At 32.5% G+C, this 288,358-nt stretch overlaps 18 protein-coding genes, 2 non-coding genes and 5 pseudogenes across 35 annotated transcripts; 15 read left to right on the top strand and 10 right to left on the bottom strand.

Annotated features, from left to right (window-relative positions):
- Positions 1 to 6,026: 6,026 nt before the first annotated feature.
- LOC129318573 (omega-3 fatty acid desaturase, endoplasmic reticulum-like) lies at positions 6,027 to 8,164 on the bottom strand (annotated as a pseudogene).
- Positions 8,165 to 26,696: 18,532 nt separating this feature from the next.
- LOC129317620 (jacalin-related lectin 3-like) lies at positions 26,697 to 30,442 on the top strand (annotated as a pseudogene).
- Positions 30,443 to 40,510: 10,068 nt separating this feature from the next.
- On the bottom strand, positions 40,511 to 42,274 carry LOC129318691 (PHD finger-like domain-containing protein 5A). Of its 3 annotated transcripts, none has more exons than XM_054963592.1 (2): positions 42,192 to 42,274; positions 40,511 to 41,040 (listed from the first exon to the last, which is right to left on the bottom strand). In XM_054963592.1, exon 2 carries the CDS (start codon positions 40,998 to 41,000, stop codon positions 40,668 to 40,670), a length of 333 nt encoding a protein of 110 aa, XP_054819567.1. In that variant the 5' UTR covers positions 41,001 to 41,040; positions 42,192 to 42,274; the 3' UTR covers positions 40,511 to 40,667. The 3 variants fall into 3 exon arrangements, with proteins under 3 accessions (XP_054819567.1, XP_054819568.1, XP_054819569.1); XM_054963593.1 differs by lacking the exon at positions 42,192 to 42,274 and adding an exon at positions 41,288 to 42,144; XM_054963594.1 differs by lacking the exon at positions 42,192 to 42,274 and adding an exon at positions 41,159 to 41,268.
- A 12,275-nt stretch (positions 42,275 to 54,549) lies between these two features.
- On the top strand, positions 54,550 to 62,613 carry LOC129318355 (uncharacterized). The gene is made up of 11 exons (XM_054963078.1): positions 54,550 to 54,645; positions 55,158 to 57,665; positions 57,777 to 57,894; positions 57,995 to 58,080; positions 58,951 to 59,195; positions 59,700 to 59,786; positions 59,908 to 60,007; positions 60,688 to 60,892; positions 60,993 to 61,125; positions 61,673 to 61,730; positions 62,229 to 62,613. Exons 1-11 carry the CDS (start codon positions 54,559 to 54,561, stop codon positions 62,385 to 62,387), a joined length of 3,786 nt encoding a protein of 1,261 aa, XP_054819053.1. The 5' UTR covers positions 54,550 to 54,558; the 3' UTR covers positions 62,388 to 62,613.
- A 5,737-nt stretch (positions 62,614 to 68,350) lies between these two features.
- Positions 68,351 to 72,672, top strand: LOC129318083 (protein PMR5-like; annotated as a pseudogene).
- A 269-nt stretch (positions 72,673 to 72,941) lies between these two features.
- On the bottom strand, positions 72,942 to 77,052 carry LOC129318082 (asparagine synthetase [glutamine-hydrolyzing] 2-like). Its single transcript, XM_054962616.1, has 13 exons — positions 76,828 to 77,052; positions 76,067 to 76,205; positions 75,672 to 75,770; positions 75,426 to 75,567; positions 75,147 to 75,337; positions 74,858 to 75,019; positions 74,648 to 74,728; positions 74,320 to 74,541; positions 74,057 to 74,191; positions 73,886 to 73,966; positions 73,717 to 73,803; positions 73,510 to 73,617; positions 72,942 to 73,377 (listed from the first exon to the last, which is right to left on the bottom strand). The coding sequence occupies exons 1-13, from the start codon at positions 76,905 to 76,907 to the stop codon at positions 73,138 to 73,140; spliced, it is 1,767 nt and encodes a 588-aa protein (XP_054818591.1). The 5' UTR covers positions 76,908 to 77,052; the 3' UTR covers positions 72,942 to 73,137.
- Positions 77,053 to 84,960: 7,908 nt separating this feature from the next.
- LOC129318354 (probable ribonuclease P/MRP protein subunit POP5) lies at positions 84,961 to 85,473 on the bottom strand (annotated as a pseudogene).
- Positions 85,474 to 98,440: 12,967 nt separating this feature from the next.
- Positions 98,441 to 98,524, top strand: LOC129319100 (small nucleolar RNA SNORD25). The gene has a single exon (XR_008595412.1). It is a non-coding gene; the product is annotated as a small nucleolar RNA SNORD25 (small nucleolar RNA).
- A 7,184-nt stretch (positions 98,525 to 105,708) lies between these two features.
- On the top strand, positions 105,709 to 108,089 carry LOC129318810 (probable protein phosphatase 2C 25). Its single transcript, XM_054963774.1, has 4 exons — positions 105,709 to 106,284; positions 106,594 to 106,953; positions 107,053 to 107,232; positions 107,345 to 108,089. The coding sequence occupies exons 1-4, from the start codon at positions 105,886 to 105,888 to the stop codon at positions 107,504 to 107,506; spliced, it is 1,101 nt and encodes a 366-aa protein (XP_054819749.1). The 5' UTR covers positions 105,709 to 105,885; the 3' UTR covers positions 107,507 to 108,089.
- Positions 108,090 to 121,188: 13,099 nt separating this feature from the next.
- On the top strand, positions 121,189 to 122,835 carry LOC129318616 (mitogen-activated protein kinase kinase kinase 18-like; annotated as a pseudogene).
- Positions 122,836 to 125,921: 3,086 nt separating this feature from the next.
- LOC129318384 (clathrin heavy chain 1-like) lies at positions 125,922 to 138,686 on the top strand. The gene is made up of 30 exons (XM_054963108.1): positions 125,922 to 126,126; positions 126,387 to 126,591; positions 126,913 to 127,001; positions 127,108 to 127,186; positions 127,348 to 127,475; positions 128,743 to 128,841; positions 128,945 to 129,053; positions 129,586 to 129,665; positions 129,748 to 129,975; positions 130,063 to 130,128; positions 130,716 to 130,832; positions 130,969 to 131,166; positions 132,002 to 132,118; positions 132,280 to 132,339; positions 132,624 to 132,710; positions 133,155 to 133,238; positions 133,332 to 133,466; positions 133,550 to 133,612; positions 133,690 to 133,794; positions 133,891 to 134,003; positions 134,099 to 134,351; positions 134,483 to 134,619; positions 134,698 to 134,976; positions 135,065 to 136,067; positions 136,343 to 136,828; positions 136,946 to 137,116; positions 137,261 to 137,446; positions 137,675 to 137,797; positions 137,906 to 138,016; positions 138,108 to 138,686. The coding sequence occupies exons 1-30, from the start codon at positions 126,085 to 126,087 to the stop codon at positions 138,264 to 138,266; spliced, it is 5,112 nt and encodes a 1,703-aa protein (XP_054819083.1). The 5' UTR covers positions 125,922 to 126,084; the 3' UTR covers positions 138,267 to 138,686.
- A 3,687-nt stretch (positions 138,687 to 142,373) lies between these two features.
- LOC129317844 (potassium transporter 1-like) lies at positions 142,374 to 147,724 on the top strand. Its single transcript, XM_054962244.1, is given in 10 exon segments — positions 142,374 to 142,557; positions 143,249 to 143,492; positions 144,117 to 144,137; positions 144,140 to 144,361; positions 145,107 to 145,157; positions 145,236 to 145,496; positions 145,800 to 145,852; positions 145,942 to 146,056; positions 146,145 to 146,399; positions 146,477 to 147,724. Coding segments are annotated over 10 exon segments (2,214 nt in total). The 5' UTR covers positions 142,374 to 142,512; the 3' UTR covers positions 147,424 to 147,724.
- A 9,487-nt stretch (positions 147,725 to 157,211) lies between these two features.
- Positions 157,212 to 160,521, top strand: LOC129317184 (pyruvate decarboxylase 1-like). Of its 2 annotated transcripts, none has more exons than XM_054961547.1 (6): positions 157,212 to 158,077; positions 158,719 to 158,882; positions 158,976 to 159,626; positions 159,703 to 159,832; positions 160,052 to 160,240; positions 160,334 to 160,521. In XM_054961547.1, exons 1-6 carry the CDS (start codon positions 157,562 to 157,564, stop codon positions 160,502 to 160,504), a joined length of 1,821 nt encoding a protein of 606 aa, XP_054817522.1. In that variant the 5' UTR covers positions 157,212 to 157,561; the 3' UTR covers positions 160,505 to 160,521. The 2 variants fall into 2 exon arrangements, with proteins under 2 accessions (XP_054817522.1, XP_054817523.1); XM_054961548.1 differs by having other exon boundaries at positions 157,214 to 158,077; positions 159,715 to 159,832.
- Positions 159,467 to 161,915, bottom strand: LOC129317185 (uncharacterized). Of its 3 annotated transcripts, XM_054961552.1 has the most exons (4): positions 161,776 to 161,915; positions 161,609 to 161,665; positions 160,826 to 160,931; positions 159,467 to 159,603 (listed from the first exon to the last, which is right to left on the bottom strand). In XM_054961552.1, exons 1-4 carry the CDS (start codon positions 161,872 to 161,874, stop codon positions 159,590 to 159,592), a joined length of 276 nt encoding a protein of 91 aa, XP_054817527.1. In that variant the 5' UTR covers positions 161,875 to 161,915; the 3' UTR covers positions 159,467 to 159,589. The 3 variants fall into 3 exon arrangements, with proteins under 3 accessions (XP_054817527.1, XP_054817524.1, XP_054817525.1); XM_054961549.1 differs by lacking the exon at positions 159,467 to 159,603 and having other exon boundaries at positions 160,049 to 160,931; XM_054961550.1 differs by lacking the exon at positions 159,467 to 159,603 and having other exon boundaries at positions 160,049 to 160,931; positions 161,754 to 161,900.
- Positions 161,916 to 163,984: 2,069 nt separating this feature from the next.
- On the top strand, positions 163,985 to 168,707 carry LOC129318837 (protein CHUP1, chloroplastic). 2 transcript variants are annotated; one of them, XM_054963808.1, is made up of 5 exons: positions 163,985 to 164,646; positions 164,814 to 165,130; positions 165,234 to 165,345; positions 167,349 to 167,480; positions 168,454 to 168,707. In XM_054963808.1, exons 1-5 carry the CDS (start codon positions 164,059 to 164,061, stop codon positions 168,544 to 168,546), a joined length of 1,242 nt encoding a protein of 413 aa, XP_054819783.1. In that variant the 5' UTR covers positions 163,985 to 164,058; the 3' UTR covers positions 168,547 to 168,707. The 2 variants fall into 2 exon arrangements, with proteins under 2 accessions (XP_054819783.1, XP_054819784.1); XM_054963809.1 differs by having other exon boundaries at positions 163,988 to 164,646; positions 168,463 to 168,707.
- A 1,360-nt stretch (positions 168,708 to 170,067) lies between these two features.
- LOC129318224 (6-phosphofructo-2-kinase/fructose-2,6-bisphosphatase-like) lies at positions 170,068 to 181,441 on the top strand. Of its 2 annotated transcripts, none has more exons than XM_054962872.1 (23): positions 170,068 to 170,553; positions 170,699 to 170,762; positions 171,154 to 171,458; positions 172,472 to 172,654; positions 173,189 to 173,398; positions 173,531 to 173,626; positions 173,846 to 173,944; positions 174,053 to 174,082; positions 174,513 to 174,566; positions 175,309 to 175,362; positions 175,444 to 175,521; positions 175,611 to 175,702; positions 175,779 to 175,836; positions 175,915 to 175,989; positions 176,824 to 176,871; positions 177,685 to 177,782; positions 178,306 to 178,381; positions 180,089 to 180,151; positions 180,261 to 180,352; positions 180,509 to 180,577; positions 180,668 to 180,731; positions 180,831 to 180,896; positions 181,111 to 181,441. In XM_054962872.1, the coding sequence occupies exons 1-23, from the start codon at positions 170,362 to 170,364 to the stop codon at positions 181,186 to 181,188; spliced, it is 2,244 nt and encodes a 747-aa protein (XP_054818847.1). In that variant the 5' UTR covers positions 170,068 to 170,361; the 3' UTR covers positions 181,189 to 181,441. The 2 variants fall into 2 exon arrangements, with proteins under 2 accessions (XP_054818847.1, XP_054818846.1); XM_054962871.1 differs by having other exon boundaries at positions 170,069 to 170,553; positions 172,472 to 172,660.
- A 4,341-nt stretch (positions 181,442 to 185,782) lies between these two features.
- LOC129318988 (RING-H2 finger protein ATL63) lies at positions 185,783 to 187,136 on the top strand. The gene has a single exon (XM_054964015.1). The coding sequence runs from the start codon at positions 185,955 to 185,957 to the stop codon at positions 186,759 to 186,761; it is 807 nt and encodes a 268-aa protein (XP_054819990.1). The 5' UTR covers positions 185,783 to 185,954; the 3' UTR covers positions 186,762 to 187,136.
- Positions 187,137 to 190,324: 3,188 nt separating this feature from the next.
- On the bottom strand, positions 190,325 to 191,959 carry LOC129317142 (probable N-acetyltransferase HLS1-like). The gene is made up of 2 exons (XM_054961501.1): positions 191,559 to 191,959; positions 190,325 to 191,451 (listed from the first exon to the last, which is right to left on the bottom strand). Exons 1-2 carry the CDS (start codon positions 191,721 to 191,723, stop codon positions 190,462 to 190,464), a joined length of 1,155 nt encoding a protein of 384 aa, XP_054817476.1. The 5' UTR covers positions 191,724 to 191,959; the 3' UTR covers positions 190,325 to 190,461.
- A 9,324-nt stretch (positions 191,960 to 201,283) lies between these two features.
- On the top strand, positions 201,284 to 201,355 carry TRNAE-CUC (transfer RNA glutamic acid (anticodon CUC)). The gene has a single exon. It is a non-coding gene; the product is annotated as a tRNA-Glu (tRNA).
- A 409-nt stretch (positions 201,356 to 201,764) lies between these two features.
- On the bottom strand, positions 201,765 to 205,581 carry LOC129318501 (SAGA-associated factor 11). Of its 8 annotated transcripts, none has more exons than XM_054963314.1 (5): positions 205,290 to 205,578; positions 205,103 to 205,160; positions 204,168 to 204,236; positions 202,435 to 202,746; positions 201,765 to 202,291 (listed from the first exon to the last, which is right to left on the bottom strand). In XM_054963314.1, the coding sequence occupies exons 3-5, from the start codon at positions 204,204 to 204,206 to the stop codon at positions 202,115 to 202,117; spliced, it is 528 nt and encodes a 175-aa protein (XP_054819289.1). In that variant the 5' UTR covers positions 204,207 to 204,236; positions 205,103 to 205,160; positions 205,290 to 205,578; the 3' UTR covers positions 201,765 to 202,114. The 8 variants fall into 8 exon arrangements, with proteins under 8 accessions (XP_054819289.1, XP_054819290.1, XP_054819292.1 ...); XM_054963315.1 differs by having other exon boundaries at positions 205,307 to 205,578; XM_054963317.1 differs by having other exon boundaries at positions 205,425 to 205,575.
- A 9,579-nt stretch (positions 205,582 to 215,160) lies between these two features.
- Positions 215,161 to 217,763, bottom strand: LOC129318535 (probable phytol kinase 3, chloroplastic). Its single transcript, XM_054963365.1, has 6 exons — positions 217,263 to 217,763; positions 216,677 to 216,744; positions 216,464 to 216,595; positions 215,976 to 216,091; positions 215,651 to 215,765; positions 215,161 to 215,558 (listed from the first exon to the last, which is right to left on the bottom strand). The coding sequence occupies exons 1-6, from the start codon at positions 217,578 to 217,580 to the stop codon at positions 215,381 to 215,383; spliced, it is 927 nt and encodes a 308-aa protein (XP_054819340.1). The 5' UTR covers positions 217,581 to 217,763; the 3' UTR covers positions 215,161 to 215,380.
- Positions 217,764 to 234,821: 17,058 nt separating this feature from the next.
- On the top strand, positions 234,822 to 235,854 carry LOC129319033 (protein SMALL AUXIN UP-REGULATED RNA 12-like). The gene has a single exon (XM_054964064.1). The coding sequence runs from the start codon at positions 234,879 to 234,881 to the stop codon at positions 235,320 to 235,322; it is 444 nt and encodes a 147-aa protein (XP_054820039.1). The 5' UTR covers positions 234,822 to 234,878; the 3' UTR covers positions 235,323 to 235,854.
- Positions 235,855 to 250,124: 14,270 nt separating this feature from the next.
- Positions 250,125 to 256,042, top strand: LOC129318275 (filament-like plant protein 4). The gene is given in 7 exon segments (XM_054962995.1): positions 250,125 to 250,290; positions 251,533 to 251,637; positions 252,120 to 252,345; positions 252,469 to 254,190; positions 254,193 to 254,892; positions 255,133 to 255,175; positions 255,256 to 256,042. Coding segments are annotated over 6 exon segments (3,243 nt in total). The 5' UTR covers positions 250,125 to 250,290; the 3' UTR covers positions 255,703 to 256,042.
- A 4,370-nt stretch (positions 256,043 to 260,412) lies between these two features.
- On the bottom strand, positions 260,413 to 260,963 carry LOC129317130 (protein SMALL AUXIN UP-REGULATED RNA 12-like). Its single transcript, XM_054961487.1, has one exon. The coding sequence runs from the start codon at positions 260,860 to 260,862 to the stop codon at positions 260,521 to 260,523; it is 342 nt and encodes a 113-aa protein (XP_054817462.1). The 5' UTR covers positions 260,863 to 260,963; the 3' UTR covers positions 260,413 to 260,520.
- Positions 260,964 to 264,971: 4,008 nt separating this feature from the next.
- Positions 264,972 to 268,686, bottom strand: LOC129317171 (ATP sulfurylase 2). 2 transcript variants are annotated; one of them, XM_054961534.1, is made up of 5 exons: positions 267,971 to 268,686; positions 267,047 to 267,452; positions 266,575 to 266,856; positions 265,707 to 265,793; positions 264,972 to 265,445 (listed from the first exon to the last, which is right to left on the bottom strand). In XM_054961534.1, exons 1-5 carry the CDS (start codon positions 268,528 to 268,530, stop codon positions 265,308 to 265,310), a joined length of 1,473 nt encoding a protein of 490 aa, XP_054817509.1. In that variant the 5' UTR covers positions 268,531 to 268,686; the 3' UTR covers positions 264,972 to 265,307. The 2 variants fall into 2 exon arrangements, with proteins under 2 accessions (XP_054817509.1, XP_054817510.1); XM_054961535.1 differs by having other exon boundaries at positions 266,575 to 266,835; positions 267,971 to 268,683.
- Between the last annotated feature and the right edge of the window lie 19,672 nt (positions 268,687 to 288,358).

The raw sequence follows: 288,358 nt of genomic DNA, 5'->3' as shown, positions 1-288,358 counted from the left end.
GCAAAAATATAAAGCAAAGCTATATTTTCACTCGTTGGTTTTAACGGTATTTTTGAAATTCGAGGAAGTAGATGACCTTATAAAAATAATAAAGCATCGGTCTCTTATTTTCACTGGTTTTTTTATGATAATATTTATATTATTTTATTAATAAAATAGAGAAAACACAACTATTTAATCCCTTTATCTTTAAATATGCTCTAAGGGATGATGTTGTGGCATTAATTAAGTTAAATTATGAAATGTGTAGATAACGATGTTAAATTTTGTGTTAAGTGTTAAAATAAAATAAAAAAAGATGCAGAAATTACAAAATACAAGTAACTATATTCGGCTAAACGAGGATAAAATAAATTTCAGCATCAAGAATAATAAAAATTAACAATCAATGAATTCAAAATTAAGGCAAAATAAAACAAAGTATTTTTGCGTGGCAAATGAAACCAAAGCAAAGGTAAAGAGATGGATTTAAAGTCTGTAAAAACAAATGAAATAAACCTAATATCCATTTGACGTGCAATGAAACAATGTAAGTTATACATGAGAAAATTGAACAATGATGTAGTATATATAATCTTATGGGCATTTTTTGCCCCTTAAAGAGAGACTAACATCAGGGGAAGGAAAAATTACTGGCACCTACGGCAACAGAAAAAGATTATATAGAGACAAATAACAAAACACAATAAAGATGGAAGTGGATAGAGTCGGCTATTAAGGCATAGCATAATGATGTGATTCAGTTTGTGCCGAGCGATCCTGCTTTTGGAGCAGTGGGTAATGTTGGGATTGTGGGGAAGCATGATTTGGTGACTTGCAGAGGACCAACAATGCTCTCTACCACACTTCGTGGCAATACTTCTAAGAACTTGCAAGTAGTGGGATTGGTTTAGTCACGGTGACTCTGCACTTGCACTCAAACTGTGGTGAATCACTTCCCCTTTCATATCTGAACCAAACCTTTCTGGGTTGCAAGATATATCAATTTCATACATCATAGCAGTTACTGGGGTAGTTTTTCATGCCTTGTTTTCGTTTGACCCCTTATTTTCTGGATCAACTTCTAAATTTTGATAAAGCCCCATAGTCCATCTGTGTTGGAGGATGACTAGAAAGAATGATGATTGGGGAAGAAGAGGGGAGTCGAGGGACATCTTGGCACACTTCTGTTTTCAGTCGAGGGGTAACTGGGTAATTTTAATAAAAAATATAGTTGCAAATGAAGTCGTTGGGCTTTCAAAGAAATATCAGAATCATCTGGGCCTTGTCTGCCAATATCTTCATTCTGGGGAGAAAAATTGCTTGTTTGCAAAGCTGGGTTTATGGGCTTTTCTACTGTTCTAATGCGAGTCTGCACTGGGTGATTGACAAAGTATTGGGCTGTCTTATTAGAAAAAGTTATTGGGCTTAAGACTTGGTCCATTGGACATCATTCTACTTCACCAAATATAAAAATTTTACTTCTATTTTTTTTAAGAAAAAACTACAATTATTTTTTTAAATCCTTACAGGCAAAATTCTCGCATCCCGGGACTAGAGGACAAAATAAATCCTCATCTTGTCCTTTAACATGTAAATTCATATAATTATTATTTTAATGTACACCCTCCTTGTATGAAGTATCATAATACTTGTGAACATGATTTATGTCCGTTATGTTTTCCTCCGTCTTAAATCTGAACTATTTAAATTAAAATTTAACAATAAAAATTAATCTGTACTTTTAAAAATTATCAAATCTAAAATATCTAATTAAATTTAATGATTTATATTTGCAGTATTTCCTCCACGGCAGTGAATAGAAACCAACTCCAATGCCTACTTGTGTATGTAAAAAGAAAAAAGAAGTCTGGAAGAATTACACACGAGACTCACACAAACATTTAATACTATAAAAATTTATTGACAATTAAAATTTATGGTGTTTAAGTGCGTTTTAAGAGACTTCAAAGTAATTTTTTCAGGAAGTTACCTACAAGTTATAAGAGCTGGTTTCAAGACAAAGTAGGTTGAAAAGATTTTATACATCACAGCTTCATAGGAATTAAAGGAAGATGACACAAATAAGTGTATTATAGATTGGAGAGGGTGGTGGCATAGGAGAGAAAATTGCAGGGTCAAAATAGACAAAAACTGGGGAAATATTTGAACGATGGAATTGAAAGGGACCGTTAGAGATATAAATGGCATGCATATAATCTATATATATATATATATATATATATTATGGAAGCATGAGAAAAAGAGCTCTCTCGGTCCTCAACTTCTGGAGCTCTTGGGCTCTTCACTTTCCATGATTCTTTTTCCTCTCTACCGAACACGGTGGTTACTGGCCCTGTCAGCAATAAGTAACATGCGGGACTGGCAATAATGGTAATCACTGCGTTACCGACTTAAAAGTGACATATCACATTAATGTATACGCGACCGCAAAGTCACTGCTCTCTTCTTTAACTTAAATAAGGCAGTTTAGTTCTTGGCCACGAAAAAAAAAAAAAAAAATTGGCAGTTTAGTTTAATAATCTCGCAAGTCATTGCAATTTAAAAACAAAATTGCCCTGCTTGTTAAAATTCAACACAACTTTTAATTCAAAATGTCAGCAAAATAGTCTAGTTTATTATAATATGACAATTTTATTTAAATTTTAAGAAAACTACTTACATATAATACTTGATAATATTTTGAATGTGATTGATTTCAATAAAAGAATCCATTTATATATGTGCAATAAAAAAATCAACATGACAATTTTCTCTTTTTCTTTTTTTGGTCGTGCTTTGTCTGTTTAATAGATTCATAAAAAGGACCCAAATGACGATTTTAGTTTGTACCCAGCTGTTTAGTATCTAGTTGGTCAGATTTTAGCATTGCTTTTTAAAACAAGGGCTACAATTCCAGCCCAATTTATTTTTCTAATTATAATATTTGTATTACAGTTTTATTTAAAAATACTGAATTCATTTCACTTGAAACGACCCATCGTTGATGAAGCCCGTCAACAACTTAGAGACTATGAGGAATCTGCAGTGGCGATACCGTGATGATAATTAATGAAGTTTCAAATAATTGATGATCACCAAGGAGCGCTTGTTCAAGTGGTTAAAAATTTGAATAGCTTAATTTAAAGTTTTATGTGTTAGCCTTACATTGGAATCGCATAGTTGAATATGCAAAGTATACTAGCCTGTGATATCTACAAAACCTTTTCAAAGAGAACCCCACCTACACAAGGATCCAAATTAGTCTGAAATGAACTAGACAAACAATGAATCCAACATATCCAAATACTTCAAGATGCTGGTTGGGACTACAAAAAAGAATGATTCAATAAATCACTTGGTTTTTGAATATGTAGGAATAAATATATCTTAATAATTTTTAAGTATTAATAAAATTCAATAAATAAAATCAAGGCACTCATTGAATAAATGAATTTAACCCATTCTCCAGATTGAAATCATACATCAAGTTAGCAACAATCTAATTAATGATCAATCCAAGGGAACAATTAAAATCTTTGCAATTTTAAGTATTACTGATATGATAAAAATGGAATCCGAGAAATAGCAGGATGGCCTTACATTATTGGGCCCATCAATCAGTGTACGGGGTACGTCCTTCAATAGGCAAGCAACTGTCTCTCTCGTATACCCCACAAATTCATGGCACTGCATGTGCTGATTATATTGAAAACTCTTTGAACATGCATTTTTATAACCGTCAGTTTAAATTATTTTAAATACTTTTGGGAGTAACAATTTAGATTGTGCAAATAAAAAGACAGAAACCCCCCCCCCCCCAATGAGCATTTAGACTGTCTTTCAAACTTGCCCAGCAATTATGTGTAACGTGTTTCATGGCGATGCTTGATTCAAGAATCTGTTGGTTACGACGTCACCTCAGACGGTCAGTCCTCAGTATATATGTCTCGTATTTTTATTGTACCACACCAGTGATCATGTTGCATGTGTAGTGTTTGACAATTGTATTGATTGCTTATGATAATTTTTCTTTCTTTTCTTTTTTTCAAACAAAAAGTTTGCTTCTAGGAGAAATGGAGAAGAGAATGATAGTTAAATTATTAAAATAAAATAATAATATTAAAACAAAAAGTTTGCTTTTAGGAAAATGATAGTTAAGTAATAAAAAATAAAATAATAATATTTAAGTTTTCAATAATTTTTTTAAAAAAAAAGCTGCGAATATCAAATTGAATAATAATTATAAATATGACATTGAGTTATAAAGTCATTTTTATTTACAACTAAAAATCATGTTTGTAACTGTTTGAATCGATATTTATGATTTATTTTTTAAAAATTTTTGTCAAAAATTTAATTATCATTGATTTGATATTTGAAATTTTATTTTACTTTGTTGTCAATTTTTTTTTTTTTTAAGATGGATCAACTATTAGTCTTTGATCTAAAACTAAAATCTAACATCAAATATTAAACTAACAGAGATAAAATCAGGAGGAGATGTCCATTTGCTTCAAAGCCTCCTTCGCTAACGAATCTGCAACAAATTGGCTTTTCGATTACGCCAACTTAAATCAATAGTCCAGTCTTGTCATCTCATACTCTGGATCTCTAAAATGAGGCCACAATTAGGATATTCCGATTGTTCATCATTCTACAATGTCTTGATAGTCTCCATGTAATCTGTCTTTATCACTATCCTTCTCCAACTCATGTCCCAGGCTCTTTTAAGTGCCCATGTGACATCCCATAGTTCAGCATTCAAACTGCTCCCATGGCCAATATGATAGATAAACTCACTAAGAAAATGCCTTGTGTGGTCTCTAGCAACACCCTCACATCCAGTGACAGCACCATCTTGTCCACTTGCACCATTTATATTGAATTTAACAACTTCCATTTCTTGTGCTCTCTATCGTACTCTATATCTTTCCATCTTAGTAGATAAGAGTTCAGAATTGGCCAAGACAACAACACCTGCACTTGAGCCAAAAACATCCAAGACCCCGTGCTTCTTTTGTTAAAAAACTCTTAAGTTCCTATTGATCTATAACTATCGATAGAGAATCGCAAACCAAATATCCCATTGATAGCCCTTTAATATGAGCCCTTGAAAATATGACTCCACTTTGATTATCACAATAACCAGTATTTTTATATGCTATTATTTTTTAGTGATTTTAATGTTAAGCTTTTTTAACAATTAAGGTGTTTCCTTGAGAAAAGTTTAAAGTATTTAATAACAAGCAACCCCAAATCTTTCTCACTATGTGATCTAATCTAATATATATAATATAAGAGATGTGAAGGGATATTAAGTTTTTTTCTGGTTAGTGTGAAAGGAAATATTTCAAAGAACGAGAATCAATTAGTATCATCACACCTTTATAACTTATCAGCAATAACCAACAGAAGGTCATGTTATGTGATGAGAGACATTTTAAAGAAAGTTAAAGTGTTAAAAAAAAATATTGTGTCTCTACATTTTGTTCGGATTTTATAATAAATCCTTACATTTTATTTTCAGTGTTCTAAGAAGGTGCTTTTGTTTTTTTAGTATTAAAGTCACTATAACACCACTTATGAAAGGATTTAAAATATCAAAAATAAAAATGTAGTGACCTAGGGTATAAAAAAAATGTGCAAGAGCTATAGCAAATTTAAATAAAGTATAAGAATTTAAAGTTATATTTTTTAATAGAAAAAAAAAGATGGGTCTTTTGTTTTATGATGATGCCCGCTAGGATCAAGATTCAATGTGCACAGAGAAGCTAGGTTAGTGTTATATTTATTTTTTTAATTTTTAATAATACGCCTTTTGTTTTCATTTTGGTTTGGTGAAATAATTGGAAGAGCTTTCGGATGTTAATATTATGGAGGGTTTCTCCTTGCCAGATCATCCCCATGTGAATGCTCTGCGCAGATTAACAAGCAATCACAGCTTCATCAGACAATCATATAATTAATTTCCCTCTTTGCGCAGGAGGACATTCATACTCTGTCTCTTCCTACCAATCCCATTCATTCATGCGAATCTCTGAATCTGCCAGTAACACTAATTAATATCATTTTACCCACTTCTTCATCTGAAATCCAAAGTAACGAGTAACGACGGAGACACTAACTCAGGAGAAACACGAGAAATGAAAAACTACTAATCTAAACCACGTTTTGAAGTCCCAGAAAAATATACAAAATCATTGAGACTTGGTCCTAGATTTCTCGTAAAGAAGAGGATCCGTCTGATAGAACACGATGTCTCCAGAATCACTAACGAAGTGGTCTTGTCTTAAACTATCTATCAAATTCTGGATTAAATGGACTGGTATAGGCCCTGATTTCTCTGGTTCCCGATAATACTTCCCCAGAACTCGCCTTGCTGCTTTCGTCTGCACAAAAACAGAGCAACTTTATCACAATCACAAAACATGAAAGCATTAGTATAGCCTAGATTTTGTTAATTGATTCTTCCTAAAAAGCATTTACGTAATAGTAACATATATATGAGGTTTAAGAATAGCAGGCACCGCTTCAATCAGATGATAATGAGGAATCTGAGGAAAAAAAAGATGATGGATGACATGGGTTCCAATGTCATGATGGATGTTGTTGATCAAAACCGTAGTCGCGATCCACTGTTGTCAATCCGCCTCTCAAATAGCTCCATTCCTGTCAGAAACTAGAGTGTTTAGATTCGGTTCTTTGATGAAAAGGAACAGCTTGATGTTATAATGTACCTTGCCCCTGTACCAAGGTAGTTTCTGCTTGTATCCATGGTGGTGCAAATATGTGACAGCGTCCAACCACATGACAAAGATCTGCACACGTACGAGGTATCAGACTCAAGGATTGTAGTCTAGAGTTATTCCTGGAAGGAGGAAACATAGGCTGATAATAGTAATAACAATAATACGGAGTGGTGAAACAGGGGATGAATCGTGAAGGAATGATTTTACCGCATAAGGGACACCGTAGAGCTTTAAAATTCGAACGGGGCCCACAGTGAAGCAGAGGTAGAGAAGCAGGGAAGCCATGGCCAGCCAACATAAGGTCGAGGTTGTCACATCTTTTCTGTCTCTTGGGGAGAACAATCTACTGTAGGGATTGAAGTGAGAGCCTTCTTTTCCTGGGCTTCTCCGCCACTGAAATTTCCCAGTTCATTTATCAGAAACCCAGCTTTATGTCAGTGGTATAGTAATAATATAAATTGTCTTTCTGATAAGGTCTTGAGAACAATAAAGCAAACAAACTCTCACCAGATAAACGGGAAAGGCAAAGATGGGGAACGGCACAGTGAATCTCAGCATTTTTGTCCGTGGCTTTGATTCTTATAAAGCTTCTCTGTCATCTGTAAAAAAGAAAAAGGTCCATCATGAAAGAAGAAGAAGTATTCAAAAATGTGTGTGTGTGTGTGTGTGTGTGGTGTGGTTTTTTTTTTTTAAGCAAGCACATACATAACATACCGGAACCCATGATTCATCATTCTCAACATGTCCATGGTTTTGATGGTGGGTTTGTGGCTGATTCTCCTGCCACGATGATTATTCCCGTGTGAGGTTAAAAGGACGAAAGGAATGAACAAGAAAAAGTTTCGAATTGAGAACCAACCATCCATGGTACGGTACAAGAATTGCAGAATGCAAGATATGGCCTGCGAAACTGTTGAGCTTGCGACTGCTTGAAAAGCTTCCATGGCCGCTGCACAATGCAACACGAACGTTACAATCGAACAGAGAGCAGACGCGTGGCGAGACAAGAGAGAAGGAAATAATACCAGTCATGGCCGAGAACGAAGAGAGCCCAGAACATGGTGCCCTGGAGGGGCCAATAGAGAGGCCAGAAGAACCAGGAATCGAGATGGAGGGGGAGAGCAAGCAAGGAAAAGACAACAAACACATCCCTGAGAACGTAACTGAGGGACCTCCACGGGTTCTTAACCCAGCAATGGCTGGGAATCGCCGCTCGAATCTCTGAAATGGTGAAGGGAGGGGGATCGCTGGGATCGAAGGTGGCCGCATCGTCGACGAGGTGAGACGAGGAGGAGGGTCGTTTCTTGGCGTCGCCGGAGGAGACGGCTGCGACGTCGTGAGACATCTTGAGTTCTGCTTCGGCGGCCATAGTGGGTGTGAAGGGAGTTTCCTCTGGCTGTGTTCAGGGATATGGAGGAAGAAAATAAGGGTTAATGAAGAGGAACGAAGAGAGACGTGCAGATTTACTGGACGAAAGTAAAAGAAGGAGAAAACGAAGGACTTTATAGGCACAAGAACGACGGGTAGAGGCGATCCTCTTCCGTGTATTACCCGGATGTTAATGGTATTTTTTGAATTATTAAAAAAAAAAAAAACAACGGGTTTATGCTCATGAACTTTCTGTGAGGCACACATGGGGTCACGTATGCACTTTCTCTTCTTATTACTTAATTAACTGTTTAGTTATAATATTCGCATCAATTCCTATTTCCTAATTTCAACCTTTCCCATCTTCAATCTTTATTTCTTCTTCTTTTAATTCTTATTATTTTCTTCATGTTAGTATAGGAATTGAAACCTGGTATCAGGTCTTCAATGGCATTTAAATATACCTGTGACTTGGTGACTGGAGATGAGTCTTTTTTTTTTTCTTTTTTGGAACCGTCAAGGTATTATTCTTAGATTTGTTCGGACTCTATCGATTGTTTATTCTTTAACTAATTAAGTTTGATTCTGCTGTACTTTAGATTTGGCTAGGGCCAATTAATTGAACTTTAGAGGTGTAGAGGCAACCAGTTACAGAGTAAAGTGGAATTTTTCCCCCCTTTTTACTACAGTTGTTATAAGTGTGTTTGAATTCAGTGGGATATAATTAATTATAAAAAAAAATTTATTAACAAAATAATAACTATAATTAATTATATTATAATGTGATAGTGTTGGATGATATTTTTTAAAATTAATTTTGATAAAATTAAAGATGTTTGAATGATTTTAATCAAAATTAATTTTAAATATATAAATTACAATAAAAGGTATGGATTTTAGGTAAGTATTGATGAACTTGCATATAATATTATTAGAAAAAAAACTATTCAATCTGTATATTTTTGACTCAATCGTAACACGGTCTTTAAATATTAATTTACTGTAACTAGATCTTTATAATTGATCCTTGAAGTTGACTTAATGCAACTCAATTGCTACAGTTTTAATCATTTAAAAGATACTTGTATTTTATAAAATAAAATGAGAAAGATTAAATATTTTAAAATTTGAAGACTAATAATATTTAAATTATTACAATTTTCAATCGATTAACATTTTAATTTTTTTAATTGGAAGGACATGTACTAATAGCTCGAATTACGAAACACAATTATACAAATTAAGTTAGAATGAATTAAAGTTGAATAACTGAATTATAATTACATCAAAATTATAGAGATCAAAAGATTAATTTTTTCATATTATTAAATTTATTGTGATTTATTTAACAAAAAATATAATAGTGATACATTTGATATTTATAAAATATTTAACAATCAAATGATAAATGCTCGAGACTCTTAATAAGATGAACGCCAGGGGTATATTTTGGATGGAAGAAGATGTCTCCAACCACGTAATGCCATAAATCATGAGCTATGAAATGTCAAGGATATATTTGGTAGCTAGTTCAAAAATTCCGACAAATAAAAAATGTTTCAAGGTGCATAATTGAAATTGAAAAGTTGGATTAGCTTAAAGCATAACAGAGTTTCTGCGTGTTTGGAGTAAGAAAATAATCGATTTTTTAGTTAAAAAATCGATTAATAAAAAAAAAACCCAAACATCAATTTTTTTCTGTTAATCGATTGTTAGGAGCAAAATCGATTTTTTCCTAAGCTGTCTCTGTGAGCTATTGCGTCCGAAAGAGAAGGCAGGAGAATAAGAAAAAGCTGATTAAAAAACATGTGGCAAAATTACAAAAAAAAACTAAAAAAAATTATAAAAAATGCACAAAATTTAATAAAAATAAAATCAAACTCTCTTCTCTTCTCTCTCTTTTTTTTACTTAATAAAATTCAAACCAAAGTTTCAATTTAATTTAAAATTCAAACTAATTCAAATGAAATATTAATTGATAGAGAAAGATTAATTTAATTTAATTTAAAATTTAGGGCCAATACAAATATTGTTACAAAGATTCACAAAAAGAGAGAGATTTTGCGTTATTTGTTATATTGCTACATTTTTTATGTTACTAAAATTTCAAGGCAGTGTTTAACATTTTTGTTAGATATGACTCATATCTATAATGTCATTAGAGATTAACTTGTATAGTATCATTTTTATTAGTTATTGTAAAATTGATATTTAGTATTTTTGAACTAAGACATATTGAGTTTATTTACGTAAATTAAATTGTAATATTAATATAATTTATATCTTTATAATTAATCAGATGTGTAATTTAAATAATATATTTTACTTCTTAAATAAAAATTAACAAATTTAATAATATTAGATACAAATATATTAACAATTTAATTTTAAAAAGTAATGTCTTTTATAATAATTTACAAAGTTAAAATTGATTCTATTTAAATTATTCAAACATCTTTAATTCTATTAAAATTAATTTTTAAAAATAATAGTTAAATAGATTGCATTATAATATAATTAATTATAATTAAAATTAATCATATTAATTAATTATTTTCATGATCAATTATACCCGGTTAAAGTCTAAAAAGGGCACTTTGGGCCAAAATAATCAATTATGTAAAAATAGTAGTATTTGGATAATTTTTATCAAAATGTAGTTTTCGTACCAATAATCAGTTCTAAAAACATACCCAGACAACCACTATAATTACTTATTTTCCCATTTTTACTGTGTGTGTGTTTCAATGTGATTGGTCATTAAGCCTTGTTGCTTGCATATAGCATTATGGACTCTCGGTAACTAATAATGGCAGGATTGCAGTTGCACAACTATCATCCTTGAAAAAGTCTCAAATTTATGGAGGGCAACTAGTATAACTGATTAAACAAGTTGAATTAACTTATCCTAAATTTGAAGTTTGAGTATTGAAATATACTCTCATATTAAATAAATATGTTAAAGATATCCCTAATATACCTGTAAGATCATCATTGATAATAATGATCTAGCATAATAGGGATTCAAATTAGTTTAGATGGAAAGTGATAACGCCTTGAGTTCCTAGAATACTAAATGATGGAATGAAAAAAATTGTCTAAAATTTTAATAATACTGGGTATTGGGTTGTTCAATATAAAAATAATTATTTCATTAAAGTATCTTACAAAGAGATACATATACATGCATACATATAATAAGTCGCTTTAAAAATATGTGAGGGGGGGGGGAGAGAACAATTTACTGTAGGGATTGAATTAACAAATTTTTATAAAGATTTCTAAAAAAATAAATTATAATTACAATTGTCTTAATTAATAATTACAATTTATTTTTCAAGAAATTTTATTAAAAACCTTATTATCATTAAGTTAATTTTTTTTGAAACTTTACTGTCATTCTTCCTTAATATATATTGGGCGAATGCATAAAGGCATGTTCTGGTTTGGAGGATTCTGAATGTATCTGCTATAGCATAAACACAAAACAACATTTTCACAACAATGTAAAAAAAAAATTAAAAAGATTCAAAAAAAACCCCAATACCCCATTTATTATTTATAACCATAAATTGAGCGAGAATTATAAAAGAATAGAGTAGACATGCAAAATCCACTTCAGAGATAATTAATGGGGTTTAAGCCTCCAGCTTAAGCATAATTTTGATGATAACTTCACATCATACATATGAAACAGATCTTAAAATGGAATTTAATCGTGAGCTAACAATCTCACGTCACGCTACCATATACCTTCCCATACCAACAATCCCATATGTATTTTTGTCTGAGTCCATTTTACTCAGTAATGCTTTTCCAACGCATTGTTTAAGTAAAACCATGCTGCATTTAGTTGTTTTGTCTTCCTTTCTAAAAAAAAAAAAAACAAAAGAAAAGCATACTGCATCAGCATTACTCATGATTTTGAATCACGCTTCATTTAAATCCAACAATCAATAAGCAAACATGCATGCATTTTATTGGAATTATATACATTACCGTCTATTTTTGAAATTTTGACGTACTTCCCTCGAATTTTGCAATAATTTTCAACACTTTCATTTTTTTTTAACAAAAAATACCTAAAACAAATTAGCGCATGTGCACTATATGGAATAAGCAGCACTGATACTGCCAATGAGCTTGTAATCTAATAGTTTTTAATCTCTTATATAAGTGAAAAATGCTTAGAGCTACCCTTTAACTTTTTTTTAATAAAAAAAAATAAGTAGCACTGTTCAAACATGATGGCAAAGAAAGTACTATTCAAATATGATTTATAAATAGTACTTATGAAGTAATTTACTACAATTTTACATTTCAAATATCAATTGAAAAAATATTTTATTATGATCTACTTATAAAAAAGTATTACTTTCCAATGTTGCCCTTCATTAAAATTGATATTCACAATAACGTGACATATATAGAAATTAAAACCATGCCAAGGATGAACAGTTTGTTGTAATTAAATAGGGGTAAGGTTGAAAAAAAAATCAGTACTTCTTTATCCTATACTCTCTCAAGCATTTTTAAAGGATTGAATGTTAAAAAAATATAAAATATTTTTAATCTTTTAAAGTGAAATACTAAAAGTACTTCTTTTGAATAAATAATTTTATACTTATTTTGAGGTAAAACACTAAATTAAATATTAAAAAATATAATTAGTTTAAAGACAAGTAATTTTTTATCAGGGGATGAGATTCGATTAAAAATATTCTACTTTTTTAACAAAAAAATATATTTAGGCCCAAGTAGGATTTTTAAATTTCGTCCTATAAATCTATAATTAGAATATGTAAATACAATATTATGTAAATGAAAAGATCAGACACTAGGGATCTTTTGGTATAAAATGAGAATGAGCATGAGAAAAGAATATGAATAGGAAGGTTATCTCCCTTAAAATACTTTTCTCACCTTTTCTCCTTTTTATTGAAAAAAAAAAACACGTATGAAACGCACCTTTTTTTGTGGCCAGACGGTATGTGAAACGCACCATAAACAGTAAAAAAGTAGTACCAGTGCTCTCTCTCTCTCTCTTTTTTTTGTTGTTTGTTGTTGTCGTTGTTTGGGGGGGTGGGGGGGCGGCGGTGGCAGCAGTAGTACCAGTGCTTTTACACCGTAGATTATGTGCGTGAAGAAGTTGATTCGTGCAGGGATTCGACGAGGTTAATTATTAATGGGACGTACGAGTATAGTCTTGAGACAATTTTAATTAAAAAAATTACACTTAAATTTTATATAAAAAAATTTATCATCAAAAAATTTTATAAAATTTATAAAATATTCATAAATATCAAATTATATACATTACAACTTAAAAAATGACATTTACAACTAATCAATTAACAAACATTTATAACTTATAAAAGAAAACAATAACTTATAATAATAAATTGTAAATACTTATTGATTAATTATTAAATATTTTTATCAAAGTCGTAAATGTATAAAATTTAAGATTTATGAGTATTTTATTAATTTTATAAATTTCTTTATAATAAATTCTATGTCATGAGTGAAATTTTTTTTATTTTAACTTTTAAACATGGAAACAAAATAGTTTTGTGTGACAGAATAAAAGAATATGTTATCGTCTCTATCTCATCTCCAAATCCCCTGCAATTTGCAACCCTAATTAATTATTCGCCGTTCGTACACTACGATGTTCCCAGTGTTTTACAGGTGTTTTTCTTCCTTTTTTTTTTAATCGTTTTCTTCTGAAATTATGCATTTTTGTTGCGTCACGCGAACCTTAAAGTAAATTCCCCTTTCTGTGTCACGTGGTGATGGTATATTGGGTCAGCGGCCGCACGTGCTAGCTTGAAGAAATTTACTTATTTGCACCTCGTCATTTTAATGTTTTAAATTTGAAACACAAATAAGTCAATTTTTTCAATGATTTTCAAATATGAACTATGGCAAAAAATTCAATAGGTATATGATTATTTATTGATTTTTTAATTCTTAAACTAAATTTTTTTCAATTTTAATATTAAAATAATGTTCCCGGCACAGGGTTGACTACACAAATTTATGATTTCAGCGATTTTTTTTAGAAAAATCCTCTGAGAAATTTCAATAATTCCAGCATCCATGCACACGCATGCACGGCATTGAAGATCAAATTTATATATAAAATAAATAATCAAAATTTCCAAAACTTTCTGCAATTTTGTATAATGAAAAATTACCTTGGTTTTGGAAAACTTAACGATAAAGGTATAAATATAGTAAAATTCATAACTGAAATCAGTTGTTTTTATATTATGTATACAAAATGAACAAAATATTATCAACATGTATAATAAAAGTTGTAAAAATGTTTTTGTTTTAGATAAAATATATTTTTTAAACCTGGCTAGCAAAACAGGCTCACATTTTTTCCGCTCACTATGATTTTAGACCTGGACAGAGTTTGAAGAAAACATACTATTGGAGCTTAAAAGTCAACACTCTTGACTCGTGCTATTTGACATGGACACTCAACGTGATTTGAGTAAACTAGCATGCCGGGGCACTCAACGCGATTTGGGTTTTAAAACTTTCACGTCGGGGGTGTGTGAAGCAATTTTAAGGCTTAAAGTAAACTTATTTGAGAGGCTTAGCGTATTCAAATTTCATTTGGCATTTTTAGTTTTTTACTTTTTTACCACTTCCCATGCCATAAAAATAAGTTAAAATGATTATAATTTCAGATAAAAATAAAATAAAGAGTAAAAGTAGAACAAATACACTTGTTGTGACCGGCATCTTAGATCCATTGTGTTCTTTGATTTAATTTCAAATAGATAGCAAGCAAAATATTCAACAAGCAAAAATGATTTGGCAAATGAGAGACGATGCAATAGGTTTGAGAATGATAGTAGCAATTCGATTAAGTGAGAGATAGGAGCGAATTGTTAGTTGTTAGTGAAGGGTTCCACCATTACATATATTGTGGCAATGTGTGAAAATTACCCTCCTGAATGGCTAACTGATATTGAAAAATGGGAATGATAAATACAGTGAAACAGTGGACAATGAATGTAATTAACACTAATGTTCGAAAAAATAACATGATTGGAATTATATAGAGTACAATGGCCTCGATTGCCTAACTATAGACACGAGTCTGATCCAAAACGCATCCTACTAATTAATGTGATCAATAATATAACCCTCCTCTTTTTAGTTTTATTTTTCCTCACAAGAAAAACTATCATATATTTCATTATTTTTATAAATGAAATTACAAAATCCAAAAAATATTTATTATATTTGTTAAATTTGTTTCTCATGAAAACATTTATCACATGCTCAGGGCCAGCCTATTAGACTGTAGTGTTAATAAGTTTTTTAAAAAAATTAAACAATTATAACTCAGAAAAATTATCTCACACGAGATAAAAATATAGAGAAATAAACAACTTAAAAAAAAATAAATCTACAGCCACTAAAGATCAGTAACAATTCTTAACAATCTAGATAACATAATAAAAATTAAACATTTGCAACCGCATCATCATCTTGCTTGACATTAATACAATTTAATCATTCTCTTTGCGATGCCTCCTCACTGGTAAAGGTATTAAGAATTTTACATCTTCCTTAATCATCCTTCATTTTTAATATAATATAATTATTTTATATTATTTATTTAAATATTAAGACCTAATTTTAGCCGGCTCTTTTAAGTATGAATACATTTTTAATCCTTAAATTACAAGTCTAGCCTTACATAATTTCGATCTTAAATGGGTGGGCCCATTTTAATGGATCCATGCATAGGTGGTTTAGGATTGTATTGTATTCCTTCTATCTCTTTTATAAATTATTTTTACGAACCTCATAAATATTAATAAAAAACTATAAAAAATAAAAGTGTGTAGAATTTTAAATATGTTATTATATAATAAATTTAAAAAATAATATTATATTATATTTTTTTTCTCATGAAGGGTAACTTTAAAAATATATTTTAAATATTATCCAAAAATTTATATCATAATTTATAAATATAATAAAATAAATTTTTTAAAAATGTAATTTACAAATAAAATTGGAGGGAACATGTGCATCCACATTATAGGATGGCGTTGGGGCTGTGTAAAAGTCTTTCAATCTTGTTTGGCTCAATCCAATTCGAGATGGTCTCAGCACTGGTCCTTTATGATCAAAAAGACTGAAAAGATCAAACTATTTCTTCAGGTTGAACTGGATAAGGGATTAGGCACTCAGACCACTTGGTTCAGTCCAATCTTATCAATTTTTTATTATAATTATAATTAATTTATTTTTGACAAATACTTCAAGTGTAATTGATGCTAAAGAGATGATTGTATGAAGATTTATTGAGTTTGTTTTCAAATTATTGTTGTAACGCAGTGTTGTTGAATTTTTTTAAGTGTTGCTTTTGTTAAAGTTACAAATTTAAATTATTTGAACTATAATAGAAATAGTTTTTTCTTATTGTGGAATATTATTATTATTATTATTATTATTATTATAAGTGTTTTTATTATTTTAATTGAGTTTATTAGGTTGAAGTGAATTATTGCCTCTCATATAAGAAAAAGAAAAAAAAATGCTAAACTAGTATTGGACTGATGGGACCAGTCTCCTAGTCTTATAAACCAAGTCCGGTCCTGTTAATATTCGGGATATTATTGGACAAGATCAAACTATGGGTTATCTAACCCAATCTTTTTCATAAAAGAAATCAAACTTTAAGTTAGGGTGAAATCCAGCATCATCCTATATTTTGTGTAGCCCTAGATGGCATGATAGAAAACGTACGATCGCTGCCAAACTCGTGACTCATTACATACGTGCAAGGAATTCACGCCGACCTTTCCAGGTTAATCAAATTCCACACCAATAATCTATGCTTGAATAAATCCGTAAAAAATAATTAATCTAACTGTACATGACTTTTAAATTTTAGACCATGATAAAAATATTTCTTAATATTTAAAAAATTAAGATTTAATTTATAAATACTGTGAAATCCACAATTGATCATTTTTATTTTTATTATTTTTTTATATTTAAGATATCAAATAAAAATATTAACCATCAATATATAAATAAAAATAATAATTTTCACGTGATATAAATAACATGTTTGGTTTTTTAGGTTGCATCTATGAGAGGACAAATAACTGCACCGACTCATGAACTCATCAAATTAAACTCATTAAATAAACGTCATTGTTAGACTCTTTAATATATCCCTCCAAGGGCAGTGGGAGTCACTTGATTACCATTCTAACTCAAGTCTTTATGTTCTTCTATACCGCGCCTGCGGTTCGAAAATACCTATAGTTGAGGGAGTAATTAATCATACATTTTCAATTAAGACACCATATCAAACAGATACAAGCATTAAAAGAGTACATAATTTCAAAAGTCATAACTAGTACTTATTCCAAAATATAAATTAATTAAAAATAGTCTCTCCAATTTCATTTGTAAAGCACATTTTAAAAGGTTTATTTGGTTATATTTATAAGTCATGATGTGATTTTTTAAGTAATGTGTAAAAAGTATTTTTAAAATTATCCTTTATAAGAGAAAAAATAAAATATGATATCACCTTTTGAATTTATTATACGGGGACATATTTGAAATTTTATACACTTTTATTTCTTATACTTTTTTTATATTGATATTGATGAAATCGATAAAAATGATTTATAAAAAGAATTAAAAAAGTATTTTATAATTTTAAATGAAGAATTTGTGCATGCTTAACATGAAGTCCCTTTAATTAATGTTGGTTAAACGTTTGTATTTTATTTTTTGAGTTCGTACTCAAACATACTTTTTGAGTAATATATGATCCACTTTTCGTTCAAAACATGAAAGCACCATACAATGGCCTTACAATTCAAAACCATACGTGCAAGAAATATACAACGCACGGCACGTGGTCGGTACCCAATCTCATTCAAGGCTTAATTACGTTCAGATCTTGATCAACTGCCATAATTATATTCAGTCATAAGCAAATTCAAGTGGGTCAAGTATATTTGCACGAACTTGAGGTAACTCATACCATCTACCATTTGTTTGTTTCAATGTTTTGGCAAAGTGCACATTTAATCACAACAATTTAGTAGTTTCTCAATTTTATAAAGTATTGTTTTAATTCCACTACTCTGATCCTACTTATAAGGTAAAGAGATAATATTTATTTTGCTTTTATTTATAAAGCACTTCAATGATTATTTTAAGTATTTTTACCATTTTATCCCTATTAAATGTTGGGAGGAGTGTTAAATTCTAGAGCACTTGATTTTTAAAATATGTGTATTTAATAGGGATAAAGTTGAATATTAATTTAGATAGATTTAATAAGATTTAAAATTTTTTTAATTCTAACGAAAATGCTAGGAGTATCTTTCGAATAGAAATAGAGAAAGTACAATTTTAAAATATTTTTTTACCAATCATTGTTATTTTATAAAAAAGAATTAATATGTTTACTAACATTTCATACTATTTTGTTAATATTTAAAAGCTTAATGTTGGCATTTTTTTTATGGAACTAATGATTGTATAGTTAGATGATTGAAAAACATTTTATAAAATTAAGCAATTGGATTAAAATCTTGTGTAAGGTTGAAAAACTAAATGAGCAGTACTTTTTTATTATTTCTATAAGAATTAATTGATTTTTCAAAAAATATTCTTTTTGATTTAAATTTCGCAAACCGCTATTAACACAGTCAAATGAATGCCAAAAAAAAAATCTTATTTTGTAACATGATTGTATCAGTTACCAGAATCCTAATTGTTTATTAACAACACCCCAATATTTTAATATAAGGGAAACTACTTATGTATTCATTGTTTTTTAAAAATAAAACTATAAAATTGAAGAAGTAACTCTCATGAAATCAAAGCTTATTTTTACCAAATAAATTTTCTTCATTAATTACAAGGGTAATATAGTCTGCGATTTTAATTTTAGATGTAATTATTATTCTTAACAATTTTTTTAACTAAGGTATCTAGAATTTCTTTTCATACTTTGGAAATACCCACGACAATATAAATTATTTTTTAAAAATTTTACTTGATCCAAAATATAGAACATTAGATAGGTGTTATATTCTTTTTCAATTGCACCTTTACTTTATTGAATAATTAATGAGAATATTTTGAATAAATAAGATGTTATATTTATTACATGTAAGGATACAGATGGAAAGATGTACATTTTTTTTATAAAATTAAAATTTTAACTGATTTTTTTATAAAATATAAATTAATTAATAATGATTTATGTTTTGTCACTTGCTTCGATGCAGGACATGCTTGATATTTTACTTTATAACAAAATTACAATAACAAGCAAAAAAAGGGGGGGGTCCATGACAGCCACCGAAGTTGTAGCACGAGCCAATGATCGAATTTACTCGTGTGTGAAGCAGCATAATAATTAGATTTGATTGTGTGTTCCTTTAACGTAAGGTAAGCTTGACAAAACACAAAAAGAGGAAACAAGGTTTACTTTTTGTGAATTGGGATGCCATAAAAAGTGTTGAAAAACTCAAGCCAACTTCGGTGCTCTCCTTTCATTGCATTCTTAAAGGGTAACAATTTACTCTATTCTGCCCAACCTTTCACCTAACACCTTCCTCGTTTTGGTTTCACTTTATTATATTAAGATGTATCCATTTCCCATCTCTTGCAGAACAATTATTACCACCTCACTTTCTGTCCCCTTCAATCTCATGGTCTATTAACATTTTTTAATAGTATATCCTTATTTACTTTGACAATTTCAAAACATCATTTATTAAGTTTTTGGAATGAATTTGACAATACAGTTAATATTTTGATGAATCAACCAAATTTAACATTTTTAATCAAATTATATTCCTTTAAAATTAGTTAATTGTATTTAAACTGACAACATCTTTTTATATTTATCTTTATTTAATAGGATTTAAAAATGACAGGTATTACCAATACAATAATCCCTTGCATTTTTTTTTTTAGTAACAATGGCCACAGGAAAACCATCCAATTCAGCATTGCAACCTCAAGACCACGAATTGAGTTATTCCAGCAAAGATTTTAACAGGATAATAATTTGATCATCAAGGTTCAAAACAACTACTATATCATATTATTATATGCTAGGTTGAAGATCACATGCAGCCAACTTTAAATGGAATATTTAAATTTTAAGTTAAAATATACTTTTAATTTTCTAATTTTATATAAAGTTTTAATTTTTTTTCTTTAATTTTATAAAGTATTTTTTAACTCTAATATCGTTAGTTTTAAATAATTATTTTTAGTGCCAATTATTATTATTTTGAAAAAAATTAAATTTAATATGTCAACATTTTAAAATATTTAATTAATATTTAAAAGTTTATTGTAAAAATTTATCAAGATAAAACTAATAATGTTAGGTTTAAAGGGCTAAAAGAGATTTTATAAAGTTAAGAGACTAAAATATAATATTGGATAAAATTAAAGAACTAAATATATATATTAGTTTAAATTTTAATCTGCCACCACTTGAAGGGACTCACAAGTTATTTGTTTGACTTAACACGGGCAAGCTAAATATTGAGAACAAAAACGAATAGATGGATACTTAACTTGGGCAAACAAAAGTCTTAGCACTTCAACAAGTTTCATCCATTCATTGCAAATTGAATCAAAATATAAACATTTTTCACAAACAAGAAACTATAGCAAATGGACTAAACAAACCATCGTCTAAAAAATCAGAAATTATAGATGAAGGTAAAATAGATGAATGCTAATTGCTATAATGGTGGGTACCTAAAATTTTAAGGCAAGTAAAATTTCAACGCTGAAGAGCACGGTGTGCTCATTACTTTAAGGGCTCATCTGAGCCTTTGATTTTATCCTCATTTGATTTCTACTGTTCATTTAAATTTATTATTTAATATTTTTAATATTATATTATTAAAATAAAAATGTATAAAAAATATGAAAATCTTAATATTAAATTTATATTGTCCATGATGCATTTAAATAGTTAATTTATAAACATTATAAAAAATTTCAATATTGAATTGAATTGTCCAGGCTATATTTATATTGTCTAGAGTATATCTGGATAGTAAACTTATAAACGTATGAAAATTTTGATATTAAATTTGCATTGGTCATATTAATTATAAATAAATCTATTGAAAATTATAATTTTTATTTTGATAAATATTAAATAAAAATAAAAAGTTTTAAATCCAGACAATTCGGATCTCATTAACTGAAATAAGTAACATGCACTCATCTCCTATTGAGCCTGAAAAACAATCCATATTTAATATTAAGATTTTCATATTTTTTATAACTTTTTATTTTAATAATATAATATTGAGAAATTAAGAAAATAAATTTAAAATTAATGGCAGACATCACATGGTGATAGAATCAAGGGCTCAAATGAGCCCTTAAGAGTTGAGATGATGAGCATTGATGAGCACAGAATGTAGACATGAATTTTAAGAACAAGAAAAAAAAAAAGACACAAAAATAGAAAAATGATATCCCCTTCCATATTTTAGACCCACGATGTCCTCTTTACCTCATAAGGCAGGGATGAGGGTCGGTGTTTTTCGAGCCCAATAACGTTAATGACAAGTTGAGGTTGCCAAACTCTCCACTCCTCTCAACATTCTTTGGTGTGTGAACCATATGTTGCTACAGTTCTTCGTCACTGTTGTTCTCTCCATAAAGGCACAACACAAGCATTGAACTGGTGACTGGTGAGTTTATCGTGGTTGATCTTGGCAAATATTTTGTATAGAATATTTATGTCATTTCTTTGTTTTAGGAGATGATCGCCTAATGATTTTTGGGACTTCATTCGTATTTAAAAATGTCTCGGGACTTGTATAGAATTAATTTTTTTTTTTTGAAACCTGTCTATCGTTCTTCTTTTTAGTTTTAAATTTTGACTGCAATTGATTGACATAGTAATTGTTAAATTTCCTGTAGACAGTCCTTTTTTATTTTAATTAAAAACCTCATATGGCTTTATATTGTGATTTTTAACATGAACTCTTTCTCTTCTACAGGAAAGACAGTTAATCAGTCTCAAACATTGAAGAACTATTAAATTCTATACTTTTATTTCTAAAGATACGGGAGAGGGAGCATGAAGAATTAACGAAATGATTTTGGACTTTCTCCATTTTTTTTTCAAAATTCATCTCCATTACACATTCTTGTTAGTAGATTAGATTTCAAATGAGTTAGATTTAATATTTTACAAAAGTTATTATCAAAATGTAAAAGTATAGTGAATAAATAAATTTAAAATGATAAAATGTAATCTGAAAAGCGCAGAATTGGAGTAATTTTTTATTTTTTTCAAATTAAATTTAAACGGTTAAATTTTTAACCCAACAGTTAGAGTGTGCAGTGGAGAAAAAACTAAATGGAGGAAGCCAACCCCTAAATAAAAAGTTGTTCGCTAGTTGGGGCATGCATTTTCTTCAGGAAAAAAATTATACTCAAATGCTACCATAAATTCATTAATGCTGAGAAAGTGCTTATATATATATATATATATATATATTATTCTATTATTTGGTATGCTAATCCCAATAAATTTGAGATATTATCACCTCATTTAAACTAACTTAAACCCCTCTCCCACCATGTGGAACCTTTATTACTGGCAGCAGTCTCATGGGTATATTGGGAATGTCATTGAAATGTTATTTAACATGACCGAGCTCAATTCCCCAAGAGTTATCTTGTTTATGAATTAAAACTCTCTTTTTTGAATAAAACTGCATAAATCTGAATCAATATAAATATCTAAATCAAAACCAATATTCAGATAATATTATATTATATATATATATATATATATATATATATATTTGTAGATCCGGATAGTTTTGGGCTTGTCCAATGGTTCTTTATAAAAGTTCTGCAAAGACCCAGTCTAGCAGTTTCAGTTCTGGGCTGAAAAATTGGTGTCAGCAGATATTTACACGTTCAAAATGCGAAAAGCAGAATGGCCGCGGGCATAGCCTGGGACCCCTTTAAAAATGTAACAGTGGCAAACGTGTCAGTAGTGTGCGTGTTAATTAGTATACTATGTCGTTAACGTTGCTTCTGCCTAGTAGCTAAGCTTGTCATACTAAGTTAGATCCCAAGAGCTCACCAAACACAAACATGTTCTAGATTTAAAGAATGTTTATAAAACTTTTTACATATTGCCCACCAATAAAATCTTTATATTGATAGTGAAATTTAATCTCATGATCTTACCAATTATAAGCCAAATCTTTTAATTACTGTACCAACATTTATTGGTCAAGCTAGTTATACTTTAATTTCCCACCCTGCTCTCATTTTATAATAATAATATTAATTAGTTAATGATGCTGTGATTATGGATACTATCTTTGTAATTCATGCATAGAAAGGGTGGTTCCTACTGCTTCACTGTCTAGCCCATTTTCTTTTTGTTTTTTTTGGGTCTTCGGGTTTTACCATCTAAACTAAATGTAAAACAAAAAACAAACACAAAATGGACCAGAATCAGGACAAGGCCCAACAATGCAGACACTGACCTCCACACAAAAACCGAAATAAAGACACGCCTTTAATGCCTGCAAAGCCAGCAAAAGATGCCAACAATGTTGGATATGGAGGAGGAGTCATTCGCGAATTAAGATTTAAAGTTTTATTAAAAAATTGTTATTTAAAACTTGACAGTGTTTTAAACAGAATTATTTTTAATAAAACAATATTTTTAAAAAAAATGAAAAAAAGAATTTCATTCTAGAACCACTGGAGGGACGCAGCACATTATGGGAAGAGGAGGCAATGTTCCCATGAAATTTGTAAAAATTACACTTGCTTCCCACTTTAAAATTGTAGTTGCCCTCATGAAAAAAATAATTGTCCCACGTTGCTTTTAAATTACCAAGCACACATATTTAAAAATATTGTTTATTCTTGTATTTAGTATAAAATAATTTTATGATGTCAATGAAGTTAAGATATATTTTAAACTTCTTAAATAATTTATTTATATATTATTTAATTAATATTTAGAATTATATATATATATATATATATTAAAGTATTAATATTTATATTTGGCATAAATATTGACATCATTGCTAAATTTTTTGTGGGTCCGTCACTACACGGGAGGTACATATTTTCCAATCATAACAGAATATTTCTAAAATAACATTGCAGATTTTGAAGACTAACATTAAATTAAGTTTCATAGCAAGATTACATTATTATCCTTCATGTTTAAAAAAATAAATAGTACATGAGAGAAGTTATATTTGCAAGTAACATTACAGACTTGATAAACAATATAATGTAAGGTAATTTGCAAATAATATTTGAAGTTATGAGTGATGTTAGTAATTTAATAAATCAATAATAATTTTAGACAAAATGAGTATTACACAAGTGATATTTCAATCTCATCAAGTAACGTAAGGACATTTACAAATGAAGTTTCACAAGTTACAAGTAAAGTTAAAAAAATTTACATTAATTTAAAAAACAAGTACATTATCAAACTTTATAAGATTATAGTTAGCTATCTAACAAGTCATGTATAAATTTACACAAATTAAGTATTTAAAAAGTTTGTAAACTTGACAAGCAACATAAAACAGTTTATAAGTAATATTAAACATTTTACAAATAACTTTAATAATTTAACACATCATGAATGATTTTTTTTTTGGGCCAATTCCTTCCCCATGGAAGGAAACTCGCACACACACGGAGCCACTCTGGGCTCAAACCCATGCAGGCCACACCGTGCGTACTGCAGAGTGGGAGTGGTGTCACTTGTGGCACAAGCCATTGGCTGTCATGGATTATTTTATATAAGATAAACACAGCATAATATTTGAATCCTAGCAAGCAACATAAGAAATTTTAAAAGTTAAGGAGATTTACATTAATTTGATGAAAATAGGTTCATTGTATGACTTCACAGAACATTTCATCTTCTACCATTTTAGGGCCTATTTGGTTTTCGTTTTCATTTTTTTATCTTTAAAAACTGTTTTGTAATACAATTTTTAAAATTATTTCCAAAACAAAATAAAATAAAAATGTGTTTGATTATGTTAATTTAAAATATTTTTAAAATTAAAAAATAGATTGATAGTGATAGTTATAGATGGTCAATAGTGATAATTTATAATAAAAATTAATCAAGATAACTATAATTTCAATAATTAAATATTAGTGTATTTAAAAAAACAAAATGAAAACAATTCATTTTGTTTTTTTTTGTTTTTAAAATCAAAAAAATAACAAAGTCTTAGAAATAATTAAATCAAAAACACTTAACCAAACAAATTTTTAAATTCTTCTATTTTAAAAAATGAAAAACAGTTTTTAAAAATAGAAAATAAACGAGCCTCTAATTTCTCATCCATGAACTCTTTCCTTCATTAAGCAACCACGCACTGTCCAATATAGTTTAAGAATTATTCCAATTTTTAGATTGACAGAACAAACACTCGGATGATCCCACATCAGCTTCACATTCATTCATGGCCCACGTTCTCTGTTTTTTTTTTTCTTTTCAAAAACTTAGTCCTTCTCTCTTATTCTCCACTCTCTAGTCCATCTCTCTCGCTCTCTCTCCTCTATATCTTCGATGTACGACTTACTGCATGAAATGAGCAAGGACTTCAACATCTTTCATTTTTTTTTTTGGGATGATCTACCAAAAAGTAGAAATTGACAGGTGCCTTCAATTCACCACATGGAGGAGTGGGGGAGGGTTCAGTTGATTGATGAAAACAAGACAAACCAGCTTCGGTTGATGACAGAGGCAACTTGAGAAGTTCATTGGTAGTGTGTGAAGTTGGGTTAGATTGAGTGGGGGAATGTCTTCTGTAGAAGTTTCTTTTTCTTTTTAAGTTACGGATAATCAAGTCATTTTCCTTCCAACATTATTTTCAGTTCAATCTAGAAATCTCGCAAATAAATTTTATAATATAATGATCCCTTTATGAAGTTAATTTCTTCCCTGCTTCTTTATTGAGATTCTCCCAAAAAAAAAAAAAGAGCAAAAGATTAATTCACTTGAAAAGACATGATGTGCGCAACTTTTTTTTTTTTCAATATTATTGTTAGTTAGATTACATGCCTCATTAAGGTAATCTAAAAATTATAATGACATGAACAAAGTCATATACTTTGATATGCATTCCTAAAGGATGTAAAATCAACATACGTGATTACGGTTCTCACTGTTTAAACAAATTATTGAGGTTCCGGATCCTATTTCTCATGTATGTAAGTAATTTAGTTAGGAGTCTGCTTGTGGTTTATTCATTGTACTTACCCAAAAAAAAAAAAAAAAACTCTTATAATAAACTCATTGATTTTGGAGGTTAGGAAAAATATGCCATTATCAGTTAATTTTTTTTTAATCATATTGTCTGGAGTAATAATCTTTTATTTCAAGCGAGAGATTGATGTAAATTTAACCAGAAGCGAAGAAGATGATATCAAAATATATACTCCTTAAATTCGTAGCATAACCTTTATGAAAAAAATGGTTCGGACTCTGTCAGTTGATCAACATGATACATAAAATCTTAATACAACGCGCCAAGAAAACGAGCAAACAAGCAGAAACATTTTGCTAGAGAAACCTGTGTCACTAACGTTAGTCCCTGTGTCTGCAAGAGCAACACAGTATGAGGGCGTCTGGCAATCATCAGCCTCTAGTTCTGCTCCAAAAATTCGTTTATCAGAATCATCATCATCTCAGAGACGAAGCCAAAGTGGAAGAAGCAATAAAATAAGCAGCGTTGATTCGTTGAAGGGGGAAAAGGAACAGAGGAAGGAGAAAAGCCGCTTCCGTGCAATTGTCACTATCTTTTGGAATCAGGATAATCAATGCTTCTGCTTCTTGCATTGCTGTCCTCCATTTGAAGAATCTTATCAGAAAATGGGAATCAGACATTGTTGGCAGGAGATCATTGGATTTTTTCTCTTCTGTGACCTTCAGAAAAACAAGGTGATCTTTCATGTTTCCTGACGATTGAATTGTTTTTCTATTGGCGCATCCGATTCCCTGCCTTTCAATCCTTTCCGTCCATGGTGGAACACCGAATTAGCTTCTCTTTTACATAGTTTTTCGTCATGATCATTATTTTTAAAACGAATTCCCTGCCTTTCAATCCTTTCCGTCCATGGTGGAACACCGAATTAGCTTCTCTTTTACATAGTTTTTCGTCATGATCATTATTTTAAAACGAAATCCCCAGGCTCGATCACACCCTTTTGCCGCCATAAATCCCCGTTCTCGTCTTCCCCAATTCCCTCAACTCGACGCTTCTTTCTCAGATTTCTATCAATCTTGTCCCATAGGCCAAAAAAATGGTATGGTCAATCCTTATAGTTTGTGTTACTCTTTAAGTCTTAACCCAAATTGATTAACATGCATTTTATATTTGTTTGATTACTTTGACTTGCAGAGTTTTGAGGATTCTGGAAAGAAGCCCGTGACGGTTGGGCCATGGGGAGGCAGTGGAGGATCCCGTTGGGACGATGGGATATATTCTACAGTCAGGCAATTGGTGATTGTTCATGGCGCTGGAATTGACTCCATACAAATTGAATATGATCAAAAAGGGTGTTCTATCTGGTCTGGTAAACATGGTGGAAGTGGGGGCCTTAAAACTGACAAGGTAATTGTTTCCCCCAACCTTCAAAAACTGAACTAGGAAATACATGTGACTGTGAATATAGAAGTCGATGGGATTTTAAATTTCTGAAGTATGGAACTAGTAGTGGATATAAGATCACTGTATATTTGTGTCATTGATCCTTGCGTCTGTGTCAGTATAATTTTGCTTATTACCTGCTCACTGAACTTGTGCATCATTGTGATTACATGGCATTATTGAGTTGCAGGTCAAGCTTGACTATCCTGATGAGTACCTAACATCAATTCATGGATACTATGGCAGCTTAAACCAATGGGGAACAACCTTTGTTAGGTCACTGAGTTTTGAAAGCAACAAGAAGAAGTATGGACCATTGGGGTTGGGGTTGAAGAAGGGACATATTTTTCATTCCCTATGGCTGGAGGAAAGATTGTTGGGTTCCATGGCAGGTGTGGTTGGTATCTAGATGCCATTGGAGTGTATCTGAAACCTTTGCAGCAGCAAAACCCATCAAACGCTTTACTTCATTCACAGAACTACTTGTCCAACACCAATGAACAAGTTGGCTACTCTGTGATACAAGGAAGTATGGGTGAAAGCTTTGATATTGTTCTTGCTGTAAGGCAGAAGGATGGTTTTGGTAAACCTATTCCAAACAGTTTCCCTACCCCTCCTAAGATTACTGAAATAAACGAACCTGAACCCATCAAACATCACAAAGAGAAGGTACCAATCACCGTTAAATATAACAAAGAGAAGGTACCTGACACCATTAAAGATCACAAAGAGAGGGTACTCAACACTATTAAAGATCACAAAGAAAAGGTACCTGACACCGTTAAAGACCGTAAAGAGAAGGTAAGAAAATCTTCATGGATTAAGCCTTCCAAGTGTATGATTTTGCGTTCTTCATATCAATTATGGTTCTTTTTCACTAAAATTGTTCATTTCAGATTGCTCGTGCGGATAAGGTACCTTCAAAGGTTGAAGGCGTGGTGACATATGGACCTTGGGGTGGTAATGGTGGAAGCATCTTCGATGATGGAGCCTACACCGGAGTTAGACAAATTAACTTATCACGCAATGTTGGGATCGTGTGGATAAGAATTTTGTATGATCAAGACGGGGAAGCCATATGGGGAAATAAACAAGGCGGGACAGGAGGGTTTAAAACTGACAAGGTGAATTTGAGAGCTAGCAAAACGTTATTGTTACTTATAATCATCAATCTGTGGCAATATCGATTAGATTCGGTTTACGAGCAATTTGAGTGTGATTTTGCAGATAGTCTTGGATTTTCCATCTGAAGTATTGACGCACATAACTGGTTACTATGGACCTGTGATGTACATGGGACCTGCAACGCTAAGGTCACTCACTTTCCACACCACCAAGAGGGTGTATGGACCGTATGGAGATGAACAAGGAACCCATTTCACCACAAAGCTGAAGAGAAGGGAAAATAGTTGGCATCCATGGGAGAAAAGGTTTTGTTTCTTGATGCTATTGGTGTGCATGTAATTGAAGGGAAAGTAGTAACACCAGTATCGGGTACACCTCCTTGCAATGCAATCGTCCCTAGAGAACCCAGCATTGCTGAAATAGACAATGCTCTGCCTCGAAAACTGGTACTTGCTAAACAAGCACCATTGGAAGAGGTATATTCCATACAAAAACCAGACGAACACTTTAGGCCAGGTACTTTCTAAATGTCTCATTAAGTATTAAATGGTTCTTTTCCCTCTCTTGTATAGGTTTCTTATGGTGTTATAAAAGAACCAGCTCCTTGTGGACCAGGTCCATGGGGAGGGGATGGAGGCAGACCTTGGGATGATGGTGTCTTCTCTGGGATCAAGCAGATTTACTTGACAAGGGTATCAGAAGCCGTTTGCTCAATTCAAATTGAGTATGATCGAAATGGTCAATCTGTTTGGTCTGTGAAGCATGGAAGTAATGAAGGAGAAACAATGCACCGGGTACACACACACACACATCAAGATACTCAGTTTTTCCACATTTGTTAAAGCACGTTTCATTAATTAGATTTATTTAGTTTGCCCATGCTCTATCTTCTCTTATATTCAATCATTGTTAATTGCTGTTATTCAGATAAAATTGGAGTATCCACATGAGGTGCTGACTTGCGTATCTGGGTATTATGGACCAATCGCTAAAAATGGGAGACAAGTAGTGATAAAGTCACTGACTTTCTTTACAAGCAGAGGAAAGTATGGACCTTATGGTGAGGAAGTAGGGATGTTTTTCACTTCAACTACAACAGAAGGGAAAGTGGTGGGCTTCCATGGGAAGAGTAGCTTGTACTTGGATGCAATTGGAGTCCACATGCAACATTGGCTGGGAAGTCAGAAAACCTCAAAGTCCTCACTTTTCAAGCTATTCTGATTTTAAAAAAACTGGACTGTTTGGTTTAAAGGAGTAAGTTTCAATCTGAAAGGAAATTAAAGCTACAAGGTGAGCAAACCATGACATAACTAATTTTTGATTCTGTATACTCTCTGAATAATGGTTGTGGTGAGTGTTGTCCTGTCAACCAACAGTGAGATTTGTTGTACAATTCTGAATAATGTGTGTTTGAATGCTACCAATTTAAGAAAATAATATAAAACCATGCGGGTTTCTGTGTGTCCAGCAAGGAAATGGTTAGCATTGTGTGCTTTCTTTGTCAAGGTATCCCCACACATACATGCGCACCCACCAGACCCAGTCATAATGAGAACTTTTGACCTATTTCAAGCTCAATATATGGTTGTTAGGCTATTGGGGGGTACGTGACATTCAAGATTGTTATGTGTACGTAGTACGTAGTAGACAGTAGTTAAAATACTAAAATTTTCTGTCTTGCCTTCGCATGTTACGTTCACGAGCTCCCTAGTTTCTTACAACTGTGAAAGCCAACATGTGACTAAACTTGTATCATTTTTTTCGCCCCTCTCGTTTATTCTCCCTCTCAAATATTTAAGACAATATATATAATATATACACTCTATCTTGATAATCTGGAATATAATTAATAGCTGTTTTTTTAACACCACACACACACACACAGAGACAACGATAAGTGTGAGAATATGCAGAGATTCACATTCTCTAATTTCATCCTCTCCTAATCTCTTGTTTCTATCTCTCATATTTAACAAAAGCAGTTATACAGATTTTTTCACTTGACAAAATCTAGATCCAATTATATATATAGACTCATAAAACCTTTTCTGCTCGACGTTTAGCAGTCCTAGGTGTGAATCTTGAAGGATCATGTCCAGGATTTGCCCTTGTTTCTCCCGTAGGTCGTCGAGGCTAATTTTCAAGGACCTCCTACCACATTCATCTGTGATTTATCATCTGTAAATATCATTTACCAACCATTATAATTATTCCAGTAAATAAATATTTAATTTGCGTATCTGTAATATACATATGGTAAGATATCTTTCCTTATTTTAATTTGCACGCATTCACATGAGGAGAAATATATTCTTAGTCAATGTGATGCAAGAAGGAGATTATGAGAATATCATTTTATTCAATAATAAATTAAGAAATACATTTCGTGTTCACAGATTCATGTAAGATGATGAATACTATCAATGAACTATAGGATATTATGCAACGAATGAGACTATGAGAATATCATTTTTTTTTTAGGGTAAAGAAATATAATTCGTCTTCACGGATTCACGTGAAATGATTAATACTATTAACTATTGATATAATTAATGAGCATAGAGTATGGGAATATTATACAACATAGTAATTGGTAATTATGTGATTTTTTTTTTAACTGGAATGAGTTGAAATGATTATAATTAGTTGTTGGAATGTGAGAAGGTTAGTGTAAGCTCAATGTTCAAGATTTTGAGAGAAGTAAGAACAAATATATTATATATTGAACATTAAAACCCATGTATCACAGAATGTATTGAACATTTTAAAAGCCAAAAGAATTTGTCACTTGGGAAACAAACATACATTGAACTTGACAAATGGATATGGATTATTCAAGCAACAAATTAGTAAACCAAACGTACATATTTAGGATTTCGTTCCTTTCCTTGAAACAAAATGAACAACTTGACAATTTCTCTTCTTAACGAATTCTTTTGCGTATATCTAAGATAATTTTAAAACCGAAATCTAAATTTGAGTGGCTCAGATGATCCATTTTCTACTTTACTTAATGTATAATGACTTGTTAATAATGACTTAATGAATAATGAATGTCTAGATATATCATGTATATAAATTTAAAACAGTTTTTTTTTTACCAAAATAAATTTAAAAAAGTTCTCTTGATAATTTTTAACACAAGAGTTGCAACCTACATTGATTAAGAGAAGAAATTATAAATTACAAATCAGAAAACATCTGATCATATCTGAGCATGGTTTTGCCTAAACTAAGTGTGTAAATGACTGAATCAAAAAACTCAAATGATTAATATTTCACGATCTAGCTAAATTATTAAGAGAAAAAGTAACCATTGATGACTAATTAAAGAACTGATCAATACTGATCTGAAGAAAATTAAGGGGAGCTAGCTAGAAAGAAAAATAGAAGCATCTGATGAGCATGGTTTAGCCCAATTAAACCAAAAAACTATAAAACCAGAACTTCATCAATATTATTAGCGAGACAGTTAAGTTTAATTAGAAGTAGAAAAGAAGAAAGTACTCACGATGAGAGAAGAAAAGAGGGGGTCGAGCATTAGACAGAAGCACGAAACTAAGCACAATACAAAACCACAAATAATAGCGACCTCCCAAACCCATTCTTTTTGTTTCCTCTTATGAGGTTATGAGTTGGAGAAGACACGGATATTTATAGAGAAGAGATCGCAGAGAAGATTATATATCAAAGATTTATTAATTAATTAGTTCATATTATTTATTTTATTATTGTTTGTGGGTTACACGTTCAACATCAACACAAACCCTATCCCCAACTCATCCACACCCCGTTCTATTTTTGGGTCAACGCCAACATATATTCATGCTAACATTTTTAAATTCTACAACTAGACATTTCTATATACATATATGATAAAACTATTATTATATGTATGTATGTATATGATGCAAGCTAGTAAATAATTAAGCAACAATATTTTGAAGTGTACTTGAAAATTCAAATTTATAAAACAAATAGTCAACCCCACGATTTAAAATAATTAATCGGCGCCAATAAAATAAGCCACAAGTTCACGTCACTTTCATTTCAAGTCTCGGAAATTTTGCATAGCTCAATGTCTTAATATCGGTCTTTAAGGCGTCTGCAGTTAACGATGAGATTATGTTTGGAACACCAAATCCGAATTCATAATTACGAGTATTTTAAAAATAATTAATTAATTAATATCCGTTTATGCAATCCAAAAATATTTGGCAAACAAACCATGTAGTATGTTCTAATTTCGCTTAAATTGTCAACAAAATTAGGTTATCAATTGAACAAATGCGCACGCTAGTGTAAAATACTACTATTTCACCTCTATTAAAACTGCACTTTTTTTTTTTAATAAACAAGGATGTATTCTATATATAATTAAACTAAAGAAACAGTACAGTGAAGTGAATCCGCTAAAGACAGAGCCACACCTCAAGCAAATCTAGTCACAACAAACTGCATTTTCATATCACCGCACGAAGTGAAGTGGAAACAAGTGTGGTACCAATTATTCATTTTTATTTTGTAATACAATTGACATCGTAACTAGGTTATAATATAAGATATTGGTTGGTATTTCATGGTTCTTAAAAAATTTAATTTCTTAAAAAATATTTTTCAGCTATATCTTTATTAAATACAAGTGCCTTAACAATGACAATTGAAATTTTAATATATTTTTTTCAAAAAAGAATAATATAATAAATGAAGTAAGAGTGTAGTTGAAAAAATTATAAATTTACCTAATAACATATTTTTGAAACCAAGTAAAATTTTTAAAAGATGTCTATATTGTAGGAGGAAATAATAATCATGACATCAGCTACTAAGTATAATAACTAATACTAAATTAGGTGCAAAACTCACCTGAAGATGGAGGATGACGAGGAGGAGTGTGCTTGGGATTAGGTCCTGCCCCTCCATAATCTTCTATCACGTACCCTAATAAACAAGAATTATATTGCATCTATCCTTTTTTGAATTCAACTTCGAATAAAGTACCCTCCAATTTGAATATCATATTTTGTATCTTTAACTTCGGAGTCCATTTTCATTTTGTTTCAAATATTTTTTTGGGTCAATTTTTAATTTATCTTAAATGTGTAAAAATTCTCAACGCTTTCATCATTTTTGACATCATTTAAATTGTTAACATCATCTTTTTTTTATCTTTTTTTTTTTCAAAAAAACATCATCTTGTTTTACGGAAGAACATCCTATGGAGTTGTAACTCGTTTTATTATTCTGGATAGAACATAAAATTTTCTTTTTAAAAAAGAAAAGACAAACTTTACGAAATTGATGGATTCCCAGATTAAAAAAAAAAATATTCCCTTTATTTTACATATTTGGGATTAGGTTCCCAACAAGTTAATAATTTGAAATGATAATTAAAAATTAGTAATAATAATAATAATAAATAAACGATGAATTAGCTAAAGCCATAAAACTCACATGAAGATGGAGGAGCGTGAGGAGGAGAATTTTAGGATTCGGCCCCGTGGGTCCATAATCTTCTATTTGGTACAGCTTTGTTTCATTCTCTGAATGAATGAATGAATAAAAAACCCACATAAATCGTTCGTTTAGAGGTAATTTCAATATTATCTTAAAGTACTTTTGTATAATTTTGAAGCTAATTAGAACAAAGGAAAAGAAATAATAATTACCTTTGGGGATGGCATTGGCGAAGCAGGGGAGCGCGGAGGAAAGCCAGAGAAGCAAAAGGAAGCGAAGCAAAGAAGCCATGAGAGAGATGAAGAAGATCACAAAATGAATAAATTAAAGTGCTTTTTAAATTTTATAGACTCTGAACCAATTAATTAAGGTTCTTTGGAATTCCGTTTCTGAATCTGAATTTGTCATGAAACAGATTCGGAAAGCTTTCATTAATGAAACAGATTTTGTCATCAATGCTGGGGATTTTAGTTTGGCTCACAAAATATTAAAACAGATTTACTAATAGAAAAAAGGGATAAAATATAATATAACTATTTTTAATAATAAATCAAAGCAAAAAATAAAAATCAACTTAAAATTGATAAAAATAAAATTATCAATTTATTATTGATTCTACTCTTTTTCTTTTTTAATTTAAACAAAGATTCATTAAAATTCTTCTCCTTTTTTTCTATTAAAATTCCTTCTCTCCCTTTTTCATTTCAACCAAACCCTCCTAAATGCAGCTAATGCATGTTTTCACTTGTGGCCCTCCTTAAAAATTAGAAAAGTGGTTGAAATTTCTGGGATAAATTACCATTATTGCTAATGGGACGTTCAAGAAAAAAAGTTTAATTTCAGACATAATTAAAAAATAATTAACTTTTTAACCTCATGAAATAGTTATTTTTAATAAAAGGACGTACTTTTGATTTTTCATTTGCACAAGAAAAATGTTGGCAAAATTAGGTAGATCCCACATAAGAGATTTGTCTATAAATAAATCTCCTAAAATTTAGAAACTATCATCAAGTTTTTTTAAAACTTTAGTATAATTTATGATTAGAATGCAAAGATAGTATTACCCTTATTAAAACACATCAAATTATAGGTGAAAAAAGAAAAGAAAAGATGCATTTATATTTATAAAACATGAAATATGATTTATGAATTAAGAATTTTTACTTGTAAATTCTAAAATTACAGTCAAGAATGAAGGGTCAATATGACTTGAGTCTATTATTTATAAAACATAAAATATGACTATATAAAAAATTTTATTTGTACATAGTAAAGTTATAATTGTAAATGAAAGGTAAATATGACTTTAGTCTATTATTTATAAAATATAAAATATTATTTTTAAATTAAGAATTCTCATTTATAAATTATGAAGTTGCAATTGTAAATGCGAGATAAATATAACTTCATTTATTGTTTTTTTTTCTTTTTGTTTTAGTGAGTTGGGCCATAAAGATCTTTTCATCTAAAATTTCAATTACACTAAGTCTTAAAGAATTTGGCTGTATTTTTTTAAATTCACAACAAGGTTTAGGGATGAAAATAGGCCAAACTCCTATCAATGGCCTGCACTTGGCCTGTTAAGCCCAATTCAATCTATTTACTAAATAAGCTTAAATCAAATTTAGGCTTTTAATTTAGTTAAACAGGTCAAGCATAGTTTTTTAAGGCCTAGCCTCCAAGTCCAATAAGTTGATTTATTTACACACACATATTATATAATATATTACACACACATGAGTTTCATAATTTAATTTTCAATCAATCTATTTTTTTCATTTTTAATTATATTTTTAATTAGATTAGACTTATATATTGATTTTAATGTTATTACTTTATTAAGTTATTTTTAATTATCATATATTGTAATTGATAAATAAGGTTATATATTTACACTAATAGTCCTAGAGTATATTTGAAACATTTAAAATTAAAATGTAAACTTATTTAAAAGGCTTACTTTTTAATTGAGCTTTTAAATATGCTTTCAAGTTAGGCTTGGCTTTAAGTAGGCTTAAATATGAGCCGTAAGAAAATTCTTATGCATGCTTCAGGTCAGATTTAGGCCTCTGACTTATCACACAAGCTCAAGCCTCTTTGGCTAAAGCCTAACTTAGCCTAGCCTATTTTTACATCTAATGAGATGAAAGTAGGTTAGGTCATTATCAGGAGCTTATAAACTGGCCCACTTTAAGTCAGGTTAAGTCTATTTACTAAATAAACAAGGGCAAATTTAGGCTTCTTTTTTTTTTGGGAGAACAATAAGCAAGCTTAAACTTGAAAAGTTGATACAATAGACTTAATTAAAAGAGCATAATGTCATGGCCTTAGAATTTTTCTTTTCTTGAACCGCGTCAGCTTGAGTATGATCAATCTTTTAATCTTGGCTAAATTAGTCAAATCTTCAAAATGTAGGCAAAGAAACTAGAAAACTTAAATACAAGAAAAAGAGTTTGGATGACAGAACTTGAAAGTTTAAAACTTTGCTTGATTTTCTTGTAGTTTACAAATGAGGGGATGAGGAGATATTTATAGACTCCCCCCTTATTCTAGAGTTTTACCACTTCCTTAATGAACAGTGTAGATCAATTCAATCCTATAGTTTACATTCATCATTTAGAGTATTCTATAGAAACATCTACAATGAATATCTAGATGTTTATAAGGATGTTTTTAGATTACCAGTTAAGAGATATGTGAAATATTTTAAAATATCCTAAAATATTCTAGACATATTTACATTCCTTCATAAGTTTCTATAACTTTTTAGAAACTTTTAAATCTTTCTAATTTTTTTTAAATAATTTTAGATTGTTCTAGATACTTTTAAAACATTCTAGAACATACTAAATCCTTTTTAAAAATTCTAAAATTCTCTTCATTATTTAAAAGTCTTCAAAAATTTTACAACCTTACATATTTTCTTCTATGAATATAGGTTGTGACAACAAGTCGAGTCCTCACTTTGGACGATTTCTTGGCGGCAAGGTGGTGCTTCAGTCAACACCTTCAATTCCTTGCCCACAAAATGTGCGTTCCTAGCAAGTGAGTCGGCACAGCTAGCTGAATCACGACATGTGCAGAGAATTTCTACATCCTCCACTTGACAAATTAGATGATAGATTTAGGCATTCAATTAATACGCATGCCTATTTTTGTAAGACTCAGCTGCTTGTGAGCTTTATATGGTAGCCTATTTACACACACAAATATAATATTATATATATATATATATATATATTTAATATTTAATTTAAAAATTTGAATATCAATAACTCTACTCCCTTCTCACTCTTCTTCTATATAAAAACTCAAAGGCACTGGACTCTTCTTCCTTGCTAATATTCTTTTCAATTATCTTTTGTATGATAAATTTATGATATACTAATTTCATCATTTGATTTTTAATTATTATGTTTCTTTTCATTTCTAGTTTATTGGTTATCTTTTCAGTTAGTTTCAACTTATGCATGCATTGATTTCAATACTTGTACTAGATTATATTTGATAAGTTCTCTCACTTATCATGTATTTTAGTTGATAATTGTACATATATAGATTTTAGTAATTTTAAAACTTATATGAGACCTTTAAAGCTTATTATGTAAGCTTATTTAATTTAAAATGTTCACTTTTAAGTAAGTTTTGAAATAGACTTTTAAATTACACCAAATTTTAAGTAGATTTATGAAATGTGAAAAAAAGATTTATATAAATTTTAAACCAAACTCGGAGCTCTAACTTATCACACGAGTTCAAGTTTATTTAGTCAAAACTTAACTTGGCCCAACCTATTTCTAACCCCAATTCAGGGACCTCTTTGAATATAGACCCTTATATGGGGCTTATATATTAATTTTTCAAAAATATTTTTTTTTACCAGTAGAAATATATCTGAAACATGTATGCTTCATCAAATTTTTATTTATGACCATAGAATAAAAAATTACAAGTAGAAAAGATAATACTGGCTAGCGGTTGCATAACTCACCTGAAGATGGAGGGGGATTAGGACTTAGAACTTAGATCACCATTAGCCCCAGTCGGTCCATAATCTTCCGTATGAGATAAGTTTGTTCCATTTAATGTAAAAAAATGCATTTCGATCATGTTTTTAAATAATCAATAATTTATATAATAAATAACAATTTTCAAAAAGTTATGAATTATGCAACTCATGTTCAACTTGTATAGACAAGGCTCACCAAGACGCCAACCTAATCAAAAAATAAACAGAGATATTGTTATGAAAAAAAAAAATGCAACTTTCAATTCAACTTGTGGATATTGTTTGCCTTGCACAAACTTCACATTATGTTATTTACAAGAAGCAAAACAATGAAAGATGATGTAAATATGTACGATTTGGAAAACAATGATAGAGGAATATGTAATACCTTTTCCGATGTTTCGGCAAAGCATGTGAGGAGGGTAGAAAAGGCAGAAGGAACAAAAGGAAGCGAGGGATAGAAGCCATGTCCCCAGGTTTTTTTTTTTTTTTTAAACAATAGGATCAAATAAAATATACAAGCAAGTGTCTTGTTGCATGAATAATTGATATAAACCGCCGTCACCAAAACTGAATGGATTATCGTATACGCCTCGCAATTAATTAGGGTTTGTTATAATTTTGTCAACGTATTGATACTTGTTTTATTTATTTAACTGTCAAAAAAGTATTGAAATATTTTTAATTAAATTTAAAATTTTTTAATACGTATTTGTATTTGATAATTCTATGTTCCGGATCGATATTTTAAATGCAATACTTTAATGCATTTTTTTTAAAAAAAATTAAATCGTAATGTTTTTATTATTTTCCTTTAAATTACAATATAAAAGACTTTATGTTTCCAAAAATAAACTTGATATTTTATTCCGAATAACTTTCGCTACTTGGGGACAATTTGCACCCAGAATTCTTTCATATTTTCTAATTTGGTCGTTATGGTCTGAAAAATTGAAATCAATCCTACTATCTTGAAATTTTTTGGGGAGATCCTAAATTAGACAGCGGTTAAACATAGTCTGCTCCTTCTGATCTAGAAATGTATCTACTAGCTTGACAATGCTGCAAATTATGAGACATGTCAAGCTAGTTCATGTGACAGAATGATGGAAGGTAAACCAACATTAGATAGCATATTTCGAATTGTAATTTGCTCTAATATTCCCTCTTATGACATCCTGTGATTTGACATGTCAGGAACAGTGTCATATGAAAGCCCGGATGATCACACTTTAGATGACTTTCAGGGGGCATATGACGCAAACCATTGTGTAACGCAAGGCCTAATAAAATAGAAGAATATTTTTTCTTAATTTATTTATAAGTTATTTTTAATATATTTTATTAAAATTAAAAAAATCTTAATCATGTCTTAAAATTTAATAAATTTTCACTTCTATCTTTTACTATACAACAAGCAGCTTTATCTCACTAGGTGAGGTCAGTTACATGGGACATTATTATGTTTTATCACTTACTAAGCTTTTAGAAATATTGTTAATTAAAAGGTCTCACTCAATAATTTTTAAAAGTGTTGTCTTTAATCTTTCTCTACCCTCTTTGACAGGCTTCAAAATCATTTGTTCCACTTTCTTCACAGGTGCCTCTTGTGATCTTTTTTGTACATGTTTAAACTACCTCAAACGATTTTCTACCATTTAATAAAAACAAAAAAAAACTATTTTTAATAATTTTTAAGATTTTCTCACTTCTATCTTTTAATAAAAACAAAAAATATTATTTTTAATAATTTTTTCTAGCATTTAATAAGAGTATAAATGTTAAGATGAATGTAAAAAATAGTGACATACCCTACAAATAAACCTAAAATTATTCTTCTCTCTTTGCTCTATGAATAGGACCAAAAAAGTATTATATCATATTTGACATTGGTATAATATAATACGCTATCATATGCTTGGTAGTGTACAATACGACACTAAATTACGGTCCAATATATTATGGTCTATAGATGGGTCGCCTTCAGGTGATTACTGCCTGGAGAACTTTCACCGTTTGTTACCTGATTTACACGGACAAATGAATCAAGGAAATACCTGAACTGGAAAGAGAGGGAGTTCTAGTTGATACTTTCACGCTAGCAAACATATATGATCACTAGTCAAACACTTTTATTGTCGGCAATAGATATTATATGAGAGTAGACACATATTCAAACATTTTGAACGGTTTTGACATGCAAGTGAAATACACAGATCAAAGCAAAACCAGCTAGCCTCGTCATCGTTTCTTGAAACCATACTTTTTACGTTCATAGAACAGATCAGTTTTGGCACTCCCTAAATTAACAATTTTTGGGCAACCATCCCTATCTTTCTCCTGCTGTGTACACTCCTTGCAGTAGTAGGCATCAGATATTCCTACTCCTCCACATATGACGCACCGACCCTGAAATGATCCATAGTTGCACTCATCACAAACACGAACAAGGGTACAAGGGCGCACGTAAGAGTCACAGATCACACACTTGCCATCGCATTTCTCACAAAGCCGTCCAATGGCAATCCCTGGCTGCTTCCGACACATGATCAAATCAGGATGATGCTTGGCCATATTTTTTTACCACCTCTTAGATGCTGAATGCATGCACTACCTGCAAAGCATTCCAGAATTGACAGTGGAATAAAATATTCTGTGAAGCAGTCAGTAACAAACAACATAAAAGACAGGGCAAAAATATTCAGCTCATATAGCATCTTTTCTCACATTACCTACAACTTACTGCCTCCATCTTTTCCATCAGTAGAAAAACAGAATATGGTGATAACCAATGCTACCATAAGATAACAAATATCTTTCAAATCCAAAAAATAGGGCACCTCCGTTATCCCTATGGATACCTCTATAAAATCCACTTAGTTGCAGATTTCTTCAATCACATTATTTTTGGCCAATGCAGTTTTTCACGAGGTCTAAGGGACCAGCACCAACTCCCTCATACTCCCAGGGTTCAGAATCCTGATAGGATATTTGATGTTATACTGAGAAGGCTTGAGTTAATGTCTTGGTCCCAAGATGCTTGGAAACCTTCAAAGTCTATAAACATGCTAGCTAGACCTTGCTGCACAATAACAGAATATATGGTACAGCTACATTTTTTACCACTTATGTCACGCCGCGTTCTAGAAGAGAAGTTAGTTTCAACTTTCAATAGAAGAGCATGAAGACATTGGTGGCACAAAAAAAGAGCATGAAGAAATCAGTTCCAAGTTCCAACTATGTTAGTTTCGAAAATAGCTTTTTAATTAACGGCGGCTAACTATAATTTGACCTATAAGATTGCGAAGTCATGCTATAGAAAGGCCTCGCAAGCTAAAAGATTAAACAATAAACATATATGAAATGAAGTATGAACCCAGGAAGCGGCTGATCCCTCGAATGCAAATCCCTAAGCCCAATACATTCAATGCATTCATCTTTTAGCGAGATTTTTAAACATCATGTTTAACTTGGTTGAGGTGAATTCAATGCATTCAATTGAGAGCTTTAAAATAAAATGTTCAAAGCCTGCAAACCAAATGTAGAAAGAGATCAAACAAGTCAAATGCCAAAATAGTGCGCTCATTCTGGAATAGAGCATTTGAACCATTCTCAAAAGCAAGGAAAGCAAGCAAAAAGGAAAAAAAGAAAAAGAAAGAAATCAAAAGAAGCAAGTGCTGAGAACTTGGAAGATAAAGCAGAAAACAACCACAAATATGAGGGAAGAAATTAGAGTGTGAAACGGAAGAGGCTAAGCAAGCTAACCTTATCTTTGCGGAAACGCACCGTCGCCGGCGTTAAGAAGATGGAGAACGAGAGGGAGGGGAGACGAAACTCGAACATCTAAGGCGACCTGGATGCGTTATGGGCTGAGCAGGCAACTTTGGGCACCGGCAAATGGGCCCGTACTTCACAATTTTGACGTTGGAGCCCATTTTTTCGTTGGGTATTTCAAGTGAGATTCACACGCAGCAGGCTTGGAGCCTTGGGGTAGCAATATTTCCGCTATTTTTTGAAAAAACAAAAAAAACAAAAGGCTTCGAATGACAGTTGGAAGAGTTTGTTTTATGTTATCTCATTTTAATTAATGTTTGTTTTTATTATTTTTAAAATAATTTCAATAAATACAATCATGAAGATATTTTTTATTAGTTTGAATTTAAATATTCTGATAATAATCTTGTAAAATTTCAGACAAAGATAAATATCAAGAGATTCTTTTTTCGTTGAAGTTTGAATTAAAATTAGCTTAAAGAGGGTGATAAGTTGGAAGATTATCAAGTTAAAAATCCCCCCGCGCGCGCGTGTTGGGGGCGAGACGTCGTTAAGATATGAGAGGCTTGCGTTTGGATCACTTTGAGAGAAATTCCCAAGACTCGCATTTTGTTCAAAGTCCAGGCTTTTGGTTGGAGCAGCCTCTAAACTGTCTAGTGGAAATCTCTAGTAAGATTTAAGTCTCATTTGACTACTAAAAAAAATAAAATAAAATTAATTAAAAAATTAAGATAAAATAAATTAAATTATCATTTTTTTATAATAAGTATGATAAAATTTATTAATATGTATTATAAATGTATGAATTATTACACCCTTTAAAAATTTCATAAATCATAATTCATAACCTTATGAATTAAATTATCCCTTCTGTTTATGAATATGCTTATATATCCCTTTGATCATATCATTTTAGTAACCATTCTAATAATGAGACGCTACTTTAATATATCCCATTTCCTCTTATCATTGAGTTTAAATATATAGTGAATATGAATGTGTGGGGTGATTACAATTAGTGATTTAAACTGGCTAAACATATGGCTGAATCAAAACTTTTTTGAGTTATTTGAGAGTATTTTGCCAGAGTTTTATTGTTAAAGATAGGATTAAGATTCATTGTTGTTTCTTTACTTTTCCCAAAAGGGTCATTGAACACCTTAAATTCAACTGTAAATCGATTATGTCTCTCAACGTTATAAATTTCCTCCCTCATCTTAACTTCAACTTGTCGTTATTTTATTGTTATTTAGCTTCACATTACATTTTTTAATATTTTTATTATAAAATATAAGGTTAAGAGTTATTTTTTCTCTCAACTTTATCTCAAATGATTCGTAAATACCTTGAACTCAAATATTTTATAATAATAAAATATTAAAAAATATAATGTAAGGCCTATTAATAATGAAGCAACGGCAAGTTAGCATCAATATGACAAAAAATGAAATCTTTAACGTTAATATTAAAAAATAAAATTAATTTACAGTTGAATTTGAATACCCAAAAATCCTTTACATAATGTTGATGAGTAAAAATAATTCTTAATCTTTAAAAATATATCGTCTTGATTGATGCCCTCGAACATAAGTGCTATAATTGTGCATCATACATTGACTGTCGACGATATTATCATAGGTTGTTTCTATTTTAATAATATAATTCCTTCTATTTTTTTTTTTAAAAACTTGGTAATATATATTCCATCCGTTAAAAAATATGAAGTATTTTTAATCAAATCTCATTTCAATAAAGTAGTTATCTACTTTCAAATTAATCCTATCTTTTATATTTATCCCCTATTAAGCACCTTACAATAAATATAAAGTCATTATTAATAGAGACACTTTTAAAAAAAGCAATGATTATACCTTAAAAGATTAAAAATACCTTATATTTTTAACATTCAACTCTTTAAAAAATACCTAACATTTTTAGCAGAGGAAATATAATATTTCATACCAAAATTTAGGTGTCATTGGCCTTAATTTAATTTAATGCAATCATACAGAATCATGCTGGTGCAAAAAGAGAAAACATCCTTGTTGATCATAGATATGTGTAGATAAAAAATTACAAAATAAATTTATTTTACTTTTTTAATATTAATATATTAGCATTGTTTAATAATTTTCTCTTTGATACCAAGGGGGAAAAAAACTACAAAAGAGTGTTAATGTCCTGCTGCCACATGCTTGACTTATTTTCATAAGATAAAATTATTGAATTTACACAAAACAGTATACATGCTTACCATTATCTAGTATGGAAAAATAAAAAATATGAGAGATTAAATGGTCACTTTTAACTATATTTATAGAAAAATAAATAGATACGCCGATATGTTGACCTACACAACATTAAGTGATAATTTTGATATTAAAATTTTCAATAAACCCTCGCTCGAGCTTCTTGATTTTAGACACGATTATATTTTAGTCTTTCTATATAGTTTTGCCATGATCATATTACAAAAAATTTATCTCCTAGTTTAAAAAATATCCTTTATCAAATGCTTTATTCTCTCACACCCTATCTTTCTATTAATTCAATAAAAGTATCCTTCTTTTTTATGCATTTTTATTCTAAAGTTATTTATTTTTCTTTTTTTTTTCTCTTGCTTTTGCACCCGATATCTTGAAGCATTTGGATATATTGAATTCGTTGCCCACCCAGCCTACTCTAAACTAATCCAAACCCTTGCTTAGTGTGCCCTCTTTAAGGTGGTCTTTATAGGTACCTCAAATAATGCATGCTTTACACATTCAGCTACACTGCTGCATGCCTTAAGACTCAAATTCAATATCCCAAATTAAGCTATCACAAGTCACATGCACTTGGACAAGTACCCTTTGATTGTTCAAAAGGTATTTTTAATGGAGGCATGGATATCCTAAAAGAGTCATAAAACAATATAAAAAATAATCTATCAAAATCAACACAACATTGTTACTTTGTAATAGCAATTAACATCAAGTCAATCGTTAGAACAAATCAAAAATTTTTCTTCTCAACATTCACTTCTCGTTGATAATTTAAAAAGGAAGGATGGCATTTTTTTTTACTGAAAGTGTCTGATATCTCAGCCCACCAACTCATAAGGCCAAATTAATTCAAATTGAGATCGGGTTGGCTCATATTTAAGAAAAGCCTTTACCACACCTTCCAAGAAGGATTTATTGTAAAAGGTGTCCTAAATTATGACTTAATCATCAGACTAACTATAGTAAATTAAGAACTAACCCAAAAAAATTATTCTATAAGAGATTAACCTAAATAAATTCTTAACATGTATTTTTACAAATAATTCAACCCAAAGGGATCCCAAATCTTTAAAATATTTTAAGAACTCATATCATCTAATTAGACATATGCAGAAGCATGATAAAGGAAACACATTAACATGAGAGAAAAGCTTCTCCCTTTATTTTCTCTCCGTGACTTACTCCATAGTACATATATACATATGTACAGCATAATACTTGGCCACTCAAACCCTTTCATTACTGACAGCGGGGAGCCAAGGACTCAATCACGTTTATTACAATGACTATTATCTAATTATTAAACTCTGTATATCGTCTATTCATCAGTAGCCTATCATATGCATGAATTTTTTCTTTTCATTCACATATAATTAATATCAACTGCTCACCCTTAGACATCAAAAACACAAGGAGAGATGATAACAACATTCAAGTTCTCAATCTAAGCAGATATTAACTATTTTTACTCGTATAAATATTTTGGCCCGTTAATATAGCACAAGCATCAAACCACATTCCTAAGGGTCCAAAATATATTTTTCCCAACACAAAACTCATAATGCAAGTGGATCAAAAATATATTATTCTGGTTGACAATATCATAAACTAAATACACATATCAAAATAAAAGGAGAAAGGCCTACAGAAGTGATTACTGTTACTTGGCCTAATGCTCCTTTCCTCTGTTCTTCTGAGATGAGCTAACTCCTGTAATATGGTAAAAGAGAAGGGTGAGTACAATCACTCAGTAATTAAGGTACATTTAAGTTATACAAATGCATGATAATTAATCATAAATGCAAGTAGCTAATAAGTTTATCAAGGTGACCATGTAAACAATCACATTAATAACATGTTAATCACATTAACATCTAACTTATGTAAATAATCTCTAGAATAAAGTCAAATATAAAGTTTGCACAAATAGCTACATATACATTATTCACATAATTACTACATGTTCTCATTTTCATAATTATAATCATATTCTCAACATAGCCATCAATCACTCAAATGGCATGATAATAATAATATGCATGATCAATCTCTCCCTTACATCCCTCATTATTTTTTCTGACATGAAATTCGTAGCCCAACAACCGGAAGGGATTATCCATGTGGTGAGACTACTCAAGATTTTAATCATATCGTGAGGTGCTACAGAGCCAGGGTTACCTTACTCACTTATGAACATGATTTCCCCCAAAATCACATACTATAGGGTGTCATACCCAAAACTAGCTCTACCCAAAACTCCAGATAGGTCAGTAAGGTTAAGTCCCTTAATAGGAACAATGTTACAGTGTCTTATAAGGTAAGTAGCGGCTATAACCCTGAGGATTATTGGTTAATAGTCAAGTACCATATAAATTTTGCATAACTGCTAACTCCTTCACTAAGGCAAACTCCTACTATATGATCATGCTTATGAGAAAATGCATTTCAAAGACTCATATATATAATTCACAATTATTCCACATGCTTATCAATTTTCTTGCTTACAAACACTAAGAATCATCATATTTCAATCATGTCTTTTGTATCAATTTTTATATTATCACATAAAATTACATTAACATCATATAAGACTTAACATGCTCATATACAATTCATCACTATGCATAATCTACAATTTAAATCAAGAATGTACACATTATCATCAACCATCAATCTCATTACTCACACCAAGTCACAATTAACTTGATCATAAATCATAGAGTCTCAACAAAATCACATGCATTACAAACAACTATTTCCAAATTTATACACACACACACATTCTTTTATTTCACCAATATAATTAATTAATTAACATACAAATATATAAAATAGATTTTTCTTGATTACCCGAACCTTTGAGAGATCAAAGGTTACCCCTCAATTTACAACACTGCTAAAGCTTTTCAAAGTTTAAATGGTGTTAAACAAAATTAATATACAATTGATCATATTTCAAAGTGTCAATAATATTATTAACACAATTTTTGCTCACACTCTAACACCTAAGTATTTATTTTATTTTATTTTATATTTTTAAGACCTTAGTCTTAGCCTCTTGAGTTTTCAAATTTAATTTCATGTATTTGAATATATCTACTTGATTCAACCTATTTATTTGATTCAATAGTTTCTTTCACAACAATTTCATTGAAGATTAGCTAAAAACGTCATTCAAATAATTTCTTAATATCAAAATTTATCTTTTTATTCTAAAAACTCGCATATAAAAATACTTAAAAATTACAAACTTGATTTCAAATCTAGAATCATTATTCTATAGCCATAATAATTTATTTCTCATCTTAAATAATCATCTAAATATCAATAAATTAATTTATATTTTCAAAATTAACCAAAAATTTATCCATAAGGACCGAGAGATAAACTCAAATGCTTTAAATTTTAATTCTATCAATAAAATAATATTCTAGAATATTTATTACACTACTAACAACCTCAACAACTAGATTTATTCATCAAAATTTTATCCCTCTTTCAAATTTAGGTTTTTTTTAAATCTCAAAATCTGCAGGTCAAGGAAAAAAAGATTAAAAAAAATGTTTAAAATACTTACTTAATCTTAAAATATTTAAAATTTCATTTAAATTATTCTACCACAGAACCTTACCTTCTAAATCAGTTCATACTGTTGGTGATGCTCTCGCTCTGTTCTTTTTATGTTTTTTGCACTTCTGTTGCACGCACGGAAAGATGAGGAAGGATCAGGATAAATGAAAAGAGTTTGTGCGTGTTTTAAAATGAATATGGTCTCACATCTTTTATATATATATATATATATATATTAATAATATATGCAAAGGTCCTCTCTGAATTCACTGGCAGCCCACCTTTTTTTTATTAAATGCATACACGCACACCAAGGTCCTAATTTGTATGAACATAAATTATATATCGAACGCGCGCGCGCGCACGAGCACGTCCCTTCTTCTTTCCTTCAATATATCTCTAACACACGCCCGCGCGCACAAACAAATGAAGTCTGTTCCCAATTTTTTTTTATTTCATATCCCTTTCCTCTTTTAATGATGATAATAATACTTTTATTTTTTAAAAAAATCATAATTTAAAATTTAAATTTATTTTAATTTAAATTCAACAATAATCTCTTAATAAAATTATTTATCTTTAAATACTTTTCTAAATTTATTCGTTTATTTTTAATTAATTTAATTAATTTTAAATTAAATTTTTAAAATATTATATTCATCATTTTAATTGCATTCTCAAAATTCAAATTTAAAATTTTTAATTAAAAAGGATAATATTATATTATGTGTTGGGTTACTCTTTTTCAGATGCACGTAATTCGCTCGGCAAATCTTGCAGGACAAGAAACCGCTTTTTTACCCTGGAAACGACAAATCCGGCCTTTCAAAAACAGTACGTTACATCGAATCATAGAAGATTTAGTGGGGCCCGTCTTCTTTAAAAGGTCTCTTCAAAGTCTCAGGAAAAGAAGTACCAATGGGTTAGGCCGTTAGGCGATACCATATGCCACGTTAGCAAATAATAAAAAAAATATAATCTTTTAAAAATATATTCCATATGATAAGGGAAAAAACTAAATAATTTTAGACCACATTTTCCGTTCAAAAGACTAGTGCCTAGTTGTTTTTTCTGGGGTAAAAAATCAATTTATCAAGGGCTCGTCTAATAAGAGTCAATTTTAGTAAAAATTATTCATTCTAACAAAATTTATATTTAAATATATTTTTAAATGTAAGTTTGAAGGGTTAAGAGATCCCATATTAATTGAATCTATAGTTAATGACTTTTAAGTATATTTAAAATATGGTTTCATTCTATATTTTTTTAATCCAAAAGGCGTCAAAATTATTTTTGAAAAGTGAACAGTGGGTTTCCAAAACAATGCCTAATATTTTGTATATTTTTTCTATTTTTTTGGTGTAAATTGTTGTTTATTCTTAATTTTTTTAATACAAGACCACGGTAAAATTGTGCAAAAAGACCAAAAATAAAAATTAGATCATGTTAAAAGCCAAAAAGCTACTACAGTTCGCAGGTGGTTTGTCAAAAAAGATAATATCAAAATAATCTTTTGAAGCCTTGTGAGCTAGAATTATTCTCAATTTTTTTGTTCATTCGCACACAGCCAAAGAAACACAAAAATTACAGTGATAAGTAGAAAAGCTGAGGTAATGAAACTTTCAATGCTTTAAGTTTGTTTTTATTAGTGATTTAATTTACCAGTGTTTAATTTTTATTAATTTAATTTCTTATATTTTTTAAATTATTAGGTGATTTTTAAAATTTTAAAACATAGAATGACTTTTAAAATAATCTAATATATAAAAAATATATTAATGACTTGATATGTTGACGTAGTTAAATGAGAATAAATTAGTCTTCGGATTAGTTTTATTTTTATTGACATAATCTCTCATTCATTGCAGTTTGTTATTTTTTTAATTTCAAAGTCTATTGGCTTCTAACTAAATTATTACACTTTTTATTCAGTAATTCATATTGCTACCATTAATATTTTATTATTCATATCAGTATATTTTAACAATGTTCTTCTTGTTTAAATAATCAGAACCAAATTGATGATTGAAGATGATTTAAAAGACTAAATTGACAAAAAATAAATTTAAGGGACCAAATTAATAGCTAAGATAAGTTTAAAAGACTAAAAGTTGCATTATCTCATGTGAGTATATTGTCTACTCTCTACGAATTACAATATAACTCATATTTTGTAAATTTTTTATCTAAAATATAAGGCATTAAATAATTTTTCTGTTAAAAAATATAAAGTATTCTTAATTAAATTTCATCTCTCAATCAAGTAGTCACCTGCTTTTAAACTAACCCTATCTTTTCATATTTATCTCTATTAAACACCCTATAATAAATATAAAGTCATTATTAATAGGATTAATTTTGAGAAAAAGGCAATAATTACACTTTAAAAATTAAAAATGTCTTATATTTTTGAACATTCAACATCTCAAAAAATGCTTTATATTTTTTAATGGAGAGAGTGACTTCTTATAATAGTTTTTTTAAGTGTAACTTTACTTTATTTATTCCTCTTCTTCTTTTTTAAATAATGTATTGGAATCATTATCAAAACACTTATATAAAATATTTAACAATGTTAAGATTGAAAAGATGTATTATAATTTTTTAAGAGTATAAGTTGTCATGTAAGTTCTTTCCTTCTTTCTTTCTGTTTTGATAACCATGGAGTACTAGTTGCAAATAAGATATTATGATCCAAAAAAAGAGTATAATAAACATAAGTTTTTCTTGGCTTCAAACTTTCCTCTCGGGATTATGGCTAAAAACACCCTTTTGAAAATTAAGAAATTCTTGCATAGGTTCAGTATATTGTATTATTCATACCCTATCCAATAAATTGTATTAATTTAATAAAATAAAATCTTACATGTCACCATTGTTGATGACTTTGTCTTCAGAATAAAATATTTATTTAACCTGTTGTCTTTTATTTCTCTATCATCATCAATACTATAATTAATTTATATTTTGTAAAAGTAACGATAAAATCTATTTGAACTATTTAAATGATATTTTAATATGTCAAAATATTATAATTTTTATAAAATCTTTAAGAATTTTTCTGTCATTAAAGAATCAATATAGATGATCAAATTATCTTTAATTTAAACTTGCGAATTGTTGTAAAATTCTTACAATTCTAAAAAGAAAAATTGTGAATTTTTAAATAAAACTTGTGAATAGAAATTAATATTTGCAATATTTGAGAAATATCAGGACTTTAAATGCAACTTTATAATTTATTGTTGAATTCTTGTGATTTTAATAAAAAAATTTGTGAATTTTAAAGCAAAGTTTGTGAACGATGATTGATATTTGAATTAAAGATAATTTAATCATTTATATTAATTAATTTCTTAATAATATAAAATTTTTTAGGAACTTTAGAAGACTTATGACATTTTGAGGGATTAAAATATTATTTACATAATTTAAAAAAATTTTATTATTATTTTTTCTTATACTTATAACTATATGATAGAACATATTTTTATTTGACAGGATATATACGGCGGGGTGAACTGGGGTTCATAAAATTGTCTTCCTGAGCATGGTTTAGTGCCTGTTCATTAGTACTAATGAGTGTATCAACATTACCATTATCTACAATATAAAATTATATATTTTATAAAACTCATAAGAAAGCATGTTATGATATATTCCCTCAATTTTAATTTATAAGATAGTCTCAGACAAAATTATACCAACTCTGTTAAAAAATATAAGGCATTTTAATAGAATATCATCATTTAATAAAATAATTACGTACTTTTAAACTAATTGTATCTTTTTATATTTATCCCTATTAAATACCCTACAATAAATATAAAGCCATTATCAATAAAGACATTTTTTTAAAAAAGGCAATGATTATATCTTGAAAGATTAAAAATTTTTTATATTTTTTAATATTAAATTCTTCAAAAAATGTCTTATATTTTTGAACGGAGGGAATATATATTAATAAAAATTATTAAATATACTTTACAATCTTATTTTTTTAAAACAAAAATACTATATAAATTTTTTAAAAAATTATTTATTTGATATTTTATTTAATAGAGAGAATGTAATGAAAAGGATAATATTAAAAAAAATTATTACCAAATTTTTTTGTTAAAAATATTTTATAATTTATGATAGAGGAAGAATATTATTATTATTGTCATCTTTACAACGCAAAGAGCATATAATTTATCCCAAGCGAGTATCTTGGGGGGCCCGCCTTCCGAAAGAAACCTCTGGGGAAGTAGGAACTTCAATTTGATTATTGCGTTGTTGAGATAAAATTGGGAGAGGCGGGAGTTATGCCATTAAATTAAAACATAATAATAAAATACTAACAGTAATACGCCATGTAAGCATTTTAATGTGGGACCAAGAGGAGCGAGAGTCCACACTCCACACTCCACACTCCGCTGCGTAGTCAAATATTCGAGGAAACGCATTTTGCGAGCGGGAGTTAGTTTCTTGGGCGCCAAGTATCAGTGGTTTTCGTTTTTGTTTTCCTAATATATATTTCTCAATTTAACATACCTTATTTTTAACGTGACGTGATAATAATATCATTATAAAATATAAAATTTAAATTTAATATTTTGATTTTGATTATGGATATGCTTCTTTTTACCTTGATAATCTTATGAATTTCCATTTCACTTTTACACCTGGGCATTTCATTTATTTAAATATATGTTTAATTCATAAATTATATTTTATAATATAATTTATCTCACTAGAATATAAGCAATTGTAGTTTGAATTTTTTTGTAGTAAATCAATAGCGATTTTCTTTTTAAAATTTCCCCAGTTTCTATTCAAAATTTAGAAATCTTGCAGCAAGATAAATTCGATTAGTTAAAAATAAATAAGCTCATTCCAAATTCAGAATCACGATTTAGATAAATGACATAAAATTTAGACGATTTCACCAAAAAAGGCATGAAAACTAAATGAGAATTAAACAATTGTTTTTTTTTTGAAAATACAACGATTGCATAATATAAACAAAAATACAAAAATAAATGAATCCAACAAACATGATAGAAAATCAACAGAAAACATAAATATATTTTATTTTTTTGAGTAGAATATATGTGTGTGAAATAAAATAAGAAAACGATTGGTTTAAAATCTGATCCTCCAAGCATCCCAGTATCCTGAGAAATCCCTGACTTCCCCTATCATTTCTGTCGATGGCCGTATTCTTAAATTACTTTCTTCTCCTTCCTTCGGAATGTGAGTGAGATTTCTAAAACACCAGGGTTTCTTGCACACGATTTAGCGAGGAGTCCGAGTAATCAAAGGAGTATGAGCGTCGGTTCGCTGCTCTAACCGTGCGATTTCAGGGCGTCTTTTCAAGCATTCATCTAAAACTAAATTCTAAACTAAATGGTCGTGTCGAGTTCGAGTACCATCTCCATCCATTGGCACGCAGCAGAAAAGAGTGATAGCTAGATCCTTATATAGACCAACATATACGCTAGCGGTGAGCTGTAGTAACTTTCTAAAATTTTTGTCCATTCCTTCGCTTCAGTAGGCCGACCGATCTCTGAAGCCTTCGTCGCAGCGCCGTCTCTGTCTTTCAAGTCTCAAGTCGTCGCGCACCGTCTCAAGTCTCAAGGTTCATGTCTGTCTCTTCTCTCTTCTGAGTGATGACCGTGGTGGGTTCTTTTTGATTGCTTGGTTGATGTCCCTGCTTTCTGAATTTCGGATCCCCCACGCACATGTTTATTTGATTGATAGTTTTTAAATGTATATTATTTACAATATATTGATTTATTATCGATCGGCTTCGACGACGGTTTGAACATTTAACCGTGAAATGTGAAGCGATGACAGGTGCATTTTTTAAAACCTTGGTAGCAAGCAAGGGGTTCGCCGGTATAAAAGTCAAACTTGATCCCTTTCCATTTGGTGAAGCTCCCTTGCACAGAAGCTGGAAACCTTGCCTTTCGGCCTCTAGTTAATAGGAAACGAAAGCTACTAACTCTTTATCATGCCGAGTTCTCTCACTTTTTTCTTCCTCGCTCTCCGTTTTTCTCTCCATTTCACTCTCTCAGTCTTTCACATCATCTCTCACGACACTTCAAAGATTGAAGTTTAGAAAACGCACGCTACTAACTCTTTCGCATCCACTACGTTAGATATTTTTTTTTTTAAACATACACGACGACGTTAGATTTTGAAACGTTATCATGCATGATGAAACCTCTTTTTCTTCGTCTGAGGAGTAGTTTTTCTCTCGCTCTTTTAGATCGCCGGAGGTCCGCAAGCGTGATCGGAAGTCGGAACCCTCAGTTTTCGATTAATTATCATATCATATGAAGTTTTAAATTTTTTAATTTAAAAAATTAAAATAAATCACATTTTAAAAAATGTTTAAATTCAGTTATTAATAAAAGAAATAGATTGATTAATAAAAGAAATATATTGCTTTAATTAAAAAAAAAATCTTGATTTAAGGGATTTGAACGTCTATATATTCTCATTACTAATTTCTCTTTGCTCAGAACGAGTCTTCAATGGCGGTGGAGGAATTGGAGTCTCCTGGGAGAAAGCGCAAGCGAGGGTCTGGAAAAAGGAAGCTCGTTGTCAATGATAGAGTGGAGGTAATGTCACTCACTCACTCTTCTTGGTTTGTTTTGCCTGGTTTAAACATTTTTTTTTAAATTTAAAGACGCAAAATTTTCCTTTACTGGGTTTGAAAATTCGGGGCCACTGCTTTCTTTGTGTATTTGATTTCTAATTTCCTTTTGCTTTTCGATGACGTTTTTTCCATTGAGTTTTCACCGTAGTTGTCACGTTCTCTTTTCCTTCACTACTCCCCTGATACTTGATTTCCCTATTCAGTTGTTCTAAACGGTTCGCTGCGTGTTCGTTTTGGTAGACATGCAACCAAATCTTTTTTTTTTTTTTGGGGGGCCAAGCAGCCATGCAAGTTTTTATTTCTGATACTTTGTGTCGTCCCTTAACAGTGGTGTCATTAGAGCGCTGTCCGAGAGTTACCGATATTTTCCCTCCTTATTACTTTTTTTTATTTCAATAAAAAAATAACTATCAATGCGGCTATCTCTCCATCTGAAATTTCCAGTTGTGTTACGAAAATTTTAAAACTTTTCAGGTGAGAAGTATCGAAGATGGCTTTTTGGGTTCATGGCACCCGGGGACTGTTATCCAATGTGGGAAGCAGAAACGTCATGTCCGATATGATAACGTTTTAGATGATAATGGGTCAAATTATCTTGTCGATGTAGTGGATGTTCCGGCTATTTTGGATGGCGCCAGTTCCACAATTTACAATGAACGCGGATTTATTAGACCACCGCCACCTTCGAAGGAGTTTGGGAAATGGGACCTTCCTTTTGGTCTCTGTGTTGATGTGCACTATCAAGAAGCTTGGTGGGAAGGTGTTATTTTTGATCACTGTGATGGGATGGAGGAGAGATCCATATTTTTCCCAGATTTGGGTGATGAAATGAAGATTAAAATCGATCATTTGCGTGTTACTCATGACTGGAGTGAAGTTACTGAGGAATGGGAGAGACGAGGCATGTGGGTATTTCTTGAATTGGTTGAAGAGTGTGAACAGGATACTTATGTTGCAGTTTCAGTAAAGCAAATCTGGTATGATGTGCGTGCAAAAGAAGATTTCGATAAGATTAGAGACTGGACTTGTAATGTGAAAGACTTGTGGAGAGATCTGGTACTAGAGGTAATTAATGACTACTTTGCACTTACACTGCGGGAAGTTTTCACCGTCTTTGATATTTCAAAAGATCTCTTGACAGTAGCACTAGAACCAGAGTCAGCTGCACCTACTGCTGATATTCACATAAATCCGGAAAAAAATACAGACAACTTTCAATCTGTTTTGAATTCTGATAATCAGTTAAATAGCAAATCAAATGTGCTTTATGATGCTGGTCCTAGTGATGCATTTGTCCGTGACATAAGTTTGGCTGAGAAACATTCGGAAAATGATGAGCTTTCAGATTTCTTGGATGCTGATCAAAACAGTGGTAGCGTCTTTCTTATCCAGGAGAAATATGATTCGCAGACCTTGCGGGGTGGAGTGTCAAATGCGCCTGTGGTGGCAGACTTAGACATGTCCTTCCTTGAGAAGGAAGTACTGGTGCAGAAGGAATCTATATCTCCAGTAGAAGAGATCTTAGCAGATATTCCAGAAGGAATTTCTGGACAAGATGCTGGTACTGCTGGTGAAGTAAATTATGGTGCTGGGTGTTATAAAAGAAATAGACAGTTGGGGTCTTCAACTTGCAGAAGGTTGACTGATTGGAATCCTCTGATACTTTCTGAAGTTGAACTGTGCCCTGATTCTATCCATCGATATGCACTTGCATCTAATAGGAAGAGCAGGGAACAACTGAAGACAAATGTCAGAAAACATATTGCATATCTTGGATGGAAAATTGAGTGGATGCAACATGCAAATGGTTTTTATCAACAAACGCAATATAGGTACACCTCACCTGAGAAAGAGGGGAAACAGGTCGTTTACAAGTCACTTCGCAAAGTTTGTGAACATATTGAAAAGGACACCAATACGAACTCTTTGTTGTCACAAGATGATCAGAGAAGGATGCATCCTACAACTGGCAGTAATATTTCACATAATGCAATCTTGCCATCTCCTTCAATTGAAGACGCAGTTGAACCTGAATTTTGCCCAGAAGCTGTTTTGAGATATTACTTGCTTCCATTAAAGAAGGGGCTCGGCGATGTTAAAAAAATTATGATACCAAAGGCAAGAAAACACCTGTTAGCAGAAGGATGGAATTTTGAGTATCCAACCATAAGAGGAAGAGGAATCACCTACATTTCACCCCAAAATGTGCGTTTTGGTTCACTTCGAGTGGCTTGTGGAGCATGTATAAAAGTATGTCTTCCCCAGTGGATCAGCTCTGGAACGATGTCTCTGGATGGTTTGGGCATAAATGAAGAGACAATGAATCCGGTTGATAGTGATAAACTATTGTATTACGTGTCTCAGTTGCTTCAAAAGGAGCCTGAATTGGCTGATTTAAGTGGGGTGCCAGAAAGTAGATCAACTGGGCATTGCAAGCTCAAACCCTCCAGGAACGTAAAGCCCAGACCACCTAAGCTCCAGAAAAAAGGATTACCTATTCGGTTACAACGATCAAGTAAAAGGGTCCAGAAGGTGTGTGCTCCTTGTCCATCACACCAGAAAGCTCAAAATGTCCTGTCCTGGTTAATCGACTGCAAAGGGTTGTTACCAAGGTCTAAGGTCCAATACCGGGCAAGAGGCACAGGTCATCCTATGGCAGAGGGGCGAATAACTCGTGATGGAATCAAGTGTAGCTGTTGTCGGAAGCTATATAGTCTCAGTGGCTTTGAAGGTCATGCAACTGGTAGTCGTAATTGCAGGTCAGCAGCTGCTAATATTATTTTGGAAAATGGCAAATCACTCCTAGATTTCCAGATGAAGATAATGAATGAGCATCGGGCAAGAGGAACTATAAAAACACCATCCAAAAGTGTATATCAGGAAGAGAATGATGCCATTTGTTCTGTTTGTCACTATGGCGGTGAACTAATATTATGTGATAATTGCCCTTCTTCTTTTCATAAAAGCTGCCTAGGTTTGGAGGTATATTAATTATTAAATTTTTTTAAAACAGTTTAGTTTAGCACTTACATGGCAATGGATTAATTTTGGGCCACAGTTTTTCGTTAGACTGCTTTCTTTTTGCTTATCCAGGATATCCCTGACGGTGACTGGTTTTGCCCATCATGTTGTTGTGGAATTTGCCAACAAAGTAAAACTGATGGGGCTGATGATGAAAATCTTTTGACTTGCAGTCAGTGTGAACATAAATGTAAGAGAATATAACATTTACTCCTTATGTCTGTATTTATGCACATATAAAGAGATCAACATGGTAACATTCATGATCTCATTCTTGTTATCATGTGCAGATCATGCTAACTGCTTGGGAAAAAGGCCTGTAGCAATGTCTGGAAGATATCTGAAAAATTGGTTTTGTGGAAAAAGCTGTGAAAAGGTGTTGTAACTCTTCTTCCTGTTATATTCTTTTTATGAACAAATAGGTTGTGTTTTGTAGACACATTGGTAGTTCTCCTTTACCTAAACAAATTTAAATCATTTTTAAATTACTTGTGCTTTTTTGATTCTGTTTGACAGCTTCACATGGGACGTACTTAGCATGTGTTTGGATGATTACAGATTGTTACTTTTGGAGAGAATTAATATTAGGAAAAAATATTTAGAAAGAATGAATTTGATTTTTAAGAATGTTCATACAGAAATCGTTTTTAGTATTATGTTTGTGCAGTATGTTATGTATAAGTTCATTCAGGTGTCAAATTACAAAAAAGAATTTAGAAACAAAACTCTTAAATATGTGTGCGCAAACGCTTAGGACATATTTGTTAAACCACATGGAATGGGATGGATAATTTTTTTGGCATGAACAAAAGTTGAAGCCACACTATTGAAAAGTTACTTTTGGCCCTTACAATTGTTAATATTATTAGAGGAGGAAAGATTACTTTTACCTATAACAGGCAATGCTTCATCATGGGTTCCATATATATACGTATAACGGGGCAAACAGATATTTGTCTTCCGGCAATCCAAACACACTCCTAATGCTTGTTAATTTCTGAATTAACTCCTTTGCTTCAATTTTTTTATTTTATGCTGCCAGCTATTATTAATTGCTCTCATGACCACTTAGAACTGATACAAGATTTTGTTAAAGAGTAAACATTGTTAGTAAATATAAGTGACAGGAAGACTATTGAAGTTTAATATCAGATAAACATTGTAGAACACGCTCTTGCTTTTTATATAGCTAGAAAGCTTTAAGGAACCTAATATTGCTCTACATGCTATTATATGTCTTCTGCAGTTATATGCAGGCCTTCACAAGCTATTAGGAGAACCTGTTGCAGTGGGTGTGAACAATTTAAACTGGACGTTGCTGAAGTATGTTAACTCTGAGAATTGTGATCTTGGGAATGGTAGAAGTAGCCTAGAGGTAGAGAGTTACAGCAAACTCAATGTGGCTCTTTCAGTGATGCATGAATGTTTTGAGCCCTTAAAGGAATCTTACTCTGGCAGGGATCTCATGGAAGATGTTATTTTCAGCAGATGGTCAGAAAATCTACTCCTTTGAATTGTGTTTCTAATATATATATATATATATATATTTTGGGGGGATACTTTGGTGCATCTTGTCTGTGTTGTGATTCATGCTTGATATTTCATGCGTTGAATCTTTAGCGTCTCCTTTTTGATGTATATGAATCTGTCCTAGCAGGTGCACACCATGTGGAGGTTCATTCTTAAGTTTGGTGCGAAAACAAGTTCCGTGATAAAATAATTTTAGGTCTATAGGTTTTATTTCTTGGTTGAGTTGGTATTGGATAATCTTCATTGGTGATTTATAGTTCCTACGTTGTTTTGCTTTGGATGAAATAATTGGCCCATGTGCATTTCTTGGGTACCTTGACATACCTTCTTTGTTGTAATTACTGACAAATTTGTTGGTGACATCTATTATCATGCATAGAGATTATTATGTTTCTTTAATTTGTTTACATTGATGTAATGTTCTTTGGCATAATGCTTGATTTCTGTTTCTTTCAAACTTTTCAGGTCAAAGCTTAATCGATTGAACTTTCAAGGTTTCTATACTGTACTCCTGGAGAGAAATGAAGAAGTGATAACTGTGGCAACTGTTAGGTAAGTGTAGGAACTTCTATCATAAAGTGGTAGGCTTTGTGAGATTATGTTTTCTATTTGAGATGTGAATTTCAAATTCTTTTCTTGTTTTGTCCAGTTGATAAACTGTTTCCATTCCCAGGGTCTATGGAGAGAAGGTAGCAGAAGTACCCCTTGTTGGTACCAGATTTCAATATCGCCGCCTTGGAATGTGTCGCATTTTAATGGACGAGCTTGAAAAGGTGATCTCTAAAGCATATATATTTTTGTAAGGTTGTTTATTTGCCATATTGAATTTTAAGTCACTTGTTTCCCCTCATTGGAGTCTTATTATTATTATTTTTTTCTTTTGGCCTCATAAGTTTTTTTTTTTTTTGTTCAGGGGATTCTGTTGCATCATTTTCAACCTTTCTTAGGCCCAGATTCTTTAAGCAAATGTTTTTTTTTTCCGGCTAGAGGAATGGTGACAAGATTTTTTTGGGGGGCATTTAATGCCATTAAACAAAATATTTATACATTAATTTAATAGTTCTACATCAGTTGACCTCAGAGAGTTTAGATCCAAGTTTGTAGACTTTCCATTGTTCTTGTTGTATTTGATGGACAATAATTTTTCAGAGTCGTTGATATTTGTGGTTGTTATAGCTTCTATGTTGTACTTTGTTCAAGTGCCTTTCTGGTATTTCATTTGGCTGTTTCTTTTAAATCTTATTCCTAATTATACAATTTTAACCAGTTAGCTCATCAAGCCATCTGATACAGCAATGAATGAAATTGAAAGGGCTGTTCACTTATGACGATGGCTACAATGGTGAAAACCAGTGAAAAAAAAAATAATTTGTTATAAATAAAAATGAAGTCCTACTTATTCAATTATTTTCTTAATTTTTTTATGAGGTTTCTTACTTCAATTTCTCATCAGAGGCTCATGCTATTAGGGGTGGAGAGGATAGTTTTGCCTGCTGTTCCAAGTGTGCTAGAAACATGGACGACTTCTTTTGGCTTTGCACAGATGACAAATTCTGAGAGATCACAGTTTCTGGACTACACTTTCCTTGACTTTCAGGATACTATCATGTGCCAGAAACTCTTGACCAAGACTCGTCCAGCTTTGGTTTTGTCAACAGGTTTGTATTATTTATAATCCATGTTTGTCACTTTTTAAATGAGAAAGATGGGTAATCAAATTTATTTTCTAGCTGAATTACAACTCGTGTCATATTGCAGAGAGCCATCCAAACCCACATGATGTTTTATCTGTAAGTGGTGGTACTGGTTTTGATCAGTCTAGTGCTGTATCTGAACTATGTCAGGCAGAAGAGAATGACAAAAGTGAGACGCTGGATCTACAAATGGTGGAGTATGTCTTGCCGCTGCCTACTTTCTAACTGAACAAGAAAGCAACATTATAATGCTGAAAATGTTTTCTTTGTATGTATAAGAAAAGGAAGACTTTAAATGTCTCATCATCACCTGTGAAAATGAGTGCACTCCGTGTTTGTAATGAAGTTGACCACCTCTATTTATTGATTGCTAATATTGCCAATGACTATTAAAATTTCTGACTTTAAAATGAGTCGACCTTTTCCTAATTTTTCTTCTAATTCGTCTCCATCATAAAATATTTGATGTTTTAGTCAGATGGGAATTTAGTAAGCAGTTGCAAGTTTCATCTTTTGCACTAAAAATAATGTGTAATAAATTTTTTTTTAGGACCTGAAATGTGTCATAAACTTCTTCACAGTGAAAATAATCTAAATCCAATCCAGATTTCTTATTCTTCATATGAGGGTTTCTAGAGACATTCGATCCTCCAAATTAGAGCCCCTGCAAATCAATAAGTTGTCTTGAAATTTTATCTTAGGAGTTGATTATGGTGTTTATCTGACCAATATGATTTTTGGCAGTCCTTTTGCTGGCAGTGAGGATCGTCTTGGTAATGGTGCCCCATGTCCAGTTCACTTGGTACTTTCACCTGAGCCTTCAAATTGCTACTATGATTTTTTTTTTTTAAAAAAAAGGCATACATTTGAGTCTTTGAATGAGTTTTGTTATATGTTTTTGTATTTTTTTCTTTTTAAACGTTTCAAGCTTTTACACTTTTCTCTATCTGTAGGTTCCTATAACATTGCTCAAAGGGACGTGGAATACCAAAATAAAAGTAGAGGGACCTAGATCACTAAAAAAAATGCAGGGGCTTATGACAAAATTCGAGCAAAGTATAGGGATCCAAATATATGTTTTTCCTTTTTTAAAAAATAAACTCTCTTGCAAATACTACATGAGTGCGGTTGGACGAAGAAAGGCTGAATAACTTCTAATATGGGAAGCAGCGTCGTATGCCAGAAGTTATTTAGCATCACACTATCACTGTCTAATTACACCCCGTGCGTTTCTTTGTTAAGTGTGGAAGGTTTAGATTAGATGATTTGATGCTCATTGACTGATTCTTTCGGTGCATAGGCGAAGCCAGTAAATTCCGAGGGCGAACAACTGCAGAACAGAAGCATTACAGAATGCTCACTTGAAGATGGCCACTTAAAACAAGTTTCCACCTATAACGCTCCATGTAAGTACTACAAGCGAAGGAAAAATCATGGAAGGATGAGAATTCTCAGTTAAAAAGGTGGCCACTGAAATCACTGAACCATCTGGGTTGAGCCATGTACGAAGTTTTGGAGGTACATACTTGTCATCAGTTCAATGCTCTGTTATCCTTTTTTGGTGTATTAAGATCTCAGTTTATATAATCTAGCCCACGCATGCAACCCACCTATGTCATCTTAGGTATCATGTTGAGGTGGTTTTGTGTCTCTTTTTGTTCAATTCTGAATCATGAGAAATGAACAGCAAGAATTGTATGAAATGTCACTTGCATTGTTATATTGCTCTCTTGATTGTGCAAAATTCAGGATGGCACATAAAAAAAAAAGTGAAGCAAATCGTAGTTTTTGGTGCTTTAGCATTTGGTGATGTGATTGATGATTGTGGAGGACATCATATGACAACTTTGTTATTTCTCTACTCATGCTTATTGCTTAGTTTGCTCCTCTAACCAACATGATACATGGCTATTCTATTTTACAATTATCTATGTGTAATATTCTATTTGAAATCTTTTTAAAGCATGAAAAGGTGAATCAATTTATAGTTTTTTTATTTTAATTGTAATGCTCTTGAAACGGGTCGGAAGACATTTTTTTTTATTTTAGTTAATTATGTTATGTTTGATTTTCTCTAAGAATGGATACTTTATAGTTTCTAGCTTCTTTTTGGCAGACGTGTATGTATCTTTTAAATTTAAAAATGTTTTACCTTGTTACTTTATGTTTTAAGTGCAATTTTCAAGCTAATTGAGGGGAAAATCAGCTTGCTATCATAATCATTTATTAATTTTATCCTACTTTTAAATGTTTCAAAAAGTTGAAATTTGGTCAACCTAAAAAACAGAATGATGCATCCATAGCAACTCGTGCTGTTTAGATAACAATTTAAAATGAATTTCAATTTGATTTTTTTTTTTTGAGTGGGAATGAAGTGTATATTAAAATAATTGTACAGAGTACAAACAGAAACAATCAAGGAGCAAAAAGTAATTACATCAAAATATAAAAAGTTGAAAAAGCTCCTAGTGTATAATCAACCAAAGCTCTGACTTGGCAAAGAATTTAGTCAGAAGTGAAAGATTTTCCTATAAAAATTCATTTGGTCCATGTGTCTCATAGTTTTTAGCACATAAGACATATTCCAATTTTTCAAGAGATATCTATTGAGTCATCATGCAGAAGCATTTTGAGCCAAGTGTGCATAGTTGTCCCATAAAAATCAGCACACATATCAAGTGGCAGAATTTTCTTCCAGACAACAGTACGTAAATTGCAATGCTTGAAAACATGATCAATGTTCTTTATAGGAGTAATACAGAGAATGCAGGTTTGATTTAAGGTGATATGCCTACGATATCTCTCAACATTAGTGAGCAACTTGTCTTTCAACAAAAGCCACATGAAGGTCTTCACACGCTGTGCAATAGGTAATTTTTGGAGTTTTTTTAGTTAGCATCAGTCTCGATCCAATGTAAAAAATGAGAAGCCTTATACATTGATTTAATGATAAAGTTGCCATTGGGATTAAGATTCCAGAATCAAGAGGGCCTGCGTTATCAATTTAAAATTTTATCTATATTTAATAAATCTCTTTTTTAATATTTTAATTAATTTTATTATTTTAAAATGGACTTTAAAAGTAAAGTTGATTAATGGTGTTAAAAAAGAGAAAAAATTTGACCATGCTTTAAAAGTGAAAAGATTAAAAAATTAATAAACTTAAAGGATTTTTAGGATTTTATTTTGTATTGGAAAAGATGAAGGAAAAGCCAATGTACATGTGATAGAGCATAGTACATCCTTTGAGCTCCAATATAATTCATGTAACTAACATCATTTAAAAAATTCCTATTATGTAGGTATCTAATTTTTTTTAAATATAATTTAGAAAAGCATAACAATCCGTTAAGAAAAACACATGTATAAATAAATAGTAAATAACATAATTAAGTGATTTAATATATATTTATATATATATTACATTGATTCTAGATACAAAAAATTTGATGTAAAATTCCATTTATCGTGTGTGTATATATGAGAAGATCGATCAAATTTAGATGTTCAAGAATCATTCAAAAGAGATCCAAAATTAAATATACTTCCCCCTAATTATAGGATTTGACCAAGATAGTTACAAATTGCAATGTCCCTTTGTTGAGTTTATTCTGATCAAACTCTAATTGAGGAGCAAGCGGGAAAAGATTTGATTTTATCTTTGATATGTCGAAGAAATCAATATCAATATTTAACGTAACATACAAAATTTATATCAAATCACGCTATTCAGTTAAGAAATAAATAGAATATTTCTTCAAACGATACTTGAGAGGATTGAAATAGGAGAGGAAGAGAATGAATAAAATAAAGGTGACCAAAATAATATTAATCAAATTGGTGAGTTCCATTAGTGGGTGATCAAAAAGGTTCATGAAGCCTTAAATTGCCCCCACACATGATCCTGGTTTCGTTGTCCTTGCCCTCCGATATAATTTAGAATCACACTATTGATGTTGATTTCTGGAGAGGGATCGATTTTTTTACTTAAAGAATTGTTTAAAAATACTTCAGTAATTGTAAATTTGTCATTGAAATTTATCTTCTTTTCATAATAATCATAAAATGAACGATGCCCAAAACATTTTGCTAAATCCTTGCAGGCTTCTTTCCTTTTATATATATATATATATATATATATGCGTTCCTTTATTAGAAGCAATTTAAGGCGCACAATCAAATATTAAATGTAAATATCTTATTGTATTGAGGTTGGTGATGATAAGAGGCGTCTATTTTTGATTTCTAATGGTCGTAATTGTTAAGTTACCTTGATGTTTTTTTCTATTTTTTTTAAAAAAATGTAGATATCACTATTCACCTGTAATTCAAACCATTTTTCGCCACTCCTCTAATTCCACGATGTATTTGCTGACTGGACCCCATCTTAAAATAATATACATACATATATATATATATATATGCATCTCTAGTTTGTTGACTTTTTTCTTCTCGAAGAATAGTCATAATGTTTATTGGACATCATTATTTTTAAATGTGATGTCACTTTTTTCTCTCTGTGAACTGTGTTTTTTAAAAACGAAAATTAATTTTTCTCAAAAAAAAAAAAAAAATTAATTTCATGTACCATTCATAAGGTGGTAATAAAAAACAAAACGGTCGAAATATTATTTTGAACTCGTAATTTTATTTACTATTATACCTCAATTTCAGATTTATCACACGTCTATTGATTTTTGGTCAAACATCTCAAATCTTTCCTTTAAACTCTATATATGTATGTACGTAAAGAATTTAAATTAATTTGAAAGGAATTCGGAAATATCATTAAAAGCTGTTTCAAATTTAGAGAGTTTATTAAAATTGTAAATAAAAATCAAATTGAAAGTTAAGACATCATGATGCTATTGTTAGTCGGGATTGCAAGAAAAAAAAAAGCACACAGTTTAAAATGATTAGTTTTAATTACAATTAAAGTCGAGAAATATTGCTGGCAAAGCAAAGCAGAAAAGGACAAATGATCGAGAAACATTAGTATTTTGTCATTATAAGCCTTGCAGTATTTTTTTTTTTAAAGGTGTCTAAAACTTTAGCTCCGCGTTCCCAAATTTAAATTGCATTTGAAATTTTGTAGCCGTACTATAAATATAAGATATAATATGACACCTAATAAATAACAATTATATTTTTTAAATAAAGAATCACATTATTATAAGCAATTATAAAACCATGTTCTTTATTTTATTATCAAAATCCAAAGCAACATGGATAAGTGCAAAGCGGTACAGCATTGGTATTTTCGTTTGCACAAATGTAGTAAATGTATCGTCTCATGCACCCATTCGATATAAATGTGTCTACAAGAATATTGTTGTACATACTTTTTCTTGATACCTCTCTCCACATGCAATTTCTTCTGTTTATTAAATTATCTATTTAGTTTAACAATGTGAGATCATTAATTGTGATATTAAACTAGATATACTATTTATTCAATTACTATAAAATGTATTATAATTTTATTTTCAAAATCATTTTAAGTAATGAAAATAATAAATGCATGTATCCATTAAATCAAATGAGCATATGAGATCACATAAAAATTAAGGAGATGCATTGGATAAAAGGCATGAAGATGGTCTAAATCTTGTATTTTTTTTTAAGTATAAGAAGAAAATTCCACAAATTCCAAGCACTTGCTTGAATGATGAAAATCTCTGTCACTATGCCAATTTTAATTAGATTTATGTTTTTATTTTGGATTAGCTAGGTATTGAAAAATTATAGATGTTAAAAGGGTTATTTTAAAATATCAATCAATGTACCGAGATATTAGTGTCAGTATTTATAATCAATGAATTAATATAAGATATAACAAGTTGCTTTCTTTATAAGTTACAAAACGTGCAACTTGTTATTTAGAATTCATATATACGACATCCTGGACCCACATAGTTAATTTTAGCTCAAAAAACTAATTTAAAATAATTAATGAAATCAAAAGAGTAAAGGTACTTATTTTAATTACCACATAAAAGATGATGATGAGTCAATGGTCTTATAGTCTAGATACAAGTAGATGTATAAATTTTGTAACTTTGCATTCCATACACTTAAACATTTTACACCCCCTAAAAATTATTAATTTTTAAATTAAATTACCTTGCACATTGTTGGTTCGAAATCCTAGCTCTGCCACTACTCATGTCTTTAGTATCTGCTCCTCTAAATTTAAAAAAGAATCACAATGATGAAGAATTAGGCTTTCCCTACTCTTTTTTTAAGAAGAAGAAAGGATGATGTTCCATGAATGTAGTTGAAGGAAAGCAAAGAACAAATGGCTTTAGATCATCAACACTGTCCTCTCTCGTCCAAAAGAACCAAACTGGCTTTTCCTTTTTGCTTGTGATGTCATAAAGTTTACTCAAATCTTTAGCACATGAGAGATCCCATTCTTCTCCCATTGCACCTACAATGGAGGCTACCACTAACTTCACCCACCTGCCCCATCCCCTCTTTTCCACTCATTTACTCTTCACATAATAAGTTGTTTATACTTTATACTCACCCTCTTTCTCAAATTTGGGTTCTCTCAATTTTACTTAATTGTTCAAATGAGAGAAGAGACACACACACACACACAACCCTTCAGGCTTCAAGATCTCCTGCTCTCTCTATATTTGTCTTGCATGTGCATATGATATCTTGAGCATGCCTTGTACTTCAATTATTGAAAGATTTATCAAGAGTTAGATTAACTTGGATTAAGTCGGATAGAATTCTTAGCTCTACCACCAAGTATTACTCTATTTCTGTTTCTCTCCCCATTAAAATGTGGTTTAAATTTTCAATTCTATTTATAAGTGATTTTTAATTAATTTATCAAAATTAAAGAGAAGTATAATTAAATTATTAGAGTTCTTTAAAGAAATTTTGATTTGCTCTTATTAAATATATATTTTTAAAAAACATTTTTTTTTATATAAATTTTGACACTCTAATTATCCAAAATTATGAATAAAATTGAAAGAAAATAATTAGTGATCCATGTAAAGTTACTTGGGACCATGAATTTTTTCTAAAAAGTATCTTAAGTATAAACCCAGGCGCCGTAGATCCTAGAAGTTGCTGATTAAAGTATTTATCAATTTTGCTTATAAAAAAAAAGTATTTATCAATTTTGGACTCATCCTAATTGATTGGCTCTTTCATCACAGTAATCTCCTCGATCTCCTGTAAATTTCAATGATTGCCTATCTAATCTGACTGAAAAAGCAACAGCCTTTTTGACAAAACAGAGAAACTCCCAAAAACACTCAGTGTTCGAATGTGGAATAATATGATCCAAATCTCTGCGGGTTACCCACTCACGAATAAGCATTGAGCACCAATCGGCTGAAGCTTGAGCGGGGGAAAAAATAAAGCAAAATTTTACAAGGTGACATTGAAAGATGTCTTACATCACATGCATGTGTATTGATATGTTACGGTTGAAGTAATTTTTTTTTTCTTGCTAGAAAATTTGTATACAAAATCACCTAATGATCACCAAATCAGTGCATTCAAGCTATTTGAGACCACGTTCCTTCGTACATAAAATTTCACGCCGTTTCTGTCAGAATTTCTTTACAACACCACCAAAACCACCACTCTCCTTTTATATTTCAAGACAGTTCAACTTCTTTTCTTCCTCCCCCCCCCCCCTTCTTTCGTCGCGCCATTGGGATTCCACTTTTCTGCAATGGCTTCTTGTGGTGTTTTACGTTTATTCTTTGCTCTTCTCCTAGTTTGTCTTCAATGGCGTCTAGCTGCATCTTCTGCTCTGTTACACTTCAGAAACCACCATAACAACCGCTCACACCACCATCATGTATCCATTATCCAAGCCAACGGATCTTGTGCATTGTTCGTGGGCGCTTGGGTTCGTGATGAAACTTACCCGCTTTACCAATATTCTGATTGTCCGATCATTGACCCGGAATTCAACTGCCAGATGTACGGTCGCCCAGATTCTGATTACCTCAAATACAGATGGAGGCCCCGTGATTGCGAGCTCCCAAGGTACAGGAACAGTGATGAAAAGAGAGATGAAGTTTCCTAGAGCAGTGTCGTGCTATCTAATCATGCTACATTGTGCTAAAGTTGGCATAATCTTTTAGTATTATGCTGCATATTAGTCTGGTTGGTTTCTGTATAATTGCCATGGTCGGTTCAATGGGGTTCAGTTCTTAGCTTTTAACTGAATATGCAGGGGGAAAACTGTGGTGCTCCGCTGTATTTTTTACCGAAGCTGTATAATCTCAATGTATATACTCCTGCATTGTCTGAATGGTTTAGTAGCATTTCTGTGGTAGGTTCAATGGGATTGAGTTTTTGCTGAACATGAAGGGGAAAACTGTGATGTTTGTGGGAGACTCGCTCGGACTCAACCAATGGCAGTCTTTAATTTGTATGATATATTCTGCAGCACCTCGTGCAAAAACGCAAATGGTCAGGGGAGACCCACTCTCAAACTTCAGATTCTTGGTGAGTACAAAATTTCTGATCAATCACAAAAACCCACTGCACATTTTCTCAAAATGATTGTTTCCCTATAGATTTAGGCCATACTGTCTCTTACCCATGTCTTCTCTGAGATAAATTTTTATTCACATGCTTCATAAGGAAAAAAAGGGCGCAGTTTTGCAGTGGGTTGACGGTTCATTCCTTTTCAAGATTTAGCCATAGTGTCACTCGCCCTTCTGTCCTCAAGCTAAATTTTGTTTCAGAAGGAAAATGAATGAAATAACAAATGGTGCAGTTTTTCAGCAGTTAAACAGTTCTTTTCCTCTTTGTTCATCTTAATTCAAAAGCACAGAGCCAGGTTCGTTATATTTCAAAAGGGTGCTACGGAGGGGACCAAAAACCTATTGCCAGGCTTTACGTTCAAAATTTAAACACTCTGCTTGTAGAAAGTAGATTATGAAAATGTGAGCGATTTACAGCTGCAAGACCAAGCAGGCCTTAATTGTGTTTTGTTATGGCATGTGCAGGACTATGAAGTGACACTTTCATTCTACAGATCTCCATATCTGGTGGGCGTTGATGTGATCGGAGGGAGGAGCGTTCTGAGGCTGGACGAGGTAGATGGGAATGGTGAGGCATGGAGGAGTGCTGATGTACTGTCTTTTAACACTGGACATTGGTGGACTCATCAAGGATCCCTTCAAGGGTACACTTTATGGAACCAAATATCAAAATGGAACCGAGGATTTGCCACGATTGATTTAAATATTTTAGCATGAATTGAGTTCTTTTATCAAATAAGTGCAGGTGGGATTATGTAGAATTGAGAGGCAAATTTTATCCAGACATGGACCGTTTGGCAGCTTTAGAAAGAGGTCTCAAAACTTGGGCTAATTGGGTGGATGCTAATATTGATGGAAGCAGAACTAAAGTGTTCTTCCAGGCCATTTCTCCCACACATTACAAGTAGGCACTCTCTCTCTGCTTGAATTGCTTTTCCTCTTTTGCATTATTTATTACCAAAAGATCTTCACGCGGATCCTACTCATAAAAATTATGTGAATAACTTTAGGGCAGATAAAAAGTGATTTCTTTTTATCTATTTGTTCATTAGACCGAAACAATCCATCATGACTGTATTAATTGACACTTGCTTGATTTCTGGGTTTTATAATTGTGCGTCTGTACTAGCCGAAAAGGAGCACCAAGCACTAGAAATTTGCATCTACGGGATGAGTTGTCTTTAGTTTTGAGAATAGGACCCCGTTTTGACCCTGTTAGGTGACCTGCACATTTATGCAAGTTCAGAGTGTTTGTCGGTCCCGCGTACGCTTATGCTGCAAATTAGAAGAATGCTTGAGGAGACATGTTTTCCCCCAAAATAATGGAATTCTTTTCAGATCTGAAATTTGCATTCAAGCGTTAATGTCAACATGTTTTAGTGGATACGAGAAAAACAAATTTAAAAGTAGTTTTGCTGTCATCATGTATCATAACAGATTTAAATGGCAGTCTTGCTAAGAGTTTCATATTTTCATTTGCCGCTGTTTTATAGGAAAAAATTATTGGATACATAAAAGCTAAGAGATAAAATGAGACGCACACAAGATTTTTTGCCCCGCTAAATACAGACAGGACCCAGAAATAAATGAAATGTTTGGAAAGAAAAACAACTTGTTATATAGTCTTTATTTCATGTCATTTAATCTTTTTTCCATATAAAATTAAATGAGGTGCCACACTATACTTAAAATTTTCTTGTTTGTTATGACGTTATTTTTCATTTTGACACGCCAAACAATCAGTTTCCTTAAGTTTTACTTTGTGTTCCACATTCGTGGTTTTAACCTTTGAAAATCATGTAAAGTTGATCTTTTGTCGTTCTCAAAGGCTTTGAGGCGCTCTGGCCAAAGAAAATAAAATGGCTTTGAGGTTCACAAAAGAGCAATTTACGCTCATCATACTTGTCCCCAGTCCTAATAAACCTAGAGAAAGCTGTTTTTTCTCTTCATTTTCTTAGGGGGCCAGGATATTCACCGTAACTCATGCCTTCAAAAGAGGGGTTGAAATAAAATCGTTGTCGGTGGACTGACATCAAACATGCATTTTTTCCAATAATGGTTCTTTCTAAGTGTATTAAATTAAAATATATGAGCGACGATTATGTCAATCCACTTGTATGTGCACGCATTTAATTGACAACTCATGCAACTTGGGGGGCGGGGGATCTTCCAGATACCATAACTTAATAAATAATCTGAAAGTTATATATAAAACTCAAGATTGATTGCTATAATCTGATGGGATCGGAATGTGAGATTGAAACATTTAGATTGTCCATATCTGTAACATTATGCGGTTCATTTTATAGTTTTGAGTCTATACTCTAGATCCCCATCATGGAAAAGGCTTTGACATCGAGATAGGCACGGTCCTACTCAGGCTTCGACACTGACATGAAGCCGTAAAATATCTCATTATGTGGCCATAAAATGTGACATGCTTATTTTTTTTTATTACATAGACCAAATCCACATCAGTCTCCAATAATTGTATCACAACCTCCAGTTACGTGCAGCTTAGGGACTTTAATGTATAGAGATATCAAGAAAGAAAGTGTTATTACAATGAAATCCACCATTGAGATGTCTATTTATAATTATTATTCGTTTGCTCCAATCACAAAAGCTGCTTTGAGAATCTTTTCAAGTAATAATATAATCTATGCTAAAACTTGAGGGGAATGGTTTGCAGCCCAAGAGAATGGAACAGGGTAGGGACAACAGAAACAACAAACAAAGAATTGCTATGGGGAAACAGCACCAATCAGAAGCACAGCATACCCAGGAGCATATCCAGCGCAGATGAGGATAGTGGAGATGGTGGTAAGGGAAATGGAAAGGCCTGCTTATTTGCTGGACATTACAATGCTATCAGCTCTGAGGAAGGATGGCCATCCTTCCATTTATAGTGGTGATTTGAGTGCTCATCAGAGGGCTAACCCTGACTTCTCTGCTGACTGCAGCCATTGGTGCCTTCCTGGCTTGCCTGATACTTGGAATCAACTCTTCTATACTGCTTTGTTCTTCTAAAAGTTGTGTTCTTCCTCTTGATGTAATGTTTTATTAGGTGGTGATTATTCTTGTTGAGGGTTGAGCAATTGCAACTCCTCCTCCTATAAAGCTCTGCTAACGAAGAGAAAACGACGTTTTCTTTGTTGCTTATTGATGCAAAATGATAGATCACAAAAAAGTAAATTGCTAGCTCATCAGTAACAACCAATAAACACTCAACTTCAAAGAGCTTTAACTTGATCGAGCTATACTGTTCTTTTTTTCATTCAAGTATTTTTTTTTTTTTTACTACATGAATATGCATAGGTAATTATATATTACTAATACAGAGTATTAAAATACTAAGGCCTGCATATGCCAACGCCACTCAGATTCAGATGACCTTGATGAATGAGCTTTACAATGTGAAAATATACATTCTGTAGTGGGTCACAAGTTCACGATAAACTGAGAACTGAAACAGAGAACTTAACTTGGCATTGGAAATCCAATATATTGCAATAAAGTTCAGATCACATAATTCAAATTAAGTACAAGATGAGGATACCACAACACTACAACACCACCACCAGGTAGAAGGTTTTGTCTATATATATATATATATTCACTGCCTGGATTAATAATACAGCAGGCAAAAGCTGCTTCATTATTTATTCCTTTCCACAGCCATCAGCTCTGGATGGCTACTCCAAGAGAATTAATTTCCATTTTGGGGATTATCTTCTCTGGTCCTGCAGTTTTCGCGGGTACTGTGTTGACCTGCTTGTCATCATAAGCAGAGTTATGCACTCCAAGTGCTGCTCTTCCAGAAGGATCAAGATTGTTTGACCAGGAAGCGTCCCACTCTATTGCTTTTTCTGTGCTGCATGCAACACTAGCTCCTCCAGGAACTGCAAGCCGAGCAGAGTTCTGCAAAAGCATGGCCACAAAAAAAGATTTAGATAATACTAATTATAAAGTTCCTTGAATATTTGATATCAAGCTCTGTAAGATCAAATATGCAGATGAATTTTCATGTTTTTGTTTGATTGATTACGTTACCTGTGGGAAGAACCTCTCGAATATCATTCTGTAGTAATACCCTTCCTTCGTGGCAGGTGTATTATGAGGAAATATGTTTGCAGCATTAAGCATCATTTTATTAGTCACCTGGAACGTGAGGAACCAATTGTAAGCTCCAGAAATCGTAATATAACAGCAGGAAACAAGGAATTATTTTGGAGATATGTTTTTCGCGTTCATATTTACATGTTTTGCAGCATGGTCCCTGAGGCCATCTATCCAACCATAGCCAACTCCATCACTGAACTGTTCTTTCTGCCTGTACAATATGTGCTGCACAAAATTAAAAGGCTCAGATGTTTAGTTTCATCAACTAATTCATGAATTCAAGAAATTGCAGAAAACTGCATAATACCTTAGGCAGATAGGGGTGCTCCTCATCATCAAATGCTCTCCTGAGAACCCATTTCTCAATCCTCCCTTCTTCTGGTTTTGTCTGCACAGAAGGAATTGTAAGCTCAAAAAAAAAAAAAAAAACTACAAGTACTTTTTATCAATCGAACAAAATCAGATGCTTTATTCCCACCATCTTATACTGAGGATCAATGTGCATGGCAACATTGATGAAATCTTTGTCTAAAAATGGAACTCGAGCTTCCAGCCCCCAAGCAGATGTTGCTTTGTTGGCTCGCAAGCAATCATATTTGTGAAGTGCTTTGATCTGCAAGTGTCCAAAAATAAAAAGGAAAAAGAATGAAAAAAAAGGGGGAAATCTATCATGATTTTTAGTGAATCCTTTATGTTCTGCAGCCAAGGATCATAATAATAATCATAATAAAATTCTGTGACCTTTCTGCAAGTTTCCTGGTGGAACTCCTCTTTATTTGGGGCCTTGTGAAAATACAGATACCCCCCAAAGATCTCATCAGAGCCTTCTCCAGACATAACCATCTTCACTCCCAATGACTTTATCTTCCTCGACATCAGAAACATGGGTATGCTGGCTCTTATTGTGGTAACATCGTAGGTTTCTATGTGGTAGATAACGTCCTCTATGGCATCTAGGCCATCCTAAATACACAGTACAAATATACTTCAGTCCTACTTTAAATCTTTGTAAATTGAAGGGTTTTCTCGCTTTTAAGTAAACAAAGCATTATTCCAAATGTAATAGTACCTGAATTGTATAGTGAAACTCATGGTGGACTGTCCCTAGAAAGTCTGCAACTTCTCTTCCAGCCTTCAGATCGGGTGCACCCTGCATCATAATTTAACAGAGAGGACCTTCACCTTATTAATTTTGTTAATATTTGACCCATATATGATAAGAAGTTTCCTTTTTCTTTTCTCTTTTACAACTTTCTAAACTAAACAGACTGTGACTCACCTCAAGACCAACACAAAATGAGTGTAGTTTTGCTCCCCACTGTTTAGCAGCCTTAGTGTCAGCAAGGTAACGAGCAGTAATGGAGGCAACCAAGGAGGAATCTAAGCCTCCAGATAGCAACACACCAAAAGGAACATCTGTCATCAACCTTTTAGTCACAGCCTGTTGGTAATCACAACCATCAACTGCATCGTTAGTTATATGAATCAAAAGTTTCCACATAAAAAGAACCGAATCCGCACCACTTTCTGCCACATGTATGAATTCATGGTTGGTTCTGGTACTGTACCTTTTCGAATGCGTGTCTGAGAGCAAGAGGATCATAAGGCGCTGAAGGAATGGCCTCAGAGAACCACGGAGGATTGTACCATCTTCTGAACCCTCTTTCTTTGCTGGAGTACAAATGACCAGGAGGGAACCACTCGAAGTGTTCACAGTCATCATTCAGGCCTTTCAACTCCGATGAGATCCAAATAGACCCTGGTGAATTCAACAACCAAATTTAGAAGAACTAATTTAGTCACTTGAAGTTTGTTAGTTAGACCATGGAAGGCGTATAACTAATTACCATCTAATCCCCAGCCAATGTAAAGGGAAGTGACCCCTATAGCATCTCGCGCAGCTATGAAGCTGTTGTCGCGTGTATCTAGAAGAACGAAAGAGAAGATCCCATCCAGCATGTCCACAAAGTCCTCTCCATATTCCTCGTACTATGTATTAAAATTTAAAACCATTCATTAAAATCCACCACAACAACGACAACTACTTCTGCACAAGAAGCAAGTATTGAAAAAAGGATTATATGACTAATTACCAGATGTGCAATAACATCACAGTCACTGCCAGTTCGGAACTTGTGTTTGGGCGACAGTTTTTTCCTGAGCTCTTCGTGGTTGTAAATCTCTCCATTCACCTGTGTTAATTAGAAGATCTCATATTTCACTAATCATGACCAATTTAGTATTTAATAGTGGTTTAAATAAGTAGAACCGAAAAAAGAAAAATGGAAATTTAAATATGTGAATCTATTTGTGTGTATGAGATGAGAGCCAAACTTCAAGCGGGATAAGGACGTCTGATGGAACCTGCTAATATATATACAAGATAGATTCCAATTTTGTTCATGGCAATTATTGGTTCCTAAAGAGTGAGGAAGCGGTGGATGAATGATTGATGTGATCAAGAAGAAGAAGAAGAAGAATTGAGTACCGTGACGACGACGGATTTGTCCTCGTTAAAGAGAGGTTGATCCCCAGAAGCAGGATCAACTATGGCTAACCGTTGATGAGACAGATAGCAGTCACCATGCTGATGCAACCCGCTCCAGTCTGGACCACGGTGCTTCAATCTGCAGCGACCCACAATAAGCATCTATATGTTATGTACTGTTAATCATTTCTAAGCAAGTGGACCCGCACATCCCCCGCTCGTTCATAGATATCTAAAGTTACCCATCGTCTAATAATATTAATGATATATACTTGCCTTCTGACAAAGTCCTCCATGGTTATCTATCTATACAATCTATAATATTAACTTGTGAAACTCTGAGCAGATATATTGATTTTCAATGTAAAACAGTAACTAGCTAGTAAGCTACAATATTATGGATTGAACTAAAATATTAGTAGAGCAGAGAGCAGACAAGATGACAGTTAAAACGAGGAAAGTATGTAATACCGCCGCGGTCCGACGTAATTTATCTAGTCTTCGTCCATCAAATTCTGGTGACTCAATTAATAAATAAAATATTTATGAACCAAAAAAAAAAACTGATACTTATATCTGTGATGTTATAATCGAGAAACTGAATAACAATTAAACCCCAGGTTTTAAAACTAGGCCACAAGATGTTACAGTGCAGTTATGGTGTATATATGTGTGTAATGTTTTAGCAAGTCCAAAACGTACGATCTGCTTGGTGGAGAATTTATGAAAAGGGGGAAGATAGAGAGGGATAGGAATGTTGCCTGCGAGAGAGCTCCAAAACGCGGACTCTCTTGGCTTGAGAGTCATCGGAGCAGCCAAGCACAGCAAGTATTCCACACATTGTGACACAGAGATTCAAAGTACGAAGAGGATGATGAGAAAAGGAAAAAGGAGGAGAGAGAATGAAAACGAAGAAGGAGGAGAAGAGTGGGAAGTGAAGGACTAGGAGAGAGGAAACAACACCACGTAAGGGATGTTTGAATTGGAGGAGTAAAGTACTGCTCGCATCTTGCTCGTATTTATATGCACTCCCCTCCTCCTTGCTTGCGCCACCAAGCGTTGTTGTTTCTTCCACTTACCGGCCACCGCCTGGTCCCGCTCCCCCAACCCTCGGGACCACCACTTCCTCCACGTGGCACCTTCCCCTCCCTTCCTCCCATACCTGATTCTTTTCTCTCTTTGATAACAATAATTATTATTATTATTATTATTGTTATTGAAGCTGAAGCTTCCCAGTGACTGTGTCCCATCTACGGTCACATTTATCCTTAGAGACATTTAGTTTACCTTATCAAAATTAACAATAAATAAATCTGGAGCCTTCTCCCCATTTGCATTAAACTACTTTTCTCTCCATGTAAACATGGTTAATTTATTTTTCTTTTGTAGCTTGATCATTTTGTTTTTAATTATCTTTGTTTTTTCAATCTTTCAAACAAGAAAACGAGCCCTAAGCGAGGAGCTATTACAGCATGCTTTGAATAAAATCAATTATACATTGTCATCAGTCTTATATATAAATTACTTTTTAAAAATAATTGTTAGTCCTTTAAATAGATTATTATTTCTCAGCTCAACAAAAAATAAGTTATTATTATCAATAAAGCTCATTTAATATATTTTATAATTTTATTTTTTTAAGATAAAAATATAAATTTTTAAAATATCTTCTATTCAATACTCAATTTGTTAAAAAAAAATATTAAAGAGAGATAGAATATTTTATAATTTTTTTTAAAAATATATTATAATTTGGGATAGATAGAATATTTTGCATAAAAATAATCATTATTTACTTTCTTCGACTTTTACTTTTTAACATTTTTATTAGTAGATTAAAATGTTAAAATAAAATGCTTTTAGAAAATTATTTATTTATTTAGACAGCATCACTAATTAATGATTTAACAGTTTTTTTAATTTCAGTAAAATATTTATAAATAACTTGTATTTATAGGGAGAAACATCACGGAGAAATAAAAAAAGTCAAGGTGATTCGGTGCATATTTTCAACAAATCTACGTGGCAGTAATTTGTGCAGCTCCCCGCGTAGGGCCTGACGCCTTCTCCAAGTGGTCTTCATCTGTCACCTGTTTGGCTGTTTGTCAGATATTATCGGAATAGATTAGCCCAATTATTTTTTCCATCCTACGTCGGATGACGCCGTGTCTTATGGCCTGGAGATGGCTGTTCAGAAATCGGAATCTGTTCGCGTTGTTGGAATGTATTTTGAATTTTATAGGTTTGGCTCGAAAAGTAAAATAATAATATCCGTGTATTATTTTTACTTTGTTATCTTTCGGAGATTGGGACATGAAATGTATACATAAGGTTATAAGTTAATTATATTTTGTTCTGAAAAATAAATGTACGAATTGAGTAAACTATATTGACAAGATTCAATAATAGTTTTCGTCAGTCAGTCTCGAAAATGATCGTCCCCAATTACCCCACGAAATAATTTAATTATTTACCGCACTAATTACGTAACCTTTGGTTAATTTAATCACCTGTTCATCAATAGTCCGTATGAATGTGATGACTTGTCTAACCACTATTTTTTTCAACTCAAAGATTATCTTTTTTTTATTTTAATATGATAGCATGATATAGGCCACAGGCTATGAATTACTATTATTATTACATTTATTTTTAATTAAGACATTTTTTAAAGGGTTAAAATATTTAAAATTGTAAAATATTTTTACTATTTTAATGTATAATTATTATATTTTTTTAATATCCCTATTAAATAATCACTGAAACATCATATTATATAAAAATAAAAATGAAAAATAATATTAAGTTAAATAAAAATAATTACTTTATATTTTTTAACCAGAGTATTCATAAAAAGAATGAAGTGCAGTGCCCCAAAAGTGTTTTCATGTAGTTTTATGACGCGGGTGGATTAATGGATATTCTATTATCCTTTTTCAATTTAATTTAATTTAATTTAGTAAATCAAACTCGACATTCTGATAAGGATATAATTAAACTCCCACAAGTTTGGCGATACCGCTTCTGTAGCCGGTACTTGATTATGACTCCAATTATTTAAGGATACCAATTAAAACATAAAACAAGATAAAATAATTTTTAAAAATTAATTATATGGTTAATTCTTGGTACCAAATTAATCTCAAAAAGCAAATCAATCAGCAGTCCTTTTCTACGAATAATATTCTGAAATTGCCTCGTTATTTTTAAAGGCTTTTTAATATTATTCATGAATCATCAATTAGAATTTGATCTAACTGAAAGTACTAATTTTTCACAATATGCCACACTAATATTCAAATTCAAACATGATTGTCTCTAGTGAAAAAACAGAGAGAGACATGTGCAAGAAAGAATATTATCCACAAGCCCTTAAAACGAAAAATATTAATTATCAAAATATATATATATAAAGTATAAATGGACATCAAGATTCAAGACGATATATTATTTTAAAAAAAATGACGATAGACATGAAGACAAAAATCGTGAAGCAGAGCCTATGGAAACTGAATCAGTGAATCTACATGTAAATAGTTCCTCGTCACGATCAACATGCATATATTTATCCTTTGATTATACAATTCTGAAAATATCACAGGAAGCCCATAAATTTGCACAGAGCGAGATTATCTTAATCGATCTGATATATATTCATCAACTTGAAATCTTTATGCTGTTCATTGTATATTTGCCGCGTTTGCATATTGATCAACGGACAACGAGGCCTGGCCAATTAAACGCAGCTTCTTCGTTTAGAAGAAAAGAAAAATCTGACTTTTTGAGAGACAAAAACAAAGTTGATTTACCCACAAAACCGAGGAAAATAGCTCATCGCCATTCGGGTCCTTTTCATGGATTAGTCAAGTTGCATGTAATTCGTACAATCACGCATAGGAATTCTCTCCCACTTATCCTTGTTAATCTGCGGTTACATAGACAAGCTTTGGAAACTTCAATATATATATGTATTTATATTTGATGAGATGCTCTTAGCCGTAACTTCATCATATACAGTACTTCATTTGTCACAAATTATAAAATATTTTTTAAAAAAATTTACATTTTAAAATATAAAATATTTTGATAAAAATAAAATTTCATTAATAATATTTTTTAATACTATTTTATCATATATTTTTTTAATATTCTTTTATTAATAGAGTATTAAATAAAGGATATTTTTAAAAGTTTATATTTCGTTTCAAAAAAATATTATAAAGTGTATTTAATAAATTTTATTAATATATAAAATTTTATTTAAAAGTATTTCATAATTTAAGATGGAGGGAGAACATGTTAATATATATATATATATATATATATATTTGTGTGTGTGATGTCTGGCTTAGTAAATATATGGTTTAACGTTATTTGTCACTTTCAAGTCTGGGTCGTCATATAATTAAATCGATCCCTTGAAAAAATGTTATGGGATTAAAATTAGATCCGATTCCCCTTGTAAATTGACAGCCTAAGGTTAATATAAGACCACGGAACTATACGTATATATGTGACAAAGTTATATGTAATTGTTTATCTTTTTGCTTCAAATACACACACACACACACAGAGACAGAGTAGAGAGAGTGGAAAAAAGAAAACGCTAAAACATACAATATCATAATTTCATAAACCAACTTGCTTTCGAGCGTGCTTTTTGTTATTTTAATGTTTGATGGGGACCGAGATGCATGCTTGATTTCACTATTAAGTGATAACTGGTCATATAATATATATATATATATATATATATACATATATTGGCATAAATTAAGTTTGGTTGGAAGAATATCCGAGCAGAATTTTACTTCAATAATTCATGCCCCACGTACGCACGAACGATGATAAATTAATATGCAATCTAGTTTAATTTGTTTGGCAAAAAAAGAAAAAACTAGGACTAGCGATGTTCAGAAAAGTTGATCCACGTTATTTAGTTCTCCTTTACACGTCTGAACTCGTGTGTTTATGTATATATATTATGCACACACACATGCTCATGTTCATAAGAAAGTTCTAAATATCATCAAGTAAATAAAATATAAATTAAATGCAGGTGAGGAAGAAAATAGAAAACAAAAAGCCGTATGGTTAATTATCAATGGATTTCGATTGGCTTTCAAACATCTCTTAGGGCTCATTAGTTAGTCGAATTTGTAGGCACTCATTAATAATTAGATTTAGAGTGACTTTTGGGGGATCGATTTCCCTGCTCATCCCAAGGACGAGCAGCATTCAGATTTTAAGTTGAATTGTCTAAATTTAAAGTATTAATTTATATTATATTTATTAAAAATAAAAAATTATTAAAATTATTTTAATTGATGTATATTTATTATCTAAATGTATTCTGTATAGCCTGAATAAATTTAATCAATATAATATAATAATAATTTAAATCAGGATTGTCCAAGTTAACATTTAAATTATTCAAATCTCATCCTTAAAATGAGTGGGGAAATGAGTTCCCTTCTGGGCCTTTTGGCCATCTAACAGGCCATCCATTATGTATGGATGTGGTTGACCAACAGGGATGCAGAAGCCAGCCACCCTTCATCTGTATATATTAATTAAGTCCCTAAAATTAACTTGCTAACTTGTATATTTATCTCCTTAATTAATAATATGAGTTTCGGCCAAAAAAAAATATCAGATGATTGATTTTGATCAAAATAACATCAGCAATATTTTTTCTTTTTGCGAAGTTACGAAATCATTTTTTAACTTGTTGCCAAATAGGCACATAATATCATATGTAGGATTTTTTTTTTTTGAAAATTTCTATTCACCCTCCCCCGTAAATAATATCATATAAAGTGTGTCAAACAAAATGTATGTTACTTATCATATAATAAATATTAAAAGTTTTTTAAGGAAGACTAATGTGTGTCATAATTAATTTAACTAGTCTCTTACTCTCTTTCAAGACTCTCACCTAAAAAAATTATATTTTTCCTCTTTTTTATGTAGATATACAATAACTAGAGTTATTAGGTGAAAATCAAGCATTGTTAGAACCCAATTAACGGTATCTATTATATTATTATAATGTTTACCATGATGTATGAAAAAAGTTATGTGAAAAAAAAAAAATTGAGACCGGAAAAGTGTCATATTTTGTTGATACATGAAATTCTTATAATCAAAGTTATTAAACTTGCAAATTTAGGTAAACTTATAATAGAAATGTAAACTCAAATCATAAACTCGAATTGTAAACTCATAAAAATTTATCTTTATTAATAAATGTTCATTAAAAGTATATGATTAAATAATTACAATATAAAATATAACCATAATTTGATTTAAATATATTTCAAATATGAATCATTGAAATTAAATCTTTCTACATTGATAGACTGTGATACAAAACATAAAAATTTCATAATGGGTTAGCTTATTTTTGTTTTCTTTCTTTATTAATATTAGTTTTTATTTTTTAAGTTTTTTCTCTTTGAACCAGGTCTTATCACTTCTATGAAGTGAGTTCTACATGGTATATACTTAATTTACTTAACTCGGTGAAAAATTGACGAGCTTGTCAAGTTTAATCAATCTTGCATCTAATCCAAGTTTATGAATTAATTGACATGATTTTGTAAGATAAAAATGCAAAAATGATAAACTCATTGATGTAAAACAAGGGGAGGGAGGAACAGAGAAAAGGAAGGGGAGGGGGAGAGAAAGAATAGGGGGAAGGCCAAAATTCTTAAAAACTCTTGTTCACTAATATTCAAAAGCTAAATATAAATGAAAAACCTAACTCTATTTATAGAGATCTAAAAATAATAAAATAATAATAATTTAAATTTAAATCTAAAATCCTAAATCTAAATCAAATATTAAAAATATTGATATCTAAGATAATAATAAATAAATAATCAAAGCTAATCTAATGGATCAATATTCTTATTTAAATATCTCTATTGGATTATCCCAACATCCTAAATTAAATCTAACTATATTTTATCCCATATTACACCATTTAAATGGTTAACAAAAAATTGATGAGTGATTATCCAAAAAATGGTGTAATATGGGATAAAATATAATTAAGTTTAATTTAGGATGTTAGGATTGACCAATGGAGATATTCAAATAAGGATATTAATCTATTAGATTAACTTTAATTATTTATTTATTATTATCTTAGATATTAATATCGTTAATATTTGATTTAGATTTAGAATTTAAGATTTAAATTTAAATTACTATTATTTTATTATTTTTAGATCTTTATAAATAGAATTACATTTTTCATTTGTATTTAGCTTTTGAATATTATTGAACAAGAGTTTTCGAAAGTTTCAACCTTCCCCCTCATTTTTTCTCTCTCCCTCCTCCTTCTCTTGTCTCCATTCCCTTCTCCCTTTCTTGTTTTACATCACTTATGGGCTTAACCAAATTTGTATTTAGTTTGAGTTTATGAGTGAGTTAACATAATTATGTGAGCTAGAAAAGTAAAAATGTTAAACTTAAAAAGTCAATATGAGAATTTGACAACTATGCTTATAATATATAGATTGTCCTAATAATAGCTAGTGAACATCCTAATAATATTTAATAAATACAAAATAATATCAAATCCCAACCGACAATAAATATCAACACAATGAATATCTATAGATAATATATCCTAACACTGTATTGCTTGATATGAATAATAAATCTCAATATATTATAACTCACTCTCAAACTCAATATGCTCTAGAGTTTGTAACTTGAGAGCTAATATAAACTTGGGTGATTCTCTGCACATGAATCATAAATTAATAACATGAAATAAAATCTTGGTTTGATTCTTGAAGGAGATAAATCGGTTAGCAAAAAACTTATGAGTGATTCCCAAAATGATGAATTGGTTAACAAAAAATTGATGAGTGATTATCCAAAAAATGAATCATTGAGCCAAAAAAACTTGAAAGTAATTATCGAAGGAATAATTCATTAGGCAGGGGGAGTGATTCACATGGAAAATCAACTATCGTATGTCTCATTTAGTACAATAGAAATGATTTTGATAAAAATGAAAATGGATATGGAGGTGAAAATGGATACGAGGTTTACATAGAATCTAGGTATAATTTTTAATTAATATTTATATTTTAAATGTAAAAATACTAAAGTACCCTCCAAAATTAGGGGGAAAATCCCTCGACCACCCGCCTGAAAAACCACCATCCACTAAACCTCCATCCAATCAACAGCAACAATCTAGAAAAATCAGAACTCAAATTTGGAACAAATCAATAAAGTATTGTTCATCCAAGCCAGATTCAGTGATAAACTCAAACCCATAAGAGCAAACCCAAACTACGAACCTGCTTTCTTACCATGCTCAGCTCAAAATAGTTATTTGATCTATGCAAAGGAATAAAGAAAGACACAAATATACAAAAGATACTGGCGATGAGATCGGCGCAAATATTCTCTCTCCAGATATGGTGCTTGCCATCCCTGTCGATGGAGATTGTTGTCATCATCACCATCACCGTCACCGTCGATGAAGAAGGAGGATGAAGAATAAATGTTAGCTATATTCTCTCTCTAAATTTGGTGCTCGCTGTCACCATCGATGAAGGAGATGGAGAAGGGGTTGTTGCTGTTGCTGTCATCTTTGTCCAATTTGACAAGTCGATCATCAGAAGGATGGGACAAGAGAGGGCAAATACAAAGAAGAAAAAAATTGAGAGGGAAGGGTAAAAAATAAAAAATGCATCATAGAATTGCGAAACTTGGTTTTTATTATGGAAATGACTTCCACCAATTTTGGTGGGATTGGAATTCAAAAAGTTTTCAATTCCATCATACCAAACAAACACTTTTTTCAATTTCAATTTCATATCCATCCTTCCCATTTTCATCACACCAAACGTACCATTATATGGGAACTAAATTAAGAGGTAGGTTGTAGGTGGCCAAGTATTCAATGCCTTAAAAACTTTAATCTTTTCAAGATAGTTGTGGATATGCTGAGTATTATTAGTCGAGAGACAGTCCCTTTCCTTAATCTTGTGTTGCTCAAACCTTAATTTCTCACATTGTGAGGCAACAGTTCTACAAGCCTTTATTCTGCCAGACATGTCTAAGTCTAACATGTTAAAAGTTATGGGGCGGTTCCCTGTGCATCTAACCATTGTAATGGCATACCAAACTTTTTGATATTCCTTTCTAGACTCTAATGATAACTATATTGGTGATTAGATTAATCGACATGCCTGACAAGGAATGATCCCATTGGTGAAGCAGCCAGACCATACTCCCCCAAAGTTTAGTAAGATGCTTTCTTTTATTGCTCTTGAGACATTGAATTAGGTAATTATAATAGGATTATTACTTGCATGGTCTCTATTAGGATCCAAAAAGACCTCCGTCACCATGTATCGATTTTTAAATCCTACCATGATCCTCCTTTATCTAGTGTAAAACACACAAATTCGTTCCCTTTTATCGCCAAGTCTACATATTGTGACTTCCACTAGAAGAACCCAATTGAGGGAAGAAAATCCCCAAGCAAGAGAAGAATCTTAAGTCTCGAGAAAATCCCAGCCCTTGCGCCAATCGTACATGCAATGTTGGAGTCATCCACAAGCACCAACAAGTGTGTCACAAAACCTTTGTAGATTAGTTTTGGGCTCACAATTCGATAAAATCTACATTTGATGGGCATGAAAGAAGTTATTTGAGAAAGAAATAGATACCATAAAATTTTTAAAAATTATTCATAGTTTAAACCTTTGTTGGCACTTTGGATACAAGAAGATAAGTTTATTTTCTGATTGTGTGGAAGCAGTAAATATGCTGATTCAAGGATGCATGGAAAATCACCCAATATCATCATCAATGCACAATCTCTCTTTCATAGAAATTAGACAGTCAATGTTCAGCATTTATATCATGAAGATAATGTATATGTTGATTACTTTGCTAGAAATGCTTTTAGTCTTAATGAACTTTTTATATCTTTGATCATCTACCAATCCTACTTGTAGATTTGGTGGATGATGAGGGATCAATCCCTCGGATGAACTGTGATAGTATGTAGCCTTTTTAGGCTTTTAGTACAATACCCAAAAAAAAAAGAAGAAGACACTATAAAAATACCATACCTTACTGATATAAAAGTTAACCGATTGTAATAATAACCAATAAATATTTTAATAATATCTAGTGAATAGATAAAATAATATTAAACCTTGATAGAATATATATCTCAACAAATAACAAATTTCAACACAACAGATTTTTATAGATAATATACCCTAATAATATATTTTTATTTATAATTTTTTGTAATAATAATTTTCCACCAAAAATTATTTTCTCTGAACTGTAATTTTATAAGTCATTATAAAGTACTATTCATTATTTAATTAATTTTATGATATTTGAACTCAATACGGAGAAAATAAATGTTGTGTTTGGTCTTTTGGGTATGGATTTATAAGTTTAGCTAGTTTTTCGCCCTTCCAATGCATGGATCGAATAATTAATAGCAAATAATAATATATAATTAATAGAACATGACATGACATCAAATCAAAATGAAAATGTTTCCTAAATCCCATCACGCGTGACCGCGCGCCTTCGTCCACAGAGATAGAGCCATGGATCTCATGCCAAGTGAGAAGGGGGAAAAAGTGGAGGGAACCGCATTTTTCCATGATTGGTTGCGAAGAGAAGAGTGTTAAAAAATAAAAGGTGAGAGAAAAATAATATATATGATTTATATATTTTTATCTTCAATTTTTTTCAACCAAAAAGAAATTTTAAAAAGAAAATTTTATTTTTAAATTTTTCACCAATTTTTTCATTGACACCTCTTACTTTCCTTCATTTTTATCATAATATGTGTAATGTAGTTACATTCTAATCATGAACCTTTGTTGAATAAGCAATATATTTAAATTTTAGATTAATTAGATAAATGTTAATTCTAAATTTGTAGGTTAATTTTTAGTTAAATATATATTTATTTATTTAATAAATAAAATTTTAAAGTGGATACAATATTTTTGGTCAAGTATTGAATAAAATAATTTTAAATAATTTTTTTCTTCAACAAATAATATATGATAGAAATAATTATTATATATATAACATGTTAAGATATTAAATTTTATTATATAAATATTTTTATAAATAATAAGGTAATTATTGTCCCTATAAAATTATAACTTTTTTCTTTTACTCAGTCGAGTACAATAAAAAGAAATTACATTTTTATTTTTTTCATTCTTTTCTTTTTTCCTGTGAGCCAAGCACAGCGTAAACGTAGTTTTTTTTTTTTTTTTTCGCCAAACACACCGTACATGTGGAAACTGGAAAACAACTTTCTTTTTGCGCCCAAATCTTAGTCTGACTTTTAGTGCTTCCTCAGAGTTACGTCCTTTCCTTTTTGAGTTTTTGTAAACTACTTCTCTTCATCACATCATATTCAGCATATTATTCCTCCCCTTTTTCTCAATTATTATTGTTATTATTTTTCTATTGTGTGCCTTTTGGTATCTCGGCGAGGTCGTTTATCTTTGTTTCTTTACGTTGTTTCCTAATCATCCGCTTCATCAGTGACGACCTCACCTTATTATTTTATTAATTCCTTCAAAAATTCATTTCCTCCTGTCTGATATGTCTTCTTGTAATATATGTTGCCTCAAAATAATGTTATATTATAATAAGTTTATTTTAATTCACTTTAATTGAGGAGAACCAATGTGAAGTAAACTATATATGAGGATCGATGTCGCGTGTGAGTTAACGAGCATTTTGTTAGGTTCATCACGGAATCCATATATTGTACAGGTAGAATGACAATGAAAACCTTTTTATGGATTATAAAAACACTTTTTAAATATTGAAATCGAAAGTCGAAACAATATTCAAGCCCGGAAACTTTTAATCTTTCCTAAATTGAATATACGATTGGATTCTAAAGCCGGAATAAAACTAAGAAACTAATTGTGTCGGCTGGCTGTGGCACATGGGACATGGGACCCATGAATTGCTGTCTGCGTGTACAAAGTGGTACAAATCGAGATACTCCTTATTTAATTAGCAATTTGAGTTATCACAATTTCTTCACATAAAATGTGTAAACCATACCCCTTCATTTAAAAATATAAAATATTTTTAAAAAAATTAAATATTTAAAAATATAAAATATTTTTTAAAAAGTTAGAGGTGTAATTATTGCCCAATTATATATTTATTATAGGGCATGTAATAGAGATAAATATAAAAAAATTAATTAAAAAGTAATTAACTACTTTATTGAAGGGTAAGATTTAATTAAAAATATCTTACATTTTTTAAAAGAGAAAGTAAGCTTTATAAGTATATACTAAATGCTAATATAGTTATTAGTAGTGGTCATTAATAAGTAACTAGACATTTATGTAGCATTTGGATGAGTGAATTTAGATTTGAATTTTATATTTGAAACACAAGATTTCAAGTTTCACTTACAATTAAAATTCATGCATTTAAAATTTTTTATTTGGATATATAATTTAAAAAATTTTAAATGAAGAAAAGAGATGATTTAATAAGATTTGAAGCAACAATGAAAAACTAGGAATAATTTATTTATATCTATTTTTTTAATCAACGAGAGATTATGTGATAAAATATGAGAAAAGACATGAAAATCATGAATTATTAACAGTAAAAATGCAAAAAGAATAAGATATTTGAAGTAACTAAAATTTTAAGTGACTAGGGTGTGGAGAAATTTTAAAACTACAAAAAAATTATAATAAGAAATTAAATTTCTTGCATAACCATATTGGGAAATTCAGTTCAAGTTCAAAATTTTTTGTGATAGATTGTTCACCTCTTTTGTAGGCCAAACTAGAAGATTTCACCACCTTGTTGCCTTTGGGAAAAAAAAAAAGAATAGTAAGCTTTTTTTTATTACTCACAAGTATCCTTTTATTAAAGATAATCTTGTTTGAGATACGGTAGGACACTAATTAAAGAAAAACTTTTATAAAAGACCCTTGGACCATAGATAATAAAAAAGAGAGCCCTTAAATTTTTGAAATTTTACTACAAGTTTAGGGTATTGAATTGAAATAAAAAATTTATAAGAAATGACAAGATTGTCCATATTAAAATTCTCTAGTGCGACTTGTTTGCACCCCTACTGTATCCTAAAACTATTGTTCAAGCCTTACTTCACTTGTTTATAACTCTACATGTTTGTGCTTTACTTTTCCCTATTAAATTTCTTTTCCCTTTTAATAGGGACAATTTTATCATTTTTCAAAAAATTTTAATTTCAATTCAATACTATAGATTTGAAGTGAAATTTTAAAAAATTAGGGGTTTTTTTTTATTATCTTTGGTCCAGGTGTTTTTGGATAAATTTTCCTCTACTTAAATGTAAGCACCTCTTTTGGTAAGAATTTAACCTTTGATTTGCCACGTTATAAATAGAGCTGATAATATAGGCCAATTTATGTGTTGCAAGTTGGCCTGCGACAAGTCGTAAACTTAGTGGAGTAGGCTAACATAACCCGCATCCTGGTGAGGTATAATTCTGCCAACTCGGTAATAAAACATATTTTTTAACAGCTTTTCAATTTTAAAAATTATAAATTTACCTCTTTTTATTATTATTTTTGGTTAAAAAAATCATATTTTTCCTAAAACTAACTGTATGAGTAACAGTACAAGTTTGCAGTTGCAGCTATTAAGGATCATCAAAACAGCATGCAATAAATTTTTCTCAGGACACTTTACTGCAGTTTAGCTAGATGTAATTTATGATGTTAATATTTATCTATTTTATAATCAAAACATGCATTATAATTTAATCCAATTTTGTTAAAAAATTAAATTTTATATCTTTTAAACAATGAAATTGTATAATGAGACAATGTCCAGTGCTCCACATGTGCTTTAATTTTTTTTAATTTTTTTACTCGTGGTATAAGTTATAAATAATTTCAACAATAAAAACATAAAAAGCATTAACATGCTACTATTGTCTAGTTTCATTGATTTTTGGCCTAACTATTGATTTCATTATCATGCAATATAATAATATTATTATTTAATGTAACAAAAAATATAATCAACCACATCGACACTTACAGGTAATAAATGATGCAATTCGTTTATTAATTTAATTTCAATTCATGGGATGTGTATTAATTTTTTAGTATACTGTATGAAGTTGGAAACTAATTTTAAAATATGTTCTATTGATGTTATTTTTACAGCTCTTTTAAAATTTGATTTTTTAACTCACTCACTTGTTTATATACTTTGAATTTGAAAAATTTAAACTAATTTTAAAATTTAACTAAGAAGTCAAGAATCACTGTCAATTAAACAAGCGAAGACTTGTTTTTTCAACTTATTTTCTATCATTTTTTTGGGAAAAAAAAATGAGTGGGCTAACGCATTGGTGTCCAAATTATGCTAGCTCTCACATTTAAATAAACTCATTTTCTCTAATTCAATTCGTCACAGTTTTTAGTGTCCCGCATGTTATCCGCTCTAGTTATGAGGGACTAACTTTTTTCTTTAGATTTAACCCCCATAGTAGAATACTGAGTTTTATTTATAAATGCACATACAAGTCTAAGTATGGAACAATTGAAGAGTGAAAAAGGGACGCAGTTAATAATACTCATGACAGTTGAAGATAATAGAAGTTTAATAATCTGAACTCAAAGAAATGGCCAATTTTGACATCAGAAGAAGCGTGGGACGCACTATAGGCTTGAAATTTCTGGTAAATTTAAGTTTTTCTTATTCACCGTGAGTTGAAGACTAGATGCAGACACTCCATTGGTCTCCAAATATTATTCAAGATTGAAAGATTTAAATTCGAATGGAAGAGTATATAATTTAAGAATAAGAAGAACAATCCGCGCGTGATTAAAAAAAAAGTTGAAAAAAATTCAAAGTAATGAACAAGAAGTCGTTGGTCAAAAAAAACAAATGAACAGTAAGTCTGATCTTATCCTTGTCTACAAGGCGATGGACATGTGGATCCGGATCAGCCTGAATAACACACACACAGACACAGACACAGACACACGCATAATTAAGAGAAAAAACGTGGGAGAGAGGTAAAAGCACGTGGTTAAGCAAACCTTCCTCACACTTAATCAAAATTCAAACAACGGAAAAGCCCAGTTGAAGTGCGCCGGTAATGAGATGGGGTCTGCGAAGTAGCATTTAGCAAGTGCTCGCCGTAGTTACCTTCTAGACTGGCTTCTATTGTGTACTGACCGGAAAAACGCTCCTTTTTCATTGTTCATATATGTGTTTTTTTAATTAGAGTCAATTTTATTCAAAACATGATCCGACATTAAATGTGATAATCTCTGATCATAACAGGAATTGGAATATTAGTTTGCTAAATTATGAGAAATTAGCCCATTCTACCAAAATCAAACCTACAAATAATGAGGCTATTTTTCTGGTATTGTTTGTGATATTTGATATTTCTCTCAATAAATTTTAAATTTTTTTTTTAAAAAAGTGTACATGATTTATAAAGCAGAACGAGTTAGTTAGGCTGCATTGAAGAGGAGGGAGGAGTAGTGTTAGTGTGAGAGTGGATGCATATCCTCTTCCTCGTTTTTTGGTCTAAGCTCCATTACCCGCGAGTCTCTGTGCCACAGCTTCAATAATGCATGTCTTGCTCTTGTTGCATTTATTTCCTCTTCATTTGCACGTTACCTTTTTGTGTCAAAGTATCTCTTTTGTTGTGCTTGGCATTCAATTTTGTATTTTGGTTTCACGGCCCTACTTATACAGATATTATAATTATAGGGTGTTGGCGTCACATGAAGCTTATCTCTTCTTTTTATTCTTGACAAAGAGCATGTAAATTTAAATTCCATAGGTGGTTTAAGTTTACTCATTGAATAAATATCTTATATAATACGACAGTAACGGTTTGTTTTAATTGAATAATTATCAAAGATTTGAACACATAATATTAAAAAATTATTAAATCTCAAATTTTTACAAGGGATTGTATAATTAAGAAGTGGTCTGATTGTGATGATCTGAATATTTAAAAAAAATATTTTAAAACTTTTTAAATATTGATAAAATTTAAAACCCATAATTGAGATACTTATTGAATAAATATATTTATACCACTCACTAAATTCAAATATCATGGGCTTATTCCATGTTGAAATTGAAGAGATTTTAATGAAAACACATACGCACTGATATAGATTGCACATGATCACTTCGAACAAAAAACATGGCCTTGTTTGTTTTCTATTTTCATTTTTTTTATTTTTGAAAACAAAAAAATTTAAAAAATTATTTAGGTAAGTGTTTTGAATTTAATTGTTTCTAAAATTATTTATTTTTTTAAATAGAAATAATTTAAAACTGTTTTTGAATTTAATTATTTTCAAAATACTCAACATTTGATTGATGAAAATTGTAGTCAGCTTGTATCATTAGTCACGTCATTAACCACTACCAATATCACTATTGGTCAATTTTTTCATTTTAAAAGTGTTTTTAAATTAACACATATAATAAAATAGATTTTTTTAAAAAAAATCAAATCAGTTCAAAAAATAGTTTTTAAAAATAAAAAATGAGAATAAAATCAAATAAGTCGTATATCACCAATGCCATTATATTTATATAACTTAAACTTGAGATTTTAATTAAATTGGTAAAAGCTCAAATAACTCCTCTATCAGCAATGTGAAGTGATTTATAAGGCTTGTTTGAAACTATTTTTACTTTCTTATTTTGAGAATTAATATTTTATAAAATATGTTTTGAGAAAAAAATAAAAAAAAGTATTTTTTTAACTCTCTCTTATTTTTCAACACAATAATCTTAAAACATTTAAAAAATGCTTTCGTTTTTTCATTATCTAAAATAATATTTTATTTTTAAAATATTTTTTGAAAGCACATTATTAAATAATTTTTTTAAAATTTTAAAAAACAGGAAACTATTTTTAAAACATATTGTCAAACAGGTTCTTAAACTTATCTCTTTCTTCGCAGAGGGAGCTTCGTATTTTTGGTATCTTTTTATTCTCGACAAAAACAATTATGTATTACTTATTCTTCCAATACCGAATTATTGACCATTGTGAATCAATCTTCGTGGCGCAGAGTGACGCTGGCATGGCGTCCCCACAATTACAGGACTTGTTTCCCTACTTATCCGAAGAATGGGACGCCATCGTTCAAATTAAATTTAAATCATTTAAATTTAAAGTATTATGATATATATTTATATTATATCAAAATAAAAATTTATAAAAATTACAAAATCATTTTTATTTTAAATTTGGTCCAAATTTAATTTAAAAAATCTAATTTAATATTAAAATTTTTATTATTGATGCATATTGATCATCCAAATATATTTTGCTAGATTATTTTATAATTTTTATTTTAATAAATATAATAAAAAAATTTAAATTTGAATCATCATAGTAAAAATTTGGTAGTCCAAGCGTCATTTCAAAGAATGAACGGGGAACCCATCCCCACAATTATATCTTCTTCTTATCCGCTCGTACATGATAACTATAAAAGGCCCCGTTTTTTTTTTTTGGTGATATAATAAGAATGGAAAAATAACGTTATTAGGTAACCTGGAGTGTAAATAATATTTGGTATGCATAAAAAAATAATATAATTACTTCTCTCAAATAATGCTCAGAATGCTAGATATACGATAGGAATGAAAACAAACAAAGTTTAAAAAAAAAAAAAAAGCTCAAATGTTCCTAAAATGTTTTTTCTCAATCACAAAGCTTTAGAACTCACAGAAATTCTCACTGATTTTATTCATTATTTTGGTGCAGTATCGGTATTGTGCATTTCCTTATCAACATACAATATACAACTTAAAATAATAGAATGCAGAACAATACCGAAAATTAGGTTTTATGGAACCATTTGCAGAGATGGGATTCCAAATAAAACAAGAGAGAGACCTCAGTCCATCATCCCAACCAAAATATAATTAAATTCCCGTCCATTTAATCTCAACGACTTTTCAGTGAAATTAATTATTATAAATTACCTCAAGTAGGTCAAGCGCAAATTATCTTACCTACTATAGCACTATTTATTTTTCATATACCAAGACTAGAGGTTTGGTTGGGCTCTTTCATATACTAATATATTTATTTATTTTGCCATGGACTTAAGAAAATCGCATTGCACTACTTCAACTAATTATAATCAAATTATTAATAAATGAATAGAGGACTGTGTTTGTATTTATCGGATTATGTATATAAAACGTAAACCTATTGAGCAATGCATGACTCGTGTGAATGCAAGGACGGATGGTATTGAATTCAACTATATCTGTGGGATAGATATATATATAAAAAAATTAAATAAACAAGAGGAGTGAAATACCATTACATGAACGTGATCAAGCGGTGATTTTTTTATCCCAACCAAACCTAATGATAAAATTTTTCTGTTTTTTAAAATAGACACTATAAACTTATCAATTATATTATATCCTACTAAACTTCATTGACCATTTCATTTGCTTGCTATTTTACCTGCAACTGAATAAAAAGCCTTCGTAATTACTCTGTTGATTTTTTTTGCCCGCATTTTCAGGAGCGAGTGGTGCGTCTAGCATGCGGATGACAAGATGCTTCGTCAGATTTTTTTTCAAAAAAAAAAAAAAACACACTCACACGTTGTATTTGTTGAATTCAAATTCAAATGCTTAATTATGTCAGCTGCCAAATAGACATTGCTGTCGTCATTTATAAAAAGCTGAACTGGCATCTGTAGGTTAAACTCTAACATCTCAAATTTTGGATACCAAATTATAATGAAAATATATGGTTTTTTTCCCCCCTTCTCCCACCAAATAGGACTTATCCACATTTTGACGAAAAGGTTTTAAAACGATTCAGAAATGGTAACTTGCGGCGACACGACGAAGGAGCGTGCGTGGAATAACGAGCAAAATCATTGAATTTACCTTGAAACTATAAATAATAATAACACAATTGTAATTTTTAATTGCTGTATGGATGATCATGGATTTACTTCAACAGCAAGATATTCTGAGCCACGCGAATGAGTTGTAACTGAAAAAAAATAGTATAATATAATTGACCACGTCCAATGATGTGTCATCGGAGTGAAAGCTGATCCCGAGAAATTAATTCAACTCCATCGGATGCTCAAATTATTCAGCTTGGCTGATTAATTGGATTCCATCATTATGAATGAAGTCGTTCTCATCTCTTAATTAATTAGCAACGTGAAGCATGGGCTATGACGGTGAGAATAGTACGAGTGAATTGACAAGGCGCTGAGATTTCTATTACCTAACCAAATCCATAAAAAATGGGGCAAAATTGAAAATGGTGGATAATATCATAAAACGTTTCGTGTGTGTGCGAACAGAAAATTCAAAACTATTAACATGGGCAGAGAATGAGTTGACTAGGATAAAGCCAAGTCAGTAATATAATTTGGCAGCTTCGTGTTCATTAACCTCAAGGGGGAGGACCAATGAAAATGTAGTATATACCAAATCTTGTTCCCTAAAAAAGCTAACCATAACTAATTTATATGATCTATTATTTAAATCCCATATCCTTTACCCACGAGAATCTTTTGATGGAATTTGTTTTGGCCATGTGGTTTCCGGGAGATTTTCTGTATTCCGTTCCCGTGGCAAGAAGAATCAGCTGTATTAGAAATTAGAAAAATGGATAAACCATGATTCATGACTCCAGCTCCAAAGCCTATATTTGCAAATAATTGCAATTATTGGAGGAGGAAAAAATGGGGGTGGGCAACTTTTACTTTATCTATTTATTTTTTTAAATTGCTTACTTGTATCTTCTTTTTAGAAATAATTTTGTTCAGAATATGTTAAAAAATGCGAGCATATCTTTCAATAAAAATCATATCAAGTTATTTTAAAAGATTAGAATATCAAGCTTAAGAAATTGACAAATTGGGCTTGTCTTGGCCCAATTTTTGTTCTTACTTGGGCCCTGGACCATGAGATTCACTTGGCCCAAATGATAAATAATGGTGGGTCTTGAATATTGGCTTTTAAGTTTTAAACTATTATTTCAAAAACAAGGGTTTACCTCACCTAGAAAATCTAGTTCAATTTCATGCGGCCAAAAAAGGGTCCAAGCTCTACCAAAAGTTATTTCAGTTGGCTGAAAAAAATGTAGTTAACATTCTAACTCACACTGGGACTTGTTTTAATAGGAGTGAGAAATTTTTTTTGTTTGGAAATACTTGAGAAATGGTTAGTTTTCTATTAAATTTGCTTATGACTGTTTAATTGCAAGTACTTTAGGGCAACCAGCTTTCAATTGGAGATCCATCTGGCGATTAAAAGTTCTTGAGAAGATTAAATTCCTACTATGGTTGATGTTTTGATGAAATTCCTACTATGGTTGATGGTTTGATGAAATTCCTACTATGGTTGATGGTTCATGAGACTGTCCACGTGACTTATCTTCGCCGAAGAAGAGTGTTACTTCATTCTAACATGTGCCCTCAAGGATGTGATGAAGCAAAGGATGAGATCCATTTATTTAGAGACTGTAAGGAGGCAGAAAGCATGGAGATAGTTGGTTGACTAGACACATTGGAATGAATTCAAGAGGCACAATATGTTACAATGGATAAACTGGAATTTAAGGTCTACTCTAGGCAATGAAGAGACACAAAAGGAGGAGTGGAAGACAATTCTTGATTACACTTGCCAAGACCTTTGGACGTTAAAGATGTATCTACCTTTTCAATAATGATGCGTGTAACCAACATTCAAGGGCTGAATCTATCTTATTCAAGGTAATCCAAGATAGAAAAATGATGAACTCATTAAATCCCTTAAAGCAACATGAGTCATCTAGCCTAAACCACAACATTCATGTTTTTGATTATATGAGACTTAAGGTATCCAGGCAATTAGATGCTGAAGAAAACAAGTTATGTGCTACTATGTTAAGAAAGAATACATGTGAGATAGAGATGGGCTCCTTTGCAAGGATGAGTATCTCTCCAAATTACTCTACAATCCTCTATTCTATTCGTGAAGGACTTCAAAGGTGCTAGAATGAGGGGTATAGAAAATTTGAGGTAAACATCCTATCTGCTGATAGCTACAATCTTATTACCAGGGATTCCGATTGCGATCACTTACTACAAGAGCTTATCTTGGGCATCAGACAGCTTATTTTTAAAAATTAGAGTATCACAGCTTATTCTTAGAGATTGGAGTATCAGACGGCTTATTCTTAGAGATTGAAGTATTTCCTTCGATTTCTCTTATGATGATCATAGTTTTTTTGTTCTTGATATTATTAGGAATGGCTTGCTTAACCATAATTCTTTTGACACCTTTTGCTTTCAACCTGCTCAATTAAGGGAGGGTAGACAGTGAAAGGTGGTGCTCATTTTTTTTCAGGTTTTGGTATTTTGTACAGTTAATTTTGTTTCTAGTAGAGCTTTCTTTTCATTCAAAAAAAAAAAAAAGAGGTTTACATTACCCAGAGACTCGAGTACAATTCCATGCGGCCGAAAAAAGGTCCAAGCTCCACCAAAAGTTAATTCGGTTGGCCTAATTTCTGCGGAACATTGTTTTTATCCATTTATTTATTTAAATGAATTCTTTAAATCTAGAAAATATAAGAGAATTTTTTTATAATTATACATATTAAAATTGATAGACTAAAATATGCTTATAGGTTATTATAGAATAAAAATTAATTATTAATATCACATTAAATTTTTTATAACATCAATAATGTTGAAGAAATGTTTTATAAATATATATTTTTAATATAAAAGAAATATCTTTATTAAGCTAAATAACTAAATAAATGACATGAATGATAAACAGGCTTGGGCCTCGCGGTGCGGACTGCATAGAAAGCACATCCACCGCCAAATCACATGTTTCTCGATTCGGCCGTCCGATCAATCAAACCCGTTGCTCTACGAGAAAAGGCTCCTTGCGCTGTTCTGCTTCCACCCTCAGCAGTCAGAAGCAACCGTCAAAGCAGAATTTAGGGTTAGGGTTACATTCCTTTGGAGCTGGAGCACGTGCACCTCTCTTCTTCGTATCCTATTGTTAGGGTTTCATTTTCATAGGAGAATTTCAATTATTGAAGCTTCACAATCTTGTCATTGAGGATTCTTTTTCAATACCCATTTGACTCGTTCCCTTAAAGCAATAGCCATTGTGTTGTTTTTTTTTTTTTAACTATATCTCCCGCAGCTAGTTTCTACTGTTGCTCTGGGAGAACGCTGGAGCAACTATATTTCCTTAAAATTGTGCCATTTTTGCTCTGAGTCTTAGTTTTCTTGGCATTGGCAATCAACTCACTGGAGGTATATTGTGAACAACTGTGATGAGCCTACAGACCTGTCATGATTTGTGAATATGATCGCAATCATTAATGAACATCTAAGGGACTGAGTTTCGTGATAGTACCTCCAGAATTCAACATATTTCTCGCTTTTGAACCGTGAATGTTGGGAAAAGTATAGAGCTGTTGCAGATGTTATGCTAGTAAATTTTTTGGGATCTGAATCCCTTGAAAAGGTTGAACATTTAGAGCACTGTTAGGGCTCATAAACTTATTGTAGGTTGTGAAATAAATGACAGTAATCATCAACTTATCGAGTGATGAGATTGGAAAAATCTTAGGACACCTTCCTACACAGCAAGCATTGCTGTGGATGAGAATGAGTTTTCCATGCTCATGATGTTTATATATTAGTTGCTGTGTTGTGTTCGTGGCCTTCTTTATTAATAATAGCACTGGATTTGAATGCTGTGCTCCTCAACTCTTCTAATTCATTGTGCTTTTGCAATTGCTAGTTACCAACTTAAAAGCGGATCGTTCTTTACTTTAGCCGCCACAGCTGCCAAAATCTCACTTCCCATTCAGGATGAGATTGCCTCTTGTCTGCATTTCTTGCTTGGGAAGCTTTACCAAAGTGTAGAAATTCCTAGCAAGGAACTATTTTTATGCAGGGTATTAAAAAATTTATATAAAAGTAGGGATCTTGAATCATACTCCCTTGACTAATTCACGTTCTGGTGAAATCTTAATCTTTCAAGAAATTATACATATTTTTCAATTATGCTCTCATCCAATATCATATAACTTAATACAAGTGTTTTAATCATGACAATTAAAATTCAAAGATATCATAGTAATAAATGAATTTGGAGTATAATAAAAAAATAATTGTGAAAATTACTTAATGTCTCATATATTTTTAGAATATGGAACATGCTCACATGATTCTATATTTCTATCAAGGTTGTGGTTTTGCAGTTTTCTACAGTAGCAGATTTCCCATGATCCATGATGTGATGCTTCATTTCCTTGCAAGTTGCAAATAAAAGTTATACGAGGCTACTTGTGAGTGGGCCGTCTGAACTAGGATGGATTGAAACCAGAATTTTAAAAAAGAAGTCAATGATGTATTGTCTCTGAATAAAAGAACAAAAATAAAAAAATCGAGTATTGGAAAAAAAAAAGTAATGATAATACGAATATGATGTATATTAGCATTACAATATTCTTGTTAATGTGTTGAATAAATTAAAATTATTGAAGTAAATAGAGATATAGTAGAAAAATATTAATAATTGTTATTTTAAGTTTCTAAAAATATGTATAAAATGAAACAAAAATTCCTTTAAAAATACTTATACTTTGAAACAGGTTCATATTGTTGACTATGCATTTAAGGGATTCAATGTAAAAAATAAGTATTTGAGGGATTTGTGTGGGCTTTTTTTGTTTTGGGGTGAGAATTCCATGTGGGCTTTTTTTGTTTTTGGTGTGATAATTTGATGTGGGCTTTTTTGTTTTTGGGGTGAGAATTCCATGTGGACTTTTGCTGTTTTAAAAAGGAACATCCTCTCACACTATGAAGTATGAACGCATCTGAGGACTGAGATTCATGCGAAATTTATTATTTGTTCTAGTGGCCATCAGGCTGAATATTGAGAGCTCAAATTGGAATTGCAGTAATTCACCGAGAAGAAAGAAATTATAATTGCAGTGTGTATCACGTTTGTTAGGATCCAGCACTTTTGAAAAGTAAAAACCGTAATTCAGTCCCAATATTTATACTAGAAATGGACATGTTCTTCACGTAGCACCCATGGCTTATATTTTTATTGACAATACGGCATTCAGTGCCATTGTAATTTGAAGACTTTTTTCCTGCACTTTTGTTTTTAGGAAGAGGTCTTTGCCTTGTTAAACACATGATGCTTCTGCTTTTTTTTTTTTTTTTTGGCATTCTCTTTTAAATAAAGGGGGAAACTTCCTTATAATTAGACCTTGGAATGATGGCTCGAGTTATTCACCTTGTGTGCCAAAAAGCGAAATCTCCTTTTAGTGTTCTTCGTATTGTGAAAGCTTTTCAGCTGTACTTTTTATCATCAATTTTGGGCTTTTGCAAACAAAAGGTGTTCCCTTCTTTATGCTCCCGGCTTTTTCCTAAACCCTAACGTTGTCACTTTCATGCCCTTCCCTTCTCCATCCATATTTTTATTAGCCATTTAAGATAAATACTTAGATGGACTGGTACATCATGTTATTTATAATTTATTTAATAAAATTATAATAATTTAATTTAATAAAATCTTATGTTTTATTATTTTTTAATAATTTTATTTTTATAATAAAATGCTTATTTAATTTATTGCATTTTCTCGTTCTATTATTATTAATGTTATGATCAATTTATATTTAATACCATCTGAATATCATATTTTTATTGAATGGATTATGGATAATGTATATTGAGTCTATCTAAGAATTTCTCAACCATTTTAATAATTACTTTTCTTTTAAAATAAAAGAAAGTTTAAGTAAGTTGGGTCCTGATGACTTAGCAAAGCGAGGACATGTCTCTGAACTCAAAAAATACTTACAAATTGCTCGCTAACAGGTCATCATATCAGTAGCATGACTTGATTTCACAACTTTAAGGCCTTGTCTAGTATGAAGGAATGAAGTTGGAGGGTTGGGTCTAGGACTAGTATTGGGAAAAGTTCATTTTGTAACATTCAAAAAATTTAACCATAAATTAGCTAAGTGTATGAGGATAATTAAGTAAATTTATGTGGTGTATGATTATAGAGAGCTAACGAATGTTTTAAGTTGTATTTTCAGCCCTATGATTGAGTTTAAAGTGAAGTCAGGACATTCGGACATAAAAAAGTGAGAAAAACAATGAAAAATAACTCTGCCATATGTTACAACGCATAGACCATCACAATGTGAAGTGCCATTGTACACGATACACTTTCTACAAAGATAAGATGTAAACTGATGCAAAAATCATAAGAGAAAGAAAAGGGAGCACGAGAAGAAGCAGGTAACTTTGCTAGGGTTTGTTTTTAAAGAGAGATTTGAGCATTTTGAAGCCACTAAGCTCCAAGGATAAGTCTCTTAACTTGTTCTTCTTCCTTTTTAGCCCATTTTCTTGAAGTTTTTTTTTTGTTAGGATTTGATAATAAAAAATAATTTCAATCATATAAGTTATAGGTCCAAATTCATTAACCTAAATAGAGTTAATAGAAGTTAGTTTAGTAGTTGAAACCATTAATAAGTGGTTTTATGCATTAATGGTAGTGGGTGACCATAAAAATCTGAAAATGAGCCATTAATGTGTGTTTTTGAGGTGGTTGGAAGCCATCAATGACAATATGAGAGTTTAATGAAGTTATATAAAGTTAAAGAGAATTAATGTACCTAATAGGTAAGCCTAATTGTAAAAAATAAGGGCATTAGGTATTTTAAAAATGGAAAGTGGGAGTTAAAAGTATATTTGTAGCAATGTTAATTGAGTTTAGACTCAATTAATTGTATATTAATCGTCTGGGCACCATTTTGGGCTTAAAAGCATATATTGAGAGGTAAATCTCTAACCTCTTAAAGGTTTAAAATAATCAGAGAAATCCTGTTCTGAATAGTTGTTTGTTAATTGACTTTTAATGTGAAAATGAATTTATTTACACCTATGATTGAAGTTGTAAATGTGAAGGCATGCTATAAACCATATATTAGTATATAAATCTAGATCTTACATAAATGAGGAGTTGAATTTGAATTGAATTTTCAAACTATGAATATATATCAAAATGAGAAGTTTATGATAGGTAATATGATATTAGTGTGCTTGTGTCACATGTGAGTATCATATGTGTGGCTAAACGAAAATTTGAAATGTATTATGAAATTTAGAATTTAAAAGAACAATATTTGTGAATATGATATTGATGCTCACTTGGATAATGTAATACCGTAAGCCCAATGTGTTGATGTTAAGTAAATTAAAAAATGAATAAACATAAATATTGCATGATTATTTAGTAGGAGTTTGCTCAAACAAAAAAGTAAATAAAATTTATATGATATTTGTGGTAAGAAAAAGAGCAACAAAAGCATTGAAGGTTAATTAATTTCTACCACACGGTGATAATGATAACAAAAGCATGATGAAAAACTAGAAGGGCAACCAAAAAAGGAGGAGGGGGGAAAAATGGGTAGTAGTTGGAGAGCAGAGGCAGTGGCTCTTTTGCACCGTGATTGCTCATTGGGAAGGAGAGTGATCGCATCATTAAATGAGGGATAAAGTTACAATTTTTTCTTTTTATTGTTTTTCAAAAATAGTTTTTTGAGCAAGTTTTTCAAAAATATTATATAATCTTTTCATAATTTATATTTAATTATAAAATAAAATAAAAATAAGTATTCTCTGCAATTATTATCTTATACCAAATATAATTTTAAAATGTTATTCTCATTCTTATTCTCATTGTCAATCCCAATCACAATACCAAACATGGCTTAAATCATGGGCTAAATTATTACTAGATGGAACCATCTTTTTCAGTTTCTTGACCAAAGATCATTGATTATTTCAATTTCACATTGCCGATTCACTTCACACCTCCATTCAATGAAGTGGTGAACATTCAGAGTATCGTATTGTATAGGGTAGACAACAATAGTGAGGGAGGGGGGATTGTTTAATCTTGAACTATGTAAATTTAAAATAAATATGACGAATTATTATGTTTTATCGAAAATTTAATTATATACTCGGAAACTCAGAAAGTAACATGAATGGATTGGATTCAATGATAAGGTAAAATGATAATCATGTTTCGGCTAATCGTGGAAACTACTTGGTTTGGCCATTTTGCCTTATCTGTTTTCCATATTATCCCTTCACACTCTTGGCAACACATTCGATACGCTCCTTCTAAACCATGCTTCACTGCTTCAGAACCCGTGTCACGCGTATCCAACCCTTTCTTGGAAACACACAATTTTACAGTAATGCCACTTCTTACTTCAAGGTCTCACATAATTTTATTTGCCAATCTGCAATTTATTTTAATAGAATTATTTAATATTATCCAAAATATTGGCTGAAATATGCTATATAATAAATCACTGGGAAGCTCTCCCATTAGGAGAGGAATCTACACACACCCCATATTTCTTTGATCCTGTTTATAGAATAAAGAGAGACTCCTTTTAATCGTGTTTATAAATAATTTTTAACATTTTTATTAGAATTAAAAAAATATTAAACTTTATTGACTCTGTTAAAAAATTTAATAAGTTTTTAACTTTACTCTTATTAAATATACCTACTTTAAAATAAAATACTTTAGTATTTAATAAATCTTCTTACATTTAGCAGGAACAAGATGGTAAAGACAAATATGTTAATCATTGAGGTGTTTTATAAATATGATCAAAACAAACATTCTCTCCTCTATAAATGGGACCAAAGTAGTATTTGCTTTGGTTATGTTTATAAAGTAGCCCAATGATTATTATAACTATTTTTACGTCTTTATCTTTATTAAATGGTGTGAAAGTCATTAAATGTCGAGTATTTTATTTTTAAAGTATAAATATTTGATAAGAATAAAGTTAAAAAATAATTAAATTTTTAGATATAATTAACAAAATTTAAATTTTTTTAATTTTGATGAAATATATTGGATATGACTTATCAATAAAACTAAAAAAAGTACCTATTAAATGCTAAACCCACAACCTCACACTTAAGAGAGTTGCATATAATGTAAGAAAAATTTAGAGTAATTTTTTTTGGAATTTATTATGATATGAATTTTTAAACAATAATTTATTATGATTTTTACGGCAAAGAAAGACACAATTAAAAGGTTACATTTCATCTGTTAAAAAATATAAGATATTTTTAACTAAATCCTACTCTAATAAGATGTTTCACTATAAAATAAATATAAAATAATTTATTTATTATGGGTACTTAAAAAAACATTAATTGCACATTAAAATATTAAAAATTTTTGGTCTTTTTAAAATATCTAACCCTTTAAAAAATATCTACAGAAGAAGTATATTTTTACTTCCTTTATTAAAAATACAAGACACTTTTTAAAGAGTTGGATGTTAAAAAATATAAGACATTTTTAATTTTTTAAAGTATAATCATTGTTTTTTTAAAAGTGCCCTGTCGACAATAATTTTATATTTATTGTAAGATGTTTAAAAGAGATAAATATAAAAATATAAAATTAATTAAAGAGTAGATAATTACTTTATTAAGGGTGTTATATTTTTAAACAGAGGAGTGTAATAATTTTTAAAATAACGATTACTCTTTGTTAATAAACGTGAAGTTAATTAATTCTATTTTATTTTGAAATTTGTTAGAAATGTATAACATGTCTTAGATTTTACACAATACATAGCCTATTTCAAATTCGACAAGGTTGCAAGATTGTGAACGAATTGTGAGTGAACAATAACGGCTTTGTTTTTTTGGTTGGGGACGACGTGGAAACAATAAAGTGAAATTTGATCGAGTCCTATAAGCAATCCCTTTCAAACATTCCCAAATTATGAGCAGCTATTCCTCACCGACGTGCCTTCTTCCCCATCCATACCACCCTGCCTCCTTCTTTTCTCCCCACTTTACAATCTTACCCCTCTGGGATTTCCCTGTCTTTTGCGTATATATTCAGATCATTTCAAATAACTACCTCATAATTTCAGGTTAAGGATCTTTTAACGTGCCTTTTTCTAATGTCATTTATAAAGTTTCTTTTGTTTTCTTTTTTTTATCATTGAATTTTATTTAAAATAAGAAATATTTTGATACATTGAAATCCTAACATAGTAGAGTTTTATATTTTTCATAATTTTTTAAGAAAATTTATCAATATTATACATTTTTATATTTGAAAAATATAAAAATATAAAACTCTATACCATTTTGAAACTTTGAGATTTTAAAATTTTTCTTATTTTATATACAATTCAATGATTAGATAAAAAAAATTAGAAAGGAAGGGCATTGCAAAATATATTAGAGAAAATCACATGAGATCTCTGGCCATATTTTCTTGAGATCTGTTTTTCTTTCTTGAGAAGATGAGATCTAAAATTTTAATCAAAGATTAAAGATGTGATACTGCATGAATATTTTCTTGCTTATTAAGGAAAAAGAGGGAGGGGTAAAAATGACAATTGAGGGGTGGCCCCAAAACCCAAATGATCATCTGGTCAAACACAACGTTTTCATTTAAAAGTTGACCATTAATGCGCAGTTTGCCGCACTATGTACACGCAAAAATAGTCCCCCCTTCATATTCGCCTCTTCTAATTTCCTCTTTCATTTTATTCATTCCCCTCCCTCACCATTTCCAACCTTTGACGATTTCTTACCCAAACCAAAATCACAATCTTTCATATAAATTATCTTCTTCCTCTTCAATACACTCTATTCTATCCCACTTCCAATATGTCTTGCTCCATCGCTGTCCCTACCTCTCCTTCCCTCTTCTGCAACAACATGAACTCCCTCATATCTCCTCCTTCTTCCCCTCCTTCTTCCTGCTTCAGGCTCCTCAAGCCTCCAATCGCTTTGCCCGCTCCTCCCTCTCCTTCTGTTTCCACTTCTGCTCCGTCGTCTTCCTCTTCCTCGCCCACGAACTCCCTCTTGAAGAGGAAGAGGCCTGCCAGGCTTGATATTCCCGTCGCGTCTCTCGCTTTTGGTGCCCCGGCAACGCCGTCTGCGGCGTCTCGTGATTTCATGGAGGCTGAAGGCAATGGGTTTTCTGTGTATTGCAAGAGGGGAAAGAGGGAGTTCATGGAGGACCGTTATTCGACTGCCGTTAATCTACAAGGAAAACAAAACCAGGTATTCCCAACCCGGCAACCCCCAAACCCCCCCTCACCCCCAAAAAAGAAAAAAAGAAAAAAAGATCTTTCCCTTTTTCCCATTTGAATTTTTCTTTAGTTTGACTAGTCTGTTTGGAAAACTTAATGATTAAGAACTTCATCTCTCGCAATACATATAATTTTTTGGATGACTCGATCGGGCACGGTTACTCCTGGAACTGTTGATTGTTGAATGAATGAAACCATGACCTCTACTTTGAAATTTAATAATTAAATGCAAGTGGCGTAAAGTTCACATCCAAATGCGCTGTGTCGTGTATCATGACAGGCTTTCTTTGGGATATTCGATGGGCATGGGGGAGCAAAAGCTGCGGAATTTGCTGCTCATAACTTGGAAAATAATGTCTTGAAAGAAGTAATTAGGAGGAGTGAGAACGAAGATGACGACAACAGCGACGGCATTGAAGAGGCAGTGAAACATGGTTACTTGACCACAGATTTGGAGTTCCTAAAAGAGGATGTACAAGGTGGCTCTTGCTGTGTAACGGCATTGATCAGAAACGGCAACCTCATTGTGTCCAATGTTGGTGATTGTCGTGCTGTCCTTTCCAGGGGAGGCGAAGCCGAGGCCCTCACATCTGATCACCGGCCCTCAAGGGAAGACGAGAGGGGCAGAATTGAAGCTCTGGTATGCTTCTGATCCTGATATATAATATCAATCTCTAAATTGTTTCTTGTTTTAGTTTGATCAGTTTCTGAAGCATACTGGGTTTGAGTTGTCTTATAGGGTGGCTATGTAGATCTATGCCATGGAGTTTGGAGGATCCAGGGATCTCTTGCTGTGTCTAGAGGAATTGGAGATAAGCACCTGAAGCAATGGGTGACAGCGGAACCTGAAACTAAAATTCTCAAAATTGAAGATGAACATGACTTGTTAATACTAGCTTCAGATGGACTATGGGATAAGGTATAAAACTGATCAAATTACTTAAAATGTTCATAATATGTCATCAAAATTCCACCCAGAAAATATCATTTTCTCAAGTTTATCAAGCTTTCTTCTTTCTCTACTTTTCCAGGTTACTAATCAGGAAGCAGTGGATATTGCTCGTTCTTTTTGTGTTGGAAGTGATAAGCCACAGCCATTGTTGGCCTGTAAAAAGCTTGTAGAGTTGTCAGCTTCACGAGGCTCTTTTGATGATATAAGCGTTATGGTGATCAAGCTGGGTCACTATACATGAAGCTTCATCAGTAGTACAAGAGAGAGAATACTTACTGCACCTGTAATTCATAACATACAGTATTAGGGATTTAGTCTCTGCGCCTGTAACACAGAATTAGGGATTTTATTCTCAGCCTGAGAGAGAAACTCGAAGGCTCAAGCAAGGCTGAAGAGTAGCGCCAACTAGTTCTTCATTCTCAGAGGAAAGAGGCCGCTACCATTACGTTAAGCAGGACTGAATCTCTTTCTGTACATACCTGCACTTCCTTTATTTTTTATTTTTTATTTTTTACCCATATAGACTCAGCAGAATAAGTTCTATTCTTTGTTTACTTTTCCCCCCTTCTTTTCCCTCAAAATTCTCCTACTGATCTAAATGTAGTAGCATTACATTATTTAATTTTTTTTTAATCGAAGTCATCGGCTTTCAAAGTTATCATTTGCTGCCGCATTCTTAGATGGTAAATATTCTCTTGATTCTGTCATGGTGTTGTACTTAAACTGCAAAACCGGAAACGGTCTTGCTTTCAAAAATATAGAAGTCAGATTTTGTTACTCTGAACGATTCAACGTACTCGAACTGATAAATTAATTTGATTGGACGGTGGACTGTTGCGTGAGCTTTTTATGCTTTGCTGGATCATCCTTTTCTCGATAATAATTATAAAGCCTTGGCTGCAAGAAACATTTTATCATCATCGAACTAGAGCATTATTGAATTTCTTTTTTTTTTTTTTGGGGCAAGAGCATTAATGAATTGTAACCCTTAATATTCTAAAGTTCACTTTTTCGTGTCCGTATCGAGGACAGGTATATTTTTTGAAGAAATTGAAATAAACTCGCTGGATGTGACGGTTCAATTCATTCTTTTTGAGTGACAGTGATGTAAACATTTCATTAAATTAATAAAGCTGCAGACTTCCTACCAAAAAAAAAAAAAATCTGCAGACTTTGCCTTTATTTTATCAGTGTATTCCAAGTTGCATTCAGGTGAATTCATGAAAAACAATTCTATTTGAGACATTAAAGAAGGCATATCTCTCACCAGCTTCGAACTTAAAAAAAAAAAAAAAAAACTTCCCAGCTTACAACTTTATCATTATTATTTTTTTTTTTTTTTTGCGCCTTGGTGCCCAGCTCACAACTTTTAGAATGCAATATTGTTGCAGTGAGAGGACATGCTGGGGCAATTAAATATTGGAATGGGAGGGCTAAAAAATTGACATATTCTGCCTGTGACTGTATATTAAATTCAAGATTTATCAGATAGTAAAATTTAAAAAATCCTTAATAATGTCAATGCCGGATGGGTTGAATTGACGACTTCAGACTGATAATATTTGTGTATATTCTACGACAGAAGGTTCTAATAGTTGTAAATAGTTGTTGGACTGTTGTAAATAGTAGATGCAAAGTTGTCTTTTTTTTTTTTAATGTGGTTTTGTATCTGTAAATTATTAGTAAAATGTAATGTTTGAATCCGATCTCTTTCTAGTATATCAGTTAGAAGAAAGTCGGCCGGGTCAATTTACATGCATTTTAATTGATCTCTTCGGACTAGAGACTCGACCAATTAATGTAAAAGCTGAACGGAAATTATTAAAAAAGAAAGAAAGAAATATTCTTTAAGATCCCCCTTGAAAAATAGACCTATTCCAGTGTTCTCATTTGAGTTAAAATTCAAAGAGAGAAAGATAAACAATGCTAAACTATATAAAATAGCTGCCCAGACTGTTGGGATGCAAGTCTAAGAAGACCTGGCTTAGTGTGAGAAGTATTATATTAATTAATAGAATCAGACTTAAAAATTGCTACTATGCACGTAGAAGCAGGAACCATGTACTTATTATTTTAAGATTTTGATTTAAGATATATCCCTTTAAAACATAACATAAATCATTACTAACTAATTTATATATGTGTTTTAAAAAAAGTTGATTCAAATTTTGATTTTCTGAAAAAAAATTCACATCTCTCCAACTCTTGAGTGGAGTGAATACAACATTTAACTTATTTAAAACACTTTTATTAATTATTTAAGTGAAATATATTAAAATAACGGCATATGATTGAATATATATATATACACTCCCTACATTAAAAATGTAAGATATTTTTAACTGAATCTCACCTTCTAATAAAATAGTTATCTACTTTTAAATTACTCTTATCATTTCATATTTACCCCAATTAAATACCCTACAATAAATATAAAATCATTATCAATAAGAGTATTTAAAAAAAAGACAACGATTACTTCTTAAAGATTAAAAATGTCTTACATTTTTAAACAGAGAGAATATAACTTATCAAATGTTCATATTTTGAATTAAGTAATAGATTTTTTAAAAAATGCTCTATATTATAATCTAGGGAGAGTAATGTTGACTATCTCATACACATCTTGTGCTTTTGACTTTAGTTGGACTGTCTCTCAGTATTTTTAATCAACAAAGCAGAACTTTTCTCTTTTGTTGTTGGAAAATCTTCTCATTACTCATGATCTAATTAATTGGACGATGTCCACCGTTTTAAGATGTTGCATTTAGTCTCAACACAACCTTTTTTTGTTGTCAGAAAGATCATATTATTGACTTGCACTAACGTTGGTTTCTCTTGATTTCCGAGAGAGTGAGAGATTTGAGTCTAGTTTAATTTTTCAAGCTTCGCTGTGCACATTGCAATTAAAAATAAGAAAAAGGAAAATATTTTGGTCACGAGAGTGAGGTAAGATAAAAGATGGAAGAGGTGGAAGTGGAAATACGATTTTAGATTTTTCCATACTCTCTCTCGATCCATCTTTATAGTTTATACATCCATTCTCATTCATTCATTTAATTATTATTTTGGTTTAATGGTGAGAGATTGTCAATTATAACATTAAAATAAATACAGTATTCATTAAATGGTTATCATTAATAAACATTTTGATCTTATTTTCAAAAGTAATTAAGTGATGATAGTGAATAATCTATTTAATTTGATATCATAATAAGCAATCTCATACCATTAAACTAAAATAATTATTAAATAAATGAATAAGATTGTGCATGTGGACATGTATTGGGATAGAGTATCGAAATGATCCAAGTCCGGAAAGATTAGTGGACATCGTAAATAGAAATATATCATATTCATACGTGATATAAAAATTTAGGATAAATTTGACTATTTTCAAATTATAAATAGAAAAAATGACAATAAAATTTCATCAAAATATATAAATGACAATCAAGTCTTTCAAAATGTCATAATTTCTTTAAAGTTTTTGGATATCTTTATGACATAAATAATTTTAGATTAAATGACTAAGTTGTCATTTGTTTAAAATAAGAACAATGAGTCCGACTCCATTTTCTCAGTCACAACTTTTATTTAAATAATTATAATTTTTATTCTATAAATTACAAGAATTGAACAATAAATCAAATTTCTCACATAATTATCAATAAACAAGTTTTGAAAATAATAATCATAGTCACAACTTTTGTTTAAATAATCACAATTTTAATCATGCTAATCACAAAAAAGGAACAAAAAACCACAACCTCCCACACAAAATTTCTTTTTTTATTGAAGTCTAAGTTTTAAAAATAATTAATTATAACTTTTACTTAAGAAATCACAATTTTTATTGTGTGAATCACAAAATTTTAACAAGAAATTACAACTTTTCATATGAAAATTATTTTATCATTGGAGTTCAAGTTCTAAAAATAATTGATTAAAACTTTTGTTTAAGTAGTCGTAATTTTGTCCAATAAATCATAAGAATTAAATAAAAAATTACAACTTTTCACATGAATCTGTTTTTTTTATTTTAAATATGGGCAATTTATTTATTTAACAATATTTATTTAATCACTAATTTCATGAAGGTGCTTTGGGATTTTAGAGAAAACTATGATATTGTTTGATTATTATTTATATATTTTGGTGGGTTTTTATTGTTATTTTTCCTTATAAGTAATATAAATAATAAGTTATTGTACGGCCTCCGTGGGGTGAGAATATTGGGCCCGAAATTGCAGCAAGAGAGAAATAAAATGTAGCAGGGACGGCGGAGGAGGGTGCTGACCAAGTTTGTCGGCGGTTAGAAGGAGACCACGTCCCGTGCCGACCACTGGCCGAATAGTGATCTCCCTCCTTCAGATCCTCTTGTCTTTTATATTCCTCGTGTCTCTCTTCATTTCCTCGCCCTTGACCTTTTCTACCTCTGCATTATTCCGTCTCATCCACTCTTACACTGTCACTATAACTTACAAGGAGGGCAAGTTTAGCATATTTTCAAGTGTTTAATTCCAACCAACTAGAAGATATAACCAATCAAAATTAACATGATGGGTGAAGGTTCTCGTCACCTAATTAAAACAAATAGAAATAGATAGAGTTTTGTATTTCGATCATTATATATGTAATAACTCAATTAGAAAAGATTTACTTTTTACTTATAATCTTGAAGGAAACAGAACTTGTTTCTTGTATTATAAAAAAATAATGTACACAGGATATAGCGTAATTTTGATGAGACGCACAATATTAATTTTATGAATCGTGAGGGAATCAAGTGCTGGAGGAATAATGAAATGACAAACTGGCAAGTGAAGACAACATGAGAGCGAGAGAGAGAGAGAGAGAGATTGACTTAGTTAAATAATGAGATATGGAGGGGCGAGGGCCTATCAGGAGCAAGGAGGAGGAAGGTGCGTTTGGGACACGAGGAAGGGAAGCTACAATACAATACAACGAGATCGAAACTCGGGACGCTTCGTGGAAGCAGCAAGTAGCAACATGTTTCTTAACACTTGTACAAATCAAGTCTAATGTTACGAGAAAATCGACTCTAATATTATTGTATACGTTCGCACTCTATAAATGCAACTTCGTACTGCGACCGAGGTGTTGTTGCTACGTGTTCCCACATCTCGATCTGTATCTGCATTATCTACCTTTTTTGTTGGGTCTATGATTTAATATTGCAGATCCTCGTGTTTCATGCTTGTGTGGGGATCTTGGTGCCATGTGTTGAATTCACACATCCCCATTATTATCAATCAACCAGGGACGGACTTAGGTTGGTCCTTGGAGGGGCCGGTGCAACCCCCCCCCCCCAGCCCCAGCCCCAGCCCCTCAAGCATTATAAGAGGGGTGGTGTCTATTGCAACCCTCCTAAAAAAAAAACAAAAACAAAAACAAAAACTCATCATATATCTTTTTTTAATTAAGGTATTATGTGTATATAATATAATATGCATACATTTTTTTTATTTGTACTTCTTTAGTCTTATATATAAGATAGAAAGAATACTTATTTTGGTTCTATTTATAAAATACCTTAATGAATATTGTGTCTATTTTTATCATTACTCATGTTAAATGTTAGGAATGATATTAAATACTAGAGTATTTTATTTTTAAAATATATATATTTAATAACGATAGGGTGAAAAATATGTTAGATTTTTAGATAAAGTTAATGAGATGTAAATTTTTTTTTATTTCAGTAAAAATGCTTGGAGTGACTTATAAATAGGACTGAAAAGAATATATTTTAATAAAAATATATATTATATTTAATTATTTAGATATATGGTATCTTGTGTCTTTTTTCTCAGTTTTCTTGAAATATTTATGTAATTATTCTTCTAACAATTAATATAAAAATATATTTTAACTAATAAAATTAATTTTAAAAATTAAGTATACATTTATTTTTTAAAAACCGGCCCCCCTTGATTTTTAAAGCTGGTTCCGCCCCTGCAATCAACAATTCAACATATGCGTATAATGCACGTACGAGTTGTTCTCAATCTTCAGATTTTTACTCTATGCGATATTTTGAATACATGGCACAGTTGTGAACACTGGTGTGTACGATTCAAAAATCAAGGAGAGATCAGTCTGGATCTTGTCTTTTTAACTCGGAGTCTTCTTTGGTTCTTTCTTTAATCGTTGATTCCTTTCCCTCATCTGCAAATTTAAGTTGTTTCTTTAAGGACAGGACGCTGTTTGTGGATGGTCACAGGTAATTATTAATTAATTAATTTGACCATTTGACACATGATCAATATGGACCAAGTCTTGATCCTTGTGCGCAATTCAACCCGTTTGCCGTCTCGATAGCACTCAATCATATGAACCATGTGCTTATCCTTTTCAACCATCTAAATTTTAATTTAAATAATCTAAATTTTAAGTATTATTATATAATTTTATATTATATTTATTAAAGTAAAAATTTATAAAAAGTATAAAATAAATTTAATAATTTTTTTTTAATGTGATATAGTAGATTTAATTTAAAGGGTCTAATTTGATATTAAATTTTTTATGACTGATATATATTGATTATCTAGACGTTTTGGATTGTGTAGAGTACATCTGGATAATTAATATATATCAGTCATAAAAATTTTAATATCAAATTGGATCCTTTCAATTAAATCTACTATATCACATTAAAAATAAAAAATTTATTAAATTTATTTTATAATTTTTATAAATTTTTACTTTAATAAATATTATACAAAATTATCTTTGAAATTTAGACTATTCAAATTTTAATCTCGGTGATTCATTTCTCATGCCAAGGCCATGAGATGAGCATGGAAACTGAACCTGTGAACACGCACACGCACACATAACAAATAATAAAATATGACATGTGAAAAATATTTTTGAGATTAGTATTTTAATACAGATAAATATATTTTCTCGCATATAGCATGGAGATTATGAAATGAGTTGTAGAATAATATGCCCCATCATTTTATAAATGTTTGATTTTATATTCACAATACTTTGATTCTTATATATATTATCAAGGATTTAAAAAAAATTCTGACACTTTATTAAAAAATATAAGACTTTTGTTTAGGTTTGATGTTAAAAAATATCAGAGTTTTTAGTTTTTCAATGTATAGTTAATGACTATTTCCCAAAAATAATTTTAATAAATAAAATGTTTAACCTTTTAACTTTAAGTGAGACACCTTAATAAATAAGGGTATATATAAAAAAGATTGTATTATGTAAAGATAATTAATTAATTTACTAAGGATATAATTTAGTTAAAAATAGCTTATATTTTTTAGGGTTAAGAGTCATTTTTGTCATTAAACTATATAGAAATGTCACATATGATCTTAAATTTAACTATGGGTCAATTATTTTTGTTAACTTTAAAGATTTTCTCTATCATCGCCGTGTCGTGAAAACACTTAACACCCCTTAGTTATAAGTAGGTTTTACTATTTTTTAAATATTTTTTATCAAATTAAGGATTATTTTTATTCTTCAATTTCTATTTGAAGGGTTAGTAGATACCATCAAATCAAATATTTTATAATAAAAAAATATAGTGTAAAGCTTACTAATAGTCAACTAACAATAAAAAAATGATAAGGTAATGAGAAAGAAAATTTTTAAAGTTAAGAAACATAATTAATTTATAGTTGAATTTAGAATCATTTGTAATTTTTCATATACAATTTAAAAACAAAAATAACTCTTAACCCTATTTTTCAACAGAGGGAGAGAGTATATAACTACATTCTCACTTTTAAGCTCTCTTGTGACATGATTAAATATATTATTGTGAAATTAAATGTAACTAACCATTAAGATCAAGAATGCATTTGAAAGCAGGTTCTCAGAGCATCAAAACCACATTTTGGTGGAGTAAAACATGCTTCCAGCCATGTTCGTTTAAAACGTTAGACTTACGAGTATGATGAAAGAAATCAAATTTTATGTGCAATCTCGCTCTTTTATTTATTTATTTTTCATTTTTAGGTCAAATTAACTTTTTCCTTTTTATTACGAGGTGTCATTATTGCAGATGATCCAACTTTTTATTTAAGCAATGTTAATCCTAGTTTATGTAGCTAAGATGCTAGCTATCCATTTCATGCCACTATAAGGAATGGGCTATTGAAATAATCACAGCGCAAAAATGAAACCTTTATTGATTAGACTAAATAGAACACAAAATAACAAGCTCATCTTACATACATACATGCATATGTGTGCATATATATATTTTTCCAACCAAATTACTACACTCACAAGCTCATTTATAAATTATAAATATGATATGTGAATTTTGTGTCTCGCTATAATTTTGTAAATTATATATATATTACTTGATGATTAATACTTTTGAATTTTTTATAGTTACTCCCTCCTGATTATAATAGAGGTCACTTTTTAAAATCACCTCTTGATTGAAGATATAGGATATTGTGTAAATTTTATATTTTTTCATTCACAGCCTTGCCTTTTTTATCCCTTGTCTTTAAATATTATATATTTAAAGACTATGTATGTTTTACTAGGTGCGTCTTTGATTTTCAATTCGTCAAAAGTTCATCTGGTGAAAGTCAATTCAGTGAAAATCAGTTGTTATAATAAAATTTATATTTAGATATATTTTTTTAAAAATCAGTTTGATACATTAAAGTTGTTTAGTTTGTGATAGTGAAATGTGCTTTTGAGTGTACAATTACCAAAAAAGACATTAATTTATAATGATTCATAATTTTTATTATATAAATGTAATATATTTAAAATATTTAAAAAAGATAATAAAGATTTTAAATAACACAAATTTTAATCTATAATGCTAAAAATTTAATCTCTAATTATTTGTATTTTTTAATTTGTAATTTTAAAAGATGTAATAAAGATTTGTAATTTTTAATATACATTAATGCTAAAAATTAATATAATTAATTATTCAATTTATAATACTAAAAAAATTGATACCTAATTATTATTATTAAAATAATAATTATATTTTAAATGAATTAACTATTTTTAAATAAAAAAATAAGAGATTAAACTTAGGGTAGTATGGTCAAATAATATCATACTTTTTAAATTCACTTTTTAAAAGCTTCAAATAGTTATGTTTCAGAAATTCACTTTCAGTTATTATTTAAATGTACTTTCAAGATGTGCTTTGCTATGAAATATTTTACCCAAACAACTTTTAACTTTTTGAAAGTAAAATTTTACTTTTTGAATGTAAAATGGAGGAAAACCAAACGGACCCTAGAACTTATCGAGAGGGCATAAATAAAAATATTTTTATTGACAAAAAAATGAAAATATTTGAACATTTTTTGAAAATCAAGATTTCAATTAATATTTTTTATAAATCACAAATTAGTTAATAATAACATATATTATGATCAAAAGGAGTATATAATTTCTTGGATCATTTTTTTATGAAAGACAAACAATTAATTTATCAGATTGCGAAATGCCATTGAAATTAATTTGAATTAATAAATATTTCACAAATATAAATTTCTTTCAAAAAATACTGTCATTTTCTAACGGGCAGCTTTTAAGAATCGATCTCACTAATAAATATTTATTTTTAATAAGGATAAAAATAGAAAATTTTAATAATGCTCAGCACAAAAAATTGTTGCTTTTTATAATTATTTTTTTTAAAGGACGGATAGATGATTTAAAAAAAAAAAGAAAAAGATAGAAAAAATGACAATAAGATACCAAAACATTAAATTAATGATAATTAAGTGCCCAATAATTTTTTAAAAAAATAATTTAAAAATATTGATTTAGATAATTACAAATTTAAAAATTTTAATTGTAAATATATATTTAAATATTAAATATAACTCTTATATGGCAATAAAATTTTTGTTCATAATAGATTTAATTTATATTTATCATTTATTTTTTAAAATTTTTTTTATCGAAAAATTATCTATGATTACTTCAATGTATTAAGACTTAATTGTTATCTAAAGAAAAAAAAGTAGAAGAAAGTAACAAAATTGTGAGAAATTGAGAAGATGCTAGGGAGTAGGGAATGCAGGAAGCGGAAGATAGGAGACGATGTTGGGCGCAAAAGATGGAACGTTGTGCTTTCATTTGCTGCTTTCCCTCCTTTGTCTCCTCCTTCCCCGCCACTCACCTCCCTCGTCCTCCTCCCTGCCCCTGCCCCTGACCTTTTTTTTTTTTTTTTTTGGGAGAATAACAATTAGGTTCAAGGGGAATGATTTATTACACTTAGGTCTCTCATAACATTTTTTACAAATTAAATTATAAATATTAATCCAGATAATTACATATAAAATTTTTTGTTACAATCTAAAAGTTACATTAAATACTTAAATACCTATTTACAATTAAAATTCTTGAATTTGTAATAATTTAGATAAATATTTTCAACTTATTTCTCAAAAACATTTACCAAGAATTTAACTATTATTAATTCATTATTTTGAGATTTAATTGTCATTTTTTTTATTTAGTGAGAGAGAAGCCTCTGCTATAATTGAAAATAAATCTGAACCATTTACATTTACTTGGATGGTCCTTATTTTATTTTATTAAAATAAAAAATTATATAAATTATAAAAAGAAAAATTTAATTTTTTAGTTCTCTAACTTTCAATTATCTTATAATTCAATCCCACAACTATGACTCAATATAACTCAATCCCTCAATTATGACTCGTTTATGACTTAATCCTTCAACTTTTGACTCATTTATAATTTAGTACCTCAATTTTTATTAATTTTTTCTCATGTTAGCTTAAATCTTACATCAAAAAGCAAGAGAAAGGTATTTTAGACCAATATATGAGCATTTTTTTTATTCCTCTTATTTGCTAAGGAAATTTTTTTAAAAAATAAAAAATAAGGATCGAATTATAAATGACTCAAAAGTTAAGGGAATGAGTTATAAATGAGTTAAAAGTCAAAGAATTAAAAGATTAATAGTTTCTTATAAAAATTTTAATAAATATGTTCACCAAGACAGTCCAAATTTAATATATATGATTCATATATAATATTAAAATTTTATAATGTTTATAAATTAACTATTTAGATATATTTTGGATAATGTAATTTTAATATTCAACTTAGATCATTCATACTAAATTTAGACTATCTGGGAAAACAAATTTAATAATTTTTTTATATTTATATAATTTTATTTTAATAAAATAAAATAAAAAATTAAATTTAAATAAATTTGGATGATCCAAATTTTCATCCAAATTTATCTGCAGCTGCAGCAGAGGCTTCCCTGTGAAGGAATCCGAGTTGCCTTTTTTCACCCAACTCATAAATCCCAATCAACTGCCCTCTTTTTATCCTTGCTTTCTTTCATACTGCAAGCCAATATCGTTTCAACAATTAATCGTTAAAAATATTATTTTTAATTTCTTTTTGAAATTTTCAGAGTTAAAGAGATTGATCGCCGCTTTTGATTCAACAAGATAAGCTGTCGAAAACACGGGAATAACTCAGGACAACCACCCGTTTTTCTGTTTCATTTCCTCCTTACTGCCTTCACTACTCATGGTCATATTTCTTCTTATTTCTAGACTCTCTTTTTTCTTCTAGACAATTCATCCGGCTTCTCACTCTATTCCCCCTTCAATTTTCATTTTAATTTAATATATATATATATATATATATATTCTTGTTCCATATGTTATGTGCTCTTCTCAATTCCAGGATGCTTCCTTTAATTTGTAATCTCACCCTTGATCGGGTAAACACAGATTCTACTATTCTTGTAGTAATCCGATGATGATGTCATCCCCCTCAGTTGCAATCACTTAATCATTCAGTAACCGGACACCTAGCCCATAGAAATGACATTATTTTATACATGGCGCCAACCGCGTTAAAATTCATCACGAAATTTAATTTTTTAAAAAGTGAGACAACTTTTCATGTATCCATGTTTCATTATTTTTTTAGACTACAGATATCAATATTATTTCTCATTGTTTTTTTGTCATGAAATCTATATCTTGAATATGACCTTAGTCTCAAATACATGCACACCTTATTTATTTATTTTGTGTTTAGCAGAATTAGATTAACTTCAAATTCTTCCCGTGAGGCTCTTACTCTTAACTAGCCTGGAGTGTATAAAGAAAATAAGGGGAAAACCAAATAATATTCCAGGTTACAGTACCGTACAATATTTTAGATATACATGAACCTTAGCTTGTAGGAAACTTCGATGTGAACACGGAATCAACGACGCGTCAAACAATAAATTAAGGAACAAGGAATGGGATTAAAGTCAGAGAGCACAGCATGGCTTGAAACCTCATATCCACAATTGGCCACCCAAGTGAATCAGAGACAGCAATAGCTCCGCCAATAAGCAATCAGCACTTTTCATATTATTATTGTTAAAAAAGGACAACCAACGTGTTCGGTGAATGTTGCTGGTGTTCCTTCGCTGGGGAGAACAATCCAAAATCCAATTTGATCCTCCTAAGAAACCACTCTTCCTCACGCGTCCCCGTGAGAATCCGCCACCTGTTTGTTTCTTGGCAAAGTGTGGGAAACTCAATTTGCTTCTTCCTCTAGTCCTTGCGCTTTTTTGAATTCTCGAGGAAAATCAAGTCCTCTCTCTGCCTTTCATTTTCATTTCAAACTTTTTTTTTTGTTTTGAAAAATGCGTGAGTTGAGTTACAAACATGCTTCAGGAGTAATAAAATATCGTCGTATTAATAGTAAGATTGAACTTATAATTTTATAAATTATGTATTAATCTTTATCACCTAAACTAATTTTGTTGGCGCACTTCACACTTTTTTCCATCCCGCTTTTTCTTGCTCAAGTAGTGGTCGTGTGTTATGTGGTCAATCCCTTTCTTCATTTCCCTTTTCCCCACCCATAACGCTCTCTCCACATATAACTATTTTTTTTATTCCCAATCCAATTCGCTTCACAAACCGACACGTGTCTCCTCCACAGGACTTCATCCCCCACTAGGCCTCCGTTTCCATTAAATTTCATTAATTAAAGTTCGGGAGGCAAAGGTTGTATTTATCCGTCCCCGATTGCACAATCTAATTTTCCGACATCATTTCTAAAGCGATTAAGAAATTGTCAAATTAAACCCTAGGGTTGTCGCCCTTTCGGAATTAGGCAAACCCAGATTAGGGTAAGTCTTATCCGGATTAGGAGCCAAATATGCAAGATGCTTAATGAGGAAGCGAGGAAGCGCGTGCGAAGTTGTGCCAAATACTAATGCCACCGCACCAACACAAGCAAATGGATGATCCCACAAGGCTGTCATTCATCTTCTTAAAGATGCGACCCGATCTGGGTTCTCCTCATGTGTCCAAAATTTCGAGAAACCTTCAAAAAAGAATTACTTTTTTATTCATTTTCCTTTATTATTTTTAATAATATAATATCCCATGGAGGCCGGTGGTGCACGTCAATAGACTTCCACTCCAAATAAACTCTGCGATGCTAAAGCCACACACCCGCATCGTGGCATCCAGACAACTTCGCATCTTCTTTATTAGCCTTTACTTCTTCCCCCTCCTCAGTCTGACGTGGACCAACACTTTCCTACCACGTCGCCACTTCCGATTTACAGCTCCCTTTCATGTGTTTTTCTTAGCCAACAATAACGCCCAACCCCCCTCCCACCAAAACGACCAACAATAACATTATATGCTAGCTAGCGCCACATGTTAAAAATTAAATTATCATTCTTTGCAACACGACAAGAAAATACCAAAACTCTTGGTTGTACGGTTGGGATTCAACCCGATTTTAAATTTTATGGATAAGGATCGACATAAATACAAAAGAGAGGAAGAAACCCACTGTCCATCACCCTCCATTTACGTCAAGGAACATTACCTCTTGGGACACTTCCTAGCCTCATGTCTCTGCCTCAACTTCCTCCCCGTTATTTATTTATTATTATTATTATCCGTCTTTTAAATTCCACGCTGGACTCGGAAAGAATTTTAAAAAGCATAACTCGGACGCCGAGTGTGAGACCAAACACGCCCTCGTGTTTGTGCTTGTGTATATATACCCTCATTTGCCAGTTGGTCCCTCAAGAAAACGCGGCACACGCCAATTTTGAGTACGCGAAGTTGAGCTCAGTTTCTGCGATGACTTCTTGGGTAAGAGGGAGTTGTATCGGCAAGGGCGCGTTTGGCACCGTCAGTCTTGGGATTAACAGATGGGACGGTCGGGTTTTTGCGGTGAAATCGGTGGATCTCAGGGTGGGGCTTCCGGCTCAGGTGGAGGCTCTGGAAAATGAGATTCGATTCTCCGGCGGATGTCGCCGTCGCCTTACTTGGTTGAGTTTTCTCGGGGATGACTTCACGACGTCGTATCGGAATTTGCATATGGAGTATATGCCGGGTGGCACCCTCGCTGACCTGGCGTCTCGGAATGCTGACGTGGACGAGGAGTTGGTGAGGTACTGTACTTGGTGCCTGGTGAACGCGCTGAGGCACGTCCACTCGAGGGGCGTCGTGCACTGCGACGTGAAGGGGAGGAACGTTCTGTTGGGACCTAATGGCTGCGTCGCCAAGCTCGCCGATTTTGGCTCAGCGGTCGAGTTTTCTGGTGAAGAGAGCTCGGCAGCGATTCTGCCACGTGGTAGCCCGCTGTGGATGGCTCCGGAGGTGATCCGGGGGGAGAATCAGGGGCCAGAGTCCGACGTGTGGTCCTTGGGATGCACGGTGATTGAGATGGTCAAGGGGAAGCCGGCATGGGAAGATCACGGTGGCGACACGTTGAGTCGAATCGGATACTCCGACGACGTGCCCGAATTCCCGGTTCAATTGTCAGAGCTCGGGTGGGATTTCCTGGAGAAGTGCCTGAGGAGGGAACCGAAACAGCGGTGGAGCTGCGATGAGCTGCTGCAGCACCCATTCTTGTCATCTGCCTCTCCCAATAAGTCAGTGGAGTCGTCTCCTCGTTGCATTCTTGACTGGAACAACTCAGAATTCGCCGAAGAAGATGATTGGGAAGAAATCAGATTCGATAACAATGCTGAAACTTCAGTCAAGGAAAGAATTCGTAAATTAGCCACACAGTGAGGGCAGATTGGGAAACAGAGGATTGGGTGGCGGTGAGAGGACCAACATCAGACGCCGAAGCTACAGTAATGGAAACAGGGGAAGGGGTAGTGGGAGTGGAAGGTGGGACGAAGAAGGGACAAATTCGGAATATCCACAACGGACGGGGGCAGAGGAGGAAATGAAGGTAGGGACAAGTCGGGAATATCCCGACAATGTGACAGGAGCAACATGTGGAAGCGCAAATCCGGGAAGGCGGGACGTGGATGGCAAAAGGTGGTTGTTGTGGCGTTGTGATCACAGGGAGGGCAACGAGCGTAGCAGCTTAGCTGGTCGAGCTGTCCGTTTACGTATATGTCAGGAAATGTAGATTTACATTTAGTGCTTAGGATAAAAGTGATGATAAGCATTATGCACAGCTTTCGCTGTAAATTACTCAATTCATGTTATTTAAATTCCTTGCTATTAATAAATTCAACTGTGTTGTTTTCTCCCACTATTTATTTGCTGCCGTTTCTAAACTTCTTGAACACCTGTGAAGAAAACGTGGGCAATTATGTTTTGGCGAAAAAAACACAATATTGCAACTCGCAGCTCACAAACAAACCTAATGTTAAAAAGAAGCAAAAAATGATAATAATACTATGAGAAAGGGTGGACATTGTTGGGAAGAGGTCCAGCTGCAAGTAGTGATTCTAGTCTGCACACCCCATCATAGAACTGCAAAGTATTTTAATTTCTCCAATTAAAACTCTGAAAAAGGTAAAATTTACTATTTTCATGAGTTTTTGCCTTTATATTCTATCCTTCATACTTTCTCTCCATCAGGGTTAATGTATGAGGTAATGTAAGGAGTGGATTTAAAAAACGAAGACAAAAATAAAATAATCAACATGTTAATAAACATAAGTATAATAATTTAATTTATGAGGTTGAGAGACATAATTTATGAGGCTTATAGAGAGTTGTTATTATGGCATTTGTAATATATGATATTGAGTTTTTTTTATATTTATCATGAGAAAAAATGTGATTTAATTTATTTTTATTTTTATTACATATTCATAATTTCTAACAATCACAGGCCCTAATTCTCGTCTGTAACTGTAACACCACATAAAAGAGAGTTATAGGTCAATTCATTGTTCGTTATTTTGGAGCAGCAAGAGTTAGGATTTACTACTTCATTTGATTTCATTTTTCTGAATTCAAAAATAGAAAAAATAAAAATTTATTTAAAAGTAGGTTTTTTTGTTAGGTAAAAATAAAAAATAAAATATATTTTTAAAAATCAGAACATCTTTTTAATGATTTATTATTTGTTGTTATGCAAAATTAGAGAAGATGTGGAGTAGAACATCATATTTCCATTAATAATTTTTAAACTTATACAACAAATTATTATTTTATCCTCTACTTACCAGTTACTACCTTACGCGTTTTTCCACAATAATAACGATTCAAACATAAAAATAGATAACAGAATGAAACAGGCCCTCAAATTGTGCGGGATCAAATTTAGGTTGGCCGGGGTTCAACGTGCATTTGCCTGGGACACGATGCTTTAAGGGAAACAAAAACACGTTGTTTCCCCAAAAAAACATGGTATTGCAGCTCACGAATAAAACTGATGTTGGAGAGAAACAAGAATAATGTAATACCAGAAGAGAGGGTGGCCAGTTGAGAAGAAGCCACCACCCGTCACGGAACCAAAAGGCCGAAAAACACGTGAGGGGCCAAATGTCCCATCCTCTGCAACAGTCGTTGTTGGTGTTTGCTACTATTAGCAAACCCAACCCAACCCAACGATCACCACGTTCACTAATTTTTTTCTCTACCTGAGCTTTCTGGAGTAGGTAAAGAAAACCAAACTAATGATTAAGTGTTGACAAGCAGTAATAATATTAATTAATAAAGGACACGACAAGTCGTGCAACACAACATGTGAAAACGAGGGTGTTGTGATTGAAACGCGGAAATTGGCACTGAAACGACGAAGACAATGGATGAATCGTGCTGGACATTACAAGCGTGCATCCTGCTTTCTGGTTTTCTTTCTTTAAACTTTAAAGTATGCGTCGCTGCAAGATCTCACCGATAGTTAAATTTGAAAATTACAGATATAATTAAACGATCAGTCAAACAGGGAAAAAAAAAATATTCTGTTGACATATTTAATAAAAATATTAATAATTTTATGGCGCCATTAAGAACATGGAAGAGCATCTAGAAAACTAAAGCGAGAACACAGGACAGGTGTGTGGTAGGCAATTTGAGGGAGAAAATTCACCAGTGTCAAACCCTTAGATCGGGAAGAAGTGGCGTTTAGAGTGAATTAGAAATGTATTTGGTGGGCTAATCAGGTTCTTTCTAGAACATTATAATTGGTGCGTGCGTGCGGGGTTTGGTTTTATCTAGAAACAAACAGAAATCACTTGAAGCTACAAAATTATGACCCGAATCGGTCCTTTTTCGGCCAAATCAACGAATTGATAGGACCGTAATCACGTGTGGCGGGCGGGGAATACTAGTGCTCATTCAATTGCGGGCATATGGCTAGTTATCCATATACCTGAACTAGATCACCCCGAGTTTTAAAAAAACAGGGGGAGAGAGAGATTGGTTGTTGATTAATAATACCAGAAAAGATAATGATTATACTATAGATTATGTTAAACCAGTGAATTTTTGACATAATAGCACTAAACATCCCTCTCAAGTGTGTTTCTTAAGTGTGAGGTTGTCAATCCTCCATGAAAGTCATATGTACTTGAGTTTCTCCCAATTTTCACTGTATAAAAAGATAGGGAAAAAAGAGATTAGGTTAATATCTGATTTAATTTTTTTTAAATTGAGTTCAATTTGTTTAATATTGAATTTTTTCTTAAATGATGATTTTTATTCATTTTTTTTAAAGTACATGTCTAGGCCTATCCACCCTCAATCACTGGATCAAACATGTATATAGAGTACAATTATGAATAAATGGATATATTTTTAACTATAATTCACATTACTTAAAGGATGAGTTATATTATTCACCAATCATGAATAATGTAAAACAATATAAATTATATATATATATATATATGGTAAGTATAAGGGGCTGGCTCGCTAACAATAAAGAATATCTCTTCTTAGATACTAAAAATAAATGATAGATCTCTTTTAAGTAAATTATTATATATAAAATAATTAATATTTAAGCCTCAATCACTTGTTACTTGTTCAAGTAATAGATATATTGATATTAATATGTTTATGTTGATACATTCATAGGCATGTGGAATAACCATCACACCCTTGAAGAAGGCGTTGGTTACTAAGGACAAATCATGGGGTAGCCCAATCTGCCTTATGATTCCCGTTTAATCTGAAGGCCCAACCCAATAATTTATATAAACTTCGGGTTTAGACTATCCCATCATCCAATTAAGCTTAAAAATAAAGCCCAAAAAATTATGATATAAACGGATGCTGAATTCGCACAACGGGAATATTTTATAACGGCCCCCCACCAAAAAAAAAAAAAAGTTCCATTTCAAGAAGTATTCCGCTCTCGGCTCTCCCATACTACCACGAGTTTCTGTTGTTGTCCCCTCACTCCCTCTCCTTTTCCCTCTCCTTCTCTCTGTTCTGGACTTCGCTGCTTCAGATCTCGAAGCGTAAACGGAGGTCTTCATTTTTTTACGACATTTCCCTCTCATTCTGTCCGCTCTACCTGGAGCTTTGATTTGATCCTCACACTATGGCTGCAAATGCTCCTATCTCTATGAAAGAGGCCTTAACGGTTTGTTTTCCTTTCCCTCTCTGCTTCTATTGGCAATGCCATTGGCACAATTGGATTATTTTTTGCGAACCTTTTCGGCTTCTTGTTTTCCCCTCAACGCGCTTTTTCCTGTCTTCAGATCCTAATGCCAACCATCTTTTTTAGAAACTCCCGATCGTAACATTTCACTCTTTTCAGTCTTGTCATTGTTTATTGGTTATACGACTAGGGGTTGTTCAGTATGCTGTTATTTGATTTATATTGTGTTTTTATATTCGCAGTTGGCAAGCATTGGAGTAAATCCGCAATTCATTACTTTTAATCATGTGACCATGGAATCGGATAAGTACATATGTGTGAGGGAAACATCGCCTCAGAACAGTATTGTTATCATCGATATGAACATGCCCATGCAGCCTTTGCGACGTCCCATTACTGCTGATTCTGCTCTGATGAACCCTAATACGAGAATTCTTGCTCTCAAAGGTAAGTTCAGAGGTCGTCGTGTGTTTACCACTTCCTGATTGTATCCTATCTATTGTTTGACCTCATCGTTCACGCTAGAGGATAAGGGTTTAGGGTAATAACAGCCCAATCCACAAGTCATGCATCTCTTGATAGTGACATGGCCAACATTGTGATTCATGTCATGTTGATAATGACAGCCCAATCCACAAGTCATTCATCTCTTGACAGTGACATGGTCAACATTGTGGTTCATGTCATGTTGAAATAATGTCTCGTCCAAGTTTAGCATATACCCAAATAGCTTTCTTTTGCCTCTCGAGTGTGACATTTTATCTGCAGCTCAAGTTCCGGGGACCACTCAGGATCATTTGCAGGTGTTTAACATAGAAATGAAGGCAAAGATAAAATCACATCAGATGACTGAGCAGGTGCAGTTTTGTATATGATTCTTATGTGCCGTTGCAAGAATACTTTTTTGGGATTATGTGTTGGACAGTATTCGTGATTATTAATTGTCATGCTCTATTCTCTTAGGTTGTCTTTTGGAAATGGATATCCTCAAAGGTGTTAGGTTTAGTCACTCATACCTCTGTTTATCATTGGTCTATTGAAGGTAATATACTGGAATTTCCCACGAGTAAACCATTTGCTCTATTGCCTCTTCTTTGTTGTTGCTTTGGCGTATTTTTCTATCAGGTTTCACATTTATTCATGCTATGTGTTGCGTTTTCCTTTTGAATTCTGAATATCAGTTATACCATTTTTCATATCTAGGTGATAGTCAGCCAATGAAGATGTTTGACCGAACAGCCACACTGGCCAATAATCAAATTATCAATTATCGTGCTGATCCTAGTGAGAAGTGGCTAGTTTTGATTGGGATTGCTCCTGGATCACCTGAGGTATTTTATTTCTTTTCTTTAGCGACTTTCAGACCTTGCTTCTAAGGTATGGGCAATTTTCTTAGTTGTATCGTTGTATTTATGAGTTAATAAGTTGCCCAGTTTGCCAATCTTGGGTTTATTCGTGTGTTCATATGGTTAGAAGAATTCCATAATTGCTTGAAATGTATCAGTGCTGGCATCATGCAAATCCAGTCACCTGGATGGACTTCTTTTGCCGTGCTTAGAATGTCTAACAAACATCTATGACTCTTTCTTTCACTGAATAAGTTTGGAAGTTCCTAACTAATCTTATGGATAAACGAAAAATTTAGGAATCCCGTGCTGATGCAACCTTTGAATTACTCTCTTCGTTTCTTTTTTATCTGTCAATTTTTTAAGAAAAAGGTTATTTCTATTTATTTGTCACTTTAGATTTTGAAGTTCAAGGCAATATTAATTATTCTTTTTCCAACTATACCCTAATATTTGATTGGGTATTCTTAACCAAAGACAACAAACTACATTTAATAAGAAAATATTAGGAAAATTGAGAGAAATTCTAGGATATTAACTACATTTTTTAATCTATGTACTGATACCTTAAAACGATAGATAAAAAGAAACGGAGGGAGTAGCTTATATTTCAGGACATAAATTTTTGACTCATTCAAATATATGCCACATGTTGATGCTTTTAATGCTATTTTATCACCTCATGAATCAGCTTGAACTTTAATGCCAGGATGATTTTGTTTGGCTTGTACAATTTTAAGATATTACTGTTCAAACTTTTTTCCGCATAAAATAAATTTACAAGACCTTTCTTTATAAAGAATAAAAAAGGCACTTGCTTATATTTACCCGAGCCTTTACTATTTGTATTTTTGAACTCAACTCATTATCCAGTTTGTACCTCAGTTATTGTTTTTGAAAAATAATTTTTAATTTTTCTATTTTTTTTTATACTTCTGGACTCCAGCCACTGGGTTTAGAAGGGCTTCTTTTCTATGCGTACAAAGGGTTAGGAGTACTATTGATTTGGATAACGAGTGTTATGGTTTCTGCCTCTCTTTTTTAGTAGGATTATTTTAAATTTATAGTAGAACTATCTCCGTTTCTTACAAATATTTGCCTATTTTTGTTTCATGATTGAATATGGTTCTCTTTTATTTATTTCTGTTAGCTACAAGTATCTGAAATTTTTTTACCTTATGAGAGGCTGGGGTTCAAGCTTTATGCAGTTATTAATTGCTTCAATAATGGTATTTCATTTTGTGGGTTGTAGAGACCACAGCTGGTGAAAGGAAACATGCAACTTTTCTCTGTGGAGCAGCAACGTAGTCAGTCTCTCGAAGCACATGCTGCATCTTTTGCCACTTTCAGAGTAATGCTGTCTTCTTTCTGATTCATTTATATGGATTTTGAATCTTGTGCCTATAGTTTTGCTGTCAATTTATTTCTGTGACATTATTTGATGCAACATCCAGGTTCCAGGGAATGATAAAGATTCAACTCTCATTACTTTCGCATCAAAGACTGTCAACGCAGGACAGGTCACATCGAAGATGCATGTTATTGAACTTGATGCCCAGCCAGGTATAAGTGGTATAGACTTGATATACTAGCCATAGGCACATGGCCCCCAACATTTGCGTCAAACAGAAAATAAGATAAAGTAAGCTATTAATTAATTTTAGGACATAAGCTACTACGCATACCTGCTTTTAAAATTGTCAATGTAATTAATAAAAAGGAAAGATAATAACACCATGGTGAGGCATTGGGATATAAGGTGGTGGAAGTTTAGAATCATCATCAACATTGTTAATGCTTGATTATCCATTTTGAATGGAGTTAAAATACAAAATAAAAGGATAGGTGTTATTTTTGGAAAACAGAGAACTGAATGACGTCTTTATTAGTAATGTCATTATTTCTTTCCTCTGCAGGCATGCTAGGCCTTTTGTCTTTTTCATTTGTGATCAATTTATTGTTGGTTTGCGACTTTTGATGTTATAAGCATATGAATCTACGTAGAACTCCTCTGAACTATTCTAAATTAATGCTTTTGTTAAGAACTTGTGCTTTCATTGATACCCCTCTGGTATTTTGTGGCAATTGTAATCAGGCAAACCATCATTCACTAAGAAACAAGCGGATCTTTTCTTCCCTCCAGACTTTGCTGATGACTTTCCTGTGTCAATTCAGGTTGTAACTCTCAGTTGATATTCTGATTTCTGAATTCCTGGTAGGCACTATGTTAAGTGTTTGGTTCATTTCTATTGCACAGATTTCAAATAAATATGGGCTGATATATGTCATCACAAAGCTTGGACTTCTATTTGTCTATGATTTGGAGACTGCTACAGCAGTTTATAGAAACCGGATCAGTCCTGATCCTATATTTTTGACTACTGAAGCATCATTATCAGGGGGCTTCTTTGCCATCAATAGACGTGGTCAAGTGTTGCTTGCCACTGTAAATGAAGCAACTGTTATACCATTTGTCAGTGGCCAGGTATTTTGTGTGTCATGTTTTGATTTTGGCAAAGGAAGAATAATTTTTTGAAACTTATTACTCAATGTCTATGTGAAACTTTTGCAGTTGAACAATTTGGAACTTGCTGTTAATCTTGCGAAAAGAGGAAACCTTCCTGGTGCAGAAGACCTGGTAGCTATATAGTTTTATTTGGTTAATGTTGTTCCGTTATCAATGTCTTGAAAGTTCACTTACTAATTTTGGTTTGGCTAACTCTATTGAGTTTGAAATGTGATGAAAATTTTGGTCATTAATTTTTATTTTTTCATCCTATTTGTCTTATTAGATTGCAATGGTCAGGAAAGCAATTTCAGGGTGTTAGGTAGAACAATAATTTTAATATCAACCATTAAATTGCAAGAGACTTGTGAACATTTGTATGATATGTTTTCTCACGTAGGTAGTTTTTTCTTTGACAAGAAGACCATAATTTACACCATGCAGATTGTGAACTTAATGTTAGTTTTGAGAAAACTTTGGTTAAAGTGTATGTAAAGTAGTGTGGGATTGGTGAAATTGGCAGCAGACCCTGATTTTTATGCCCTTTTCATTTTAACGTTTAAACTGGCAGAAATTTCACATTGTACCATATCTCTTGCAATTTACCTTGGCTACCCTTTTTTCTCAATATGTTTAAATCCACAGGAATTATGCTTTTGTCTTTTATTTTGAGAACACCTCCTTCACCGGCTGATGGTTAGGCTTTTGTCTTTTCTCAGGTGGTCCAGCGCTTTCAAGAATTATTTGCTCAAACCAAGTATAAGGAAGCTGCGGAGCTTGCTGCAGAATCTCCACAAGGAATACTTCGTACTCCTGAAACTGTTGCTAAATTTCAGGTGAACTTTTGCATTACGCTTGGTTACCATGCAGTATCCTCTGCATTCAGATAAGAGTGCCCTTGAAATTGTGATAGGGGGCTTAGTTTTCTGTTCCATTGAGTCCTTGATTACTTATGCTGGTAATTTGTTGCAGAGTGTACCTGTGCAAGCCGGGCAAACACCACCATTGTTGCAGTACTTTGGAACTCTTTTAACCAGGGGAAAGCTCAATGTTTATGAATCCTTGGAACTGTCAAGGCTTGTGGTAAATCAGAACAAAAAAAATCTTTTGGAGACTTGGTTAGCAGAGGACAAGCTTGAATGCAGTGAGGAACTTGGTGACCTTGTTAAGGTCTGTAGAAATTAGAATTACTTCTCCTCTTATCATAGGGACTCTCTAATTAGATTCTATTGATGATTTGAGGAAGGAAAATAAAGCATGTGAATTGTGATCACTCCTCCTCCTCCTCCTTTTTGCTCTTTTGCAAGTTTCTGTAACTACCATGGGATTAGCAGCCCCTATAGGTATCATATTCTGATGGTGAATTTAATTTGAAGGAATTTCATGTCTGCATTACTATGTAAAGGGAGAACCCCTGTTTGAGTTCTGTTTTGTTCATTTTATTTATTTTGTAAACAATATTACAATACTTATGCCCTGCATAGATTTTGATTCTGCTTAATCCCTCATCCATCATTATTTGTTAATGCTTCGTGATATCTACCTAAATTTATTATAACTCTTGTGAAATTAAAAGCTGTGCTTATTATTAATTTTTTTTAAGATTTACATTTCTGTATGTCATTATCAAAGAAAGAATTTGCTTGCACTCTAATCTAATGCATGCCTAGTTGGAGAGTCAATGTCCTGTAAGAACAACATTTTTAACTCGGACAATTCTGAAATCAGCTAACTGGTTATCTGCCATTTAGATGCTTCTGAAGTTGGGTTCAAATACTAGTTTATTCCTTATCTGTCTCTTTGTTTTGTTTGTTTGGAAGTTAAAATTTGTTACCTTCCCATGCTTGTGAGTACAGATGCATTTATAGACTTATTTTGTCTGTTTATTTCATTGCTATAATTAATTCCCTTTGGGGAAACAGTTTCTCTGTTCGTTATTATTATTTTTTTCTGTACTTCCTTTCTCTTGTATTCCTGATCTTGTAAGACATGTATTATAATGCAGACTGTGGACAATGATCTTGCATTGAAAATATATATTAAAGCCAGAGCCACACCAAAAGTTGTTGCTGCTTTTGCTGAGAGGAAAGAATTTGACAAGATTCTGATATATTCAAAGCAGGTGATGAAATATTTTGTAACTGGGGTTTCATACTAGTCATAATTATAGTGGCATTTTCTATTATGATACAATGCTTATAATTTTATATCAAGTGGTACATAGTTTAATAATCTGTTTTGTTACAAGCAAGTGATGCATTCTTCTCTTTTAATTTGCTGAAGGTTGGATACACACCAGATTACTTGTTCCTTCTTCAAACAATTTTACGAGCAGATCCCCAGGTAAGCAGTTTCTTTAAATGCAAATATTTGAAGTTATTATGTATTATGTTCTGTGAGATTTGTTACTTTTGTTGTACGCTTAATTTCTGTTATAGTGAAACCTGCTCAAGTTAGTACTGATCATGAATGACAGTTAATGCTGCAAATGGAAGTAGGACTACCTTGTTTGTGATGTTTGCCTTTCGATCTTATTTTTTATTTTTCTAACCTCTGAAATTTTTTTTCCTTTTAGAAATTGTGTTGAATTTTTCATGTAGAATGACTCAAATCTTACTTGCTGGCAGGGTGCTGTTAATTTTGCTTTGATGATGTCTCAAATGGACGGAGGTTGCCCGGTTGACTACAACACAATAGCAGATCTCTTTCTTCAGGTTTATTTAGAATATACCTTTATTATACTAATGGGATTGCTATTATGTAATTCATATTTTGTTTAAAGAAGTCAATGTTTTATGCAACATTTTTTTTATTCCTTTTCTGAATCATGACCTTTTATTTTCTTGATATATTTTTTTTAAAAGAGCAGCTGGTACTTGAGCCATTTTTGCATTGAAAATCATACACAAGGAATTTAAGAACAGATAATCCTTTGAAAATTAAATAGCTTCATTTCCCATTTAACTGAAATTCATTAAAATTGGAAGACTTGCAAAAAACTTCAAAACATGTTAGATATTGATTTTGATGGTTTTCTATATTTGAGAGCTATTTGTAAAAGCAAGAATCAATTAAGTTTTTTTTTATTGTTATTGTATCTTTGTTCCAGAAACTTCAACCCTCTTTCATAAATTATATATTCTTCTATTTCTTTTCAGAGGAGCTTAATTCGTGAGGCAACTGCATTTCTGTTGGATGTGCTGAAGCCTAATCTACCTGAACATGGTCATCTTCAAACGAAGGTCCATTAATTTTACACATCTGTTTCTCTTTCCTGAGCTCTATGATGCTATGTAGTTTCTTTATAATTCTATCATTTTGTCCATTCTGTTTAGGTGCTGGAAATTAATCTTGTGACATTTCCAAATGTTGCTGATGCCATATTGGCTAATGGTATGTTCAGTCATTATGATCGCCCACGTATTGCACAGTTATGTGAAAAGGCCGGCCTTTTTATTCGGGCTCTTCAGGTTATTGCCTTCTTTAATTCTGATAAATTACAGTGATTTGTTTGTCAGCATTAGTCTTGAAACTTATTGCATGTCTTGTGCAGCATTATACTGAGTTACCTGACATCAAGCGTGTGATTGTCAATACTCATGCCATTGAGCCCCAGGTCTGGATTCTAAGTGCTGAAATGGTTCAGCTTGTCATGATTTTTATTTTGTCTTCTAATTGTGTGGTACTTTTCAGGCCCTAGTTGAGTTCTTTGGGACCCTATCTAGAGAATGGGCACTTGAGTGCATGAAAGATCTTCTTCTGGTTAATCTGAGGGGTAATCTTCAAATAATTGTGCAGGTACTCTCTTGGGGCATCACATGATTTTGCCATAAGACTTTTTTAATAAAGAAAATTATTGTAGGCTGACTTGTTATGTGAATATGTCATGCGCAGACTGCTAAGGAATATTCTGAGCAGCTGGGAATAGATGCATGTATTAGACTCTTTGAGCAATTCAAGTCATACGAAGGACTCTACTTTTTCTTGGGATCATATTTGAGCTCCAGGTAAACAAACATGACCTCAGTTCACTGGCTTTGTATTTCCTTTCTATCCCTCATTTTTTGGTGTAAAATTTGGTTTGCTATTCTGACTTGTGCAGTGAAGATCCTGATATTCACTTCAAGTACATTGAAGCAGCTGCAAAAACTGGACAGCTTAAGGAGGTAGAGCGTGTAACTCGAGAATCAAACTTTTATGATCCAGAGAAGACAATGAATTTTTTAATGGAAGCCAAGCTTCCTGATGCACGGCCATTGATTAATGTGTGTGATCGTTTTGGCTTTGTTCCGAGTCTCACCCACTATCTCTATACCAACAACATGCTTCGCTATATTGAAGGCTATGTTCAAAAGGTAGTTGTGATGGGTTGTATATATATATTTTGAATTTTCGGTATTGATGTTTTATGTTTATTTTATTTTTTTTATAAATCTTAGAATTTTAAGGGATTGTGAAACTCAAGTATTATGGTTCTCACTTATAGGTCAATCCTGGCAATGCTCCTCTAGTTGTTGGACAGTTGTTAGATGATGAATGCCCTGAAGATTTCATTAAAGGTCTTATACTTTCAGTACGCTCACTTTTGCCTGTTGAGCCTTTAGTTGAAGAGTGTGAGAAGAGGTTTGTTACTTTTCTATCAACCCCCACATCCAGTTTTATTGCCTTATTTTCTTTTCTCATTTCACTTTATATGCACAGGAATCGCCTCCGCTTACTTACTCAGTTCTTGGAGCATCTCGTGAGTGAGGGGAGCCAGGATGTGCATGTGCATAATGCTCTTGGTAAAATAATTATTGACAGCAACAACAATCCAGAGCATTTTCTCACTACCAACCCATATTATGATTCTCATGTTGTTGGTAAATATTGTGAGAAGCGGGATCCTACCCTTGCTGTTGTTGCTTACCGAAGAGGGCAATGTGATGATGAACTTGTTAATGTTACAAATAAGAATTCCTTGTTTAAACTCCAAGCCAGGTGCTTATATTGTCCATCATTAAGTTGTTATTGTATTTTGTAATTTAATCCGGGGCACTCATGTTATATCCTTGTGGTTTTGGATCAGATATGTTGTGGAAAGAATGGATGCTGACCTCTGGGAGAAAGTTCTGAATCCTGAGAATGAGTATAGGAGGCAGTTGATTGATCAAGTGGTCTCCACTGCTTTGCCTGAGAGCAAGAGTCCTGATCAAGTTTCAGCTGCAGTCAAAGCTTTTATGACTGCAGATCTTCCCCATGAGTTAATTGAGCTTCTTGAGAAGATTGTGCTGCAAAATTCTGCTTTTAGTGGAAACTTCAATCTGCAAAATCTGCTCATCCTTACGGCTATCAAGGCAGATCCATCAAGAGTTATGGATTACATTAACAGGCTGGACAACTTTGATGGTCCTGCAGTAGGAGAATTGGCAGTTGAAGCACAACTATACGAAGAGGCATTTGCAATCTTCAAGAAATTTAATTTGAATGTTCAGGCTGTTAATGTCCTGCTAGATAATCTTCAGACCATTGATCGAGCTGTGGAGTTTGCTTTCCGGGTTGAAGAAGATGCTGTATGGAGCCAGGTGGCTAAGGCACAACTAAGAGAAGGTTTAGTGAGTGATGCAATTGAGTCTTTTATACGTGCAGATGATTGCACTTGCTTCTTGGAGGTTATAAAAGCTGCTGAAGATGCTATTGTGTACCATGACCTGGTAAGGTACCTTTTTATGGTTAGGCAGAAGACAAAAGAGCCCAAGGTGGATGGTGAGCTCATTTATGCATATGCAAAAACTGATCGGCTTGGAGAAATTGAGGAGTTTATATTGATGCCAAATGTTGCTAACCTTCCAAATGTTGGAGACCGCTTGTACGATGAGGCCCTGTATGAGGCAGCAAAGATTATATTTGCATTTATTTCCAATTGGGCTAAGCTAGCAGTTACATTGGTGAAGCTTCAACAATTCCAGGGTGCTGTTGATGCAGCCCGGAAAGCAAATAGTTCAAAAACATGGAAGGAAGTTTGTTTTGCTTGCGTTGATGCTGAGGAATTCCGCTTGGCTCAGATTTGTGGTCTCAACATCATCATTCAGGTGGCCGTCTTTTTTAATATGTCATTGAATTTATTCCATTGGAAATTTAGTTTTCCGCTCCCTCACCTTACGGCCAAAAGATTTTTTAACACAATTACAAATCCCTTTTAATGAAAGTTCATAAGATGTTATGAAATGATTGGAGCCTTGAGTTACTAATAGATGCATTTGGCAAAAATTGTGCCAGTATACCATTGAATAGCATAACCTGTTGATTGCTTTATCTGACCCTTTGTCATCGGTTTGTGTGCATTTTATTCTTGATTGTTATGAAGGTCGATGATTTGGAAGAGGTTAGTGAGTATTATCAGAACAGAGGATGTTTTAATGAGCTCATATCACTAATGGAAAGTGGTCTAGGATTGGAACGTGCACATATGGGCATCTTTACCGAGTTGGGAGTTCTGTATGCAAGATATCGTCATGAAAAGCTAATGGAGCACATCAAGTTGTTCTCTACTCGTCTTAATATTCCCAAGCTTATTCGAGCCTGTGATGAACAGCAGCACTGGAAAGAACTTACATTCCTGTATATTCAATATGACGAGTTTGATAATGCTGCAACCACTGTGATGAATCACTCTCCAGAAGCATGGGATCACATGCAATTTAAAGATGTTATAGTTAAAGTTGCAAGTGTGGAGCTCTACTACAAGGCTGTTCACTTTTACTTGCAAGAACATCCTGATCTCCTAAATGATGTTCTCAATGTGCTTGCCCTTCGAGTCGACCATACTCGTGTAGTGGATATAATGCGGAAGGTGTGCATATCTCTTATGCTATTTCTAGTCTCTGATTTCTACTGTTCCAATCACATTTGTGTTGATAATGTATTGAATTCTGTGGTACTAATTTTGTCAGTTGCTTTCCTGGATTAGGCTGGCCACCTCCGATTAGTGAAGCCATACATGGTTGCAGTTCAAAGCAACAATGTGTCTGCTGTTAATGAAGCTTTGAATGAAATTTACGTTGAGGAGGAGGACTATGACAGACTTCGTGAATCAATAGATTTGCATGACAACTTTGATCAGATAGGTCTGGCGCAGAAGGTATGGTCATCTCCTTTTCTTCTTTCTTTCTTTCTTTCTTTCTTTCTTTTTTTTTTTTTTTTTGCCATATGCAAATATTGAGATCTGAACTTTTTGGGAAACTTAGAATTTCAGAGATTATTTACTTCAATACATTTTCATCAGATTGAGAAGCATGAGCTTCTTGAGATGAGGCGTGTTGCAGCTTATATTTATAAGAAGGCGGGAAGATGGAAGCAGTCCATTGCTTTGTCAAAGAAAGACAATCATTACAAGGACTGTATGGAAACTTGCTCTCAATCTGGTGACCGCGAACTTTCGGAGGAGTTGCTAGTCTACTTTATTGAGCAGGTCTTATCTTTTCCTTGTAATATCAAACTCTAAATTTCATATATTTAGACACTCACCACATATGGCCCTTTTAGTGATGGGCGGTTTACGCTTCACTTTGAAAATGATTGTAATTATTATTTTTTCTTTCTACAAATTGTTTTCTCCTGACCACCTTTGTCCCTTTCTTTTATCTCAAGTTGTGAAAAAAGAAATCATATTTATATGCTTCTGTTGGTATATGTGCAGGGGAAGAAAGAATGCTTTGCTTCTTGCCTTTTTGTTTGTTATGATGTAATACGGCCAGATGTTGCTCTTGAGCTGGCATGGATGAATAATATGATCGATTTTGCTTTCCCATATCTCTTGCAGGTTTTCCTCCTTCCTTCATATGCATTAGCAGACAATTAATTCCATTTTTTGTGAGAGCTTATGCTTTTTTTTAGTAACCATGTATTTTTGTTCTTTTAATTTTTGAAGTTTATTCGAGAGTATGCAAGTAAGGTAGACGAGCTTATCAAGGACAAAATTGAGGCACAAAATGAGGAGAAAGCTAAGGAGAAGGAGGAGAAAGAAACAATTGCTCAGCAGGTTCTTTTGCCTGCAAATTTCCTTTCGTAATAAAACCTTTGTTTCTATCCTTTTCCCTCTTAAACTAACTATTGTTTTCAATGATCTCCAGAATATGTATGCTCAGCTGCTACCACTTGCTTTGCCTGCACCACCAATGCCAGGAATGGGTGGAGGTTTCGCTCCCCCTCCCCCAACTATGGGTGGAATGGCGATGCCACCGGGGATGCCACCAATGCCTCCTTTTGGCATGCCCCCGATGGGCTACTGATGATCTCTCGATCAGAGGCAGGACTGAGATTTTGTCATAAATTTCACTGAAGAAGCTTGGTAGGTTGAAATCTCTCATGCATTGAAGGAGTGTTCAAGCATCTGCCTCGGTGATACTAGTTCTGAATGTTGGTGGCTTTCTGCTCTGAAAGATTTTGGGTATTTCTTTCTTATTTCTTTTGTTTTGATCATCTTCTCTTTCTTCAAAGGCTATTCAGCATGGTGATTCTTTTGGTTCCACGGCCTTGGCCTGGACCTGGTTGTGGCATGTATAGTTGATGCCCTTTAATTATTGGTTTCCTATTTCATCGACAATTTACAAATTTTGTACTTAGGTATATAAAACTTCATCTTATATTATGATAAACAAAAAACTTCATCTTATATTCAACATGGTTATGCTGCCGCTGTCCAGTTAGTTTCTCGTTACTTTCATTGATAAGTTCGCTCTTGTATTTCTTATTGGTTCTAAGTTGTTGTATTCTGAATTTTTTATTTTACTTTATTAAGATCACCAGGTAATATTGTTTGTAAGGATGTCAGCTTTCTAGATGGTCGTAAAACTTATATACTTAACCTTATATACTTGTATATAAGTATTTTCAATTAAATCAAGACATGTAGATTCTTTATATATTATTTATTTTATAACAAACTCTTGTAATTAATATTATCAACATATTAAAATTCACCTATATTGATTTGATTGGACAACAATTTATTGAATATAAAATGCTAAGTACTTAAATCTTGCCCTTTTGATTTTACCTCGTCAGCTTAAGACCTTGTGATGCACTAATGTGAAATAAAAGTGATTAGTAGTAAACCCAGCTTTCTAGATGGGCTTGGTGTGATTGGATTGGATTCTTTGCATTTATACAATTTCATTGATCATGTCTAAAAGCAGAAAAAAGTTATGCAAGGATTGGCAATCATTGAAGGAGACAAACCAGTATTTTATCTGGTAGAATGGGACATTGAATTATTGAATGACGACAATTCACAATAGTGATAAAAGTCAAGATTGGAGTAGTCCACATTGTGAGCCGCTTTCAACTACTACTTTAAATGGCACAGTCATCTCAAGCTGTATTATCATTCATGGTCCCCCTTCGTAGGACTCCTTCAAGTCTGTTTGTTCCGTAAATTCTGGTTGGCTGAGATATATGGAAAGAAGTCAATCAGTATTAAATACTATATTACCTATTTTTTAAAATAAAAGGATCTGATTCCACAAAAGTTTATCATAATTATTATGATTCATTAAGCACTTTGATTTATCATTTGTTTGTTGTCTGAATAGCTGTTATATTTACACTTGCACTATCATATATACTGCCATAAAACTCGCTTTCATCAAGTAAGAAGCAAAAAGCAAAATGTTGTTAACTAACACAGTGCACGCATGGGCTAAATCGGACAATGGAAAGTGAAAGCGCATCAACACTAGTATATACGGATTTGCTTCCCCACTTGCCAGTGTACTTGTGCTGTATTTATAATGTAAGAGAATTCGATTACGCACGCCCACATGCATACACACAGAGAACAATGCAGATTTGATCTGTATAGTTGAGGTTGCATTTATTCTTATAACATGGACGCAAGAGTTACTCATGAGAGCAAAGCAAATATCTAATACTTTGGTCTACCCATGAAAGCAGCTAGAGGATAAGGTTCTGAAAAGTTCTTAGCTGCGATATTCCACACGAGAGGGTATAATTTAGTGTGAGAAGGCAATTGAATGAAAGTAGGGACAGGTCATTAAGTTCTGATTTAGAAATCAGACCAAACAGAACCCAACTCTTACGCCAAAATTATTTTGCAAATCTTCTGCTCTGAAACTTGGATTTCTCTTCTATTATCTGGCTCTCTACATCCAATGTACAAGCAATTATAGTTCACGTACGGTTGGGCCCCATTATTATTGTTGATAGAAACAAAGAATGATTTGGTTGTTGTCAAAGTTCAGATAACCTTAAGAATATATATAATTTGGTTCAGAAGTTCTGCCCATAACACTTGTGTGATGCTGAAATCCAATGATTGTAGGGGCAGAACCAAAGTGGGATTTCCTTGTCGAGAAGAGATTGATTTGATTTGATGATTAGATAGGTTTTATATTCAAGGAACACTTATAATGATCTTTCACATACTTCAAATTATGCTGACTTGCTACTCTCTATGGTTCATGAAAGCTCACTTACCATAATGTTTGATATCAACAAGAGAAGCTTAAAATTCTCCTCCAATATCCTCTCTATTGGAGAGTCCATTGGATGCTCCCAGACAAGAAAATGATGGCTTCACCATAGCTTGTTTGTGTCAGAGCCCTTATCTGAATACCCATATCCTTGGAGTAATGACCACAAAAAGATTAGAATAGTATTAACAAACAACAAGAGCTTAACGAGTGTTATGGAATTGAAGAGAAACAGAGTCAATCTTTTAGTTCTTAAAATATATATATATTGACATCTGCTTAATTAGTGCTATTATCATCTCTTAGATATAGATTTTCTTGTGGTCAATATATAGTACTACTAGTACGGGATAGATATCGTAAAAATTTTGAAGAAATGGTGACTACAAGGGGGAAAAAGAAATGAAGATTTTGTGACTTTATATGTTAGGTAGGTTGTTAATATCACATCTAATGCAGGGCAACTACAGGTTGTTTTGAGTAGGTTGCTTTCCAAGTGTATCCAACAATGCAGGATATGGGGCTAATAGCTTTCCATGTACTAGTGATTGTTAGAATTTTCTGTGATAAAAAAAAAAAATCTATTAGGTTGTTCAATGTTCATTATTGAGAACTATAATGCAAAATAGACTGAGGAGATTGAGTGGTTTTGGATTGGCAGTGGCACGTTCCTCTGTCCTACTCTCACATTTTATATAGAGAATGAGGATAAGTTTTCTTTACAGTATGCTTTAGATTAAAGCAAAAAGAATTCAAGTAGTAAAATGCGTAAAAGAAAAACATTATGCTTTCACAAATTCTCCAACTTTAAAGGTTATCGGGGAAACAAGTACTCTTTCTTAGATGAAAAATCATCTTTTTTGGCATTATCCTCCTGTCGTATTTTTTTGCACCATTATTTTTTTTCCCTTTTTTTGGGCATTTTCTTCTAATTAGCAGGCCATCGCAATCAAGTGTCATGGACGTCACTAGCTGATCTTCTTCTTCTTTTTAAATAAAAGATAACGTAATTCAACTTCTACAAAATCAGTTATTCTTGATGTTGTTATACTTGTGGGATGTTTGGATCATAGCTGTAAGTTAACTTTTGGGATAAGTTATAATTTTTTTAATGTATTTCTTAGTCTTCACATAGATAGATTGTGACTGGAGTAATAAATTAATTGAGATGTATCTACGTTAGCCAAGAAGAAATAAAGAGATAAGGAAATGGTGTCGGAGATTACATTCGCCTTTAGTAATACCTATGTTTAATCTTAAATACACAAAAGAGATAATTATAATCTGGAGAATATATTCATGAAAAAATTCAGTCTTTTTTTGTTTTTTGTTTTTGTTTTTCCATGCAAAAAGTTGATACCTGTAAGCAAATTTGGAGGCATTAACTACATGACCGACTTCCTGTCTTTGAACTTTGAAGTCATAATTGGGTATTAGAGGGTAGAACCTTGATGGAATATATTATGTAATATAGTTTCATATTGATATTAGAATTGAGACCTTCAGTAAGAAATTAAGATTAACCTTATTACCTAAAAAAACTATTTTTTAAAAGAACAGATATTCAAACAGATTTTCTACTTTAAAAAAAAATACTGTCAATCCTTTCAAATTGAAATTGGCTGAATCTGAATTCGTGGAAGCATAGAGATGAAGGCTTATGAGAAGCATCATGGCGATGAAGTTAATACTTTATTACTGACGAAGTACTTTATTACTGACGAAGCTTCTATTAGAGAAAAGGATATTATTGGTTCATGAAAAAATTCTTTAAAAAGGAAAGAACGCATTTTTTCCCTCCATTTGACTGTGGGTGACTGAGCAGTAGAAGGAATTTGGTTAATCAACAGGGAGTTAAAGAGCATTGAATGCATTTTGTAACTTCTATTTACACACACCACTTGCCTTTCTACTACTTCTGCTCTTCTTCTACTTTCTCTTCTTTCTCCCTCTGGCCTCTATATAGTCTCTGTCTCTTCTTTTTCTCTATAGCTAACCCCTTTCTCTCATCCTCCTTCCTCCACTCTCTCTTTTTCTGTCAAGTATGAACCCATCTGATCAATTTGTGGAGCATGGAATATCTCGGCAGGTACTCTCTCTCTTTCTTTCACTCTGAACTATAGAATTATCACCCCTTATAATCACTTTCTTATGAACAAATTTCTGCCTTGGCTTTATTCTACGAATGCCTTCTTGTTTCCCGAGATTTTCTGAGACGTGTAATGCCGTTCATTTCTGGAAGGTCATGGTCTGATTATTAGAACTAAATGGGTTTGTGTCGATTATTACTCAGATATCAAAGTATTTGTAATGTATATCCAAAGGACATTGCTGGGTTGGGTTCTGATCGGGATTATGTACAATCTTTAGAAGGGTCTACATGTAATTAAATCACTTGTGTGTTGTGTCTGTACTGGATGGTGAATTTTATTATCTGTCCACCTTATATGGATTATTGGCTTCTCAGTTTAATACTATTACTACATGTTACTATGTTAGTGCTGGTCAATGTTGGAGTGATCTTCATTACTGTACACATGGTGTATAAATCCTCTTTTCCCTTTTCCCTGAGATGAACTACTTTGAAATTTGTGCTTTCAATTAACTTATTCGTTTTTAGTAAATGCGATAATGGATTAAAATGCAACACTGAATTACTGTCTTGACACTTGGAAGTAGAAGAGAAGAAATTCTAACAGCTGAATGATGGGTTAGTGTAGATTTTTTACCTCATTGTTATCCTTAAACGTATATGCTTATATTAGTTTTTCCTGCATCAGAATTTAAAGAAGACATCTTGTGCTACTGTGCTCACTCTGGCTTATCAAAGTCTTGGAGTGGTTTATGGAGACCTCAGTACTTCCCCTCTCTATGTTTACAAGACCACCTTCTCAGGGAAATTGAGCCTCAAAGAAGATGATGAGGAAATTTTTGGGGTGCTTTCATTTATTTTCTGGACTTTCACGGTTATTGCGCTCTTTAAATATGTATTCATCGTGATGTCTGCTGATGACGATGGAGAAGGTAAAACCTTTTTCCTCTGTCAGACTCCATGCTTCTGTTTGATACTCCTTTTCATTCCTTTGAGGCCAAGCTAATTATATTTGTTTGGGAAGATATAATATTTTATAATCTCATTCCTGCCCACTCTTGCTCAGGCAATAATCAGTCAGCTGACTTCTGGATATACCCAAGGGGTGCATGTCATGTATAATCAAAGAATGATAAAAGCATAATCTCTTCTCCCCCCCCCCCCCAACATTGTAATAATGAATAGTATTTGCCTCATTTCTCCCATAATTTCTTGAAAATTACATATATAAGATAAATCTATAGGAAGTCACATTATTTATAATTATAAGTCATGAACAGTGCAGTTCAAGTTAGACTTCGTCTGGAACCAGGGCTTTATAGTCTAATTGTATTTTATGTATAACGTGCTATTTGACTGCAACAATAGGGTCAGGACTACGTACATGTAACTTCCATTCTTTGTTCCGGCACAAGAAATTCTCTTTTAGTTAACTCTGATTGAACAGTCAGCAAGAACTGGCATTTATTCCCCTAAGAATAATTAGTTCTGAAATTATCATGTCAAAAAAAAAAAAAATCAATCTTATCAGCATCAAATATTCATTAATTGTGCAGGAGGTACCTTTGCCTTATACTCTCTCTTTGCCGGCATGCAAGGCTAAGCATGTTACCTAATCAACTGCCCACCGATGAGAGGTTGCATGCTCATGCCGCAGAAGACTCTTCAGACACCTGGCAGTCTAGTCTTCTGAAGTTGCTATTTGAAAAGCACCCAAGGTTCCAGAAAGGATTGCTGATATTTGTTCTGCTAGGAACCTGTATGGCAATTGGAGATGGTGTAATTACTCCTGCAATATCAGGTAGTTGATCCGGAGCAGCCCTGAGCTTCATATAATGATGTTTACTTCATGACTCCTGTAAGCTATCACCTTAACTTTCATCTATCTGGCATTACTTGTGCAAGTAAAAAGAAACTTAAAGATAATCTGATACCACAGCATGCACTCACTCATTAACCTTGCTTCTGGTAGCTGGTTATTAATTTTTAAAGATATCACGTATTTGTTGATAGAGTGAATGAAATATCTTCTGCTTAGCGATTTCTTTCACAAGCACATTATATATTGCGGATATGAAACTATTCTAGGGCATAACCCTAGTGGAGTGAAATATTTGTAGATGATCAAAAGGAAACGTTAGTCATTATGGATAACTGATACTGGCACTCCTCATTAGTTTGATATGGTTGGTTTTCCACAGAAAAAACATTTTTACTACAACTTTTACTATGGCATTCAGGAGTACTGCAGAAGTATAGTAGGGCATTTTAAGAAGCAGAAGGGGGAACGGATGAAGGAATCTCTCATCATGTGTTACTTTGATGCATTTTACACGTGATCAAACATATTAGAGATGCTTTCTTTTCCTTGAATTGTCATCAAGCATAGTTTAATTTCTGATTCAAGTGTCGCCATGTTCTTGGGTCTACCTTTCTTACTTCTCGTATTATGAGTTTATGCATCAGCTCCGGTGTTCAGTGGTAACACTGACTTTTAGATGCGTTTCTCCTTTGGGTCTCATAAAATCATCTATTTCTCCTTTCAGTTCTTTCAGCAGTTTCAGGAGTTCAAGTTAAAATCAGTCATCTCCATGAAAGTAAGAACAAGTCCAGCAAGCTTTCTTCACATATAGCCGCTCACTACCTATTAAACACTATATTGATTGTTCTTGCAGATTATGTAGTTATGATCTCATGCGTCATTTTAGTGGGCCTTTTCTCTATTCAACATCATGGAACACATAGAGTTGCTTTCCTGTTCGCCCCGGTTGTTGCAGCTTGGCTTTTGTGTATCAGTGGTATTGGTATATACAACATACTCCACTGGAACCCACAAATACACCAAGCAATCTCTCCTGTTTACATGTTAAAATTCCTCAGGACCACTGGCATTGAAGGATGGCTCTCACTGGGAGGAGTGGTTCTTTCAATTACTGGTATTATAAACACTCCTCATACAGTTATGTTAGTTCTAGTGTCAGCTAAATCAGAGCTTTAGAAGCTATCTTGATATTTTCCTCTGTAATACAAAACTTTGACACTTTATGTTTAATTCTAAACTTCTAGTAAATCAATTTCACTGTAATGCCGTACTCATCTTCTTCATAAATGTGCATTTTATTCTCTCTATTCAATTCTTTACTTTCTCAACACGGGCAAAATAATTGGCCAAAAAAAATCAGCTAAGTAAAAAAGATTTGGAAGCTATTTTGATATTTTCCTCTGTGATAATGTCTCAGGTGTGGAGACAATGTTTGCTGACATGGGTCATTTTTCTGCGCCCTCAATTAAGGTAAACCATGAGTCTTGTTATCTAACATGACGTGAGTGCCTTATTTACTAGAAAGGAATTCTGCTCTAACAATTGCGCTTGAATCTCAGATAGCTTTCACATGTATGGTGTATCCCTGCCTGATTCTGGCATTTATGGGTGAGGCTGCATTCCTCTCCAAGCACCACGAAGACATTCAGAGAAGTTTTTACAAAGCCATACCAGGCAAGAAATATTTTAAGCAAGTAAAAAATGCCAAACATAATCGTTGGCCCCCTCATGTCATTCAGTGTCTTCTTTTTTTCTTTTACAGAAGCTGTGTTTTGGCCAGTGTTCATAGTGGCCACTTTTGCAGCTGTTGTAGGAAGTCAAGCAGTAATTTCTGCTACTTTTTCCATCATAAGCCAGTGTTGTGCGTTAAATTGTTTTCCTCGCGTGAAGATTGTTCATACTTCAAGCAGAATTTATGGGCAGATATACATTCCTGAAATCAATTGGATACTGATGTGCCTTTGTCTGGCTGTCACTGTTGGCCTGAGGGATACAAACATGATTGGTCATGCGTATGGTAATATTCTTTTCCATTATGGTTAAGATATTTGAAATTATGGATGATGAAATTAAACTATTTCACTTTATTTGCAGGACTTGCGGTCACGACTGTTATGTTTGTGACAACTTGCTTGATGATGCTAGTTATCTTGATTGTGTGGAAGCAAGGAATTATAAAAGCCATCACATTTTTGCTCTTGTTTGGATCAATTGAATCACTTTACATCTCTGCTTCCATTTGCAAGATCCCTGAAGGAGGGTGGATCCCTCTTGTGCTAGCTTTTATCTTTATGGGTATAATGTATACCTGGAACTACGGAACAATGAAGAAACACCAATTTGATGTGGAAAACAAGGTTTCAATGAGCAGGATACTATCTTTAGGACCTTGCCTAGGCATAGCCCGTGTGCCTGGAGTAGGACTCATCTACACTAATCTGGCTTCTGGTGTTCCCGCCATTTTTGGCCATTTAGTTACAAATTTGCCAGCATTCCATCAGGTGCTAGTCTTTGTTTGCATCAAATATGTTCAGATCCCTCATGTTTGTGAGAACGAACGCTTGCTCATTAGTCGCGCTGGCCCGAAGGAATGTGGTATGTTTCGTTGTGTTGTCAGGTACGGTTACAAGGATATACAGCAAGAGAACTATAATTTTGAGAATAAGTTGGTGTCTGGGGTAGTCCAATTTGTAGAAACTGAAGAGAGTGTGCCAGATTCAACACATGAATTGTCTACATATCTCGAAAACCCATATGGTGAAGAGAACATGATTTCATCTTCAAATCTGTTGCGGGTGGTGAAGAATAACAATGATGGCTATCTTGAAGAGTCTCTGCAGATTCTGAAGGCCAAAGAATCTGGAGTTGCCTATATACTTGGACATTCCCATGCAAGGGCAAAGAAATCATCATCCGTCTTTAAGAAACTCGTAATAGATGTCGTTTTTGCTTTTCTAAGCAAGAATTGTCGAGAGCCTGACGTTATTCTGAATGTGCCACACACTTCTTTGCTAGAGATTGGCATGATTTACTACGTCTAACAAGTATCAGTATTTCTGAATGTTGATTTTTAAGTGACCAAGAGTTCTACGAACTAAAGTTTAAGAGCGATTAGATGTCAAAATTTCGTCATTGGTTTATTATGGTGTAATCAAAAAATTTGCTTCATGCGAGAAATCGGGTTGCGCTGACAAATTTTTTCTGTAAAAATGTGCATATTTTAAATTTCCATCTTGACGACCTCAAGTCTTTCACTTTCCTGTACTTGCATAGGAGGAGATAGTTCTGGTGATTTTGCCACTGGATCACACTGTCGATACACTGAATCTCTGATAATTTATTAATTAAAGACAATGTCAACAATTCCTCCACCTGATTATAGTCAAAGGCAAACAGCTAAATGATAAATATGTGATAATATGAAATATACACCAAATGTCAATCTTGCATTAATATATAAATAACATGCGTTGAAAATGACGGAGATTGTAATTTTTTTTTTTAAAAAAAAAGAGTGTCTCCTCTCATAGAAAAGCATGGGATCCTCCCAATCCCTTAAACTCATTCCCAGGAGCCTCGTATTGCTTATTAGGACCTTAGCCACAAATTCAAAATGATAAATCATCAATGTACCCTGAAGAGTTAGTTTATGGGTTGCCTGAGTGTTTTCTAAAATGCCAGCAAAATGAACAATTTAACAAATTAATATAAACAAACAAAAGTTACAGCATAACGCAAGTCACATCTATCTAACCATTATTTACAAGTTACCAACTTTCTACAAAAATTATATAATGATGATTAATTCATAACAAATTTTAGCAGCACAACAACAACAATAACAAGCCTTTATCCCACTAGGTGGGGTTGCTATATGGATTGTAAAACGTCATTGTACTCTATCATTTATCAAGCTTTTAAAAATATTATTAATTAAAAGATCGCGTTTAACAACTTTCAAGAGTGTTTTCTTAAGCCTTCCTTTACCCCTTTAACAAGGCTCAAAACACTATTCTTACTAGTGCCTCCTGCGGTCTTCTTTGTACATGTCTAAACCATTTCAAACGATTTCCTAACATTTTTTCATCAATAAGTGTTACCCTCACTTTTTCGTATACATGTTCATTTTGAATTTTATCTTTATGTGTTTTCCTGCACATCCATCGTAACATTCTCATCTCTATTAATCTAACTTTATGATCTTACTGTCTCGTTAGAGCTCAGCATTCACTACCATATAATATAGTCAGTTTGACAACAGTATGATAAAACTTTTTTTAAGTTTATTAGGTACTTTATGGTCATAAATAACTCCTTTAACTTTTCTCCAATTAAACCACCTAATTTGAATCCTATGTGAAATATTCCCACAGATTTCGCCATCATTTTGAAAAATAGCTCCCAAATATTTAAACTTTTCCACTTGAAGTATAATTTGATCTCCCAATTTTACTTCCAAATTACTATCGACTAGTCTCTTACTAAATTTACAATATAAATATTTCATCTTACTCCTATTAAGATGAAAACCTTTCGACTCTAATGTTCTCCTCCATAACTTAAGTTTACAATTAATCTCTTTTTTTGTCTTTGCTATAAGAACTATATCATTCGCGAAGAGCATACATTTGAGAAATTCTCCTAAAATTTGTTTCATCAAAACATTTAGGATCAAGTTAAATAGATAAGGATTCAAAGATAATCCCTGATGTAGTCCAATCTTTATAGAAAAGTCTTTTGTTTGACCACTAAATGTTCTTATACTAATTTTTACCCCCTCATACATATCTTGTATAACTTTCATATAAGTAATCTGTACTTTTTTCTTTTTCAAGGCTTTTCAAAGCACTTCTCTTGGTATACGATTATAAGTTTTTTTTAAATTAATAAAAATTATGTGTAAATCTTTATCTTTACAACGATACTTTTTCATTAATCTCCTTAGTAAACAGATTACCTTTGTAATTGATCTACCTGACATCAAACCAAACTGATCCTCAAAAATACTTGTCTCCAATTTCAACCTATGCTCAATTACTTTCTCCCATAATTTTATTGTATAGCTCATGAGTTTAATCTCTGTATAGTTATTACAATTCTGAATATCCCCTTTATTTTGACAAATAGGAATTAATGTACTTCTCCTCCAATTGTCAAGCATTTTCTTGGACCATAAAATCACATTAAATAACTTAGTTAACCATCTCACCCTTCTTCACCTAAACATTTCCTCACTTCAATAGATATACAATCAGGTTAGTTGGCTCTATCATTTGTCATTTTTTAAGAGCTTCCTTTACCTATTTATCATGTATTATTCGATAGAATGATAAATTTTGTTCTCCTTCATGAGTTACTAAATCCTCCAAGTTAGTAGACGAATCCTCTCTGTCATTGAGAAGTTTGAAAAAATAAGTCTCTTATCTGTTTTTAATTTCATCATCTGTAACTAAAATCCTTCTCTCTTCATCCTTTATACACTTTACCTATTCTAGATCTCTTGATTTTCTTTCCTTACTCTTAACAATTTTATAATCCTCAGCAAGCTACCACATCTTCTGCTTTAGTTGGGCCTCTATGTGGCATCTGTTTTTTGGCCACACACACTACTGATCAATGCCCACAGTTGGATGATAGAGTTGAGAATTGTGCTGGGATTTTTCCAACTAGACCTATGCAACAGGGCTAAAAATATGATCCTTTCTCTAACACTTATAATTCAGGGTAGAGAGATCACCCTAATTTCAGATATGGAGGAAGCCAACAACAACAATATAATGCTACAGGTCAAAATTCACAGCCTATGCAACCAATGAGGCAATCTACTCCTATTTCAGGGTCTAAAAATGATGGACCAAGTTTAGAAGAGTTAATGAAGCAAATGGCAACTAATAACATTCAATTTCAACAATGCACTGAGACAGTAATCCAAAAATTGGAGAATCAAATTGGGCAGTTGTCCACCTCGTTAATGAATTGAAGAGTTAAGGTTCTGGAAAGTTGCCTTCTCAAACAGTTGTAAATCCTAATTGTAGTAATGTTAGTGCTATCACTCTTAGAAGTGGAAAGGAGCTTCCAGAGCCCTCCACAACATCTATCAAGAATAAGTCGGCTGCAGCAACACAAGTCACACTTGAGGAGTCTAATGAAGGAAAGGAACCAAGGAAGATCCTTCCATTTCCAAATAGGGAGACTCAAAGCAAGAAGTTAAAGGAAGTTGAATTGGAGAAAGAAGTGCTTGATGTTTTCAAGAAGGTTGAAGTCAATATTCCCCTTTTGGAGGCAGTAAAGCAAATTCCTAAATATGCAAAGTTCTTGAAAGACCTATGCATGAACAAGAGAAGATTTAAAGCTAATGAGAAGGTCAATCTAGAAAGAAGTGTATCAGCTTTATTTCATGGAGGAATGCAGTGCCAACCCCCTATGCCCTTAAAATGCAAAGATCCAGGGAGTTTCACTATACCCTGTACTATAGGAAATTTAGAATTTTTTAACGCTTTAATTGATCTTGGTGCAGCGATAAATGTTATGCCCAAGTCTCTATTTTCTTCTTTGCAGGGTTGTGAGATAAAGCCAGCCGGGATTATTGTCCAATTAGCAGACAGGAGACTTGCCTATCCTAATGGTATGCTTGAAGACATTCTAATTAAGGTAAAAGATTTAGTCTTTCCTGCTGATTTTTATATTTTGGATATGGGTAAAGATGATAGTCATGGGCCACCACCACTGATTTTGGGTAGGCCATTTCTTAAGACAGCTAATACTATCATTAATGTTAAAGATAGTACTCTTTCCATGGAATTTGCAGGACGTGTTGTTCAATTTAATCTTTTAGAGGCTATGAAACATCCTATAGAGGATCATTCTGTTATTAATGTGAGCATGCTTGATATGTTAATTGATGATACATATGATGAGCTTTACAATGAGATGGTTTCTAGTTCTCTTGAGATTGTTGATTTAGATAGCAATACACATTGTTCTGACTCTATTATTTATGAAGATTCTTTTGACTGTTCTGGTTCTGATGATATTGTTGAGTTATTCAAATCCATGTATGATATTGGCATTGAAACTTCTAGTGACTCTGATATGATTGCTTCTGACTCTGAAAGAACTATAGACTTTGCTATCAACTCTATGTCATGTAATTCTATTAATAATGATAATTCTAGTGTTCTAGAACAAGATACTGTTGCTTCTTTTAATGGAATGCAGGTTTGTGGAGTTGATGAGCTAACTATCGACAAGCTAGTGCCCTCTATTCAGTAGCCACCTATACTTGAATTGAAAGATCTACCAGAACATTTGAAATATGCATTCTTAGATGAAGGTAAGAAACTAACGATTATTATAGCAAAGGATTCTGATCCTAGTCAAGAGGTAAAATTGTTAGAGGTACTGAGAAGGCACAAGAAAGCTATAGGATGGACACTAGCTGACATTCCAGGCATCAGTCCAGATATATGCATGCATAGGATCTTGATGGAAGACGGTGCAAAGCCATGTAGGCAACCTCAAAGGAGGCTTAACCCACTTATCCTTGATGTGGTCAAAAAGGAGGTAACAAAACTTCTTTCTGCAGGTATCATTTACCCTATTTCTGACAGCCAGTGGGTGAGTCCAATACAGGTAGTGCCAAAGAAGAGCGGGATCACAGTTGTAAAGAATGAAAAGAACGAGTTGATTCCTATGAGAGTGCAAAATAGCTGGAGGATGTGCATCGACTACAGGAAGCTAAATGATGCAACCAGGAAGAATCACTTCCCTTTACCTTTTATTGATCAAATGTTAGAGAAATTAGCAGGCAAATCTCACTACTGTTTTCTAGATGGTTTTTCAGGTTATTTCCAGATTTGCATAGCTCCAGAGGACCAAGAGAACACAACATTCACATGTCCATTTGGCACATTTGCTTATAGGAGGATGCCATTTGGATTATGCAATGCCCCAGCCACATTCCAGAGATGCATGATGAGTATTTTTGCAGATTTTCTAGACTATTGCATAGAGGTTTTTATGGATGATTTTACTGTATATGGAGATTCATTTGATGAGTGTCTAGTAAATTTAGATAAAGTACTTGAGCGATGTATTGAGAAAAATCTTGTATTAAACTTTGAAAAGTGTCATTTCATAGTTAGACAAGGTATTGTATTAGGTCATGTTGTTTCTGAGAGGGGGATAGAAGTTGATAAGGCTAAGGTAGATGTGATTACTTCTTTACCTTATCCTACTAGTGTTAGAGAGGTCCGTTCTTTCCTTGGACATGCAGGATTTTACAGGAGGTTTATACAGGATTTTAGCAAGATAGCCTTACCACTCTCAAGATTGCTGCAGAAAGATGTGGATTTTTCATTCTCTTTCCTTTGTTTCAAGACTCTTGTAAAATTCTTCAAAAGCTTTAGAACAAGCTTCACTTACAATACACAAAATATTAGCAGCACAATGCACAAAAAAATTATATTCACACCTTTTTTTAACATACTCCCTTTAGTCTTTATTTATAATGCAAAGAGATAATAATGTTTTTGGTCTTATTTATAAGTCATGTCATTAAATTTTCATCACAAATCTCCTCTTGTACCCACCATTGAATGTTGGAGAGAAAAAATATGTTATTAAAGCATGTATGTTTAATAGGGATAAATTTAAAAAATTATTAAATTTTAAGACAAAGTTAATGAATTTTAAGGTTTTTCTTAATATTGGCAAAAGATGTTGAAAGTGATTTATAAATAGGATCAGAGGAGTATTTTTTTTAAATTAATAATTATTTTTACACCTTAACTTTATCTTAAAAATTTATTAGCCCTAGTTTTGTTGATCTAGCTTTTTCTTAATGTTTTTTTAATAATAAAATATAATAGTAGGATCTATTTTGTATTTTATTTTTACACCTCACTATCCACCTCCTCCCCGCTCTCTCCTCTTTCCCTCTCTAAGCTCTATTCCCCGATGCTATTACTGATGGTGTTTATTTCCACGATGGAGGCTCACCTCAATCCAAGCACCTCATTGGCCTCGACGCTGATGAACGACGAATAGAACTTCATCACCAAGTCCACCACCACCTTATGCTGCAACAATTACGTCGATGAGCTACATGGTGTGGGGGGTGTGTTTTTATAATCAAATATTATTATCAAATGTGCTAATCACTGAGGAAATACTTAAGGATGGGGCAAGAAGAAATGGTAGATCCAAGTCCATAGGTAAGGATCAAGAAAATGATATTGGGAAGAGAAAGGGGCCTTAAGATGGAAGCACATCTAAAAAAAGAACTGAGCAAAGGCAAGATGAGAATGCGTATTGAGATCGAGATTTTGAGTATTATGTGAAGACGATCAGATGGCTTGAGTGTGAAGGACACATAAAAAAGAACTTCAAACACAAATTGTTGACTTGGTATAGCTTAAGCAACACGACAAGGAGTTCGAGACCTCAAGAGGAAATTATGGGGTGTGTGTGCGCCTTCTGAATACAAATATCTCAGACATCTTTTAACATATATTCAAAAATCACGATCAACATGCTGACAATATATTATTTGTCATTTTAGACATTGACTCAATGCAATAGTGCTAATCTCAGTGGCTTTCGATTAAACTTAAACCTTTTGTTGCTTTTTGTACATATTTCTCTTTCTCATGAAAAGATCACCAAAGCTTTACGTAATAGTAAATGACAATAAATAGAAGATGATGACTATATACATATCGGCCTTGTTCTCTCTAACGTGTCCATGGCTGTTGTCGACCTCATCGAAGTTAGTGCAAGGAAGCCTTCCTCACAATTCTGTTTATCTCAATTTTTTGAATAAAAAATAGGGGTGGAAGGAGGAGAGGAGGGAGGGAGGGAGATGGAGGAGAGAGAGAGAAGGAGATAGAGATAGAGCCAGGTCATCTTCTTCTCTGCCCCGACAGCATGGTGGAGTGTAATCTGAGAGAATGGCTCAAAAACTTGAAGGAACACTAATACAAAAATAACTTTTATTAACAGTTAAAAATGACTTTTCACAACGGTTAAAGAGATGATATTGTTTCAGGAAATGTAGAATATCCCATCTTTCTATATCAATTATACACCCGATATAAAAACTAAATTTTTATATCAGTTATAAAGTCAATGTTGAAAATTATATAAAAAAATTACCTGAAACTTTTTACATCAATTGGAAGCTCAACCGATGTAAAATACTAACTTTTTACATCGGTTAGGCTTCCAACTGATGTAAAAAGTCATTATTTTACATTGGTTCGAAGCCCAACTAATGTAAAAACTCACCATTTTACATTGGTCGGGCTTCTAACCAATGTAAAATCTTGAGCTTTTACATCATTTGAAATCTCAGTCAATGTAAAAAGTTATTATTTTGCATCAGTTATTACTATAATCGATGTAAAAAAATTATATTCTGCAGCGGTTGTGGTAATAATCGATATAAAAGTATTTAATTTTTGTATACTATATTTATTTTATCAATTTTACTCATTCATGTGCATAAAAATTACCAAAGCCAAATCAAACAACTCAATTCATTTACAATTGTCTATCAAGTATTTATCAACTATATAAAACTATTTAATTATTAAAAAACTAACAATTGTTTAAATTGTGTCAACTATCAAAATTAAAACTTGTCTGAAACTAACAAACTGAATAAATTGTATGAAATATTTTATAAACCTCACAAATTCATGAATTGTATGAAATGTGTCCATGGCCGTCACCGGCCTTATTGAAGCCAGTGCAAGGAAGCCTTCCTCACGACTCTATTTATCTTGATTTTTTGAATAAAAAATAAGGGTGAAAGGAGGAGGAGAGGGAGGGAGAGAGATGGAGGAGAGAGAGAGAGAAGGAGATAGAGGCAGAGGCAAGTCATCTTCTCCTCTAGCCTGGCAGCGTAATGGAGTACAATTTGAGAGAACGGCTCAGAAGCCTAAGGGAAGATTGAGCTTTAAAGATGGAGACTAAGAAGCGATTGGACTTGCCATTTGCCAACAACGACGAGTAACTTCTTTAGCTAGTTTGGGGTTCATTTCATTGTTATTATTGAAAGAAACAACAGAGATTTTCTCCTTAGTGTGTGGCTGACACTTGTTGCACAATGCACATAGCTAGACATACAATGGTGTTAATTCTGCATACATAACAAACATAGTTAGATGAGATATTAAGACTTCCAGTTCACCAAGAGTTATTCAGAGTTCGAAAGCTTGGACAAGAAGAGCATCAAGCTTTGAGCTTTCATGGGGGGAGAGTTGGACAAGGAGAGAGAGGGGAGAGGGAGGGTGGTGAAGAGGAAGGGTAGATGATAAGAGTGATGGGTCTACTTTCCATGCTTCCTTGACATGAGATCTGTACCAGATTTAAAATATTATTATATACTCCTTCCGTCCTAAATTACAAGGCATTTTTAAAGAAATTTTTTATTTCAGAATATAAGACATTTTGAGTAGATTAGAGTTTTATTAAATGTATCAATTCCAATTTTATCCCTTTCACTCTCTATAATTAATTCACATCCCTTCTCTTTTCAATATATTAAATGATGGATATTTTTAAAAATTTATATTTTTGTTTTAGAAAGATAAAGTTGTTAAGTGTATTTAATGAGATTTATTGGGTAAGATTTTGTTTAAAAGTGTCTTATAATTTGGGATGGATAGAGTATTATATTTATTAAAATAATTTTTAAAAAAATTATAAATAATTTTAATAATTTTTTTATTTTTAATATAATTTAAAATTAAAGAATCTAATTTAATATTAAAATTTTTATAATTAATATATATTAATTATTTAGATATATTGTGCACAATACTGTGTGGTCCTCATCCAAAAAAACCAATGCCATGATAAGACGAGGTGGAATAAGAAAAATTGGAGAAAGACGTGTGATCAATTTTTATAATATTTTATTAGAAAAGATATTTCCTCTTATCTCCATTTCATACATTACTTCCTTTTATATCATATATATATATATATATATATTTACTTTAAATAATAATGTAATTATATTAAATATTTTAACATTAAATAAAAAATAAAATTTAAAAATTAATTTAATTATTACAAATTATCTAATTTTTTAAATAAAAAGTTATTTTTAAAAAATGTCCCATGAATAGGGCCAAAGTTTTAAAAAAAAGCCAAATCAACAAATTGCTTCACTCAAAGACAATAATTAAAAAAATGATCAAACTGAAAGGTCCAATGGGTGAAACCATTGACCGATTTAGATTTCAGCTCAATTAACATTAAAAAATCATTTGAGGGTTGAGCAGCTTTGGATTAGCAATCAAGTTGAGAACTAGGATCAAGTTGGGAATTGAATTTGATTTTCAAAAATTAGACTATTAAAAAAATACTCTCTTTTTTTCATTTTTTATCAATTTTTCTATGAAGTGACTAGTTTTTTAAATCAATTGATGTTATACTGTATCATCACTTGTTAAGTCATGATAAATTTAAAATATTTAGTTTTATTTTTATGTTAAGTAATAATTTTATATTTATTTCTTATACTTAAATTATTATATATATAATTTTTTAATTTAATTATTAGGGTGCTGATTTGACCATTGATCAAGCTCAATTGAACCATACAAACTATAAATCATTGACATTTTTGATTCAATATTCAGTTCAATGGTTGACTTCTGGAAACATTGTTAACAGGTTTTTCACATTTAGGTGGCACGGGAATTTGAATTTTAAACATTAAGAAATAGAATTAAGTTACAATTGACTTTAAGATATTTAGTGACTTTGTTTTAAGGACGAAAGGCAAAAATCACACTTAATCCTTTTTTTCTATTATACAAAAATGGAACCCATAATTTTATTCATGGTCGTGGGAGATCTTCTCGTCGCCACCATGGTTGACACGTTCTTTTCTTTCTAACGGTATCAGGCAAAAAAGAACTTGGCATGGATTGAAAGTTCCCTTCTTTTTAGCATAGCATCTCGCCTTCAAGACTGTGGTTCATTGCCATGTCTATGATGTTGTTGGGAACGAGTCTTTTTCCTTGTTTCACGCCTTTCTCCTTCTTTTGTTCACTCTCGCTTCATGTCTACGAGATCTTCTTCCCCCCACTTCCTCATTCTTCATCAATCACCATCATCTTCCTCCTCTGCAATATTCGTCTCTTCGTCATCACATAGTCCACCATGATCGGTTCTCTTGACGCAACCAAACCCAACAACAACAATGTGGGTTCCGTTCCCGCCAACGGCTCTGCTACCATCCAAGAAGCTCCCTCTCCTCCTGTTTCAGTAGCCTCCGATGCCACTCTAGGTCGCTTCATTGCTCGTCGCCTCGTCCAAATCGGCGTTAGTGATGTGTTCTCCGTGCCCGGTGACTTCAATCTCACGCTTCTCGATCACCTTATTGCTGAACCGGGGCTCACCAACATTGGATGCTGCAACGAGCTCAATGCTGGGTATGCTGCCGATGGGTATGCCAGGTCTCGTGGGGTCGGAGCTTGTGTCGTGACCTTCACTGTGGGTGGGCTTAGCGTGTTGAACGCCATCGCCGGGGCTTACAGTGAGAACCTTCCAGTCATATGCATTGTTGGGGGTCCGAATACCAATGATTATGGAGTTAATAGAATTCTCCATCACACTATCGGATTGCCTGATTTCAGCCAAGAACTCAGATGCTTCCAAACTGTGACATGCTTTCAGGTAAATTGCTAATTTATTTTTGTTTGCACCTTGCTATTTCATTAGTTGTCACTGAGACCAACTGTGTTACTTGTTGTCACATAATTAAGTATTGGATCATAATTTGAAGGAATGCGTGCTGCTGATTGTACACTAATGATCACCTCATCACAAAAAGCTTCATGGGATACATTTAAACTCAATAGAGTTGTTTCTCAATAAAATAACATGATTGCGAACAAATATCTTTAATAACACAGTTTTGGAGACAGAATTCTTATCTTGATACTGAAGCATTTTCTTGTGATATATTAGAGATTGATCTATTGTGATTTTCTAGATGAAATTCATTTTTCCCTATACTGGTTGATAACTATATTTCTACTTGAAATGGAGATGAAGTTTTCAGACCAGTGAATTTCCATAAAATAAAACATGTAAAGCTTGCATTGAAATCTTTTGATGTATTTCTATTTCCTCTTCCTCTGATATTGCTTTTTCCAAACTGGAGCAACATGATTTGCCTGTACCCTTCCACCTTAATTTTATTTCTTCAATGAACAACCAAATTTTTAGGTCTTTTGAATGTGGTGTATTGAATTCTTGATTGCAAAAGCCTTCCAGGTTAATTCTTACAATGTGGTTTGAAACACTGTTTTCAGGCTGTGGTGAACAATTTGGAAGATGCTCATGAACTGATTGATAGAGCAATTTCTACCGCTTTAAGAGAAAGCAAGCCTGTCTACATTAGCGTTAGCTGTAACTTGCCTGGAATCCCACATCCAACTTTTAGCAGAGAACCTATTCCATTTGCTCTGTCTCCCAGGTAAGTTCCTTCTTTGCTCTTCTCTTGAGGAACTCAAGTCTTTAGAAGAAATAATGCAAAAGGCACTAAGGTTTCATTCATATGCAAATACAGATCGAGCAACAAGATGGGGCTTGATGCAGCTGTTGATGCAGCAGCAGCATTCCTGAACAAAATGGTGAAGCCAGTCATTGTGGGAGGGCCAAAACTCCGAGTGGCAAAAGCGTGTGAGGCCTTTGTTCAATTGGCTGATGCTTGTGGCTATCCAATTGCTTCAATGCCATCAGCAAAAGGACTAGTTCCAGAGACCCATCCTCACTTCATAGGGACTTACTGGGGAGCTGTGAGCACTGCCTTTTGTGCTGAGATAGTTGAATCAGCTGATGCGTACTTATTTGTTGGACCAATCTTCAATGACTACAGCTCTGTAGGATACTCTCTACTTCTTAAGAAGGAGAAGGCAGTCATTGTACAACCTGATCGTGTTGTAGTCTCTAATGGCCCTGCTTTTGGTTGTGTACTGATGAAGGACTTTCTCGAGGCATTAGCGAAAAAGTTGAACAAGAACGAGACCGCTTATGAAAACTACACCAGAATCTATGTCCCAGATGGGCAACCTCCCAAATCTGAACCTACTGAGCCCCTACGAGTTAATATTCTTTTCCAGCACATCCAGAAGATGCTTTCTGCTGACACTGCCGTGATTGCTGAGACTGGAGATTCCTGGTTTAATTGTCAGAAACTGAAATTACCAAAAGGATGTGGGTAAGTAAGCCTTGAGTGTTCATGCATGCATGGGCTTTTATTGAATTAGTTGAGTGTAATAGAAAAGGAAAATAAGTTGGTATTGCAGGTATGAATTCCAGATGCAGTATGGCTCAATTGGGTGGTCTGTTGGGGCAACACTAGGATATGCACAAGCTGTACCTAACAAACGTGTGATTTCTTGCATTGGTGATGGGAGTTTTCAGGTCATTGTTCTCACCTCTAAGGCTGAAAATTAGAGATTGGAAGCAATTTTGCGATATTGATTACCCTAATGCTAAATAATCTCTATGCAGTCCAACTCGGAGGTTAAAAATGAAAAAGTTGGAGCTTTAATTTTGTTATATAAGCTTCTGTGATTGTCACTGTCAAGTGACCATTTTCTTGATTGTTTCCAAGGCTCTTATAAGGATTTTGACCGGCAGGTGACTGCACAAGATGTATCAACAATGATACGGAATAATCAAAAGCCCATCATCTTTCTAATAAACAATGGCGGATACACTATAGAAGTTGAAATCCATGATGGCCCTTATAATGTGATCAAGAACTGGAATTATACAGGCTTAGTGGATGCAATCCACAATGGTGAAGGAAATTGCTGGACACAAAAGGTTAATTTGCTACAAGGGTTCAGTGTTTTAAATTGAATGGTAAATTTGAAGTCACTATTAAGAAAAGTGAATGAATATATGGTTTTGTAACAGGCCAGGAATGAACAGGAGCTGATCGGAGCAATTGAAACAGCGATGGGTGATAAGAAAGATTGCTTGTGCTTCATTGAAGTTATTGTTCACAAGGATGATACCAGTAAAGAACTTCTTGAGTGGGGCTCAAGGGTGTGTGCCGCAAATAGCCGCCCTCCAAATCCTCAATAGAGAAAAAACCATATAGTCAGAGGCAGAACAAGCAATAGCATGCTTCTGGCTTTTGCAGTTCCACAGAACAAGTTTTTGTTATGACAGGCCCACCAAAAAGTTGAGCACTTGAGTCTTATATTCACCAAATTTTTAGTTAGCTGAGTATTTTTGCAATTTTTGTTTCTCAACATAAAAATATGGAGTTTTGTGCTCCTAGATATGTCTACAATTTAAAAATGCAGCCTGTTTGCCTTGAGCCTTTCTCTTCAAACAAATTTGTATTCTCACGATCTATTAAGTCTTTCAAGGCCAAAAAATAATTGTATTGGGGATCCCCACCTAAATGGGTCAATATGCTAAGGATCCCCAGATGGACGTCACATGCAGAAGTCACATGGTAGGCTGAAAGCTCGACGTGTGTGATAGCTGCTTGGCTAGCAATATCCTGTCATAGAATTTAACGTTAGTTAAAAAAAAAATAGATACGGCAATGATAAAACGAAACTTTCTCTTTTTTTCAATGGAAATAAGATCTATTAATAATCAACAACAAAACTGTACAAGAAACCAAAAACCGGGTCACCACATTTCGCAATCTACCCTCCCTCATGATGGGGTGGGTTGGTAGTAAAAAAGTGCCAAAAGAATTAGAGCTAAGTAATCCTAATCTAAAGACATCATTGACAAGAGGAATATGGAGATTACAAGAAAAATTCAAAGAAACATGCTAGTATGAGTATCTAAAAAGAAACTGTCTAATTTCCAAAATAATACCTTGCAGTGGATAATCACACGAATACTCCCTACTAATGAGATTATAACTGTCTGCATAAGAAAGATCAATCTTAACCCTTCTATAAATTTCATTCGAAAACCTGTAGAGTCCTTCATAAACCGTTCTCAGAATAGTTACTTTGAGAACAGCAGCGCAAAATTTTAATCTGTCTGCAATTTTTTGTTCAGCTACTTTTAATCTCACACAGTCATCTTCGCAAGCATAATTACTATCTTTGGCTAACAATTCCCATCATAAAGAGAAAGAAGAACAAAGCACTTTTCTATTCTGTACAGCTCTAAATAAGACGGTTCTAGGTTTACTCCTTCGATTACTCTCTCCCTTACCAAACATGAAGTTACATCTTGACGTCTAGATATTCTAGCAAGCGTCCTCCAGTGCACCTGTGTTTGAAGATTACCCAAATTTGAACTCAAATTCCAGCTAAGCTTCGTGCAAAAAAATAAATAAATTGATAAGTGAAAGTCTAACAGTAGTGTTGCAAGTATCTGACCAGCAAATCGCCATCATCCATCCACAAAAGAACTACACCGCTGCTCCAACCGCACAATAAATGCCCATAACTGTACATTGATAATCTCGAATTTTCCATGAGGCTCAGATGGCTTCCCTGCTTTTTAGGTCATGCTGTCCCTATTTCTGGAAGTTTATTTGATTATTTTATCTTTAAATATAACAAAGTGTTATGATATTTTTAATTAATTAAATAACTTTATTGTTATTTTAAAAAAATAGAAATATTAATTGCATATTTTATTTATCACCGTCATAATATTAACTGATAATATTAAGGATCAAATTGAAAAATTTTTATAATTTAATGTGATTTTAATTAAATAATAAATTTTTATTAATATGTAAAATTTAATTAAAAATATTTTACGTTTTTACAGAGGATATTAGTTTAAAAAAACAGGATTCCTAATCACTCCAGGACTTTTTTTCAATAAAGTATCCCTGCAACCCTTCTTTTCTGATTTGGCTACATTGAAAAGAAAAAAAGAAAAATAAAGGATAGATTTGCAACCGACTTCCTTCAAGACCCAAAAAAAAAAAACTAACATCGCCGCCTCACACGTTAATTTTGAAAGCATGTGCACAGCCTATGACACTTTAAAGCACAATCCTGATAGAGAAAGGAGGAATTCATACAAGTACAATTGTTGAGATGAATACCACTATCTAGTACTAAGACATAGGGTATGAACACTTGCTTGAGTAAAGCTCCAGCTGGGTACCTCAACGTGCAATGCTCTAATGCTCTATGCTACCGACGCTATGTCTCTTCCTGCAGGTTCTCTCTCTCTTTTTCCTTCTTCTTTTGTTTCTTTTTCATTATTTATTACGGGTGATACGAAGGGAATATCTTTGCCAAAAGTAGCACCGGAAGCCAATTAGCAGACCAAGAGTTGCATTTAGAACAGGCGGATTTAATCAAGAAAACAGTGAAGAAAAATAAAAGGGTGACAGCTTCACTGATCAATGAGTCCTTTCTAGTTTCTAAGCTAGGAAAAATTAACACGTACTAAATATAATAATAACAAACATCACGATGTAGTAAAATTTAAGATATTAATGTGAAAGGTTTTTTCAGGTTTAATATATAATACGAGTGCCTTGCATGTTCTTAAATGAGTTGCGAAGCTTAGGCTCAACCCAACCACCACTCAACCAATATCTCCACCTGTATTCTTGATCACTCTCTTATACCTGTCTTTGCAGTGATCGCATGCCTATACTAAGTCTTTGCTGAGCTGAGTAACAATCGTTACTTTTTTTGGGTTTCTGAAGGGGAAGGATTTGAAGCCTGTGCAAAAGAGTAAGAAGGAAAAAAGGGGTGAAAATGAAAGAAACATCATGCATTGAAAAAAAAAAATATGGAATTTTCAAAGTGAACTCATCTGGTGTGCTGTTGTAATCATCACCTTTACTTTTTTTTTTTTTTTTTGTGTTAAAACTTCACCCTCCGGACTCCTGAGCCCCACTACGGTAACATTTCCTACCTTCCTTTGTCCTTTCCCTCTCGTTGCTTCGCAAGCAAAAAGAAGAAAAAACGCCACCCCTGGAAGAAGGACGGTGATTTTTTCAAAAGTTGAAACGCGACCATCACAATGAAACCTAGAATGACCCAGATTCCCAACTCTCCCCATTTCAAAGGATGCACTTGGACAACCCTGATTTGCAAAGAATATAGTTCCTTGCAAGGAGGTTAGAATTTTGTTATCAGTTCGGTACGAACTTCTGCTTTTGCCACGATTCAAACATGTAAGTTAAAAAGATGACTCCAACCCCGGGTATTTAACATATTGCAGACTAATGATGTGCGAGTTATCAAACATCATTAGTCTTTTTTCCATTAATTCTCAAGAGGAAAGAAATTGCAGAACATTGAGAAATAATTATGAAGCAATGTAAATTTGACCAATGAATTTAAGGCTGCACCTAACTCGGCACTCTAAGGACAGCCATCACATAGTAGTAACTGACCGGAAGTCCAAGTAATCTCTCATCTAGAAAACAAAAAAGATTCACTACAAAGGCATCATAATGAATCATGAATTCTCATGGCAAAATGAAAAAAATGGAAATTATGAAATGTCCAAAGCACCCTTATCAATGCCAACGAACTAGCCATGTCCAAAAGGTCATTGCGACCATCTTCCAGGGGCAATGCTGCAGGGAACACCTTTGAATGTACCAACCTTCCTTCAAAAGAAAGACGAAATATAAAAGGAGTAAAGATCAATTCCAGAGCTACGTTCAGTCCAAAAAAAAAATGACTAAGGAAGAGACTGAATCTCAGATGAAGAAAAACCTTGAAGCTCAAATGGCGAGGAATGAGATGCTGGAGAAGGAAAACCAAGAACTCAGACAAGAAGTGAATCGTTTGAAGACACAGATAGCTTCACTCAAAGCACACAACATCGAGAGAAAGAGCATACTCTGGAAGAAGATACAGAACTCCATGGATGGCAATAATAATTCGGATGCGAGTCATGAGAATGAGATTTTGCCTACGAAGCATCCAGATTTGTCGGAATCAGCACCCAAAAAGGAATTTAGAGCAGTAAAAGTGCCCGTTCCTCCTCCAAAGCCAGCTTCTACCACTCTCACTTCCAGCAAGGATGAGAAGGTGATGAACGGGTCGGCGATAATGGCACCGCCGCCCCCTCCGGCACCACCAAAATCGTTGCTTGGCTTGAAAGCGGTGCGTCGCGTGCCGGAAGTGATTGAATTGTATCGTTCCCTGACAAGAAAGGACGCAAATATGGAGAACAGGGGAAATCCCAATGGCGTCATGGCAGTTGCGTTTACCAGAAACATGATTGAGGAAATTGAAAACCGCTCAACTTTTCTCTCAGCAGTAAGTTACATCCACACTAGTTGTGTCGAAATAGAGTTTATTGGATAGGATTAGCATCTCACATTCGGTTTTACACGTATATATTTGCGTTCGTACTTTTTATCATATGTATATGCATCGACAAACGTGAGAAGCTTTTCATTGATAGAAAGTACAATGATGGACAGATAAAATCAGATGTTCAGAAGCAAGGAGAATTCGTCAATTTCTTGATAAAAGAAGTAGAGTCAGCGTCATTCGCGGGCATTAGCGAGGTAGAGAGGTTTGTGAAGTGGCTGGACGGAGAATTATCATCGTTGGTGGACGAACGATCGGTGTTGAAGCATTTTCCCCAGTGGCCAGAGAAGAAAGCAGACGCACTTCGGGAAGCTGCTTGTAGCTACCGAGATCTGAAAAGCCTGGCATCAGAGGTATCGTCGTTCGAGGACAATCCAAGAGAGGCGGTGGGGCAGGCGTTGAAGAGGATGCAAGCACTGCAAGACAGGCGAGCAAGTACAGAATTAATTAGAATGTTAAGCAGAATTGGTAAGCGTGTGTGAAATGCGGGAGATTAATCGCCAGATTTGCTTGTGATTGTGAATGCGCAGATTGGAGAGAAGCGTGAGCAGTGTGGAGAGGACGAGGGAGAGTACTTGTAAGCGGTACAGAAATTTTCACATTCCTTGGGAATGGATGTTGGACACAGGCCTTATCGGTCAGGTATGTGTGTGTCCCTCTGCTTCATTGTTTAACACTGCAAACAATTGTTAAAACATAGCCCAATCACACCAGAGTTAGCATAACTCTGCTGTATTTTCTTTTCAAGCGTGATATAACGATAGGTTGTCGATGTGAATATCAAAGATAGCCTCTTTTTTTTTTTTAACAAAATAATATCAAAGTTAGATTTAATAATTAACACACACACATAATAAAGAAAAAAAACCTATGGCTTATGTTTTGAGATTTTAAAATTAAGACTGTCGTCTCATTACTCTTGGCCTGTTTCTCTCCTATCCTCATCTCATTTATCTGTGATATTCCATTCCTAACCATTACTCATTTTGTTGATGCATTTTGGAAACATAGGAACGTAAATCATTACTCATGCTTCACTCATTTTCATATGATTGTATGATAATTGATGTGAGATTTAATTATATGATTGAATATTATTTTATTATATACTCCATCTCGTAAAAAAATAAGTCATTTTTAATAAAATCTCACCTTTATAAAATAATTATTTATTTTTAAACTAATATTATTTTTTTATATATATACCCCTATTTAAGAGGGTGTTTTTCTCTAAAATAAATATAAAGTAATTTATTTATTAGGAATACTATTAAAAAAAGATAATACTTATATCTTGAAATATTAAAAATACTTTATATTTTTTAATAGAACGAGTAAATAATATGATATAGTTAGAAAATTCAAAATTTTTCATATAATCAAGTGCATGACACCTTGTATACCTTTTGATTCTTATATTTTATTCATATTTTGCTATAAGTTTTTGTATTTTTTTTTTTTTGTGTTTTGGGTCTTTATACTTTCATTCTTTAGTATTCTAGATTTTTTAATGAACAAAGTGTAGGGACTTTGAACAAATATAAAATATCAAAAAAAAAGTGCAGGAACTCAAAGCACAAAAAAAAAAGTATAGGGACCCATAATAAAATATGAGTAAAGACCAAAAGATATGTTTTTTCAAAGTTCAACCACTGCCACATGGAAAACCTTTTACTAAGCTATGATTATGGGATGACTAACATCTTAAACAACTTGTATGTAATTAAATTTAGATATGAGTCTTCCTTTTCTTAAATTCTCCAAGCAAAACATTATAAATTTATAAGCTTTTTTTTTGCCAATATAAGCTTTTAATTAAAATATAGCAAATGTGTAATGTAATATTATTTAAGTGTATAATTACGTAGTATTATAGTATTATTCAAAAACCATCTATTTACGATATTTTGATTAGAAATAATCTGATAGTAAAAATACATCAAAAGATATGTAAACTTTGTCCTCTTTTTTGTACGGTTATTGGTCATATATCTAGTTGACGTTCCAAAATGTATCTTCCATGACTTTTTGTTTGTTTGTCATGAAAGATAACATTGCCCAACATGCTTATGACAAGTGAGATATACACTTCAATTATATCTCAAGAGACTTGAATTTTAATTTGGACCCATGTAAATTTGTCTTGTACCATCCATGTCCATATCAGACTTGATGATTCTAAACTTGGATTAAAAGGCAGGCTTGTAATAGAAAAAACAGCCACAGTTGACAAAGTGATGCAGATTTAATGTAGCCCAAATGTACAGGAAAATCATCATTTCAATGAGATGTACCTTTCTTCTTCTTTTTTTCTTTTGGCAACAATGACATGCATTTCTTGTGTACGTTTTAATTTTTCAAGAATATAAATAATGTCCTCTTAATCAGGTCGGAGGGAGGGGAAACAAGTAGAAGCCACAGCTCTTCAAGTTTTTGAAATTTTGCTTAGTAATATATAAATATATATACTTTTGACCTTCCTAGATTTATAAAAATTTGATAGTATATATGATTTTTAATCTCAACCTTCTTATGGCTATAAATCTTGAGTTCATCTCTATTCTTAACACCAATCAAAACCACAAAAATGGGAAATTTAAAATAAGAAATTGAACATGAATTATATATATTGAGTGGTAATGCAGATGAAGGTGAGCTCATTGAGGGTGGCAAAGGAATGCATGAAACGGGTGACAAAGGAATTGGTGTATAGCGAAGCCTTGCAGGAAGACAACCTGCTGCTTCAAGGGGTCAAGTTTGCCTTCAGAGTGCATCAGGTAGGCCCCACCCTAAGCTTAATTTTCCTTTAAACGAAGTCTACGGGAAAAAAAAAAAATTGTTAAGAGAAAGTTAGTCATCAGATTTGATCACGTTTATATCCTACTTGTTAGTACTCAATACTAAATGATTAAGAAAATAGTTTCTATACATTAGTCTCTTAAGGGATTTTAGCCGCTTTTTCACTTATTTCAATAGAAAAGAAAAAAGCATTTTTCTTTTTGAAATGAAGTTTAGGCCCAAATTCTCGCCCATGTAACTTGGTTTCAGTTTTGCTTTGGCCTCTTGAGACCAGGGTCGCTCTCTTTTTTTTCTTCTCTTTTCCTCCACTTCCCCTATTCCCATCATTCAAATTTTTTTATTAAATAATTTTTTTAAATAAAAAAAATTAATAAATAATGGGGATAAGAGAAATGAAGAGAAATAAAAAAAAAGTGAAGAGACCCTACTTCCGAGCCTCTTAGGGTGAAAAATCCTTGATAGAGGAGACCCCTTTCGTGCTTTGGCAAAATTACTTAATAAGCAAGTACCTTTATCAATATTATAATATTATGTCTGATAGAAGTACTCGTGGCATAGGGGAAAAAAATAGAAGTACTTTTTATGATAAAGTTAACTAAAAGGACATGTATTAGGATCTAAGAGGAAAGTAAAAAAAAAAAAAATTATGGCGATTAATAATCTCCAGGTGGGGGGAATTTTTGTCTCAAATCTTTTTTGCATATATTTCGAGTGCGTTTGAAATCGTGTTAGGGTAGAGTTAAAATCATGTTTTGGTACAAGCAACCTCTAAGTTATTTATACCAAAACCATATTCTGACCTTGCCAACATGAATTCAAACATGCACTTGTCTTATGATAATGTTGTCATGTTTTAGTACTTGTGAAGGAATGAATTCAAAGTCAAAAAGCTTAGCAATATAGTAAATGGAGTTTGTCTTTTCAAGTGTCGTCCAACTAACGAGTCACCAGATGAATCAGTTTGCAGGTGGGTTTGATGCAGAGGCGACACAAGTATTTCGGGAACTGAAGAAGATTGCAACCGCTAGTAATACCAAATTATAGCAAACACCTTATCCAATAGCCCGCGCTTGTTTGCGTGTCTTGAATTCTCCTCTCACAAATACTGTTTGATGCTCACCCATCATCACCAAAACTTGCAAACAGCGATATTTGTATATGATTCACTATTTATATTTATGAAACTTCACTCTTGTTTTGCGTCACACATAGCCCATGTATGACATTATAAGCAAAATCCTCATTCCAATTATTCAAGTGCATATACAAGAACACAGCTATTGTGTGCATGTTTAGATACTTAAAATAATCAATTTTAAAAATCAAAATCATAGTTTTATAAAAATGTATTCAAACACTTCAATGATATATCAAAATTAATTATGAATCTATAGCTATGATTTTTTTTTTAAATCCAAATGCTCCTCTGAACATATTTATATGATTGATCATGGTAATTTACTAATGTATTTATTTATTGAGAAAATTAATCATTTAATTCTTATAATTTGACTCATTATAACTTAGTCTTTACAATTTAACTTAATTATAAATCAGTCTCTAAACTTTGTTTATTATAATTTAGTTCCTAAAGTTTTAACTTTTTAAATATTAGTTTCTATATTTTAAAATAAAATTATAAAAATTAAAAATATTTTAAATTTTTAATATTTATAAAAATTAAAAGGGTTTAATAATTTAAAATATTAATAATAAATTTTAAAATATTTTAATCTTTAATTTTACTTTTTTAAAATATAAGAACAAATATTTAGGAGGTTAAAATTTTAAAGACTAAATTATATGAGTCAAAGTTTAGGAATTGATTTACAATTTAGTCAAAACTTCAAAAACTGCATTTTAATGAATCAAAGTTTAGGAACTAAATTATAACTAAGTCAAAATTATAAAAATTAAATGGTTAATTGTTTCTTTATTTTTTAAGATACCGTGCATGAAGTAACATTAAGGAATACCGACTTGATTTGGAGGATGATGATCATTCATTCGTTTATTGCGATGAATTTGTTAAAAGATTTCTCTCATTTTCCTGCCAAATGTGCATGGAGTGGAGATAATATTATATAATTTATAATTTCAAAATCTGTGTTGATACATTCATTAAATAATTTGATGTCCGTGTAATGATGACTAAAGGAGTAAGATGATGCATGTTCCTTGATTTATGAAACAAAAGTAGTTCATGTATGTGTATTTATGAACATGAAGTGTGGCACAGAATATTCAAGCACTTTATCAAATAAATAAAATATACATGTATCTTTTCCTGTTCAATGGATAGATGACTAAATGTTCTTTCTCATGGATAATGAAAAAGTGATATAGACAAAGTCCTTACTAATTAATTAAGTGTAAATAAATAACTTTGTGAAATACGAACAAACCAATAATCGCATACTAATATGGCAATGGCATTTACTGGAATTCTCATCAAAACAATAAAAAGAGAAGTCAATGAAGAAGCACACGTATCTATTATCTTAACAATTCTCTGATCTAATGCTTAAATCTCTTTTAAGCATATGAACTCAACTCACTAGTGCCGTCTGTCTCTCTCACGGTCACCCGTTCCTTCCCGTTCTCTATTTTGCCTGCTGATGGCAAATACCGATAATGCCAAAAAGATTCACACCAGATAAAGTTGTATGTATCGTTTTGTCTCCCACTCTCGATTCTGGCCTTCTGGGTCTCACGCCTTTCCGTCTCACTCTTTCTCTCTTTATCCATATCCTCAAAGAATAACACCTCAATTATTCGATTGCTGGTGTAGCTTCTTCTCTGCTTTTATCTTTTGCTGCAATACTTTAGTAAGTTTCCGAGGCTGAGTGTGGGTGGAGAATGGGGACGGGTACGTCGAAGGGTACGGATGGTGGATCCCATGGCAGCGAAGAAGACCGGGATAACCTTGAGCAAGCGGGTAAACAGCTCTATGTTTCACTTAAGATGGAGAATCGCAAGCTTACAGGGGATCTTGTCCCTCATATCTATGGCTCTGTCCCACTTGTGGGCTCCTGGGATCCTTCAAAAGCTGTAATTTTGCTTTAACCCCATTTTTGAATATGTTTTGCTGAATGCTGAATGTTAATTTGCGGACTACTGATTTGTTTGGTATGATTCCGCCATTCCGGGTCAATCCCATTCCTAATTGTTTTGGTCTCTTTGGTGCCAATATTAGCTTCCTATGGAGCGGGAGTCTGCATCAATGTGGGAGTTGAGTTTTGTTGTTCCTCCAAATCATGGTATGGTTACTTCTTTAACCTCTCTCTCTCTCTCTTCCTCTTGTTTGCTCCGCTTTTAAGTTGTAACCATGTCTCTTGCTTTGTTCATTTTAAAGTTAAATACTCTAGTGCCTTTATCGCTTCCTGTTGTTTCGTCTTCTCAAAATGAGATTCGGACAGTTGCAATATAAGCAAACTCCATAAACAATGCATATTTTCTGAAGCTTTCGGGCTTAACGAAATATAGTTAGCAATTCAAAGTTCTCTAAGCAGAGTCAGATAGTATGATGGCCTGAATTGTTACATAATAATAACTGGTTTCTGTTTTTGCTATTGTCATGTTCATTACGGCTTCATTAATGACTTGTGCCTTTTTGAAACTAACGTCTTAATATTGTTGGGAATATTTCAGAAACTTTAGATTTCAAATTCCTTTTGATGCCTAAGCACAGCAATACGCCTTGTTTTGTTGAGGAGGGTGCAAATCGCCTGCTAATTAGGGGAGCACTGCAGGAGGATGCCCGACAGCCCAGGCTTGCTTTATTCAGGCTTGATGATGATGAAATTCTGGAGTATCAAGTATTTGTTAAAGCAGACTGGGTTTCTCCCTTTGATCTTGCAGCTAGTTGGAGGGCTTATCAGGAGAACTTCCGTCCTTCAGCTGCAAGGGGCATTCCTGATGTCAGCATAAATTCAGTGCCACCATCAGGCAGTGAGGTAAACCTCAATAACTTTGGCACTCTTTTGGCAAGTCACTATATTATCTTTGTTGAAAAAAACAATTTGTGGCAAAAAATTTCCTTTTTTGTTGAACTCTGACACTTATTGACTTGGATCTGGACATGACTCATGGTACTTCGCAGCTTTACTTTTACTTCTGTCTGCTTGTGAGTTAAGCTACCTTGTGTGAACGTGCAGTGACTTGTACAAACTTAAATGGACTCATTTGTACTAATTGCTATACAGGCCACTTTGTATGTGTAATTTAAAGAAATTTTGCTAATTAGGTTTCTGAATTGTCTTTTAGTTAAACTAAATAGTAAGCCTCATGCAAAGCACAAAGTTTAAGATGGGCTGTATTGCTCATGACTTACGAATAATCATCCGTCAAGTTTTATTTTCAAATTTGTTTTAGCACTCACTCTCTCTCTCTCTCTATCTTTTTTGCTAAACTCTCTGTCCTGATATCTCTTTCATCTTAAGCTTCATGTTCCAATCAGAAATCATGTATTATTCCTGTCAACATTTTCACCTGCAATCTAAAAATTGAAATTTTTTTGGCTATGGGCATTATGAGTATGAATGCAATTCATTTCTCCTATTATTATTATTATCATCATTATTATTATTATTTTTGCATAATCTGTTTAGGAGATTTCTCTTTAGTGCCTACAAATTTTAGATTTTAGATTTAGTTATCTATATGAAGGTGTAGTTTGCTCTATAGCAATTTTCTAGTTTGTAAGAGGAACTTTTATTGTGCCTGTAAAATGCTATATCATTGATGGTCGGATGATAAGTCTAGTAAATTACAAGAATCAATTTTGTTACAATTTGTCTCTTGTACGATACCTTATCACCTGACAAGTGTCATGCTTTCATATTTGGCCTTCAATCCCCCCCCAACCTCAATAGTTCTCTCTTATTTCTTTTGCAAAGCTATGGTTAATATATCCAGATTCTAGAAAACCTTGCTAAGGATTTTTTTCTTTATTTTTTTTTTCCTTCAGAGTGGCTCTTCTGTGGGTTTGGAACTTGACCTTGAAAAATATGTTGTCCCAGCTCCCTCAACTTCTGCAGCTTTGTTATATGCAGCTAACATGACCGAGAACCCCAGGTCATTAAGTGGCTGGTCTGGAAGCAGTACATATTCCATCAGCGATGGTGGTGTTACTATCAAGCGACCTGCAACTGTAAAGGTTTACCTTCAAAGTCACATTGAAAATTTATAATTTTACTTCATACAAGGTGAAGAAGTTCTTCACAATGTATTGGGGCAAGGATAATTAATTAATATGAAATCTTACCGGTCTAAAGACAACATATTGTCTTTAATGTAACGTCCTCTGTGTGCTTATTTGCATTTTGCCAGATTTTTCCCAATCTTTTATTTTTGTTTTAATATGACTCTGTTAGTGTATTTATGTTACAGAGTTAGTAGAAAGTAGATTCTAGTCTTCAACATATCAGATCAGACAATTTTTTTGCACCTAAGTGTGACTAGCTTGTGTATGCTGGATTTCATAATGGATTAAGTTGGCTGTTTTTCTTTTCTTTTTTCTCTGTTAATTAATAAGAAGCTTTGATAACCAACAAATACCTGTATGCAAAATATATTTAGAAAATGCTCACTTCTTGAAAGATAAACACTAAAGTATGCTACTGGGTTATATTGACTCTTGATGCTGCTATGTATTACACCTGATAGGTTATGTTGTTCCAACTAGGAGATGGAGGTTATTATCCCAGAGCCATCTAAGGTGTATCAAGGTTCTGGAATGGTTGAATCTAAGATTGTGGGAACATTTTCACCTGTGCAAAAGCAAGAGGGTCAAAGAGGACTTCTTGTTGATAGGGGTGTTGGATCTCCTAGACTTGTAAAATCATCTACTTCTAGTATTTTTGCCACTGAACTTAATTCAGATACTGGAACCAAGGTTTGTATTAATGAATTCTATTTGTTATTTCTTGTTCAAATTTAGTGTCACTGCAATAACTTATCTTGTGCCTGTTGTGGTTGGATTGTTTATAAATATTTGCTTTTCCCCTCTTGATTGTTTTATACATAGAATTCAATTCCAGCAGCTGCTGGAGCTGTTGCAGCTGCAGCTGTGGCCGATCAGATGTTGGGTCCCAAGGAGGATAGGCATTTGGCAATTATTTTGGTAATGTTCTAGGATGAGTGATTATTATGACTCCCAAATTGTAATACTTTTAGTAACATTCATTTCTTTTGTTTTCTCCTTGAAGTGGGAGTTTGTTTTGAATTTGAAAATACCTTGCAAAATTGTCACTTTCTTTTTTCCAATTTTAAATATAGTCGTCTTTTTGAGCAACACATATATGCAAAAATGATTTATTCTGACCAGATTTTGTTACTTTAGGTGGGTTTGCCTGCTCGAGGTAAAACTTTTACTGCTGCTAAACTTACAAGATATCTCCGTTGGTTAGGCCATGATACCAAACACTTCAATGTTGGGAAGGTTATTTATATTCTTGACTAGACTACTCTTTGTGAATGGTAGTCTTAAACCTAAAAGGAATCATGTCAAGAATTAAAGTTAATGCACTTCTACTTTTGATTGCTGCAGTATCGTCGTCTTAAGCATGGGACAAATCAGGTAAAGATAATCAGATATCAAGTTTGATTTATTTTTGTTTTCTGAATTATTTTCTTAATATCTATAGAATGGTTTATGCCCTATCCGTTCTTATGAAAAACTAATTTCTAAATCCTATCTGTTGTAATGGCATGTTTTCAATGTATCATGCAATTATCATGCGGCACATTTAGTCATGCAAAACAATTATCCTTGTCACACTTTTCAGCCTACACAGCATCCTATTTTTTATTTTTAAAATTAGGAGGTTATTATATCCTCCTCTCTCATTAGATTTTCTCCTCTCTTTTTCTCTAATAAAATTTCTTCTATCTAAACAAAGATTGGGATATGGTTTCTTGTCTAAAGCTTAATTTTTTTTCCTTGAATCATGATATTACAGTATTTAGTTGTTTCTGTTGGGTGATTGTCATTTGATGTCTTTGCGCAGTCTGCTGATTTCTTTCGAGCTGACAATCCTGAAGGCATAGAGGCGCGCAATGAGGTAACTTGGGGTCACTGATGCATGTATCAGGTCAATTGAATATAATGCGGATCAGAATCTGTGATATAGATGCAAGTCATAGGTGTTATTCTAGGTTGATTTATGAGTTATGATTGTGCTAATGAGGTTTGTGTATTTATTTATTTATTAACATTATTTATTTCCTAAAACACATCATTTAATGAAGTTTCTTTTAATTTGTATAGTCTGCACTAATTAACAGTGTTAAAATTAGTTCATGACTAAATGAACTGTATTCATTGATGAGGTGAATATGGACAGACAATCATTCATTTGAGAATCTCGTATTCCTTCAAGACGAACTTCTTAATCATAACCAGGCATTACTAGAGTTTTAATTGATTTCATCGTTTTGTCTGAATGACTTGAGCAATTCATAAGCACTTGATTCCAAACTTCTACGAAAATGGAATAGCAGACTGTAGGCATGGGCGTCTCATCGACAATGACAACACTTTGGTGGTTTGGCTTATGGTCAAGGCATAATGATATAACCCAAAATGACTTTACAATGTCGACTATAGAATGCAGTGCTATGTTGACCATGAAAACAGAACTAAATATCCGAAAGGAAAATTAATATTGCTGGCATTAACATTTTATGACAGTAACTAAATTTAATGCTACTTCTGATATATGGTTTCTCATGAATAATTATTGTATGTTAATTCTATTTTTACCCCTTTTTTGTGCATAGTTCTAATTTATCACGTGCCACTAGGTAGCAGCATTGGCATTTGAAGATATGATATCTTGGATGCATGAAGGTGGACAAGTAAGTTCAGTCTTGTTAGATATTTTCTCTAATTTTATGTCTCCATTCGTGTTCTTTCACATCAGTTTAATTCAATTTTAGGTTGGGATATTTGATGCTACCAACAGTACTAAGAAACGAAGAAATATGCTGATGAAACTGGCTGAAGGAAGATGCAAGGTAGTAGTCATGAACGACTTTGTTAAGTATATAATATGAAACTGAGATAGTTAATTTTGAATCTTTTTATTCATGTGTTTTGCTTGCAGATTATCTTTCTGGAAACAATATGCAATGATGTTAACATAATTGAAAGGAATATACTTCTGAAAATTCAGCAAAGTCCTGACTATGCAGAAGAGTAATGTTTCCTTTAGAACCAGTGACATATTATCTTGATAGCAATTCTCCTGACTACAAACAATTTCCTTTTGCAGACCGGATTTTGAGGCTGGGTTGCAAGACTTCAAAAATCGCCTTGCCAATTATGAGAAGGCTAGTCTTTCAGTTGCACTTGTAGTGATTGTTGTTGACAAGGTTTCACCTTAAGTAATGTTGATTTTATATTACCAGGTTTATGAGCCTGTAGAAGAAGGATCTTACATAAAAATGATCGATATGGTCAGTGGACAAGGTGGGCAAATACAAGTAAGTTTAGTCTTTATTTGTTAGGATTTATGTTGGGTCACTAAAGTTTATGATAGACTCTGCTACTTAAACCAGATATAATGCATGGATCATCAAAAACCCAAAAATATGGATATGATACATTGGTATAGCAAAAAACTGGATCTTAACTATGGTATCTACTGAAGCTGAAAGTTTAAATCTGCTTGCAATAACTTTGGAAACTTGGTGTTCACTGTATGTCCAAACTTTTGCCTCTGACTTGGAGAGTCAATTTGATGCCAAACTAATGGAAGACCGTAAAAAGAATAGAGAAAAGGGATAGAGGAGGAGGGAGAACTAAGACAATTTTATTAACAAATTGATTAGAAAACTACCTTAACCTTATTACTGTAGGCTTTATATGTAGTCCAAAAGGTAGCATTTTAAATGCAAGGTAATATGGAAATCTAAAGTTTTAGCTATTAACTGCTCTGAAGTACATATTTATCGAGATTCAGGCACTAAGTAGTCAAGATCAAATGATAGACCTCTTAAGAACATATTGACTTGGAAGTTGAAGTGTTATATATGTGTACTTGTGTGTAAACTCTAATTCTATGAATAGAGTTTCACCACTTGTAATGTGGTTGAAAGGTTGGCCAAAATCTTGCATCCCCATATACATTGTTATAAGATCTGTCACATATTCTCTGACATTCATCAACAATGTCAAGAGCAAATTTCCTTATATGGAAAAGTTTCTTCAGGTAGTTTGTTGCTCTGACATTCATTTGAGTGTTTCCTTCAGTTATTTTCAACCGATTTAGACATTTTGATCTACCTTGATTTTTTATATGTCTATCTTTTGGTTAGGTGAACAATATCAGTGGATACCTTCCTGGGCGCATTGTTTTCTTCTTGGTAAGTTTCTCTAAAGACTGGTAAATAAGTGCATATTTTTTATTCACTGGAAATACTTGGTAAAATAGATTTATCTCCTGATCAGTCCTAAATTAAATAACCCCAATGCTTTGCTTACTCACGTGCTCATGCACGGCCAAAACTGGAAGTTAATCAATATAATGTGATACAGGATTGACAAAATTGGTGGAAATGAAACTATCTCCCCAATATCCCGTGTGTACACTAAAGTGAACTTAATATCCCAAATGTGAACTTAATCATGTGAGAATGCAGCCTTGGGGGAGGGTATTGAACTTACCTCACAAGCACTTCACTTAAATAGAAACTCCAAATAATTGAACTTGAATTTTAAATTTTGAATCTGCTCAATCTGAAAGAATGTGATCGATGTACGCTAAGTCATCATTTATTAACCATTGTTAGATTATGATTCTTAACTCACTGGACTTGATTAAATTGCATCTGTTTAAATGTACTTCCTATAACTTTGTTGCCAGGATTGCTAATTCATAAAGTTATAAGGGTTTATGATTCCTATTAATACTGATCCAGTATCATAATAAATAACCATGCTTTTTGTTGTATTTACTTTTATGCAATGACTTTTTCTTTTCTGGCTAATAGCTGATTAATGATAGCTTTCCATGTCAAAAAAGGTTAATGATAGCTGAAAACGATCATATATTAAGAAACTAATATCTTTGAAGTTAAACTTTAACTTCTTATCACTTGTAAGTTTCTTTGGAACAACTTATATTCTGTTCTAATTCATATTCATATTCTTGCTGGCTATCAACCTCAATTTTTCAGGTAAACACACATCTTACACCGCGTCCAATATTACTTACTAGGCATGGAGAAAGTCAGGATAATGTAAGAGGCAGAATTGGGGGAGATTCTGCATTAAGGTACATATTCGTTTCAATAACTATCATCTTTTTATTTTTTTAAATTTAATAGTGTCTTTCTCTTAAAAATAGGTCTTGTTACATTCTAGTTGATTACAATTCTGAGGTCAATTAGTGTCTTTATCCAAGCATTTGTTAAGTCTTTGGGGCTCATTGACTTAACAGGACCCATAAATTCCTTTGAGTTTTATTATTTGGAACACATTCCCTAAAGGCTTACCGGGATAACTGGATAAGTCCCGCCCTTGCACATATTTTCTTGGACTTTTGGATGGGATCATATGTTCCTTTTAACGGCCAGCCGATTTATGTTGTTGACTGGCACTCTTGTTTCTTGCATTATTAAATTGGTTTATTTTTTCGTAACTTCTGCATGTTTGAGTTGTTCCCCTTTTGCATATAAGCTCTTTGAGATTATGTTCTTTACTGCCTTGTATATCTATTTTCTGTCATATCTATTCTCTTGGCAAGCATTGCTGTCAATTTGTGTTTGACTAGTACCAAAAATGCACTGTTTCAACAGTGAAGCTGGAGAACTTTACTCAAAGAAGCTTGCCAACTTTGTAGAAAAACGACTCAAATCAGAGAGAGCTGCTTCTGTAAGCTTCTCCAGTTATATATTTTTATTTTCTGCTTAAGAAAATGAGTTGTTTTTGCTGCTGAAGCTGCATATCTCTTGTACATTGTTCGGCAATCTTCTCATGTAGATAATAAATGTTATCAATCACTTGATCGGGGAAAAAATTGGTAAACAATATAGGGCAAAACAGAATAAGTTAAATGTGTGCAGTGATTAACGTAGTTCTGACAGCATCTCCTTTTTTACCCTTATTGATGAGGCTAGCATAAAGCTATAAGAGAGTTAACAATACAGACCAAAAGATCTAGTTCAAGCGGGACAAACCCCCAACTTTGTCAATCAAAATCAGGTTTTCACAGCCACGAGTGACACCATCTAATAAAGTAAATTCATCTAAACAATCCTGGGCCATTTTGGCTAAAAAATCCGCACACAAGTTGGCATCACGGGATGTATGTAGAATCCTGTAATCATTATGAGCAATTATGATCTCGTGTACCTCTGATATGATTTCCACAAATGGATGATCAACACTTATTCCTCTATAACAGCATCTCTATTTTAGATATTAAGGGTGTGTTTGGTTCAAGGCGAGGGAGGGGAGGGGAGGGATTTTTAATGATCTTTTGTTTGGTTTGGGAGGGGAGGGAAGGAGAGGTAATAACTAATTTATTATTATATCCCTATACATTAGTTTAAATTTTTTTAATTATTCTTTATAGAAAATAATTTTACACCTCAATTTAAGTTGTATGATTTTTTAAAAATTCACTCTCATCCTATCATATTGTCAATATGTGAATAAAAAAAAATTAAATGAATAATTATAATGATTACAATTTTTTATTAAAAAAACAATTCCCTTAAATATATAATAAAATATGGTGAACTGTAATTTTTTTAAAAAATTCTAATGAGGTCGGTCGAAGCACAATATGATATGATAGTTATAGGTATACTTAGAATATTAAAAAATAGATAAAGGCAAAATAGTCAAAAAAAAAAAAAAATTAGCTCCCCTCCAATAAACCCTGATTTGGAGGGGATCAATATGAGGGGAGGGAAGGGGTGATTTTGGCTACCCTCCCCTCCAAAATTTCTTAACCAAATGAGGGGAGAGGAGCATAACCCCTCCCCACCCCTCCAAAACCCCCTAATTAAACACACTCTAAAAGTTCTTTCCTTGGGAGAAGGGCTGGTTGGATTTCCAAACTTCATTGACTTCACTGATGGCGTTGGAAAACCTGTTGTCTTCTTAACTGTAAGAATCAGTAATGCTTAAAGTAGTGATCCATCATCTGGAAGTTGAGTTGTTTGGGATGTTCAGGCGGCTGTATTGATGGGAAGGTTTCCTTAAATTCAGACACAAGTTCCTTTTTATTTAAAGTTGAAGATTAATGTTGATAAATTGATAATTAAGATAATGTTGAGATTCAATGTGGAAAGAGAGGTAAGATTTTTATCCAAGTTCGAAATTAAAAAAATAGATCCATGACAAAGGTGGATGACACAGGCGAGCAAGAAATGAAACAAATTATTTAAATTAACATTTTCTTCATAACTTGCAGATCTGCCATAAAAATGACAGACTTCTCTTGTAGGCTTCTGCTGAATTTAAATCAATTTAATTCTGATCTTATTCTCATATCAGCTGAGCTTATGTGCAAACATATGAAGAGATATTGAAATAATGAATGACTTGAGATGTTTGCAACTGGTGTTCTAGATATGGACTAGTACGCTGCAGCGATCAATTCTGACAGCAAGTCCAATTGGTGGACATCCCAAGGTCAGTTTCATCCTTAAGTTCAGGGCTGCATGCAATCATGTCCTTTGTTGGATTTGATGGACTAAGCAATGGTGTTTCACTATTCCCCCACTTTCTATCTCCATTTTAGATACAATGGCGGGCTCTTGATGAGATAAATGTCGGGGTCTGTGATGGAATGACATATGAAGAAATCAAGAAGAACATGCCAGATGAGTATGAGTACGTTGCAGATATGCAATCATTCTCTCTCTCTCCCTCCCTCCCTCCCTCCCACTCATGGATATGTCCATGGTGGGACTTGTGTGTGAGCATAATAGCAATGTCCAACCAGATGTCCCATAGTTGTATTCTTAAATTCTGATTTTTTTCTTGCAGATCTCGTGATAAGGACAAGCTTAGGTATCGATATCCTCGTGGGGAATCTTACTTGGATGTCATCCAAAGGTCAATGCATAGTGTCTTCTATGTTATTTTTGCGCCTGACTACAACTTGTTTGGTATAAAGAAGTTGAAACAATTATAATAATACTGCAGGCTAGAACCTGTACTTATTGAACTCGAGCGACAAAGAGCACCTGTCGTCGTGATATCTCACCAGGTTGTATGAGTGGCACCAAGCCTGTGCTTCTCTTATATCAGAGCCGCCATGGTTGCCTAGTTATATAATCTCTGAACTCTTATGTTTTTCCCATTGCAGGCAGTTCTGAGGGCATTATATGCTTATTTTGCTGACAGGCCTCTGAAAGAAATTCCACATATTGAGGTAATTGTCAGATTCATAGTAAATAAGTACTGTTTTGTTCTCAATAGATGAATGCATATTAAGTGGGCTGAAAATTCCTTCACTGCTGTACTGGAATATGTTTTAGGCTGTTTGTGTGAGACTCATGGTTTCAATTTGAAGAACATTGGCATTAGTTTCGATGAAATCTTGCAACTGCAAAAGATGTCTAACACAGGAATTTGCTCATGTCCAGGTGCCCCTTCATACGATCATAGAGATACAAATGGGCGTTACTGGAGTACAAGAGAAACGATACAAACTAATGGACTAAAAATGGACAGATTACATGCAGTTCTCTTGCTGATGCTGGGACATTGAGAACCAATTCTCCATTCTTTCAGATTTCAATTTGTTTGGAAAAATGAAATATTTCCTATAAATTCATCACCATATTGACAATAAGAACTTGTTATTTTTCTCTTCATTAATGATGAAGTCTTTCCTGGAGGCTTTAGGTTTTAGCCCCAAATGTAATTTGAACTTCTTGCTGAAGGAGTAAGATGAATGAGGCCATTCCTTTTAAATTGTAATATCAAATGAAAAGGTAAAAAGAAATAAAGAAATTGGTAACATATATCACTTGAGCACCGATCATGAGACTATATTCAATGCAACAGGTGGGGGATTTGAAAGTACATTTGGAGCCGTATTGCTTGAAACTGGAGTAATCTCATAATCCAATACATTTTTTTTTAGTTGTTTAAGACTTGGTATTCTAGCGGAAAAGGAATTAAAAAATGTAATCTGACGATAAAACGTATTGATTCTTGTTTTTATTAGCATAAGTTTTACGTAACTTTGTCCACACGCATTACCCTGTTCATAGCATTGCTGCATTAAATAAACTTATGTTTTTGTTGGCTTTTTTTTCATTTTTTTTTTTCAAATGTTGAACAAAAAATTACCTCTTTCATTTGGAAAGAAGCTTTCATGTCACTCTACTACGAGAACGTTTATTCATCATACGATTTATTTTATTTCATTCGATGAAAAGAAAACCTAAAATTTCATAACAGGATACACACAGAAATGAGGTAAATAGTTAGATCAGATGAGGAGGATACATATATATACTCATCTAGTGATAGTTTTAGTCTTATTTAGTAGATAGATATTGTATTTGTTTTGTTTTCATTTATAAGACACCTTAATAAATTTATCTTTGTCCTTGTACTCCTATTAAATGCCTGAAAAGGTTATTAAATACTATAATATTTTATGTTTCAAGTAAATATATTTGATAGTGGTAAAGTTAAAAATATATTAAATTTTTTTAATATGATAAAACATGTTGAAAGCTATTTATAAGGTATTTCCAACATATTTCACCAGAATTAAAAAAAAATTAAACTTGTTAAATTTATATAAAAATTTAATAATTTTTTAACTTTATCCCTATTAAATATATATACTTTAGCAACATATTTTCTATTTACAATATTCAATGGAGGCCAAATAAAAAAATTTATAATAAAAATTTAATAAAATAACTTATAAATAATACTTAATTTTTTTTTCTTTATACCCTATAAATAGAAGCTGAGTGAGTATATACACAACTGAATGCCTAATAATGGATTCCACAGATTCAAGTGTGAAGAGATGGAGGCTGTATGGGCAACAAACAGAATCATGAGCTTCTGCTTGACTGCTGCTCTTCACATTGGGACCCCTCCCGCATTATCTTCTTCCAACGCCTATGGTTTCCGTTGCTTCCCCCTTTCGCCCTCCAATAACCCTCACAATATATCTATACCAAAATTTCACTAAAATAAATGCATTCTTTATACTCTCCCCATTTCAAATTATAACACATCTTTAAAGGTATTTTATTATCTTAAAATATAAAATAATTTTTAAAAAATTAAATTTTTATTAATGCTATTTTTTCAATATTATCCCTCATGTGGAGAAAATCAAAATGATATTATAATACTCCCTCCGTCCCTACATATAAGATAATTTTAACCAAATCACATAAACCAATAAAAATTGATTATCTTATTAAAAGCAGAGAAACATTCTAATTTTGTCGCTAATTATTATAAATTAAAAAGGAATATATATTTTTAAAATAAATTAATAAGAATACTTCTCTTTTTTTATTTTTCATTTAATAAGAATGTAATAGTTTTTTTTTTAGCCAATAAGAATGTAATGGTTCATTTATTAAAAAATATGCTAACAACCTCTTATATAAAGATAAAAAAATTATAAAAAATCTCTTATATATAAAAATAAAAGAAGTAAATGTGTAGTGGCATTTTTTAAAATTTATAGTTTTGTTTAAAAATAAGCTTGTAAAGTATCATTATTAAACTTTATTAATATGCATAATTTCATTTCAAATTATTTTACAATTTAGGACGGACATATTCTCTCTCTTATCAAATAAACAATTCACACAACTTAAAAACATTAGTTAAGTATAATAGTTATATTTAAAATTAAAATTTTTTAACTAAATTATCCTTGTAATTAATAAAATAATTTTGTCCAATAAAAATAAACATTAACTTTATGAGAAATAATTTAAAAATATAATAATTTTTTTTAAAATTTGTAATTTTATTTTTTTATTATTAGATGCACAGGTAATAAAAAAATGAGTATAGCTTATTATAATTTTTTTTTTTACTAAAAATGCAGCTTATTATAAATTTTATTTTCTTGTTGGTATTTTATATTGATAAATTTTACGAGTGGTCATGTCTTTCCTAGATCGACTCTATCCGTGAAAATTGACCCTACCTCATAACACACAGTGATGCAAGTATGACAGGTAATGTGTACTAATAATAAGTTTGGCTTTGGATTCTAATGGTGATTATTTTAAGGTAAAGTGGAGAGAATTTCTTCGAGAATCTGGTTGCATGCATGAACGGCGTTTCCAAGAAGAAACAAATAGGGTGATCACGGATCTAACCCGTACTTGATACAAAGATTAATTATCAGAGTCAGAGTCGTCGTTCCCTTGAAATCATAACATCTGTCAGTTACACGCACACACACTCACACACACTCTCCTGGTGGCTATTATAAGACGCAATCAACTATACAAGAGTGTAGAAAATAAGTATGATTGATCGTAGTTTATTTTATCAAAATAGCCAGTCATCTAATTAGATATATTTTAAATTTTATATATTTTTATTTTTATTTTTAATCATTAGATGTGTGGCTCTTTATTTTTAATATTTTATAAAGTACCTTATAATAAGGATTAGTGAGAATATATATATGTATCACTAGAAATAGAAATTTTTTTTATTTACCTGTAAGAAATAGAGATTGAATTAAAAATAATTATGAGTCTCCCCTCTCGTATTAATTTTAGTGGAGGGTAAAATTAAAAATCCACATTTTTTATAAGTAAGGTATTAACTACCACACGTTAAACTTCATAAAATTAACTAAGTGTCTATTTGAATTTCAGTTGAGTATAATAGATTATAAAAATAATTAATTAAGTGATAAATTTTAATCATAATTAATTATGTTATAACACAATCTGTTTAGATACTGTTTTTTTAAAATTAATTTTAATAAAATTAAAAATATTTAAATAATTTATTTAGAATTAATTTTAACTGTATGGCTGTATAAATTATCATAATTTTTTAATTTTATTAAATTTTGTGTTTTTTGTATAATTTTTTCTTGAGCCTTTCTTATAATTTTTTTATATTTGTTAGATAATTTGAACGCAAAAGCTGAGTCTAAGAGTTTTGAAAAAAATAGTTTTTTTTGGTAAAAATTGATTTTCTGGACGAATGAGTGTTTGGATAGTTTTGGCAAAAATCAAATTTTTGCTTCAAACAATCAATTAAAACGCTATCCAAACAGGCTGTAACTTTATCTCGTAATTACGACTGAAAAGCGTGTATTTTCTCAAATTAACTTCAGTGCCTTAGTTACAAGTTACAAAACTCTGAAAAATAAATTGCACGTATACTTCCTTAAAAGACACAACTTTCTATAAATTTTATATAGATATTAATACTGATGTTCAATTTTTAAAATTATTAAATATATTTTTTATTGTATACATGTATCTTCTTATTAAAATTAATTTTATTTGAGACACGCTCATTATATGAGCATATTTGTTAATAGAGATTTGAATTTTAATTCATTATATTATACAAAATTAGCTCTTTTTATTAAATTTAGAAAAAATTAATCTTTTAGTCCTCCAACTTTTAAATCACTTGTAACTCAGTTCCTCAACTATGACTCACTGTGACTCAGTCCCTCAACTATAACTCGCCTATGACTCAGTCCCTCAATTTTTGAATCACTTACAAATTAGTCTCTTAACTTTTGTTAATTTTTTTTCATGTTAACTTCTATCTCACATTAATAAATAAGAAGGGGGTATTTTAAAATAATATATGAGCATTTTTTTACCCCTCTTATTTGATAAAAAAATTTAAAAAAATTAAAAAATAAGGACCGAGTTATAGGTAAATCAAAAATTAAGGGACTGAATTGCAGCGAGTTATAGTTGAAGGACTGAGTTGCAGCGAGTCATAGTTGAGGGATTGAGTTAAAAGTTGAAGGATTAAAAAATTAATTTTTTCTTAAATTTAATTCTTAATTATATTATTGAATGTGATTAATCTATAATTCCGGAATAATTGTGGTTGGCCAAAAACAAAGAGGATAACGGAATATCTGGTGACCCTTTTTCATTTTTTTGACCAGAATATGTGGTTACTTTTGTATTGTAGTATTTGCATGATTTATGAGGCATTGGAATTGAAACATCAAACATGTCATCTTGCCTAGGGATCCCGCCCCTACCATGTCTATAATATAAGCGGGGGGGTGTGTGTCTGAAATTAAACGAATAAAAAATAAAAGAAAGCAAGCCAACCACCCCATAGTGTTGCCGTCGCCTTCACGAGTCCTTCAATTCTGGCCTTCCCTTTCTCCTTCCTCTTCCCATGCATCCCTCCTTGGTTTCTGCGTTCCTCCTTTGACTTCCTTCTTCCTCCTTCACTCTCTTCTTCTTCTTCTTCGTCTTCTTCGTCAATGTCCACCTCTACTCAGTCTGCTGACTCACCCACCAACCCTCTGGCCCAAATGCTTCAGAGCATCTTCTCCGACAACAGCAACATCATGCTCGCCGCCATCATTTCCCTCCTCCTCGTCATCCTCTTCGTCCTCCTACTCCATCTCTACGCCAAATGGTTCCTAGCCCACGCTCATGCCCAGCCCCAAGCCCGCCGCCGCCGCCGCAGGCGTCGCCCAGCCTCCGTCACCGTCTCCGACGTTATCGGTCCCGCCCGCTTTCACCATTTCCGCAGCTTCAATCTTCAAGACTCCCCCATTTCCAATCCCCCCACCAAAAGGCTGGATTCCGAGTCCATTGCCGCGATTCCTGTATTCGTCTACGAAGCAGAGACGGTGAAGGAGAGTGATGACCGAGAGTTGGAATGCGTGATTTGCTTGGGCGTCTTTAGAAATGGAGAAACCGGCAGGAGCTTGCCCAAGTGTGGCCATGCTTTTCATGTGGAGTGTATCGATATGTGGTTGAGTTCGCATTCGAATTGCCCAATCTGCAGGGCTCCGATCGTGGAGCATGACTCTCAATCGGGTTCTATTCCTGAGGATGATTCCTCTGCTGTGCTTGAGATTGTGATCGATTCTGCCGGTTCTGAGATCAGCGAGAATGACCGTGGGACTGAGAGTAGTACTAATAATGATAATGATAATGGTGGGGCAAGTGACTCGGTTATTTCTGTATCAGAAACTTCATCCTCAGTGTTGGGTTGTTCTTTGAAGAGGATGCTCAGTAAAGTTTTTCCTTCTTCCAATGCCAGTGAGTTAAACACATGAGCACCTAGCTGCTTCTGTACAGATTACTGTGGTTGTATTTTGCTTCTTGGTATATGATATTGATCTTTCAAGATATCAATTTTCTGATGTTTTAGATTTTATCAGTTGCCTAAGAATTCATATACCCTCATACTCAAACAAAATGCAGGAGAAATTGATACATCTCGTTCGAAATCTAAATGACATAAGCAATGGTCAATTCTAACTGCTGTCTGGCCTGGGCCCTTTTCATATTGGTTCTGAGTTGGCTGGTCCTGGCTTTTCTTAAATCTTATTGCATAGCATTAAATCTATACCACCTGGCTCCACTGCTTCATGTATCAATCTCTTTTAGCATCAAAATTTACTGCATCAGCAGCACGCATGATTTCCAAGTTTACTGTGTGACTAAGCCTCCTTTTAGAAAGTATGATAAGAGATAATAATAGCTGCCTGAAACCCAATAAAAGACAAAACGAACTAGTCATTTAGATGCTAGTGCTGCTACATACTGGTGTGGTTACTATTATTATCTGTCATGACACATGACACTTTTAACAGCAATTGATTGTTCTGAAGTCCAAATTCTTAGCTTGAATCGTTCCTTTCATGGAAAAAAAAGTAGTCCAAAAGAAACAAGCCTGTGAGTAAGAAATTCTCATCTGACCTGAAACTATGCCAATGAGACCTGATTTTGCAAGTAAACGTTCCAAATAGTGGAGGATCCACTTTCACGCATGCCCATCCTGGCGTGCGTGTCTCAATTGAATGGTTCAGTGCGGAGTGTGAAGAACTATTTATAAACAGTAACAAGAGAACACTGATGTAACGTCCCGAGACAGATGAGGTATGGGTGGCCTCTCCTAAGAAAACAACCAAGTTGAAAGTAACCCCTTGAACCGGAAAACAGAGGGGATCTCAAGCGAGAAGATAGTATTGGGTCCTAGAATAATTTGTGGATATATTGAATTTATGTGGTGAAGGCATTGGGGACAAAAGAATGGGATATATATATATATATATATATATTCCTTCTGTCCTTATATATAAAAAAAATTTAAAACATTTTTTAAATATAAAATATTATTAACATATTTTTTAATAAATAAATTATTATATTCTTATTAAATTAAAAAGAAAAAAGATAAATAATTTTATTAATTTACTTTAAAAATAAAAATTTATTTTTTATTTATAATAATTAGAGATAAAATTAAAATGTTATTATATTTTTAATTAAATAATTAACTTTTATGGGTTGGTTTATTGATTTGTTTAATACAACTTTCATGTGTGCGCGCGCGCGCGCACATATTTTGGACGAAGAGAGGTCAATGTTGTGGAGTGGCGGTCAAAGGTGGAGGTGGGAGAGTGGGGATATAAAAATTGACGTGTGATTGAGGGTATTAAATGCAGGGATTGGTTTCTCACTCTTGCATATTGAATGCTGCTCTGAGACTTGAGGACAAGAATCATGACTCCACATATTGCAAATCCTGATTTGTTTAATTTCTCTTTTAACTTCTTGCTTGCTTGCTTCCCTTTTCCCTCTTTCTCATGCTGCTGCTTCTCTTCTTTCCCTTCCTCTTCCCGTGACTCCTTTGTCACCTTGCAAGGAAATTGTGAATCCCTCTCCCTTTGCCCATTTTTTAAGGACTCTTTCTTCACTTGCTAAAAAATAATATATTTACTTTCTTATTACAAGTTATGAATCAGAAATGGTCAATCAGGTTTTGATTCGTGATTTCAGAAAAAGAGGGAGGGGAGAGAGAGAGTGAAACACAGAGAGAGAGGATTGGTTGAGATCAGATGTAAGAATGATGCATGAAGGGGGAAACAGGATACAAAAGTGAGGGCTCGTGGATTCCCTTATAGTGGGCCGAAAAAGTAAATTAAGGAATATGTGGTTCATTAGGATTTGAACAAAGGGCCCATTATTATATCATTTGAAGGAACTGAGCCGGTGAAGTGAAATCTGCACTCAAGGCCTATTTCGGTCCCCTCTTGTTGCGAACTAATTACTTTTTTTTTTTGACGAACTAATTGTTAATTTTTATACTGTCAGCTGATACAAATTTGATTATTGTTGAACTCAAATGAAAAATAACTCTCCTAATATGATATTTTATTTTTGAACAAAATTTTAAGAGAGAATAACCATATCTCTGAACTGACAAAAGCCATCACATAATTAAATTCACACCACAAATTACAGTCACAAACATATCGGACATCTAGATGAATTTATCACTATCCAATCCCTTAAAATATTAGATTCACGTGTCTCTATCAAATTCCATTCAATGAATTGCTTTATTTTGTATTCACACACTAAATTCCAACAGAATCCTCATCGTCAAAATGAAGGTGCATGCAGGCCAAAACTGAAGCAGCTTTCATCAGGCAAATATATACCTTAATCGAAGTCCAATTCTTCATAATTAAGCTACGTACCAGGACGCAGATGAGAACCTGCAGTATAGAATTATTAGCAACACCCTAATTATTAATTTAAGTTTCAGACTGTGGCATAGATAGTCAAAAGTCAAAACCCAACCACGAGGAGCTACGGCATGTTTAAGAAATGAGGATTGCTCGTGGAAGGTGGTTCATGTAGCTAGTTAGGAGCAGGGACAATGGGGCAGGGCAAATTAATAAAGCAGGAGAGAGATCAGATTCCAGGTACTCGTTCTGCTTTATCGTATGCAATATCATCAAGGAGGATCCTAGTATGTACATTATTGAAAAAGGTAATGGTACATTTTTGTTCCTAACATTTTCTCTTAGGTGTCACCGTTATCCTAATATTTTTTATTAAAGCAATTTTATTTTAAAGTAATTAAACTAAATTATTTTTGTCATTTTCATTGAATTTTCAACATTAATCATTAAAAATATTAACTGTGACTCAAATATTGACCGTTAAAGAATTTGACAAAAGAATAAAAATACTCTATTTTAATTATTTTAAAAATAAAATTATTCTAATAAAAATATTAGAATACTGGATACTCCTCCAGTCCAGTATATAAGTTACTTTTTAAAAATATAATTTGATCACTTTATAAGTCATTTGTTGATGAAATTATTTTGTTTTAAATTAAAATTTTTAAATTATCTTTAAAAAGTAAAAGAAAAAAATAAAAAAATAAAATATAAACTTTTTTTATTTTTTATTTGAGAGTTATATTTAAAATGTCACTTATTTTTATTTTTTATATTTTTATTGTATTAATATTAATAAAATTAATAAAAATAATTTATAAATAAAATTGGAGGAAGTATTGTTTTAAAAAACCATCAAAGAGAAAAAAGTGTACCTTCACCCTGTCAAAAAAGTGTTCTCCTATTTGATTATGTGTTGTGTGAGGGACGAGCGTTAGGACTTGGGACCACTGGCCTCTCTGATTAGTCAAAATCATCAAACATTATTAGTTATGGAAATCTCTTCAAATTGCATCGCCCTTCATTTGTAACAATCCACGAGACTGGATTCATCATTCACAAATATCATGTATCCCACCTTTTTTTCTTGAAATAAACACGATGAGAAGTTTACTGTTTATATATATATATATAGCTCATTGAAATAAACACAGGTAGAATCTAAATTAGCATATTTTTCAAGCACTAAACTGTGCAATTATCTATTACTATATATCTGGACCTATTTTATAAGAAATAAATGATAGTTAAGTGGAAAGTATTATTCTTTTAAGATCTAGACCTCCCTTGGGTCTACAAAAAGGGCTCTTGCTACTGGGATTTTGGTCAATTCATGAAACTTGTGTGCTCCTTCATTCTTCAAGGCCTTTATGCACCACAAGTCCTCCTGGCAAGACAGTAATTTCCGATGTGGGATATGATGCTTGATCTTATCTCTCCCTCCAACTTCAGTCACAACAATCTTGATATTCTCACTGTCCTGATGAGACTCTGCAGCCATGTTGTGTACAAACTTGCACAACCCTCTCACGAGCTTCCCAGACAATGGCCCATCATGGCACAATCCATACATAAAGTAAAACCCAAATGGGTTCAAGAAATCAGGAAAAGTAGGCCATTTCAAGCATGGAAACACCTTTTCAATCAAACTCTGACTCTTTCTGCATAACAAGCAAGTAGAAGTTGCTTTCCCTAACCTAAGATTGAAGATTTTCCCACTATTCCAAACACTAAGGATAGCCCAGTTACTAGGAACTTGACCATCATTTCCAAAATCATCCCATGAACTATCTCCTTTAAAATAAGCAACCCAGGTCCCCAGACTTAGCTTGTTCCTAAGTATACAGTCTATATCATGAGGAAAGAACTCACAAGATCCCATGAACTTTCTGTAAAGCGATTCAGCTTGTTCAGCCTTGAGCCTGACAATCTCAATGTTGGATGAGATTCTCAAGGGATGATGGTTCACTGGATTTACAAGGATAGACGGAGTTCTAAACTTGGTGTAACCAAACCTGCCCATGAAGAGGCTGATAGAGTCATGGTTATCTTTCATTATGGCCATATATGCATAGTCCACGTCGTTAGAACAGAACCATTCTTCTAGCCTTCGTACTAGGCTCGATCCCACCCCTTTTCGCCTATGATTTGGAACCACCCTCAGCCCCAACACGAAGCCCACCTTGGCCAAGTCGTGGGTTGGAAGTGCAACCACTTTTATAGAGCCTTGAATGACCCCAATTAACTCGCTGTCCATCTCTGCGACCTGCCATCAAACAGGTAGGAAGCATCTATGATGATATATTAACCGAAGAAGACGAGGGAAACAGAAGAAAATATGACATGAGTTGATGGTAATGTACACAGATATACCAGCATGTTGTACATGGGACTGTTTCGAATCCTGCAAATGGGGTCACCCATAGTGTCTGTGAAGAGGAACACGCTTTCTGCTTGGCCTACAGCGCATCTTCTCTCGATATCTTCCACTTGAGCTTTGTCAGATTTCCCATCATAGTTTCGAATTATGAACTCCATCAAGAAGGCGATTGAAGAAAATGGGTGTTTAATGTATAATTGTGATGTAGCTTGAAGATAGAAGTACAGAAAATGCAGAGAGCAAGATAGTTAAACCACCATTGGGAAGTAACAGAACAAGGGAATGGCGAAGAGTTCACGATGATGATGATCGTTTTATATGCAGCGAGTCCGAAAAAGGCAGGCGGGAAAAGGGGGGGGGTTAATTGTGGGGGAGCGAGTGGGGAGAGAGAGACGAAGACGTTGGGAATGTTTTGTGTGAGAGCGAGACCACCATTGTCCTATCCCTTTTTTCTTTTTTGGCCAGCAATGTCCGATCCCACGAGCAAAATCCGTCAACTATCCATGTATTTTTTATTTTAAAAATTTATATAGATCTCTCTTAAAATTAAAAGGAAAAACAAAAATACATACTCTACTCAAATTTTATTATAAATTTTTACACTTTTTTTAATATTTCAAGAACTTATACTTTTATTTTCCAAATTAAAATGCATATTGCTAGCATATGATAGGGAAAATCACAGTACAGGCTTTAAAAGAGCCAAAAATTGCATTGCCAGTCCAAAGGCTTTTGTTATAATTTTTTTAAGAATAAAAGTATAATTTTACGCTCATGTGATTTAAAAATTCAGATTATGCACGACACAATTCCATGCTTGTCTAATTGTTCGAAAAGTTTAATAAAATGTACAAGTGACACACACAACAAACAATACAATATTCATGCATTCTCAATGAAATGTCCATGCGTAAATACATGTGAACCTTATCTTAAAAATTCATGAATATTGTATTATACATTTATAGATATCATGTTATGCATTCATGAATATTGTATTATACATTTATAGATATTATGTCGTACATTTATAAATATTGTGTTGTATATGCAAATAAATATGGTTGATATTATATTGTACATCTATGAATATCGAATTGTACATTCATAAAGATCATGTTATGCATCCATAAAAATTGTGTCATACATAATTTGAGTTTTCAAATCACAAAAGGAAAAAATTATACTTTCATCCCAATAAAATTTGAAACAAGAGCTCTTGAGCTTGTGGTGTAATATCAAAATATATTGAATCTTAAGTGACATTTTGTGCTATTTTAGGGCCTGTAGTGCAATTTTTCTTATGCAATAACATAAATTTTCCTTTTATCTTTAAAATTTTCTTTCTATTCATCTAATTGGTAGTGGACCATTATTAAATCACACGATGACACGATCAAACTTTTGTTTCGACTAAAATTCTTCCGTGTAATATAAATAAATATTTAAACACTTATGTTTGCAAACATTTAATTTAGTGCGTATGTTTTCAAAAGTTTTAGGGTAAATATATTTTTTAATTCTTACACTTTATTCAAATTTTATTTTTTATTTTTGTATTTTTTTTATATTTTAAGTCTCTATATTTTTATTTTTTATTATTTTAAATCCTTCTAAAGTCCCTATACCTTACTCATAAAAGGATCAAAAATAATGAAAAATAAAAGTGTAGAGATCTAAAACATAAAAAAAAGTATAAAAATCAAAAGCAAAACGCGAGTAAAGTAGAAAAATAAAAAATTATTTTTATCCAAAATTTTATTATATTATAGAATCGTCAATTTTGATTTTATTATTTTTAATTTTGAATCATGTTCATTTAAACTTATTTATTTAAGTTTCTTTAAAAAGGATAAAAAAAATCTTTTAAACACATGTTTAAAACTTTTCGCCATATATATGAAATAAGGTAATCTTAAGAGTACTATATAAATTGAAAAAAAAAATGGGAGGAAAAATTCAATTCTTTCTTAGAGAGGCATAAGTATCCTCTGTCAACAGCAGAAAAATTCCTCTCAAAATATCGAAAGCCGTAAATCTTTCAACTAAATTATCACTTGCACAAAGTAATCATCACATTTTTACCAAAGAAAAAAAAGTTATCATAACATTGAATTGATCAATTGGCCAAGAAAACTTCAGCTTAGATGATATGGAAAAGAAACGTAACAAAAAAAGTCAATTTAGATAGACTAGATTAGCGGTGGCCTTGCAGGACTAGGTTCCTAAACACACCATCTGATATTTAAAAAAAAAAAAAAATAGGTTCCTAAACACACCATCTGAAATTTAAAAAAAAAAAAAAAAGGTGAGAGAGAGAGCGAGATCGGTACGTAAGATCACATGGGTCGACTATTTGTGTATGTGCATATGAAATCACATGGGTTGACCCCGCGTGTGTGAATTTTTTCAACAGCCGGTGCTACTTGTCCTACATGAGAAGCAATCTTGGCAGGAAAAGAAATAAACCCGAGAATCTTATATTTTTTTACATAAATATCTGACTGTATTGGATTTGATCATTAATTGTTAGGTTTAATTAAAAGTAGCTCTGTCGAAAACATATTTTTGCATTCATAATAAGTTGAATTCAAAATTTCATGATTAAATGGTGATAATTTTTTTTATTAGGATCAATAATTATTGCTAACTTGTGTTGTTTAATTTATACCACTTTGCTTTGTGTCGCTGTCGTTTCTTCCGCCACCATTGATTTTACAGGAGCCGTTGGTCTTCTCTTTATCAGTCTATGGGTTTTCTTTCTCTTTTCAAAGTGAAATTCTTGCAGCCATGAAAATAGTTTGATAAATTAAATTTAAAAAATATTTTTTAATATCCTGAACGAAATTAAGAGATTGGAACTGATTATATGTTTTTAAAATTAAAAAAATCTTACTTAAAAAAATAGGGGAAATGTTTGTGTAATATGAGATTGACATTATATATATATATTGATGTTTATAACGTTATTATATACGAAAAGTATTATAGGTTGCAGCTCATAGCTCAAGTCTTTCTAAACTATTGTATTTAATGATGGATTTTTAGTTCTGAGTAATTTTACATTAATTAATGATTTAGTTTTGCACAAGGAATTAAGGATCAATAAATCATTAATTAATGTAAAATTACTCAGAACTAAATTATTATATTACATATATAATAGCAACGAATTGAAACTGAATATTGTACGTAGGTGAAAATAAGGATTATAAACAGCTTGGACAAAAAGATGTGTCATCGAAAGATTCTTGTAAAAAGGATAGGAAGTAGTAGTTTCTTAAATGTGATTAGGATTGAAGGATTAATTTAATGAGTTGGCCTTCAGGGGATTTGCTAGTATGATCAACTTTAATTAGCCTTTCTGGGATTGGAGGATGATGTCTGGATCCACCGACATACTATTTCATAAGAATTAAGAAAAATATATTAAAATCATTTGTATCATTAACATGGTAAAATATATATATATATATATATATATATCTTCCTTCTAAGATTAATCTCATATTAAAATCAATTTATCTTTATTACCTTTAATTTCTTGCAGTCTTATATAATCTCTCTCAACAATATAATTAATAATCATATACTTGTAAACAAGAAGAATCTAATGTTATTTACTTTTTTCAAAGTGTCCTACATTTTATATTAATATAATTATCTTTACTAAAAATATAAAACATTTTGAGTCTTTCAAGATACAATTAATGAGTTTTCAAAAAAACACTTAATTAAGGATATAATTAATAAAGTTTTCTAAATAAAGCACCTTATTAAATGTGGATAAAGATAATTAACTAATATATTAAGGAACATGTGGTTAAAAATATCTAGCAATATTGAACGGATCAGGAAGTAACTGATAGAAAATATACTTTATATTTAGAATCATAAGGGGCATATCCCATTTAAATTTTTTAGATGAGGTTACTCCAAACTCTGTTGAAGTGTTCAATATTTCAATTATGATGTGTTTATGAGAAGATTCGAAAGCGAAAGCTCAAATATTCCAGGTTATGTTTAGCCTAGCCAATTAATCTTTTTGTGAATTAATTTATGACAAGATTCATTGACTTCATGCCTGAGTGCATGACTACTAATATGGACTAAGAGTCATTATAAATATACCTTCAGCGTTAAAGGGACTTCAAGAAAAATTAGTCCGTGTGTGTATAGTCACATCACACGCACTTGTTGTGTAATAAAGAAAGTGAAAGGGTTTAGCTTTATAAAGGGTGAAAAGGTTAGCTTCCTAAACTCACCATAACTTGTAATTAAATTAATTAAGCTCCTTGTCTTTTAATTAGTGAATATTGAAAAGTAACAATTGATCAATGATTCAATATATATATATATATATTAATAAAAAATCCTAATCCTACATAAAAATTAATTAAGCCACATTAGAAATTTTGGAACGAGTGACCCTATAATAACATTTCCTCACGTCTAATTGAAATTGATTGGTGTGAAGAAACAAATTAATGCACTGATTGGCTTACTCACCAAACGATGCATGGTAGTCTAGATATTAAGACTTTTGATATTCCATTGCTTGGATATAGGAATCTTTTGTATTATGACATGACCTAATCGGTTGTCTTTTTGCACAAATATTTTTCAGTGGTCTTGTATTCAAAAAATTGAAATTGATCAATAGATAACAACTTTGAAAGTCGAGGAGGGAAATTAAAAGGTTCCATGAACGATACTTGCATATGTATTAATTAATCTTAAGAGACAGGGAAGCCCATCTAATAGCCTGCAACTCGTGTGCTTCAAAGGGGACTAGGGAGTCAAGGTAAAAATCTTGAACCAAGATACAGTGGCTGACGGCAATATTAAAAAGTCTAGAGACATTAGTGGAGGTCTCGAGAAGAATTTCTTTTTTGTTTAAGTGTGCCCAAGGATTGTTTAATTTATCAATATAGTTTAAGTCACTTGATTAAATATGATTCAAACTTTATGTATTCTTAATACACTTTTTAATTACTAGATGTGGGATATCTTTTTTCTAATAATGGGAGTATCCAATAAAATTGAAACAATACATGTAATATTATAAGGAAAAAATTAATTTTTTAATTTTTTAAGTTTTCACTTAATTATAATTTAATCTGCTCGATATAACTTAATTTTTAAACTTTTAACTTTGATAAAACTCAATCCTTGATGTTTTCTCCATCTAACAAGTTTATCTTTATCATCCATAAATCAAAGCTCGATCACAACTAAGTTGTCAAACATGGCAAATACATATTTGAATCAGCAAAATATTAGCGCCACATCAAAGTTTGCACTTTGATTAAAACTAAGCAACCCAAGCTAACATCGCCCATCGCGACTCTCATCTCTTTGCCAATCTCTAGATTCAAATCTCATAAACTCTTGTTTGAAGCCTATTTGTAGGCAAGCATGGGAGTTGATGCTACCGTGTATTTGGATTGGATGCTTCTCATTGTTAATAGTCCAAGTTTGATGAATGTAGCTAGTAAGATAACTAGTTGATGACTCAAGATGAGTCAAAGATGATAATAATTAATTTTTTAAAACAATTGAAAGATGAAGAACTAAGTTTAACCTGCTTAAAAATTAAAATATTGAATTATAGTAAGTCATGGTTAAAAAACTTAGTCATAATTAAGTTAAAACTTAAAGAATTAAAAGATTAATTTTTATTATTATTAATACAACCCTTGTATAACAATGACACTCACAAATTGAGACTTGAAGTCAAGAAGAAGAAGAAGAAGAAGAAGAAGAAGAAGAAGCACACACACAATTAATTTTAGAAGTTCTTGCACATTACATGATTGGCCCGAGTCACGAATTGATCAAATACTTGACCATCAAATCAGACACTATACTTGTTATCCCAACATCCTTATAATCATACAAGACATGTTAATTATTTCATATAAATTAAAAAACAATCAAAATTAGTTAAGTATTCCCACACATTATAGAATTGGTTTAAGTCATGAATTGATCAAATGCTTAACCATCAGATCAGGGACACTATAATCCTTATAAATCATAAAGATATAAATTAAAAAAATTAAAATTAGTTAAATACTTTTTTTAGAATTAACCCTTAAACAAACTAAAAAATAAGAGTTGTTATTTAAATTAAAAGTGAAAGATTAAGTAGGTATGGCACAGGTAGTAACAGCCTGGGTTCCTTGGACATCATTTTAGAATTTGATTTCTAGAAGTGTGCATGAAGAGCGTTGCTTGAAGATAACAATCTCTTAAATGATGCTTAGATATCTTGAAAAATTAGTCTCATAGTTAGTCCCTGTAGGGATATATACCTTGAAAAACCAACCATAAAAAATAAAAGTGAAAGGGAGAGTCATGTTTAAAAGAGTTATGAATATTTAATTAAAGTTTATAAAAAGTTTTGTATTAAGGACCATAAAAAGGGGACTTCTATGTGTAGGACATGAGGGAGTAATTCTTATTTAAGGTAAATTATGTAAAAAAAGGAAGAGGGGTGATAGGCAAAACTCCAAGTGCAAAGGTAAAGTTGGGGGATCAGCATGTGAATGTCCACTAGAAACGGAGAAGCGATCCCGAATGACCATGTGCACCAATGTGGACTATTTTGGTTTCTTTACCCTTTTTTTTTTTTAGTGTACACCCGTTATACTGGGCCTATTTGATTTTGAATAGAAAATGTATTGTAATCCAATCTAATTTTACTACCAAAAAAAAATCCAAGCTAATTCGGATTAAACCGTGTATGATTTTTTCAGGTGACGAACTCAATTATCAAGTATTCAATGCAGTTATATTTCAAAATTTAAATTTGAGATATCTAATCAACTAACATAACCCCCCTTACTAATCAAGTCAAGCCTTGGTGGTGTTTTTTCCCCCTCTGCATCCTTTGTGTTGTCCTCCATCATAACACGCCACTCACTTTATTTTTCCAGTCATACATGACCTTTTTCATAATGGTACCATTATATTGTTGGACTATATGCACTCGTTCGCAATTCATCGCGCAAGTATATTCACACGTTGCGTATCATGCCACCTTTAAAAAGGATAAGTACATTGCCCAATAATTTATATGTTTTTATTTTTTTTATACTCTCTTCATCTCAAATTATAAGATATTTTTGAGAAAGTCTTAGTATTCAAAAATATAAAACATTTTAATAAAAATAAGTTTTATTAAATATGATTTTATAATATTATTATTTACACCATATTTTCTTTTTTTAATACTTTACAAATAAAATATTAAATGAAAGACATTTTTAAATGTTTATATTTTTGTCTGAAATTTTTTTTTGAATATATTTAATAAATTTTATTGATATACATAATTTTATTTAAAAATATTTTATAAGTTGGAACGCAGAGAATGCTAACTATACTTTGAATATTTTTCTTTTCCCAAAAATAGACGTGCCTACCTCCATTCCTTCCTTGTCCGACATGTTTATGGATCATACTCAGTAAACAGATTTGTCATAAAAATTTCAAATTATTCCCCTCTACCCATTTCATGAAGCCATCTCTAGAAGTGAACTAGTGTCTTAAAATATAAAATATTTTTTAAAAAATTATTAATAATAATTAATTCAATATTACTTCTCATTCTTTTACTTTTTAAATAAATTTGATTTTCTTTTTATTAATGAATGATATTTTTAAAAGTTTATAGAAAAATTAAAATTGTAAACTGTATTAATAAACTTCATTTAGATGTATAACTTTTTCAAGAAATACCTTATAGATTAAGACAAAAGGGGTATATTTTTAATCTTTTTTAAAATTAGGGAGACAAGCACTGCTAGCTTGAAATTATAAACGAAATTAAACTTACAACCTTTCACATACAACAGAGTTTACATGTCACTGTACTACAAAATAATATAATTAGCAATCTTCAATCATTTTTACACATTTCAATTGTGTGATGATATAACGTGCCATTGTTACTAGTTGGCGTCTAGCGATCTGCCTTTGCTCTCCATGGCTCGGGATTGGTTCCCACTTAATTTAGTGACGATGCATTAGATTTGCTGAAAAATTGTAGGAAAAGTCGTAAATAAATCATGAGTAACTGCTTCAAATATTTTTTTAAAAAAAATTGTAGATACATTTCTATATTTATATATGGGTGATTCGTTTTTTATCTGTTTAAACTAAAATTACATAATCAGTTTTTTTAGCAAGAGTTGTTTGAAGTTGAATCTAAGTGCTTAAAATTTTTTTCTATTTACTCCGGACATGCTTTGAATCAACCAAGCAGTATTCAATTTTATGATTGACAAAGCATGTCTGGCCGGATATATGGTCATCTGGCCAAATGTAGTTTGGGGTGGCACTGCTCTTAATCTTGAATCTTGATGTTAAATGTGAATATATTTGAAACAATGATGAACGTAGACAACTCTGATTAAAAAAACAGAGAGAGAGAGAGAGATTATATAACTTTTAGTCTTTAAATTTTATTTCACGTATTGATTTAGTCCCAAAACTTTATTGATAAGTCTAACCTAGTCCTTGTAACTTATCGAGTTAAAAATTATAGAGATTGAGTTATTCCGGATCAAAATTTGAAAATTAAATTAATAAAAAAAATCAAGAACCAAAAATTATATTTTTTCAAAAAATAATAACACACAATAAAAAAAATGATTGAATTATCAATAAAGATTAATTCAGTTTATAAAAATTTAACTTATAATACAAAATGTTGTGAAATTAAATCTCACTGTTAATGTGAGAGCTTTATTAATAGTCAATTTGTGAATATTTCTATAATTGTTTTTTTAAGCCCTAATCCTAGTCAACTCTTGTGGAACCCAATTCATGAAAACTTTTTTCATTAAAAAAAAAATGATCGAGTTATCACTACATAAACACAACGTTTTAGTTTTAAAATTTCTGTGAATGTATAAAACACCTTTAAAAAAAACTGCCTCGTTGAAGTCTGACAATAAGTGAACGGGACTCGATGATATTGGATACATCAAACAATAATATGATGATAATACTTGTGCACATTTAGAAAAATCAGGTAAAGGTGTGGAAACTGGAAACTTGATGAAAGGGATTTGACTTTGGGCGTAAAAACCAAAGACACGTAGGTCATGCAAAATGGTACTTGTCCCAAAACAAAGAGAGGGCCTTTTATTTGGTCATGTCGTTTTTAGGAAAAGAAAAGGAAAAGCCACTATAAATTAAAGTTCATAATAACAGCCAGTAAATCAGTTATATATAAAAACAAAACACGTCAATTATTGTTTATAAGAATTTTGCTATAAATGAGCACTTTCCATGATATAAGTTTTCGAGAGAATTTTTTTTAAAAAAATGAATTAATACGATATAAAAGAGAATATCAATACTATATAAAAAGTAATATTAACTGCGGACTACAGTTATACAATATAAGTTTTTTTTTAGTTTTGCAAATGCAAACCTGGCAAGTTGATGAGGGGAATGCTATTATTGTCAAAGTCATGCCCTTATAGGCCTAGTTAAGGAGTCGCTCTCACACTGAGGACTCGGCTAGATCATTGCGATCTTGGTGTGTTTGTTTCTCTCCATTACAGATAGTGGAACCATGGCGGAAGATAAAGCGAGATATGAGAGCAATTGAACGTAAAAGTTTTGTCTTCCAATATGGGGATGCTTTTTGTTGGCTTTTGTTATATTATAATTATTTAGATAACAGAGAAAAGACCAACGGTCCGTTGTAGTCTAGTCGGTAGGATATTCGGCTCTCACCCGAAAGACCCGGGTTCGATTCCCGGCAACGGAACGTTTTTCTTTTTCTCAAAAATATTGACTTCGGAGCCCCTCAAGTATTACGAAGTGCGTGAGTTCGCTGCTGGAAGTCGGAGACGAACCCACAATTATCTCCCCCTGAATCTTTATCCCTTTCTGTATTTTACACCTCTACTATACTATCATGGTTGTCCTTAAACTTGTAGCGAGTTTTTCTTTATTTTTTTCTTTGATAATTTTTAAACTACATAAAAGAATTTTAAACTGGGGTCCTAAATGCAATTCTTTTCATATTTTTTCCAGCCCCTTTGCTGCTCCTTTTAGGATGAAAAACAATGGCAAAATTATAAGTGGGGAATCTCTATGAACGCTAGAGCGCTTGAATGTGCAAATAATAAATCGTGCTTGCCCATTTAAACTGCGAAGAGAATAGAACTCAAAAGTGAAGCTTTGAAACCGAAAGCATGATTTCATTCCAGATAATAAGCTCCAATGACTTTGTATCAAGGGGAATTAATCCTTGGCTGTCAAATTTCATTCTTTTGAAGTATTTTTCTCTTACAAATGCGGATTTTCAGTCAATGTAAAGTTGGGCATCATGATGGACATGTACGATTCTCACTCTCAGGGTCCCAAATGTCAGAAAAATTCTTCTCCAACAAACCATGACTATAACGCCCAACAAAACAGGTTCAGGCTTCTAGTAAAGCCTCAAGAGACCAAGCTGTGCATTGATTGCAACCATGAGCTATGGCGTTAACTGCTAACCATTGTACTGCTATGTTTCTATGTTTCATGGCTCAGACGTCCCGTTTGAGTGCTCCTCACCCGCAACACCAGAGTTTCCATTCGCTAGCCGGTTCGTGCTAGAGGAACTCGAGTATGGAGAATATGTCGGAGCTTGATTGCCCCGTGAATGTCGGTTCTGTGCTGTGCTACTTCTTGTTACTTTTGGACGAGCCTTCCTGCCCTGAGATGAAGATAAAAAAGAAATCAATGACGGCAAAAAATACAGAGAGAACGTCAAAATGCTGATACAGATAACATATGATATGAAACTCATAATTCAATTAATAAATGAATACCGTATTCAAGTGTAAGGGAGCAGGATACCTTTCCCATGCATTTCTCCAGATGAGGAGCAAATCTCCCAGCAGCGATTGCCCGACCACAATTCATGCACTCAAATATTTCACTGGCGACTGGAGGATGGGTTTGTCCAAATATGTCAACCACATACTTGCCATTTATTTCGTTATTATTACTGGAATCAGCAACCCTCGCCCTGGCTTGTGCTGACAACTTCAATTCATCTTCCTCTTCCTCTATATTACGATCAAGACCCAGCCTTGCTATTCTGTGACACTCAGATGCCACATCAACAATGATGGAATCTAGGATATCCCAGAAAAATCGGGATGCGAGCTGCAAGAAATTTCACACGTGCAAGTAAGCATAAAAGGTACAAGTTTCAGATGAATTTGAATATTTGTGAAGTTTCTGTCCACCCACACAAGACCAATTACTCTAGGAATTTGAATATTAGAATTATTATGCTACGCAACAAGAAAGCCAGAATGCCATCAAGTGCCATTAATCATTTGTTTAAGCTCGTGAGGAAAAAGCAAGAGTAGTGAGTGCGGGAGTCTTCATTTATTCCACCTAACTGCTGCTGCCTACGCCTGCCAGTTCAGGGCCTCCAACTTCAAGCATCACTTAACCCCATTTCACCAGAGAAATACCAAAGGTACAATACCAACAACAACAACAACAAGCCTTATCCCATTAACTGGAGTCAGCTACATGAATTATACAACATCATTGTACTCTATCATTTATTAAGCTTTTAAAAATATTGTTAATTAAAAGGTTTTGATTAACAACTTTTAAAAGTATTCTCTTTGACCTTCCTTTCTTCTTCTTGACAGGGCTCAAAGTTATCTGTTTCACTCTCCTCACAAGTGCCTTCCATGGTCTCCTCAAAGGTACAATACCATTGGACAATAATGTTTCATGTACAGTGATTGGATGCTCAGACTGGGGCTTGAATTGCATACATATGAAAAATTTGATGCTCCTCCTCATCAAGGACTACTACAAATAGTAAATATAGAATGTCACTGAAGACTAATACCACCAACACCAGACAAGCCAAGGATAAGCTAGGAAAGTCTAAACAGTGCCAGAAGTGATTTCAAGGATGATTGAAGGCTTATAAATATAACAGCTGCAATGATCAACTTCCTCCTTATAGCCTTCATTAAAGAAGGGAAATTTAACAGATATATTTCACAATGGCAGCATATTAAGCAGATTGTATCCACAATAGCCTAACTTTACCACCCTGTAACAGTTAAAGCCATAACCCACGGAACATATTGAGAAACAGTCTGATGAATTGAGTTCTTTTATTTCTCCATCAGATTGTTGCTAACTCGTGCAACCCATGGCCAGTTGCGTTTTGAAACTATGATCTCTCCCTCCACAATCGAGCTTAAGGGAAAGGAGCCGTTATTCAGGTATTTTATGTCTCACCAATTCAACAGTTAAGTTGATTCATGGAAACAAAAATAAAAATAAATCATACATTCATAAATATATATTGGCAACTGACAATAGCAATAAATCCTACTAATGATTTCAGCCAAAGTGGATTCTCATTATGACACATCAGCAAAATCCAGAATTTTAACTTGATACTGAGAGTTTCGGTAAAATGATACACAACAAAAGTTAGTCAGCATGTGAAATATGTTCAAAAGCAGAAACTTGCATTGGAATCTCATTTTCTAAACTACTGCCCCAAACGCAGAAACATGTTGTCAATTCAAAATTGAGGAGCAAACCTGAGAATGTGATGTGTTCTCTTCATTAGGAAGTGACATGAGCCTTTGACCAACGATAATTCTTGGCCCCTAATTGACAACCACGACTGGTGAAAGTCAGATATAAAGCACAATAATATTATGGGAGATTAACAACTAAAGACCTCATAAAAAAATTAATCTCAAATCAGAATCTCATAATAACTTCAGTTTTCAAATTCAGTACTCATCCTTTTATGTTTCAGCATTGAAAATCTTTAAAAAAAAAATCTTGATTTATTATTAAACTTCTTAGGATGTTCATAATCGTCATTCTCCTTAATATTATTATTCAATTGCAAATGATATTTTAATAAAGAACATGATAATGTATAGCTAGCAAAACACAAAACTAAGGCAATAACATAAATATCTACATAAATCACTTCTAATAGAAATGAATCACGGAATCGGCAATAAAGAAAAGCTTGACCATAAAATAGGAATGAATGCTTAACAACAAGAAAGAAAGGAATATGGTTAACATTTTTGTCAGGTCTGTCTCCTTTATCAGCCAACTTCCCTGCCTTTTCTCTCGTCTAAATACATGAAATTAGGATGACCATCTAACAACTTCCAGTTTCATATGAATTTCTATTCAGAAGCACAACCCAACTTATACAAAGAACTCACAATCCCTATTTTTAACCCGCCCGACCAAGCAAACTACAATATAGGTCTCATTCCAGTTACATACGAGGTATCTTTCCGATATCCAGTTTAACATTATAATGAACAGAGAATAAAAAATGTTTTGATCAAACTGCAGCAGATTTATTTGGTTGGGGGGGGGGAGCCATAATTCTTCAATGGGGTGCACGGAACTGGCAAAAACTATTCATTTTCATTTCAAAATAAACTCTGGCCGCCGCCGCAGAGTCATAAATTTAAGGTGCAGTAAAGCATTTCCAGAATACCCGGGACTCATTAACGGTAAAGATCACGAGAAGTTTGCGAACCAGCGCCAGCTACAAGCTACAAATTTGCAAGTTACGGGAAATTCAGGAGAGAGACAAGATTCAAAACAAAGATTAATTGTGTAATGAAGGATTCGAAGACTGAAAAGAGAATCAAGAATTGAAAAAATGAATGCTAGATCGGAACTGGGAGAAAAAAGAAACCGATGTGCGTTAGGGATCAGGTAAAATTTTACGCCTTTCTCACTGGGCTTCTGTGTAAAACGCTCGAGGATAGGTTGAAGAGGTAATGATCGTACTATGATTCAAAATAGAAAAATACCACTTCTGCTCAAGACTGCATCTTGGGGTTACGACTTTCACAAGCAGAATTTGGTTATTGATTACGAGGAAAACAGTAAAACGGATGAACGTATCGCTGGTTGTAGCCTTCACCAAATTCCAGGAAAACGGCGACGTATGGGAAAAATATCTATGATTACGTTTGGCAAGATAAAACGATGATAACAGCCAGAGGGAAATGATAACAGCCAGAGAAACACTTCCATAAAACGATGATTTTTGGTCTAAAAATATATTTGGCATTGAGGAAGAAGTAATGGTTTTTGTTTTCCTTTTTTTTACATTAAAAAGTGATATGAAAGTACGAACTAATACTAATAAAAAATGAAATGGAATCAGCATGCCGAGCCGTGCCGTAATCAAATAATATGAATATATCTCATAACTACCCAAGTTAATCTTTCTTATAAATGGCGCTATTTTATACTAATATATTTTTTAAAAATTCCATCTAAATATATATATATATATATGGCATTACTTTATTTTTAAAAAATAAACATAAAAAGATTTTAGATTAAAAAGGGCAAAATAGTCAGATTTTCTATAGCTCAAGGTAAAATTGTTCATACATTTTTTTTAAAATAAAGAGTAAACTCTACCAATAACAAATAATATTTTTCCTGAAGTATTGAAAGCAATTAGTAGATATTTCTTAACTAAATTACTACATATAAGAGATGAGATTTATAAAACATGACTTGATATTGTAAAGGTGGGGATGACAACTAATCCCACCCAAGGATGCTTATGAAGGTCATACAAAATTACAAACCCACACACTTTCTTGTGGGTAAGAATTTTGCAGCCAACCTACTAAAGATTGGCAAAATTAGCTGGCCCCTATTTTTTTACAGATATATAAATTACATTATTTTCTCAAAGCTAATTGAAAACCTTCTATCCATAATCACAATTCACGAAAGCAAACTTTAAGATGTACACTTTTTTCACTATAAAAAAATATGGGGAGTAATTAGTGCTTTTCACTTTGAGATTCATAACAAAAGCATGAGATTAATTATATTTTATTAAGAAAATAACAATAAACGAATAAATTGTTCTCATTTTTTTTAGAAGAGAAATCACCGCCGAACAAAATATCAATGATATGTACACGGACGCTGGGTGAGAATCTACACCACCCACACAAACATCTTTAATGGGCATCCTTGTATCGGGGATTAGCTTGGCTGGGCCTGATATGCAGTAACAGGATTGGCCCAAAATGTAAAAAAAAAAAATTTCAATGATATATTCATAACTCTTGACCTATTTATTAAGTAAAATTATATTAAATTTAAACGAAGTTTGACGCATGGATCATTACGTTTATTTATAAATAACCAGATAATTTTTCGTGTATTGCACGGGTTAAAATTAAAAAATTCAAAACAAATATCATTGATGTAATTGATATTGACACACTTAATATGGCTAAATTTTTAAAAGTTATTCCTGTATTCAATCATTTTTTTTCTTAGATATTGCATTTGTACATAACTTGTCTTTGACTAAATTTTAAATTTACTGCTAATATTTTAAATTATTAAACCTTTTAGAAATATTATACATATTAAAAGGTTAGAAGGAAGAAAATGGATTTGTGCTTAGAATGCATAAGAAAACATACTCTTATTTCTTCTTCATCAAGAAGGAGATATGTATTTTTTTTTTTGTATGTATGGTGAAAGAATTAAATATGTATTGTTTGCTAAATTGTTTCTGCCTCGGTTTTTTTATGTGAAAAGACAAAGAGTCATTGCATTATCTTATCAATGCAAAATGTATAGTGAAGCATGTATGGTGAAATATGCATGGTTTGAAGGGCCAAGACCATGAAATAAGAATTGATGATCTAAATCAAACTTAAACTTCTTTTTATTTTCTTTTTTTTAAGATAATGTTTATGGATAATAGTTGATGAGAGTTGATTAGCATTGAGTATAACAAATCAACAAAATATATGAAAAATAGGAAAAAAAATTAAATCTTATTGATTAAGAAAATTGAAAAGGCATGGAAAGGTATAGTCACTGCAGAAGGATAGCCAGATTGAGTTAATACTAACAATCAAGGAAATTTAAAATGGGATTACTCTTGAATCAATGCTCTTGTGAAAGTACATTGAAAATACATAAAAAATAAAAAAATAAATTAAATCCCATTGATTAGAAAAATCAAAAAGGCATGAGATACTACAACAAATGGAAAAAGATAGTCGAATGGAGTTAATGTTAATGATCATAAAAATTTAAAAATGAAACTATTTTTAAATCAATGCTTCCATGAAAGTAGACTAAAAATATATAAAAAATAAAAAAATAAATTAAATCTCATTGATGAATTAAGAAAAATTTTCATATTAACATTAGCCTAAAATCTATTAACCAATGCAATGAGAGTCAATTTTTTTTAACAAGTCAGATTAAAGCTATGAGATTCCTCTCCCTGACATTGGCCAAAAAGACACATGAAACTCCTTTACCCTGACCACCTAACTCTCCACCATCAGCAACAAACCCATTTAAGAGAATAGCTGATCAATGATTGATTAAGGCAGATTGAAATACATAAAGATATTTCTATATTGGGAAAAAAACTCTCTAGAGAGACTCGCAAGTATGATAAATAATATAGTTAACACTCTCGTGATAGATGACTTGAAAAAATTTTGAAATAGAATTTAATACTCCTATCCTGTAAAAAAATCAATTAAAATAAATAAAAAATGAATTAAATTCTATCAATCAATTAGGAAAAATATTTGATCATGTCAACAATGAAATAGTAATATTTATATTAATATTAGACTAAAATTAAATTTATCATGCAAAAATTACTGGACCAATTAAAAAGGATAATTAATATATTATATCAAAGAATGTTAACTAATGGAAGAGAGGAGATTTGTGACTAATCACCTTCATCCTACAAGATTTAGATATTTAAAATATTTATTTATTAATTTAATTTAATGCTCCTGTCCCATGAAAAGATAAAAATCAATTAAAAAATAAAAATTAAATTAAATTATGCTAACCAATGAGAAAAAACATTCAATCGCATCAACTAATGAAATAATAATATTAATATTAGACTAAAATTAAATTAATTATACAAAAATTAATGAATCAATAGGAGAGAATAATTAATATTATACCAAAGTATGTTGATCAACGAGAGAGAAGAGATTTGTGATCAACCACTTTCATTCTACAAGATTTGTAGATATATATTGACGGAAAGAGGCGCAAAACTTCTCCAACCTGACTAACCAACTCTCCGCCATCGACAACAAATTCATTCAAGAGAATAGCTGATTAATCATCGATTAGGACATATGAAATTGAGAAACACAAAAATATTTTTGTATTGGGAACAAAAACTCTCTAATGAGACTCAAGAGCATGGAAAACAAGATAGTTAATTCTCTCATGATAGATGACTTAGGAAAAATTTGAAATAGAATTTAATACTCTCATCCCATAAAAAGTAAAAAAAATAAATTAAATTCTATCAATCAATTAAAAAAAATATTTAATCACGTCAACCAATGAAATAATAATATTTATATTAATGTTAGACTAAAATTAAATTGATCATATAAAAATTACTAGATCAATTGGAGAGGATAATTAATATTATACCAAAGTATATCTACTAATTGGAGATAAGAGATTTGTGACCAATCACCTTCATCCTACAAGATTTAGATTTAATTAATTAATTAATTAATTATTAATTTAATTTAATGCTCCCATCCAGTGAAAAGATAAAAATCATTTAAAATAAATAAAAAAATAAATTGAATTATGCTAACCAATGAGAAAAAACATTCAATCACATCAACCAATGAAATAGTAATATTAACATTAGAATAAAATTAAATTGATTATACAAAAATTAATGGGCCAATGAGAGAGAATAACTAATATTATACCAAAAATATATTGACTAATGAGAGAGAAGATATTTATAACCAATCACCTTCATTATATTGATGTATCTTAAATAGCACTGCATCTTTGTTTCCGTCCAAAAAAAAAACACAATTGGTACCACATGTTTCAACGTATGCGCTACTAAGCATTAATACTAGGAAGAGGATTCCATTTTTCTTTTTTTGATGCCAAACGGCACAGCCAGCGTAAGGCTAATTGAGATTATTAAAATCAACAAGCATTAAGTCTAAACTATCATAAGGAGTAAAAATATTATGAAACCCAAGCCAGTTACTCAATGCGAACTTTGCAAAATGATCAGCTATTGTATCTCCTTCCCGATTTAGGATCCGTTTATATTTCAGTTGGGTATAATAGATTATGAAAATAATTAATTAAATGGTAGATTTTAATCATAATTAATTATGTTATAACGTAATCTGTTTAGATACTGTTTTTCTAAAATTGATTTTAACAGAATTGAAGATATTTGAATAATTTAATTAATTAATTTTTAGCTATATAAATTACTATATAATTTAATTTTTAAATATCAAATATTAATTTTTTAAATATACAAAGTTTAAATTTTATTAAGAAAAAAAAAGGAAAAAGAAGAGAGTTTTATTTTATTTTTATTAAATTATGTGCTTTCTTTGTAATTTTTTTTTTGGGCCTGTCTTTATAATTTATCTCAATATTTTTGACAAACTTTTATCAGAAAGTTGATCAAGTAGCTTACGACGGGAAAATGTGCATATAGGCTCAGAATCAATTTTCATCTTTTTCTAACCGTTTGACTAATCTACTGGAAAAATTGATTTTGGGAGGGGAAAATTAATTTTTTTTCCCTATCCAAACACACACTTATATGTCAAATAGTGATATTCTAATCTCTCGACAAAGTTCGATGGATTTCTTTAATAAATTTGGTATGTTGATGGAGAGGGCTATAGTTCTATCGGATCAAACGCACTATCTCAAGAGAATTACTCTCCACTATTATTCTTCAATATCCTAAGTCCCAAGCTTTTTCAGACCAAATAGAATAGCCCAAAACTCAATCTTCAAGTTATTTATATCTATATCTCCATGCATAAATCCAACGAGTTACAATCCAGAGTTATTTTGGATTACCCATCCACAACCTCTCCCATTTAATACAATAGAAAAAGCTTTGTCTACATTAATAAGAACCCAGTCAAAAAGAGAAACACACCAAACTATTTTTGTTGAAAACATAGTACATCCTATCAGTTTCACGCTTTCCAATGAAGTTTTTTGTTTCATCATGTTTAACTTCATAGAAGCGCCCATTCCAATCTTACCTTCAAAGATTCAAAGGTTGTGTCTTTGCCAAATTTGCGAACAATTAAGAGAGAATTCCACATTCCAATCTGGTATGAGAATTCCACATTCCAATCTGGTATGATTCTACTTTCTGCCCCAAATAGATTTTAATGCACCCATTGCTTCAAATTCGCTTTAAAGGATGCACCTTGGCACCCATTAAAAATTAGGAACAGGATTTCTATTTTTGAGTCATTAGAATTATGATAATTTGAAATTACATTCGATGCTCATCGTTTGTGATGAGCACCGCGTGTTCATCAGGCTAGGAGAAATCCTGGCCTTCTATTTCAGTCTTGTTTAATCCTTGTCGTTTATTTAAATTAATTTTTTAAATATTTTTAATATTTCATTTATTAATATAAAAAAGTAAAAAAAAAAATAAAATTTTAATATATCTATTTATTATCAATTTAGTCAGTAAAGATTTAATCTAACAGTCTAATTTAATATTAAAAAATTATACTTTTACAATTTGATTATATAGATAGACTCTGTACAGTTTAGATATAATTTAGATGACTTAATTTAATATTAAAAATTTATAAATTTTACAAATTAACCATTTAAATGTATTTTAAATAGTCCATATTTAATATTAAAATTTTTTATATTTTTTATTTTAATAAATATAACATTAAAAATATTTAAAAATTAATTTAAATGAATGGCAAGGATTAAATAAGGTTGAAATGAAGGGCCAGGATTGTTCTTGACCTTGATGAGCACGCGGTGCTCATCATTACGATGAGCACCAAATGCAGACACATGATCACTCATAAAAATCTTACTCTAATTTAGCTCAATTAACTCATTAAAACAGTGAGTTAATCAGATGAAATCAAACAACTCAATCTTTAGTATATATTTTTGGGTTAAAAATAGGGGTGAAATCCATGGATGTAAATTAGGCAGTTGGCAAGTAATTGTCGAGACAAAAAGCCACCGAGTTTTCATGGATGCTAAACATTGTGTAACAGTTGGAAGGGTGCACCTGTAAATTGCGAGTGTGATAACCATTTAGTATTCAATAATATTAATTAATTTAAATTTAAGCAACATTATATCATGATTTTCTTTCCATTCAAGGAAATTGAAATCCAAACTCTTACTTGAGAGATATTTGAGTCCCTTTCTTTGTTTGATTTAGCTCTTGTTAGTAGGTCAAATCATAATTTATCGAATATAAATCAATTTTTCTCTATTTAAAAAATAATTAAAAGCACACACAAACTTAATCACTTGATTCATGCAAAATAAACAAAGCAAGTTACAGTAAAAATTTTATAATGTCAGTAAAAAAAATCTAATGTATTTTAAATGAATTCATTTATTTTCCTTGTTTTGAAAATTCCACTTAAAAATATACACAATTCTTTGACTTTGTTTTACATATAATAGAAACTATTTTTAAATTAATTTTTTAAAATTAATTATCTTTATATGTAACGATAAAAAAGATATTGCAAGACTCGGAAACGACAAAATGAGACAGTAGAAAAAACAAAATGGGGATGCCAAGCCTCGTCCTCTTCCGTTCCAGCTAAAGCGACTGCGCAACGGTTACAACATGTTTGATCTAGATTGGATACTCCCTCTCAGCTTTAATAAATAATATATAAATTATCTTCGAATTCGATAAAGAATATAGAGACAAAACATTAAAAAAATCAAAAGAAGTTTATGAAACAAAGATAAATTTCACATATTACATATTTTTTATAAAACACATATTTTTTTTATTAGCTATAACATTCTACTATGTACTTTGTTGGCAAGAACACTTTTTTGTCTAAATATTTGCATTTTTTATTAATTTATATGGCTATCATCAATATTTCATTATTTATATTAATCAATTATAATAATGTTACCTTTTTCTTTAAATAATAAGACTCAAATTAACAATCGAGACAAACTTAAATATAACAAACTGATGAAACTGCATTAATAACTAAGACAAACTTAAATGTTAAGAATATGTTTGTTTATGTTTCTATTTTTTATTTTTAAAAATTACACTGCTATATAGTTTTTAAAATTGTTTTAAAGGAAATAAAGAGAAAATATGTTTAATTATATTAATTTAAAAAAATTGAATTAAAAAATCAACTAATAATGACAGCCACCAGTGATTAATAGTGATATTTTATGACAATAATTGGTTAAAGTAATTGTAATTTTTATTAACCAAATTTTACGTATTTTGAAAATAAAAAAATAAAATGAAAACTATTTTAAAAACAATTAAAACCAACACACTTAATCAAACAATTTTTTTAATCAGTACACTTAAAAATAAAATAAAAATAGAAACCAAAACAATCATAAGAATTCTATTACACATATATCTTTTTTATTAAAAGTAATTATATTGTAACATGTGATTTGACTGCAGGAAAGATTTGAATTTTAAGTATGATTCAGCTACAACAACAACAACAAGCTTTTATCTCACTAGGTGGGGTCGGTTATATGGATTACAAAACGCCATTGTACTCTATCATTTATCAAACTTTTAGGAATATTATTAATTAAGAGAAATATGATTCAGCTAATGGTAAAAAAAAAACATATGATTCAATTAATATATTTTATAAATGTTTTATACTATCTTAATCATGTGGAATGTCCTTTAAATTTTATTGAATCCCAAGATTTTTTTTCTTTTTGGATAAAATGGTTAAAAACTAAACCAAGGCAAGAATGGACAAAAAGGCATTTCATCTTTTACTTGCCAACTAAGCGAAAGTTCTGTGTACAGGAGACGTCACACGCAAAAGGAAAGTTAGGAAGCAAAAAGAGACCGATCCAGAAAAGTCAATGTTTCAAACTTGAAGAACTCAACATATATATGAACAAGGCTCCGAATTAATGGCGCCACCATTACTCTCAGCTCTGCTATGTCTCCTTCCTCTCTCAGTCCTCAGCATCAGCAACAAGGGGACGAGATTCAGTTCTCTCATGACAAACACTTCGCTCTTCATGGCCTAATCACGCTGCTCACTGTCGTCTCCGTCTTCTTCCTCTTCATTCTGTTCATCCTCACGATTCCATGCTTGAAGCGTGCTGCTTCTTCTGCTGCCACAGGTTCTGAAGCAGAAGGACGTCGTGATGATGAAGATTCTAATGTTGCAGTAGCAGAATGCAGCACTCCTTCAACACAGAGAGGTGATGGTATTCTCACTCAGACCCCACCCGGTTTGATGATATCTAACAGTGAAGTTATTAGCAGAAAGTTCCCATAGTAGGAAGTGCTTCTGTGGTTCTACTGATTGAGATTCATGGTGGATAACTCAGGAGCCGTAGATTAGAATAGATTTGCAGGGCTTTCAGGTTTTCCCTGTCGGCTATATTTAACCTGTATCAATAATTTGTGGTTATCGTTACTTTGTCTCGCATGTCAGTGTCAAAAACCCCAACAAGGAACAAGTGCCGCTAGGGCACTCAACAACACAAAATATCACGTCGTCATGGTATATTTACCTTTTAGCCCCTGCAATGCAAGCACATTATCAATGCTCATTTTTAGAGCGTCTTTGGAACCAACAATGTTCATAAGGTTTCAAAGTGGGTTAGCCAAAAGTTAGTGAAAAGACCCTTCTTTTCTTTCATTGGATTTCATTGGAATGTGAGCTATCACTGTTACAAACACATCATTCTTGTGATTCAATCTACAAATCATATTTACATTTTCCTTCGTGTTAAGTTGTTGATCCTGAGCCTGCAGAAATTTCTGTATTCTGTAATCTATTCTTGTATTAGTACTATTACCTTGGTAATAGATCCATTAATTCTCAGCATTCTTCGTATGCTTGCATGTTAAAATTATTGTATGTTATCCTGTTAATAGCATTATTACCTCTGAAGTTTACATATCTTCTTTACATTTACCTTTTAAAGTTCTTGATCGAAATCCGCAGCAGCATAAGACAAAATTTATTATTAACACGAAAACAAAAGGTAAAGTGATACTTGGTGTAAAATTTTGTAAACCTGAGCTAAGAGATTCAACTGATCAACTAGTTGTCGAGACTTCCTGAAGCATAATGCTGTTGAAAGTAAAAATTTTGGGGAGGGGTAACATTTCACTCTCTAGTTTTTCTTCATTTTAACAACAGTAAGTTTTGGTAATCTAGTTTAAGACAGCAAGAACTGTGTCAACATATGGCAAGAAGGACTTGTAATACTTATAACACTTCAAAATTTTGAGGATGCACAAGGCAGGCAGTGATATTAGACGTCATGATTTTTCAAAAAAATAGGACTATACTTATAAAAGTCTGAGAAAGATTTATATGTTGGAAAATAAGCATTCTTGTAATACTTAGAGCATATAAAAAACGAAGTCTCTCTTTGCTTCTCAATTTCTTTAATATCAGAAGTGTCTTGGTACTCAGAAAGTGAAGGAAGCGGGGGTGGTGAACCGAATCACTATGGGACAGTAGGCTGCAATGGCCTTATCCAGATGATATTACTGATTGTGGAATCACAGACAAACACCAACCTAGTTCCAGTTGTATCTAGACAAGACAAACTACTAAATAATGCAGAGACTACCACATGACATCTAACTAGGTTTAAATATGTAGAGGACTGGTGCCTAGGATTATCTAACTCTACCACTACAGCATGCTATGAATCAGAAGATCATGCTTCCCACCAATATGGAAGTGAGAGGAACAGTGAGGTTGTCATCAAGCTCCGAGCTAATGGGAAGGGACTCAACCACTGTGGTGGCGATAGAGACAATCAGAAAACCTAGAATCATTCTCCAGCTCTGCTCAATATATCCGAATGAGGAAAAATAGTACATATACCTGTCAAAACCTCTATCAATATGGGGACCGATCAAGCAGGTTTTTCAGTTGAGGACAAAGTAAATAGAGCAACATATGTCTGCTAAAGTTACCCAATAGATGCTAAGAATCCAGAAGCTGCCATTGCAATCGAACCAGCCAAGGACTTGTTTCTGTTGTAAGGTATCTTCGTACTGCCAAATCGCCTCCCAACAATGTCAGCCATACCTGAATAAAATATTAAGAATTATGCTAGGCAATGTCATTTTATAGAATTGAAGAAGAAGAATGTCTGGTCTGCTCCTCCCAGATATTAAGAAGAAATCCCCCTCTTTGCATTGCTTTCTTTTTCCTTTTTAAAAAGTTCACAGTGCAGCTAAAACATTGCCAAGATGCAATCATGAGGACACAAAATATAATTGGCTCTAGCGAAAGTACCATCTCCTGCACACAGATTGCATATTAGAGCAATGGATAAAGGGGAAGTTCTCCAGTACATCACACAGGCAAAAGTAATAGTTGAGACATAATACAACGGTCCCTTCAGAAGCTCCCTGGTACAGATAAAAAACGGAGAAATGAATAGATCAAGACATGAAATCAATACTCAATCTATGGAATTGCAAATCAACAAACATTATTTTCATTCTTTTCAAGTACAGATTAAAGAGAACTCACAAGCCAAAAGTGTAACTCAGCCGCCAATAAAAATCATAACCTATTAATTCTTTTTGATATAACAGGAGAAATGATATAAGAAATGGCCAAAAATGTCATTATATCCATTCCTGTCAGGTCTGAATTAACCAGCTTGATAACTTGAAAGCAAGAGATTCTTCTGGATGGATTTTACGGTAACAAGGCTACTTATTACAAGTTTTAAATATTTATAGTCTCACTGGCATTAATGCGTACAGCATTACAACCTGTAATCTCCAAATCTGCTCATTGATTTCACTGTGGCCTCGTCTTTCTGTATACCAAGTCCAATGAGAAGCATCCGAATTATATTGACTCCTGGAATAAGAGCGGCAAAAAGTGGTGCCTGACTCCAGGAACTGTAACGGTAGAAGAAAGGTAATTCGAAAAGGCAAAGTGGAGCTTTGAAATTTTAATATGCTCAATATACATAAAATTACCTGAATAGTGGCCAGCAAAGTATGAATGCCAGTCCAATGCTTATATGCACAAGTTTCCTATTCAATTTCTAAACACAAATTATAACCGATGAGAAGACTGCAGATATGAACAAGATAGGCATTAAGAAATAAGGGGAATTAGCCTTGATTGGATAGCGACCATGCAATTGACTTTCTTCTTGACAGATTTTACCCGTGTCACATTATGCATCGACACGAACATGAGAGCCACCTCCACCATTTCTGATATCTTTGTCGAGGAATGAAATCCAGGAGAAATTCTGAATTTTTTCGATTTAAATTTTCTGAAATTTTACCGAGTCTTTAGGGACCGTTTTAATTAATTAACTAATTTATCCATCCACAATTTCGAAGATCTAAATTCTACAGACTAAAGGTCACTTCGGTTCTTTATCTTCCCTTTTTAATCAGCTACTCAAAAAGGGAACATAAAGAACTATACAGTCTACTAAGTACCCAAGCAGAACTACTTAAAGGGAGTATCAAGGACTATACAGTCAGCTAAGTACCTACGTACAAGTTTAATCGCGAATTATAGGTCGAGAGATGAGGGGAAAAATCAGACCTGATCGAAAATTCCACGCTTCGCGGTTTCTTGCCATAACCTGATCAAGGAAAAAGCGACACAGGTGGAAATAGCGGTGGCGTATACGTCAGAGAGGACGGGGTTGCCGTGCAGCATGGTGGCCGGCGACGGGGGAGTCGAAATCCGACGAGAAAGCTTGGTGGGGGCTGTGGGCAAGGGAATGCCGAAACGGAAGGTGAGGGAAGAGAGGTTGGGTTTGACTATGAAAAGCAAACCAGAGAAGGGTCTGATAGGTTTGACTCGTTGGACAAGGTGCAGCTTGGGAGAGGAACCAATGAATGTGTTGCAGCAGAACATGATAGGTGCTGACTCTCTTCAATGAGCTTTCAATTCCGAAAGATCACGACATGACCCACGATTTTGGGCTCTGGACTTGCTATGAATCTACCGATTTCGTTCGAAACTACACAACATAACTGAACATCGAACACAAGAGCGGGGCTAGTTGCCCAGTAGTTGGGTTACCCAATGGTAGTTTAGTTAATCCTTTTTGTTTGGATTCGTGTCTCTGGGCAGAACCCTGAAGTTTTTTCAGGAAGATATTTTTACCAAAAAGAAAGGCAAGATTTTTTTATAAATATATTCATTGACAGCGTAATCCCTAAACATTATTTTGAACAGGGGAAAATTATAATTAGACAGCCATAAGAATATTGCTGAAAACTACAAATGCTAAATTATTGAAATCCAGTTACAAATTATAGTCAATACTTGCAGTAAATCATCTTTTTTTTTTTATTGACTTGAGATTCACAGTAAATTTTAATAAATTTTCAACTAACATTATAAAGATTCTCAATTATTTTTAAAATTTTTTAAGTAATGGCAAAGAATTATAAGTAATTAACTTGTAATTTTTAACTAATTCAATTAAATTCTCACTAACATTATAAATAATCTCTTGTATATTTAATAGATTTTTTAAGTAACTTATCTATATATTTACAGCAAAAAAATTATAAGTGATTAGTTTACAATTCATAACTTACTCTCATAAATTTATAACTAATATTATAAATAATTTTAAACGTAATTATTCAATTTTTCAAGTGGCTTATTTATTCAACTGACTCTCATAAATTTTAGCCGACGTTAAAAATAATCTTAAATATAGTTAATAGATTTTTCAACTAACTATTCACATTTTTAATTACAATTAAGGATCATGATTTATTATTAAAATTTTATTTAAAATTTATAATTATTATTGTTATAGTATCTTGATTGTGATTTTTCTTTTAAAGAATGTCATTACGTGAGGTCATGGAGGTTCATGAACGAGACACTTTTACCTTGACCTTTTTATAAAATTATTATTTAAATTTAATGTTTACGAATAAAATGATTTTAAATTTTGATGTATAGTATAGAATTTAAATTTCATCACTGGCGAATAAATGTTTTCAATCTAGTGCCATATAACCAAAATTATTATTAATAACATATTTAACCTGTTCAGTGTAAATAAAATAAAATAATATTATTTTGACCGGCAACTTAAACTATATTATTTTCAAGCCTAACATATCCGAGTTGGCCCATGAAGCTGCCAGCTCTAATCAAAGAGATATATCAAAATATCCATATTTCTCGCCCTTTTCTTCCATTGAATCGAACGCTATGTTAATCAGCACACGTGTCCGTTAAAAATTGGATGTGGGTTTTCTTGATTGCTTGAAAGAAAATAATATCATTGGATTAAACCGTGGATATTGTCGTTGTATTTCTCCCACGCGAAATAAAATGCATTGAATGCACCTGACCTTGAATGGGCGAACCTTGACGTTGATGGATCAATTACTAATAATAGTCAATGCTTCTTATATCATTTCAAGTGTGATATAAGATAGGAGACGTGTTGGTTACATGTCTAGTGTGAACGCTAAACTAACGGCCTCGTGCCGAATCTAAGGCATGCAGCCAGTTGGGGCAAATTTTTTTAAACAATAAATATTATAGTCATAAATAACATAGCCGCGTATGTAGTCTGTGAGGGTAATATAGTTAATTTCAAAAATCATCAATATCAATATATATTGTAAAGCACGTTCAAAGCACTGTATATCTACAGTTCTTTGAACAGTGCTTTTCTCCTCTCTTTTTTAATTTTTAAAAAAATTAGCTAGTAAATAATTTTGTTAAAACATACATACATACATACATACATACATATATATAGTGTGGAACATGATAAAAAATGAGTGTGAGACCTGTCATTGAAATTGTGAGTGTGGGGCTTACATTTGTAAATTTTAAAAATTTAAACAGAATGTAAAAAAATAATACAATTTTTATATTTTAAAAAAATCATGTAATGGTATTTTATTATATATATTGATATATCAAGAATGATATTTTATTTCAACAACTATCAATTAATTATTAAATGAATATAAATAAAAATTTAAAAATAAAAAATATGTTGTATATTTTTTGATTTTTAAAATAGAGAAAAAATAATGTATTTTATTTTAAAAATATTAAAATAAATGTTAATATTTAGTATATTTATTAGATTAAAAAATTATAAATTTAAAATTATCATTTAAACAAATGCATGCATACATTATTTGGTTAAAAATATAAAAACTAAATGTTTCACCCAAAATAAACATTAAATAATACTCCCTCCATTAAAAAATGTAAGGTATTTTTAATTAAATTTTACCCATCAATAAAGTAGTTATCTACTTTCAAACTAACCCTATCTTTTTATATTTATTTTTATTAAATACCCTACAATAAATATAAAGTCACCATCACTTGAGGGATTTTTGAAAAAAAAAGATAATGATTACATCTTAAAAGATTAAAAATTTCTTACATTTTTTAATATTTAACTTTTTAAAAAATACTTTATATTTTTAAACGAGAAAGTATTAACAATATACTTCAAACATCTCTTCTTCTTCTTTTTGTTTCCCAGCAAAGGAAAGCTAAATCATTAACGGAAATATACCAGAACAAATAAAACAAGCGAAGACCTGCACACACACACACACACAAACTAGCCAAAACCAGAATCAACAAAAACTAAAACATCTCTTCAAAATATGGCAATTTTCCCTAAAAATATAAAAACATCTCCTAAGATGGAGATGAGTTGGGATGACAGCCTCTCTCTTCAATTTAACATTTGGCATCTTTTCACCTCTCTCCTTCCTCTCACATCTCTCTCATGAGTCCTCTCCCAAATATCTCAAAACTTTTAGTATTTAATTATATTTCTCTCAACTTCGATAAGCGAGCAGGTGCAGGATCAAAAAATGAGGGGGGCATATTTCAACTAGACTAGCAAAGTGCCTGTAGTTTGCTTAGGGTTACCCACGCTGAGAATAACATGATAAAACTTTCTAGGAATCATGATTTCAAAAAAATTAAATTGTGCGGGAGGATGACATTTAAGACCTTTTTAAGAGAATTCACCGTAATAAAAGTTCATCAATTTTACATCAAATATTATCGTGTGAAAGCATGTATATATTGCACACATAATTTACTACAAGCAAGGTTAATGCCACCCTATGCAGATCAATTTAATAATTTAAATATATTATTAAATTGATGAAAATTTTATCCAAAAATTGAATGATTTAAATATATCCTTAAGATTTAAAGTCTTGTTCAATCTAAAAAACTTTACTACTTAATTAATAAATTTACTATTTAATTCTTTCAATTAATAATCATGGCAAATAAGTATATCAATATGATAGTGATATTCAATTGTCACAAAATTTTTATATTGATGAGATCGAACTATATGAAAATAAAAATCACTCACATCATAAAATTTAATAGCTCAGTTATTGCAAAAAAAAAAAGGAGTATTAATTCCTAAAAGAACATCTTAACTATATTCTTTTAACTATTGAAAAAATAATTTTATGATGGATATCAAGCAAATAGCATTTAATATATCTTAAGATTTTTATTACAATGCTTGACAAAATTTGTTGATAATAATTCTCATAATTTATTTCATTAAATATAAAATGAAAACAAAATCAAATGACATTAATGCTTCAAGAATATATGTAGTATTATACTTTTGAAAATAAGTAGATACCATGGCAATTATATCCTCAATTTACTAAAATAATTGTGTTATACATGTGTAAAAGATTGCATATAACATTGAGATGAGAATCTCATTCAGTATTTTAAAACTTATATAATGTATCATTTTAAAAAGTCAAAAATATATAATTCTTACATTTTATTTAAAAAAATTAAAAAGTCATGAGGCCCATGGCTTCCTCTCTCCCCCTTGACTTCACCACATGTTGTCACCGATAGGTTTCAACAGGATGAAGGGCCAAGCTTTTTATTTTGGGATCCATTCTTGCTCTTGTTCTTCAACTTCCTCAAACAAAGGGCATTTTGGCAATTGGACTCGCCTATTATCATAAATGCATTACTCGTAGCCACCTACCCCGGTCGCCATATCAAGGACTGCAAATTGAATCTTGATCTCGCTCTCTAGAATTTTTGTTCGGATCGTCACCCAATCGTAAGAGATACGAATCCACCCCTCATTTTGGAGAAATTACAGGGGTATAAAATACCCTATTATTGATATTTTACACCAATTAAATAAAAAATGTTTAGATTGAAAAACTTATTAAATATATAATATTTTATTTCAATGATTCAAATAAAACATGAATAATACATTTACATGAAAGATTATATCAACCTATTTAATATAATTTTTTTAAAATAAAAATGATGATCAATTTATTTATCCTATTGGGATTTTAGTTTTAGTGTAATTGTAACTTTAAATCATCAAATTATTATTTTAAAAAATTATTAATTTTTAAACTGAATTATATTGCACCCCTAGCTCAGAGATCTAGCTTCACCATTTGTGTGTCAATATCAAAGAACTAAAAACCAAACTAATAATTGAACCAATAAAAATAATAGGTCATGAGTTGACAGGCCAATAGGCAAAAACAGAATATTTAAATAAAAAATTATTATTTTTACTCAAATAACCCAACAAAAGTTTAATAAAGAGAGAAAAATGGTATGCATGTCAACACAATTTCAACAAAAATTTAGCAAACTTAGTAAGATGTTAGAAAAAAATTGAATAATTTTTCTCAAGTAACCTAACAAAAATTTAATACAAAGATAAATAGTCTCTTCACGACTAACGTTTAAAGATTATCACGCAATCTACTTTCCACAAATTTACCACATAATCTTATCATAATTACTAAATTTATCAAATATATTATTAAAATAAATCCATTGCAATGGGACCCTTCGAGTTACAGTCAAGTTGACCTGGCTACCTTCAAGTTGGTCTAAATTGACAAAGCCCCAGGCTATGTCATAAACTAAACCAGTGAATTGGTTTTCTACTCACTGGTACACACTACAATTGCAGGGTTTCATCAGTATTTGAAAATACATATTTAGCCAAAAATAAATGAAAAACATGAGTTCAAGAACGATTTTATATCTATCAATCTAAACCACTTCTTTGTAGTCATATAAATCATTAGATCAAAATATAGAGCATGAAAAAAGTAGAGCTCTGATTTGGTATTTTATAATAATAAATCTGGTATTAATATTCGGGCAACCAATTGAATCAACAATCTTATAGTATCATGTGAGACGATTGTTATTACACAAGAAGATTTGAGACCCTGACTGAACCTGGACTTTTTAAATATTTATTTGCTACCCTGCTATGTAACTCGGTATCATCAAAGATTCAGCTCTTGTTTTATCAGTAATATTTGATTTAAAAAAAAAATCTAAAGACTGCATTGCTGCATAGCTATATGATAGTTTTTTTTTTTTTTTTTACTCTAAGATGACAGAAAACAATGTGATCTTGCTGGGAAACTGCTTCTTGCCATCCTGGAAGAGCACCCCAATTTGGTCAATAAATTTTTTTTTCCACAAGTTTGTTTATATTAGAGATGATTATATTTAAAGCACTGTTAGATATTAAAACGAACACATCTATTAATAAGAATTTATTTAACAATATCAAGGGTCTAGGTGTGTTTTTACCCTACCCAATATCTTAAATTATTTATAGAGTCAGGAATAAAATTGGGCCCGAAAACTTTATTTAAGTAAGGGTTTTGGTTTTAAAAATTAATTTTTTTAAAGTAATCGAGATTAAGAACCTAACCTTAATAAGCCTTACAAATAATGCAGTCGACTCTGGCCAATGGTTACCCATAGATGTAACCAAACAAAGGCCCTCTATTTCACATATGATGTTTGCAGATGATTTACTTTTCTTTGGATAAGCTACAGAGCAACAAGCAAAAGTTATGATGACATGCTTAGATATTTTTTGCTTTGCTTCTGGAGAAAAAGTGAACAAATCAAAGTCCTCATTATTCTTCTCTAAGAATGTGAGTCCAGAGTTGAGAGGAAAAATCAAGCGTATTGCTGGAATGAAAATCTCTACTAAGATTGGTAGATATCTAGGATTTCCCTTAACTAAAGAATGAAGATCAACAAGCAAGTTTAGTTACATTATTGATAGAGTGAGATCCAAACTTGCAAGGTGGAAGTCTAATTGCCCTTTTACTGTTAGAAGGATAGTTCTTGCCAAGTCTGTTTTGAGTGCCATCCCTTCGTATCCTGTGCAAGTTGCTAAAATACTGGTCTCAATATGTAATGAAATCGAGAAGCTTCTAAGAAATTTTACTTAGGGAAATTCCTTGTCAAGATGTTTTCACCCAATAAATTGAAACATAGTTTCCTTGCCAAAGGCTTATGGGGGTCTCGGATTTAAAAAACTCACTTCAGTCAACAAAGCCTTTAGCACTAAATTAGCATGGAATGTAATCTCAAGTTATAAAGGATTATAGGCTGATCTTTTGCAAAAAAAAAAAATATGTACAAATCTAAAAGGGAGTTACTAAACATTAAAGGAGGAGATTCACAACTTTGAAAATTTATTTGCCAACATAAAGATTATTTAGAAGAAGGTACCAAATGGCAACTCATAAATGGAGAATCAATCTATTTCTTTGAAGATATTTAGCTGTTTCTTGACAAAAGAATTCAAGATATAGCTTTGAGACCCCTGACTGAAGAGGAGAAGAACTCTAAAGTTGTAGAATAGGTGCGTTTTTGTGCATGGGATTTTGTCATATTATCCTTTACGATGACCAATGAGGTACTATCCAGACTCATCTCTGTCATGCCCCCTCCCTTTCTGCTAGGACATGATGTTATGCTATGGAATGGTATTGTAGATGGCTCATTTACTATTAAGAGTACGTATCTTATAATAGAAAAACCCCCTCCCAATCTGCTAGATCCCATGTTTAAAACAATATGGAATTGGAAAGAGGTAGAGAAGATTAGACTCTTTATTTGGTCTTCCTGTCATAATAGATTACCCACTAATGGTTGGATAAGTTGAAGGGCTAATTGCTCACTGCTATGTAATTGGTGTAGATCTGAAGAGGAGGCTATTCTCCATATCCTTTGTGATTGCACTTATGCTAGACAAATTTGGGTTAAGATACTCCCTCTTAAATATCATCGAACCTTGTTCTCCCTAGTTTTGAAAGATTAGATAGCTTGGAACCTAAAGCTAGTATTACTTTCGAGAATTTCTTCTGATTGGAATTAAATCTGGGGTGTAGCCATTTAGAAACTATGGAAGTGGCGGAACTGCTCTACCTTTCAGCAAAACTTTCATGAGCCATTAGACCATACGGCTGAGATACTGAATATATGGAGATCCTTTATTTGTAATGAAACTTTAAATCTTGATGAGGATAACAGTATTATCACTGGTACGAGATGGAAACCTCCTCCAAGAGGCTGGGTGAAATGTAATATGAATGGTGTTGTTTCTACTAGCCTCAATAAAGCAAGATGTGGGGGAATTCTTAGAGATAATGAAGGAATTTGGATAGCTGGCTTTTCCAACTCGATTGGTAATTCTTCACCTTTTGAAGCAGGGGAGTGGGCAATTTTACGAAGTCTTAACTTAGTTTAGGATATGGGGTTTGGGAACATTATTATTGAATCTGATTATAAGACCTTAGTGGGTTTACTCAATGGGAGACACTCTATTTATTACTATGGAAGCTTAGTTTTTGTGGAGATGCAGAAGCTTCTACAGTATAATTGGAAAGTTAAAGTATCCTTTGTTTTAAGGGAGCAAAATATGGCTACAGACTTACTGGCAAAAGAAGGAATCTCTACCTCAACCTTTCTTGATACTGCCCCTTTATTTTTTAGGAATGTTGTGTAGAGAGAACAAATGGGATTACAATCCCTGTTTTCTTTTAAGGTCTTTATTGTATTTTGGGCTTAGCCCTCTTTACTACAAAAAAAAAAAGGGTCTCGAGCTCATACGGTTTTTCAAACCCTATCATATTATTATTAATTTTTTTTATGAAACACGCATTTAAAATAATCAAAACGTATCATATTTTGCTTGATATTAAATATTCAGACGTTGATCTCTAAAAATGCTAATTGAAACATGAGTTTGACAGAAAATGTCATTTGTCATGTTAAGTTAAGATAATTTTTTTTATGTTTTAATTACTTTGGATGCAAAATTGCTACAATATAAATAATTTAGGATACTAGATGCCATTCTAAGAATAACTTATGGAAAAAAATGTACCTTAATTTTAATAACGCAATAAGCAGACATATGATCCAAGGGCGCAGTCGAGACCAATTAAATTGGGTTGTGTTGGCCCACAGGAAAAGAAAAAGGGCCCCAAAAACTGATAGGCTCGTATAACGCTTATTACCTCCGGATGATTACCCAATGGCAAAACAACAAGTCCAATCGATAAACTGTACAGCATAACCGTCTGCTTCTGGCCCATTTACACTCGAGGATAGATGCTTCAGCCCATTAACACCATGCCCAAAAGCTTGAATTCAAGTGCAGCTTTTGTATGCTGTGAAGTGTCCAAGAAAAAACTATACGAAAAAAAAAATGATTTAAATCCTGTGAAATTGGGATCGATAAATTTAGATAAATTTTTTTAATATTTTCACTTATATTATTATTTTTATAAAATATAAAATATTCTTTTTCCTTCTTGAAAAAAAGGAAAATTTTTCAAAAAAAATATATCAATCACAATTTCAAATTTGAATTTGAAAAAAAAGATCACTTAGTGTATTAAAAAAAATTTGAAGACTCAATAGATAGTGGCAGGTTACAGAGAAGATTCTATCAACAAACACTTGAAAATTATCAGCGAAATATTAACCGTTTCCTTCATGGACAGAAAAAGTTAAAACAGAATCATCCTTGATTGATGAATGAAAGTAAGAGGGCGTTGTATTTTTCCAAGAGTCTACGAGAAAAGATCCATGCGTGAGCTGGTAAATTATTCTCACGAGCGGCATCCAATTCAACCACCATGTGCGATACCAACATATAGTTGTTTAGTTAGTATTTAATACCCTAACATGAATGAAAAGGTACTGTGCCGCAAAGTCCGGCGCAACGTGATTCGTAGTTTCTGTACCCTATTATACGTCTAAAAAACTTCGCCCATCCACTCGTAATTTAATTAAAGATAATCAAACTTTTGATTCCTTTAATTTATTTTAATTATCAATTTTGTTTTTAAAATTTTATATTTATCAATTAAATTTTTACAATTTTATTATAATGCACTATTAGTCTTTCTGATAATACTAGACAAGCATGCATAGCTATAAAATTTTAGAAACTTGATTGATAAAATTAAAAATCAACTCTAGAGATCAAATCAATAAATATGATAAACTTAGATGATCAAAAGTTTCATAATGTCCATTATTTATATAATCATACCCCATTGATACATTAGTAGATGGCTAGCAACAATGATGATGCTTTAATTTTTTTGAATTCCTGTCAGCTTAATTGATTCGTTGCTCATTTGGAGTGACATCCTCAACTTACTAAGGCCTATTTGGTTATTGAAATAAAATGAAAAGAAAATAAATGTGTTAATAGTGAATAAAATAGATTAAAATAAGGTCGCGTATTGGATCGATTAGAGAGATCGAAATTATAGAGGTGAGAGCTTTTGAGTGATGGAAAGGTGGGAAAGGGGATTGAAGACTTTAATTCATGACAATATTCATTCACACTCTTCTAGCGCTCCATAGCTTTAATTTTTTTGTTGTATATCCCTCTATCATTCCACAAGTTTACCATATATAGTTCATCTTGTTCTTTATAAATGATTCCACCTCCTCACCAATAACCAATTGGGTCCGATCCTAAGTGATTATATGCATAATTTAAAGTGTCCTCCAGACTCCAGCTGCCAGCAAAAGAATTACACATGAACTTTGTCCTTTGGCAATCCGGCATGATAACGTTTAATCAAATCTTAAAGTTTTATCGCTGTGAGTTCGTGAGACCCACCATGATCTGACATATATCATTACCGATGATCTTATGATTTCATTGGAGTAATGTTTTTTATGCATGCTATGACAAATTTTGTGTGAAGGAAGGAGTCTGTGTGCTTGGTAGAAATCTGTGAGAGAGAGAGAGAGAGAGAACCTTTGGAATAAGAAAGATATCATATCCAGCTCATGCTCACACCGCGAGCCCAAAGTCACGTACAGCGTAAGAAGGTCAAGATCAAGAACTTATAATGGGTAGCTTTGAACAGCAGTGGCGAATTTCTCGTCAGATTATTTAGCGTTACAGCCACACAGCGGAGACCTCAAAATACATATGGTGTTTCATGAACTAACCAAATTTTATAACCCACCCTTATTTAAACTAATTTTTCCATCAAGAGTAACACATTTTTAATAAGCAACGTTTTCTTCAACTGACTTTCTCTTATTAATTGTAGTCACTATACTTTCAAATTTTAACCTCCGACACGATCGTAGTAACTTTTAATATTATAGCTCCTCACATAATCTTTTACAGAGGCGTCTTAATTGGATATGGATTAGATGCCGTTAATTAATACATTGACGAATATGGCAGTTGGATAGGAAGGAGAATTAATCTGTTTTGGTGAGTGCGGGTGAAAAGTATTACTATGAATTATGATGGTTATTTAGGGTGGTTGGAGCCGCTAACAAACACGCAGTATATGTATGGTCAAGAACACGCCTTAGCCATTACTAAATAATACTTGCAAATATTTAAGGAATATATTAACTAAAAAAGAAACTATATTTTATACGAGAAGAGATCGAGCATGTTAATTTGAGAATTTTAACTACATGTTTCCAACAGGGGGATTAACTAGATTATTTTACATCACGTATATGTTCCACGTAAGTTGACCCTTGTTTTGTTTGATGGGCTGAAAAATTTGAAACTTTTGCAAATATAACTTATATTATAGAACTAAACCATATAAATAATCAAATATTTATTATATTTTATATCATGATAGTTTATTATATTTGTTAATGATAAATTCTTTGTACATCAATAATAAATTTTTTGTATATCAATGTGTATCATTAGTCATATTCTCAAATTTTTAAAAATTTGATACATATTTTTGAATACAAGATTTTTTTAGTCAATGGGCAAATTTGTTTGAAAATTTTTAATAGCAACAAGAAATAAAAAGAAGTGATAAATAAAATGAATTAAAAGGTTTTAACGCCACTTCTTCCTTTTTTTTTAAATCCAACGCTCCATAAAATTTTCTTTCACATCTCCCTGTCGTGCTTCTCAAATGGTGGACATTTACAGAAATTAAATATCAAGTAAATATTGATTTGATAATTTTGTAAATAAATTATAATATTTAGATCATGTAAAATTGAATTGTATATGTAATTATAAGTAAATAATTTTAATAATGAGAGTTTAGATAATTATAATTTTTTATTCTCTTACATGCTTTTAGCATTTAGAAGATGGAGATAAATAATAATTTGTTTATTTTTAGTTATACTTAATATGAATAATATATTAGTACATTCCATAAACAACAACTTGTTTTATTTTCATACAAATCACTTTAGAATTTGTTATACTGTGCATATTTAAATTATAAAAATATAATTTGTTATTTCGCGATACTCACATAAATTAAACTTTAAACAAAAATATGTTCTGATTCAAAATTTATTAACCTTTCCTCAGCCAAATCAATTTGAACCAGATGTTTCCAACAGGCTTCCCTTTTTCACGGATTAATTTTCTTCTAATCTTGCGGGCTAAAGTTTTTTTGACAACGACGCTCCAGCATGTAATTAGCCCTTCCTTGATCAACTCATCCATCAACACCCCTTTTTTATATCAATTAATTAATTAATTAAACTTTGACATTTAAGTATTTAATTAACCTCCAGGTACTAGAGATTTCCCTAACAATTAAAACTACATTATTTACATGAGCAACTCGTCTCATGATTCCGAGTCTCTGAGTCACGTACAGAGCCCGCCAGATTCTAGTTCGTATTGGTCGAGACATGCCAAGTTACATATGATTTTAAAAACCATTTTGTAAAGAAACTAGACATGTGGAAGCTCTAATAATTTACGAAGCTGATTAATTACTGTGTACGTTAGCGCACGAATCCGTGGGCTCGAGATCTCCATTAACATTGGGAAAATTACAACCCTGTATATTCTCCATACTTCAATTATCATGACAAGTCAAAAACTGTCGCGAGAATATAGGCAAGCAAGTCCCATTATAGATTGGCCGATAATAATATTATTATTATATTTAACAAAGAAAATAAAAGAAAACTATTCGGTATCAAACAAAGCCACCGATTGCATCTTCTGGCGTATTCACTCTTATTTCTTAAAAAAGTTTATTACTCACAACTACCAGCTGCAAGCATTTTAAACCGATAATGAAGATGAACAATATCTGCATATGAACGTGTGCATGTGTATCTATATATTTGCTTGTTGTTATGTGTTCACGTATATATAGATATATATATTTTCCAGTATCAGTGGGCGGGGCAAGAATGGGAGTAGCAGTGATAATGCTGATTTATTTCTGGCGCAAGATAATATATATGTGGAGCAACGATCTCATAACGTGGGGCTTATCCGTCGTCAGGGTGTTGTTATTTAATTGATACACAAAAACGGTAAGTGCAGGAATGAACATGAACCAACATATTACACAGATATATATATATATATATATATATCTACATATACACACCCTGGGGAGAGAGTCCACATATATTTGAGCAGCAGGCTCTATTAGTGGCCTCACATAACTAGAGCCCTCACTTATCTAAAGTGATTACATATATGAGCGGGATCTGACTGTGGTCTCTGAGACCTTATTTTAATGCAAGGGAAATCCAAGTTTGTAAAAAGGAAAAACCGTGAATGGACCATGACAGCGAAAAATCTTGATATAAATTGAAGCTCAAATATGAACGGTCTAACCCTTGCAAATCTTTGGGCGCCACTAGATAGAGAACATTTCTTTCTCTATACATGAATACCAGTGATGTGGAAATTCGACCCAAAAAATTAATATGGAAAAGCATAAAATGTGGTTCTGGTGATCAAAAGTATAAGCATGGATTGAGATGACGCAACTATGAAAACATTGAAAGTCCTTTTCTTTTAAGTAAACCATCCAATGTCTAATGCCAAAGCAAATCTAGATCTAATGGGGTCAGGATCTTTTCAAGTAAAAACTCTATTTAAACGCTGTTACATTTTAAAGACTCAAACTCAAGACTTTTGGTTAAGCTAATATAATTCCTTGTTAATAGAATCAAACACTTGTCATTCATTGAAATCCTTTTCTTTTATTTGGTCTGTATTGTACCCTCAATTTTTTTCCTTTTTAAATAGGTCTAACCACTTAAAAATATTAGAATGTGTATTAAAAATTGGATTGGTTATTAAACCATTTGAGGTATTGGTTCGGAGATTAATAGTTAGAATCATGATTAAATTAATTATAAATAAAATATTTTATTGAATTAGTCAAGATACTAGTTAGATTGGATTGAGATGACCTAGTTTTCAATAGCATGGAAATATTTATCTTGTTTTGTCATCTACTATAGAAAAAGAAGAGAGGAAAAAAAAAAAGGGAAAGGTGGACGGTTTAGCAAAGTCTTTTTCTGCACGCAGCACCACCGAAAGTCTGATTCCCGTAGCATAAAACTGAGCAGGCAAAGTTGCAGGGTATATGAATAAGTAGTAAGATGAGAAGTTGTAACTTGTAAGTGCCTTGCCCTATATACCTAGCCAGCATGTGGCAGCTATATATTAATTAGGTTATATTCATCTTAATTAGAGCTATACTCAGATGGGGTTCAACCTCACTTCTTCATCCATTATCCCTACTAAAAAAGGCAAGACATCACGACAAACCCAACTGCAACATCATCAGTTTATAAATGCTAGCCTATGCATGAATAACTGATCTATACTCAGTTTCAGAACACGCGTTAGCCTCTCACTCTTTCAACGTTCCTGATTAAACTAATGGGTCCGGCTTTTCGGTTTTTTAAATCATCTTTTGTCTTGTAATGATATTGCATGATAATAAGATATGGAAGGATGTAACCATATAGTATAGCAGCTTTCGCTTTTTCAGTTGAAATAAGAAAAGAAGTTTTAAATTTACAGATTGACCGTACTAAAAAAGTATTGAAGGTTATGGTACAGTTCAAATATACAACTAAGCACAGCCGAATCTGGACGATCAACCACTCTGTAAAAGTACCCACCATAGCCGTTTTCTCCTTCTCGCCTCATCACCACACAATATTTTTCTTCTTCCATACGCTCAACATAATGTGGGACCATTTTGCAGTGATCATATTAAAGATGGGTTTAGCATAAGGAGCAAATATCTCTCTTTATTGCATTAATTATAAGTTCCTAGTAAAATTTTCTGAGTAACTGAGAAGATATAGCTGTTTGGTTAGCAGGGAAAAAAAGAGAGAGCAGAGAATGGGGCTTTAGGCTCAAACAATAAAATTGTGGCATTCAGAGAAGGATGCATGTACTTAGAAGAACATGCAGAGAGTGGACCCACTAATCAGAATTACATTTGACTCCATTATTGTGGCTGACAAGTTTGAAGTCTTGAGTGATTAAGCATATAGGATTGTCCCCGATGATGATGATGAATTGATGATGAGTGCCGCGTGTCGCCAGTTGATAGGAGTGTTGTTGTTAATGAAGAAGAATAGAGGGACTAATATGGTGAAGTTGAGGATGAGATTGGGTGAGGTGGATGCTGAAATCCAAAAGCAAGAGGGGGATTAAGAGGGAGCTTTTGGCAGCTTGCTTTTTGGGAATATTTATACAAGAAGAAAAGGGAAAGATGGGGCATAGCCGCACATGGGGGTTATGGTGAGATTTGGATTTTCAAGAGTGGGAAATGGTTCGGTTCCTGAAACACATCAATATATTAAGATTTCTTTGCTTGTTTCTTAGCCTTGCCTTTATATATTTAAAGATTCCTTTTTAGAAAGCCTTTATATATTGATATAAAAGGTTGGCCAGCCTAGCCCCAAGAGCTTCAATATAGTACATGGTATGTCTGTTGATAGCTAGTTTCTCTTTTTCCTACTCATTACTAGGAAATGTTACGGTTTCAGAGTAGGGCTGCTGGCTGCCAAGCCTATCATAGTAATGAACCGTAAGCTTGAATCATTGTCCAGTCATTGCTTCTCCATTTTAATTAATTATGGTTTCATATAATTAAGTTTTCTTCATATATCAAACAACAAACAATCACCACACGGCACTTGCCTAACTCTCTCAAGATTTAACAATAGAAGATATTGCGGGTCAACGTCTGTTACAATTTGTTCCTATAGCTACCTAGATACATCGCAGTGCATTGTATTTTAATATGTAAAATTCTAACACAAATTATGTTCACATTACATTACATCATGCCTTTGTCAATTTTAGATGTTTTTGTTGAAAGGAATTGTTTATTCACGCTTGGGACACAATTACGTATTACAACATCTCATGGATGTATCTGAGAAATGGGAAAAAAAGGCGCAATGTTAATGTGAAGGTCGATCGGCTCAATCATATGCGCATTGTCCATGCACTCCCTTGGAGATATTATATAACATTCTACGGGGATTATACACGTGGAGGTTGCACAGAATTATGTGAAAGTTACACAAAGATTTGTATTAAAATTTACATGGCAAGTGTACCGAAAATAAGAATTTTTTTTTCATTTTTAGATAAACTTATATAAATAGTTTTAAAAGGTTTTTTATTTCAATGTAAAATATCATGGAATCACAATGGGGTCCCAAAATTTAAAACTTATAACAGTTAAATCTCCAATAAAATTTTCTAAAAAATTAATTAAAAATATTAATTCAAATAATTATAAACATAAATCATAACTATAAATTGAAAGTTATACTTAAAATTTAAATGTCTTGATTACCATTAAAACTCCTAAATTTATAATTATTTAAATCAATATTTACAATTTAACTTTTAAAAAAAGATTGTTAGAGAACCAACTGTCATACATTCATTATTTTAGGATTTTAATGTCATTCTCCCAAAACATTATAAATAACTTATAAATAAAAGGAAGATAATAGAAGTATTTTTTTTTTCCTTTACCAGACGTACAAGTAACAAGATAAATATATTTTCAACTTCGTATTATGGTGTAACAAAAATTCAGCTCTCAGCCGAAAAACCAGCCAGCATTTAGGCCTAAAGCCCCGGGCGTGCAAGCCAACTCGTATTGAGCAACCCATGCAAACTCCGAGCCTTCCCTTTGATCATTGCTAAAGAAGTTTATTTCTCTCTCTTGATAGAAGAGATAGTCAAGCAGCTTGTTTTGATTTTGAAAGTAAGACCCCAATTTATTGTCTCTCAAATTTATAATTTTTAGAAAAAAAAATTTAATTACTTAACTTTTTTTATTTAAAATATTTATTTTAAATTGAATCAGTGTACCTATTACAAATTATTTATTTTATAATAAATTATTATTAATATTTACATGTCTTGATTTAATTGGATAAGAGTATATTAAATATATTAGGGTAAGTTTATAAGTTTTGTCCTTGAAAAAAAAAACTATTCCCATTAGTTGTATATAGAAAATGCAAATTTTCATCTATTAGTATAGTTTCTAATATATATATATATATATATATAGATAAATAAATACGCAAAAAATATTTTTAAGAAAAACAACACACATTTTTACAAATAATTAACTTAACAAATTTTTTCAATCTCTATGAACTAGTTATATATTTATTTCAAAATAAGAGTAATTTTTTTAAAAAAATTCCATTAATTATATTTTAAAATATTTAAATATTTTATTTTTAAATATGTTTTATATTTTTAAGAGAAGGAATATAACTAGAGAAATTAACATCGCCAAGATTTGATAATGCATTTCCGTGATGTCCTTGATGTTTCGCCACAGAACTCCATAATCAACGAATTACTGACGTGCCACATACTAAAAGGGTGGGGGCAACAGTTCGTAATTATTTACAAAATCAAGGGCAGCTTCTCAAACTTTAGCACTATAAAGTCGTAAACTTCCCCACATGGAAAGAATACAACCCTGGGTGCAACCCAAATCGAACCAAACCACAGCAGTGTCGTTTACCGTTCGCGGTCCAATGGAAGTCGGAAAATGCAGCAAAATCCGGTGCATTGTCAGGCTGCGTCAGATGCTGCGACGGTGGCGCAATAAGGCACGCATGTCGTCGGGGAACAGCGTTCCATCCGATGTCCCGCCGGGCCACGTGGCAATCCGCGTCGGCGGAAACTCGGTTAGGTGCGTGGTAAAGGCTACCTATCTGAACCACCCCTTCTTCAAGAAGCTGCTGAATCAAGTGGAGGAAGAGTATGGCTTCTCCAACACCGGACCGCTCTCCATTCCCTGCGACGAAGAAACCTTCCGAGAGGTTTTACGGTTTGTTTCGCGATCCGACTCAGGCAAATCGACCCGGTTCCGTAACATTGACGAGTCCCACAGGTATTGCCACGAGGGTTTGAGGACCAACCTGGAAGTCTGGCAAGAATGTCGGCCGCTACTTCATGGCTTCACTTCTGCTCAGTGATTCGAAGAGGGAAGGGTTTGATTCTGAAACCCCATGGACTTCGATCTCGAGGCGCTCTTCGTAATCTGAAAGTAGATCCAGCGAGGAGGAATTAAGCAAGCTTGCAGGTGCAGAGCAATGCTGGTGCCGGCAGGGTGGAATTGTGGTTTTATCTATGAAAGCCATGGGAGTTTCTCACTGCAAGCTTGTTAGAAATTTTCCGATATTAACAACTGAATATGTTTGTTGATCCTCGGACTCGTCGTTTTTTGATCGAAATTCTTGTGTAGCCCACCTCTTGTCAAGGATCTTCAATTCTGGACCTACAAGAGCTAATTGTTGTAAGGAGCCCAAGAACGCCGAGGAGATGATAAAGGGGGACGAGTTATTTTCCAAGTTTCATCGGCACATTTTAACCGTTTCTGAGGGTGAACATCGATGACGCTATTTTTGTAAATAAGTAATATCATTTTTTTCAGCGGGAAATTTATTGATGACGAGAATCAATTAAACTGTAGATAAATTTGAAAATCAAGCCTATTTTGTGCCTTCATTCCTGTGACTGTGTCTTTTTCTCGATCTTGTTTTTTGTGGATTCTTCTTAGGCCATTGTGAGAGTTGAAACATTGCATATTTAAATCATTAAATTGAATTTTATAATTTAAGTTTGATTATTTTTAAAAATATATATTTAATTTAAACGATTTAAATTTACAATAAAAGAGCAGTGAAAAGACAATACAGTGAAAAGAGAGAAACTGACCCGTTCCAACACTTTTATAGGCAAAGTCTCATTTGAATGCAAAGCATAATTTTGTTGCAGAATTATCTGTGTTTCAGATGGATTTGCGCCCATCTTCTACTGGAGAGAGTAAATATAAAATTAATGCTACCTTTTTAGTCTAAACGGAGTCACTGAACTTCCTCATTAGATAATAGTTGCAACTAGAATTCCCTTCATTTCGGAGTGATGTTCAAATATTCTTAGTCACTACATTTTTTATATGGTTATATCAGATTTGAGTCTGAGTCTAAATGTAAATAATTCCCTCAAAGAGTTTGTTCACATGGATTCAAGCTTGAAATTTCATGCTATAATTCTTTTCAACAGGACTAACGGCTGCTGGTTCACTACTAGAATTTTAGTCTAAGTGGTTCTTCCAAGATTTTCCAATAATCCAGAAACCAAACTAGGTTCATCAATGGAGTCAAAACTCACGTGCAAGGTTCGGGTGATCCAGATGCAAACAGGTCCGCATATGTTCTGGTGTTCGGTTAATGTGATATTGTGATGAGATTGGGATACAATCATACAGCTTTTTTTTTTTTTTTTGGGCAGCCACCTTTCACATTATATCAAATGTAAAGTTGCAAAAACCTTGTTTCAGGTGTCCAACTGGGCTACGTCTGACAAATCACTTTATTTATTAAACGAAGGCCACATTTGGGGAAGGCTAGATTTCGGCCCATATTTGCATATTTCATTAAGAAAACCCAGAAAGGACGAGGAGCATATTTGGGCTTCGTGGTAAGCTGTAAAAAGTATTACGTCGTGATTCCTAGTTCACTTGGAAATAGAAAACCCAAGAAGGATAATTGTCCATTTTCTTGGAAACTAGGGTCTAGGATCAAGCGGTTGATAAATATTAGTCACAATGTAAGACGTAACCATTGTATCCCCCCCACACTCACAATGTAAAACGTAACCATCATATTCCTCTCTGGGGAGGGGGGAGCAAATGCTGTTGTATTAACATTTAACAGTTGTTTTGTTGACTTTCTCTTAGGGAAAAGAAGCAGATGTTGCAGTCGATAAGGGCTGTAATAAAAAGCACTAGTTTTACTTTTTGAAAACTATAAATACATATCCCCTCCGGTTTCAGATATATGAAAAAAAATAACCCACATTATTTTAGAAGTTGATTAATCAAGTGATTCTGTCTGAAACTGAAATTTTAGACTAATGTTTACTTTTTTCTCTAATTTAATGATACTTTCCATTTATGATGTGCACTTTGAAAAAAATTCTAATAAATGCTCCTTGAAATTTGTATTTTTACTTATAAAATATATATATATATATATGTGTATGTATGTATGTATATGTATATGTATATGTATATAGTAATTTATCTTATAATAAAAGACGGATGGACTAACAAATATGTGCCATAGATGTGTCTTCTCTGATTTTTTTTTTTGGTACAAGTGTTTTTGGTGAATTGATGGTGGAGATGGGAAACTTGGTCCATGGGTAGAATATTGGTTTTTAGATGTCTAATATGACTTTTGGTATAATATTCTCTTACAAATAGCGCTTAACAATTTAGAAAATAAAAGCATTTAAAAAGGGCTCACTAAATTATAACACAATTGTGAGAGAATGTGCAAAGGATGTCTCAAAAATTGCATTAGGTTAGTTCAAAGTTGTAGCTAGCCGGCCCAAGAGTGGAGTGTGGCCTTTATTGAAGCACCTCCCATCTGACACTAACAAGGAAGGAAAGATAGAGTAGTCAAGAAGACCAATATTCAATATTCCCTCCGGTTTCATTTATAAGTTCCATTTTAGAAGGTATATTTGGTCTCATTTATAAGTCATGGTGCATCTTTTTAGGTAATATTTGATAGGTATTTCCAAAATTACCCTTCATGAGAGAGAAAAAGTAATAGGACATTACTTTTTAGATTTGTTATATAGGGACATGTTTGAAATTTTACTTACTTTTATTCTTTGTACTTTTATTGTATTGGTATTGATGAGGTTGATAGAAATGACTTATAAATAGGATCGGATGAGTACCATATAAGATATTTAAATCAAAATAATCATAAACAATCAACATTGGTGTGATTCATCACGAGGGAAGAACTGTGGGGCTTCCTTGTATTAACGAGGCTGCCGGTGGTTAGGGACCATACGTTGCTGAAAACTTCAACGTAGGCATGTAGGATTAGGATCAGGATTAATCGTACATTTGCAGCTTTCTGCTCGTATCATGTTTTTCAAAGTGTGTCACGCTTTTCAAAACCCGCCACCAAAGTTTCTCTAGTCCAGCCATCAAATGGTCCACAACGGTGGGGATAAAATTGGAATTAAAATGCTAACTGTTCTGTCAGCACCGAGAAAGTGAAGTGGCACCACAACTAGAAATTTTAGAGAATGTGAAGCAGAAGTGCAGAACCAACAGAGAGACTTAAAGCGTGCATGTGAACAAGATTGAACCGTATGTGCGTCCAACACTTCTTTGCAGGCCGGCCCACTGAAACAATACAAGTGGGCGTTACTGTACGTTTCGGTAAAACAGTGAGAAACGAACAATAATGAAGCACGCTTTTTCGAACTTTACTAGAGCTCTGTAAAATCACAAATAAATGCATCCAACAACAAAAGGACCACCAGTTATGAGAAGTCTTCTCATCTACGACTACGAAGTAGAGCTTATTATAAGTCCAGAATTCTCTCACTCAATACATTAGGCAATGTTTAATACAAGAAAAAGCTGTTATCTAGAAAGAATAGAGGAAAATCCTAGTTTTTAGGATTAACTTTCCCATTCATTGAAGAGCCGATCGAAGAAGGCCAATCATGAAAAGACTTTCACTAGCAAGGAAATCAAGAGAAGTGTCATTTAAGTGAAATGTTGTAAAGTGTAGCTGTCAAGAGCATCAACTCTTGAGCTTCGATGTAGTGGCCGAACCAAATTGAGCTGAGGGGGCTAAATTTGAAAAATATTAAAAATTTAGTGCATAAATTTTAATATTTTGTATCCATGGCCCTGAAAATTTAAACTACTTACCCTCAAGTTTGAATATTTATCACCCAAACCTTTCAGCTCTTTTAAGATATTGCACACCTCATTTAGAGATTTTAGCTCCACCGTTATTGAGATGCATTGTTATAAGTGTCATATTAAGGAATTTTACTAATTAAGTGGAGCTTTGGAAAGTTCTGGGAGTTTTTCATATCACAATACATTTAGACCCTCAAGGCGTCGCACACTAACAACAGATTCTTCTGTCTTTAATTTATCCACTGTCATGCTTTATTAACACCGAACTAATTTACCATTGGCTCATGCACGGCCAAATCTTCACGAGTAAAGAAAAAGGGCAATGATTAGCATGTTCTTTTTTATTTTCACAAACTCCCGAACTCATAATCAAAGGCTTGGCCTCATTGTTGCCTGTCGTTCTCATCGCTGTAAGAATGGAAAAAACAAGATGAGTTAGTGTCAACGTGAGAAAGTGAAAAAGAAAACAATAATGATGAGGATTTGTCATAATGGAAAGAGATTACATTATATTGACAACTATATTATAAACTTAGAAAGCTAAAATGTTAAAAACAGAGAAAGAATGATAAACATGGACCATGATGGGTGCTGGTCTGCCGGATATGGTGTTCTAAATTACAGTATAAGTATATAATAAATGTGCCCTAGCTCCCTGACTCGTTTAGTTTCGTTCCTCCCCCATGCTGCTTTCAAGGATATTTGTCCTCTAGTTTTGTCCACACAAAAAAAGTGGAGGGGCTATTTGGGGCACCTTTTACTGTTGGTTTTGCACTGAAATTGCCTATAATTGCGATTAATAATGCTTTTTTCATATCCCAGCTTCGAACACAATATCGCCATCACCAACGCGTAAATGGGTAACGAATATTTAGTGTCGTGCCCCGTAGGTCACTTCCTGAAAGGCAATGTATGTGACTATATATGAGAAACCCCCCCCCCCCAAATTCATCTATTTGAGAAATTAGACGCACGGGGAAATTAATTATTTTAAATTAATATTTTTATTTAAAACTGGGAAAATCAGGAAACAGTGTCTCTCTATATATACATGGCTTAATTCACCGCTAAGGAAAAAAAAATAAGGTTTCGAAAACTAATATTAACAGCCTGTTTGGTTTCTATTTTTATTTTTAAAAAATATTTTACAATACATTTTTTAAAATTATTTAAAAAACAAAAAAGATCTGTGTTTGGCTGTGTTAATTTAAAAACGATTTAAGAATTAAAAAATTTACTGATAGCAATAGTTACTAACAGTTAATGACAATGGCTTATGATAAACATTAGTTAGAGTAATTGTAGTTTTTAATAATAAAATATAATGTATTTTAAAAAAATAAAAGAAAATGGCTTTCAGATATTTATATTATATTGTTTGTTTTTTAAAACAAAAAATGAAAACGGTTTTAAAAACAATTAAATTCTAAACATTTATTCAAAGTCGTCTTTCTAATTTTTTTTAAAAAGTTATTTTTAAAAATAAAAACCGAACAAGTCCTACATGTTTTGATGAATAGCTATTGATGGCAAATATAGAGTGGAATACACATGTACATATTATTGCAGGGCAAATTGACGATCCATCTTATTGTTATTGAATTCACTCTAATAAGATTAAAAAACATGAGAAGAAGCGCACATGAGCAAGAGAGAGAAATATGAATGAACAAAGTGAAGGGGTAGAAGACTTGTGAAAGGATCAAAGGCAGATCGAATCCGATGAAATGGATAAACAAAAGAGAAATCACTAACTTTGGCCATCATGATAGAAAGTGTGTGTGTATGTGTGAAGTGTGGTGGGTGGGGAGTGGGGTCCTCGGAGCGTATAATCATTGTTTAAATGCCATAATACATACCCCTCCATCACTTTTATTTATATAAATAAAGCTTTCGTACCACCCAAGCAAAGCGCTTGAAATTTCCCCCCCCCCCCCCCATAAACATAAAAGACCACATCATTCCCACTCTTCTATTTCTATATTAAAAATGAACACATCGCTGCTTCCTTTTTATCCCCGTTCCACTATATATATCCTTCAATTGAGTATACAGACGAGAGGGTGTTGAGACACTACATATAGAGGTCAAGAACAACGAGCCCAAGTTTGATGGCTTTCATTAGCCCCACTTATAGGACCGATGCAGTAGTTATTAATTGAAACCAGCGTTTTGACGCAGATGATATAAACACACATAGGTGTCGAGTGCACTGTTATTAATATTATCATGGTGAGGCACTCACAACGACTTTTTACATGTGCGCGCACGAGTCAGTGGTTGTCAACTTCGCACATTCATGGCGTACGTGTGCCTCCTAAACAACATTACTATACGTGGGAAATCACTCGGTGTACGTCTGTGAATGTATCGGTGCCTTGTTCCGGAATAATTAATCAGGTTTCATCATACCATAAATATATTATATAGTCGAGACTTGAAACTCATGCATGCCAGCAGTACAAGAATTTAATTATTTAAAATCTAGACTAAGTAGTAAGCAACACCCACGAACGTTGACGTTTAACTCCCTGCTGGCATATTCCCCTGTTGTTTTGTCAGTGACTAGGTGCACTGCCAGACACCGCATGATTGTATGAAGCATCTTATCTCCCCCGCCCCCAACACACCTTTCTTTCTTCTTCTTCTTCTTTTGCCCTTTTCACCTCATTGTAATAGTATAATTAATAATATACACTCCAACAAATTAATGTTCATCTTTGCCAATAGTTGCTCTTTTCGGCCCAAAAAAAAAAAACTTTACCAGTAAGTTATGGTGCGGTTAGAATATTGAAATACTCTTCATTGATATAAGAGAGAGGGAAAAATTTTGTTCAAGTAATGAAATGATGGGAAGCAATATTAAAATAATTATCATTAATGAAACATTATTATTTTTAAAATGTCTTATATCTTAAAATACCAAACCGTTGTAAAAATTATCTTGTAAAATGGGACAAAGGAAGTATAATGATACCTCAACAAATTTGTTCTGAAGTTTAGTAACAACTTCCAATATCGGTAGATATTTAATTTTAATCTTTTAGACATGTTGTTAGAAATTTAATTCCCAGTCCTCTGTAAAGAAAAGACCCTTACTGGGAGAGACAGGAGGCCACATACGGAATATTTACGTCTAGAAAGAGATTTCATTAGTTATCGATCAGTTGAGGAATAACTTAAGTACTTATCAAAAAAATTAATTTTACACTTTTTTTTTATTCTAGTGTTATATTGTAAGAGCCTGCGGAATGAATGTGTATGGATTTAATGTATAAGTTGATTGAGAAATGCGCAAGAATCATGCTTTACTAGATGGGATTCGCGTATAAAGATATGCATGATTGGAATTTATATATATAGCTGGTGACAATAATTAACCTTCTTAATTAATCGGCGAATCGCCATCTGGACACCATTTAATCCTAATCTAATTCCTATATGCATTAGAAAAAGTCATGTTGTGCTTCCTGATGATGTCTATGATTAACCATGGAATATGCCTCTTAAAATTTGGTAACACGGTAAAAAAAAATTGAAATGTTACTTTTTTTGGGTATGAGTACGTACCTGGAATGCTTGCTTATATTTTTCTGTATATATATATATATAATAAAATGATATTAAGCAATTAGTTTCCTATTTTCAATAACATAGTAACCCCCTGCTAAGAAAATAATTAATAAACCAAGTAGCGATAATATACTGCGTGAAAAGTTAGAAGTTCCAAGTGTTTATTGCCAGGTTCCAACCATGAAGAAAGTCATTCCGGAGTGGGCTAAAGTTTACCCGGAGTTTTGACTAATTCAAAAGGAAGTGTATAAGTTAATAAATAAGAAAATAAATTGGATACTATATTTAAGAATAGAAGCAGTATTTGAGTTAAGAAATTGGAGGATAATTATTGGGTGCAACTATGAGAAGAACATCTTTGATTAAGACAAATAGTTGGATTAGTTGTGGGTAATAATAGTTGTAAAGTGGTTGTTAAGATGTCTATTGAATATATGGAGACATCATTTGAGGTCCTATCATTTTAAGTTAGTTATAATATAGGGACAATTCATGAGTTGATTGTACAAGTAATAATACACTGGAAAAATAAACGAAAAGACGTGCTTAAAGAATAAAAGTGGAAACGATATGTGTTGGAAGAAATTGTGTCCTCTTTTAGTGCGCTTTTCCACATGGGAATGAGAAAAAAGTTTTGAGAGACATGACAATGGTATGCATTTACCATACAATCAGAACACGGCCTTTGCATTTGAATTAACATTGTACAAAATGGAACTCTCATTAAACAATTAAATTGCATAAATTGGAAGCGATCACCTAAAAACAGGAGGAGAGGATGCACAAGTGAAGGACAATGACAGGACATTATATCTTGATTCAAATCCTCAATGATCAAGTTTATAGATTATTACTCTTTATTTTATATAAACTATTAATTAAGTTTAACTCTATCTAATCTGAGATTCTCTACATTGATTTAAGTTCAATCACACTTAGATAACTTAACAATTAAATTCATTTATTAAAAAGCACACAAATGATAAGCAAAATTTTAAAAAATATAAAACCAGTGAAAGCTATTGAGAAGTTAAAGGAAATATGACACAAGATGACATGTGAAAATTAACAATAATAATAATAATTCTCATGTAAAGGGCAAAAAAACTCATGGGTAATAAGTGAGAAATTCCACTTGAGAAGATACGATTACAACATAAATAACTTATTTATAAGTGACACGCAAGTATTTTTGTTAATGCTATTTAAATTTAAAAATATATATGTGCTCGAAAAGTTTTCAACACTCAACCTACCTAGTTTTTTTAATTACAAGAAAAAAAAATGTAATCACATGTGAAGTGATGCCACATTGCTTTCTGTTTTACCCTATACCCCAATAGCTCTTTGACCAAAACTCCATACCCAATATTTGATGCAGCATCCTACTTTTTTTCTTGTGACGTAGCATCCTACTTAATTAGGAAAATGTTCCTTTTCATAGCCAATGCTGCTATATCCTCTGAAATTCAACACACAACTTCTCTCGGAATGATGATAATAAAAAAAAAATCAGATTCTGCAAGTTTAACTTGTTCTTTATCTATAAATACACACAACTTTTTTTATATCGAACAAATTTTATTCCGAACAAGAATCTGTCGATGTAATTATTGAAGGTAGGGGGGGACCGTAATAAACAAAGGGTTAGAACAGAAAGAATTTAAAAAATGTAATAAATAGTGAGTAATTACAAAAAACAGCGACGTACAAGTTCGTATGTGTTTAATGGAGACACAAATTTGGTTGGCTTGTGACGATAAGAGTGAGTAGGATGAATAATTGTCTGGTGATCAGTGAGGTTTTTCTATTTTATACATTTTGAGAAGAAGACCCTACACAGCAAGACGCAGACGAGTGAGAGGTTTGCTGTGTACGTAGATCTTAAATGAATGAATTTTGGATTTTTCTTTTGTTTGATCATCCCAAGTCTAAACATGGGTGCAATAATTTAGATTGCTTAATCATGTGGGGCAAACTCCTATAAAAGAGGAAATAATAGGGTAAAGCGGAGTTAATGAAATTGAAACTTATATGCTTATGATCACTTTAATTTTTCTTATTATGCAACGAGTTTGATTATAGAAATAAAAGATAATTTGACCTAGCTAGTATATCTCAAACAATAATTATATCTTTTGTTTAAATTGTATGCATAATAATTCATGAATTTGTGTGTAAAGTTTTCCTTTTTTTTTAATATCTTTATCATTTTATTGGTTTTTATAAAATATAAAATATTTTCTCCATAAGTTTTATAAGGTTCACGAATTTTTCTAATAATTGTTTTAACTTCTACTGATTGACAGTGAATTCTTTTAAAGTTTGAAACCAGGTAAAGATAATATATCCTCCATAAAAATTTAGAAGTTCCTTGTGTTTATCCAGTTCCATGCGTACGTGTCATATAAATTAATAAATAAGAAAATAAATTGATAATGTTATGATTTGGCGTGTCATATAGACTCATTTCGCTTTCACCTTTGAGTTTTCATTTCATGGTTAAAATTTTATTTAAGGAATCGAATTATTAAAAATGGCTATAAAAAAAGGACGGTGTGCTGGGGATAGAAAAGAGCAAGGTGAGACGCTCCTCTCTCTCTCTCTCTGCCGACGGAGGTCGCTTTCGGTTTCGGATGAGGCGTGTCTGTGAAGCCCCACCCCAACCCAGTGGTCCCCTTCCTCTGCAACACTATATTACGTGTGCCTCCATGGGCTCCACTTTAACCTCGGATCCTCCTCCCTCTCTTTTTCGGTTTTCCAATTTTTTTTCCCTTTTATCTTTTTATTTTTACAGGATAATTTTATTCCTGAATTTTTTTAAAAAATCATTTTACTTTTGTGCTTATAAATAGGATAATTTTATTTCTGAATTATTTTTTTAAAGTGCAAGAAATTCCTTCTACAGGGTGCTTATCTCCCCGTAAAAATGATTTAAAAATAAAATTGTCACAGCTATCAATACAAAAGGTAAAATTGCTTCTTGCAAAAAAAATTATAAATAAAATTACATTTTAATCTTATTTTTTATGCTAGCTGTGCTGAATGTAAGCATTTACCAAGGCTGATGCATGTCTTTAAATTTCAAGAATGTTTTAGAGATGCATTTATAAGTCACCCATTAATAAAGCTTTTATCTCAATAACTGAATTTGATCCAGCAATTTCATAAGTCAAATTTTGATCGATAAGTGTACCTTTAGTTAGTTTTTTTTTTTTTTTTACCTGGTGTCACTATAAAACCTCTGTTTTTATTAATGCAGCTAACTTCACTCTTTCTTTTTGTTTCCACTTATTCTCTTGTTTATTACCTCAAAACAAGGCCTCCCCTCATTAGACATTCTAATCCCAACGCATTGGATATAATCAAATTGGTTTTATCTTTTTGTTTACTTAAACATATATTACTATTTTTATTTAGTGGTGCAATAAAATTATGCTCCCTCTTCCATTAATTTTCAAAAATGAAAGACTGAGAATATCTAAAAATGTGATTTCAATAGTTTTTTTTTTTGAAAAACCAACATAAATAATGACTACACAATTAGACATGGTAAAATATCATAGGTCTTGTTTCTTGGGTGTACAAAGGGATTTCAGTTTCTTCCACGTGCAAATCAAAAGGACACCAGGCAAAAATTAATATAACTACGAAAAATAATATCTTTTTTATACATCATACACAATAAATATATTGAATAGAATCGTAAAAAAAGAATAACATTAAGTTTAAAACAAAAACAACATATTTTAACCATATATTCTTTAAAAAAAATATTTAAACTACACAAGGAAAAGCAGTTTAGTTATTTTTTGAATTGTACGCATGTCCTTTTAGTTAGCATATTGGAGGCAAATTATGTTCAAGATATAATCAAATATTAAATATACACTCTTCTAATAGGAATTTGAATTTTAGTCCATCACATTTGGAAAAACTAAATTTTTCCAGTAAATCCAATAATGCTTTTGTTATTTTCTGTGTCATGTGAATGGTAAACATGTGGAAATTCAGATGGATCAATGCATGATTTGAAACTATAATTCAAAAGTCACAAATAGCAGTAAAATCAACTTATCAGTTCATGCAAGGTATAAATTAATGCGCGTAATTTTTAAATATTCACAATTTTTTTTTTTAGCGCAAATCCAGAATATGAACGAGCAGTGTATATATGGCATGGGCCACTGGAGCTCCGGGATTTGTTCGGGTGGTGCCGGAATCTCGCTAGATCTTCGTCTTCTCATCCCCCAGCCTATGAAAGTACCGTTTTGTCTCTCCTTCCCTTGTAGCCCCCAGCTGTATTCATCTATATATCCTCACAATCTTTACTCTCTATTTTTTTAATATTGTATCATACATCTCAATATTCTCACCATTGAATACCATGTTTAATATTTTATTGAATCGGTACTATACATTAGTAGTTGATTATGTTATATATTCTTTCATGCCAGAAGAGTCAAGACGCAATGATATCGAACTCTGAAAATAGTGGTCGGATGAGCCGTGTCATGGGTCATCATCATCAATCAATTATAAATTTTGAAAGTTAGGCACAAAATTGGAGTTGCCAGGCATACAGTGCGAGAGTAGTAAGTATGACGAAGCCCAAGTCGGGGATGATGGCCAACAAATATGCGTATTGGGAATTGGGAATGATTCACGTTACGCACAATAATAGTAGGAAAGCAACGCTAGAGCAGTCCTAAACACATATCACATGTATTTATGAAATTCATTTTTTTACACAGTAAATTTTTTTTAACGCACATTAATAACATAGGGTGGCTCAACAGTAACATGATGGAGTATTTGTCCGTGAGAATGAAGCGAGATGAGAAGGAAAGCAAGATTGAGGAGCGGGTTGATTTTGTTGTCAATGTTTGTGAATATTGTTGGATGGCAGAAGTGGTTGTAATTATAGAGCCATACTACTTTACACATTATATATTATATGGCGTTTTTTTTTAAGAATAATTTATTGGTTCTTAATCTAATATATTTGGTAGGCATTAGTTATATTTTCTTAATAGTATGTTTACATCAATTCACCAATCATGAGAAAAAATATAATGTAAATTTAAAAATATTAACTTTAATAAAAATAAAAATTGATAATTTATTTTATTTTCGAACAAAATCAATAACTTAACAATATTTTCTTGATTTTAATAAGATAAAAGTATCTAATAAAAAAAATAAAAAAGTTTGACAGTTTGTATGCTGCATTACATTGAGTTACCAACTTCTCTTCCCTCACTCTCTCCCATTTCTTGTCAAAACACTATTCCCTCCTTGTTCACGCTCGTAGCATTTATGGTATGTGTCCCTCCCCAATCATTCCCCCATTCATCATTAGGAAAAAAAAAATTTAATAATAATAATATATATTTCTGCTTTGAAAACACCTGTTTTACTTAGTACGACTTTCCTTGCCCGCATCCGCCACCGATTTTCAATCCCTGTACTTTATGAATTCAATTATTTGTTCCCCCTCAATTGCCGCTCATTGTTCGTAGCCCAAAATTAAGGGAATAATAATAATAATAATAATAATAATAATAATAATAATAAGAGAACATTTTCTGAACATCCTCGCAGCAACCGAACGGCGTTCAAAAATAGTTCCCTTTTATTCCAGTTAAAAGTAGACGATAAATTTATTAGATAACATTTTATACATCCCAGACTAGCTGAATTAACTACGCAAAGATATCATTTACTCTCCATTAACTATTTTTTGGACAAGTTTTATTAGTTATTTTCAACACACACGTATTATATAGCGAAATAGTTTGTGAAGGGATTTTCCAGCACCTGGAATTATTAAAATTTTCGCACACGCTTGGTCTTATTCAAACAAGGGGGCGGAGAGGATCCAATAACTTATCGACCATCTTCTATTAAGATCCGCAGCAGCCAAGAATATGAATGTACATCAGTAAATTAAAATGAAAGGGAATGAGCTAAGCATGTTATTGAGTCACATTCAATATAATGTGCCTTTCATGCTTGAAATTTCAAAGCTTTAATGATCATGTAATATAATATCGAACCCCGCTTTCGTAGATAATTGACATATCAATGTGTGTGTGCATTTAATTCCATTGTCCTATTAAAAATGACGACCCTTAGAGCTGGGTTAGAAACACTTTAGATTAGAATGGGAAAAGCTAAAATATTAAATTAAAATTAAAAATTAAAAATTAAATACATGAGAAATGAGATCTGATTTGTAGGTAGCTACAGCGGGAGTGCATTAGTAAAACCGCCAACTCATGCACGTCGCGGCTCAGCCACACACCCGAGTCTCATGAGCTGTAGCGACTACATGGCACTCACTCAACTTGGTGGTCCCCACCGCCCTTTATTAAGCAACCCACTTTCCTCAAGCACCCTTGAAACATAATAATCTCACTTCCAACTCAGAATTTAATTTTTTTTTTCCAAAATGGTCAAATTTATCAATCTTACTTTTAAAAGTTGTGATTGGTACTTCTTGAAATCGTTCATTTCACCGCCTAAAGTTGCAAACCCAACATCCTTAGAAGATGAAATGGCCAAGCTACGATAAGACCAAAAAAGTGGCGTGTTTTTTTTTTAATAACCTTGAAAAAAAAATAAAAGCAATATTTGCATGGTGTGTATGAATAAAAATTGAGACTATTTAGATTGCAGAACTTTTTGGTAAAAAAATTAATTCTTTCAAAAGAGTTTTAATTCTCAAAGCAATTATTAATTTATGTAAATCTTTAAGTGTTATTTATCCTTTTATTGATCTACAGTCACGTGCAGTCCCTTCAGATTTCCTATTTGTTAATAGTGTTTATTTATATCTATACTAAAATTTTCTTAATTAAAATATAACATATAATTTTATAAACAAATACTATAAGATATTGTGTCTGATTTTTATTTTTTTTTACTTTCTTACACCTTTTTTAAAAATAATCAAACTGAAAATGAGCAAGACCCGGTCTTTCCCTCGAGATCTCATACAGCTAAGATGCTTCCAGTCCTTCAAATCCTTCTTTGCTTCGGCTACAAGCCTGCACCTTCCTCTTCTTCGACCCCTTTTAACAATTACGCCAAAACTACATTGTATACTTCCAAGTCAACAAACCTACGTGTTTTATAAATTTTTTATTAAGAATTATTTGTTAATCATCGAACTTATTAGTATAATCTATTTTTAATACTATCTTATTTTCAGTTTTTGCAAGACCAATATCAAACTGGAGCCAATTCATAATTTCTAGGCTTGAGGCTCAAATTATCTCATCAAGATATGTACTTTTATAATTTAAGAGTTCAAATTTGCGAGAATGTTTCTGTCATATTTTTTATAAAAAGGTGCATGAAGATAATATTATTTTGTTGATTATGTTTGAAAAATATAAACTGATATCTTTTTGGCCTTTTGGAGCTCTTACAACGTCTACCCTTTTTAAGAGGCTCCCAATTCCAGATATCACAGCTTACCCACCACTTACCTCCTTCACCCTCTCCGTCTCCGACTCTGTGTCCTTCGGAAACCTCATTGTCCAATCCTTCAAAGCACTACCATTGTTTGTCACGGCAGCTACTTCTCTTGCATTTTCTCTGACTTTCATCTTTTTCCGGTAAGCCGCTTTTTATTCTTCATATTCTCTTCTCTCGCTTCTACTCTTTCAGTTCATCGCTCAATACTGTGTTTTACTCTTTCTTTCTTTGTTTTCTTGATTGATTGATTTTTTTTTTTTTGCTGATCATTCCTATTCTCCCTTCTTCATCATTCCGTTCCCGTTACTGTAGTAGCTTTTTCGGCTGACACTTCTTCTGGTATCTCCTTTTTGTTTTACCTCCTGTCTCTTTTGATTCTTCCTCATTGTTTGTTTTCCCTTAAATTTTGTGATTTTGTCGGTGCGTTTCTGTTCCGGCGGCTTTCGATGCTTCTTGCTATTTCGTTTCTCTCTAAATGAGAAATATAATTTGTTGATGGTCCAATTTGTGCATTATTTCCCTACAGTTGATGGAATTTATCATCAGCTTTTAGATTTTTCAATGCAGCCTCTTACATTCGCGTTTTCTGTTCTTGTGTCAGCGCCCTTGTGCCACGAACAGTTTCCCCCCTTACCCCTACTACAAGGTCCTTCATTAATTTGGATCTAATTTGAGCGATAAAAACGGTTTGTTATGAATATTCATAAGTAAGACTCTCATTTTTTTTTTATTTTTTTCACAACTCATAGTGCACGGTTATGGATTGGTCCCTGTACTTCTAGGATCACATGCCATTAATAGGAGAGCTGCTCAGTGATTAGATCTTCAAGATCGTTGTTAAAACTTCACTGCTCACTGCATCTTATTTGATAGCAACTCTGAAGATTATAATTTGAACGCCAAAGACGCTAAATCAAGAGCAATTCGGAAATAGAATCATCGTTTTTGAAGGTGGCGGTGTTGTTCTGGGGAGCTGCAAATCTAACAGAGGCTTCTTGAGCTACTTAATTCGTAGTTGTAGTTACCCTATACATATGTCACTTTTCAGAACTAATCCATTAAGTAGATTGTCATATGTTGTGTTGACTGTTGCGTTACTCACATTGTTGAAAATCGCAAAGTTAATCTTTTAACTGAAGGTTCGAGCCAGGACCTGTCTTACCATTCAATCTAATAATTGTGGAAGGCATTTGTCAGAAAGAATAAATGAAATTTTACGCATGATGGTGAGACAGTAGCGTTTTGCGAAATAATGAAATTATTTATGAGTTGGGTGAGCGATTTGTTTCAGTATTTTCCCTGTCATGAGAATTTGGCAGTGCTTGAGAACCTTCAAACCGTTTGATTACATATTTCATCTTACATGGTCCTTGTTGATTCAGATGGACCGTCGTTGGCCCTGGAAGAAAAAATCATCTGATAAGACTGTGCTCGAGAGAGCAGCGGCTGCATTGGACTCGGCCAGTGCTTCTGCTCAGGGCAGTCAGGTAGTACTTGAGAAAATTTGCTTACAGAGAATTTCTCACTTAGCTGTGATTCAGTCTTCAATTATTATTTTTGTTTCACAACTTGCCAATTACAAGGCCTTCTAACAATAACTTTTATTGTTCGCATTTTCTTACTTCAAGTTTCCCTATTCATTGGTGCTCAGATTTTGTAATTTTAACTCATTTAATTCTAGTACATTATGCGGCATATTATACTTCGTGCCTCTAATTTAACCATAAAATGTGCATTCAGGCTACGTCACGTTTATGTGTTTGTAGTTTCATTGTATAAACTGTGGTTCTTCTGTTAGTGCAAGGGTGTGCATATATGTCTGTAATGTCTGTCTCTTTAGTCCTGATGCTGTGATCGGTAATTTTACAGAAGTCTCGACTTTGCTGGTTTTGTTGGCTCAGTCCTACAACAATGTGATTGGTTTCACAGTTTTCTCTTCTTTTTTCTTCTGCATTGCCTTCTCTTGCAGAATCAGGATAATTACAAGAAGCCAAACTATGTGCAAATTTCTGTGGAGTCATATTCACATCTGACTAGCTTGGAGGACCAAGTGAAGACATTTGAGGAAAAAGTACAGACATTGGAAGATGAGGCCAAAGAATTGACTGAAAAGCTGTCAGTGGCGAACTCAGAGATAACTACCAAGGAAAGCCTTGTAAAACAGCATGCTAAAGTAGCTGAAGAAGCTGTCTCAGGTACAGAGATATACTGCTTGCCTGTGATACGTGTAAAATATTCACGATCTCAGTTTTTCTTAATAGCAAGAACCTTTTTTTGCTCTTGGATTTAGAGTTCAATTGGAACTCCTCTTTATGCAGGCTGGGAAAAGGCAGAAGCGGAAGCTTTGGCATTGAAGAATCATCTAGAATCTGTTACACTCTCAAAGCTCACCGCTGAGGATCGAGCATCACATTTAGATGGTGCTCTTAAGGAGTGTATGCGACAGATAAGAAACCTAAAGGAAGAACACGAGCAGAAAATACAGGAAGTTGCTCTCACCAAAACCAAGCAATTAGATAAAATTAAGGGTGAGCTTGACGCAAAGATAGTTAACTTAGAACAGGAACTTCTAAGGTCTGCTGCTGAAAATGGGGCTCTTTCAAGGTCTTTACAGGAGCGCTCTAACATGTTGATCAAAATTAGTGAAGAAAAGGCTCAGGTTGAAGCTGAAATTGAGCATTTGAAGGGCAACATAGAATCATGTGAAAGGGAAATCAATTCACTGAAGTATGAACTTCACGTTGTTTCTAAGGAGCTGGAAATTCGTAACGAAGAAAAGAACATGAGTATGAGGTCTGCAGAAGCTGCCAACAAGCAGCATGCTGAGGGTGTTAAAAAAATTGCAAAGTTAGAGGCCGAGTGCCAAAGATTACGAGGTCTGGTGCGGAAGAAGCTACCTGGTCCTGCTGCACTTGCACAAATGAAGATGGAAGTTGAGAATCTTGGCCGAGACTTTGGAGAAACCCGATCAAGGAGGTCTTCTGTTAAGCCTGCTAGTCCTCATTTTTCCCCACCGCCTGATTTCTCCCTTGAGAATATTCAGAAATTTCAGAAGGAAAATGAATTTCTTACAGAGCGTTTATTGACAATGGAAGAAGAAACAAAGATGCTCAAAGAAGCTTTGGCAAAACGTAACAGTGAATTGCAGGCCTCAAGGAGCATGTGTGCTAAAACTCTATGTAAGCTTCAAAGTTTGGAAGCACAACTTCAGCCAAATGACCAGCTTAAAGGATCTCCAAAATCCATCATCCAGATAACCCATGAAAGTATTTATGGTCAAAATGCAAGAAATGCACCAAGCTTAACCTCCATGTCTGAAGATGGAAACGATGATGTTGGAAAATGTGCTGAGTCTTGGTCCACGGCATCAATATCAGAACTATCCCAATCCCAAAAAGAAAACAATATTGAGAAATCAGGCATATCTGAGGCCACTAATAACTTGGAACTGATGGATGACTTTCTGGAGGTGGAGAAATTGGCCTGTCTGTCAAATAACTCCAATGGTTCTGTTTCAATTTCTTCGAGCAATTCAACTGAAATGATCAACCATGTATCAGAAGGCAGCACTTGCATTAATGGTTCCTCTGAAAAGCAGAGTGATTTGAATCCATTACCCAATCAAGTGTCTTCTGGTGAAGTGTTGTCAGCTCCTGATCTCCAGTCTGATGTTGATTGCTTGTCACTGACAGAGCTTCGATCAAGAATTTTGATGGTTTTTGAGTCGATGTCTAGCGATACTGATAAAGGGAATATCCTTGAAGATATTAAAAATATTTTGGAAGATGCACGTGATGCTTCCAACAAGCATTCTGTTGAATACATACCCCAGGATGTCCATCCTGCTGATGCTACATGTGATAGGCAGGAAAATTCAGAAGTTGTTGGCTCACATCTTGGGAGGGACATCATTTCATCGAAGCAAGCAACAGAACACATGCAGATGACCGCAGACTTGGAAGCTGCAATTTCTCATATTCACGACTTTGTGCTGTTCCTAGGTAAAGAAGCAATGTCAGTTCATGACATTTCATCTGATGGGGAGTAAAGCTAAAGATTGAGGAATTTTCTCACACCTTTAATAAAGTCATATGCAATGAAGCAACTTTACTGCAGTTTGTTTTTGATTTGTCATATGTATTAGCTAAGGCAAGTGAATTCAGATTTAATGTCCTTGGCTACAAGGGTACAGAAGCTGAAACTAACAGTCCTGATTGCATTGACAAGATTGCTTTGCCAGAAAATAAGTTAGTTCAAAGCAGTCCGTCAGGAGAAAGATATCCAAATGGCTGTTCCCATATTCTTAATCCTTGTGCTGATCCTCAGGTTCCTGATGATGGAAATTTGATCTCTACCTATGAATCAAACGGTACTTCACACCAAATCTCATTGAAGAAGTTTGAAGAATTGAAACTAGAGAAAGAGAAGACAGCAACGGATCTGGCAAGATGCACTGAAAATCTTGAAACGACAAAGTCTCAATTACAAGAGACGGAGCAACTTTTGGCAGAAGTGAAATCACAACTGGCTTCTTCTCAAAGATCAAACAGCTTGGCTGAGACGCAGCTAAAATGTATGGCAGAGTCATACAGGACCCTTGAAACACGTGCACAGGAATTAGAAACTGAGCTGAATCTTCTGCGAGTCAAGGCAGAATCTCTGGAGAATGAACTTCAAGATGAAAAGAGGGGTCGTGAAGATGCTGTGGTCAAGTGCAAGGACCTAGAAGAGCAATTGCAAAGGTCAGATGCTAATCTAATATCATATTGGTGTGACCGCTGACTGATGAGCATGTACAAATTCTGCCTAATGCAATCTATGTGCTCACTGTGCTTGTTTTGGTTCTTAGCTGATCATTTAAGATGGAAAGTAAAATTTTATTTTTGACTTGCTTGACTATGTTGACACGCACCACATATTTTTTCGTTTTTTCATGACTTCTTAGGCTAGTTCTGTTTCATACTCCTTTGTCACTTTGGTAGGTATGAGAGCTCAGCAGCTGATAATGATCTCAAAACTAAGCAGGTAAGGTTTTAACTGCATTGTAACAGTTAATCGCCATGCTAGATTTAATATGCTTAAATGAAATACTTTATTAATCGCAGGAGAAAGATTTGGCAGCTGCAGCGGAAAAGCTAGCAGAGTGTCAGGAAACGATATTTCTCCTTGGCAAGCAGCTAAAAGCTCTTCGCCCTCCGACAGAGCAGAGTGGATCGCCGTACAGTGAGAGAAGTTCGAAGGTTGATGAAGGGCTTTCAGAGGAGGAGCCTACTATTAGTAACCCAAACTTGCAAGAGTTAGATGAGATGGACAGTGCTAGTTCGGCATTTGTGCAAAGATTGGGTCCAGAGTCCCCCTTGTATTCCTCCAACAGCCTTTGTCCATCTGACAATGAAGCAAACCTTGCCCCCATATCTCCAGCAAAGCATCCAAGACACAGGCCTACCAAATCGGCCTCCTCCTCCGTTTCTTCTGCCCCCACGCCGGAGAAACTTGCGCAGGCCCGAGGATTTAGTAGATTCTTTTCATCAAAAGGGAAAAATGGGCGCTAAGCCTCTAGCAAGTATGCAATGACACCTCATGTTGAAGTCGTTTGGAGAGCATCAGTGCTTTGCCCATTCATGATTTTACATAATGAGATTTGTGTGGTTAAGGAGAGAATCTTTTGAATGACAGGTGATTTTTGTATCAATGGCTGTATATGGTAACTCTGTGTTTCTTCCTTAAACGTTCTTTTCACCCGTTTTTACCCCCGGTTCTGTAATTTGACAACAATGACGCGGTCTCTCAACTATGACCGAGTATGTTGAATAGACCATATTTTCACAGATTTATACCTTAATACTATATGGGCAACAGACAAGAAGTCCACAACGGATTTTAGATTTTGAAGGTTGTTAGAATCCAGGGTTTGGCTGAAATATCAGAATTGAGGTGCTCCATCTATCCCTGTCATACACACTAAAATTATACTACCATTCTTTGATTTATGATCCTGTTTCCTCACTGGCCTTCTGGGCTTTCTTCTGACTGATTACACAAACTGTGCTCAGCAGTTAGGAGGGCCTCTAGCTGCAACATATGGTGTTTACCGTATATCATGAGGTAAACGAATTGACATCGAAAAATTCGTTGTCTTACCAATATGCTGACTGTAGAATGTGGATTTTAAGTAAATGGACAATCTGGTTTCCATATGATCATCGCGCATGGATGTCTATAAAATGAAATATGATCCAGCCAACCCACATGAGAGTAGACCATTTTCTCCCAGAGAAGATGAAACATGGGAGCAAGTCATCACGTGGTTGTGAATCACAATCACAATTTGTGATCTCTCAACAATTTAAGGGCACAAAGTTGGTACAAAACAAAAACAAAAAAACATTTTTTTTCTCGAGAGAGAAAATATGTGTATTTGAGCGAGATCCACCTGTAGCCGTCATTAAGGATCACCCCATCCTTGGTTTGGGCTGGACTGGAAATCGACCGTCTTTAATTATCTACTATTATTTTCTTCAATTATAACGCAGACACCGAATAATTTCTGACCATACGGTTGAGTAACTATTTTATTTATGTCAAGCAACTTAAATTGGGACAGGCTGGCGTCAAATTATATTTGTTCGGCCATTCAATTCCATCAGAATGGCTTCAAATTAGTAAAAAGTCTTTGATGTTCATTTATTTTTGGCCCCCTTCTGGTGCACTTGTCTGAGTGTCTCCGAAGGAGCTGGCCCCAAATTGAAATTTGCTGAAAATCATGGATTCATCTTATCATGCATCCCCCACTCTCTATTTATATAAATTAGCATGTTTTATTAGAATTAAAAAAATAAAACTCATTAATTCTATTGAAAAATTTAATAATCTTTTAACTTTACTCTTATTTATGAAAGAATGAGTGAGAATCTCAAGAAAATGTTCAAGCCTTTATTTAATGAGAATAAAAGAGAAGAATTATAATAAAAAAAAATTAATAACATGCCTTATAATTAGGATAAATAAATACATTCATCTTTACCTTATAAATGAGATTGGAGGGCATGCATAGATAGACCATTATTATTATTATTATTTTGCCGATCAAGCCATCGTGCATGTACGGACTGCAATATAAATCACGTTTATTATTATATTTATAATTATAATTATAATAATAACAGCCAACAGGGTCTGGGAGGAATCAAATGTCTATATAGGATCATTACGTGACGGTGAGAAGGGTGGAGCTTACTGAGAATTTGTTTTGAGTGTGAAAGTGGACATGGATCGGATCAGACGAGCGACATGCACAAGATGGGTACTATTACACATGTGAAGTTGCCTCGATGTTAAACCATGGTGAGAGTCGGAGAGGGGTCCTTCCTTTGTCCTTTCTGTCCCTCCTGGATACCCACCCAAGCGCGTCTTAGGGGGAAAAAAAAAATCTTATAACCACCTCCTTAATTAAATAAAATTATTTATTTTTAATGAAATTTTAAATACTGAAATGTTCAATTTCACTTCAGTCCATCTTATTTTACCACATTTTATTCAATTAATAATTATTCATTTTCATTTCATCCCATACTTTCAAACATATTTAAGTGTTTAGTTGAAAGTTTTCAAAGGGAGGTGAGAAGAGTTGCTCTCCTTTTTTTATTTGGTTTAAAAAAAATTAAAGAGAAAAAGAAGGGGGCAATTACCTACTTATTATTTTAAAATTTTAAATTATATTTGATATTAAAAAATTATGCATTATCTTCACATTTCTCTTTTGTAACTAAATAAATTTTATCATGTTACAAAATTAATATATAATTTTTATTGTCTAAAATTTTAATACTTCTTCATTAGATACATATATTAATGCATTTATTCTTTAAAATATGTTACCAATATAGTTCACATTCTTAAAATAATAAAATTACTAAAATATAATGTAACTATTTTAATGATAAATCAAAATAAAAGGATCAATTTAAAATTGATAAGCATAAAATTGTCAACTTATTATTGGTTTTCCTTCTCTCTCTCCTTAAATCAAACAAAAGCTCATTAAAATTTTTTCTCTTCTCCTTAAACAAAACACACCTTTATAGTCATTATCACCTAATTAATTAAGCATCAAATACTACAAAAAATGTTCTCATTGCTATTATAGACAGGGAAGCATTTTGATTCAGTGATTATATTTAATGGAGACACTCAATACCTATACTATGTAAACTGTTGAAATTCATATCAACAGTTCAGATAAATTTATTCATTCATTAATTTTAAGTGTATAAAATTTTAACGGTTTAAATAATATAAGAATATCGGTTTAAATTAAGATTGTTGGTTAAAAAAGTTAAGATTAATAAAAATCACAACTTGACTTCTCCTTTGTTATTATTATTTTTTTTAAGGCAGAGTTTTCACTTTGCACATGAGAAAAGATTCTTAACGGTGAATGGTGAGTGGTGACTAGACGCTGCCCGCTCCTTTCTCTCTGCTGGGACTTCGGAGTGCTTTCGTGACAACTTCCCAACTGCCCAAAAACTCTGCATTTAACCAAACCCAACCTCTCACCCTCCAAAAACGAAAAACAAAAAAACTAAAAAAGCGAAAATCAAAAATCAAAACCGAGAGAAAGAGAGCGCCAGCCTCCATCTTTTGCTCTGCAACCCCTTGCCTAGCTCTTTGGTTGGCAAGGGATAAAACAATCAAACAAACAGTAAAAATAAATCTGGCTCATATCTTATAATCCCGTAGTTTTATTTTTTAAAAAATCAAAAGTTTAGGTCGTTGGATTGGTTCTCAGGATTCAAGATTAGAGTATGTTTTCAAATTCAAATAGTACTTATAAATTGCTCAAGATACTCAAATTATGTTTACAGACTCTAAAAATACTTATATGAATACTTACAAATCACTCATTCACAATGTCTTTACATTGATAACAGGATTTAATCATACAATTTTATGAATTATGAGTCAAATTTTAATTAATTAGACTAATTATTATTGGTTATAGTGTTATAGTTTTAAACCTTGCTATTAATATAGAAATTTTATTAATAATTAATGTATGCATATGCAATCATCCGTGGAACTTGCTCCGATCGTAGCATATCTCATTAGAATAGCTCACTTGGGCGCTATTCAATTAAAAAAGAACCAAACATCAAAGAGATAAACGAATAATTCATTATGAATATCATAATAAAATATTTTTATAACACGTCGAATAATAAAGGAGCAACTCCAGAACTGTTCACTGCTATCCAACTTTGTTACCCCGTGATTAGGTGGAGAGGAAACTAAGGAAAGAAAAAATCAGAGAAAAAATAGCTATTTTCCATTTAAGTAGCAATTAAAAATAAGGAGGAGAGAGAGAAGTGAGAAAGGAGGAAAAAGGCATAGAATAGAAGCATAGAACCCATATGTTTTCTTCTTTCACCCTCAAATCGATTATTTTGGGTAGAAAATGTACTTTTTAATTCTTTTTTCTTTTAAGGGAGAAATAGAATCATACATAATAACCATATCTTTTATCTGGGTATTACTGTCATTGTAAAATTAGTTATTTTTTTCTTTATATTTCTCTTATTTATCAAATATAAGGAGAAAAAATATTTTCTCTTCACTTTTATCCTCCTTTCAGTTCATCTCTTGTCATTTTCTTCATGAAATTTTGTTCCATCTTCTCAAGTGGTCCTTTTATTTTCTTCCATTCTCATCCATCCTCATTGAACCAGACAATTTGACTCTGTTTTTCTAAGTTGGAAGATTGAAAATGGACGAAATTTTTTCACTTATCCATTAACAAAATATGATGCGATCGCGGTCACAATTATACTCTTTCCCACTTCTTTTCAACTGATAAAAAACGTTAATTCTAGGTTTTTAACTAGCAAAGTTTGGATAAAAAAAAATCTTTAATTGGACTATCGATCTTTTCATTTCATTTCATTTCATTTCCTCCTAGAATGAGGAACATATCCTAAAATGTCAATCGAGCAACGAAAATTCACGGATAAATGCAGCTTGTATCGTAACAAATATTTTCACGCTAACGAGGAGAGGATATATATATAGAAGTTAGTGTCTCCAACAGGTTTACACTGAAGAATCCTTCATCCCTATGGGAGAGATATCGCATTAATTCTACCTACATTTACAGCCATGACGTTCTCAGGCTTCCTAATTCTAAAATAGAAGAAAGAGAAAGTGGTTGAAACCAAAACCAGAGAAGCAGACAGCCAGTGAATCAGCTTCGTCTTTGTCTGTTTTCTCCCCACCAAAAAAAAAAAAAAAAGTAGTAGTGACTAGTGAGCATGGGGTTGTTTTGATCTCTTTTCGAATCTGAACTTCATGGTCGGAGCAAGGAAGTGACAAGAGACTCAAAAAACATGCTGCTGGCAAGGAATCGTAAGACCCCTTTGCTGGCAAAACCCAAACTCTTGAGCTGCTTCATGAAGCAGCCTCTGAAACTCAGGACGACTCAGAAACCAAATAGGCACAATGTATCTGCTTCTCCTCTCTCCCACATACACCACAAAGTGACCCTTTGGCACGTCCATTGGCAGGCCTTCTTCTTCTTCTTCTTTCTCCTTCCTCGCTACTGTATAACTTGACCATCTCTTGGCTATTTCCTTTATCACTGTTCCCTCTGAGTAATCTGATCCGACTCTCCTGGTTTTTCTTAGTCCCATTTTCTCTCTGCAGATGCTTCGCAGCGACATGGCCAGAACTGTGAGGGAAGTGTCTCAAAGTTACAATTTTGGCTTGGTATTTATGGTCACTACTCAGTCAAGAGGGGCACAGGCACAGCACTGAAGCTTTGAGGAAGAGAGGAAGAGAGGAACAGAGTCACGTGGGGAATGGGATTGTGGGGACTATAAGGAAAACTATGCCTAGGCCTTAGGGTGTTTTCAGTTCTCTGCAAACTTTAGGGTGGTCCGTTCCATTTGTGTCAAGTACAAGATCAGTCGTGTTCCTGATAGCTATATTTTATTTTTATTTTTTTATACTTGATATTTATAGTGCGTTTTTAAGGGACAACAGGATCTCTAGATTTTTTAAATATTTTAATATAGTTATAGATTAGATTGGACTACTATAGGTTAATTATCAACTGTTTGATATAGTAATTTGATTTTGATTGGATTGAATTTAATTATTGTCAAAGTCTAATTAAAAGAAACTCTTTTAATTTTTTTTTATATTCATGTATACTTGAACTTGAAATATCATGTTCAAGCGATCATAACTTATTTAATTAAAATTAACATTTGATGACTTCTTACATTATTAATTTAATTTTTAAATTTTAATTTATTATAATTTAATTTTTATAATTTATTGAGTTAAAAAGTTATGAGAAATGAATTATATTGAAATAAAAGTTATAAAACTTGAGTTATTCTAATTTAATAAACTATATGAATTAATTTGTTTTTAGTTAAAATTTAGGGACTAGATCAATAATTTAAAAGATTTAAGAATCAAAAGTTATATGTTTCCCATTTGTTAACTTCTTTTTACCACGTTTGATATTTACATATAAAGAGGGGTTTTAATTTTACAGTTGCATTGAAATTTCGAGGGCATCTACGTTGTGATGTACATAGACTAGAGGATGGCATCCGCAGAGAGGCTCTACATGTGAATGTGATTTTAGACATCCCATCCCCATTGTCCAAAACGACATTTTACAGTGTCGTTCCCCTTCCTGTAGACAATTTGGTCTCCTCAGCTTCCCAGCCCATATGCATTCATTCAATCGCAACAATTTATTTCATGTTCTACGAAAACATGACTCAACACTTCATTGTTAATGGGAATATTTTTTAATTGGTAATTTATAAGTATTTTTACAAGTTTATGTTATACAACTTTCCATCCCTTGATTTCAATGAGTCTCTGTCTCTCTGAAAAAACATCGTTTAACTAGTTCATGCCGTTGTCCTTTCCTAGATTCCCAGTAAGAGCACATAAACCTGAAGGCTAACTAACGAAAAACGGTCGTAATATTATGATATTTTTACAATTTTTTTCTTGGAAATGCCACATTCGACGCGAGTGACAACAACTAAAGTTACTCTAGTTTAATCCATATACCTGTCAAAACACACACACACACACACACACACACATCGTTTGATTCTTTTTCAGCATATCCAGCTGATTCAAAAGCTTCGAAGATTATAGTTTTGTCTCATACCCTGCTTTTTGAGATTTTTACGGATAAAGAAAAATTTGAACCCACGTATTTTCTTTTTCTCATGTTAATGTCTCTCTGTCTCTGTAACTGTATACCGTATAATCAGATGGCGCATGAATTTACATATTCCAGTTGACATGGAAGCATTTCTTTTATAAAGAAACTCATAATATCTTTTTGTTCAGCCACTGACAATAAAAGTCAAAGATCTATCCCTTTGAAATTTGGTCGACCTACTATTCATTGGCGAGGGATTGAGAATCATAAAGTGCAGGCTAGCTTATTAAAATCAAACTATGTACTGGAGTCAGCAATTTCCACTGGACATTGAATTGAGGAATAAATATACGTTGACGAGAAAAGCAGGGCTGGCATTGGCAAAAGACATATGAATACGCGTGCATTTCTTCCCTTATTCACTGACTAACCTTTCACAAAATGTCAGCATTCAACCTCTAAAATGAGTGGACTACTAAGAATCTGTGACAAATACACATAAAGGCTGTGTCCTCCTTAAGCTTAAACACTCACATCAAGCATGGTTCAATTCAACACAGCGTCAAATCAAAGCACTGGCAAATAAAAGGCAAGGTGATAGCATGTAGGTGTATATGTATGTGTGTGAGAACAAAGCATAAAGAAATTTGAAAGCGTAACCCAGAACAGGACAGACTGAGCAAAAACATCACGAGTCACAAGTTCACACCCAAGTTATATCAGTAAGATTGATGGAAAAGAAAGGAAACAGAAGCGTGGCAAATTCCAAGGAAAGAAATGGCAATAACTCTTTCCACTCCACTGCCAGGGAGCACATGTAGGCATGTTACTTTTGCACTCAAAACCTGACTAGACAACGCGGGTTGTAAGGACTTGTTAGTGTCAGCACCAACTACTTTTTCCCCAATCCACTAAACATCATACAGACCCGACACCTGTGTGTTTCAATTGCTAACAGAAGCTCCACGCCCACCATCATAGTAGCCGGAATAAATAGTGGGGACCCCCCCTCGCCCCAACACATTAAATACACAGTGCAATACTTTCCCTGTGATGCAACGCTGAAGCCATCTCATACTTCAGCCCCATGCATTCTGCAGTACTTGCTTTATTACAAAGCACATTTTAAAAAATTTATTTAATTTTATTTATAAATTATAGTGTAATTTTTTAAATAATATTTAAAAAATATTTTAAAATTACTCTCCATGAGAGAGAAAAACATAACATTAATTTTTAAATTTGTTATATTGGGACATCTTTAAAATTGTATACTCTTTCAATCATCTTTATAAATCTTTTTATCAACTTCATCCATATCAATATAAAAAAAAATAGAAGGAATAAAAGTGTGTAAAATTTTAAATATACCCATATATAACAAATTTAAAAAGTAATGTCATATTATATTTTTTCTATCATGAAAGGTAATTTTAAAAATATTTTATAAATATTATCTAAAAAGCAATGCAATAACTTATAAATGAAATCAAATAGATTTTTTAAAATGTGACTTATAAATGAGATTGGAGAGAGTATATTTTTATTACTTTTACTTTTTTATATTAATACTGATAAAGTTGATATAAATGAGTTATAAAGAAAATTGGAGGAGTATTATACAATGTATAGATATTATACTCAAGAGTTATTGTTTGGGACCTAATTTATTTTTAAACTTATAATTTCAGGAAGTTCCCTGATTTAGTAGATTAGTTTTTAACGTGCTGGCAAAAAACAGACTTTTGTGATGCACTTTTTCCTTATGTTTACGTCTATAAGTCTATCTTTACCTAATAAAGTATGCAGAAAAGAAGGGAAAAAAAAAAAATCCTGGCCCCATTACAGCTGTGAAAGGACTTTACGGATGTACGTCCAACATATACAGTACAGACTAAGGTGATATGTTGATATTAAATTGTATTATACCATAGACACCGACCAACCATGACATGATAGGGAACACGATCTTACCAGAGGGTCCTAGCGGGGGGGCGGGGGGACGATTTGCTGTGCAACCCTGGTAGAGGCTGATGAGGCCTAGGGATGTTAGTGAGCTTATTAATAGGCGGACCTGGGTTATAGAGTGGGCCTGAACCATTAGACTCTCTAGGAGGGTTTCCACTGTCCCGTTAAATGTGAATAAAGCCTAGCTAGCCTGTACAACTGTGCCCGTGACTCCTGCACAGTGTAGTTCAGAAGAAAACCGTCCTCTTTTTTTTTTTTTTATCACCTATGGCTATGTAGCAGATGGATGCCACGTGCACATCAAATCGTACACCTGAAACGGGTTTATAAAACAAAATTAATGCATGTATTTTCTTTTTCTTTCTTTCTTCTTTGCCTTTGATTAATTATGAGATTACACGCTTGTGCACATCTATTCATTTTTCTAGCTAACATTCTCCAGGTCAAAATTAAGTGCAAATGTACTCTCACGTTACTTTAGTCAAAACCATGTTTGACCCAAACCATCACAGGGGAAACCAGACATGAACTAATATTGGCACAAGTACAAGTGAAAAAAAACCTCATCATCACTCCTAAGGTCTATAGATGATCATGAAGTTTTCATATCCAGAAATCACCATAGATGCTTGAGAGCAATTAATGGCGGGGTTTCAAACGATATAATATAAAAACTCTTAGAAGTCGGATTATTTACATTTATTATCAATGAAGCTTATTTACCACTGTGGTTCCACGAAAGCCACATTAGTTACGTTATACAAGTGTCATCAACATCAAATCTTGTGAGGCTGTCCTACTCATAATAATTCTCTAACGAAAGATTCAAAATAATTCAAGAGTACAAAATTTTCAAATATGCCAGAGCCTGCTGAAACATGAATCATGAGCCTGGAAAACCTCGCTTAGAAATGGCAAAAGTTGGTGACGGAGTCACACTTCTTAGTTTTTAGTACTCTTTCTCCAGACTCGTTAAGAATTAACACTTAGTGTCAAATCTTAAGATGATATCACTGCAGGCTGCTGTGATTGTTCTTCTGCCTGCAGACTCTCATAATACTTGACAAGAACCTTCCATCCGCCTGGGCACATAAAACCATCTGGCGGATTCTCCCCACTTCTTGCATAAGCTCGCATCTGTAAAACACATCCCAGAGAAAATAAAAAATAAATATCTACAAAAACGGTTCTCCAACTGCAGAGGAAAAACATCTGGTTGATAATTCATGAGCAAAACAAGTTTAAGGACAATCACGTACAAATCTGAAGAGATGTTTAACATGGCAGGAGATCAGGCCACATAATGATAACATAGTAATTAATGACAAATTCAACACATCATAGGTACATAGAGCCTGATATTAATATGATATTTGATTGAGTGATGGGAGACAATACCTTGGTTCCGGATATGAAGAGGAAATTTTCAGATCGAGAAGGGTCAAAAAATGCCATCTTCCTTTCCACAGTGTCATACGCTGCCACCTGCAATAAAATAATGGCACATATGGCAGAAACCATCATAACCCACTATCTGAGAGTTGTTATACGCATGGTCATGCGTGCTCAGCAGAGAATAAACGAAGACAAACACATACTGGATACACCATTTAGGAAGCCACAGGAATGAGTGTAAATCCGTGATTATCTCAGTACACATACGCATGTTTTTATTTTTTTTTTGGGGGGGGGGGAGGAGCATGTTATGTATTGAAATACACAATTCATGAGCATTAAAATTTTTGGAAGACGATAAGCCAGTGAGAGAGACAGATGTATAATTTAATTTTTGGGGTATGTAGAATCATGCATGATCGACAGCATTTAACCACTCAAAGAAGAGGATACGAGATATGCATCAATATGTTGTCCACGTGAAAATGTATCAATTTAAACAAAACTTGACCCAAAGATTAGGATTTCTTGGTCAATTGGATGAAGACTGCAACTTAGGATTTAGGAAAATCAACAAGATGTCTCATTGAGTGCCCAATCAGAACAAGACAGATGTTCGCAATGGCAAGCCCATTACCCGTTTAAACTTGAAAATGAAAAGGCCAGCTAGCATAGATAGTACATTCCCGTCAACAGAACCACGGAGAAATAGTTCCCCACATATATTAATCACAAAAGTATGATGGAATTACCCACTAGGACGGACATATTTGAGGCTGAATATGGAGGAAAGTAACATTTCAAAGATAGTGCTGTGAAGAGATATTTGACTGAGAGGTGCAAGAACATAAAGCCGTGTCCTATTACTCACTTTGAAAGGCAGGATATTGAGCTTCTCAAGGCCAGGAGCCATGCTGAGCACCTTTTTCCCATGATCAGGGTCATATAAATCCCTTTTCTCAGTTGGATGACCCATTCCAGCAGGATCACGACCTACAATATAGAAGTTGGCACCCGCATTTATCCTTGCCTTGGCATGCCACTGTACTTCAGTCGGACCCGCGTAATGCATAGGTGATGGAAATATGGCAACTATAGTAGTCTCAGGATCAAGAACTCCATCTTCTAAGACCTGGGCAGGGGGAAAAAAGAGCTGGGATAGAATTCAATGGATCTTATATTTAGGAGACAAGACAAATCATGAACATGGTCCCATGGACTGTGCAGCGACAAATAAATATATTGTAGCTATATGAAGGACAGTTTAAATGATTTTTCAGGGTATGTAAGGCATTAAAGTGTTATACAACATGGCAAGTTAATGAGAAGAACAACCGGATTACCTTGATATGCTGCTCCATCCTGACATCCAAGGGCACATCATCAGCCTTAGTGAAACCTCCAAGAGGATGGAGCAGTAAAATTGGATTCTTGTAGCCCATATCCAGTAGACGCCTGCGAGTATCATTCATTAACAAGGCATGACCATTATGCACAGGATTTCTCAACTGAAAGGCAAAAACTGCATCAGCTTTCCGCTTATCAAATTCTTGGCGGAGTTGTTTGGGAGAAAGCCTGTAGTTATCGAGCCCGTCATCGTACTTGATAGGCTTCAGAACTTCTAAATCTCCTCCAACAAGCCAATTGCCAGCTGGAGCAATAACCTCCTCGACGTACGGCAACCCTGGAGCAGTTGTTCCCCAAGTTCTAGCTATTCTTTCTTCCTTGTTATGCTTGTATATTTCAACACTGTAACATGGTCGACTCTAAACAGGTCAATGAAAGCAGAGATATGCCATAAAACATTTACTTAGACAACATTGGAACAATCCTTTCAGACGAACACTGTACAGCGATTTCGTAAGTTCAAGCAATGCAGTTGGTCATTTGCTTCAAAGTAGAAGGTTGAAAGTTGGAAAGAGAGAGCCTTCTTCACCAAACTTAGCCAGGGGAAAACGTTCTGTTGGCAAACTTGTCCGCCATCCTAGGCAACTTCTCAACATGGAATTTCAGCACAAAATGCAGTTGCATGTCATACATACATACTGAGCTCTAACCTTAAAGTATCAAATGCAATAGGAATAGGTATTCATGGAAGAAAACCTTTCTCGTCATAACAATTTTTCATTCATGTTATTATTGTTAAAGAAAGAAAGTGCCGTTCGTGTTGCATCGGAATATCGAACTCGACCGACGCCCTTCCGGTGAACAAGAAGAAAATAACAGTGACAATGGATCGAAGAGAGACGAAATGAGAAAAGACTAACCTTCGAAGAATGGCAACGTGATCTCCATCAGGCCCAACCAAGGCCACGTGAGGGGACGACCCAATTCGGCCCTTACTGTCATCATCAAAGGCCAAAACAATGGGAAGAGACATGTTCACAACGATGCCATCCTTCATCCTCAAGGAATTGAAATGCAAACTCTGCAGATACTCGTGCTCCCTCATGAACCCTCTCAAAGGGCTGGCCCATCCTTCGCTGAGCACGTGAACCCATTCGAGATCAATTTTGGAGAGCTTGATCTGAGGCAATGACTCCGCCTCTGACGTCATGGAAGCCCTAAGGCTCTCCGGCACCACAAGATCCACCAATGTCCCTCCGTCCGGGTCAATCAAAGAGCTCCTGATGGGAGCAGCACCAGAATTATGATCCGCAGGCATTCTGTGAATACAAGTCCCGGAGATTATCAGAGGATTGGGATTATAAAAAGGTCTGGGTCGAATTTTGGAGATGAAGTTGGGGGAGGAGGCTATGTTGGAGGCAAGGTCGTTGTGGTTGAGGTAGAGGTAGGAAGCTACGTGTATTTTAATAGTGAGAGACATGGTGGTAGAGGGTGTGTAGGGGAATACGAAATAGAGGGAAACGGTTGACGATGATGTAATGCAGACAATCGAGTAATTTGGGAAACAATGGTAAGGTACGAAGTAGTGGTAGCACCTTTAAATTTGGCCAAATTGATGATGCCACTGGAAGGACAGTTGCCAGCGCAAGCACATCGATGAAGATAACGTAACCCCACAAAAGTTGAGGTCTCTGTCTGCTTTTCTCGAGTCTGTGGCTAGCATGAGTGTGCCGGTCCTTGGAACCAACTTGTGGGGATGCCCCTTCAAGTCGATTCCTCATATGTAAGATTTTAAAATATTATTTTAAATATTTTTAAGAATTGCTTTACATTATAAATAAAAAAACATAAACTTTTATAATATATATAATATATATGTATGATGTAATTATAGTGCATTCAACAAAAACATTAAAATAATATTTATGATTTGTTCAATAAAAAATAAACATGATAATAACTAACTAAATTCTTGATGTGTTGTTCATAATTCAAATGCCAATATATGCTCATTCTCTCGCTATTATTAGTAAGTTTATTTTATTTTGATTTTACGTCGTAAGTTTTAACATCAATATATATATATATATATATATTTATATACACGCGCTAAAATATAAAGTACAAACTTGCAAGTTAGAATTTATTTCATCCCACGCATGAACAAACTTCATTTTTCTTATCAAATCTACCCAATAAGTGATCCCATAAGACGCTGATGAGGAGTTAAAAGTAACTCGCAGAGATGAGATTCAAGAACATTACGCAGATTTTTGGAACTCCTTTTTATATGAGTAACTTAATTATTGTAAAGATACAAAAGCTAATCGTCACATATTGAAATGTTGTGATATATTATTCTAGTCACGACGTCTTATGGATAACTGATTTTCTAGTTAGAGATGCCTATAATGGAATTTTTTATTTTTGTATTTTGAATGACCTTTGTTGCTGGATGCATGGCCTATCTTGAGGCTGATAGACAATATGTGACCTATTAAATTGGTGTACCTCTAGGTTACTCGAACTTGTCTTTTAATTCAAAAAAAATCTTAATTGTTTGGTTTGCATAGTTATCTATAATGGAAATATTAATATCAGTTTTCATCTAGCCTGTAGCCAACCATAACATGTCACAAGAAGCTAAAAATAAACGACGACAAATGTTCACAAAGCCCATCACTTTATTATGTACTAAACTCAAGTACCATAATAGATCGTCATGCTAGTAGCTTTATAGCTACAATGGAAACTAATAATCTCATATAACTTATTCGAAAGGAAATTGAAATAAGACATTATTCTATCAGACTGACTTTTGAAGTTATTTGAATTTGAATATACATACAACTAAATTTCAAAATCATGCTTGGTCACGCAATCATACCCCTCCCTTGGCCAAAAAAAAAAAAAAACAAAGGACATGCCACTTGTTCATTCTCTATAACGTTATTTTAAGTAATACAATAAGAATAAAATTACCCTATATAAATTACTCCCCTCACATCTCCTAAAAAACTTCATTTATATTCCAAAAAAAAAATAATGCACAGGAAACAAGATTACCCTTTCACTTTTTCTTCTTGCTTGAATAATAAAGTAGATGAAATAAAAATTACTAATTATAAAATAATCGTCTGTGTCAATAGCCCAGAGGCCATAGATCCATTTAGTTAATTCTACCAATGCATATCCTCGTATAAAGCAAGCTGAAACTAAATTTCACAAAATTGGTATTATCACTCATACCTATAAAATAAACATAATAGAAGTCATCTTTCTTGTATGATGCAAACGACGTTAATTAAAATAACGTAATATAGTCATTGTAGCCACAAAGAGAGACAATATTTTCAAAACGATCTATTTGAACAAATTAAAATTCAATTTGAGATTATTATATTAGATTTATAGTTGTGCTTGATATAGAAAGATGGTTGCCCGTTATAATGATATGACTGCAAAAATAATTATCAATATTCATTTATCCCCTTCTTTGAATATATAATTTAGTCGTTTATGGTAGCTTTCCAACAAAAAAAAAATAAAATTGAACTAAGTTCCAATGAAAACAAAGGACAATCATGTTCATAACTGGTTTGTTAGCTTTGGCATTTGAGTTCCGCATCGCTACCAACAACATTGACCTTGTAGGAAAATTGAATATTGCTAAAAAAGATCTTACCAAATTTAGGTTTGGTAATAAGGACTTGAGAGATATTTCAAATTGAGGTCCTTCACCAACATTAATCCACAGCTTCAGATGACCAAAACACCATCGCGGTTCTGGCAGCGACTTCGCCTTCCTCTCATTTCTCCTTCATCATTCATCATTGCCTTCATATCTGATTAGTCTTCTCTATCCTTAACCCCTTCCTGCTCCTCTTTGAATTTCTGTGAAGAGCAAAAACCAGAAAGGGCATATTAATAGTGTTCAGGGTTTCTTTAAAAGTGAAAGGCAAGAATTCCAAGAGCTCCAAGGCATCAAAGGAGCAATAGACAGTAATGACAAGCATGACAGAGGCGATCGAAAATTGATGAGTTTGAGCAAATTAGGAGGGTCAGGGGCGAAAGAGCTTGGCTAAGACTTAATGGAGAAAAAGGAATTGACGTCGGAGGTGACAGCAGCGACAAAGGTGATAAAAAATTTATGGGTTTGAGTGCGTTGGAGGGTGGAGTTTTTGCCTTAAATGTTTGGATTCTATACAACTAAATCTCTCCTTTTGATCTAACCTTATATTGATCCTGATGGTTGTTCCCTTTGGCAAATATTTTCATTTTAGTTAGAATGAACAATTTGATGATCTTTAGGCTGTGCGAATTTGTTATGCTTCTTTGCAAATAATTTTTTCAATATATGAAAATGTTGAGATTATACAAGTGCTCTTGCCAGTATGGTGCGCTTTCTGCAACTTGATCAAAGTTCTATGCCTTTCTCTTCTCGTCTTTCCAATTGATTTTCCTTTTGTAGTATTTTGATTTCATGTTATAGTGTTCCTAGGTTTGAATTTTAGAGATTTAAAAAGTCCATGAGAGTCATGCAAGGGTTACTCATTGTTGCATCTATCTTGCAAATCATTATTGGGTTTTCAGATTATGGAGAATCTTCATCAGGTGTAAGAATACGAAGGATTCAAACTACACTCTTTGATATCCTTTGATAACCATGCACCTGCTTGGTTGAAAAAATTGTCACTTTGAGGTTATGATTACGTAGGTTTCCTAGGACTCTCTATAATTAGTTTTCCCAATGTATACTCTTTCTCTGTATTTATGTTAGAATTCCTACATATTCGTAATATCATATCAATGGTTAACATACATAACCTTTATGTTTGTCTTGATTCGTGTAGTTGGTAAAGTAAGTTGAAATTTGACTCCCAATTTTGGTAATTTTGATTATCTTCTCCTAAGTGTGTTCTTTGTTCCATTTTAATTTAAACCCTTTTGAAATATTTGTCTGCCTACAAGCGACAACATGATAAAGCATATAGGGGCAACAGGGTATAATAGCCAATGTTGTAGCTATATCTTATCTATCAAAATGTTAATATTTTTTCCCCTTACACCTTAACTTACCTCTTATTTGACTTCTATGAGAAACTTTACTTTTTGCAATATATACCTTAATTGATGAGATCAAAAGAAGTTTATCAATTTGCAATCATGCAAATTGTTTGGTGATACAGAATCCTTGGTTAGATGCTATGGAGTAAATTGCTAGATAAAAAAGGGATGTAATTGAGCATGGACCTCTTAGACAAAAGAAAATTACAAAAGAGAACTTCTATATGATATAATTTATTGTTTTGTAATTGCAATAGCTTGTAGGGATGAATTGTACGTGAAAAATCATTCATAAGATGTAATAGCTTATATTAAATGGCAGCTTGTGGTTTGCTTTAATGTTTTGAGAGTTAGTACTAATGAATTGTAATTGTTGTAAAATCCATATGAGATGTAAAACTTGTATTAATTTGGTGTTGATAAACGCATTCATCAATTTATAGCTTGTATTCCTCTATAATATTTTTCCATGCTTAATATTTCATGGATGTATATTTTTTAAAATATCCATTATTCTTTTAATGAAAAATGAGAAAAATTTCATAATGACTATTTGTGTTTTCATAATATTCATATGCATTTTTAGAACATCCATACATGTTTTTATGGAAAATAAGGAAATTTTCATAATAACTATTTGTATTTTCAGAATATCTATATGCCTTTTTAGAATATTCATAGGTGTTTTCATAAAACTGAGTAAATTTTTCAGAATATCCATGGGTATTTTCATGAAAAATGAGCAAATTTTTAAAATAATTATTTAGATTTTTAGAATATCATTTGGTATTTTCATGAAGAAAGGAAAAATTTTTAGAATATATTTCTATGATATTCAAATAACAACATGTGATATCCATCTAAGTTAAAAAAATTAGAACATCAAAAGATGTTATTTGGATGAATGAAAAATTTCTTGCATATAATTAAAAATCAAATGCATTTAAGTTCAAAAATTCAAATTTGCTTGTTTAGGTGGAAGAATTGTCATATGGCTGAAGACTCCTACTTCTAGTATTCTAAAATACTTTTAAGTCAAAAAATTTCAAAATATCAATGGTTGTTATTCGAATAAATGAAAGCTTTCTTATATATAATTGGAGTTCAATTATATATAGCAAAATAATCGTTGCATATAATTGAAAACCCATGCTTCTAGTATTCTAAATTGATGTATTGACACTAAAAGATCTTGTATTAAGTATTGATATTAAATTATTGACAACAAAGAACCTTGTAACATATTGACAATGAAGGACTTTGCTCAACTTTTTTTTCCTTGTCAGTGGAGGCATTTTTGTCATTTAGCCTTCAACAATTATTGCCAGTGAAGGACCTCAATATTGAATCTCTCCCAACTTCTTTTCAGCAATTAATTTGATGGAAAAGTCTTTTATGACAATTTTTCCATATTTTTTCCCCTTGTTAAAAATTTTTTCAACCATGATGCAACAAAAACTAGGATCACATTCATAAAAATATAAATCACAGTGGTTATTTTCAACCATGCATTTCCCTTCTTAGCTATAAGCATCTTTGAACTTGAAGAGTTAACACCAAAATATTCATAGTCTAAATAGCAGCATAAAGATCGACAAATGTTAAAAGATAAAATGATAGGAAAACATTGTTAAAAACACTTATATCAGCTATCTTAAAGTAGGTAGAAATGAAAAATAAATAAATATGTGATTTTCTCCAATAACAATAATGAACCAATAATCTTTTCTTCTATTTTCGATCTCCCAAATATTAAAGGTAAACTTTTTTACTTAAATCTTTCTCTCTTCTTTCATTTTCTCAATGGTAGATGTTAGGATTTGATTGATAATGGTAATTTTCGGTCTATAAAAGCTATGGGTCTAAACTCATTAACTTAAATAGAGTTAATGGGAATAGATTGAGCTAAGTACACTTGATATTTATGATTATATGATGATTGGTGGTTGAGGAGCATTATGTGTTTGAAAATCATCATAAATGTGTTAGTTAGGGACAATGTGGTTCCATTAATGACCAAAGAACTCATTGATATTAATGAAGGTTAAAGAAAGTTAAGAAACCTATAGGTATTTTTGCATGAGTTAAGAATGAATCTTGAGCATTAAGAAGTGTTAAAGTATTAGTGAAAATTAACTCAAATGTGAATATTGATTATTTGCATTGTAAATGCTTATAGAGTAACTATCATTGGCACCATTCAAATTTCTTATAAGTTTTGGGAGTGAGTAATTGAGGGGTGAAACTTTAAATTCCCAAATATTTAAGGTAACCAAGAAAATTCTATCCTATACTTTTGTGTATAATTAGTTGTTGAATAATATTTGATAATTGAATTATATGAAATTGGTTAAAATACAAATGTGGCTTGTTTTATTGAAGTGGTGATCTAATACAGTCCAATGATTTAAAAATTTAGAGTTCAATGATTTCTAATGAGTGAGATACAATGATTATGAAAACATGGAGTGCAGTGATTTGTATAATTAGGAGTTCAATGATTTGGTTGCTAGGAGTTCAATGATTTTAAAATTTATGGAGTTCAATGATTGTGAATGTGTGAGGTACAACGATTTTGAAATTTAGAGTTCAACGATTTGTTTGATTTGGAGTTCAATGAAAATGTATTTAAGAAGTTCAATGATTTGTAAAATGGTGGAGTTCAATGAAAATGACTCTGTAAAGTTCTATGAATTATTGCATGAATTACATTACATAATCTTAAAAGGCGAGAGTTTACTTAAGAAGAGGAATAGAGAATTAAAACTATATGATAGAGCTCTCATCTGAGTGATAGCTTGCTCGGATTGATTGTATTTATATTGTCTTACTTATTCAATAAGAGAATGTCTCACTGGTTTAACGAGAGACTCAAACCTAACTAGCTATTCACCAATTCAACAAGGAAGCTAGTTTAGGAAGTATGACACCCTATAGTATGAAAAAATGGGGGAAATCGTGTTTTATAAGTGAGTAGGGTGAGCCTTGACTGGGTAATCCTCACACAAGTGTTTAGGCTAAGAAAGTCATAAATTATAAACTATCTCATTGTCTGTATTGTGACTCTAATGATGATACTTATGAATTGAGTCTTAGTTACTTTTGAGTATGTGTTAATTGTTTGTGTGACAACTCTCTTCGACATGAAAGTTATTAAAAGGCATTATTTCTCAAATATTGCCATTATACCTGGAAACGTGAATTTTATACTCCCAAATGTTTTATATGGTACGAAGAATTAATTACATTTGCCATTTGCATTTAAATTAATTGACATGCATCAGTATAAGTTAGTTAGACTTTGATTACTGAGTGATTTACTTATCCTATTATCTTTAATATTATAAAAAATAACTCAAGAAGATTGAATAGAGGGAAACAACCAAAGGCTTAGGACTGTGATTTTAATTTATAGGCCTATTTGTTTTTGAGTCATTATGTGTATTTGAAAATTAAAATTGCCAACTAGGGATAGTTCATTTGATCCTTACTTGCATTACGTGTTTTATGAATTATAAATATATTTTATGCCCTAGGGAGTGAGTTTGTAAAGTGTGATATCTATGACAAGGCTAAAATACTAATGTAAGAGTTGGGCCTAGTAAGCGTTGATTATAAAATATTTGTTGAAAAGTAATTTGAACTCTCCCTTGTGCATTTTTTAGATTAAAGGGTTGAGTAGTAAAATTGTGATCTATAAGTATTTAATGTGATAAGGTGCGTTGCATGAGTTAGTCTTGATGTATTACATGTGGTCTAATTAATGTCAATGGCTATTGGCTTTTGGTGATTGAGTTGCACACTTAGTTTTGAGAAAAATGTTAAAAAAGTGTAAGTTTTGAAAAGAGTATTCAAATTTTAATTGTGTAATAATTTGATTATGAAACCAAAGCCATTAATTAGAGCTTGAAAAGAGCTTTTTGTAGATATCTAGTTTGCATCAATCAAACATCAGACGAAAGATTGGGACACATCAAAAGTTACCCCAAAAGCAATCAATTTAACAATAGAATTTACTATAAAAAATAGTGCAATTGCACCACGGCATATGGTGCCACGAGCCACGACGCATGTTCGACTAGCCGTAGCGTAAGCCCCAATTTTCTGCAAGATTAATTTGTTTTCAAATGCTTGTGCAATGTACTTATGTTTTGAATAATATCATGCTTCCGCATAATTTTGAACTTTGATTTGTCTATTTTAAAGACTTTGAAAATGATTTTAGTTTTGTAAACTTAAGATTTCAATTTTTTCACCCATTAATAATTTGATATTATGTTAATTATCTTAATCTAATCTCTTCATTACTTGAGATTTGGAGTTAATCATGGGTTGGAAGGATAAGGATATTACAGCTTTTCTAATAAATTATTCCTTATAATTTATCTTTTACCACAATCTTCACCAACAATATAATTTATACATAATATATTATTTGCAATTATTAATTTCAATTATTAAAATTAATAAAATAACTTTAATAATAAAATTAGAGAATATAACATAATTTTTAATCTTATTATTAATATAAATATATAGTTAATACCTTCAATAAAATTTCTAACTCCTCTTTTAATTATCAATAAATACTAATAAGCTAAAATCAATCTCTAAATCAATTTCTATTATTAAATTTTTTATTTGTATTTCATAAATTCACGCTTAAAAATATTCAAAAATTGTAAAGTTAGTTTCAAGTTTAAAGTTGTTATTCTATAGTTATAATAATATGTTTATCATTTCAAATAATTATCTAAATCTCAATAAATTAATATATATTTTTAGATTTAACAAAAATCTACTCATAAGAGTCTAAGGTTTAACTCATAACTTCAAATTCAAATCTCATCAATAAATTTATACTCTATAACATTTACTATATTACTAACAACTTAATAATAACATTTATTCATCAAAAATTTATTTTTCTTTTAAATTCTAAATTTTTCACCATCACCAAATCAGAAATTAAAGAGGGTAGATGATTAAATTTTTTTTAAAACACTTATATAGTTTTAAAAAACTTAAAACCTCACCCAAAATATCTTATTATCAAGTTTTACTATAAAAATTCTCTTAAAACTCTCTCCCCCGTCGCGAACTCGCGGTGCTGTGCAAAGAAGAAGAAGGCAGAGATGGAAATGGGAAATGGGAAACAAACAATGGTGTGTGTTTTAAAACAAAAAACAAAAAAGATGTGGGCCCTACGCTTTAAACCATACCACCTGTTTCGCTTTTTTCCCCTTCTTAATGTTTGCATTAAGGCTGTGCAAAAGTCTCATAATCAGGTTCGGTCCATTCCGACCTGTGAAAACCCAGTCTTGTCCAGTCTTATAAAATGCTGGTCCTATAGGACCAAAAAGACAGAACTAATTTTTCGAGTAAGACCATACTAGAGACCAAGCATTTGAACTACGTGGTTCAGTCTAATCCTACATAATTATTTTAATATAATTAAAATTAATTGATAAATTATTAATTAATAAGTCTTAAAAAATCGGTCTTTAGTCCAAGTCTAGCCTTGCACGCCACGCACTCTGACAAAAAAAAAATCCTGAACACTGTTACTTAAGTACTCAATAGCAGCAGTATAGCTATAACACACTCAGCGTCTCAACTCTCAACTCTCAGCCACTTACGCGTGACTCGACCCTGCTCTTATTCTCGGTTTCTTCAGTGTGCCGAAGCCCTAGCCGCTGCCCTCCTTCAGTGCACAACGAGCCCACCACCGTCATTTGTGTCGGTGATGTTGCACCATCACCCACCCTTGCTCTCCATCACCCATGACCTTTGATCCTTCTGCCAACCATGCAGTGCTTTCAAGCTCATCGCACTGTCGAGTGCGACAGCACATCTGCTGTAACACTTGCCCGAGTGTTATCCAAAAATTCACACAATTCAAATAAACTAAGTGTGGTTAAGGAATTAATCCAAAAACCAACTTAGGAAACAAACCATTTAAATCACTAAGTAAATACACAATTACAAAGTAAATATTTAAAGCCTTTTTTTAAAAAAAATTATAGGTTCTACCTATAGCACGCGGAAGCAAGCTAGACGAAAGTGAAATAAAAAGATGCTGTCATGACAGCATTAAATTGCTGTCATGACAGCCCTTCTGGGCCAATTTTCAGAAAGCACTGTTTCGTCATTCGACCTCCGATCGAAGTAATTTTAAAGCTCACACGTCACATTCAAAGGGTACTATAAGTATACCAAATTTTAAAAATATCCAACGGTTGGATTTAAAATTAGACATGTTAAAAATTTGATTATTTTTGCTGTCATGATAGCTAACTGTCATGACAGCACTTCCAGACCAACTTCCGGAGTGCACCATTTCATCATCTGACCTCCGATCGGAGTGATTCCAAAGCCCACATATCACTTTTAAAGAATACTATTAGCATACTAAATTTTGAAAAGATCCAATGGACGGATTGAATTTTGTGCAGGTTACAAAATTAACACTGTAGCTGTCATGACAGCAATTTAATGCTGTCATGACAGCACCTCCAGACCAAATTCCGGAATGCGTTGTTTCTCCATCCGATATCCGATCGACATGATTCCAAAGCTCACACGAAGCTTATAAAAGGTTTTACTTGTGACCCAAATTTTAGAGAAATCCAACGGTCGGATTAAGATTTGGACACCCGGATGTAAAAGTGCAGCTTTTTGGTAAAAACCATTTTCAAAATTGTCCAAATCTCATCCTAATGATCACAAACCTGTGGGAACACTTTGGACACGTCAATTAAGACTAAAAACACCTGATAGAACATTTAAATGATGGAAAAGCCCCATACATCAAAATTTGACCACTCGGGTGCCATTTTCCAAAATGGACCCTAAACCCTCAAAATGCACAAATCATACAAAGGTGGTCACAAATCAATCTAAATACCATGTATTTATATAAATACATATGCTAAATATTTTTACTTGGCTCAGAGCTCCTTGTGGGGCCCACGCACCCACTCTCTCTATCCAAGGTGTATGTTTGCCCATAGCACACCATTTGCAATGCAACCACTTTGCATTTGCTTATAAAATCACATATATATCAAAATAAAGATCTGCTTGTAATAGAAACTTGGTCTACTAAGTAAATCCATCAAAACCACACACCATAACCAAGTTTCCTAGCCACAAATCTGCAAACAGATAAAAATTCATACACAAGCACACAATCCACACATATTCACACACACATACATAATCATATCCTACTGGCACCCTAATCTTAAATACATTACAATATATTTGCTCAAAAGAAAGGGGTTGCAGTTCTTTACAAATCACAAGCAAACCCCTAGCTTTGCTCCTTTCCTCGTCCACCACTGGATCCTTCGCCTGGACCTAGAATATTGAAAAGAAAGGGGTGAGACAACCACAGTCTCAGTAACAGTGAAATCTACATTGATTATTACAAAGTAAGCCATAATCAAATAAACGAATAATAAATTCAACATAGTATATAATTTAGCCATTTAAAATGCATGAATGCATGACCTAGGCCGGTATGGCCTTTCATGACCAACAGAATGCCCCCGGTACTTTTTAACTCGCAGGTAAACCTTATACCTACTTGTACCTCCATAGGCACAAAACATAATCTAAGGCATGATCTAATCCACTGAACCTCCTATGCCCCTTCGACGTGAATCCTAAGCAGTTAAAGCTAACTCCCTCCCAGAGCCAGCCCAACTTACTTTCCATGTGAGGGCTACCTTGGCCTAGGCACTCAACCTCACACTTTATATGTTGGATTCCCTCTCCCACTGAGAGGTGTCGAACACTCAATACACTAACCACTTTAGTACACTGAGCCCACAATACGTAAGACAACACTGAGTACTAACAGTGTGCCATAGAATATCAAAAATCCACACCTTCTCATTGGTGAACTCTCACCGAGATCATGCCTTTTACTCTTATCTGCCTTTCCTGAGTATTGACCATTCAACACTCTAAAGTAGTATAATATTTATAAATCTCATTTCCATAAAAACATTGTTATTAAACAATTAGAAAACATATTTGCACTATAATCAAAGTAGTACCCTATAACCCTTTATAAAGCACATTTAATCTTTTAAAACATGTAATGCATGATAACTAGTAATATTTATTTAAAAATAGCTAAAACAAAGTAATAAAAAATATAAATTCCCCTATTACCTCAACCCTTTGGTACCAAAAGGGTTCTCCTTGTACAAAATAGGGCTCGGCTTGTTCCTTACTTCTCAATAAGTTCTACCAATAATTTTCTACAATATATAAGTGATCCACATCACTTATCATGACAAATAGCATCAATGAAGACTATAACTCATACCACACAACTTGGGTCTATGAGCCATAATCCATCCCAATGGTCCATATATTTAACCAACCATTCACATGGTATCACTTAACCACCAAAACCATTTATTAGCCATCACTAGGCTAAATTTCTAATTTATATAAAATTTTTAATCAGTTAAAAACCTTTACTTAGTGCCACCAACTTTCACCAATAGCCCTTATAATGAAAACCAAACCTTAATTTAAATCTTATTGGGCTCAAATAGCAAAATTATAACCAAATCAATAAGCTTAAACCATTGAAGAGCAAAAACCTAATTTTTCAGGATTTATTTTGTGCCCAAAACACCTCTTTTCATCCAATCATCCACTCAAAATATTAGATCACTATATAGAAACTCAAAACATGCTCCCTAGGATCCAAAGAAATAAAAGCTTAATAGAATAAAGCCTTTGGGATCAAAATCCAAAAATCTCCTCTTCCAAAAATTAAAGAAAATCAAGAGAAAGAGAAGAGAATTAATGTAGGGAGTTTACCTATCGTGTAGCCGAGCTCTCAACGGTCGCAAAGACTCCTAGATCCGAGCCTAACTCCCTCTCTTTCTCCTTTCTTCTTCCTCTCTCTCTCTCTCTCACGTGTTTCCTTTCCTTTCCTTGTTTTCTTTTCTACGTTTCTGGTCTGTTTTTCCTCTTATAAAAGCTGATCTAAAAGTTTGGGGAAAATTACAAGAAATGGCCCAACATTTTTTATTATTGCATAAAAGCCCGGGTCAACTTTGGTAATTTTTTCCATAGTTAAAAATCAAATAAAACTAAACTTTTGCTTAGTAAAATTCAAACTCTGGACCTTTATCAAATTATTCTAAATTTTAATTTAATTATAGATATTTTATTTTATTTTATTTTTATAAAATAAAAGCTTAATAAATGATAGAGCACAATGGCGTCTTGCAATCCATGTAGCCGACCTCACCTAGTGGGATAAAGGCTTGTTGTTGTTGTTGTTGTTGTTTTATTTTTATAAATCCAAGTCTTAAAATTTCGGGATGTTACATCTGCCATCACCCTTGCTCTCCATTGCCTTGTCCTTTATCGAGCTCCTGTACTATCAGCACGCCTCACTGTCAATCAAGCTATCGATCGAGCTGCCACACTGCCAAGCCCTGTCCTCTGTCAAGGTCTTACATTGTCGAGCACGTTGCACTATCAAGCACATTGGGTATGTGAAAACTAGTGTTAACTGTTAAGAGTTCCCAGATTCACTTCATTTTATTGCTTGTGGCTGTGGGTTGATGCTAAAATTTTCATATTGGCACTGATACGGTATGCTCTTCTTCGAGAGAAAGAGATTTGGGGTTAAATTGTGATATTTATAAACTATTTCATATTACTAGATTATTTCATACTCATTGTGACATTGATTGTGGCTTCTGGAGAAAGCTTCTTTTTTTTTAGTTAAATTTTCAAGAAAGAGATTAGACTGTGTTGATCTGTGTTGATCTTGATCTATTCGAAACTTTGAAGGAACATATCTGTGGGCTAATTTTTATTACCTTTGTTCTTGCTAATTTTTTTCCATTTTGCTTCTTTTTTATCATTATGCTGTTATAACTCATCAATTATATGGTCTTAATTATATTTTATCATTGTGAAGTGATGAATATTGAGCAAATATCCAGCACTGATCAACCTCAATCATCTCCTTTTACTGGTGAAAATGTGAGTTCAACTCCTTCTGGACTATCCTTGACACCTATTCCTCTCCTCAACCCCAACTACTATAGAATGTCCTCCTCCTCTTACAATTGTAACCGAAAATGAAGCTATAGAAGGTAGTAGAAAGAGGAACATTTTTGTAAGAAAGGTATCAAAAGTATGGGAACACTTTACTAAGTTACCATTGAAGAAGACAAATGGAGAAGTTAGAGCTATATGCAAGTACTGTAATTTAGATTATGCTTGTGATCCAGGCAAGCATGGTTTAACATCCTTGAAGAGGCATTTACCAAAGTATCCCAAGAATCCACATAAAGCTACACAAATGACAAAGCAATCTATGTTTAATTGTGTGACACTAAGTAGGCAAGAGGGAAGCTTAGTACCTCACATGTTCAATAAAAAATGATGTCGCAGGGTTCTAGTTGAGTTCATCATATGTGATGAGATGCCATTTAGGCTTGTTGAGAAGGAAGGCTTTAAAGAGTTTGTGAAGGATTTAGAACCACAATTTCAAATCCCTTTAAGAATAACAGTGGCTGGAGATGCCTAGCAATTGTATCTTGGTGAAATTAGAATATTGAAAAATTTATTGAAGAAGTGTATTAATCATCTTTGTCTCACTACAGATTACTGGACATCAGTTCAAAACTTCGATTATTTATGTTTGACAACCCATTTCATTGATAATGATTGGAACTTGCATAAGAGGATTCTCAGTTTTTGCATGGTCAAGAATCATAAGGGTGATATGATAGGCAAGATAATTGAAAGGTGCTTATCAGACTGGGGCATACAAAATGTGTTCACCATAACCATGGATAATGCAACTTTCAATGACACAGCATTGTCCTACTTAAAAAGGCGTCTAAAGAATTGGAGGGGTCTTGTTTGTGGTGGTGATTATCTTCAACTACGATGCTCTGCACATATTCTTAACCTAGTTGTTAACGACGGTTTAAAGGAGTTGAAAGATACTTTTAAGTCCATTCGAAATGCTATTAGATATGTTCGTTCATCTCTTGCTCGCTTGTAAAGATTTAAAGATATTTGTGAATTAGAAATGTTGGACACAAAAAGCATTATTTACCTCGATGTCAGTACTAGATAAAATTCTACATATTTAATGTTGGATGTGGCTTTGAAGTTTCAAAAGACATTTGAAAGATTAAAGGATGAGGATGAAGATTTTGTTAGCTACTTCAACAAAGGTTCAAAGCATTATGCTCAGAGTGACATTTATTATTTAGATGGTAGCATGGATGCTTATGTTTATAGGCAAAGTGCTAGACCCGATGACAGCATGTATGTTTTTGCTTACTCTAGGCAAGCTCCTCCTAAGTGTAATGGCCCTCTAAATAAACAAGCTTAGAATAAAGCACGGTTTTTTTCTTAAGTTTTTGAAGGTGTTTTATGATGTCACTTTGCAATTTTCTAGCACATTGAAAGTTACTGCACATACATGCTTCGATCAAATTGCTTTAATTCAAGAGTTGTTAGATGAGAATATTGAAAGTGATGACCTCTTCTTAGAGAGATATCTATAAGCATGAAGAGTGAGTATGATAAGTATTAGGGGGCAGTAGATAATTTGAACCCTTTGTTGATTATTGCTGTGATTCTTGATCCTCGATACAAGCTTGCCTATATCAATCATGTATTTGATCAGCTTTTTCCTACCCCTGACCTTTGCATGTCCATGAAGAACAAGGCAAGAGACACTTTGTATCACCTGTTTGAGGAATACTCTGCGATAGTTGGTACTGATATAAGTAGTTCTGATAGTGTCAACTCTCCAAGTGCTCTTGACACCAACACTTCAAATGCAAGTAAAGGTAAAAAAGACCTTGGTTGTAGATGGTTAGCATCCTAGAAGCAAAAAAGCTTATTAGTTGATACCCAATCAGAGTTGGATAGATACCTTTCTGCTAGTACATCTGAGGACACCACTATTGATGATGATGATGATTTTGATATCTTGACATGGTAGAAGGTTAATTCTACCAAGTACAGAGTGCTTTCCTTAATAGCACGAGATGTATTAGCTATACCAATATCTACAGTTGCTTCTGAATCAGCTTTTTGCACTGGAGGACGTGGTGTTGATGGTTATAGGAGTTCTTTATCTCCTAAGATGATTGAAGCACTCATTTATGCTTAGAATTGGCTACTTGCAAGGCAATGCCTCTCAGAGTTTGTCTCTATGTTTCATGAGGTTGACAAATTTCAAGAAACTGACGATGTGATTAATGTTGCAGGTAATATATTCAATTTTATGTCTTTTAATTTAATTTATATATTGCATTTTTACACTTACTAATCACTTTATATATATGTATATGATTTTTTTATAGATGTTTCAAGTGTTATTGACACTAAGGAGATAATTATTTGAAGATTTGTTGAGTTTGTTTCTGTTGAAGCTAAGGAGATAATTACCTAACAGATGTAATGTAGTATTGAACTTTGTTGATTGTTTTCATTGAAATTATATATTTAAATCATTTGAAGTTTGGATTGTAATTGAAATATTATTTTTTTGATGTTAGAAATCATTGTAGATTTATTATGATTATAAGTGTTTTTATTATTTTAATTGAGTTTACTAAGTTGAAAGGCATTATTACTTATCATAGAGAAAAAAGAAAAAAAAGGTCAAATGAGTATTGGACTAACAGAACTAATCTCCCAGTCCTATGAACCAAGTTTGGTCCTGTTAATCTCCGAGTTTTCACAGGACCAGACCGGACTACGGGTTGTCTAACCCAATCCTTTTCATGAAATGGACCAGATCTCGAGTTAGGCTGAAGTCCAGTCCCATCCAGTCCTTTGTACAGCCCTAGTCTGCATACATGTTATGCCCACTAACACAAACAGATATATATATCCGGTATCTACTTTATTTTTTTAATTTCTTCTTCCTTTTTTTTAAATAACAATAATAATAGTAATAATAATAATTATATTTCTTAGGAATTTTAATATAGAATTTTATCCTAAATTAGTTTAATAATTATCTTATAAATAATTTACTTATCTCTAAATATTTTTTTAAATTTTTATTAACCTGAATTGACTATTAAAATTTAAATTAAAACATTACAACTGTGACTATTAAAAGCCAAAACAATATATCACTAAACTGGCACTGTTTAAGAGAAGAGATCGCTAGTTAGTAGTAGAAATCTACCTCTTGGATTGAAAATAAAAATAATATATATAAATAAAAAATCCATGACAAAAGAAAATGTCAAAATATCAAGATGATCGCCACGCCTTTTAAATTAACGTCATTTTATTCTTCTTAAGGTTCTAATGTATTCTTCTTTTTATTGACCCTCCACCTCCTTGCGCTCTTTTTTATAATTTGTAAGCCACAAAATATTCATATATACATGGTAATTAAGATATAAAACAAAATGTTTATTTTATCAACTTTAATTCATATACACATAGTGAAGAATAAAGATGGACATGTTTACAATAAAATTGAGGATGGTGTCTTTACCCCAATACTTCAATGATGCCAAAGTCATAGGCACATGTTAGAGCTTCTTTATTATCATACATCCTTAAAAACCCTAAGTTTTGGAGCCATTTATTAACATTGACATCTAATCCTATTGCCTTGGAATGGATTATCATATCAACTTCTCAAACATGAGTAAGTTAATTGAAAACAAATAACAAAAATAAATAAAAAGAGAGAAGATGGGAGAAAGGATAAGTAAAAAGGAAGAAAAGCCTGAGAGAGAGAGAGCACTAAGCGAAGACTATAAAACCAAAGCATAACTAAATTATAGTAATTGTCATTGCACAAGGCACTGTAAAATAAAGCCTATCAAAACCATCATGACATTTGCAAATAGATATATATAGACTTTATATGATAATCAAGGCTATTAAGCACAAATGAGGTAATGATGAAGACTTAGGATAATAGTTTTGCTAAATCCGTAGCCTGAGTTTTCACAAAAAAAGTTTATGGTCCTTATGGCATATTATCTCTCCTTATTGCATCTTTTTTCAGCTTAATTTAAAAATTGTTAGAGAAAAGTGTTGACTTTATGCAAAACTCAAATTGCCATTGGAAAAGAATTGGCAGCTAGCAATGCCTTCAAATTTCTTTATTCTATTAAAAAGAAAAGGCAATGCCAAAGATTTAATATGCTTTAAAATGGTTATTGCACATACATGTAAATAAGAATCATATTATAAATTAACAAATTCTCAAGTTTGAGTATGGCTTTAATTAACTGAAATGTGTTGCAATAAGAAATCTGAAAGGTAAGAAGTTGCATTTAATACTCACAACTTGAACATATTGGCACAAAAAAGCTATTTAAAGGCATTAGAGATAAGTTGGAATTGCAATCGACTTGCTGCCATAAACCTCCTAAAGTTATGATAGTTAATTAAATAATAGATGTTCATAGTCGAGCTTATATAAATGAAGATGCTTATATAAAAAATGAACATGTTTATATATAGCCTTAGACCAATAGGAACATGCCTCCCTATTAACTAGTCCGAATGTAACCTTGCCAAGAACAAAATACTAACAATAAGAAACTTAAGTTTAAGCCACATTGAAAAGAATCATTCAAATCCCAAAAACTGTGTACATCGTTTAAACAAAAAAAGGTGTGCACAGTATCCTTTATTGATTGTCTATTATTTTGTCCATACCTCAACAAATGAAAAGAAGTTCTCAAAAAGCTCACTGTGGCCAAGTTGCTTTTATAGAAGGCAAAAGGATACAAAATACTTTTATATCATTAATAACATGCAGCAACATAAGGCAGGACTTGCAGTGTTTAACCAACATGAAGGAATAGGTGAAGAGGAAGGGGGGGAGAGAATTACTTTAGTATTTTTTTTAATGGAAGATGGAGCACATATTAACATAATCCACACAAGTAGATAAATACAAGAGGGTGAGGATTAGTACATTTCACAGTCTACCCCCTCCTTAAAGCATGGAGGATTGATAATAAAATGCACCAAAGTGATCATCAAGGCTATGTAAACCTATTCTAATTAATAACCTCTCTAATTTGGTCACCATTGTTAGTGCAAGAGTATAACCAAAAAACATCCCAATATCTCTCACAACTATCTTCCCAGCTTCATAAAGAATTTCATATAGTGGATTGGTTGTTGATATATCCCGATTCAATAGATTAAAACTTTGAGCACAATTTAGTTCCACCTCAACGTACCTAAAACCTCTACTCCAACAATGTTTAATTAAAAAAATAGTCAAAACTTGATAGCAAGCTAAACTAACCAATGTAAAGAACAACACAAGGGAGGAGAAATGTTAATACTTTAGGATGGCATGGTCATGAAAATGATCAATTTAACTAGCAATGTGTTATGTTGAGCTTGCACATGTAAGTACATCTAAAAAGCAAGACTTGCGGGCTTTACATAACATGACAAATATGCTCACCTCTCATAAAAATATGCATATTATAAATTGATTTAGTTATTTATCCAATCCTTAATGTATAAATTTTTTGGGAAGAAGGGAGAATTCTTCGAGGCTTTTGAATCTTTTTTTAAATGAATCATACCTTAGGGAGATATGTTTAAGACATATTTATCAGTTACATGCCAACAAACAAAGTATGAAAACTCAAAATGTTGGGAAATTGCAACAATTTCAACAAATGAAAAACAAGGCACAACAAATTAGTGATGAAGAAATTATTATAGTAAATTAAATGAAAAATAAAACATAACTCGCCAACATGAAACAAACAGCATTAAAGGAGAAGCTTTTATAAGCATGAGAGCTCATGTGATATAAATTGTATGACTTTTCAAGCTATTGCTCTTTCCTTTGAAACTTTATAGTAAAGAGAAATATGTGCCAACAAAAAATAGAGAAAAAAGATACCACTAATAGTGAAATAGTTGGAGAGGTTTAAATTTTGGATAATATTTACTGCAATATGACCTTGCCTTCAATCAAGACATCACTCTAGCAAAATTGGTCTTTGATGATGCTTTTGATTGAACATTTTTAGATAAACTAAGCGAGTTAAAAATTTTAGGTCACCTTCTTTTTGAATAAGAGTCAAATTTTATAAAAGCTACTCGTATCAATTCTATAAAATAGGATATAGAATTTTAGATATATCCACATACTCGAATTAGTTAGCAAGAAAGCATTAATGAAATAGGAAACTCATTGAAGAATAAAATCT

This window comes from Prosopis cineraria, unplaced genomic scaffold, assembly GCF_029017545.1.
Source record: "Prosopis cineraria cultivar Desert tree isolate PC_DT_omini unplaced genomic scaffold, ASM2901754v1 PC8, whole genome shotgun sequence".
Taxonomy (NCBI): domain Eukaryota; kingdom Viridiplantae; phylum Streptophyta; class Magnoliopsida; order Fabales; family Fabaceae; genus Prosopis; species Prosopis cineraria.
The sequence above is the reverse complement of the archived record's forward strand: the minus strand, read 5'-3'. Positions and strand labels throughout refer to the sequence as shown.

Bases quoted from the DNA above. Each gene is read 5' to 3' on its own strand.
- LOC129318082 (XM_054962616.1), bottom strand. From the start codon at position 76,907: ATGTGTGGAATACTTGCTGTGCTTGGCTGCTCCGATGACTCTCAAGCC. The intron at 75,771-76,066 runs GTACTCAATTCT...TAATTAACACAG, and splicing joins ACAAATCCGTCGTCGTCACG to GTGAATGGAGAGATTTACAA. The intron at 73,378-73,509 runs GTAACGTAATCA...ATGCTTTTGCAG, and splicing joins TCGAGAGGTTCTTCCCACAG to AACTCTGCTCGGCTTGCAGT.
- LOC129318355 (XM_054963078.1), top strand. From the start codon at position 54,559: ATGGCGGTGGAGGAATTGGAGTCTCCTGGGAGAAAGCGCAAGCGAGGG. The intron at 54,646-55,157 runs GTAATGTCACTC...AAAACTTTTCAG, and splicing joins TTGTCAATGATAGAGTGGAG to GTGAGAAGTATCGAAGATGG. The intron at 57,666-57,776 runs GTATATTAATTA...TTGCTTATCCAG, and splicing joins AAAGCTGCCTAGGTTTGGAG to GATATCCCTGACGGTGACTG.
- LOC129318501 (XM_054963313.1), bottom strand. From the start codon at position 204,206: ATGTCACTTCCTAATGAAGAGAACACATCACATTCTCAG. The intron at 202,747-204,167 runs GTTTGCTCCTCA...AATTTCTTGCAG, and splicing joins AGAACACATCACATTCTCAG to CTCGCATCCCGATTTTTCTG. The intron at 202,292-202,434 runs GTATCCTGCTCC...TCTTCATCTCAG, and splicing joins TGGAGAAATGCATGGGAAAG to GGCAGGAAGGCTCGTCCAAA.
- LOC129318224 (XM_054962871.1), top strand. From the start codon at position 170,362: ATGGGGACGGGTACGTCGAAGGGTACGGATGGTGGATCCCATGGCAGC. The intron at 171,459-172,471 runs GTAAACCTCAAT...TTTTTCCTTCAG, and splicing joins TGCCACCATCAGGCAGTGAG to AGTGGCTCTTCTGTGGGTTT. The intron at 174,567-175,308 runs GTAACTTGGGGT...ACGTGCCACTAG, and splicing joins GCATAGAGGCGCGCAATGAG to GTAGCAGCATTGGCATTTGA.
- LOC129319033 (XM_054964064.1), top strand. From the start codon at position 234,879: ATGGAAGTCGGAAAATGCAGCAAAATCCGGTGCATTGTCAGGCTGCGT.
- LOC129318988 (XM_054964015.1), top strand. From the start codon at position 185,955: ATGTCCACCTCTACTCAGTCTGCTGACTCACCCACCAACCCTCTGGCC.
- LOC129318810 (XM_054963774.1), top strand. From the start codon at position 105,886: ATGTCTTGCTCCATCGCTGTCCCTACCTCTCCTTCCCTCTTCTGCAAC. The intron at 106,954-107,052 runs GTATGCTTCTGA...GTTGTCTTATAG, and splicing joins GGGGCAGAATTGAAGCTCTG to GGTGGCTATGTAGATCTATG. The intron at 107,233-107,344 runs GTATAAAACTGA...CTACTTTTCCAG, and splicing joins CAGATGGACTATGGGATAAG to GTTACTAATCAGGAAGCAGT.
- LOC129317185 (XM_054961549.1), bottom strand. From the start codon at position 161,874: ATGGAAAATTCGAGATTATCAATGTACAGTTATGGGCATTTATTGTGC. The intron at 161,666-161,775 runs GTCAGATACTTG...CTTCAAACACAG, and splicing joins TGGATGATGGCGATTTGCTG to GTGCACTGGAGGACGCTTGC. The intron at 160,932-161,608 runs GTAAGGGAGAGA...ATTCTATGACAG, and splicing joins AAGATGTAACTTCATGTTTG to GATATTGCTAGCCAAGCAGC.
- LOC129318384 (XM_054963108.1), top strand. From the start codon at position 126,085: ATGGCTGCAAATGCTCCTATCTCTATGAAAGAGGCCTTAACG. The intron at 133,467-133,549 runs GTTATTGCCTTC...TGTCTTGTGCAG, and splicing joins TTTTTATTCGGGCTCTTCAG to CATTATACTGAGTTACCTGA. The intron at 137,117-137,260 runs GTATGGTCATCT...CATTTTCATCAG, and splicing joins AGATAGGTCTGGCGCAGAAG to ATTGAGAAGCATGAGCTTCT.
- LOC129317171 (XM_054961534.1), bottom strand. From the start codon at position 268,530: ATGTCTCTCACTATTAAAATACACGTAGCTTCCTACCTCTACCTCAAC. The intron at 267,453-267,970 runs GTTAGTCTTTTC...ACCATGTTACAG, and splicing joins CACGTTGCCATTCTTCGAAG to TGTTGAAATATACAAGCATA. The intron at 265,794-266,574 runs GTGAGTAATAGG...ATTTTATTGCAG, and splicing joins TCAATATCCTGCCTTTCAAA to GTGGCAGCGTATGACACTGT.
- LOC129317142 (XM_054961501.1), bottom strand. From the start codon at position 191,723: ATGGAGTTCATAATTCGAAACTATGATGGGAAATCTGACAAAGCTCAA. The intron at 191,452-191,558 runs GTATATCTGTGT...GTTTGATGGCAG, and splicing joins GTCCCATGTACAACATGCTG to GTCGCAGAGATGGACAGCGA.
- LOC129317130 (XM_054961487.1), bottom strand. From the start codon at position 260,862: ATGTCGCTGCGAAGCATCTGCAGAGAGAAAATGGGACTAAGAAAAACC.
- LOC129318535 (XM_054963365.1), bottom strand. From the start codon at position 217,580: ATGTTCTGCTGCAACACATTCATTGGTTCCTCTCCCAAGCTGCACCTT. The intron at 216,745-217,262 runs GTCTGATTTTTC...ATTTGTGTTTAG, and splicing joins AGCGTGGAATTTTCGATCAG to AAATTGAATAGGAAACTTGT. The intron at 215,559-215,650 runs GTAACTTTAGCA...AGGTTTTGACAG, and splicing joins GGATTCTTAGCATCTATTGG to GTATATGTACTATTTTTCCT.
- LOC129317184 (XM_054961547.1), top strand. From the start codon at position 157,562: ATGATCGGTTCTCTTGACGCAACCAAACCCAACAACAACAATGTGGGT. The intron at 158,078-158,718 runs GTAAATTGCTAA...CACTGTTTTCAG, and splicing joins AAACTGTGACATGCTTTCAG to GCTGTGGTGAACAATTTGGA. The intron at 160,241-160,333 runs GTTAATTTGCTA...GTTTTGTAACAG, and splicing joins GAAATTGCTGGACACAAAAG to GCCAGGAATGAACAGGAGCT.
- LOC129318837 (XM_054963808.1), top strand. From the start codon at position 164,059: ATGACTAAGGAAGAGACTGAATCTCAGATGAAGAAAAACCTTGAAGCT. The intron at 165,346-167,348 runs GTATGTGTGTGT...GTGGTAATGCAG, and splicing joins ACACAGGCCTTATCGGTCAG to ATGAAGGTGAGCTCATTGAG. The intron at 167,481-168,453 runs GTAGGCCCCACC...ACGAGTCACCAG, and splicing joins TTGCCTTCAGAGTGCATCAG to ATGAATCAGTTTGCAGGTGG.
- LOC129318691 (XM_054963592.1), bottom strand. From the start codon at position 41,000: ATGGCCAAGCATCATCCTGATTTGATCATGTGTCGGAAGCAGCCAGGG.